The 209,523-nt window shown below is 40.0% G+C and overlaps 7 protein-coding genes and 1 non-coding gene across 22 annotated transcripts in view; 2 read left to right on the top strand and 6 right to left on the bottom strand.

Annotated features, from left to right (window-relative positions):
• Positions 1 to 23,804: 23,804 nt before the first annotated feature.
• LOC117217487 (Kinesin heavy chain 73) lies at positions 23,805 to 175,527 on the bottom strand. 11 transcript variants are annotated; one of them, XM_033465116.2, is made up of 29 exons: positions 175,238 to 175,527; positions 155,323 to 155,410; positions 66,720 to 66,883; positions 60,839 to 61,107; positions 57,524 to 57,771; positions 56,467 to 56,584; positions 55,472 to 55,684; positions 53,394 to 53,657; positions 52,897 to 53,146; positions 52,655 to 52,797; positions 51,503 to 51,850; positions 50,655 to 50,831; positions 49,755 to 50,277; positions 49,288 to 49,509; positions 48,801 to 49,103; positions 48,517 to 48,699; positions 48,251 to 48,442; positions 47,661 to 47,954; positions 47,386 to 47,561; positions 46,603 to 46,771; positions 45,626 to 45,640; positions 39,012 to 39,086; positions 36,535 to 36,686; positions 34,837 to 35,170; positions 34,406 to 34,665; positions 34,145 to 34,328; positions 33,841 to 34,038; positions 33,430 to 33,597; positions 23,805 to 33,143 (listed from the first exon to the last, which is right to left on the bottom strand). In XM_033465116.2, the coding sequence occupies exons 1-29, from the start codon at positions 175,290 to 175,292 to the stop codon at positions 33,055 to 33,057; spliced, it is 5,874 nt and encodes a 1,957-aa protein (XP_033321007.2). In that variant the 5' UTR covers positions 175,293 to 175,527; the 3' UTR covers positions 23,805 to 33,054. The 11 variants fall into 11 exon arrangements, with proteins under 11 accessions (XP_033321007.2, XP_076381668.1, XP_076381673.1 ...); XM_076525553.1 differs by lacking the exon at positions 45,626 to 45,640 and adding an exon at positions 43,118 to 43,135; XM_076525558.1 differs by lacking the exon at positions 45,626 to 45,640 and adding an exon at positions 43,118 to 43,135 and having other exon boundaries at positions 34,837 to 35,095.
• TRNAK-UUU (transfer RNA lysine (anticodon UUU)) lies at positions 125,330 to 125,402 on the bottom strand. Its single transcript has one exon. It is a non-coding gene; the product is annotated as a tRNA-Lys (tRNA).
• A 1,565-nt stretch (positions 175,528 to 177,092) lies between the features above and the next one.
• On the bottom strand, positions 177,093 to 179,548 carry LOC117217451 (uncharacterized). The gene is made up of 3 exons (XM_033465068.2): positions 178,157 to 179,548; positions 177,874 to 178,082; positions 177,093 to 177,462 (listed from the first exon to the last, which is right to left on the bottom strand). The coding sequence occupies exons 1-3, from the start codon at positions 178,166 to 178,168 to the stop codon at positions 177,345 to 177,347; spliced, it is 339 nt and encodes a 112-aa protein (XP_033320959.1). The 5' UTR covers positions 178,169 to 179,548; the 3' UTR covers positions 177,093 to 177,344.
• A 350-nt stretch (positions 179,549 to 179,898) lies between these two features.
• LOC117217447 (uncharacterized) lies at positions 179,899 to 184,504 on the top strand. Its single transcript, XM_033465060.2, has 2 exons — positions 179,899 to 184,067; positions 184,308 to 184,504. Exon 1 carries the CDS (start codon positions 181,318 to 181,320, stop codon positions 184,018 to 184,020), a length of 2,703 nt encoding a protein of 900 aa, XP_033320951.2. The 5' UTR covers positions 179,899 to 181,317; the 3' UTR covers positions 184,021 to 184,067; positions 184,308 to 184,504.
• Positions 184,505 to 184,702: 198 nt separating this feature from the next.
• Positions 184,703 to 186,077, top strand: l(2)k10201 (zinc finger protein 511 lethal (2) k10201). The gene is made up of 3 exons (XM_033465065.2): positions 184,703 to 184,991; positions 185,070 to 185,271; positions 185,339 to 186,077. Exons 1-3 carry the CDS (start codon positions 184,843 to 184,845, stop codon positions 185,786 to 185,788), a joined length of 801 nt encoding a protein of 266 aa, XP_033320956.2. The 5' UTR covers positions 184,703 to 184,842; the 3' UTR covers positions 185,789 to 186,077.
• A 536-nt stretch (positions 186,078 to 186,613) lies between these two features.
• gt (transcription factor giant) lies at positions 186,614 to 188,254 on the bottom strand. Of its 4 annotated transcripts, XM_033465064.2 has the most exons (3): positions 187,714 to 188,037; positions 187,097 to 187,573; positions 186,614 to 187,036 (listed from the first exon to the last, which is right to left on the bottom strand). In XM_033465064.2, the coding sequence occupies exons 2-3, from the start codon at positions 187,566 to 187,568 to the stop codon at positions 186,681 to 186,683; spliced, it is 828 nt and encodes a 275-aa protein (XP_033320955.2). In that variant the 5' UTR covers positions 187,569 to 187,573; positions 187,714 to 188,037; the 3' UTR covers positions 186,614 to 186,680. The 4 variants fall into 4 exon arrangements, with proteins under 4 accessions (XP_033320955.2, XP_033320953.2, XP_033320954.2 ...); XM_033465062.2 differs by lacking the exon at positions 187,714 to 188,037 and adding an exon at positions 188,050 to 188,254 and having other exon boundaries at positions 186,614 to 187,573; XM_033465063.2 differs by having other exon boundaries at positions 186,614 to 187,573; positions 187,710 to 188,038.
• A 9,254-nt stretch (positions 188,255 to 197,508) lies between these two features.
• On the bottom strand, positions 197,509 to 204,012 carry tko (30S ribosomal protein S12 technical knockout). Its single transcript, XM_033465113.2, has 5 exons — positions 203,843 to 204,012; positions 203,606 to 203,653; positions 203,470 to 203,520; positions 197,755 to 197,979; positions 197,509 to 197,684 (listed from the first exon to the last, which is right to left on the bottom strand). The coding sequence occupies exons 1-5, from the start codon at positions 203,904 to 203,906 to the stop codon at positions 197,554 to 197,556; spliced, it is 519 nt and encodes a 172-aa protein (XP_033321004.2). The 5' UTR covers positions 203,907 to 204,012; the 3' UTR covers positions 197,509 to 197,553.
• Positions 204,013 to 206,703: 2,691 nt separating this feature from the next.
• LOC117217454 (uncharacterized) overlaps positions 206,704 to 209,523 on the bottom strand; it is a 3,832-nt gene continuing 1,012 nt past the window's right edge. The window contains exons 1-3 of one of the 2 annotated variants that reach the window (XM_033465070.2): positions 208,888 to 209,362; positions 207,879 to 207,993; positions 206,704 to 207,062 (exon numbers count right to left, since the gene is read on the bottom strand). In XM_033465070.2, coding sequence (XP_033320961.2) covers positions 206,817 to 207,062; positions 207,879 to 207,956 — 324 coding nt within the window. In that variant the 5' untranslated portion in view covers positions 207,957 to 207,993; positions 208,888 to 209,362 and the 3' untranslated portion in view covers positions 206,704 to 206,816. Of the gene's footprint in view, positions 207,063 to 207,878; positions 207,994 to 208,887; positions 209,363 to 209,523 lie in introns of those variants that run through there. The other variant, XM_076525561.1, reaches the window with a different exon arrangement.

Genomic DNA, 209,523 nt, shown 5'->3' with positions numbered 1-209,523 from the left:
TAAAATGATAGAACGTTGGAAGTAATTGGTCTGTTTAAATAAAATTTATTAGAATACATTTATTTTCAAACGTTAAGAAACTTTACATATCGTTAACATATGAGTAAAATTTGATATCTTAATAAATATACGACTTCTTATTAAATTAAAAGTATATATTACAGTGAAGCATATAACATGCTGTTTATATTGCATAAATAAAAAAATGCAAAATACAAAAACAATATAAAAATAAAAAATTATAAAGAAATAAAATTAACATTTTCATTGACACAATACAAATTTTTATCTTATGTTAAGAAAGTTTACTGCACCCAAGACTAATGTATTTGTGTAACATGTTTCTTTCGTCGGTAAGTGCATATTTATATGTTGCATAGATGTGTTGTATATTTTTGTTGTATATTGTTAACATGTATCTATTACAATTATTAGTAGTTTTGTTATGTCCTCTGAAAGTAGCGAAACGTTAAACTCTTTAATCGGTTGAGATTTGCATTTGTTCTTCAGCTTTTAATTAATGCTGATACAAGAATTCAGAACTTATTTTTCGTAAAATATGGAAATTTCTCATCGACCTTTTGACCTGCTGCAAATTAGCATAAAGAAACAAAACAAAAGGGGCACGCAAACAATATAGTTTACGTCAGAGATACAAACTATTTTCAGAGACATTCGACTATTTCGGCTGCGCTAAATCATTTATTCATGGCCTCGTACGGCCAAGGTACTTGCTGAATGGCCAGATGCAGTTTTCAAAACAAGCCTTTTTTCTTTTACGTTTGAGTCGCGGATCTTGGGATTAATACCCTTCAAAATGTCATTACCGGACCGCGGAAGTCGATGCGAATTCATACTTTCGCGGACGATATTTCGTTGTTTTCGCGAGTCAAAAAATGAATTACGACCGCATTAAACTCTCGGTAGATTTAGCCAAATCCAGTAAATCATAAAGTCTAATTTTAGCGGACCATTCTGTGAAAATTTATGAATGATAAATTCATAGATACCATAAATGCATAAGGTGCCACCATTATTTAGTTCATCAAGTTTCTTTTTTTAATTTTTATCTAATAGTATTATAAACATCTATGTTTGCAATCTTTTTTTAGTTAAATTGAAGGCCCAAAGTGCGAAGAAGAAACGAATCAAAATTTTGCAACGTGTGTGTGATATTTGGATGTCTCGATCTATGGAAACTCAAGTGAAAATCGCGCAGTAACTTTTAGCCAAATGTTTTTATACTATTGAAAATTTTTAACTATAGAAAATGATTGCATTGTTCGCAAATGTGCTCTTGATGCAAGCGTGTATAGTTTTGAAAGCACGTTCGAGGAAACAGACGCCGCCACGTGGAGAGAACAAAATAAATCGGTGTTGTCGTGATCCATAAAATTTTACGTCGCAGTCATTAGTCGCTCTGCCGCGATAAGCGAACGACGAGAATCGCCGATACGATTGTAAGGCGAGCAACCATTTTCTTTCGCGTGTCGCGAATCAAAAAAACCCGCACAATGGTGTACGAGCCGCCATTGTGCGACACGGAAACGCGTGTCGTCCGGATAACTGCGATCGATGAGGATAAAAAACGAGACAGACGTTGAAATGCGTAGAGAGGAAGTACGTCAGAAACATTATTTGATAGCCGAAACAAATGACGCGCTAAATAGTTGACTAAGTCTGTTCGTTGCTTGTCGGTTTACGAGCTATGAGAAATTTTCTTATCGCGTTCTTATGGACTATCTTGGAATGACTCGTGTCAAAGGATTAGGAAACAATATCTTTGGTAATTTCTGCAGCTTGAAAATTGCGTTTTGATTTAAACTTCCCTAATTAGTCAGAGATTTCAGTAAGTCAAAGATAAAATTTAACCACAAAAATTGCATTCAAATCAATAGTATTATGCATATAAGTCGAATTGTCCTTCGAACAGAACGTCCTCGATGACATTCATTGCATTAAAGTTAGTGAAATAAAATGATTAAGGTTTGAAAAAAATCACTGTAAAAATAAAGAGAATTTAATATAATACGTTTGTATTGATTTGTACTGATTTAACGATCTTTATATTTTTCCTTGTTTGAGGAAACAGTTGATTGATATAGATTAAGCTTCGTTTACTCGAGTTTTATGATTGAGATAAAAAATAGTGTCCTAAAGATTGCACGGGTTCTTCCCTTATTGGTTCCGAGCACGTTGTTCAAGAAATTTCGAGTAATTTGTCATTGAGGTGGGTTATTGTCAACGCGACGGGTTGTTGAACTGCGAAACTTCGCGAACGATTACGATTTGAGCGATGAAGGTAAGCGGATGAATCTTATCCCTTTATCACGCGTCATTGAGAAACTTGATTTTGGTGGGGTTTCCGTGTCCGGTATTCATCCATCGTTGATTCACCTTACGATGAATGAATCAGCCAATTGGTGCATAATTTCAGTTTCGAAGCTCTTCTTCCGGTTGCGCACAAAATCGAATGGAATTTCAAACATTTCAATTTATTTATGGATTTTCGTAGCTTGCCAGTCAAATAATTATTCTCTGTTCGGGCAAACCAGTTGAACGATTCGAGATTCCGAAAACAAGGGAAACACGAGAATATTCTTACAGAAGTGCGAGATTTTGTGAGAAATGTGACATTTCCGTCTAAGAGAAACCTCTACAGTTTTGTCTCCTTTTTCTCCGATCTGGACAGGCTGAATCGATAACCCACGCAGAGGCAGTTGTGTTGATATAATTTATACACGGCTCGCGGACCGCGAAGAGTTGCTGAAATCCGTCGCGTTGGGCACGATGCACAAACGGTTTTGCTGGGTCCGCGCAATAGACTCGCAAAACACGGTTTCATCCTGGCGAGCACAGTTTCGAAAACCTGTTTTTCAGCGGCGTTTACTTTATCTCAATACCTACGAGTGATTCGTCACGTCGAGCGATCATCGATTATGCAGAAGAAAGAAACAGTTGCACTGATTAGGACTTTTTCCATTGTAATAATTTCTTAGAAGAACAAGGAAATGTATGTGAATCGCGTACTCACGTTTACTCGAGTACTTAAGTATTGATGACAAAAGAACAGAATTTTATATCGAATTAAAAGAGCAGAATATCATTCATACTTATCTGGTTATTACTAGAAATTTCCATCACGAGTCAGACTCGTCAAAGTATATCAAGGGGGGTTAACAAATTACCTGCCGACAATAATTCAGTGGCTATTCATATTTATTTATTTATTCATTATTACGAGCAAGAAACTAACTTAGTAAAAGTAACAATGACAATTTCAATCATGAATCAGCAAATTACTCTAAATAATTTTCTTTGAAACATTTTTCATATTTCCTACCCGATACTTGGTTCGTTAAGACTTATAACGTAAATTAAAAATAATTATCCTGGGATTGGTGATTCATTCTTTACTTGCACGTCGCTCTAATTTTCGAGGTAAATGTACGAAACTATTAAGAAACGGTTCTTTCCGGTATAATGGAATCTTGATTATCATTACATTGATTCACCGTAACGACGTTCAATATTGCTCAGACGCAAATTATGAAAAGAGCACGCCCTCAGCGAAGGTGAATCGGAATGGTAGTTAGTCACCCGTGGGCAGATTCGTTTGCATTCGGGAACCGTGCAGCGATCCCGATTCAGAACGAAGCTTGCGGTCGTCGGCATTGCTGAAAGAATTCCCGGGAACCGAAAGTGGTTTAGAAACCCTGCTGATTCACAAATTGTATGGGCTTTCGTGTATCGTGCCGCTATTTCATTGATCCCACGCACACATCCCCGCGAATCATTGTTCTACGTTCTCAAAGTACAATATTTTACAATATTTTATTTACTGTTATTTTTCTAACTCTTCGTTTGCGCACGCGTTTAATTTCATTATACAGGAGCATTATGCATTTTTTGGAAGATTTTCTTAGCAGTTTCACTGTCTACTAAATAGCTCTGCTTATGAACAAATTAAGGGGGAAGGGGGGAGGCTATAAACATCAGCTACCAGTAATTTTTAAGATAAAATCTTGAAAATATGTATTTTTATAGCTTTACTTACGAACAATTCAAACGTGTAGAAATTAATTTTGTAAGTAAATTTTTACGTAAGGGAAAATTCTTTTTTCGATAGAATCATCGGAGTATGAAATCCATATCCTTATTTTTTCGGTATAAAAATGATCGACAAGGTAGATTAGTTTGCACGAATTTTATTTTACAGAAGATTCGTGGAAGTTCAACGGATACGGATTTCTTTGTTGCATTTCGAATAAAAAAAACACTGCGTGATGAGATAATCAATTCATAGAAACATGGACGAAATAATAATACAAAGGACAGTTCCCACTTCTTTATACGATCCAGTTACATGTTGTTGTCGATTGGCTACTGAGAACCATGCAGGACAATGTTGTTCGAGCACGAATTAGATTGCGACACATTTTGTTTGTATCTCTGTGTATCGGTCGCGAACGTGATTTCTGTTTTATTTACGAAAATGTTTCCGTGAAACTGTATTTTTTTTTTACACAAAGCTTCTGAGACGGCTTCTAAAAACCAGAACATTCGATTGGACAAGGTGACATGAGTCACCATCGACATTTTTGAAACAATGCCATTGTTTTCGCTAAAATTAATCTTCAAACCAGAATTTTTGAGAATCTTCGAAGTTAATCCTTTGTCCTCGAAGATGTTTTAGCTTTAAATCCAAAGTAGTTTCTCTGACCTACGACATTTCTATTTTATGCGTTCTTTTTAGTGCATTTTATGCATCTGAAATTGAATCTTGTGACTCGTACACTTGTAATAGTTTTTAAATATCAACAATTTTGCTAATAGAACAGTTCCTATCGAACGTGATGAAACATTTTTTAGTGATACCTCAGGGTCCCCTCTCAAGTGCAAAGGATTAAGAAGATCGAAAGTATAAAATTAACTTATCATTTTCTGTTTTATTAAACGGATTACTTTTATTTTGCAACGCGAGTGATTTTTTGATTTCGAACTCTCGCAAACATGAGACATAATGAAATAATTGCAATATAATTTATGCCTTTGTCCAGAATTCCGGTGGAGCTCAGTTCCGAGAATGAAATTCCATCGGTCCGAAAATGCAATTCTGGGCCCGTCTCTCGAGTTACCAAAAATAATCTCTCATCTGCTCGGTCCCCGGGGACCACCATTAGTTGTACGCGAAATCGCGGAATCCTTCACGTGCCTCGAATGCGGACACGTGGCACGCGTTACCGAGCATGCAGCGCGGAAGCTGCGATTATGGATCCATGCTCTATCAGCATGTGCTCGTAGATTTCATTTTTCTTGGAACAGCGAGGTTGCAAAATTTCGAACGAAAATGTGAGACGCTGGCCAAGAGCAACATGAATGAAAACGTTCCCATTCGTCGGAGACGCGAACCACATTTTTATTTCGAACTCGCTTTTACAAAATGATTTATAGAAATCGTGATTTAACTAAGATCTGGACATATTATTTATGAGACAACGCGAACATAATTATTAGTATCTTTATATGATTTCTTTTATCAAAATCAGAAAAAAGAAAAGATTTCTTACACCAACCAAAAAATTACTTGTGGTGAACGCAGAATAATAACACAATTGATTTTTATTAATATGCACGTTTACTTGCGTTTTTAAAGTTTGTATTTATATCGAATCATACCAAAATCCGAGAAATTAAACATAGAATTGAGAGAAATGAGGTAACTTTTGCGTTTACGACGAATATCCTTTCTGTTATTGGTACACCCAGTATGTCGAATGAAAATCGGCGGCGAAGGGAAACAAAGAGACAGAAAGATGGCTCTGGCGTTGTTTTGTTCGCTGCTGAAAAGGGAAAAAGTTGTGGGTCTTCTTTTTTAGCTGACCCTCGTGACCCCGGGGACAGCATCGTCATCTTGGAATGCATTTGCATTAATTCGGTCCTAAGCCTATTTGAATGCAGCGGGACCGTGGCTGTAATCGTATCTGGGCCGTCTTACAGAAAGGACAAGCACAAAAGCAGACTTTGACCACGGAAATTGGCGAATCAATTTCGGCGAACCGCAACCGTTCCACAACGCATGGGAACATCCCATAAAGGAAAAGTACGGTGCATCAGTGTTATGGGGATTATTATTCAAATGACGTTAGATCCCTTCAAATCGAAACGAAATATTAGATCTTCAATTCCTAACTCGATTTACATTTAATTATTCGAATCGTGATAAAAGGAAGAAATAATAATAACGATACTTTTGTTTCACTCCATATTTTTGCATTAATTTCTCTGGTATATTTTGCAGATATCTTTGTTTGTCATCGTAAATTTAACTACAACTATATAATATGTAGTGTTATAAATATTATTTTAAATATCGTTCGTTTCGATATAATTATTAGTCGTATATTCTCAGTCTGCTTTCCTTTCAATATTTCCTTTATTTTACCAAAAAGAAGGAAAATATTTGTTAATTCTGTACGTCGTCTTAATCTATGCATTTTCGATGATAAGAATAGATGATGGAATTATTTAATTGCTGCTGGAGTTTGATCGATTAGGATACGATGATAATACTGAGAAAGTTTTCGCTAGTTCTGACTATTTTGACATTCATTTGCTCAACTATAGATGCTCAACAATAGATGGCAACTAAACGGTGATCGAGCAACGTACGGCAAAATAATATTTTCGATGAGCTTAGAGTATTATCTCATACGATTTACAAGAAAGTTCAACGCGAATCTTGTTTAGACTATTTTCAACCGTGTCTTTGTTAGTCTTTACGGAAACGTGCGAAACAATTGATTCCCAGGCTTTATCGTATCTTCGCGAGACGTGCTTCGCTCGTTTTCTCTTGGAAACAGTTTTCTTCGCGGTTCCCAATCATATTTTTCTCATGAAATCTGTTTACTTCGGCCTGGTTTCTTCTTCGTAAGCATTAATAAAGTCAACCATTTATCCCTGTACACGAAAAAGTCACGAGCTACGCGATCGCAATCTTCTTCTCTTGGTTTTCCCGGAATGTTGACCCAATTCAGTATCAAATGGCAAGCGTCAATTGCAGATTCCTGAATCACTATCATCACAATCTTTCGATCATAGTGTAGCGTATACGCAAAAAGATTTCGCAAAAATTTTCGCCTCAAGGACTAGCCGTGAAAATGATTTCACGAGCCGTTGTCACGCGATTACCTTGAACAATGAAAAAAGAATAACGACATCGAGTGAGAATGAGTCTGCAGATCGATAGACGATTAGAGTTAAGGGTGAGAAAACGGGGGGTTGGCTCGGAGACGATGTTTAGGCGTGGCCAGCCACGCAGATCCGGCCTGACGTCTTCGGGCCCCTAAATCGATTTTTTTCCTTTTTGCTTGGAATTTCTCGACGCCCACGCACTCCCCTTACGACTAATGTCCTGTTCGGGGAACTTTATCTCACCTCGAGGGCCCGAGAAATCGACCGATAAATCTTGCCGAACTTTCGATAACGTTTCCACGACGTTACATGGTCGCAATGGCGGCACATTGCAAAGTTGATTGTTGTATCGATACATTCGATCCACGGATTCGACTAGTTTCTTTTAAAGGACCTTTAGATGAATCATTTAAATTCCGTGGTACCTTTATGGATACCAATTCGATATTCATTGTGTTAATTCGGGAGCGTTGTTCGCGAAGTCGAGATTGATTTAAAATTACAATTTCTTCACAATTTAATCTTTTGTACTCTAAAGTATTTATAAACCGAAGCCATTTTTAGCGGAACTCAAAAACTGCACCCAATTTATAAGAATCTTAATTTGTTAGTAATTTATAGTCTGCGGATATTTATGCACAATAAAAAAATTGTCTACACTGACATTAAGCTACATAGATATTTATTCAATTTCTTAATAACTTTATTAAATTGAAACTCGTTAAATACTTCAAAAGTTCTTACTGTTATAGATGTTATAAATGCATAAAATCCGCAGCCTGATGATGAGTTAATGTGAATATTACGTTTCGTTGTGGTACGGTAATTTTTAACAGCGTCTTAGAATCACAGGATCTTCGAATCGAAAGAAGTCGGAGGGAATTTATGGTAGATTGAATAAGGAAGAATATTGATATAACGGAGGAACAAAAAGGTTCACTTTGCAAGACATTGAATTAGCGTAATAAGAGCTAAGGATTTCCTCCTTCATTGTTCCATTACTTGTCGAAAAACGAGCTGATTGCGCAATCGAAAAGTGACCTGTTACGTGACGCAGGAATTTCCTCGAAGGAGGAAAGGCTCGCGAGCTTCTTTTTGTAAATCGCGTACGCGAGGCAGGAATAATCGATGGAATAATCGGCGATTGTTACCGCGCAACAAGTAGGCATCGGCTCAATTATGCATCGAGGGAGGGTCCGTTCCTGCGATATTATGCATGGCGATTCGATCGCCACGGATTTGCCGCGGAAACCAAGTGCAATGAGGTCTTGTGTCCATGCATCACTGTCACAAGCTACATTTTCCCTCAAAAGTGAGTCAACGATCGAGTCGATAAGCAATTGCAGATAGCATTGTTGAAACAGTGTTCAGTCATTAGTCGATGATTCTTTCAATGTAGCACCCAAACGTATTCAATAGCATTGAAGCAATAACGTGGGAATGATAAATGAAATATTACATTTCGTGTTGTATCAAAAAATGAAAAAGACAGAAAAATCAAGGAAGGATCTTATCGTTCCAAGAATATTGCAGTTTTGTCGAATCACCTCCGAGAGCACAAGGTTTCAATAAATCCAGGAATCGACCACAGTGCGTAGTTTCTCCAAAAAATGAAGCACCGCTCGATCTGATTAGAAACTCGTAGAAATTTGCATAACTCGTTTCCTCGGCGCAGAGAAAAAACAACGCGATCAGATTAGGTCATTGGAATACGACGAACTGTCCGGCAGATTTCTCGGGAAACTATCCTCTTTACGGCAAAAGTGGTCCCGCGTTATGCACCGGTCCCCTTCGTTGGGGAGGGGTTGCGAACAGGTTCCCAAATGATTCTCGTTAAAGATAACGTTACTCATCCTCTAGTTCGAGTTTCGCATTGGGCGCGATTGCGACTTTCGAGATTTCGTTCGCGTTCGGTTTCATGAAAATCACCCCTTTCCTCTTCAAATTACCGAGAACTACACAGAACTTAGTATCTTTCGTAAAAATGGTGACCGGACTGCGAACTTCATGACAAAATTGGGCACGTTAAATTGAGAATGTCAAAATGCAATTTATTGAGATTTTGATGTTTAGAAGAAGACAATATTCTTATTGTTCGTATTTCGTCTCTTTAAATTTTATGGGAATACCAAATAGTTTTTATATGATCCCACGCCAAGAAAATATTTCTACGATAAAATTCGTGTTAGCAATGTGTAACTCGCATCATCGTGACTGACAGAGCTAAGTTAATCGTTTCAGTGTGCAACATCGTCCGTAACATTGAAAAATTCCCAAGCCGGAAAAAACATTTTCCAGCTTCTCAGTGAGAAGTTGCAGAAAAACAACGTTCATCATAGACGAGATAAATTGCTCTAATTAGAAGTTCGCGGTAGAGATCGTCTAACGAATGGTGGCCACGACGAAAATCGGCCCGAGAAGTTTCCCATCGGCATCATCGGGAAATTACGACGCGTACGCATGAGAACGCGCGCTCTTATCATAGCGAGAAATCTAGTCCGCCCGTGCGGTCGCAATTGCGGCGGCAGGAAATCTGTTACAATTAAGTAATTGGTCGCGCGGCAGAAAGCCGGAGCAGACGTTCTCCATCAGGCCGTCTCTAATTTATGGAAATTCCTCGGCTCGGTCGGAGCGAAAGCATCGCGAGTAGTACCCACGTGCGTCATAGATCGCCGCTGTAATTCATCTTCTCGCTTCGACGGGCTGATTTCTCCTCGATCGCAGGATTCTGGTCACCCGAAAATCTTGATCTCTCTTCCCAGACATCGTAGTTCTGTAAAACATCTCGATTAACGCGCGGAATAATTCCTTCGTTCTACTTTTCGATCTCTTAGGACGAAGTTGATTTACTCGTTTTTGTGAGAACAAGACTACTTGGGAATGAAGTAATACCATTATTCATTAGAATTTCACTTTATTTACTTTACTATTTTTCTTAAATAACAATTTTCTTACATAATAGTTTCATTCTTCGTTGCACTCGTTCATTTGATTGACTTGTGACATTCGTCTCATGCTCCTCTAAATGTAATCCCCAATTAGAAACACTTAGAGATTATTATAGCCACGAATTGACCGCAATTATTATAATATAATTTTCATGTTAAATATAAACGGGAAGTTGTAAATTCAATATTCATTATTTAATATATTTAATGTTGTAATTTTATTTGCTAGAGAATATATTGCAGTTTACATAAATAATTTGTTCATAAAAAATTTTATTCAAGAAACAAATTTTATATTTATATTCAGTTTATGATTCAAATTAGGAATGTTCCCTTTAAGCTATTGAATAAACTTGATGATAAAACGTATAACCAATTTTGTAATAGTTCCTTCTGTCATTACTTTTGCAACAAACGTTATAGAATTTCTATATTTTTTAATTCGAGGATTACAGAAATAAGCCAGACGGATTACAAAATTTGAGCGGTTCCGTCACAGGTTATTAAAAGCATCGCAGCATCATCGGAACGTGTCCTGTGTTTAATCTGATCATCTCTTTATCATTGTAGATCTCGCGGACGTCATCGCGCTCGTCCTTCCGTTTCGTGTAGTCGGAAATCGGCCCAGTAAATAAATAATTCCCATGCGCGGAATTGACCCGGCCGTAATTATGCGCAAGGTTTCCAAGACGCGGCTGCATTTCCCTTTTCCGTTCGATTGAAATGCAGCGCGATGATCCGCGTCCAGAGGCCACCGGACGATGCGCGTCTATGACATGCTCCACTAATTTCTCTGCATCCTTCGGCCGCAATGTTGCTTCAGCCATCCTGATTTCGTCGCAAAACATCATCTCTCATCATCCTTAAGATCTTCCGTCTTTGAGCCTCTTAGAGCTTCATTGTAAACCAAAGCTCTTCGTCCGAGAATTCATCTGCGTTTTGCAGTGGAAATTTTCTTACTTAATACTTCTCTCATAATGTCTATTTTGTCAACGGGGTGGATCCTTTATTACAAAGAATGTTATATGACAGCGAGGTCACGAGACTAAGATAAGAAAGAGAGAAAAATAATGACAAGATAACTATGATAATAATAAGATAAACAATCAATACGAATACGAGAATTAGATAATAAAGGTAGCAGTAATATGAGTAATATTATCAATAATAAGAATAGCAGTGATAACCATAGTAATAACAATAATAACAATAAGATGAAGAGTTAAGTGCGGCTGCGAACAATAGTGATGGCTGAGTGTTTAAATGAAGTAATATAATTACAAACGAAGTTGCGAGAATTGCAGTAATGATTAACATTGATGAGTAAGCGATTTAAACAGTTGTAATGGTTATATAGTGTGCGATGAGTTTTTGTGAGAAAAAGTGGAAAATGTACAATGTAACTATTGTATACATTAATATAGTCTTAATTTACTATGGAATAAGAAATAAAGTATAAATGATTATATATATTATTATATATAATTTCTTAATGTATAATCCTTTATTTGGAACGTGCATTATTAGAATCGCACAGTTTCGATGACTCGAAAATTGTACCTAACCCTGACCTAACTAAGGATTGAAAAATAAAATATAAATATTAAATGCACTTTTTCACAAGTGAGTAGAACATAATAAGGCAAGAACTTTCAAGTTCATTAAATATTCAGAGTTTTTCGAACGAGTATGGCATCTTCGCTAACAGATCTTCATTTTTAATATTTATGTTATAAAAGATTGAAAGAGAGGGACTTTTTGCGTCAATTAAAGGATTCTTCAAAGTAAACATACAGCAATAATTCAATCTATTATTATCAATTAGCAAATTTTCTTAAATTCTATCATTTTTCGCACATTACTATCTGCAAATCCGGAGATCTGACGTCTACATTCACCAGAAATTAAAACATTTGTGACCGAAGCTTGCTTTCCTCGTATGCCTGTAATCTGTTACGTTGTACTATAAAATTGTTAAATAGATTATTTTGCGTGGGACGTGCACTGTGAACCGAAATATACGTCAGTTTGTAGCGACCGCAGGTTAAGGAAAGGTCTGCCAGTCAATGAGTGACTCACAGCTTCCTAGTCTCTTCTTCTACTTGTTCTTTTCCTTTTCCATGGAAGATTTCGTGCAAGATGGGTTGCTACGCGACTCTATCTCTCGGCGATCGGATTGCGTCGATTCTTTAGGAATCTTGCGCGTCGAGGAATTCGATGGCTGAAGGGCGATCAATGACTCAGGCTTGATCGACTATTTAATTAACAACGCGGAGAAGCGCTCGTTATCGGAAGTCGGGCTTGAATCAGCTTCTGTTCGCGGATCGTTGCTGGATCAAAGGAGACGCGATTTCTGCTTATTGATACGACAAGAGTGACTCTTGATACAGCGACTATAAATATTCCATGTTCTTCACTATTCGATTAACAATAAGAATACCCATTCTAGCAGCTAAAGAAGCGATCAAATAACTTAATATTTTATAGATAAATGAAAAGAGATTGCAATTCGAAATTTCGATTCGCAAGTACAAATGAGAAACGCTGCTTTTAGCGTTTTTTTAGCACTTTCAGCCTTCGTCATCCGTAGTTAGATTCGCAAGTACAAATGAGAAACGCTGCTTTTAGCGTTTTTTTTAGCACTTTCAGCATTCGTCATCCGTAGTTATTAATATGCAGTTTGCAAGTGATTCGTTAATATTTCATTTCAAACTATCAATGATAATTGTATCATGAGTCATGCACGATCACGTACTAGACTTTTTGCTATATGTCTAATAAATAGATTAGTATACAATAATGATAATGTACATATAGTGTACAATAGATAGTAAAGATTAGCGGCGTCCTTACTGTATTTCTAGCGTAGGGAATCATTCAATAAATTCATTTCTTACGGCTGGTTTTTGCGTGAAGCAATCTCGGAAATGGAAATGTACGTTGAGATCAGCAGCTCGATAATCAATTACGGAAAAAGATCGCGCGGAATCATTACGGATAATTTCGATAGTCGTATAATCGCAGGCGATTGCATACTTGCGGCGTGTAATAAGACGTCACGGGAAATTTTTCTTCCGTTCTGCTTGAAAGGGAGTCGGAAATAAGTGAAATGATAGGAAGGAAATGGGCTGGATGAAGAAAGGGAATGAAAGAACGAGGGTGAATCACGTACAATAGGAAAAGTGGACGTCAAGTGGTAGAGAATTGTGCGCAATTTCCTGAAATCCTCCCAGGATATCATTTTTACTAAGTTCCGCGGTGTCGCGTCATTATAATAAAATAAGAAGAATCATATTCCGAAGCCAACCGCCATTGATTTCAATCATTTATTTGATCAAAGTATATTGAAACCATGGAATACGAAAAAGATAGTTCAAAAAAACTTTAAATTCAATTTCTTTCGCGAAGTATCAAAGTTCAAAGTAATCATAAAACACAAATTCCAATACGATTTTATTCGTAACTTTCTAAAAATGCACGTGTACATCAAATGATAACTTTTACAACTAATGATAAACGTTATCAGTTACATTTATCGATTATAATATCAGAAATTTCAGTTCAGTTGGATTCCGATAACAAATTCTATAAAACCGATGTGATGATGGAATCTTTCCGGATTAATCGGTAGACCGTGCAATTTTATGCAAAATGAAAATAGTTCGCACTTAATTACAAGATGCAGAATGCATATAGATATTAATATCGGTTCTTAATCATTTTAATAAGTTGAAAATAGTGCAGCAATATTTAAAAATTGTTTAAACCATTCTTCTCTTTCGTATTCGATCTGATAATCAAGTTCTTTCTGATTAATCAGTGGACCGCGGATTTTTGTACGAAATAAATGCGCTCAATTACAAGATACAACAGGTACATGGATATTTATTTAGTTTCTTAATAACTTCAATCAGTGCGGCAATATTTTTAAATTCTTTAAATCATTTCTCTGTACTGTATTCTATCAATTCGTTTTCGTCATAAGCGCACAAAATTCATGATTTCAGTTTATAGAGGTAGTAAAGCTTTTGAGTGTTGATACTTCATGAAAAAATTGCAGTAACAATACAGGCAGGTTGCGCCGATTTAATTCGACATTAATTCGCGATTAATCAGCGGCTCGTGTTCCGTACGTTCCGCGACGGTTCCGTTGGCTGCGATATGGGAAAGCCAGGTGGAAACACGTTTCTAAGTATTTGGCCGATCGTTCGATAAACACGATCACGTAGGCACGTGCCTGCGTTCACTTGCTTCGCGGATTTATGCGACCGAATGACGGAAGCGGCTGGAAGCGGGTGCCAGTAGGAAGTCGCTCGACTCGCCTCGATCATGTGCACGCTCTCAATGTAACCGGCCACTCTAAATTCAATCTGCGGATACCCAGAACGAATTAATGACTCCGTCACCCTGAAGTCGCATCGATTTCGCAATCGGATGCTAGATTTTTCGATAAGATCCGAGGACTCTCCAATCTGATATCTCTTCCATATCTATCCGAGCCGCGCTAAAGAGAGATTCGCGTAACTTTTTGCATGTTTAGATTCGTATACTTAATCCACTGCACATTTTGATGCCGGATTGAAACTTTCTGCAAAGAACAAAAAAGATTTCTTCTATCAATATTGATCGATTAATAAAAATGCGCAATGATAGCCTTAAATTCTTTCGATGTTTTTACTGTTTTATATTTTATTCATAAATAGATGAAAACGCAAAGTCCACCTACGTCATGCAGGAAGCGTATTCGCAAGTTTGCATTTTAAAGTGGAATCACGGGTTTCGGTCGATCTGGAAAAAAGATTAATTTGATTCTTTATTTTTCTGCTGAAAAAGGCGTTTACTTTTCGGTGGTTTCCGAGTGTGAAGATGAACGGTAAAAATTCGTTGGGATTCCGCAAGATCCTGTACAGTAGCAGCTCCGATTAGTATTCATTCCTCGATGGGAACGGTGTTTACAAGCCGATCAAGTGTAAAGCAATTGCATCGGGATCACGCTTTCACAGGCGGTCGTTGACGCAACTCGTCGCGCGATGTCTTTTCTGTCTTTTCTTAGGCCCGAATTTCTAATTTTACGGTCCATTTCGGCCCCGTGATGCAACCTGTGCGTCGCTATCACTGTTATTTTAATTGAACAGGCTGCATTACGTAACTTACACTGCTAGTAGTTTATAAATTTCTCCCGGGAATCGTTTAAAAAAAAAATCTGAACCAAAACGAACAAACTTGAATCTTAAAAAATCAAGAACTTCGATCAATAACAATATCTCGTTGAAATCGGAATTTTCATGTTGATGAGTTTTCCTTGCAAGCGATCGCAAGAACACAATGGTTATAAAACAAATTCTCCCAACTTATATTCTATTCGATGTTTTCTTGCTGTCGCAATTTAGTTCGCAGCAGTACGTTAATGTGACGAAATCCTTGGTGAAAGAAACCAATTTTTGTGCAAGCTTCCGTCAGCGTCTTCCTTAAAAACTCTGTTACGTAATTGTAAGCAAGACACGCTTCGATCCAACCTTCAGTATCTTAATAATTGAATTAATCTTGCCAATGTCATTGCAGTTCTCTTTCACCCTGCGCACAGATGATAAACTCTCGGTGACCAAAAAACTAAGTACGCTAAAAGGGAAACAGTGTTCGCAAGAGAACGATTCTGCTAATGAATAGCTGTTTTCGTGTCTCTCATTGGTTGAACCGTCCGAAACGAACAAAACTCGTCGCGGTCCTACAAAGATCCGTCCATACGTTCTGCACGAAGGTTTTTCGAGTGTGCCGGCGGCATTTCGAAAAGCACGAAGGGATTCCAGTAACGCGACGAACCGCGTCCCGACCTTGCGGACCGGGAAATCGCTTGAATAATTCAACGTTTCATTCAGAAACCGTCTATGGCATATCTAATTTTTATATGCAAACGGTAGGTACAGTCCCCGCGGAGCACATGTGCCCGAACCCGCGACCATAAGGATCAGGAACGTTTCCTATTCCCAGCGTCTCTATCGTGATCGAAATATCAAACCACCCGCACGACCGGCTCGGGAAACTTAAAAATAACCCTAACTCTTTGTACGCGCACGGGCATCTTTTCGGCAGTTGCTTGCAACTGTTTCAACCCTCGTAAATAAACTGCATATTTCATATTGAGTCCTGCACTATAATATCCTCTAGTCTCGCTAGATTATCTTATTAAACAGTTTCGCTAAACTGCCTTTTTAAGCGGTTTCACTAAATTATTTTGTTAAACAGTTTCATTGAATTGTCCCGTTAAACAGTCCTGCCTCGTTGAACAGTCTTAATAGATTGTCTTCCTAAACAGTTTCATTAACCCTAGAAAGATAACCATATGACAACGTACGTAAAAGATAACCATACGCTTCAGAGGCGCATGCTTTTCTAAGGCGTCAATTTTATACTAACAATGGATATTTATTTAAGTTAATCTAGTCATTTTAAAGGTTTGGCATTATTGTAAAAATAAAATGCATTTATATTATATTTTTTTATATTTTAAGTAATTTTAAACTTAAATCACTAGACCTCTATGAAAAATTAACAAAAATCAACAGTCTTCGCAGGCGCCTCTGCGGCGTAGGTTATCTTTCTCGGGTTAAACTATTTTATCAAACTGTCTCGCTAGGCTATCTTATTAAACAGTCCAATTAAACTGTCTTACTAGACTATCTTACTAAATACAGTAATGTCTCTCTAATTGACACTCAGATTGTCCACAAAAATGGACAATTTTGGAAGAGAAGATACGATTGCTCGAGCCTTGTTGCTCGTTTTTTACGGTTATCGATTGTCAACAACTATAAAAACGAGTCGCGAGGTTCGAATAATCGTATCTCCTCTTTCCAAATTGTCCATTTCTGTACGCAATCTGAGCGTCAGTAAGGGAGACATTACTGTAGTCCAATTAAACTGTTTTATTAAACAGTCTCACTAGACTATCTTGTAAAACCGTTTCACTAGACTATCCCATTAAAGAGTCTCAGCAGACTATCTTGTGAAAGGGTTTGGCTAGATTGTCTTGTTAACACGTTGACTGCCACGCGTATTTACAACAAAATCTCCTACAGGCCACCCGTGTCGCTATAGGAAGCGTGCGCTCTTAATTCATGTCTGTTTCTGTTCCTGCATGAACAGTTGGAATCTTTGCCGAGTACCGAATGGTATAACTTAAAATCTCTGTCCTTATTTTTTTTTTCAATAATGAAAAGAGATCGGATTGCCCGGAAGGAGAAGCATAAATAGAATTACATCGTCAGATTCTGATTCGGATACTGATAAATACAATCTTAGTGATAATGAATGTTATGAAGATACTATTGACGAGATTTTACGAGAATTGGTCATGGAAGAAGAAAGAAATGTTGATGATACCGAGGAAGCTACAGTTCAAATAAAAGCTCAAATAAAAGATACGACATGGACCGATCAGAGGCACGAGCAAATCTGAAAAAACCAACAACTTTTTGTCCAAGCTGTCCTGATCAACCTCAACTTTGCAGAGAATGTTTTAATGTTATACACTGCGAATAATTTTTTTAATGAACCATTTTTATAAGAATTCAATCGTTTCATTACCTCCTGTAGAATATTTGTCCAAATATTTTCGGAAATCCTTTGCAAGTAGTCAAATCAGCGTCACCCGAATTACGGGTGACGTGGCCTGATGAGAACTTTTGCTGTCACCCGAATACGGGTGACGCGGCAGTCAACGTGTTAAACAGTTTCACTAAAGTATCTTATTAACCCGAGAAAGATAACCTACGTCGCAGAGGCGCCTGCGAAGACTGTTGATTTTTGTTAATTTTTCATAGAGGTCTAGTGATTTAAGTTTAAAATTACTTAAAATATAAAAAAATATAATATAAATGCATTTTATTTTTACAATAATGCCAAACCTTTAAAATGACTAGATTAACTTAAATAAATATCCATTGTTAGTATAAAATTGACGCCTTAGAAAAGCATGCGCCTCTGAAGCGTATGGTTATCTTTTACGTACGTTGTCATATGGTTATCTTTCTAGGGTTAAACAGTCCTATTAGCCTGAACAATCTATCGAGATTGTTTCAGTAGACAGCCCAGTGAGATACCGTCAAACATGACAGCCTAACGAGACTGCTTAATACCGCGGACAGGTTTTGCCAATACTTACGTGCAGGTAACAGCACTGACTCTCCGTTTGTCAGCCGGGCCAATGCAAAAACGCAACGCCGGGTCGTGCAGCGGTGTGGCGCGGCGCGGTGTGTGCACAGTTAAATAACGCGTAAAAGTCAGCAACCGCGTTGTTTTCGTGCCGGGCACACCGCTCTTGGGAACAACGACATTGTACACGTGCGCTGGCCGTGTCAACGCGCCACACCCGTTGCAAAACAACGAGGTGTTCGTTGCAGGTTTGGTTCGAGGGCACGTTCGTCGTCCTCTCGTGCTCGGAGTTAGTTGTACGTCGACGGGGATTCGTATTTAACGCGGCGCCCGCGCGGACCTGTGCAATAACACTAAAAAGATGGACCTCGGAAGATGCATGTCCGACACGCGACTGGCTGGTGATAAACCAGCGGAAAATAAAGAACCGGGCGCGCCGTGGCGTACAGAACGCATAAATGCATTCGAATGCACCGCGAACACGCGGCATTAGAATGCACCGTGGGGCTGGCGCCCGCGGATATTTTTCTTTCATCTGGCCCGGTGTCTTTACGAGGAAACGCGTCGACGATTCGAGGAAACCTTCCACGTTACGTTTGTCGAAGGGTCCACTTTACAATCTTCCGTTTATGCTGCTGTTGACGCACTTTTGACGAGAACTCTGCGCCCATAATTCATAATGTAGTGGGACTGAAAATTTTTTTTTAGGTACTTTCGATACTACTGGATTGTTGAATAAACAGATTATTATTAGAATTAAGATTTATTAGTAGATTGTGAAATGTAACAGAGTGAAGACATTGTGAAAATCGAAGATTGTGCGAAGAATTATATCCGATTTATTGAAATTATTTGGAGAATACATTTTTATTCAATTTCTGACATTGATGCGAAGAAGATTGGTCTACAGTGTAATGTTTAGATTGCGGATAATTATACTCTTCTTTTTTCAATACTTTCATTAGATTAACCCATTGCACTACAATTTCTATCATAGTTCCCAGACGAGAAAGAAAATGTTCGTGTACCGATAACGGATAAGTCAAATTTTAAGAATACGATTTTATTTATTAACTTCACTTCACTAGTCCTCAATTCTTTTAATTGTTGTACTATTATTGTTAGGACCGCATAAAGCCAACAATTCTTTGCGAACGGTTCCAGTAAATTAAAAGTCGAAGCAGAGTCGCATCAAATCTGCCGAAAACAACTCCTCAATTCGCACAGCCGTGAAAATGAGAGATTTCCGCTATAACCGATAATTGCAGCGTGTTTACTCGGACCCGAGTGTCATCGCACCCGAAAACCGGCGTTCCTTGTACGGGCCACCGAGTACAAGCAATCGAATACCGATCAGCAGCGGATTCTGAATCACCGTTGCTGAACATCGGTCGGGTAGTCATCCTCGGTGATTTATGCATCCTGTGGCCGGGCCACGTCGTTGCATCGGTATGGTGACAAAGTGCGAATGGGCCCCCGGGTCCCTTTTTCTTCCTCGAGGCTGGCTTTTGTCGCGTGCGCACAAAACATCCACCTAGCGATCGTTGTATCGCGGTTTCAGACGGCCAATCGTTGCGGGGATCAGCGAAACCTCATGGCCAGGACATTGACTTTATACCAATAGTTACTCATCTTTCTGATTTGCATTGCGTCCATCGATAATGCCCACGGTTACCTTGCGCGTCAGAACAACTTTAATGCTTTGCACTCGAAGAAATTTAAAAAAAAAAATATACCGAACACCCCGATTTTGACGAATTCGCTGATTTTCTGTTGATCCTCGTTCGCATTTAAGGGGTGAAAACGCCGGTTGAATCTGATTTTTAAAATCTTAATAGGCTTAAGAGATATTTTATAAAATGACACTCTTTTTGTTAATATCTTTCCATTCAATTCTTAATACATTTTCTCGAATATTTGTGCGTTGGAAGTAACGTATGTCACGTTACTTCAATAATGTTCTGATCGATCTGTAAAATACGGATAAAATAGAATTCTGATTTTTGCAGTTCAAGAATTGTTATTATTATTTACGTTTCTTCGAATTTTCCGCAATTCGAAGTCCAGTGCCACTGTATTATGCTAGTGTTAAAAAAAGATAGAAGCCTCTATCATCTGAATCCGGTTTCTTGCATCCAAATTTTGAAACATAACCAAATGAGAAATTATGGTATTTGTCCAGAAAAAAACAATGGACAGTACAGGCGGAATAATGCCTTCACTATCGGCACGCAGTCTCTTGGAACTTAGAAGACATAGCTTAAAGCGTTTAATAATCAAACTTCTACTATCCGAGCTGCCCAGTTCCTAGGCCTGTTCGGATAGTCGAGGTTCCCCAGTATATGGTTCACGAATGATTCGCAAAGGGAAGCACGATCAGGTCGCGCGATTCGGCGGCTTGGCCATGGGGAAGTTCACTGATCCCATAGCTCCGTTCGGAACGGGTCTCTCGCTGGGCGCTCGGAGACACGCTCGACGCGTGTGTATACGCTTTGGGCGCACTCGTGTCGAGGGAAACATCGAAAGAAATTGAAAAGAAATAAAAGGGGAATGGCAGAGGGAGGAAGAGCGAGTGAGAGACGGAATGAAGAGGCGAGCTCGGTCTTACGCCCCACGAGCATGGCCATGACGTGAAAGCAAACGAAGGCATGCGTTACATCCGAGCAATGGTCCCGCGGCTGCTGAATGTCAATGGCTGGGCCGATTCTTGGAATTCTGGCGAAAATCGATGATCCCCGCACCCGACCGCGATCTACGAAACCTTATGGGTCGCGAGCGTTCACCTTTGGCCCTCCTGCGAGCGGATTCTTCGAGTTGCTACCGATTCAGAAGAAGCTACTGGGTCCGGCGAAGTCTCGGACAGAAAATGCAGCTCAAGAAAGTATTAGATCGCCAAATGTTTCACAAAAGTAACAATCCGTACAGTAAGACTCCAAGTGTAGTCTAAAAAGTTAGCCTAAGAAGCAGCTCTCAAATAGAATGGTTTCTTTGCGGGCCACTTCAAAAATAAACAAAATAAAAGAATATCCTTTGCGCAAATGCAATCCGTGGCTTTATTTACGAGTTATCAACGAAGAACACTGACCAATGAGAAGCTAACGTGGCTGGCGCGGGGCGACCGAGCCAAGCGCCAGCCGAGCTCGCCTCTCATTGGTCAATGTTTTTCGTTAATAGCTCGTTAACGATGCCACGGAGAAAATTTTTGTAAAGGAAAAAGTTACTTCGAATGACCACAGGAATCCCTTATTTCTCGGAAGTAACATAATTTTGGGACCTGTGCATCTATCTGCATTATCTTTAGTGATCAAATATTGATAACAGAGAAATCCTGTTCGAAATCTTCATTACGAGTCTAACGCTATGTTATAGTACAGGGTGTTAATCGTTCGCATCGACTTGAAGTTTCCCCTAAAACTAGTACTAGCAACACAATTGTGTTAACAGTCACGTCTATTTGTATTTCACAAAACAATTGAACGAGAAACGTGTAAAGCCCCGCAGTCTGCACAACGTTCATGAATCACCCCGAGGATTCGCTAGACAAAAGATCCCACAAGATCTGCAGTCCGTTTACGAATCTCTCCGATCAAGCTCGAATCTTCTTGACAATACACCTCGTGTACTATTGTCCGGTGCCGCAATTAATTGTGAAACCTCGGGGACCACGTAACCCGGCGACAACAGACTGTATTTATTATGTAGTCGACGATTTACGCGCGCCAAGGTAAAGCGCGTCGACGATTACGGGGATCCACCGATCGGCGAGGCTTCGCGAAGCAAACAACGGCTGAAAGGGTAGTCGAAGTGGCGTATTAATCGCAGACATCTTGTCGCGGCGATATGTCGGTCTGCCGCGCGAATGAAAAAGATCCTCGAGTGCACTCACGTTTGTGCACTCGAGCGGGGCCGCCTCTCCCTCCCTCTCTTTCTTTCTGCCTCGGCTCTTGGTCCTCGTTCACGGGACAAAAAGGACCTTGGAATCCTTGGCTCGGTGTCACCGACATTCCCACAGGAGTCATCCTATTATATTTAAATTGGGCGAGCGTGCCTCACGCCCATATGCGCGACGCACGTGTAAGCAAACACGTGAGGAGCCTCGTGCACACGCAGACCCAGACGCACCGCTCGTTTAGTCCGAGCCCACGTATCTACTTACTCGTCACGAAACAGATACAGGGTGTGCTCCAAGTCGCAGCTTTCGTGTCGGATAATTAGACCGCGGAATGCGCTCGCGGGAATTTATGTGAATATTTATGAAAATTGCAGACGAAGATATGCTTCCCTTGGCAGGCCTGCTCGTGGAAATATTTTACGTACTTACCAGAGTTCTCGCAAAGTTGCATCGATGTAAAAGTCTGCTACTTTCGATGACATATCGTTTGGGAGGATTTTTCTACCCATTTTTCAAAGTTAATGGTATTGCGAAGACCGGAACACTGGATAATTTCAATCAGCTAAATTAATTAGCTTTAATCAGCTCATTAGCTAAATTTACAATCAACTAGATTTAAACGCGAGAAACAAAGTGGAACTTCTTTGATTAGGAGAAACCAAGATTTGCAACAGGTGCACCAAGTTGCAGACAGAATGAAATGCTACTTGAATTTGTATGGTAATTTTATTCATTTTCAGTGGAAAAAAGCTTATCGTATTTTCGCTAATACACTATTATTTTAACTTGGATTGTGCAACATTGTCGCTGCTGGAGGTTGAACGAAATATCGTGTGTCATTTCCACCAGGTGTACGCAACTCTGTCTATGATTTTTTAGTCGACAAAGGCAGCGCGTTCGTTTTGCCACCGGAAGCGTGGTATGTTGATTGCAACGTTGCGTTGTTCGCGTTAATATTTATGTTAATCCGTATCTGTATAACCGCGTTGCAGAATTTTGTCCGGCAATATTCCGTTTCCTTTCCTGCTTTTTGATTTATTCGCGACCTTTCGCGAAGTTTCGAGACCATTACAAAAAAACGAACGTCAAACAACGACGCGAGGAAAGTCAACAGAAGCCGGATGGTTTCTGAAATAATAGACTGCATTTTTATTGTTGCAAACGAGCCCCCACTCGACCGAGGTGTCAGTATACCTTTCGAAGGTTACCGATTCTGGTTTCATCTTTTGTTCATTCTCGTTCGAGGACCGTTTCGAGGAAATGCGCTACTGCTTCAACATCATTAATAAAATTGTTAATTTCTAATTCGTTTATTCATCTAGCATTCCTATTATATTCTGCAGCGACGTCGTAATTCTTTAAAACATGTCTTGCAAATTTTTTAATGGATTTTTAAGCAAACTGTGCACTTGTTAATAGAACAGAATCTTGATGATTTATTTTATTTTGAACAATGGTTTTAAATAGTGGATAAATTATTGTTGGTACAGAATGAGCGCGTATGTCTTAGCATTATGACCACTGTATTCGTAACAATGATATATTCAAATAAATATGTTTGTTAATCTTGAGCGGCGAATGTCCGAGTCTAGGATAAAGGATGGAACAACCTCCAGGCAGAACATTAAATTATATTTTTATTATATCCATAAAAATTAAAATGTACACACCTTATGTTCAAAGTCATACTCGTATTAGCCTTCTATGCAAGTATCGCAGTATGTATAATATTTAACAATAGAGGTATAGGTACTCTCGAGACGAGACGAGCTTACGAAAACGAATACATGAATTTTTTCCATTCTTCATACTTCTTACTTTTATTTTTTTTTATCGTTTTTTCTTCTTGAATTGGGAGAGGGTGGGTTCGACAGGAAGGTCGGGGTCGGGGGTGGCGGGGCGTTGTGGCGTGGGCTGGGTGGATTGGTTTGATACGGTCATTAGCTTACTTCCGATAATTGTATTAATATTATTGACTGCTTACAAAATAATACTATTACTCGGTAAATTCATCTCTCGGTTTACGACACAGTTTCCGGCGTACTCCGTCGACGATTCATTGTTCTTTTCTCAGCCTTTAAAGATGGCCTACGAGATCGAGAAAAAGGAAAACGTAAGTGCTCCTCCGCGCGATTCCCTACAGAGTTTTGCTCGCCGCTACAATGGAAACGAAACGAAGATGATTAGCCTCCTTCGAAGGTTATTACATGGAATATACTCCCTAGCTAATGTTTTTTTTTTCTTTATTATACTGACTCATATATTTTTTTTTCTCTCGTCGTTTTTCTTCCCTCTTAATTTATTATTTTCCTCGTCGCTAAAACACGCCTGTGTGCCAATGGTGCGTTCGCTCGCGATCGGATGCGCGTCCTATACGTAACGTATGTATGCAAATTCGTTAGTTTAAAAAGTGGCTGAAATGGTGTCGCCGTAAATCGTGACAGAAAAACAATACAGAGACAATAGAAACGTTCGAAGCTGCGTGTCGATGAAAACGGCTCTCTTCTGTGGCGAAAAGAAATCGAGTGTCCGTTCAATCAGCGGATTGTTACCTGTTCGATTGCAACGGGAGTACCTAACGAGCGATAAATAAGCTGTGCAGTTCGAGCGAAAAAGTTTGCTGCGTTCACGGGAACTCCGATCCAATGAACTTCTCACGCGGTGAACAAATTTTCAGTGAAAATTTAAAATTCTTCTTTCTTGAACGAGGACGTTAATTTCTATTGATGGTCCAATTAGCATTCAAATTATAATAATCTGTAAAGAGATCCGCAATCTGCTCATTAATGAATCAAAGAATACTAATCCTTATCTGCAAAAGAAGACTAATATTCTTATTTAATCAGTTGAATGGATAACGTTTCAAAATCTAAATCATTGTTCAAGACTTCTCAAGAGAAGACAATGCTTCGATCGGCAACTTTTCCGGCGAATTAATGTACCATTTAATGGCTCGAATGAATCAAAAACTCATAGAGAAATTCACAATTGGCTTCGTCACCAATTAATCCGAAGAATCGATTAGAATCGTGGGATCGCAGTTTCACAGAGCGCAACCAAACGTTTCGCGTCATCCTAATGCGAACGCGTTCCTTCTTCGCCGCGATCGTTTCCCCGCCGATCCATCGACCCTTGCGCACCGGATCGACGGACGGAAGGGAGAAACGATCGCGCTGGATCGAGAAGGGTGTTGTTCTCTATAGCACCAGCGCGTTGGAAACGTGCGACGCTAATTTGACCGCTAGCCAATCATCGTCTACGTTCTCTAGAGGAAATTTCAATCTCCGCCGAGGCGATGCTCGCCGTTTAATCGTTCCACTATGCATAACACGAAATAAAAGTCGCCTAAGCGCCTCTGTTCTATCTTATCCTTATTTTACACACCCGCCGGATCGATGGCTTCGATCGCGATCACCCATGATCCGATCAAAACTGGCCGCGGACGCTAACGATCTGCCGCGAAACAGTCTCCAACGAATTCGCGAATTACACTGCAGACGCAAGCTTGGGATTTACATCGAGACGGGGGTTCTGAAATTTGAGATTTTTGATCTACACGAAGATTGATTTCCACGCAGTGAGATATTAAACGATTCCGCAGGGTGTCCGCGTTCGAAGCCACTTATCGCAATACTGGCACGGTGCAAGTCCGATCCCATAATGCCTCGCTGTATTTTCCATCCAGTTCCGATATTCTCAACTTGTTATTATTCAATTTATAGATTTATTCATCAATGTTTCTAACGATTCGGTTCGGAGTTTTGACAATTTTTATTTCATAGATCGAGACTGCCGCGTTTCAAAAGTACAAGTTATTGAAGAAAGTGTACGAAACAAGTACTCGCGTATACGATTACTATCGTATAGTAATCACGATATTTGTGAACGTCTTGAGATATTTGGCAAAATATTAAGCAATGTTTCTAAACATTCGATGTAATGATCCCCGTGGACCAACATTTATTTCACATGACAAAGAAAGATCCTTTTATCACCGAATGAATTTCACTCGGTTATTAACTTCCCGTTATTTCTCGACATTCTTATCCGAATGATTAATGTAAACCGTTCCAGGATCGCGTTACAAATTGCACAGTTTAGGTTTGTGTGGCTCTGTCGAGGGTCGCGTAATCCGCGGTATGTTAAACGGCAACGGTGCCGGTTCGTATTCATCGCGATTGAAGTGAAAATATCGCCGGGTTCAATCACGCGATCGCGCGTTGCACGGCGTGCAGCGAAATGGCGGCGCATCCCGCGGATCGTCCTTGCACCGTTCCATGGTCTTACATAAGACATCGTCCGAGTAGACATCAGTTTGAATGGGAACTGACTCTAAACACGTTTTCTGCCTTTAATCACGCAATGCAAAAATAGGCTTTCCTATTTCCGGTCGCCTAGTACCGGAGCGAGTGACACAGCGATCTACGGATCTACAGAGAATTCCCAAAGTCCTTATAATCTAGTTATCGATCGTTCTCTTACTAATTTCTCTCCTCTGCTCATCCGAACAGCTGTCCTCTACATCGTTACAGCGAGGGTCCCCGATCCTCGGCAACGATCGTCTTCCAATCTCGTTCGACCGCCAGCGATCATTTCGATAAATGCAATCGGCAAATCATAGCGAACTCTCTGCCAACGATCCGGGCATGCAATGAAATTGTTATCGCGCGAAATATTGCAAGTTTTATTAATCGCTGCGATTCGTTTCGTTAGAGCACAAAAGCGATAAGTAATGAGTTCAAATGGTTGGAACGTTGCGGTGTATTAATATAATGAATCATGCTCTCGTTTCAATGTATTTGTAGATTGTGTCGTTCGAGCACTGCAACATCTCAAACACCGATATTCGAGTGCAATCGAGCGATACATCGAATATTTAAATATTGCAATTTGTAAATATGAACTCGGTGATGACATTTCAACGCATTGCTGCATCGAGTACTGATATTTAGTGCTGCGACGCTTCGAGCACCGGTTTTGAAGTGCGTTAGTGTATGAGAAGTATTAGTTTCGCGTACTCTCTGTTGCACTGAATACCAGTATCGAAGTGTCACAACTCATTTGAATATATTTCGAATGCTTTTCGATCGATTACCAGTATTACAGTGCTACAATGAACCGCCGAATAACAATTCACTATATTATACCAAATACCAAGAGTGCTTGTACACTGATGTACATAGTGTCTCGTGTACCATTTCTTGACAGACCAATTGCAATACCAAAGAAACACCGTAATTGAACTCGTGCCAATTAAACTCTACGAATTTGACTCCAGTTATGGTCTCAATTGAAAGAATCAATTACAAGTTCGAGGAAATTAATGTTCGATACAGCGTCTAGCAATCATCGGTAAAAGCGGGGAACACGTGGTTCCTCGGATCGGGGACCCGTTAAGGTACTATGAACGAAAGCCGCCACGTCGACAAAATGTTTTGGTCGGACCAACATGCTGATTCGTTTCTTTTCATTTTTTTTTCTTCTTGGGAAATGTACAATGTCGGCCACGGTGTGCATCGTTTTCACACGATCAACAGTAAATGGGGAGCAGGGATGACGGTGAAAGGGTCGTAGGTAGGGGGAGGGGGGGGGGGCTCAAAGTCTTGAAGCATTTCTGGGTGCACGTCGTGCTACGTTATTTCTTTTTTTTTCATTTTCGTTTGTTCTTCTTCTTCTTCTTCTTCTTACATACTGTGTCGATAAACGTCTAAGTACCAGCGTGTGGGTGTGTGTGTGTTCATTTTGATGGTTCCTCCGCGCGCATTATACGTTCCTTGTCTCTCTCTTTGTCGGTTTTATTAATTTTTTGTTAGCTTGCTCGTTTATCCTCGTATTTTTTCTCGCACTTTCCTCGTATTTTCTTGTCTCATATTCTTTACATTACATTAAAATATAACACCGATCTCGGACTTGCTTACGTTATACATATACATATATACGTGAGTTTTCATTTGTTTTATTCATTTTTTTAAATGTTCATTTAAATGTAGTCAGCGATGATCGTTTCGAACAGTCTCTATCGCCGTTAAGCGTTTTGCAGAAGAGTTCCGAATTCAATATTACGTTGCTCGCGTTAATTGACGACACTGGGGAATTGCAGGCTCTGCGTGTAGCGGTCAAGAGTCTCGAGGAATGTGGAAGCACAAAGCATGATCGTACATTGGGCTGCTGTTATTTATTCGCTTAGGTGTACCGAACATGAGAATTGTTTTATATGTATAGTGTCTTACAACGGATACAGCGGGAACCGAGTCCAATTTGATCTTACTCTTGGGTCGAGAGGCATGATAGATTAATTTCTTTATTTTCGAAGTGTATTGAAAAATATTGACTCGATCGTAAAAAATTAACGCGCAGTAGGTTAAGCGATAGACTTATTCATTATTTTAGAAACGCCAGTGTTGAAAAATAGCATTTTATAGGTCGCAGCCCAACATACGACACGCAATGTTCATTGCTATTCCGAAAATATTCTCGTGGATCGATTCTTAATTTACTGGAATGTGTCTCTTGGTTAAATATGGCGGACTGAAAGCGAATCCTCAGTCATCTTTTGGTCGCTATCCATTCACGCTTTAAATGCATAGTGGAGGGATGCTTCTGAAGTTAACCGATGCGAATTGCCGGCGACGAGTTGTAAAACTGTGCGGTGGATCAGAATGATATTTTTTCAATCGATGGCACGAAACTACGATCGTAAAATATTCGAGTCAATTTTATAAGGCTAAAAGATTTTTTTTTTTTTAAGTAAGATTATACAAGAACCTGTGAAGAACTGAAGTCTGGTTCTCCTAATCAGAAATGAATAATACGAATCGAAGAACAGCAAACATTCTTCATACATATTTCGTTTCTTGTTTCGTTAAAAAGTTACTGAATGGCCACTTAACCCGAGGCAAAATCGCTGCATCGCAGCCATCACCGTTCTGATCCACTGCACATGGTTCCACAAAAACGAGCCGCACTTAAATCATTACGCACGTTCTTACAGTCTCTCATAATTCAAGATAACTCTGGCCTCGTGTTCAATGTAATCATTATCGAGGAGCTCGCGACAGAGTGGTAGAAAAAAGGCATTCTTTCATAGTCGATTATCATTACATGAAAATAAATTCGAATAATTCTCAAACTTCAAAATATTCGTAAACTCCATGGCACTTTACCTCACGTTCAAGACGTGGTTGACATGTTAAGTGCCATGCCAGTCACCGGTAACTGACACTGTACTTTCCGTTCGGACCGCATCAGTCACCGGTGACCGACGATATAAAATTTAAAAAGTTCTATTCTTGTGTATAAAAAATTTCTAAATAATTTTACGATCATAAAAGAATTGTACCTAAATATTACTTGTTACAAAAAAAAGGTATTATTAAAACAGGGTATTCAAAGGACAAAAAAAAGAAAGAACAAAAAGAATATACTTGGAATTTAATACTTTGCATCATCCATTTATTTTAAGTCTGTTAGATCGAAGATCAATAAATGGGAGTGTCTTAAAAAACACTTAAAAAACGTTAGTAATTTCCGTCGTACTTCGATAAATTATTTGAATTAATATTATATGACAGCTACTTCCGAAATTGTTATTTAAAAGATTTAGCTCCTTTTGCGTACAGTACAATTATTGGAAAGCCTCTTAACAAGCTGCCGATAAGTAAAGTATTAATTAACCGAAGAATCTCTTTGAAAAGACACCAAACAAACTGATTTTATTTAGGTTTGCTTCTGTCGCGACCTCCTCGATCAGAAAACACTTTGGGCATTCTTTCGAAATGCGTGGGTGGTAGGTGCGCGTTATCAGCGACGCAAAGGGCGGATAGAAAACGAGGGGAGCCAGCATAAGGACAGCAAAAGATCGGTTTCACAGCCTCGATTAGGAGAATCGATTCGATTACAAAGAGCGCCCCCCGTCGCTTGTCCGTACACCGGAATAAAAATGGACCCGTGCGACCTCGTGTCGATTTCTTCTACCGTTTCCTCGCCGCCTCTCTTTCGGAACATAGACCGTCTCTCCGGCTGCAGCAGGTTTTTCGCAATGGATCGATAATGTCAAACTCGGAAGTCTTCCAGAGACATTCGTAAAACCGATTGGTCGAAAATATTATTCTAGAATCCGTTAGGGTACAAAGTATAGTTGCGAACGATTATCAGTAGATAATTGTAACGATAAAAATGGACATTGTCTTATCGTGGGATGGAATAGGCTGTGTAAGCTCCGTCAGTGCTAGATGCTCATCTGTGGTTTCGGTGGAAAGTAGATCGAATCGTAACGAACAACAGGAAGTGAAAGAGAAATGAAACAGAGGAAATCAAACGAACGACTTCGTGGAAATTCAACGTACGCGCGAAGTCTTAGTACGCGTCAGTCGCTGGTGTTCGACATGAACGGCGAATGGGGGCTCCATTCGATAGAGAACGAAACTTCACGGAACAGAGAAATAAATGAAAACGAAAGCAAAGAACAGAAGGGCAACACAACGTGTCTGAAATGATAATTTTTATTAAACGTTCTGCCGGGCAGGCATGTAGCATCGCCGTGACATCGTGAGTCTTGATTTCTTTCGCCGTTAAATTCAACCTCGATTACCAAAAAATGGACAGAAGGCTTGCGGTCGCGACGATTTCCCCGCTTGTTTGTTCTCTTCGGCGGGCGTCCTCGCGCGTGCTTATGTCGCCCCTAATAAATCCCGTCGAAAATACACGCGAGGAGCGGCGCCACTTCGAAACCGTTATAGTCCAGGAAAACCTCGCGACGCAGGTGAGTTCGCTTTTATATTCAATAAATATTTTACGTACACACGTGATACGTTCGTAATTGGTAGCGTCTTTTTTTTTTTTTAGTATTGTTCTAATTGGACAGAAGTTGGTTTTCTTTTTTATGTACGCGGTTCACAGTTTTGGGCGAAACGTTCTCTCTATCTCTCTCCGGCGATCACAACACGAATCCTTAATCGTTAAACTCGCTTCCGGTCCCGTTCTGCCCGGGACACGATCGTCTCCCTCGATCATCCGTCGATCTCTCGAGACACTCGGATCGCTGGTGTCCTCCTCGCGCTAAACGGAGGACGATTTCTTCCGCGTTCGCCCCGGACTCGCAGTAATCCGGGGCGGCCACGCCTTGATCGAGTTCACCCGCGCTGAGCAAATCGCGTCGAAATGTATCAAATATATATATATGTATATATAGATATATACGTGTCGGTGTGTATGCGTGTGTGTGTGTGTTTGTGTGTAAGTGTACGCGTGATCCAGCGAACGGCGGCCTCCGAAAACTAGCCGCTGAAAACCGCCGCGCGACAAACGACGAACAAAGCTCGTTCTTTTCCGATTTCTCTCTACCGCCTGAAATTAGGAGACAAGAAACAAGGGGGGTGTGGGGGTCGGGGCGAAGAAAGCAAGGAAGAACTTACGAATCTAGTATTGCAACCTCTATACACCAGCGCGTTGCATCTCGCGGGAAAAGAACGAGTCGCTGGCTGGACGAAGCCTGCTTTCGTGCGACGCGCGATTTTACACATTACATCTCGTATAATCGTTTATATATATATGCATATATATATATATATATATATATATATATATATATATATATATATATATATATATATAAATTAATCGCGTGATAACACAACGATAGATAGAGAGATAGAGAAAGAGAAAAGGGATGTATGTTACAATAAAAAGGAACTTAACAGATTGCGCTAAAAAAATACAATATATGAAACAATTGTATACATATAAAATCTTTAAATAATCTACGCGACGCGGTAAATCGTACTCGAAGGATTTTTGTCGGGTCTACTCGCGGTTTCCGGTAGCACGTCTCCGCGACACGAATTACACCGGTAATTCGGGAGAGTGTGTTTATATATAATGTATATTATGTATACATATATAGAGACAGAGAGATGTATGCGGGTGTCAAAGCTCGTGTGTGTTCTCTCGCGTGTGTCGTCTGTGTACCCGCTCGGCCCCGCGATTCCGCGAGAATGCGGCTGGCCGAGAATGCTTCGTATTCGGATTCATTTAGGGTGCTTTTACCGCTGTCGGAATAATCATTGAACATTAATCGTCGTCCTTGACGCGACGCGAGGGTCAAGGACGGAAGGATGTCTCGCGGGAATCGTTTATAAATCGACTTCCGTCTTCGTCTTTTTCTTCTGCTTCTTCCCTTCTATCGATAGCCTTTTAGACAATGTACAATTCATTGGATCGCGAACTAAAAGGATAAAAGAAAGTACCGTGACGCTCTCCTCGTCCTACGTGAAACGTTTCGAATGGCTGATTCAATCCCAGTCGTTAAAAGTAAAAGCGTTGTGGAATGCTTGAACGGAATCCGCTTCGAATGCGGCTCTTTTCATTTTTTGTGTATCGACGATTGTTCTTTTCTTCTCTTCGTCTTTGTTATTCTCTGCTTCTTCTTCTTCTTCTTCTTCTTCTTCTTCTTCTTCTTCTTCTTGGTTTTTTGTGATTTTTTTTTGTTGCCGTCGTTTCGATTCTCTTTTTCCGTCTTTTTCCTCTAACTCTATTGAAATGCAAAGTAGACATACTAAATGCTTCTTTTTTTCGTTCGGCATGATCCTCCCCGGCCACGCGGCTGTTCCTTCTCGCGCTCGGTGCTCTCGGCCGTGTGTCTCCCATGCGCTTTTCTTTTGTGTGATACACATTAAATGACCTAATATCTCAAGTAATAGTTAGAAGTTATTAGTTAATCCATTAGCTGCCCTAACGTCTAAGGGACTGAAACACTGCTGCTACACATATCATAGGCATGTAGCAATTTTTTTTTCTTTAGGATTATTTTAGTGGCTTATAGTAGAACGAAGTTACGGTGAAGCGGGTGTGATCCGGGTATTTTTTTGCTTTTTACTTGCCCCGTGGTGAGGACCGTGTGCCTGTTGTTGAGAGACCTTCGCCCCGGCTCCGAGTTCGGTGCAAGGAATGTAGACCCTCGCCTGAAACATTCGACCAACATTCAACATAATTTTCTTCCTCTTAAAACATTACTTGATTATCTGATAGTTTCTCAAAAATCGAAAATTCACAATTACAGATTCTTAGATGAACTTTTTAACAGCTGTAGCAAGATTAGATCTTCAGACTACTTTTTGACATGGTACAGTTATTGAGAGTGCTATTGATAGCCTTCTAATCATTTCATGTTCTATTACTGAGCATTACCATCTTATTTAACTTATATTATTGCGGTAAGTATTTTAGTCTGAATTTAATTGTTCTCACCTCTGCTAACGCTTCTGCGCATCGGTGCAGACTGAGGAAGGGTGAAAGTGTAGTTCCTAAGTGCTCTGCCTCGTTTGTCTTGAATTAGTTTGTCCACTTTGACGAAAATTCCGCACTTCTGTCGACACGTGAAGTACCTTTGCCCGTTCACAGCACCATCGTTTTTACCTGCAACACGAACAGCACATTTTCACTCGCCGGATATACTTTTGCTGTTATCTCATCATTTTTATAAAACATCTTAGAAATGTCGGTGTTAAACAGATCTGTTGACAATATTGATACAAATTAATTGTGCGAGGTGAAATTGTTAAATAGTCATAAGTAGATGCAACAAAGTAATTTCTAAGTATACATATAGTGATATGTAGTTCATAAGTATACAGGCAGTACATATATGTATAGCCTTACCAGTCGGTGCGTCCAATTCGACGCCTATCCACGAGCCAGAAGCAAACTCTGTCGGGCCGACGTACGCTATGACGCCAGAATAGCTGTATGGACGAACCAAGACCGACTCGCCAACCACTACCCAATCTGGCAGTGGCGTCTCGACTCGGCTTAAGTCGTGTCTCGACCCGAAGGCTGAACTTTTGTCGCTCACATCATCTGCAAACGGGAGAAATATAAATGTAGCAGTTAGATATGAAAACAATAGAACAATAGAAGACTTAAAAACTATTTCAGAGTTTCTATGCTAGAATAATAAGCCTACCGTCGATTCGTTCAGAGGAGCTATTGTCACCGTTCTCGTAGGGCATGTTGGGTTGCATTGATTGTTCCAGTCGCGCTGCAGCTTTGCTCTCCGAGAGCTGTGGACGGACCATGGGGAATGAAGCCCTGTGCTGAGAACTGGTAGGCCTTCCTGTAGTCGCAGACGCTTTTCTTCGACGCACCACCTGGTCGAAAACCATAATTTATAATTAATCTCCATTTTCTGCGACAGATAGAATGATCATTGAAACAGTTATGCTACCTTGCCCGGCGGCAGTTTCGTATGGACAACCGAGTTGCCCTCGAAAGGACTGTCCTCCCCCGAATTCGACGTCTGACTGATCTCCATGTCGCTTTTTCTACGGTTGCTCAGAACCTGGTTGGTCGTGTCCTTCTTCTGAACGTTGTTCGAGTGCACTATGCTACTGTTCGCGTCGCTGTCGCTCTTCGTCGAGGAGACTGGACTGTCTATGTCCGGATCCACATAAGCACCAGTTTCCTCTAAATCCTTCCTGATGCGGTCTGGATCACCATAAGAACAATATCGATCGTTAAACAGTGGATCTTATGGAAATAAATATAACAGTACATCTAGAGATTTAGAATGAACCGCGAGCGGAATGAACCAAAGAATTGTCGTAGCTTATTTCCTGAAGATCAATTATAATTTACACTGATTTCATTTGAACTGACCCTTGTTGCAGCTGTTACCTAGCATGTCCAGGTGGCCCAACGCCGCGGACACCTCGCCCATGTACTCCTCAGGTGTTTCCTCGACCAGAGAGCTGTCCATTCGCTCCGGCTTTTTCGCGTCTAGCAGATTTCGATACTCGAGGTCCGGGGTCTCGTCCACGCTGATCGACTTCACCGACAACGAGTCCTCGGAGGTCAGATTGGTCGTCGACACGGCTTGGGAACCGTAACCACTGCTGCTCATGCTTGGCGTGTTGATCTTCGTCGATTGAAGTTCGACGAGAGAATCCAGTGTGCGTGAAGAAGTTAGTGGTTTTACTGGTTTCGCCGTTGCCTGAACGTAATCGTGTGTGATATGCTTTTCAGTATTGTCTGATCAAAAGAGTCGCGCTCCGCTTATTCGAACATGGCGCTTTAGAATGACTAGGTGCGCAACGATTCCTGAGATTAAATTGTACTAATCGCTTCTGCGAGTATTCTTAGGATCGAACGTGTCCAAACACTACGGTAAAGTATTGTTTATCTGGCAATGTTTTATTCCAACGTAAATGTAGGTCTATTCCACTGTTAATCAGTTTTGGAGGCAATATAAAAGCTGGCTAAAATCATTTATTGCTGAAAATTTTAAAAATAGCGCCGCTTGTACGCCAAGTCAGGTAGTGGCAAGACACTCAAACTGTTCGCTAAAATTATTCACAAATGATAATTTTTAGGATTTACTATTTTGACACAGGTGGCGTCACTGGCATAAACCCACAGGCGACGAAATGCTGAAACTGCTGCACAAATTATCAACAATCGATTTTGTTTAATAGTTTGAGCGTTTTGCCACCACGTAGTAGTGGCGCTATTTTTATATTTTCCGGAGCAGATGAATCGTGCCGAATTTTACATCGTATCTTATGACGAAAGCGGCAAAAATCATCTGTCTTGGTTATTTGCAATAACAAATAAACTTTTTTTTTGCACGATATAGATACAGCAGATTCTTCTGAATATTTCTGTAGCCACAAAATATGCTTGTAGCCCCTTAATTACCACATGTTAGTCGAAGTTATAATAAAGCGGAAAATGTAGTCCAATTATTCGGCAATGGACAAATAACATTTTTATTGCGATATTAGAAACAGGTCGTGTGGACACGTCCTTGAGACTCGACAGAAGAAATTAGCTCGATATCACTCTAACAAGGAAGCACCCGAATGAATCTCAAAAATAACAATTTTAGAAACTACTCTTCTATCAAATCACGCCAAAATAGTTCACTTTAGAGAATTTATTACAAAAAAACTAAAAGATATAGAACTAAGAAGCTTTTTGCAATACGTTCCTACATATGATTCGGTATCCTAGAAAAATTCTCGTTGTAACCTACGCTTAGCGATACTCACTGTAGATAATGTTAAAGGAATACATTGCAAAAAGGTGCTCAGCTGCGTATTATTAAGTCGCCCTGTAACAAACTCTTAAAAATGACCTAATTCTTGTAGAATTTGATAAGCAAGCGTGTAATAGAAATATGTTCTTCGAAACAATGATGAACGATTTAACCATCTGAAAAAAGATATCTCTAAAAATCGTCTGGAAAGGATCAGACTTTCTCTAGGCAGTGATGACGGAGATACTCGGGTACTTTGTGTTCGAGTAATCACAGTTCGGTGTTCACAGTGGGAGTTAAGGGTGTAGAACGTGTACTACCTGGTAGGAATCGTACTCGGAGTAGTCGGCGTCGCTTTTCTCCTCTTCTTCGTCATTGACTGGCGATGGCAGCTGGTTCCCCATGATCGACGTTTCCTCGTGCAACGTGGTCATCCGCAGACCCAGCTTAGAACCCACCATGTTTGGAGATGCTAAAATAAACAACGTTCGATCAGCGAAACGACCGTGGATTACGCACGAAATTCCAGAAGTGTGATTGCGTTCGAATATCAGGGCCGATCTGGCCACATTTCAGTAACGCGACTCTTCCAGTTCGGTCCCGTTTTGTTTGGTTCTTTTATCGATTCAGCTTATCACGATTCCTTCGTTTTCTAGTCACGATCGTTGCTTCTCTCTGCGTGGGTTTTTTTCGACATACATTCTACGTAACCGGGTCGATGAGAACACTAAAGGTGCCAGGTCGGTTCTGATACAGATTTGTGATTACAAAATATCGAACAAAGGACCCATGCTGTTCCTAAAAAAAAAGAAACAAAAACGGAGAAGAATATATATATATGTATATATTCCACGTATCCGACTGTTTTTCCCCTATCGAATGGATCGCCCAAACGAGATGAAGGTGATTCCATAGAGAAAAACCAATGGAACGTTTGGGACGGAGATTTTTCCTTCGGACCCCGGCTTTCGAGAAATTTAACAAATCATACTTAATTACAGATGTATTGCAATAATGATGTTACTTAAATCTGTTACTAGTTTATTCGGTTATGTATCGTTTTTTTAAACAATTTTCTGTGAACTTATTAGAGCAAACGTTCGCAAGCTACACAATGTATTCTTCAACACTTGATAAATGAGATTTCTTTATACTTATTGAATGGATCAATCTGTAGAAAATTAGTACGGAGCTAATCTTCATACATACATACTAACAACACCGATTAACAATTTTGTATTTCCACAGTGCTTGCTACTATAAAATAGTAATTTTCAACCTGTTCATTTTACTGTACTATAAACTCAAGTTTTCAAAAGTGTAATTAACAACGCATCTAGAATATTATTCTCCGTGTCTCGGTGAAATGAAACACTCGAGTACCCTAACACCGACTGTCTGACCATCGCAGGCAGATTCCACTTGCCCGACTTCCGAAGCTCCGCGTTGGCAAATTGCAAGCATAACTTTCCCAAGAACGAAGCTCCGAAGGAAAGAACTTCGTCCCACACTTTCGATTAGTTTTTTCACGTAAAATCATCTCCTCTAGTTCACCGGCGGACATGGGACACCCGGTAACGTTAATCCGAGGTACCTTCACACTCGCGCAGTTCAGTGGATCCCTTTCCAAGACACTCGTCGACTATATTTCACATGGTTCCGTGTCTGTCAACCCTTAAGTGGTCAGGCGATTCAATTCGCAAGAAATAGCGGCGTATCTCGAATGAAAAACTATTCACAGAATAACACCGTGGACACCAGACCACTCAATGATCGAGGTTCAGTGTAGATAAAGGTATCGTTTAATTCGGTATGCGAGCGAGTGTTGCAATATATAGTGTCAGGGTATCAGAAGAGGAAGCGCATACGTGGAATATAAGGCAGCCTCAAGTAAAACATAAAAACAGAGCCGTAGTAGGTACCAATTATTGTAAGCGATAGAACATCGAACACATACGGAGCTACGCGCTGCGCGTTTCGCGCAGCGTGGCTGCGATTCCAATTAACAGAGAGAGAGAGAAAGAGAGATAGAGAGACAGAGATAGAGACAGTAAACGAAAAAGAAAACACAGTAAATCAAAGAGTAGTAAACTACGAATCTCTCGGTAACCAAACGAAAAAGAATAGTTACGAAAACATATGTATTACGGTTCGAACACAGTGTCTATACCTATACACTACGTAAAATGGTCGAACTAAGGAGTAAGGAAACCAAAGATTCTACTAATCACTACGAGAATGATCGTATGGACTCTTTCAAACTCCGTTTAAAATCCATCCCTCGCAATTCCGCCAATTTCTCAGCATACTTCGCAAGTGCCCTTCTCTCCGTTGAGCATTACAGCGTTTTAGTTGCTCTCGCGATTTCTAATTCGTTTCATCGCGATTTCTTCATTTATTTTTACTTTATTCTCAGCAGAACGATGTTTCTTTTCTTTCAGAAAATTTTAATACTCCGTTTCAATCTTCCACGAGTTCGCAAACGTCTTTCTTCGTTAAGCGTCAACGTTTCAGTCGCATTTGTAATTCACGTTTGACCGCGTCGTTTTCGACGGGACGAATTTTTCAGTGGAAGAACGGTGACTTCGAATTCTCCGTTCGAATCCTCGACGAAGTCGCAAATGTCGTTCTCCTCGTGCCGCTTTCGCGGAAGTACGCGTTAAATTCTCAACGAAGAAAATTTGGCGAATCGGCACTTGCGCCAACGAAAAGCAATGGTAGTGGACAGACGGAAATTTCTGCGAAAGATTCGATGGAGTCGGTTTGAAAGATCGTCCACACGGCGAGTGTCACCTACACTTGGCAGAGGTGGATTGTTGCAGACGTGTCAATGAGTTGAGATTCAGGTTCAGATTCAGGAAAGTTGGTCTCGCTGAAAGGAGATACAGACGTACTGATTACACGGCACTCTCGTTAAAGAGTCTGGTCGTTCGACTAAAAAAAAAATATATATATTTGTATATATATATATATATATATATGTATGTATGTGAACACACTACGTTCTCCTCTCCTCTGAATGGCGAGCCATTGTTAGAGCTTGTCTTTCGCAACAGGCGTTTGAACACAGTCATTGAAATCATGCCTGAAAACACCGGACAGTGAGAGAAAAACCAGTCAACACGAGGTATACAGATCTCCCGGTGGCGCCCGACGATCATCGACGGAAACAATCCAATTAATCCATCAAAGAGTACACAGTCACGTCGAACAATGTACAAGACCGCGATGGGTCAACGAGATAAATGGCGTTGTTCGATCGAATTCCGTTGATCCCGTTCCGATGCCAGAATCAATTCGATTCGCTTTTCTCGCCGGAACGTTCTAACTCGCCATTTTGTCGCGAATCCACGGCGCACCGCGACCGACTCGAACGATCTGATCCATATTAAACATGGTCCGTAGTTTCTCGGTCGGACAGAGTGCGCCGTGAATACGCCAGAAACATATTAAACAACAGCGATTAGTTTAAAGTCAATGGTTCTTCGTGTATCCAACAGATTTTTTGGTTCTCGCTAGATCTCGATACTGTTTCGAACACTATCCTCTCGTAGAGCATGCTTGGCTAACTTCGAAAACGACAACTCCATGCATCACTAGTTCAGCTATTTCGCAACAACCGATTCTTGTTAGCTACGTTACTCGGAAACTCGCTGTTCGTACGTATTCTGGTTGACTTTAAACTAATTCTCACCTTGGAGAAAAGGGAACTCTCGACCGGCGCGCACGAATCTTTGGAAACGAATTTTCGTATCTGTCTCGGTCTGCTTTATTCAGGTTCGCGGACAAGAGTCTCCCTTTTCCGAATTCTTTTGAGAAACAATTCAATCTTTTCGAGGATGTTTATTCGTACTCGGACAGATTTTGTAACCTGTGAATCGATCTGTATCTTTCGACATATTCGCTAACACGTTTACTACTTTATTTATTTAAAGCAATTTAGTGAAATTATTTAACGTTTTGGGACACAGCTTCTGTCAGATCATTTGCATTTATTTCGAAGAAATTTATTCGAGTAACAGAATAAAATAATAGAAAAACACACGTATATGTAATCTAAAATATATTGCAAAATAAAATATTCTTCGACTATGAAAAGTGAACGAAACGAATATCCATATATTAAAAGTTCTCATTCCGTTTTAATATATTCCGGATAAAATTGGAAATTCACAGGTCACTGATAACTTTTTCTACAAAAAACCAGAAGTCGATTGAAATTGTTTCCCAGAAGCGGGTCCACCTAAATCATCATTAAACCTATCAATATATAAATATGTATATGTATATGTATAAGTATATGTACACATATAATATGATACAATTAACCTACGTCTGTTTCTAAAATATTGCTCAACAGCACATTCACAGGTGGAGACAGTAATACGGAAACCAAAAGAGAAAAAAAGAATAGTATGAAAAAAAGATACTCGACAAAAGCGACTCGTCTCTCGTATACGAACAGTGCTCTCTTAACGTAGTATCTTTTTATCGTCGTGATTCTCACTGTTTTCTTAAAAGTTTGACGCCGATTAAAATGTGTGCACACGGTCGATCATTCGTCGAACGCGATCTGCTCGTACGAATCATCGGCGCTCGAGAACTATCGCTGAAATCGTTTCTATGTCTTCTAGATGGGTGGAAAACAAAGATCTGTTCTTTTTCCGCTCGACACAAGTTTCTCAAGAAAGTTCCATGCGCTCGCGTTGCGAACAAAGTGAGGACAATATGTAACAGAGTGAAACGGAAAACGGTGCCGGTGAAAGAATGATCTCTGTGCAAAACTGGTGATTTGAGCAGAAACTGGGCGAAATTAAGCTACTTCGTTCCTCAGGCGTTGCCGTGGTACACGCTAAACTGCGGATGCTTATGCGAGTTTGCGTCCGATCGATGCTCAACGCTGCAACTACCGAAGGTTTCTAATTTCAGGATTTTTCCGATGAAATTCATTCGTTAGATTACCTTCAAATGAAACGCTCGCAAGATTTTAATAGCTGCAAGATTGAAAACGAAATTGGTCCTTCGGACTCGTCCGATAGTTCCAGCGTTGATTGTAATCGTAACAATGACGTCTTCACTGCACACGTTAAACTTAGTATACGACACACGAATAAAATGCAAGATATAAGATACAGGTGGTTTCACACTTGCCGTAACTCATTATTGTGTCCTCGCTATCATTCTTCGTTCTCATTCTCGATTATTTCGTTTAGAAAAGAAAAACTCTTTTGTGGCAAATTACTGATTAAATTTACTTATCGAGGCGTACGTAAAAATCGCATAAAATCGGAATAAATGCGATTGACATTCGCGAATCTTGCAGACGCGTGTGCGACGAAGATATCATTATTAGCTCGAGCAGAAACAGAGACAAGACAGGTTGCCGAAGAAATGGTGCGTCGAGTGCATTCAGTTGCGGTTCACGTTTAATTGCAGCCGATAAACATCCACGGTCCAGTAGAAATGCAGCGACAGCCGCGCAATGTGCAACAAAGAAGGAGCTACTCAATGAACAGACTTGCCAATGCTTAGAACACAAGAGGCGCATTCGCATGCAATAATAATCAATCGAACGGGGCGAAGGTAACGTCGCTCGCGCAAATAAACAGCGTTCAACAAGTCTATAGAGAGAGAAGTGCGTTCAGCAATCTTCAGAACTAGAATGCATACGGCGTAGACAAATAGTTAGCGGCGTTCCTCAAAGCTTTCTGTGGTTACTGAAGCGCGGGGATCCGTCAAATGCTCGCATTGCTACGTAATCACCACTCTCTTTGAACTATTGGTAATTGGTAAGCTGCGTTTTGTGTCGGTGATGGGACTCGCAATGAATCGAGTTTCTCTGACAAATGTCGTCTCGAACGAACAATCGATCCGGACACCGCGAGTTGGACAATCCTCGTTAAACGGCCCCGCACAAGTTAACGTTAATTCTTGTCAAATATCTCTGTCGTTTAATCTACTTTACGTGCGATTAGAATCTGTGACTGCTTGGAACTCCTCAAGTTTGTGATCAATATCTCCAATTTTATTTACAATCGTGTAACTACGGCAAATTCTCCCTAATTTTCCTTCAGCTTGTAAACAAAAGTGGACAATTTGGGAGGAGGAGATTATTCGAGCCTCGCGCCTCGTTTTTATAATAGTTGATAATCGGCAACTATAAAAAATGAGCCACGAGTAATCGTATCTCCTCTTCGCAAATTGTTCATTTTCGTTTACAAACTGAAGGAAAATTAGGGAGAATTTCCTGTAATCGAAAAAATTGTGATTTCACTGGATAGTGAAATTCACAAATAACATTATCTTATATGTTTTAGTTTCTGCTTACGATTACTAGTGAAATTGACGATCGCCCAACTCTCGCGTCGTTTCGCCACCGAAACTATGGAACCTCGACACGTTCATTTCAAACAGCGTGTTAATCCGGAGAAAGTGAGATACCGTGTTCTCGATGTCTTTCCAAAACATAGCTTTTTCAGTGTACAAATTGTATGCACCATGATCCATGAGTGTGCTAAGCAGCCGAGGAATTAAAAAGAAATGATAGTAAGCTACGGATCGTGTGCGTTCTTTTTCTCGACAATCGGAATGAAAGGTTTCTCGAGGTGGGTGGAGCGGGGGATGATGTTGCAAATGAAACATCGAGAGAAAAATGTCTGAACGATGTCGATAGAATGGGAGGGGGGGGGGGTGATTCTGGTTCTGAACATTGCCAATATATCACAAATAATAGTAATAATAATAGTAATAAAAACAAAATAATAATAATAATGCCGACACACCGAGGCAAACGGGTTAACTAAACAACAGACAGACTCAACCACTCACGAGACATATGTATATACTAATCATCGTCACTGCCTGTACGGCATCAATTAAATATCAATCAAGACTCCATTTTACCTGAGTTCAGAATGGAGCCTTGCGTGGGCCGAAATAGTTGTAGAAGTAGTAGACGTAGTGTTAAACAGAGGAACAGATAAGTTGCATACATTGATTAGTCCAAGAGAAAACAACGTTCGGTCAATTTTGCTACGGGACTTCGCTAGTTTCGAGGGGATGGCGGATCGCAGTCGATCGAAACCCCACACGATGCCTCCAGAATTTCATTCAAAAGGAAGCTATTCGCGATAGCAATCGCCGCCTTTGTTCCTGCGCACATTTACACCTCGCCGTAGTTGCGAACATTTTTATATGAAAAAAGTATATTTTGCAGTTTGAATTGTAACAGCTAAGTTTTCTCGTTCAACATCGGTCATGTTATCTTCTCGATAGAAACCATTCATCGAAGGATAGAATTCTAAGAACTATACTTATGATAGATCGTTGGTTAAAATGAAGCCGCACAATAAAGCGTTTCAATAACAAACTTCTACTGAACGCTTGTATGCTATATTAATTATAGGAAAGATAATTGCACGAATTAGAGACTTCATATTTCTGCGGAACATTTTGGACAATTTAGGGAGAAGAGATACGATTATTCGAGCCTTGCGGTTCATTTTTATAGTTTATGATTGTCAACAACTATAAAAACGAGCTGCAAGCTGCTCTGCTCGATGAACGAGTCTCAAACTTGCGACAGGTCAACAAACATCGTTTCTTCTGTTCCTTGAAGCACGGTTCCGTAAATTGCTACCCGAAGTGGCCCTTTTTAATCGAGATCCACCGGGCACCGTGTTCGCCGAAGTCTACAGTTCGCCATCCCCTCAAGTTTCGTTAGACAGCCTCAGATACTGCATTATAAGTGGTGGAGCTTAAGTGTCGCTGCTAAAACGCTAGGCGGATCTGAGAAACTGGGTATCGTACCATGCTCAACTCTCCTCGTGCCACGGCGAACGTGGCCACGATGCTCTAGGAAGCTGTACGGTTCGCTTGCTTGTTATGTTCGTTTAGTTATTCGTTTAACGGTACGGAGAAACTGTGCGAAAAAGTTGAACATAGCGGTGGTGACATAACAATATGATAGAAGCTGTAAATAGAATAATACGAAGTTCCAGTGTCGTGGTAGTTGCTAACAGGGGAGATCGATATTACCAAACATTTTTAAGGACAGTGAGAGAATGTTGATCGTGTCTGTTCTAAGTGACGATTGTTTCCCTCTGTACTGTCTCGTGAATCTCTTCTCGATGATCCCAGTACAGTAAAGTCTCTCTAGTTGTCCCTCAGATTGTAAGCAAAAATGGACAATTTGGGAAGAGGAGATACGATTAGTCGCCGATTGTCAACAACTATAAAAACAAGGCTGGAATAATCGTGTCTTCTATTCCCAAATTGTTCATATCCATTTACAAGCTGAGGGACAATTGGAGAGAATTTACTGTAGTTGTAAATCTTTCTTAATTCAAAGACAATTGTACTCAATTTGTACACGGAGTACAAATCTTCTCCGGCATTGGGAGAAGAAAGCTCGAAGAATTGTACGATTTAATCGATGTCGAATCGCGCCGATCGCCGGGACAGCAGAGAGAGAAACGCTAATGAAGGATGACGTGAATCGTAATCGAAACAAGGTATGGAAAAAGAAAGGTTGAAACGAGAGAACAAGAGATGAAGTATGATGGTTCTCTTCGATTATTGAACGAAATAAATGAACATATCCAATACAAAAATCGTAAAGTGACTATCATGGCAAGGTGATAATATATATATATTATATATATCAAAAAACACTGCATAAGCCACATTTCAGAAACGGATCATAGATTCCTCGGTCGAATGTAATCGAAGAAAGCGGAATCAAGGCAAAGTGAACGTGATATATATATATATAATACCGTAAAATCGTTTATATATATATAGTATATATAAATGTTTCATCTAAGGGCTAAGGTTGTCGAACACAGTGCCATTAAGATTGATCATAAGCGTCGTTTGAATATAATTCAATCGGTAATCGAAAAGCGGACTAAGATGTTGCATCCATTAGAACAAAGTGATGAACTCGCACAAAAAACTTGTGAGGATTCCAAAGAAAATAACGGACAAAATATCGACAAAATATCGGGTGGGGGGGGGGGGGGTGTAAACAATATTAATCGAACGTAAAGATCGATCTGTTAAGTTCGCGGGTGACGTAGCAATCCATTTAGCAAAAAATCCTGCGTCGGTAGCAAGCTCTGCGCCGAACAGAGAACAAACGGTCGCCGCAGCGCAACAACTATACGCAACAGGAACAAGAATGCGGAACGGAACAAAATATCATGGAACAAAAACGTTTCTGAGATAAATCAAAAGAATAACGGTGAACTGTCTCGCTAGGTTCGCTAATATGTATTCAACGTCATGGCCAAAAATCGTAATGCTTGCAGAGCGTATCAAAAAGAGAAACGGAAAAACGAAAACAGGAAACGAAAATAGTGAAAAAGAAGAAGTATTAATTCCCTCTTGCGGGAAAGTCGTCAGAATTACCTTTTTGTTGGCGTACTTATGGTAGTACCAGTTGGATATTGTTAAAAGAAGTTATTATGAACAACAGTAACAGTGTTAATACCATGTTTGCCAGAAACGATTTGAGAAATTAAGATGTATAATAATAATAATAATAATAATAATAATAATAATAATAATAATAATAATAATAATAATAATAATAATAATATTAATACTATCGTAATATATGTAATTTGCAATCGAGACGATACAGTTCGATCAAATGGATTACTACAAAACGAATAGTCAACTAATGGATGATAGAATGACATGTATGAGTGAATCTCGTGTTGAACAATTGAAAAATAAATCCTCGGTTTAGATTCGATCGATTTCTTTTTCTCTTTTATATTATTTCTTTTCTCTTGTTTTGTGTACCGATTGGATTTCGATCTCGGATCATCTATGATTTCGTAAGCGACATTCTACCGTAAACTTTTTGTCTGATGGATAAATTGTACAGGCTGTCTTGTAATTAGGCGAGCAAAATTGTTCCATAGACAGTGACAACCGAAACGAGCCCATTGCATCGAATTCAGATCAATTTTTATTTGAATAAAACGTAATTATTTCTTGCGCCATGAATTATAAAACAACCTGTGTATAATTAGAAAACTGTTACATACGCAATGACCCGCAGAAACATTCGCACAAGACGAAATTTATTCAATTTAACTTCAATGATCTTATAATAGAGTTGCAAAATTAAAGTAAAAATTTTGGACAAGAAAATTCGATGATTGAGAATTTTACTCGACGTGCAACCATTCCACGCAGAAACACTATCGAAAGATCAATAAAATTGAGTCGAATCAATTTGATTCTTGCGTAGGAACATTTCTGTGAACCACTGCAAAGGATCGAAACGATTAGGAAATCATAGAACGGTAACATTGATGAGCTCGGCGTTACGAAGTCTCTAATAGAAAGATTAGTTGAGTTTGAAGTGTGCTTACCGATTCCAAATGGTTTGGATGGCGTGGTCACGAAGTTTTCGTCGTTTCTTGTGTGACCGGTGGATGCACGACGAGAATGCAGCATTCCGTTTAACTCGCTGTTGAGATCCGTCACACTTTCGGATCGGGTGACGTTCAGGGAGTCCATCGAGGTATCGGATCTCATGATCTGTAAGCATTAACGACGTATAATACATTCGAGAAACTTGTACCAGACGCGTTCTCCAATTAACGTCCATTTTAAAGTACAGAAGAAGATGAAAAATGAAGATTTTGGAAACATTATGGGACTTATTTAAGAAAAAACACGTCTGGTGTCTATTGACTGCTGTAAAAATTCTACAGTTAATGAATTCATGCCACTAAATGCAAGAGTTGTTAATATGGTTTTTATAAGACGCAAGAATTCGATTGAATAAGTAATGTTGCTGATGATCTATGTACATCGCAAGTTAGTGGCGCAAACTGTGATTAAAATATATACAGATTTATTTAATGAGTTTAATAATAATTTAAGCAATGTAAAAATTAGTTCCAACAGCATTGAATGAATAACAAATTTATATGAAAATATGAATTCACATACGAAGTTGCACATATGTGACAGAAAAAAAGGAATAAAACTTTCACGCTTTAAAAGTAATCAATTCTTATCAGTAGGATAATTATTATAAAAATAAAATAAAAATCAGCGTCAAAAGATACGAGATCATATTTTAAGGAAAGTCTGTGGCAAAATAAAAGGAGAAAACGGAAAAAAATGAAATTAAACGAAAAGCATACAGTGCGTCCAAGACGTCGGAGGGGCAGTAGTACCTGCGAGAAGTTGGGTACGCTTGCAGTCTTGCGCATCAGTGGTTGACCTTGTGCTTGCAGCAACTCTTTTACCGCAACGTTTTGCCGTAATCGGTCTAGAGTTAGGATACTTTCCACCGCCGAGACGCCGCGCGTATATTTTTCTAAACAGAAACACGTCAGGTGAGTTTCAACGATAGAAACTGATTGGCTCGTCCTTAAATATATAGTTTCGGAGTTCATAGATTATTTAGCAGACTCACCGATGTACGTTTCTCCATCGCACAAACTGTTGTCCTCTCCACTGGCAGCAATCTGCGCCAAACTCTCGCGATCTTCCAGCTCCTCGCTGGCCTTTGGTATATTAGACACTACCTCGTAGGTGACGCCTGTTTGAGTCTCGCAGTCGGTGCCGACGATCTTCTTGAACAGTCTGTCCCTGATGCTCTGTCTTTTGTAGATGTTGAGGTTCAGTCGTTTACGCAGCACGAGGTCCATCGGCGCCGGATGCGACAGCCTGACTGTCGTCTTTACGATCAAGAACACTCTCTCGTTCGCTGGAAAAACATTTTAAAATCAAGATTTTTCATGTTTTCAAAAGATAACACCATCCTAGGTTATCTAGATAGACTACAATCAAAGCTAGACAAAATAATGTTATCCGAGAGTTATAATTTCATAGCTTGAACCAGTCTGGACCTGCCCACTTCAGCTTCAGCGTTGGTTCTCTTATTGGATCTAAATTAAATAATTAAAAATTTAACCAGAGTACTAGAAAATTAGTATCCACAGATTAGAGCTAAATCCCATCTGAAAATTCAATACCAGACTTCGCTGAAAATAGTAGACTCACCATCTGTGACTTTGTTCAGGTGTATATTGTCGTGTATACTAGAGTCCCAAGCAGCGATGGCACAAACATCTTTCTCAATGCGTCGAATGATTGGCAGATTGTAAAATTTGTTGCCGTGTTCCTTGGGCAAGATGGAATTCAGTCCCGTGACAGAAACTTCTTCCCCGGACTGGTGGGTTGAGAGATCATCGGCTGTAACGAGAGATTATCGTCTTAGTCAAAGTTAGAGAAATGAGGGATAAGTGAAGAAGGAATTGGTACTTTACCGTTGAGATCAAGGAACAGTACAGGTATGTGCGGTTCCATGCCTGGTGGAGGGTTCCAGTCAGCAGGTGCGCCAGGTATGCCTGATCCTGCCGCGGGAACCAAAACTGCATTTCGTTCTTCCGTCAAACTGACCCATTGATCCACCAGGCTCTGTTCACGTTCCATGTCTTGTTCTGTCTTGTCTGCGTTAGATGAGAGATTTATGTTAGCTGTATCGTCCCCATAGTACTGTACCATAATCTTCTAGCAGTCTATTCATTAGTTATACGAACGCCTCCTGTACCTTGCTTGTTAATAAGCTTCTGTATCTGCTGGTCCAAGTACTGTCTCCTCCTCATCAAGGCCTCGCTCCATTTTTCTCTCAGTATGCTCAGGTCCTCATCCTGATAACTGTCCAATGGAATCTGAAGGCGATTCCTGACTGACACACTACCGACTGCCACGTTTAATATCGATTGACAAATGATCGGCAGTGTTCCAGAATTTTGTACTGGTTTCACGCGAACTTGTATCCGCCGCTGCTGACCCTGTCGCAGCTGGTAAATGCCGCCTGCGGAAAATGCTGAGTTCGCGTCGCTAGAAGAACCTGCGACAATTCAAGTCATTCGCATATAGAGGTAAGCTAGACCTAACTTCTCAAAATCTTAGTAACTATTACCATCTACTAACTACAAATGATGTGCAAATGTCATGTCAGCGCGAACGAAGATTTAGTAGATTGAGTACTGAATAAAACGTAGAGGATGCAAACTTATTAGAAATGTACACACCTGTCCATGTATTTCGTTTCACGGATACTTCGACAGGCGCGTACTCTCCTTGCTCGTTCAGTTCTTGGATCTCGACCCACAGCTCGATCTTCCGCGTCAACTCGGACCATCGATCAGCCAAGGATCTAGCTTTGGCCAGCTGTTGCTCGACCTCCCACCCGGGTTTGCTCCGGGAGAATCCTGCGCTTCGATGGCCCCACACTTCTATACTCAAGGCACCCTCTGCATATTGAAAAAGAAGGCATTGTCACATTGTCTCTATTGTTAAACTGTGAAAGCCTATAGTATCCTGTGTCTAATGATGAGATTAGTATTATCAGAGTTTATAAAGAAGGATGTTGACGATATTACTATGTCTTAACATAGGAGATTGCTCTGAAAACATGAGATTAAAGATAAGACTCAATTGGTAGAATGAAAGTGTAAAACTGTGAGGATAATATGATGCGGTTAAAGGAGTTCCTTACCAGCACAGTGTTCCATAAACTCCTCCGTAACGGGCACAACAAAGTCATTCGTGTGGTTGAACTTGAACGCCAATGAGTCCCGCTGTCCAGCCTGGCAGTTCGGGTTCAATTGTTCCGAGTTGTCCACCGCCGGGACCACGATTGGTTCCGGGTGTCCACAGAACATGTACTGGCAGAACACGTAGTGACTCAATGACAGCGGCAAACCGGTCGCTTGTTTGATTGTGACGCGACAAGTGATGTGACTCGACCCGGAATAGTCCTCGGGCTCGGACGAGGTCGAATCGGCCGAGGATTCCGAGGCTGCCTCGCACATCCGATCCTGAGGGAAATGACCGGATATACGGCTGATCTCGATCTGCAGTCGTCCAGCGACTTCTCCCTGTTGGCTGATGATCGGCGTGTGATAGTCTAATCGGACGTCGTGGAATAGGACCTCTAGGAATATGTTCGCCACTCCGATCAGATTGTGGTTCTCCTGGGACTCGTAAAACGGGTCCTGCGTCTTCCCCGGTACTTCGTCCTGATTGAAAGAAAAGATCACGTTTGTTTGTGAAGACGGAAGATGATCTTCGCATAAGTCGCAAAGATCCACAGTTTAATTATTATGTATTGTTCTTGTTGCTAATTACTTCTTTTTATTCAAGGTGCTTTTGTACAGTTCGGATACTGATCATCCTGCGCATCAGACAAATATTCTGATAGAGAAATAATTTTGTTCATGTTTCAGAAGATCTGGGTCTTTGATCTTTTTTAAAATAGAGGTTCTTATTTTTATTAGCATGATATTAATAGCTGAGCTCACTTCATGTTACATTGAGTACACTTTATGATTACATTTATTAAATTGATGATTCAATTGGTTTTTTTTTTAATAGTTGTTTAGAGCTGAGAACTTGCCTTCATGCCAGGTAATCGTTGACAGTTATTCGGATCCTTCCAGTCCTCGTACATTTCTCGCATGTCGACCAATTTGTTCCCTAGTTTTTCCATCGACCACACCTGGCTGCCCATGTTTGTCCTTTTAACTAAGATCGCGGGTTCGCTGACGAACGCGCCCCGCTGGAAAAATACACTCTGCTTACCGAAGAGTGCGAAAGCAGAACGAGCACAAATAAATAAACACAACGAAAGCCAACTGAAAATACAGGAAATTATAAATAAATACTTAAAGCGACTGAACTAAATACAAATCGCCACGGTATTCAATAAAAGAATGCGTCAACAATAGAACTACCGGATCCCCATCTCAAATTATGCTTTATATTTTATTTGACTTCTGTGAGATATTACTAACTAAACTTATCAATAAACTACTGCTTTATTATTTCCATATGGTAAAACAAACAAGCCACCTTTAGCTTACAGTAGTTCTAGTGTTAATTGTATGCACAAGAAATGAGTAGCCTTTGATCAGATTGCAGATTTTTCAATTCTTCTGCAGAATGTTCACAAATCAGAACAAAGTTAAAATAATTAATCTCTTTTAAATCTTTTAAATTCGTTATTATCTTAGAAATTATAAAAACTTTCATTAAACAGAATGTAACTTAAGCATTTAATTCATACTAGTTAAAAAGTGCACAAAATCTACAATCTAATTCCTGCACACTACAAGTGGAAACAATTAGGATACATGAAATAATTATACAAATACAAAATCAACGATTTACAAACAACTATTCTAATTTCGCAATGGATATACTGTTTGTACTGTGCCGACTGCAATCTGGCCAACTGAACAATACCTTTCTGTTCGGACTCAAGTTGTTCGGCGGAATCTGCAGGGTCACGCTAAATTTCGTCTGCTTGCCCATTTCCTCCGCCAAGAAGTTCGCCTCCTGCACCAGGGAGTTGGCTTTCAAAATGTCCGCCTTTAATTGACCTAAGCTCCTCTTGAACATCTCGTCCCTCTCCTGAGCCCACTTTTCGACGCGCATTTGCGTGGTCGGCGTGCAGGCTGGCAACTTGCCGCTTTGACTGCCTCTTAGAGGATCGTAGGGTACATACGGTGAATACGGTGTCGACGGCGATAAGATATTGCGTAGCTGCTGGAACTGCCGCTCGTACTCTTGCCTTTGCTTCTCCAGCGCGACCTTTTGATCAGTGAAAAGCCCTTGTTAACAATCGGTCTACTGAATGCCGACTACGGTGCCCGAGTGATTTCGCACCCACATGGATAGTTCACTAATACTAATTCATTGTCGCTCGACTCTCGAGCTTCTCACATTGTGCCAACACAATAACGCTGGCACGAGTCTCGGGCGCATTACAGATTTGTTGTTGCGTATAATTTGTGTAAATTAACATTGGCAATTAGACAAAGTTGGACAATTTGTATGGTGTTATCGGTGATAGGATTATAGGAGCATTCTATAACAGAATTATAGGAACACATTTGTCGTGTAATATTTTCTCTTTACGCTAAAAATAAGCCACGTATTTATGAAACTCAAGTTAAGTGGGATACCTTGCTGTATATGTATAGGATAGTATTATCCGCAATCATTTTGCATGTGACAAAATTCTTCATCTTTCGAGTACAGGCAAATGTAAAGTCAAGTAAATTAAGATTATAAAATAAAACTGATATAAACTTCAAATCATTACATACAATTAAACCGTTATACGTGATATACCTAATAACATACTCCTTAACTATTTTAGTCAGATCCGATACTATAATATATTATTATAATATAATAAAAATTAATGTAATATAATTATAAAAGTTTTTCAATTCTTGATCCTTAGAAACTGTGTTACATCAAGAAAAATCTTAGAGATACTCCTTCAAATAATGATAAAAAGAATGAATAGGAAGTTGAAGAAAGTAAAGAGAACAATTTTCAGGGAAGCAACGATATGTGTCCCTGCAAGAACCCTGTCAGCGGCCGCACCTGTTTGTCCTCCTCGTGTTGTTTCTCTAGTCTCGCGATGGCCCTCTGTATCGGATCGTTCGACAGCTCGTTAAGCATCAGCTCTTCCCTCGCGAAGTTGTAATCGATATTCTGCGCGGGTGTCTGCGGCTCGCTGTTGATCGCTGCGGACGGAAGACACACGGTTATTCCTCGAGAGATGATCAGCCGCTAAGTAATTCCTTAAAATCGCAATCGGAAGCTCGGTTCAGACTCGATCGTACCTGTTGCGCTCCTGGGACAGTTAACTCGGAAGAAATGATGATTTCCCCAGACGATCCTGTCGCCGTGCAACAACGGCGTTTTTTCGACGACCTGTGTGCCGTTTACGAAACACCTAGCACCGTTCAACGGCGTCATGTACAGCCCGGACTCCTCTATCGTGATCACACAGTGTTCAGGGAGGATACCCAAACCGTGCAGTTGGATGTCCTGGTCCAGTTTCGCGGATCGACCACCCACCAGTGTCCTCTCCTAATTTTTCACATAAAGAAGCACCATTTAGCCGAAGATTTGGTAAGTTTGTGGACAGTGTTTGCCGCTGCTGACAAAAGTTTGCGTCTTTGACTAAGAGGAAGTTCGTGAACTCTCTAGTACTTGCGATCATTAAAATTTAGGATGTGGAAAGGAAACGAATGAAACAAGCTTTCGAACTGAATGTTTTACTAGATACTGGAGAAAGTTTGTGAACAGAAGTTCTGTAGACTGATCTGTAGGGTACCTTCAGGTAATACACCAGTAACTCGTTCAAGCTGGGATCGTCGTTAAGGTTCACAAGGTAGTACTTGTTCTTCTCGACTTGGATACCAGAAGCCTGCACGCTGATCCCCATTTTCTCCAAGGCTTGCTGCCTTTCGTGTTGCAGCTTCTCAGTCTTCACCAGCTTCTCTTCCCACGTCTGCGACATCTCCTTCATCAGTCGTTCCGACTGCGACAGCTTCTCCGTTATGTCTGTGCGTTGTTGGCCCACTATCGACCCTTGTCCCTTCAGAAACAGCAGGAGAATCGCAGGATTAGCCGAAGGAACTAATCCTCCGGTGGTCGCCACATTACTAGCTTCCACCTCTCTTTAATTAATCTGGCAAGTCGAGAAGAAAATAGGTCCATTCGTTATTCTATCCTATTTAGATCCGTCTTATCCTCAATCGTTAAACTTCCGTGCAGTCTGATCTTTAAGGGGATATCCTGGTTTTAAATTTTTGAAGAACTAATTTGCTTTTTTATTTTCTTCAAGTATAAGTATCGTCATAGATCCGTATTAAAGAAAATGATTCCTCATTTTTGGTATTGAATTAGCGGAAAAGTTAAAATCGTGGAAACATTAAACACAATTTTTGTAAAACAGTCTCGATACAACAGAAAATAGATTATGTAATTTTAATTATTTTTGATTCAAATATATTTTGTTCTACGAAAGAAATTATTATACTAATACATTTTCTTTTCTACTTAAACCGGAAAACTCTCCTCAACCCCGTATAACAATTAAAACTTGTTCCATTGCAAATGCTGGGTACATAGAAAAGTTTTCGCAGCCTTCTGATGAATGATGACACCTGATACTCCTGTCCATTATAGACGAAACTTTATCAATTAATATTTATCAGACTTCATTACAAAAGTTTCTAACTTCGACGCTTCGTCGCGGCTGATTCAGTTGCGCCAACTTCTTTCCATCGTACTCCGAATCTCTATGAATTCAAATTTCTAAGGTCTCATTGTTGAAACGAAGAACTTCTTCCTCCAATTACGGACTTCGTTCAATTCCGAAGAAAAATATCGAGCTCCTTTGCATTAAAATCTCGAGAGAATTTAAAGCGTCTACGCAAACCGTGTTGTAAAAATAACAAAATTCAATCTATTTGGAATTTGGTGTCCGAATGGAACATCTATCGAATCATTGTCCATGAGAGCACCTGTAATTTCGATAATAGCGGAACCAAGAATTTATCGAATCATTGCTCAAGAATGCTCCTTTATAATTTGAATAACAGCAAAGAAAAATGTCTATCGAATTGTTTTCTATTAAATGACTTCTATCATTTCAATACAGGCAAAACGAAAAATTTATTGAATCGAACTCCATCAAAGCACTTCTAGAATTTCAGTGACGATGGAAGAAAACGTCTGAAAAAAGTCTATCGAATTGTTTTCTATTAAATGACTTCTATCATTTCAATACAGGCAAAACGAACAATTTATTGAATCGCACTCCATAAAAGCACTTCTATAATTTCAGTGACGACGGAAGAAAACGTCTGAAAGAAAGTCTATCGAATTGTTTTCTATTAAATGACACTTCTATCATTTCAATACAGGCAAAACGAAAAATTTATTGAATCGCACTCCATAAAAGCACTTCTATAATTTCAGTGACGACGGAAGAAAACGTCTGAAAAAAAGTCTATCGAATTGTTTTCTATTAAATGAAAAAATTCTATCATTTCAATACAGGCAAAACGAAAAATTTATTGAATCGCACTCCATAAAAGCACTTCTATAATTTCAGTGACGACGAAAGAAAACGTCTGAAACCGGTCGGTGTCTATCATCGTTCCAATTTTAAGCTGCGAACAAACGCAACAGTGAGTCGGTAGTTATTTTCTAAGTCCCCTTATCGCGGCGTTCGATATCGCTCCTCGTGACCGAATTTCATCTTTATTTACATAAGATAAAAGTTTTTAGCGCCGGGAGAGTATAATCTGAATAAGATTCAGCGCGGATCCGAGGCTACTGCAATGCACGAAGTTGCACAAAGTCAACGATCCTGTGTTTACAGAGAAGAGTGAATCGTCTTACAGTCGCGTGGAGCAGCATCTCCTTCAGCGTTTCCACCTCCTGCCTCAGCTCCCGAATAATTCTTGCGTTCGGGTCTTCGTTGACCACAGCGTGATTAACGATCCTCTTCGCTCTGTCCGCGTATCGGAGGGTGGAAAGCGTTTCCTCGTAATTGTCCGCCGCCGGTGATATAGTGGCCACCATTACAGTTTTACTGTTGCCGCCAAGGTTATCCTAAAACCGAACAACAATATTTTCACACGCGCGGAACCACGGACGAGACACCGCCATTAATCCATCCATTCGATTTTACCGGCGGTTTGTCGAAAATAACAATTAATTAAACAAATTGAAACGGGATTCGTATTTCTCGCGTTTTAAACTCGATTGCCAATGATATTGTTTCAGAGGAACGGCACAAAAATTATTCGGATATACAGTTACGAGTCCTATTCGCGTACTACGGAAATGCAGTATAAATAAGGAGAAAAAAACAATTTCCGAAGGATGTATTTTATTCATATATATATTTTATATTTTTATATTTATATATATATTTTATTTTTATATATATATATATATATTTTTATATATATTATATATATATATATATATATATATATATATATATATATATATATATATATATTATAGTTAATCGAATTAATACTAATTTTATTAATACAGCTTTTCCGTTTTGATCATGCAATACAGTATCAAAAATTGATGTTAAAATTTTAGCTTTAAATGCAAACGAAGATAAAGAATAATTTCGTGATAGAAAATTTTATATTCGAAATGTGAGTAACCATACAAAAAAATTACTTGAATTTTTGAAAGTTTAGATTTGAGATTCGCATACTTTGCACATTGAATATTTGAAACTTCAGAAGTTTAAACGTCAAGATGTAAAGTTTTTGATGGAGGAAGTTAGAAACAGTTTTGCGACAGTTTTATATTAAAGCGAGATAAGTGTTTTAATGGTTCTTCGGTGGAATAAGAATTTTTGGATATACCTTCAGGAGCCACGTTAAAACGGAGTCTCTGTACGGCACGAATTTGTCCTTATTCTTATTGCTTCCGGAATTCTGATCCGCCAGCTTCGAAATGACTAGACCCAACGTCGTTAGGGATCTGCAAATATTTGTCCCTCGTGTATCCCGCGATCGATCATCAATAGACTCCTTCAAAATGAACCGAACATCCGCAAACATTCCTCGCACAACAACCAAGTTTCCCCACGGAGTTCATAAGACATCCGGTTACTCTTGTGCAACCCAATCTCCCATCACCGAATTTTCGAAAGCGCTTCATTGGTTTTTGATACAGCACTTCTTCAAATTTTCGCTGCACAATGCGCGGAGGACACGTTATATGAAACAATTATATTGACGGATGTAAAATTGCATCTTGAAGTAGTCCGAATTACTTTAAAACGATTAAAATATTCAGTATCATTTCATCATTTGTGTCACATTGGAAAATATCTCTTCTAGAAGAAACATTTGCAGCTGAATCCTCAGTGTCCTTGATGCTGGATCCATCGGGCATCATAAACTAGCATTTTTGTATGAATTATTCTCTGGATTTTATTATAATAATAACCGCATTTATAATCATACCGATCGCAAAATAAAAATATCACATGTATTAAACAAAGTTCTCTGGTATTTTCTAGTGCAGAAAGGTGCACCGGTTAAACGCCAAAAATGGGCGACTGAAAATCACAGTCCATCTAACCGGCCAGCAACTACCACTAAAATGGCTGAAAGCTAGTTGCCATTAAAATGGCTGACAGTTAGCTGCCACTAAAATGTGTGATAGCTAGGTTTCACTAAAATATCTGACATTTAGGTGTCGTCAAAATGTCCGGAGCTCGTCCACAAAATGGCTGGAAGCTAGCCGCGATCAAAATGGACGATTGCCAGCCGCCACCAAAATTATCACCGTCGAAATGAATTTCGCACGTTAATATTTTTGATCGTCACTTTGATCGTCTTACGGGGAATTCGCTGTTTCAGCCGACGCCGAGGATCCAGCTTGTATGCAAGAGAGGAAGAAGAGAATCTTTACTTGTTTATATTGCTTCCTTCTTTAAGCCTATCGCCCACTGCCCCAGTTTTCACAGCCCTTTCGCTCCCTGCTAAGTCCACTAAGCTCATCCGGGAGACTTTCTCCCCGCTGACGCCGCTTCTCATATCTGTCAACGTCTGCGTGAGTATCACGGAGAACACAGCATGCGAACGGGAGCTTTCCGAATTCATGTTCGTCGCTGCCACCGTCCGCGATTTGTTGCCCTCTGCCATTAGATTGTCAATGTCCTGGAAAATCAATCGAAGACATCGATTAACATCTTTCAAACCCTCTGTCGATCCATAAAACGCAAAACGTTCTCAGGAAATGTTTCACATTTAAACCTTCAAACATTCTGCTAATCTTTTTAATCCTCCCTTGAATTCGATTTGTTTACTGAGAGCTACAGCTGACAACGATTTGGTCTATTTAAAGTATTTATTCAAAGACGTCCAAGTAGCTTGACCATGCGATGAATTAAGCAACGACCAATTGAAATTGTTTACCAGGAGCTAAGTAGACGTGATCCTTTCGAGGAAATAATTTTCTGACATCGTTCGCAATTTTCATTTGTCTCTATTTTAATACTGACAGCAGTTGATTGTCATTAGACTGCGGATCTTTAGGCAAGATCTCGTACATTTCTTATTTTCGAGAACTATGCAGTAACTATAAGCAGCATTGTGTCTGAAAGTAATTCAGCAATGTCCTCTCTAACGACAATTTCTCAAAAGAAATTGTTCATAGTTCGCTGCTTCGTGTAAGCTCTAAATAATTTTGTATTTTTTAACACTATGAAGTAACCGTAAGCAGCTGGTGTTAATGCATCGCTAGTTAATGCAATCTAGCTAAATGGAGCCTTAATTTTCAAGTTGACTTTTTCTCGCTGCGTTGCGATTATCGCGATTATCTGCATTATCGCGTCGTGAATTATTTTCTATCTGTAAGAAGAAATGTTCTGTTTAATTTCGGAATGGGATGGGAGGATTAAAAAAACCCAGAAAGGGGACGTTGGTGCATGAGTTTTCTGCTAGACACAGCCAATCGAGAGTTATCACGCGTTACTGGTATGCGCGAAACGTGTTTGTTGCATAAAAGAGGCAGCCGCTGCCCTCGCCGTATGTAAAACGACCTGATTTTACTTTCTGAAAGGATCGTGTATCATTACCTCCGTCCGTTTAATGATCGTACCTCGGCCGAACGATCGTTCGGAGCCATTTGATTCAGATCCGATCGTGATCGTGACGGTTCAATCAATTTGCTAAGGTTGTTCGGTGCACAGCAATAATTGTCTCGTTACTCGCCGAGTAATACAATCGATACCAGACGAAACCACTCTATAACTTTTATAATCCCGTTATCGTCGAGCAAACATCACCGTTGCCGAAGAACCGTAGATCGTTATCATACGATCGGCCCATTAATTGAAGATGTGTAATATCGATGCCCGGGGCCGGGATTCTTTATTATTATCGAAATCGCTCTGTCACCGAGAGAAATGGAGTTAGCAAATGAATCCGAAAATCGAATATTACCTATTCGGGATGTACAGTTGAATCGACGATGGGGGAGAATCGGATTCGCAACGATTCAGAAAGGAAACAAAATTGATTTAGAAATCGAAGTACGCTGCTGAAAAATTGCGGCACGTACCAATCTAATTCGGAAATGATCGAGTCGCGTATGAATTATTATGCAGCTTGTGATACGGTCGAATGAAACGAGAAAAATCGATCAGAAATTCGATCTCGATTAAGAGTAATTAATTGCCCCGTTATTCGAAACTCATTAGCAAATGTGTAACACGGGGGCATCGATGGTAGGCGGAAAAAATAGTCTGGTTGCTCGAAGAATAATTGCGTCGGTGTCGCGGACAGGTGATTTGTGGTGGTTAAAATTTCGTTATCGGCGAGACGGATTAAAATTGCGAAAAAATTGCACGCGGAGTTCTACGCTCGCCCGTAGAACGTGCCGTAACCGAGATCGCATTGATGAAGCGCGCCAACGACAGATATTGATCATAACGGTTTCAACTTTGGATCGGTGCCAGTCCCCGGTCAAAACAGGTGATAAATAAAGGAGAATCGCCGCTCTGTGTCGGACACACAATTATAGTCTTCCGTCGTAGAAATTTCGGACGGCGGGCGATGTCGTCGCTTGATAAACGACGCCTTCAGCCTGATAAGGGATCCTCGGTTTCGCTATCTATCCGAATTCTTACAACCATACGTCACCGATGTCTTCGCGACTTCGGGTAAAACGCGTTCGCCGATTCACGAAAAATTCGACTCTCCTTAAAATTCGCAATTCAATTAATCGAAATTGCAATCCTCGAATGACCTTCATAGCTTTCAAGTTCGTGAACCACAAGTATCTCCGAATTTAACATTGTCCATGAAATATAAATTACGGTTATTTCTTACCCAGTATTGGTCGAGTTTCAAGGTCTCAATTAATTCTCACCCAATTCCCAGACTTCTCCGTTTCCATACAATTTGTGTCTACAATCGTCAACAACTTACAAATCTGATTAGCACCTGGCAATACTAAACACCGAAGTGCTAACACTAGAATGACGTCCGCTCGCGGTGAAACAACTGACGTCAGTCGATCGCCATAGTTTGCACGCGCGTGACGCCACTGTAGCGTCATCGGTCGTCATGGTGTCAAGTCCTTAAGTTACGACGTGATATCACTTGGTACGCTTTTAACAGTTACGAAGCAGACTTTCTGTCGCGTCTCATATGAACCGTCGTTCCTCAACTACCTCGCAATTAATATTAGATTCACGGAACCCAGATGACGCGTCACTAACTTTTTAATTTAAAATTTATTCATATCGTAAAGATACATGTATGAGTTATTTATTCAATTTATATGTTACTTACGACAAATGTTAAAGTAACGCTTGTTAAAAATCAGGATAAATGTCTTATTGTTACTTTTATAAGCTAATATAAAACAGCTGTTTTTTGTGCTCCGTAAATCTAGCGTTAATGAAATTAGCACATTAACTTAATGTGTTACATTAAATTAACATTAAATTAATGAAATTAACTATGCACATGAAACGGCGGATTTTCCACAATTCGCATTCAACGAATTTATTGGTTCCGGTTTTTCCGATTTTTTTCAAAAAGACATTAACGTCCTTGCATTAATGCAGGCTATTACGATTAAGGAGAGATTCGTCGAGTCCTTGAAACAAAAGTTTTACTTAAAAATCCAAAACCCGTCATTTCATTTGCTACAACCTGGAACGAATGCTTAAACATAATTTGCAATCTGGAGTCTAAGTATCGGCAATTCGAGTACCTGGAACGACGTGACGGCGAGTTGACTGAGCCCGTCGACGTAGGGCCCCAGGACATTGTGCTCCCTGACCTTCAGCGACTGTTTGTTCGGCTTCGGATCCAACAGATCGTGCACCTTCTCGTTGTAGATCTCCATGTAGGAGACCTCCACTTTGTAGGTGAGCTCCGAGCTCTGCTGTTTCGCGATCATGTCGAATAGGTTGTCGCAGAGCCGCGGTATGATGCCCTTGTGCTCGCCGCTTCCCATCATCGTGTACGATTTCCCAGACCCTGGAAAATTAATGCGATCCTCGTCAGCGGGAAAAATCAGATCCGCCAGGAAACAGCGGGAAAACAACGGAGAAACAACGACCAGCCCTATCGTGTTCGAGGGAGTTCATGGCGCCACGAAATTCGGGCTTTAACGAGCATGGCAGTTACGATAAGCTGCGCCCACCCCCCTCCCCCTCCAGTTTGGGCTAATTCGTATTTGCCACATTTATTTTCTTTTATGGTAATAACGCGGTCTCCGCTAATTATAATAACCTGGTTGCTCCCACCGGGGTAGAAATCACGGGGATAGCCTTTTTGGTCGTTCGCTGAAATTGCGCTGAACGCTCCGCTCCGCGATGACTATGTTTCGGGGGGGAAATCGTGCGGCAAATCGTGTCGTTGGGAAAGATGTATTAAGGAATATTTAAACGTGGCGCTTCTTCCTTGAAAATCTACTGCTGAAATTATTTTTCTTATTACGATCGGACGTTGTGTTACCTCATTCAGCAATCGATAGTCAGAGGCTTCTGTACTGTATGATGTATAATATTAAATTGATGTAATGTTATTAAGTCACAGTCTGATATTCGATTTTTCTTGCATAATCAAAAAGAGTATCTTGACTTTTTACGTTATATTAAAAAATACAGTTCTTCTATTAGATATTCTCACACGTGATTTCATTCATTTTCCATTGTAAGATATATCGCTTGAAAACATAGCACTATATAATTGTAACATAATTTTTTACTTGAGATGGCAAAGCCAAGAATGAGCGAACTAAATCGTCCGTTTTCGAACGCGTCAGAATACTTTCGCGACCATTATCTTGCAAAAATTTGACAAAACTCCCAATTCGACCGATCTCCGCGGCTAGCACCGTCGCAAGCTGTTTTGCATCCCCGAGAACAACAAGGTTTTCCTCGAAAGAACTTCAATCCACTATTCCCAGCGCGCATACTCGCGATACGAACCGGTTAATTGAGCATCAGCCCCATCGAGCGGTGTAACGAGGCAAAAGCTATCGGTGTTCGAACATTAAGACCGTGGATGGTTAACCCTCGATCGACTCCGCTATTTCTTCAACCCCCGTAACAAGCTTAGCGTTTCTTATCTATCTATTTCCGCGTAAGACATCGTCTCTCGGCCTAAGTCGCTTGAGAGGATGACGAAACGGGAGGTTAAATCCGATTCGCCGATGCCAAGCGAGCGACTAAGTGCACGGGCAAGATGCGAGAACCTTTAGAAGTGCATAATCTGACTATCTGTTCTTTTTTTCTTTTTTTTACCTCTCCGGTGAAACCGTTTCCCACCCCCGCTACGGCAAAGAGGCAACGCGACGACCGAGCGCCGCGACGGTTGGGTCAATGTCTCGTGTAAGATCAACCGTGGATCGTTCATCGACGCTGACCTCTTCTAATTGCGTTATTTGCGGCGTTAAACCGCCACCGCGAAACGACCATCTCACTCTTATCGGGACAAATAAATGTCGCCGCGAACGGATGGGGAACGCCAGATAGGCTTTTGTGAACGACGACACTTCCAATTGTTTCGCTCCTGCTTTCAGATAAAGCGCGAACGATGTACTGGGTGGCTTGCGAATAACGATGTCAGTCGTAGCTTATTTCAACTCTTGGACTTTATAATGGATTTTCTTCTCTGCCTCGACGATTAGAATTTATCATTGTTAACCTTTAGTGTACCGAAAGCTCTGCTGCGGAGCCCAATGTTTTTAGCATGATTATACTGAAGATGCAATCATCAATAAATAAAATAAAATAAAATAAAATAAAATAAAATAAAATAAAATAAAATAAAATAAAATAAAATAAAATAAAATAAAATAAAATAAAATAAAATAAAATAAAATAAAATAAAATAGAATAAAATAAAATAAAATAAAATAAAATAAAATAAAATAAAATAAAATAAAATAAAATAAAATAAAATAAAATAAAATAAAATAAAAGATTGAACTTTGGAGAACATGGGAAAAATTATTCTTTGAGATCCAATAATTATAACGATAGTTCAAATTCTCCAATATGCAAGGTAGATGTACGATAGTATCGTTGAGAATCTAGAGCTCAGACTATAGACAATCATAGGAATAAATTCTGTACGAACACAGGCCTAGAGTCCAGAAGCTACAAGTGAACTCCCTTATGATTTCATTGCCTTGACAATTTACTATTTCATTTTATACATATAACCGAGTATGCATCACGAATATATACTATGAATTCATGCTGTTTCGTTCTCGTGAGACACGTGCATTTTACGAATATGCAAAGCAGTCCATAAATAAGGAATCGGAAGAACTTCCGACAACGTATCTAGCGTCTGGAATCGAGACATTGATGTCGCTGAAAGATGCATGAACGTGGGTCTATGCTCTAGACTCTGGCGGTAGAGTCTAGACAGTATATCTAGCAGCGATATCCATGAATTTTCCATCCAGATATCAGTTAACTTTCCAATCTATGCGAGAAGCTTCCCTTTGCGAAACGTGAGATCGATTGTAATTAAATTTTATTTCATTTCAGTCATTTATTCGCGAGAAAAACCCTTGGAAAATAGAATAGAAATTATACGAAAGAAAATATGATCGCTTATAAAGATTAATTAATGCTAATACCAAATAATAATAATAATATAAATAGTTAATGCTGCAACGATAGTTGCATATTTATGCAAAAAAAATGTGTTCGACAATTGTATGGAACGAGAGCTAAATAATAATGTATTTTTTCATTCACAGTTTTAATCAATTGAAAATAATGTAACACTATTCCAAAATTCTTCCAATGTTTTAACTATTCTGTATTTCCTTTATCAGTTGTTGCAATAAACGAACAAAATCCGTTGTCGACTTATTATTAGATCATTGAACATGAAGTGCATAGATTTTATAGTAAAATTATAGACTAAAGAATGAATTTCATAGTGAACTATACTGCCATATTCCAAAACGGGTCTCGTCACAACACAGGAAAGACTACAAATTCTCCAATTTTTTTTTAATATAGAGAGAAGCTTCCGGCTTCGTCGTGAATATTACAATCGACATTTGTCCGCTTAGTAGGCATCGATATAAATATCCGCGATATCCGAGAAACTTAGGTCGACGAAGCGTTTTCTATTATTTGTCTCGACCGTAAGCCGACATTGTTCTTTTCCCGGGCACAAAATTAACCCTTAACCTTTACGCTCGCGCAGCCCGGTGTCTCGGCCGGGGTCTCTAAATTGCTGCCCGCGGCATTATAATAAATTTTAGTTATCGCGGCCTACAGCGTTACTATTCTTCGCTCCTAATTGACGTCGTTACTTTCTCCACCCTTAACTCTTCTATCTCGCGACGCCAGTCCACCCTTCACCGACGCTGCCTCCCTTAAATTCGAAAAGAACGCTACACGCGACACTATAGCGTCGCTAATGTAATCACCGTTCGTTGGAAACAGACATTTAACGGACCACTTAAAAATCTTTAAAAACAAATTATCGAAATACTTTCGGCGTGAAAGCAAAAATGAAATGTCTTCGTTACTCTTTGAACGTGCTTATTTTAAACACTTCAAATGTTGCCTACAAACAAGTTAAACTTGCAACAGAGTTCTCGATTTGAGTATAAATTATAAATTTTTATTACAAGTTTTAATTGGAATAAACGTTCAATATTAAATTAATTTATGGAAAATTCCTAGCAGAGGTTTAATTTATAGCAGATTTCAATGTAAGTATAGGATATAATGGATTTTTAATGAAAATTGTAATTATAATATATTTTTAATATAAATTTGAGTCGTATAAGAATTTTTTCACAGAAATTTAAATTATAGTAGAATTCATTTTTAAATTTGTATTATATTAATTTTCATTTAAAGGACGGATAAGAATCAGAAGGCTGCAATCTTTTTCGGTTTGCGTTGACAAGCTGGGACAACCTCGCGCGGGAAGGATATTAAAAAATTCCGTTCCGCGGTCGATAAAAGCGGCAGATAATCCCGCAGTAGCGAGGTAATGATAATCTGAACGCGGGACGTTGCTGGCCGGCTTAAAAACCGCACAATGCCGGCGACGAAGCGACAAATCCGTAATCCGAGACGACCCGATACAATGCAAATGAAATGAGACGGTGATCAAAGCACGTGGAACGGTTCCGCGCGAAAGGCGTTTAATCAGCCACGAATTACGCCGGCGAAGAGTGCGGCTCTTATATCAGCATCCGGGACAAAAGTCATAACTTCTAAGCTAATCGAATTTCGACCAAAATGCCTTAATAATTCGTCAAAGAAAATACAAAGATGCATCGATCTGCATAAAAAGATTATACGATTTCATAAAAAAATATTATTTATAGTTTTGAAAAGATTTGAAGCAATGACTTTTTTGATTTCTATCCATTGATGGCCGCACTGTTGGGTGTGGCAACCGGGAAGTTCGCTGGACCAAGGTTAAATATCGAGTCTTGTGTCTCTGTTCCCCTAATTGATCCTTGGATCGCGAATATTTTATATTAAAGTCGATTCTCGGTCAGGTGAGATTTCTTCTGGATGATGATTATTAATTCAGAACTGCAAGGCTCACTGAACCGTGAAACATAATTACAGGAATTATTGAAATGTATAATTGGATTACTTAATAATAAGGAGAATCGCTGAGTTGGATAAATAATTAAGGAAGACTCACGGCAGGTTGATTTTTGCAAATGTAATATTTTTTCAACGGTCATATACTTTTTTATTGATTTATTTCTAGCTTGAGAAACGCTATTATTTACACGCAATGCAATTGTGACATGATAAATCAACGCAAAATAAATCAGAGAAAAAGTATATGGTTGGTAAAAAAAAAGTTATACCTGCAAAAATCAAGTTACTATGGCGTTATGATGATTCCGTACAACTGTTAAATATATGCCTTTTGGTAAAGTAGCCAATTAAGGCAGTAATCTAAAATTAACCTCAGAAGCGAATTTCGGAAGACTGCGCTTCGTTTGAACTCGGGATTCGTCTATCAACCTAAAATCTTGTCTATTAGCGAAGTTAATGGTCGGTTTAATAGTCCGGGCCCTTAGCAGCGCATTTGCAAAGACTCCACAGCGTTTGAACTCGAAATTCGTCTATTAATCGTGGCAGTGAGTGGAGTTCATAATTAAGTTAATAGTCTAAGCTCGCGCGCCGTACAGGCGAGTTTCGAAGGGCTTCGCAGCATCAAAGCTCGAAACGCGTCTATTGCCGTGCAGAATCCCGACTACTAGCTACGTTAACAGTCGCGACCGATTTCAGGATAGAATTCCGCGATCCTTCGCATCGATTTGAACTCGCACGATGCACGAGACAACGTCCATCAAGAAACGTCGAAGCCTCGTTTAAGAAACTAGCGTTACACTTTGCAAGCGGTAGATTGACAAATGCGGTTGTATCATGCGAAAGTTTTCCCGCGCGATTTTTTTTTTCCAACTTCTACGGTAACTATAGCCTGACCCAGTTGAGCTCGAGTCAACCGGTGCATACACATTCTCTCTACTTACTTTTTCATATGGAATTATTACTAGCAGGGTCGTCGCACCATTTGTCGTGCGCGACGGCCGTACGCGTGCAAAAATGAAGATTAACGATTATGCTTACCGGTTTGTCCGTATGCGAAAATGCAGGCGTTGTAGCCCTGGAACGCATTGTCCAAAATGTCGCGGCCCAGAGCGTCGAACACCACCTCCTGGCTCGCGAATTTCTCCGCGGTCGGGTCCAGAGAGTGGAAACAATGGTCGAACGCGAATGTTTTTGGCTTGCTTCTGCAACAGGTAAAACGTCGCGGCTCGATTAATACACCGTTGAAATTGCTGATCGTAAAAGGTGCGCGCTTGTGCGCCGGGTGGCCATTCGAATTGCCACCTGCAACGTCTAGCAAACTGCTGGCGATGCGAACAATGTTGCGATGGAAATATTCTTTGATAGCTGGATAACGTAGAGAACGCGTGAAGATCAATTGGGTAATTTAAACTTGAGGTTTTTACAAATCATTGATTGAATCGAAGATGGTATTCGAAAACGTGCGATGCAATCCAGGAACTCAGTCCAAGAAACCCAGTTGATCTTCGTGTGTCATTTATGATCCGGAGGAACAAATTTTGACTTTTGTTTGCAAACATTGTTTTCGTTAGAAACTATTCACTTGGAAGTTCGAATAAAACGTCGCTAAACTACGTTAAACAGAACATTAAAAACTGTTCGATGAGATTTAAGAAGCACAGTTGATCTTGATATAAAATAACATTTAATTCGCAATATTTTTTTCAACAATGTTCCTATTAACTGCACTGTATACGATCGAATCAATTGTGTTTTGCAATAATCAATAAGATGAAAGAAGAAAGCCATACATGGACAGAGAATAATAGTGATTGGAATGGGAAAATCGAGGCGCTAAAAATAGCGCAGCACAATAGCAGCTGTCTTCGCGATTTTCCTGGCAATTTTCCACAATGCGTATTAATTGCGAACGGCACTGCATCGCCGTGGTATCCGCGATCCCAAGAGCTCCACCTTGCGCGAAACAATTACATTATATGAATAATCGCGGATATTCCGTAACATCGATTTACGGGCACCTGGGGCTTCGATAATGAAAGAATCGCCGAGGCACCGGCGACGTGTAGGAGGACTGCAAATCAACCCTTTCGCCGCTAAAAGCATTCTAGATATTAAATCCAGCCTGGCGTCTCTTGGGAGCGTGCGGGGGGGGGGGGGGCAGGTTTATGAAATGTGTCGCTGAGAAATTAATGCCGGCCTCTGTTTGCACTGACAATGAAACGGAATTAATTCTGTCTTAGAAGTTCCACCGGAAAGACAGTCTTTGTAACTCGCGATAAGAATGAACAATGCCGGCTTAATAATCTTATAATTAACGGCTGTTAAGAATCCCGAAATTAAAAGCAGGATACGTTGTGGTTCGGAAACTACCTATTACAGCGTTTTCTTTCATTTTCTCTTTTAATGCTGACGACATCCGTGGATCGTTCAGATCACGATCTTCTTTATTTTTCTCTGTTGTAGATCTAAACGCATCCAAATGCATCAATCTTTGCAATATATTTCGTTGTTTCCACGCGTGGTACGTGCAAAATGAAACTGTTAATTTCCACGAAATATTGTTACGGTACAAATATAAATATAAAATAATATGTAAGAAAATATAAACACGAAAACGGATGAGTTATGGATCTCATGAAATTGCCTCCATCACGAAAGATCCGTTATCAATCTTTATAAATTCATTCACGTTTCATCACTTAGAGTTTTGCGGACCGGAAGGCTCATAAATCGCGTACAAATTCATGAATCAAGACCGTGCAACCGGTTTTCTTATCCCAGTTTGAAGAAGATGAAGATTTATCAACGAACTCTGCAGCATCTTGCATATTTCATCATCTGATTGGCTGAGAGAATATTTCAGCAGAAATTCGTATAAGTCATTTAATCTTCTTCGTGCCGACCAAAAGAGTCGTGTACATCTGACCGAAATATACCAAACCTGTTCGACAAAGTTAGATAAAGTTTCGGAAAGAAATTACAAAAATGTTGTAAAGCCTGATAACTGGAAAATTGAAAGAGGAAGAAGAAATAAGAAATTAAACTATTATATATGAGCCGTTTATTTTGAAAGTGGCATAAGTCACTTTGTTTTTAAGTCGATATATTTAAGGGTTTGCGTTTTAACACGTTTAAAAATATGGATGCTAACTTTTGAGAAGATTTACTTGTATTTGTTATCTCAGGATACTGATATATTTTTCTCAGTATAAATAATTTCGTATGAACATTAAAAAATCACCACTTTTCATTACGGTAAAGTGACTTATGCCACTTTCAAAATAAACGGCTCATATGTATATAATAATAATATATATAATAATATAATATTAATATAATAATAATATAATAATGATATAAAAAATAATAATAATATAATAATAATATAAAAAAAATAATAATAATAATATAAAAATAATAATAATAATAATAATAATAATAATATAATAATATAAAAATAATAATAATAATATTATTATTATATATATATTAAAAGTATTGAGAAAACAACATTTTGTCAACTGTAGGAAAAAACGATATATCATCGTTGGCCACTAAAAGGCTGAAACCTTCGCGGATCAGCCTCTACACCGTGTTGTTTGATTTTTCGTAGCGAGCTTCGGAACAGTCGATCTTCCGGGCCACGAAACTCATGTCGAGAGCGACATTATTTTCGCGAATTATCGAACGACGCTGGCCTCGCGATGGCGGAGACACGTATGCCAGCTCCCTCGGAATGAAAGTGATTTCCTCTTGTCCTGGATATCCGAGCCACCGACCCTGTCTCAAACGTCAAAAGATCCGAAGTCGTTGGATACGGTCGGGCGTTATACGCATCGGCCCCTGTTATTGATTTCCCGTCGCATTTTCTCCCCGAGTAATCAGTTTCCATCGGTTTTTCCGGGCCGGCGAGGAAAAAACGGAACTGGAACGTTTAGCTCGCGGTGACGCCGCGGAACAACGAGTCGTTGCGATTTCGTAACGCGATACCTGCTCGACGTGATGGACTATGGCAGTCTAACGTCTCCGAGCTGTCCAGACTATGCTTTTTATCTTTTGTATCGCTTTGAGTGCCACGTATTAAACCCACAAATTTAGCTAATGAAACCGAAAGTAACGAATTGAAATTTACGGTAGATAATATTAGTTTAACTATTTCTATATTATTCTACAATATTCTACAGTATTCTACAGTAGTACGGTAGTATAGTACAGTATTCTATTTCTATATTATTCTAAGTATTCTATAAATCTTAGTAATGTTCAGTTTCAGGCTTCGGTAGATGGAAAATAATAAAAAAATATGTTTTAAGTTCTCTCGAGCTTTCGCATCTTGTTGTTTACCTTAATTTTGTCAGGACGTAAAAAATTTGTAGACTAGCAAAGATTTTTAAGAATAATATTAGTCTCCCAATTACTAAATACTATTGTTTTGTTGCCAATATCATTATCCAACTGGCTTTGTTTTCGCATTTTCATAATCCATATGTGATTTTATTATTTCATTGTTCATTCATTTTTGCTCCTAACAGTTTCAATGGTTCGAAAATAACGTAACAGCATCGTTAACTTTCTCTCATGCATTTACTGTTTTTCATTCCATTCCCTTTTGTAATAAATTATGAAACCTGAACACAAATAGAAAAGTCTGACATTTCGTAGTATCTAACTCGAAAAATAATGAAATCGTCACCCCGAGGAACATAAAAAAGTGGGTGACGGAATAATTTTCTCAGGTTTAGAAATTAATTGCTACGCCAATCTATGATGTCTTCCTAACTTCTCAATGTTAATTGGATCAAGTGGAATGCTTCAACTTCGTGATATTGAGGTTGTGGCGTGTCAGTGGAAGATTAAAGAAAGTGTAGAAATGGCCAGTCAGATATGTCGGACTACATACAGTAATGTCTCTCTAATTGACGCCCAGATTGTCCACAAAACTGGACAATTTGGGAAGAGCAGATACGATTATTCGAGCCTTTTGGCTCGTTTTTATAATTGTTGACAATTTATAACTAATATATTTATAACTAATCGTATCTCCTCTTCCCAAATTGTCCATTTTAGTGGACAATCTGAGCGTCCGTAAGAGAGACATTACTGTACATAGAAATATAAAATAACAATAACAGAAATAACGACTCCTCGCAGAATATAATAATTGACATTTTTCTGGAAAGTCCGATGCAGAAGACTGTGGAACGTAGGCGCGACAGCATGTCGGGATAAACGAGGAGGACGTGCAACGGAATCGATGCACCGTCCCAGAAAGTTCATAAAACCGTCGCAGGACACCGATTCGCCTAACCGGCGGATCGGTCTCGGCCGATAAAACTTTTTCGATCGCGTCGCACGCGTGCCAAGAGACGTCTCCTACCGAGTTTGCCAGGATTACCAGAAGGGGGTTTTGCGGGGAGGTTTGAAGGGGTGGCACCGAGGACCGGAAGTTTCGACTGCACCGCGTTCTAACGCCGCCTTAAATCCGCGCAACAATGGCTGCCGTGCGGGTTACGGCCGATTTGCATAATTACGCGGGCCGAGTCTGCCGGGGAGTGGCGATTAGACAGCCGATAGAAAAGTTTCTGGAGAATAATGTCGGTATTGTTGGCACATAGTTGCCGGAGAGTCTGTAGAAACTTGTATCGCGTAAGCGTGTCGCTGGCCGACGTCTATTGTCGAGAACTCGACGGAGAATGGAATTTGCGAATTGAAAATCTTCCGGTGACCCGAAACGGTTTCTGAAAGTCGAGATTTATTTATTTAGTATCAACGGGTCAAGAAAATAATAGATAGATGTTGTTAAATTCTATTAATATTTCCATTGTTTGGAATGCCATGCACAAACGGAAAATATCGTAGCTTTTGATAACATTGTAAAGTTAGCAGCCACTTATCGTGGCACGATAAATTTTTATCAATGTTTTATTATGTTTCTTCGATAGCGGTAAAGATACGACGGTGAAGTTGCTAAAGAAATGAGTAGGTGAAATGCGAGGCTGTTGAAAGCATTCGGAAGATTTTAAACGCTCTGTCTTACTACTTCCAGATAATTGAAATTGTTAAGAGAAAACATAATTCTTTATCTAATTATTGTCTTCTCGAATTGGCGCCGAACGTTTTTATCGCGCATGAAGATCCTTCGGACTAGTAATAATGTACTTCGAAGTGCATCGTGCATGGAAAATTATTTCTGAAAAAATGAGATCAGTCATTTAAAAGGAAGACGTTTCAATTATAAATCTCGAGCGGAATCGATGACGGCAAAAGTCTGCGCGTCGTTTGACACATCCACTCCAGAATCAAGTGGCCAACTTATTTCCGTCGACTACATTTATGATCCTCGTTCGGATCGATACATTGTATCCTCTCGGGGCAATATTTTCATGAATTTCTTCTCTTTTTTCTTATTCCAATTACAAATCGGAAGCGATCGGAATATCGGAGTCGGCGCTAATCGTTGTGGAAGAATAATAGAACAATGAGAGAGAACGTTCTTATCAGGCGGATCTCGAGAGTGAAATACTTCCTCGAAAATAACACGAGGAAATCTCGAAATCGCGAACAACTTTCTTCGGTCCGCTTTCAACCGCTCTTTATGATCTCTAGCAGGAGATAAAATAAACGCTGGCGATGTTCGTCGAATTGATTCGACAAACTCTCGCTGTTTTCGTCGCGAACGAGACGCCTCCTTGGACGCGTTAGCTCGAATAATTGTTTAATTGCACTTCGTTACACATTAATTTCGTAGATTTCTTTGCGCACTTTCGGACTATCAACAAATTAGTCTAGGATTAGAAATAATACTTCAGCTTTCTAGTTTCGATGCAATTAACAAACATGAACGATTAGACCGCGAATCAAAAATTTTCTTCATTAATTTCCTTCTTTTTTTTACTAATTTCAATGAGTGGAAAATAATACATTCGTACATGCCCCTAAATTGTTTCAATATTTTCGTTGTATTAAATTTCACCCATCCATTTTCATGAGAAATGCACTTTCAACTGTACCCCTTAATTAAACTGTGCACTGAAAAGAACGACAAACCGCTGCGTCTAATCGATAAATTACTCAGGAAATTGTGTATTCGTGTCCGACGTCTGCAACACGTTGAAAATCGGCGATTTTACAAGGATATAGTACGAAGAAGGATACTTTGCCAGATTTGGAAGCTCCCGGGTCCCGATGGCAGATAGGCTCGCGTGGACGTCGTCGCGGTGGGTCGTTCAACCCCTGGAAAAGGATCGAGACCACGAAAAAATGGTCGGTGGCACCACGGCGGGGATCACGGAACCACTTGGCACACGCAAATTGGGCCGACCACGCCGACGGCACCGCGTCGACCAGATCCGTTTCCGTGTTTCTAGCGCGCTGCGGATCCGCGGACTTGTATGCGAAGAAAACGTAGGCCGCTCGATACTCCGTTTTAATCGGGACCGTGCCCCCCTCGGACCGGGGCTCGGGAAGGACCAGTCAGGGCTGACCATCGCGTGACCAAACCCCTTCGGCCAACTACAGGGTGTGCCTTTCAGACTCGGATTTAATAGGGCATCTTGATACGAATGTTAATCTTGTTACGTTTCGAGGTAAACGTATCAAAAAATAACCTTACCGCTCTGCCGAAACTGTGCACCCCGGGCACAGGGTGTATCACGTACACCCCCGGAAATAAAATTAGAAACGTACTAATGTCGCGTAACGCGGAATCACGTAAAATCATGCGATAGGACGTGAAATTATGCGATTGGTCATGGCATTAGTTAGAAAACAAAGAGCATATTAACCCTTTGCACTCGAGTGGCGACTCTGAGGCACCACTAAAATTTGTTACATCACGTTTTAAGATGATTTTCATATGAACAAAGTTTAGATTTAAAGAATTTGTTAAGAGTGTAATTGTTGTGTGACTCCCAAGAATCAATTTCATATGCATAAAATGCATTTTGCCATGTAAAATAAAAACGCTATAAGTTAGAAAAATGATTTTCTATTTACAGTTAAAATAACTTCGAGTGCAAAGGGTTAATATTGTAACAATTTAGTAATACGTCATTTTTGATGGAGTGTGAAAGCTCGATTGCGAGGAACATGTCGAAAATATTGCAGCATTTCTAATTTGTCAGAATAAGAAACGTAGACCTTGGGTGCGCACAATAAATGCAAAAAAGGAACATTTGTGAGAATATAGACATCTAGTAAGAGACCCAAGTAACATCAAATGTAAGTTCGTAGTTACTTCGAATAATAATAAAAGATGAGTCAGATTTCTTAAATGATTTCAGCGTGTTGAAAATAACACATAGATGTTTTTAAATTATGTTTCTAATAAATTCGAAGCGATAGAAATATGCGCTCTTCGAATGTCAGGTGATTTCACATGACGTGACATTGATATGCTTTTATCTTAAGCATCCGGCTACTGGTTTTGCACTCGGCGTTCATCCTTCAGCTGATCATGTTTGAGTTACTTCAAGTTACTTCGATTATTTTACTTCCATTATACTTCTATTATTTCCTTTATATTCATATTATAAATATGAATTTTTATAGATATCACAAATTGAACAATGTCGCTTAAAGGATGGACGATAAAAGACGATACCCTGCGAAGTATGCTAAAATATAGCATACTTTATTTTAAAGGCGACTGTCGTAAACAGCGACTACAATTAATCGTCGATGTAGCAATTTTCAATCATAACTCTTCGTCCCTCAATTTGCTTGTGCAAGCGTTGAGAAGGACTTAGTACAGGAAGACGCAGTAACATATTAACGACGAAGGTGGCTCCGGTGAGCAAGTCCGCTAAAGAAATCATGACTCACAATGGTTAATTCACCGGCCACTGGGGGATCGATCACTCAACCCTGATGAGTTTCGTGGCATTAGAACTGTGAAACACTCTGCGGCTGGCTCGAGCGATACTCTCAAGGCGATAACAACGCGATGACTCACCCAGTAGATTGGTGACCTTACGAAAGGGGGCCTGGTCTTTTATTAACACCCTGTGTACACGGGAACACGGGGAACCCACGCAGCACAGTATATGGACGAGATCCAGCGGCCTTCGGCACGCGAGCCTCTGCGGTGGTCAGACCGTCAGTAGTAAAGGTGTACAGGTGGTCAGACGGTGTAACTGGGTTAGGACAGTGCGGCGTAATTGCTTGTATTCGGGGCGACGTCTGACGACCACTGTTCCGAACTTAGGCTGACTCATCGTCCCACTTATTTGGGAGTTCCCCTCTTTTTTTTAGCAGAAACGTCGACTTAGAATCCTGGGCGTTTAGGTGTAATTTTCGAACCGCTTTTTGGGGGAGTTAGTATCATATCTTTATTTGTGATAATTTAAACGTAAGGGCCGCGAAGTTATGAATTGTTCGTAGTTTAATGTTCACATTTTGCACTGTGATTTCTTTCACAGATACGTTGAATAGCATTTCATTGTAACATAAATTCGTACACGGGAATTTATACAGTGATTTCCATCGATATTCGGGTACTTTTTAGAACGCGATAACTGTTTTAAAACTAGAATAAACGATAATTGAATTTGTTTTTAGGTGATAGAGGAACTAGTATACTAGACAATGACTGAACTATCTTGTTACAATTTTGCTATTACTTGGAATGACAAAACAAAATAAAAGAAACATTGAGATCGAGTTGGATAATCAACAATTTCACGAAACATAATTACACTTTAAAGTGTTACTTCGTGTTGACAATGAAAAATATTCTCTCGGAATTTTCTAACTTTCGGGGGCTCAAATTCAAGATAGAGGTCAGACTCTCTTCGAGAATTTTCAGACATCCTCATCCTCTCTTAAACTTCCTACACAATATTCTTGTTTATATATTATTATATTTATATATTATTTTTATATTATTATATTATATTATATATATATATATATATATATATATATATATTATTTTTATATTATTATATTATATTATATATATATATATTATATTTATATATTATTATATTCTTGATTATTCTTCTTCTTCTTAACCTACCCAATATTCTCACAAATGCACCAAATTCACAGTTTCACCAATCCTCTGGCGTTCTGAAAGGAAGTACAGTAATTTCTCCCGGAAATTCCAAATTTCGGGTTGCTGTGAATTTCCTCTGTCAAGTAAGAAAAACCGCGGAGCAACAAGGTACGTAGTAGCCACTATTGCCTTCGAATCGTGTCATGTGGACTCCGAATTGCCTTCGAATCGTGGCATGTGGTGTCCGAATTGCCTCCGAATCGTGGCAAAAAGATTAGAAATAAAAAATTTAAGTCATCGTTTTTATCTTAGCATTATTACTTAGCATTACTAATGTATTCATATTAATGTATACCGACATGCTGGTCGCTGCCTTTTTTTACCAACTACCCCGAGTTTCTATAAAAACGAGCCGCGAGGCTCGAAGAATCGCGACTTGGTATTCTCAGATCTGCCAGTTTCAATTCTGACCTCCGAACATTTCTGAGAGAAATTACTGCATAAATCATCTTTCGACCGAAACAATACAAGCGATCGTTTCCTAAAAGATGAGTCGAGCTTCTAAATCACGATTTTAACGAGGGCAAAACAAGTAACCAAATTTCGTGCCCAAAATCCAAACCCAACGTTGCACTCTAAACACGCTCAGTTCTGTTTTTGCACGGTAGATACGTTCCAGAAAAAACCGCGCGAAAAAAGATCGTGTAAAAAAGGATACCATGTACACAGAAAAATACTCCTCTCTCTAAATATATCTAGAAAATTACAGTTAATGAAATTCAAGTTATATTTTCTAGACCGTGTTAAATCAAAGCCGTGTGAATACAGAATTGGGTGTGTATTTTTCTACGCGAGTAACAATTTTGCTACACTCTCGTAAAACGGACACCAGAAGATCATCTCTATAGCAATGTCTATGAACATCTTGAATTTAGGAGTCACTCAACCTGTTGGACGATCCGCTGCGAAGCGGCGAAACAAAAGTGGCGGATTCGTTATATCTACAGAGCCGCAATAATTCGTACCGCTCGTAACACTAGGATATACGGCCGTACTGGCAAGAATCATTCAGCCGGCGTGTGCGAGCGGACATAAAACGGTTCACACGGGTTCACTGGACAGTTCCGCTGGTCGAGGGCTAAAGCGTCTGCGATATTACACGAGCGAAATACTCGATTTATTGGCTACAACGGGTCTCTACGGCTAACTCTCCCCTCTCTCTCTCTCTCTCTCTCTCTCTCTCTTTCCCTCTCCTTCTCAACCTACGCAAGTCTCTGCCGCGCCAGTGACAACCGCCTTAATTAAGTTTACCTTCGTTAAAGCCCCGATTCACTGTTCGCCTTGTACATCCGCCGCCTGCTGGGACGCTCGCCAACCCTCCGCCTTTTCCCCCAATTTGCATCCGAACCGTAGAAAGTCGGCGTAGCCTCGGGAATAATTTGCGTTCGCCGTATCGAATGCGCTCGGCTACGTCGATTCGCCGATCTCGGGATTTTAATTACTATTTGCGACACGTTTGCTCGCTGCTCCCCCGTGTTAAACTTACCGCAGCTAGTTACCTGATAAGCATCGGATAATTTATTTCAGCGTTCTGAACATTGTAGCAGAACTTTAAACAAAATGATTCGGCAGAGTTCTCTCAATCTGCGCGACTCGTGAATAATTTATCTAGTAAATATTGTTGATGTATCGCTTGTTAATATAATACATTATTTTACGCAACATTTGAACGAAGTGAATCTTGTCATTTTTATTAGGCAAGTTGCGTAAACTTGCCGAGTATTTGCTTGGCTGTTACTAAACGACACCTCTGAATTGCTAACATTAAACGAAGAGTTTTTATTTTCAAATTGATGAAATTACGAAGATTCTATCTTAAGAAACGGTTGAATGAATTCCTTTGTTCATGCTTACGTTATAATAAAAATGGCGACACACGTTATTCACTTTTAGAGCTTGATAGGTTTAGCGTTAACATAACGTTATCATCACACAAATACATTAACAACAAATTATACAGTATTATTGATTATTGTATAGTGTATATTACGATACATTATTTCAGCACAATTATTTTCTTTCATACGGCGTTGAAGGGTTAACAACAATTTTCAAAGGTTTCTCGCAAAAATGAGAATATGCTCGAATGAATCGAAACACGCTGCCGAAGAAAAAATCTGACCGTATCGAAGCGAAACCTTAAAATCACAGTAAAGAATGAAAAAAGCAATGGTCGGCGACCGAACAAAGGATTGAACAAACACCGTGATTGGAAGAAACCCGCGTAACAGCCGAGTCGTTAAAAACCTCGGGAAAATTGTCGAGAAGAGGCCGATACGATCGGTTCCGATGCGATCCGCGACCGATTTCCCGTGTCGGCGATCGTCGACGCGATTCCGCAGTCCCGCGCGAGCGATTTGTCAACTTGCCGCAGCGGAACGAACCCCGGAAAACATCGGCGGAATAGGATCGGGCCGGTCGTCGTGGTCGTGTTTCACGTTGTTGGCCGCGAGCGGAATCGGTCGTTACGATACGATCAAGCGAAACGGCGAAAGTTCCGCGGGGCGGTTTTTAATATTGCACGCGCTTATGAATAAGGGATGAACGTGGAAGTTGTATCGCGGCCGGCGACGGTCGATGCCGGCGTTTTTCAGGGACGTTTCCACCGCGGAACTTCCGATTGTTGTAAAGTGTGCTAACCGGCCGTTGAGGATTCTACGTTGCTCCGGGATTCTTCCGAGTTTCGTTTAACGGTTTACGACTCCGAACGCGTTCGTCATCGAGCAACGACCCGCCGATTTTTTGGCGACCGGGCACCTCGCCCTCCGTTTCCTTCCGTTTGTTCGCTGGGTTCTTCGCTCGTTCAATCCTTTGTTTTTAGCATCGACATTTCTACAATTTCCCAAATTTTTATAAAATAGCTCGGCAACGATACAACGAAGATACTATTTTGTTCGACACCTCCTATTTGAGATTTTAGAGAAAATTGTTCCGAACAATCTTCAAGGTATTGTCTAAATACAGTAAAAATGTAGAGGTTGAATCGATTCATTGTTAGAAATTCTTCAAGACGGATCTTTTTGCTTGCCCGGAAATAACCGGGCAAGGCTCTTCTAAAACAGCTTACGGTACTGATTGTGCTCGTCCATTCGCTCGCAGACGACTTTTTGACGATGATTTACGTTTGATTGATGAGCGCGTATTGCGTCGAAAGTGGGGTAAAAGTATGAATTATTGAATAGGAAAGATAAAGGTTGTATAATGGGGTACAGATATGAATAATTGATAGATTCGGAAGATAAAGAACCGTAACTGATTCTTGTGCCGCGCGGACTATATAAGCTATCGTAAGCGGCGCGAGTCGTTCCCGATCATCGTGTTCGCCGACTATAACGCAACCGCACACATAGACGTACATTCTATACCATCGCAATTAACGCAATCGTTTTATACGCGATATTACGGCGTACAATGCATCCAGTCGCGGACGAGCTACGTTCAATGGCCGACTGAAGCCTCGGATGGTTAATTGGGAACTGGAACGGCCATTTTTAATTATTCCGGCGGGGCGTCTGGAATCGAGCAGAGAGTCGAAACAAAAAGCGTAACAGGTAGCTAGAGATAATACCCGCGTCAAGTCCGTTTTAATCGATCGGGGCCGGGGTAAGCAGCCGTCGAGAGCTTTTCGCCTGCGAATGTGCGATTCAGTGGACTCGAGTTGCACAAAGGAACGGCGAGCAAATATTTCTTTCTTCTAAGAACGCATTTAGTGCATTCCTCCTGGCACTAAATATTTGAAATCAGCACGAATTTTCCGGAAGTTAAGCTTCTTGAAGTATGATCAAGATTGTCTAGATTGAAACATTAACTTTCCATTCTGTCCCCATTGTTTCTAGTGCTCAATCGATTCTAAAACTGAAACCGAGGAACAATTACAGTGGTTAAGAAATGCTATTAGTTGATATAATTATTCTTCTTTCAAATAAATTTTTGTATTTTCCACACAAAATTTTGAAGAAGCATTTCAGACTATATTTCGAGAGTGCATACCTTTTAAAAATGAGTATAATCGTTTTTGGCTAAATTAACAATCAAAAAATGTCCGAAGGTCTATCTTTTTATAAAGAGCTAGTTACGAAATAAATAAAAACGTGTTGTTTCTTTCTCTCGATTAGACATTATTCTGTGTGTTTTGCAGATTGCAGCTAGCGAGCCATTTCTGTTTTAACATACCATTTTCACATACAAATTACTTACTCAGAAATTTTTATCATAAGGATAGTCTAATTTTTGAATAAAAAGATTTCGTGATGCTGTAATCAATAACCTTGTAAGATTCAAGTAAGAGATTCATTAGCAGACCGCGGATTTTACGGATTTCTGACAAAAATGACTGCATCGAAAACAAAAAACTGTAAATACAGAAAAATTTAAGAACATCTTTGCATTATGCACAGTTTATCAAAGTTATTAACAGAGGGGAGACATTTTTATCCGACTCACGCCGCTTACGACAAACAGGCAATTTTGATGTTGCATTCATTATACTATGAGAATCTCGATAAATAGAAATAAAGAAAGAGTAGAACTGTGCGGCCTCTCGGAGGCCCGATTTTCATCAAAGCGTAGGATCTAGGAGCACCGTTGATTACCTCGGAGGGGTTAATTTGTCGGCAGCAATCCGAGATCCGCGAATCGTCGATCGTCAATGTCTTCGGGATCGATCGCCTTGGAACTTGAGCACCGACACAAATTGAATCCCGACGTGGCCAGTGGCCGGACAAAGCAGCTACCGTGCAATATGTAATCAGAAGCCGAAGAAACGAGGTTCGATTCCCGAGTGCTCGCCGACTTATACGACCGGGGGTACATATTAGTCTGTAGCGAGGGATTGGCACGCGGCCAGGAGCCGCTCGACGATGAAGGAGAGATCAGATACTTGACACAGAGCGAGCCGCCAGCGACTTTTCTCCGTGGAAAAGGAACACGTTGCGCTGTCTCCCCGGTTGCCTTCCGGACGCTTTTCAAAGCCCTGCCTCTTTGAGGAAAGAATCGGAAGAGAAAGAGAGAAAAAGAGAGAGAGAGGGCGGGGGAGAGAGAAAAGGGAGGCAGAGGAACGGCCGAGTGCCCAGGAAAATCTTTCAGGAACTCCTACACCTTTTCGCGACGCTACTTGCCCACGCGAGCCGCTCGAACAATGTCTATGCAAACGAGCCATTGTGCCCGCTTTCCAAACTAGTGCCTTTCGTTTGTTCACTGGTTTTCCATGCTGAAATATACACACGTGGCACACGGCTATTTCTAGAGCATCGAGTGGAAACTCGGGAGCTGAAGGAGACCCTCCGATTGATCTTTGCGCGCTTCGGCCTCTTGCGATTTTCTGGCACCTGTTCACTGTCTGAGTAATCGGATTTTTCAAATTTGGATGTCGCTGACTGTATAATTAGGTACAGGATCCTCGTGCAGTTGGGAACACGATTTTATTGTAACTTTACATCGCGTCGGAAAATTTATTCGAATTGAAGGGGTTTCTTCAGATTGATTTTAATATGTGTTCCTGTAGGAATATTTTATCTTCGAACAACACAAATTAAAGCCGAGAGCGTCGTCTTTGGGATAGGATACGTCCGATTTTAAACCATAGTTCGAGATCATGTCGAAAAATCGCCAAGTATGAAATAGGAGGATAAAGATGAGATGTTAACTGGTCGTTTCAGATTTATTTTAGTATGCGTTCTCGTAGGAATTTGTGGACTTTAAAGAACTCAAATTAAAGCTCAAACAGTCCTCTTCGAGATAGGGTATGTTCGATTTTAAAACGTAGTTCGAGGTCATGTCAAAAAATCGTCAAGTATAGAATGGGAGAAATAAGCTGGGATTTCAAGGAGTCGTTTTAAGATTTTTTAATGTATTTCTATAAGAATTTCCAGATCTTTGATGTCTCAAATCAAAGCTAAAAGATCATAGTTTATGGCAGGATCGTTTAGTTAAAATTCGTAGTATCTCCCTAAAATTTCAAGGCACAGGAAATCGATCGAGATCGCTGTAATCAAATGAGCAGCGATAATTGGCCGCAGCAGAGAATTCGCAACGAAGTTTGCGAGTTCCAGCATTCCGGTTCGTTCGCCTCTAGCATGCATTACCGAATTCGCGATGTACTTCGTGGTTTCGAAGATGCTCGCGACGCATCGTCGACACGCTTGAAACATGAGCCGCACGCGAGCTGGCGGAAGCACCGCGAGTCACGCGAATTTTTGCGTCCCCCCCCCCCGTAGCGTCGCGTCGCGCCGCGACCGCCACGCAGCACGATTTCACGCGATAACAAGGACTCCTCTGTTTTCACGGTAATCAGCGAATTTCGCTTTCTCGCGTGTCCGCTCGCGTCGAGCAACAATCGTTAGCTCGGCGAGGATCTCTACACGCTTGGCTGCGATCCAGGCGTGCTGCTGGATCAGCGATCCGCAGCCAGCAGCGACCGGAACCGCCACCAAAAACTCTTCCGCTCGACAGTTGAAATGCGAGACGTTTATTTTATCCTTTACCGTGGGCCCTCCGCTATTAAACCTGCTTCGCGATCGAATTTTTAGGATGGCGACATGTTTATGTAACGACAGAGTGTGATCGAGAACTTGCTTTTGCAGAGTAATTTTAAGGACAATGAAAAATTTGTACAACGAAAGGATAAGTGTGTTATAAATTGTTGGTAGCAGACTTTAGATATTTATGCATTTGTGGAATGTGCAGATTTTTTAAACAAAAGAAAATGTACGTATTAGGGCAAGGTCTGATAGCATTTTTATTTTATTTTTATAAATGGCTGATCTTTCTGTTGACAAAGGAAACTTTTCTCTGACTCTAACTTTTTTACAGTTATGTGTATATCTATGAAAAACTATCTGAGAGAAATTGTAAACAGTGTAAAACTGATGGTGCATCAGAATTGAATGTAGTTTTAATATATCTATAATTGATTTTCGCTATTCATGAAAGGCGAAACACCTGTTTTAATATCAGTTCCTTGAGGTTCATAAGTAAAGTTCAAACTTCCGCGGTTAATTAAACTGTTACGGCTTCATTGGCAACATCAAACGACACAAAACGGGTACAGTTAAATAAAGGTCTCTTTGCCTGACAGGGCGACCGAGCGAACGTTTTCAATTTGTTTAAATGGAACACACATGCATGTACATAGCACGCAAAACGAAAAAAAGGTTCGAAGCAAATGAAGTTCGATGAGAGCTGTACAAAAAACAGTACACCATTCGACTTGAATAAAAACTAAGTGGGTCCTCTGCGTACATTTAGAAGCCGTTACAAAGGGGAATTTGTTGTGTAACAAAAAGCCCTTCCTTTCAATTAAAACATTTAATTAAAACAGTAGTATATAGACATTCGACGAACTCACAGAGATCCGCGGTTTCCAAAATTCTAACAACTGAATCGCGAATCGAATTTCCAGAGAGGTTGAATCACACGAAAATTAAAGAAAAAAATATCATTTCAAATAACATGTTATTTTATTCCATAGTTACTTTCACAATGATCCTTTCTGAAATAACATTATTGAAATATTATTTCAAATAACATGTGTCATTTTATTTTATAATTGTTTGAAACAATAATGAAGTTAAATTTACTCTTAAGAGGCTGGTTTACAATCTCTTCCCTTAAACAAATTGTTGTGGAGATTTCACAAAACAAACTCTTTCCGTTCATTATATCTTTTGGCCAATTTAAAGCGAAAAAGAAAATAACGAAAAAATGTATCATTTTAAATCGCTTTGTCTCAAGTGAATCGATATTTTATCTTCAAATAATGATACTGAGAATAATGGTCCGCAATAAATTATTTCAAACAGTTTGTTTTTTATTCTTACTTCAAATAAAATTCCCCTGGATCTGCAAGTATCCAACAAGAGAAAACGATGGAACGTCAATCATATTTCATCAGGCAATGCAGTTGCTGGTAATATCATTTTCCGCGTGGACGTCCTCGATGCAGAAAACTGCAAGGCGTCACCGATTCAGCCCTGTTCTGGGATTCGCCGGGAATTAAATCGGAAACAATCCGGCCGAAAATTGTTCACGGCCCTCACTCGTCGGGAGTGCAGCAGAGGGAGCGAGAGAGAGGGGGGAGAGAGAGAAAGAGAGAGAGAGGAAGGGGGGAGCAAGCGAGAATTCAATAAAATCCCGTGCAGCGAAAGGTCAGAGGTCAGGTGCAGTGAAGTTAAGGCTGCACCGGCGCGCATTGGATTTATGGGGTTACGGCGCAACGAGCGCCCTCCCGCCAGGCTTCGATCCCATCGCGTGGATCTATGATGATCTATGCATCTGCCGTCGGTTCCGGCGGCTTTCACGGCGATCCCGCCGACGATTGCCTTACGGTAAATTGAATTCGACGTCACGTGAGGGATGACCCCCGCCTATACGGTCCAAGCAGCCGAGGATGCAGCGAACATTGATCATTAAGGCGATCATGATCGGGAGCACTACGGGACGGGTTCCGCAGCCGGAAGCTGCGATCAACGAAACTTTTCAAACCGCTCGCAGAACGAGAGAACCCTTCTTTCAGATCAATGCGGATATTATGCTCCTTGCGTTCAAGAATTTATGCTTCCAGCAGCGCAATTTTTGCAGCGTTTGTTGACTATACAGTCGTGATCGAGCATATCTGATGGATCTATTGAAATTTAGATAAGTGAATAGAGGTGCCATTATGTAAATTCAGAATTCTCTGCATCAATTATGAAAATATTGCATTGACATTTTTATATGTATCTCTCTCAAAATAAATGTATATAATATTATAAATGCGCCAAGTGTTTCGTTAGAACTGCCATAAAAAATGTTTCACGAATTAAGTGAATTGTATTACGTAATGTTAACATTTTACGCAACAAACGGTTTTCTAATAGTCTTTTCGAAGTCGTAGTCCAACAGCCGAGAATTCTGTAAAAAATGGTTCAGAAGCTCTTTTTACACGCAGCTCGGTAATTGAAAAGTCTATTAATAGACTTCCACGCTTAAGATACGGTTGGTATTTTACGCGAATTTAAACTTTCCTTGTTTCAATTTGAGTGCAACTGAATGGTCGTTAATATTTTCCATCGATCGCAGCGCTCCTTCCACTGCACTTTATTATAGCGAACGATATCGAACCTAAACCGCCTGCGGGACAGGAGTGAATGTCCTCAGGAATCACCTATACATCCTGGAGACGTTCCAATTCAATTAGCTCTTCATTCACGAGGACATCGAAGTTCCATGAAGACAATTGTTCGCCTGCTGGCTGGCGGTCATCCACGCTCGCCATCTTGTCGGAGACCCTTCACGATGCGTGCGGTCGTTCATTCGAATTGGGAATGGTTCTTTACAAAGTTAATCCATCGACTGCTTTATTCATCGAAAATCATTGTTGCTTATCTTTTACTTCCTTCGAAGATAGTACAAATTATTACTTAGATATTTATAGCAACAATAAGTTCATGAAAGTAAAACTGATTTAAAAGATATCTAAAATGATCGAACGCGAAGAGTTGGATTTCAAACTTTCCAAACAGCCCAGATTATTAAAGTATAATTGAACAATATAATTTAATTTCAATGTTCCCAGATTGTCTCATTTTTTAATGCTAAAACTGTACAGTTTATGGAGAAATGTCTGCCTTTATTCGCAACTTCTGGCCTTGAGTAAGTCAGGCAAACAGCAGACCTTCTAAAAATCAGAGATTAACGATTGCGAAATCTTAAAATCGCAACTAATGTTGAGCAGAGAATGTTCAATCTTCCATTAACTATAACAACGTCTACAAAGAACAAACGAAATACCAATTTACTTTTATGCGGTAATCATAGTTCCAATTGAAACGTACCGATTTTCTATTACATACTTTGCACTGCAACCTGTTTATTCGAGAACACGTAAATAGCCGAACGTTTAAACTGTTTGTTAAGAAATTTTTATTTCAATGGAATGATCATAATTTTGGCTAAAAACGGTTAACTCTTACAATCTCATAGCGAATAAGCTTGCAATCCGTAAAAGATCTACGCCTCGTATACTTCCGCTTCTACATCTTGAAATTGCTTCCAAGTGCAAAGACTCTAAATTAAAGACGAAGCATTCCAGTTTTGTTCTTAGTCTACCTTTAACCCCGGTGTCTTAGCCTCTAAGACCTAGAGCGATTGAATAGATGCACTTCGATTTTCCCAGATGCTTACTACAGGGATTCAATCGGAATCCGATGCATCCACAGAAAGAGGGCCATTCACATCGGGGCGTGACTTTGATGGATGCAAAGGCAAACAACCGTACGTCCACGGGCAGTTCCATGTGTACACACACGAGAAAGAGAGAGAGAGGGAGAGAGAGAGAGAGAGAGAGAAAGAGAGAAAGAGAGAAAGAGAGAGAGAGAGAGAGAGAGAGAGAGAGAGAGAGGGAAGGAAAAGAAGAGATAGACATGGGAAACATTTTGCTACCCTCGGGTAGCCTAGCCTTCTTTTTGGCCCGGTGCAGTGAACTCCGTTTAAAATATATATGTATATATATATGTATACAAGAAGTTGGCCTTTGGCATTGTTCTCGCTATGAACTGCTGGCAGCCACTTTCGAGCAAAGGCAGCGCAGAATTTCGGACCACCTCCGGCCGAATCGACGCGATGAAGCTGAATGTTTCAACTTCCGGTCGGACGGAGACGCGTTTTTCTTCGACCTCTTATCAGATTGGCCGATATGAATGGCGAGGTTTTGTTCCTTCATCTGGCTCGAAAGCCGAAGCAAATATTACTGAACTTTATTAGCATCGTTCGGCTGCGGATCCTTGCTCGATTCGATGTTTCACGCAGACTTACACGCTGAACATTTTATCCAGCTCACAATTATAACGGAAACTTTATCCCAGATATTCTTTTCAAACATCTTTCGGAAGAATGAAATACAGTGCAGAGATGAAGATCGATTATCAAATGCTATCCATGAGTCAACAATTACATTCGCAAGGATTAACCCTTTGCACGCGAAATTATTTAACTTACACAACGCAGACATTATATCTTCATCCAATATCTTCATTCTACATCATCGTCTAAGTTGTTAGCAATTTATTAAATACAAACAAATTTAAGAATGTGAACATTATTGTGAATACTTATAGTATGCCATTTTTTAATGGCATAATTTCAGATGATTAAAATATCAAACGTTAAATTAAGGAAGAATAAAACACCCGATATCTTTCGAAGCAAGTTTTCAACAAAATTGAGAGACTCGCGTAAAAATTAGTTTCTGAAGGAGTTAAATTATATTAGCGTGAAGATTGTTTTGCGTGCCCGCTGCATTCGGGGGGGCGTCACGATGAAATCGCATTGATCAATGACTGGCAAGCTTAGGCGAGGGATCCTTTTTCGGTGAAAAATTTCATTTAACGCCAGACAAAAGAGGAATCGTCCGTGGCAAAGCTCATGGCGGAGCCTATGGTTGGTGGTGTGCGAACGAACCGAACGGCGTCGCGGCTCAGGGTTATTCAGCGTGGGCGGTCTTGGTCGGGGTTTAAGCCGCGTTCTCAATCTCCTGATATTAAAGGATTTTCATTCGGCGATATGGGATGACCCGTTTGGGTCAGGATAACCGTAAAAAAAGCGAGGGATCGAGAACAAGAAATGATATCGGCTATATTATGCAGTTCTTTTTTGTCGATCGGACGTACACCGGGTGTCACATTACTCTCCAAAAAAACCGAAAACGAGATACCCTTTAACGCTTTGAATTATTTGCTCAGATTTGAAAATTAATTTTTACGCTAATCTATTACACATTTCAAATTTGATCAAAATCTACGAAGCGTAATAATGTTGAAAAAGAAACTCACGTCATACAACTTAACTTTTCAATTTTAATTCGATGAAATAAATGCCTTCGCGAAATTGTCGAGATAGTTGGTATGGCAGTCAATGTGTCAAAATAAGGATGAGTCATCTGTATTTAATATAAAATGTTCGAGTATTCAATTCTGAACGAAATTCTTTTACTATATTTAGATGGAATTTCGATGTCCACCGTTGATTAAAATTAAATCGATAATGGATTTCAGAGATAATAAATTGATAAAAGGTAATTTTAGAGTCATTATCGACCTCTTAACTTTTGAATCCGATCTTTAAAATGTGCACGGTGTTTGGCAAATGTTTATAAACATTTTATCATTCTGTCCGTGAGCAAACTTCTTTAATTTTCTGTGCCTCGAAGTATTCCAAAGTCTCTACGTTCTCCTTCCAGGAAAATTGTAAGAGTTTCAAAGAAATTGCGTTTTTGAAAATATTATAGTTTTCAAAGGTCGTGTTTTAAATTATAAAAATTATGTAAATCACGTTTGCCAAGCAAGTATGCGACAGTGACGAAATTTCGGTTATGGTTAAACAGAGAGGATGTATAATAATAAATAAAATATAATAATAAAACCAGTGAAAATTGAATGAATTAGAGACTGATTGAAGTGACATAAATTTTGAATAATTTTATTAGAACGAAGCAAAGAGAGAGCGTCGAGAGGAAACTTTAGCGGAAAGCATTTCTACAGACACATTTAATCGTTGATAATACAGTTATCACTCGTATACGAGCGTTATTTGGTTTCTCGAAAACCAATTAGCTTAAAATGACTGTGGTAGATAAGGGTATCGCGTTCATTAAGAAAAATCGTTTTATCAGAATTTTCCTGGCACGAGGAATCCCCGATAATTCAAATAACGTTATCCTTTCTCCAAAATAGGAAACTTTTATTAGACTCATTAAACGAAGAACTGCGTCCTCATTTAACTTCTACAATTTTTATTTCGCCTACGAATTACAAGCTTACTGTACTTACGGCAGACATTTTTTTCCTGTTGAGCGTATCGATAATTGAGCTGCGCATTTTATGCACTTATGACAAAAATTAATACGTCAAATATAAAATTGTAACGAGATTAGATCCGCAATCTATTAATCATAGTTCTCAGATAGAGAACTAGAGTTCTAGAGAGAGAGAGAGAAGATAGAGTTTTCAATTTTTCTTTTGCGAAAATTCTATCTTCTGCGAGTCACCGAATGCTGAGAACTATGATTAATAGATTCTTGGGTTTTTAGGAAAAATTTGTGTTTCCATTTTTAATGTTGTTAGTTTAGTTAAAATTGTACAGCAACGACAATTGTGCCGTCGACGAAGCAAAATTCGTAACTTTTTCTCCACGTTCTTGCGTACGAGGGACAGGCGGCTATATCGCAACTATATGCTATCCAACCGTTGAATCAGCAAGAATGAGTCACTTAGAAAATTGCGTTGGCAGGCACGATACGCGTCCAAACCTCGACGATCATAAAATATTCACCTGACGTTGCTGAATATAATGCTTTCGTTGAAATCAATGAATTACTTTCGATCTTCCCCGGTCTTCCAAAGAGAATCAACAAAACTCTGCCAGCTGAACTATCTACCTAAACTATTGTACAACACGTCACAAACACCACAAGATAATCAGAAGAACCGAATCATCCTGAATCCAGAGTTGAGCATTATTCGAATTCTTTCGAATAGATATTTTAGATAAATATTTCTCCGACACAAATCTTCAATCTTAATCGAATAAATTCTTATCCGTGTCAATTGTCATATAGGTACACATTTATTCGTTTGGATATTGATTCGATAGTGTCAAATAAAATTGTATTCGTTAGTTTTTATCTTTTATCCGTCTTTCGAATACAATTTTGCCCAACGTTGCCTGGATCACGCGTTTCCTTCTCCGGCGTTTCGGTGCCAAAATCCGCGTTCATCGACTGCGATAAATTTTCCATTAATTTCCACTTGGAAAATGAACGATCCAGGGAATTTCTAGATAAAATCTAGTGGCCGATATACGATTCGTCAACAGAGACTTCAACGATCAGAAAAGATTCGCCGACTGTAGTTTATTCGACCGCGGGGAGCAGGTTTATCGGTGCACATATCAAAAAGCAAACTCAGAACACGCGCATTGTCGGTTGACTATCTTTGATCAAAGACAAACAGAATATCATTCGAACAATGCACAGGGCAGAGGAGAACGTCGCATCGCAGATAGAATATAACACGCGCGATCGTTGTGCATCGAAAGCTCGCCGATTCGTCGTCGATTGAACAGAGCGGCGTTGCTCGAATCCGCGGCGCAAATTTTGTTTCTTAAACACACGAAGCGACCCGAACTTCCACGGTAACTATCAAACTGTCTTCCGGTACCTCCCTCCGTCTCCCCCTCGCTCCCCGTGTCGATACATCTCTATTACGTTACCGGTGTTGATTAAAGCGACTCGTTAAGCCATCGAAATTCGCGGCACACCCTGTGCACGTATAATTGCGAAACTGACGGTCGTGATTAACGTGTTAACGCTTTGTCGATCGTTAGTCTCGGCTGAAATTCCTGCTTCTTACGTGCCGATTAGGCTATGCTCGTTAATTCCTCGACAGAATTCTCTCTGTGTTTTACGCACAGTCACAGTATTCTTTAAACTATAAATCAGCTTCTCCGAGAAATCGTTTATTTGGTCTTGAAAAGAATTTGCATTTACATTCTTTTTTTATTAAAGAAATTCATCATTTTAGAATCCTCTTATCCAATATCATAAGTTTGCTTTTAAACAACCTGTATCGATTTTCTACACTCCTGGATTTCTTAATTAGACTGCATCAACGACACATCTGTTTATACATTGTCCAACTTTGAACTGCTATTTGTCGCGAATAAAGATAAACCACGCTTATAAAATTTGTTTATCCGTTCAAAATAGTTTGAATTCTGGGTAAACAGGTTTTACGACGTGCTAACTGTACTCGATTTAAACGGTAAAGTCTGGGTATAGAAAGTATTTTAAACAAATTTTCCCGAAGTCACAGATGTTTAAAGATCAACAGTTTTTACTTCTGTTCACTGATTTACTTTTACTTATTTTTTTATTTATTGTTTAAAACAATTCAACGATACATTTTCAGTTTGGACTATCCCGAAACACAGTCTAACAGTTTCTCTGTGAAAAAGAATCTCGTTTCGACTGCTTACAACACGAGAGAGAGAGAAGAGAAATCGGTTTGCTAATGAAACGAGCTAATAAAAACCCGACGAGAGCCATAGTTCTAATGTTATGCGTTGCGTAACCGTTCGGCACACTCGACACCAGCCTGGAAAAGTGAAAAAATGCTGTGGAGATCCATAATCAGTCCGATAACGAAATCCCCGCAGCTACTCGCGTGTCAACGCAGCGGCCAATCGCTTCGTTTCGCCGCGGATTCGATTACGCGGCTTCTGAAAGTGAGTCGCGTTAAAAGCGAGCTCCGGCGACGAGCACCGCGTTCCGGGATTTGCGTTTCCATTAGAGCTTCGCTTTTCGGGCAAGAAGCTTTCTTTTTTTCTTCACGGTCTATCTAGCAGAAACCGGCGCGAGCGCGCGGAAGTTTGACTCGGCTCCTTTTCAGCCGCCGCGTAATTAACCCAGATTCTTAATTAGCGTACGCAATTCCGCGACCAGGCCGGTTCTTCAGCACCGTTCCGATCAAGGCTGGACCACAGGTTGCTGCAAACAGCTTATGTCCGTCAATCGGCGTGGAATCGACTGCGAAAACGCCGTTTCAGACATCCGGATGTTGCAACTAAAAATTTGGGCTTTGCAATTATCTTTGATGTTACATCGAATCGAATTTATGGCGGAGACGTTATACAGAGTTTGCTAAACGTTTACGTTTTCCAGATTTTTTGTAAAGCAAAATAATGGAAATGTAAAATGAGGGAAAAGTTTGTCTATGATCGTTTAAAATATCCTTCGCGAACGATGCAAAATAAAGATGTCGCGAATTGTTATTGACGTACGCGATTCTGTGTGGTGTTTCTAGCGAGAATGGGGATATCAATAACAAAGAAATTGTAATTATCCGAGTTCGTACTAATCAGTTGGCACGTACCAGGCGAAGAAGATGGTTAAACGAGAACATCGTTAAAAGCCTTTTAAAAGGGAGCACCGACCGTTCGCCGTTCTTACGAAACTTTGCACGTTTGTGTTACAGCGAAAAATAAGAGGTGTCTTGTTTTAAGCTGCTGAGACTCGAGTTTAAGGGGTGAGAACACCCTCAGAAGATTGCCAGCCTCGGGGCTGTTTCGGGAACTATTACAGATAAAAATGTACTTTGAATTGCAAAGTTGTAGGTCGTGTCGGAAACAGCATTTGTTATAAGTTTTCGATAGGCGGGTAAATTTGTAAAAATTCGTGTTGCAACCGCTTTATGGAAATGTACCGCTATTATGATAATCAAATATCTTGCATAGTCAATCTCCACGAAAAGAAAAATCCAGGAGAATTAGAATCTTTTGCCTGGTTATGGCATTAAGTATGTTCTGACGTTAAAATTTACTGAAATAATTCCATTAAGGGGAAAGAATATTGAATACTGCTGCGTCAATCAAGTGTTTTCTAGCTTAAAATGAAATAAATTTGCGGTACTATAGAATTGAGGATATCTTTATTAAAAATTACACACCAAAATAAATTATATCTGTGACACTGCAAATCGGAGATTGTTTTCGTTAAAACCAACTGTGTATATAAAATGATCTGCGCCCTAACATAAATGAAATCTATGATAGTTCAAAGTTTCAGCAGCCACCAAGAAGTCATTAAAGCCAACAATTTTCAACGACAATAAATAGTAATTTTTCGAACAATGAAACAGTGAACTGAACAAAATTTCGCCTGCTCTAAAATCAAATGATGATAGTTTGTAGATTTCGTGCGCTTGTGACAAAAGTAAATTGCTACAATTTTAGAAACTAAAAGAATCGAAGAGTGTCGATGTATTACGTAGGTCCATATGAAATGTTGGATTTTTATTACGTGTCATTCTCTGTCTCCTTGCTTACGTTATCTTCTTGTTTCTGACGTAACCTCTTTCACAGTGTTACTGCGTATTTCCAGCGTCACATTTTGCCAAACGGATTTTTTTCAAAATTCTGCGTTCCTGTCACTTATTTTGAGTTTCGTATGAGTATGAATTCTGCGGATATTCGTGTAATCTTTTTGTAAGCCAAGTTTATTCATTTTAAAGTCCAGAACTTCTTTAAAAATGGCATTTACAGATTAAAAACTCGTTAATTTTTACTATTCATTTATCAATTCAACAAAATAGAAATTCCTGAGTAGCTCCAGTTTCTTACGACAGACGCGAGAAATTGTAATTTTGCATAAAAAGATGTTCGATATTTTCGCCGACTGAGCCATAAGCTTGGCGTACAGAGAAATGGAGGTCACAACGGTCCACGAAACGGCGTCTCTCGTAGCCTCAGCCTCTGCAACAATTGTCAGAGCGATATCAAGCAAACAATAGGATATGGAGCAACGTAGGACAGGAGATTATCGCGTCAGAGGAATCGATATCTAATGCTTCCCGCTTCGACACACACCGACAGTGATTTGTATCCTAATTCCGTGACGCGTCGCGTCCTCCACTGACTGGGGGGGAATCGTGTGTCAATCGTGTCCTTGGACGGCTCGTGGAAAATTCGCAGGGCCCTGAATCACTCAGGAAATACAATTTACCGAGCCGCGCCTCGCGCACGAAACTGGAGCGAGTCGAGTGTCGTGAAAATGTCAGCCTCTTCATGTCTTCCTTCCATTGGCTCACATCGGACACCGGTCACGTTGCAAATTCGGCCGGAATCGTATTTTACGATCACCGATTCCCTGTTTCTTGGCACGGCACCGTTTTGCAATCGGAAACGCGCGATACACCGTCGCGGGACAGTTGCACAATCAAACATTAACTTGTACCATCGATTTAACACCGGAACCATCGAATCGGTCGATATGGTTTCCGATTTTTTCTGCTACAGTTACCGAAATTCTCGAAATGAGAATGTTTCGTTTCTGTGCGAATTTTTGCAATTATTTCCTTCATAATATAGATTTGTACCATTTAGGGCCATTTATAACATCGATTTAACGCCGGAACCATCGAATCGGTCGATATGGTTTCCGATTTTTTCTGCTACAGTTACCGAAACTCTTGAAATGAGGATTTTTCGTTTATGTGAGAATTTTTGCAATTATTTCCTTCATAATATAGATTTGTACCATTTAGGGCCATTTATAACATCGATTTAACACCGGAACCATCGAATCGGTCGATATGGTTTCCGATTTTTTCTGCCACAGTTACCGAAACTCTTGAAATGAGGATTTTTCGTTTATGTGAGAATTTTTGCAATTATTTCCTTCATAATATAGATTTGTACCATTTAGGGCCATTTATAACATCGATTTAACACCGGAATCATCGAACCGGTCGATATGGTTTCCGATTTTTTCTGCTACAGTTACCGAAATTCTCGAAATGAGAATGTTTCGTTTCTGTGCGAATTTTTGCAATTATTTCCTTCATAATATAGATTTGTACCATTTAGGGCCATTTATAACATCGATTTAACACCGGAACCATCGAATCGGTCGATATGGTTTCCGATCTTTTCTGCCACAGTTACCGAAACTCTTAAAATGAGGATTTTTCGTTTCTGTGGGAATTTTTGCAATTATTTCCTTCATAATATAGATTTGTACCATTTAGGGCCATTTATAACATCGATTTAACGCCGGAACCATCGAATCGGTCGATATGGTTTCCAATTTCTTCTGCTACAGTTACCGAAACTCTTAAAATGAGGATTTTTCGTTTCTGTGGGAATTTTTGCAATTATTTCCTTCATAATATAGATTTGTACCATTTAGGGCCATTTATAACATCGATTTAACGCCGGAACCATCGAATCGGTCGATATGGTTTCCGATTTTTTCTGCCACAGTTACCGAAACTCTTGAAATGAGGATTTTTCGTTTTTTTGAGAATTTTTGCAATTATTTCCTTCATAATATAGATTTGTACCATTTAGGGCCATTTATACCACTTAGGTGGTTTTAATATTAATAATTGAACTAAACATACCGAGACCTACAAGCGACTGGTATGTGTTGAATGATAAAATTTATGAGATTTCACAACTTTTATAGCAGCGTTAATTACGAAATGCAGTCGATTATTTCCAATGATTTGCTTCTTGATTAAAATGATTTTAAAATAATCATTGGTACTCTTAACCAGTTAGCTGTGTTCTAGCTAGCTATTCAAATTGTAATTTTAGTAAAACAAAAACATATTCTCAAATTTCAAGACGTTTAGAATATTTTGAGGCCTACACATGTATCGTTCCTTGCTTTGCTGAGTTTTTAACTTTTATAAGTATTTGATTTTTCCTGCGTTTTTCATTTATCAAGTATGCAGTGTATGTTAACGTTAAGTGAATAAGTAAATATTAGTAATGAAATTGTTAATTTTATAAAATAAAACTGCCTCTTTGATCCAATATTTTAACAGCAACGAGGCACCACAGCTAACTGGTTAAATGTTTCATACCTTGATTTCCGTTAAAAAACGCATAAAATCCGCGCCGACCATAGTGCCCTAACCCGAATTTCCCTTGATAAATCTCCGAATCGAATCGGCGAAATACAATCTATCGTTTCGTCGCTCCGAATCGAGAAGATCCGAGCAATCGCCGTCGACTTCGGTCGATAAAACGTGTATCGCCGTCAAAGAAGTGCCATAGAAGCGCCTAAGCAAATCGGCAGAAGGTTCCAGGGATCCGTGGGTTTCTTATCGGTGGCAGACGCCGAGACTGCCACTTTTCCAATCGAAATCCCGATCTAGATGCGACAGGGGGTCGGTAGACGGAGAGGCAATCGAGGGATATTCGGGAATGGCGCGATTCGCGCCGATAATTCCCAGTCGTTAGAATTCAATCCCTTCCCCTCCCCCCTTCTCTCCGCTCGGAGCGCTCGAGACGGAGGCTTTTCGGGAGGGCTGGGTATCGTTTCCCCGACAGAAAGTAGAGCGTCCTGGATTCGGGTAGGAAGCAACGGACGAGCGCCGATAAGGCTCGCGAAAGGTATAACCTGGCCCGATACCGCGGCCTGCCACCCCCGCGAAAAGGAAATTTATTCGAGCGAGGAATTTAAGCGGTGTCGCTATGTGGGTCGACCTTTCCGCAGGTTCGGTGGTCGGTAGTTTTCGCGGACGGGAATGAAAATGTTTCTTGCCTCGGTGGATTAACGGCTGCGATAAAATGCGACGGAAGTTACTGGCAGGAACGTTCGATAGCCATGGGCTGCTGTTATTTTTAGGCCGCTGACCCTGCGAATTTCGCGATCCTAAACGTGGTTCGCTATTCCTGCTTTCGTTAGATTATTTCCAATCGAATTCTGCAGTGCAGCAATTAATGGAACCTAACGGAACCGTTTTGCGACACAGTGGAGCTTTAATCTGTAATTAGAATAACTGTTCAATTATTCGATTAATTATAACAAGCATATTCAATCTGGCACTATGATTAAGCAACGGTTCTACGTTGATCCGATTAGCTCGGATAATCGAGGTTCTTCTGCAGTCTCGTTTTTCTATTCGTTTCTATATTCACTCTTCCGATTAAAGGAGAGCTTTTTTTATTATCTCTTTGTACAAACTAATTTTACGTTTTTCATTGAATTCGTGGGAAAAAGAACTTCGCAAGGCCACGAAGCTTTCTCATCTTCTTTTCCAGTCGAATGGTCCTAACTGTTCAGAAGAACAAATACTAAAACTGAATAAAAAGATACTAGAGGATTGAGAAAAAAGAAGGTACATACTTGAACGTACCTAAGTATTGAACCGTATTTAAAAAACCGTATTTAAGTATTAAATCGTGGTCCAGTTTCTTCTCGATCATGCACGGAATAATCGTTCTCATCCATCGTTCCGATCATTTCTTTCCTATTGGTAGCCTATTAGTCGACCAAAGACATTAAACAAATTTCTAAAACAAATTGGAAGAAGGTACTTAGCATACCGAACTATTAAATCATGTCTAATATCGACCGAGATAACATCGACTTTCTTCTTGATCATACACAGACGTAATCGCTCTCATCCATCATCTCAATCATTTCACTCTTACTGTTAGTCTATTTGTAACAGGGACGTTAAACAAATTAGAAGCATACCTAACTATTAAATCATGTCCGATATCGACTCACAGTTCAGCTACTTTTTGATCCTGCACACAAGCTCGTTCTCGTCCACCGTTCGAGGAATTTCTCGGCCATTCTACCGGCAGCTCCTCGAAACCACCTACTCTGCCGTAGCAAACGACAGGCCATAACTCTTCTGCTGAAACAGCGACGCGTTCTACCAGGTTCCGCTGGTGTCGTGCGTACAAGCTTCATCGAGTGTAGAAGTCGACCGCTTAACGGATTTCCTGGCCGATGCTCGCGCCCATTCCGACCTCTGCTCTGCTACCAGAGCCGAGCCGAGCCGAGCCGACCGGAGAGGAGCCGAGCTTCGAGTTCTCTCTCGACAGGCCGCTTACACGCTTTCGCACTCTGTCTCCTTCGAGCCCGGAAAAATCGAAAGCCGGCTGGAACGCGGGGCTCGCCGGTAATTTCCATGATTCTGGAAGCACCGCGTCCGACGCCGCGAAACTCGCGACAAACGAACCGGGACCGCGAGGAATTCGCAACCCATTTCGCCTGGCGGATAGAATAATTTGTCTTGGTCCAGCTCCGACTATAGCGAACCCTTTCTCGCGGTCCGAGTGACTAACTGTTGCGAAAAGAGATTAAGACCACGCTGTTGTTCGAAGATCTAGTGAATGAAACTAGAGGAAACTGGTTCTGCAGGATGAATACCTTGAGATCGCGAATTATGTTTCTGCAAGTTAGCTTTTTTTAGTCTGTGACTGGTCGGTCGATGCTTTTAGACGGCCAATTGGCACCGGCTGTCCCAAGTTTGTCGAAAGAGACAACATTTTCCCACGTACACAACGATCAAGATGTTGTAAGTGTATAAAATTCACTGTCAAAAGTAAGTAGATCGCGAATTTTATGCATTTTTGACCAAAATTACTAGGTTAAAAATGAAATTGTAAAAGCATGAGAAGAATTTGGAATATTTTTAAATTATGCACAACTTATTAAAAGATGTTCTAAGTGTGTACAATTCACTGTCAAAAGTCAGTAGATTGCGAATTTCATGCATTTTTGACCAAAATTACTAGGTCAAAAATGAAATTGTAAAAGCATGAGAAGAATTTGGAATATTTTTAAATTATGCACAACTTATTAAAATTATGAAAATGTGAAAGACATTTTGATCTGGCCTACGTCACTTACAATCAATCTTTTAACAAATTTAGCAAGTTGACGATAATACGACGGTATTCTTAAAATCTTCAACCGTTCCCATTGCCCCGTATTTCATTCGTTCATTTTCATCGTAAACGCATAAAATCCGCTGTCTACTGATCAGAAACGAACATCCACGAGGATTGATGAAATGATTCAATCGATCCGACAAATGGTTCGGTCGACTTCAGCAATGAAAATTCTCCGGTCCAAAGGCTACTCGAGAAAGAAGTGTCACTCGGTCTTCCCGAGTTTCCTGGCGAAGTAAACGTTCGCAAAATAGAGGGTGGTTTTCGAGTGCGCCGTGAAAGGGGCTAAAGTTCGCGAGAGCACACGCGAGGCGCGTATTCGAGCCGACTCGAGTTATGCAAATTAAATGGAATTATTTTCTCGTTTCGTGGCTGAAAAGCTCCGTTGAAAAGTCTCCGGGGATGGCGAGGGAGCCGAGACGGGGGGCATGGATGCGCTCGTGAAAAACGAAGAATTCTTCAGGCCGCGAACGATATGCGGCGCGGAGAGAGAGAGAGAGAGAGAGAGAGAGAGAGAGAGAGAGAGAGGGAGGAAGTGAGAGAGAGGGGGGAGGGGAAGAGAAAGAGAGAGGTAGAGCGTGGGCGTGCGAGCCGAAAGGAAGCTGAATACGCGAACGCGAGCTTTTCAAGCCGATCCCCGGCGAAGATTAAATGCGACGATCCCTTTTTCTCGCCAATATTCCGCCAACCCCGCTCTCACTCTACTCGCTTAGGCCACCCGGAAGTCCACTTTTCCACCGTCGTTTCTGCGAACCGCTAGAACTTCCGGCAAATCCTGCGATTTGCGTTCTTGCTGCGAGTTGCAAGTTACGGATTAGTCGATTAGTCGAATTTTCGCGTTTGTAAGAAGTCGCGACGCTAATTAGCACTGTCAGGTAATTCATTTAGTGAAATAGGGATTGAAAAGTTGATATGCGTGATACCGAGTACTTTAGTCTTTTTGGATTTTGTAGATCCTCTGCAGATTTGGTACACAGAATATATTGGTGCAGAAGTTCATTTTTATTTCTATCTTTCACCTTTGAGGCACTCAAAGTGTTAAACGAATGAAAATGTCACATTTTATTCACAAATTTTTAAGTACGTGATTTCATTATATGCGTAAGAGAAAGTCAAAATATGTTGTTCAGTTTTTCAAATATTTAAGCGTTTGACGCACGATCTAGTTCTCCGAGGAAACTACTCTTGGTACTTCAAAAATCTTCAAACTCCACATATGGTTAACATTCTTCTTTTCGCTCATGCTTGGTAATTAAGGATATCCTTGATGAAAAGGATACAACACTTCGATATTCTTTATTAAATTAGATATTTTAAATTATCATATATTAGTTATAATAACCAAAACGAGTTATATTTGTTACTTATTAATCAGATTACATTTTGCCCGATTATTACAAATCGTTCATCAGATTACTTTCAGCCCAACTGCTCTCGCCAAAAAAGAAGCAGTTAACTGGTTCACTACGTCACGCCAAACTCGTTAAAAGCAGGTACACACTTTCAACTCCAGCTTCTTACAATTACCTCGGAGAACGTTATCGTTCGTAAACCACCGAATATCTTCGCTCCTGCAAACATCTAAAATCGCAGATCCGCACGTACGCTTTCATAACCGATTCTATAATGCAGCAAAGCGGTTGTTAGCACTGCCATTACGCGAACCGCGTCGGGAATGTCTAACCGTGCTTTAAAAATTAATTTTCCCGGCGCAAGTAGACGTCGGCGGCAATGCCGCAGGTTTCTACGGTGCTGCATAAGAAATGGAACCGCATCCAGCGGCCGTTACGTTTATCCAGAAGATAATGGCGTGCTCGTTGGGGTACAGGCCACGGGAAAGTCCTCGGTTTCCGAACGGAAGGGGCTGCGAGTGACATAACGCCGGAGCGACTCTTTTAGAATTGACACCGGGGGACAAAGCGACAAAGTGTTACAAGCATGCTTCTTCCGGCGATTGTCCCTGCCCCGCTGCTGCGATCATTACAACGCCGGCTACGTGACCGGATTCGCGATCGATCTTCCTCCGTGTCCCGCGGACGATCGATGCGAAAAACGATTCGCAGAGACAAGCCGGACGCGACAAACCGTGCCTAATCTATTCTCGCTTCTTCCATGCTGGCTTTGCTTACGGTCCAGTTCCGCGACTTCGATGACAAATAAACCGTGCCCGGGTTTCGGCTCTGATACCGAGAACCTTCGTTCCCTGCGCGACGCTACGCGAGACGATTAAACGCGGCACTTAGCGCGGAAGACTAATGAAGAGGATTTTAGCGGAAACGATAACGAAGACGGTTCTCGGCGAAAGTAAAACTGTCAGGGATCTCTTAAGCGAACCGAATGATCGAGAGAATACCTGATCGCGATCTAGAGAACTTTATCTCCAGAACATTGTCTGGAGACAGCTCGGAGATATTTTCTCTCAAAGTTTTCGAAATTGGCAGCAGAATAGTAGATTTTGTCGTAGAAGTATTTTGGATTATTTTTTTGGATACTTTGGAAGTATTTTGGAAGATGCTGGTTTTAGTAGACAAAGCTCAGCACGACACTGAAGCATCGTTTTTATTCATTATAAGACAGTGTAGAGTGTTATTTTATATATTTTGATTATGATTATATATTTTGAATATTTTAGATTATGCAGAATATCATTTTATATACATTGCAATATCTCAGACTGTGTAGAATATCATCCTATATTCGAACATTGTAGACTCTGTAGAAAATCACTTTTATTAATCGAAGTTGCGAAGTACAATGGACACTTTAATAAGTACCAATTCTTTTTAATGAAAAACACTTTGAACATTTAAACGATGTTTTAGACAGCTTAAAATGCAATTTTTCCAAAATAAAATTCGTTGAGTAGTTTTCACTACGAATCGAGTGTTTTCAAATTACCATTTAACTAGTTAAAATATTCGGAATATCTTAAAAACTTATCTCCATTAAAACCGCTCGGGTACATACTCTGAGGTATCATTTTTATTCACCAGCATCGAATGCTTCAAACTATGATTTTCTTTCGCTAAAATATTTTTAACAGTCTAAAAGCAACCGAATCGCTGTGCGAACCTTTTTGTAAACGAAATGTCCGTATATCCTTTGAAGTACCATTTCTATGAATTCAATTCTTGTACGTACTTCGAAGTACGCCATTTTTATCAATGAATTTTTTATGCACGCTCTGAAGTGCCACTTCAGTGAAATAAATTTTCTCGAGTGCCTTCAAGCACAAACTTTGGGAACGAAATTTTTTTGCGGGTACTTCAAGGTACCCATTCTTTCATGAAACTCTTCTATACCGACAGGTAAACGTGCGCTGACTTTGAGGAAACGAGCAAGCTTCGTAGCACGTCGCGAGCTTTAGTTCGGAGGTAGAATCGCATTTCGCCGGATAATATCGCAATTTTCAGGGCGCCGGATATATAAATAATAATATCGGTATACCATCCACAATGGGTTGTGTAATAAGGGAGCCGAGTGTAGAAACTTGTTGACCCATATTTCCCGGGAGTTTTCCACGCGGCAAGAGTCTCACGACGTTGCAGCAGCCCGCGACGAGTCAAGCGAGTTCGGATTTCCAGAAAATTGGCGGAACCCGGGGGCCGTGGGACTGCGAGAAGCCTACGGACTCTTCCGAGTTTCCAATCTCGTTCTACCGTGAAATTAATTCAGTCTCTGCTGCCCGGCCACCCCCGCATTTCTCTCCTCCCTTTCCCCACCACACCCCGCCTCTTTACTACCAACAAGCCTGCACACCGACAAAGAGTCGATTAAGTGGACGCCTCGACATCGAGACGCGTTTACGCTGTAATCCCTCCAGATGTGTCTGTTTTCCTCTTTCTAATCGTTCCCGTATCGATCCGAGCCCTCGACGGTCGTTTAACTTCAACGGGCAAGCAAATTGTTTGATACAGAAATGGCAGTCTGCGGAATAGCTCTCTTTACTTTCGCTCCGTCGACGGTTAATTCTGTCGTGCTTCTGGGCTTCTTCTGACCCGATGTTTTATTTGTTCAATTCCGGACCTACCGGATTGGCCGAAATGATTTTATACTTTGTTTTAAACAAATAATTTGATTTGTCTGTACGTAGATTGTAATTAAATTGTGGGAAACGTCAATGAATGCACTTTTAAAATTTTTATTGTTGTACTTACTTTTGTAATATTGTGCATTTAATTATGATTTTCATTATCGTTGCGAAGTTCAATCGAAGATCGTAATATTACGTGAATTGTGATTAAAATTGTGTGAAATCTTAACGAATGCGCTTCTGTCATTTTTATTATTGCGTCTACGTTTCTAATACTTTATATTTTAATTTTTATTATTATTGGGAAGTTCAGTCAACGACTATAGTACGTGAGAGTTCTTCGAGGTGTCAATTTGTCATGATAAAAGTTTTCCCTAAATATATATAAATAATTAATTTTATTTACGTATATTCACAATTGCAGTCTGCCATCGAAGGAACAAAAGAAAAATGTCGTGACTTCGAGCATTTAACCGAGCGATATTTTCGTAATGCATATTCATTATAAGGCAAATGTGAAAACGGTGTAATTGGTGTCATTACAGTCATTGTAACGCAGTTTAGATTAAGAATTTCTCGGCGAATAAACAAGATAGCGAGAGCTGAACCAAAGAGAATGGTGCACTTTTAATTGGCGGTTTCCAAGTCCGTTGCATTTTTTCTCGTTTCTACCGTTGTTTATTTTACGTAACAAACAAATCGTCGTCGATGCACGACGCTAAACAAGCCTAGTGTGCAGAAGTATACTTCGAAATTATTTACACGAGTACAAATTTTAACGCAACTTGAACAAGAAATTTTTCATACTGCACCGCCGTATCGTAATAAAATTTCTTCGCAAGCTGCGTCTACCAATTAGTAGACCGCCGATCTTTATGCCAAATAAAAATTTGCCAGCAGAATTGTAAGCGACTGAACTAAAATAAGAATAAATTGCTTCTGTTAATAATTTCGCTAAGTTAAAAATAGTGTAGCAGTATTATTGGATTCTTCTTATTATAGTCTTCACGATTTTATAAATCAGCTACTCGTGTTCGCCATAAATGCATAAAATCCGCGGACCAATAATATCGTAATAAACGATACGAAATTCTCGTGCAAACAGTAACTTTCAGCGGCCGATTATTTCAGGCAATTGATTGGGAAACAATCGGGCAGAATTCTTGTTAATGCGTTCGATGAACTACAATGTACCCCACGGCGAAAATCGCAGTGCAGTTATTTGTTCGCGATGTTTGCCGTACATTCGCGAATGGTCAGCCATGTAAACACGGCGCGGGCCAAACGACGACAATCACCGTGGAAAGTCAAGCGTGCAAAAGTATGTGAAGAAAAAAAAGAGGAGAACCGCGTAATCACGGCGCGATTAGGCGGCGTACGTGAGTCGCCTCGGACCCTGGCCGTCGCCGTAACAGTCTGTTATTTAACGTTCAGTTTAACCGTGAAATGGTCGCACGCGGAATGACCGAGCCTGTGACCTGCTTAGCAAAACTCGAACGCGAAGAAAAGGGAAAATCTGCTGTGGAAATCGCCGGTGCCGACGCGCGAGTCGATTGTTTACGGCTTGATAACGGCGTTCGATACGCGGAAAAGCGAACCCGTAAATTTGTCATGGGAAAACGAGAGATAATCACGGACGCGACTCCTTTCTTTTTCTCTCTATCTATGTCCATTCATTCGAAGACAAAGGAACGATCTATTTTTTTCCATTTCGGTAATATTTCGCTCGGGAATATTGTTGTTTCTATCTCCATTTTATTGTACTTATGACGATGGCGGCGAAGTATTTTAGTGTGAACGAGTACTTTACAGTTCAGGAGAATTTTATAAATCGCCTACCTGTAATGTTTAGTCTATTTTAATGGCTCTATTTCTGTTTCATCGTATTTTTATTCACCCGTATACACGGGATATCTGCGGGCGGCGGAGTGGCAGTAAAACTCGTAAGGGGTGATTCAGCAGCCAAAAGCGTATCGAATATTATTAATAAAGTTTTTCTTCTTTTCTCGGAGCTGCGGAAATAATACTGCGTATATCCGAGTATCTAACATGGAAACTAGTTTATATTGTGTCTTTGCAAAATAAAAGGCGGAAAAATATATGCAGTATGTCCCATAATTATGTTAACACACACACACCACCCGGAAAAGGGTGATTCCTGAGGTCATTTGAAGTAACTTTTTCCTTAGCGAAAATGCAATCCGCGGCTTCGTTTACGAGTTATTAACGAAAAACACTAACCAATGAGAGGCGAGAACGGCTGGTGCGAGACTGCCGAGTCAATGAGTGGGGAACTGGGCTTCGATCGCTCGTCGGCTCGGCCGCCTAACGCGAGCTCGTCTCTCATTGGTCACTGTTTTTCTTTAATAACTCGTAAACGAAGCCGCGGATTGCATTTTCGCTAAGGAAAAAGTTTCTTCAAATGACCTCAGAAATCACCCCTTTTTGGGGATTAACATAATTTTGAAACAACCTGTATATTCGTATAATGCATAACTCTGATGGCTACTATAAAATTTCCTAAATATTTCTCAGCTTTAGACGATAGTAATCAAGAGATATTAGAGCGCAGAGCAAGGCAGACAGTCGAAAAAGGTACGTGTTCAAGGAAAAATGTGTGGAAAATGGGCGAAGAACCGATGATTTTTTCGTTCACCGAGCCGTGCCACCCGTAATTACACCCTAATCACGGTGCACATCGTGAAAGTAGAGCTGTCGGCGTGTTTCTCTCTTTCTTCACCCCAGATAATTACGTTTGCGAGTGTCGCCGGAGTTTCGAGACCGACCTCGAAATTTTTCACACTTTCTCGACCGATGCACCGTTATAGTTTCGCTTTGGAGAAAATTATTTCCGCGAAAATCGAAGTCTCGAGCTGTCTGATTGCGGCTCAGGGAATTCCTATGACTTCAACCTCCTGGGACTGATATAGGCGCTACTTTTTTCCTGGATGATTACAGATATTCCAGAGATAACTCTTGTTCATGTAATGAACTCTTGAAATAGGTGTGAGCTACTCGTTCCGCGAATCCAGCGTATTTCTAACTGTAATGATTCAACATTTGCGTTCAATGGAATTTAATAATGCCAACTAGAATCGACGTTGAAATTTTATGCGAACATTTAGAATATAATTTACCGAATATGGATTTTTTAATTTGTTTTAATCCTTCTATGGTGTTTCATGATCGGATGTAACTTCTCTAATGACCACCTCATTGGAGTCAAGTTTATTTTATTCTACAAATCAATTTCAACTTTCCTTTTGTATTTTCATAGTAATTATTATGCACATCTCTTCGTATAATAAACACTATAACATTGTATTATGGTGAAGTTTCTAAAAATATGCTCACAGTTTTCTAATCGGGTCTACGCGACCCAATCACCATTAGTGTAAGTTTTAATGAACTCTGTAAAAGGGTTAAATCTAAACAAAATTCTATTCTATTTCTTTAGACATATTTTACTATCAGAATAAATGCGAACACTCAATAAACATAAATTTTCTTCTTTTAGAGAATTATTAATGGCGGAGCAGTCATTCCTCTAATCATCTAACATTATAAATTACAAATAGAAAAATTAGCTTAAAAACTGTATTATGATAAAGATAATTTTCATGTAAAGAATTCTGTAATAATATAAGAACAGCAACCCTTATGTTAGAACTTTTTTACAATATAGCGATGCAGGGTTGTCATTGGATTTTGTAAGGGTATTAAAAACGCACTTGGTTCGGTATTTTGCCGATAAAAAGCAGGACTTCTATGAGCACAAAATTTCAAAGCTAGCAGAAAAATGTCAAAAAGTCTTTATGACTCTAAACATTAAAAACTCGTCTTTCATTTTCTCGTGAAAGAGCGGAACAACTTTCCGAATGACCCAATATTTTCGATCGATTTTGCAAACCCCGGGAAATTGCTGCGAAGACAGGGAGAACATGGTTTGTTGATGTTCTTTAGTTCCGCTTACTACCCCTTAGTCAGCGAGCTAAAGAAAGAAAACAATCGGCAGTTCCTGGAATTACCGGTGTCGATGTGTGCCTACAAGTCTCTCGGTGAATATGTATATGCGCGTCTTTCAGAGTTGCTGCTGTTGATCAATATTGTTGTCGGTTAACGGTGACGTCAGTCGTACCTGGTTTCGATGAATTCACGTCGGTCAAAACGATGTCGGCGAAGCCTGTGTGCCAATGCGACCTACACCGAACACACGTGTATAGACGCTGCGTTGACCGATAATTAGATTCCGGATCTTATGCATTCGTAGCTTCCGAAAATAGCTTCAGCACGACACGATGGAAATATCAATAGAATCTCTCTGTCTACTTCTCCCGATCCTTGATAACCCAACGAATTTGTTAACACTAACGAGAACATTCTATATTCCAATTTGCAATACCGATACTTGTTTACGAAAGCATAGATCTGCATAAGTTTGCATAATCATGCCACGTTTACTAAGAATCATTATTCATGCAGAGATTTATGGAGCATTAAAAATGATTTAAAGTAGAAACTACGAAAATTGAAGACATCATTTAACCTGCTTTAAAAGCTGTCGCCACCTTTACAGTCTCTTTTCATAACGATTATTTATACTTATTTTGAGTTTTGCTTTTCGTCTTAGCCTTCAAATATTCGAAACATCAAATTTACGAATATATTTTAGTTTTCACTAATATTACAATTTAAACAGCAGATTTTTACGCATCTCGAGTATACTCGACACGACAAAAAATGTTGCCACTTCTTCGTGACGAATATACACATGAAAATACATTTATTAAAGATTATTATTAAAGATAAATGCATCTCCCTTAAAATCGAGAAAGTATACATAGACTAAAATTAAAAAGTCGGATCGATGCGTACTTTGATATATATATTATATTATATTACAAATTATAGTACGTTATGAAAATAAAATCGAGAAAGTATACATAGACTAAAATTAAAAAGTCGGATCGATGCGTACTTTGATATATATATTATATTATATTACAAATTATAGTACGTTATGGTACAAAAAAAAATATATATATATATTTTTTGTACCATAACGTACTATAATTTGTAATATAATTGAAGTCACAGACAGAAAGAGTTCCGTATCGATCGTCCGTTTTTCACGACGTTCGCGGCCCCGTCCGAGGAAATCGATCGAAACGCGGGTTTTCCTGATGTTTGCGGCGGAATTATCGGCAATTTACGATGATTATCGGCGACGCGAGCTACCGTGCGCGGATTGGTATTGTGTTCGGACGCAATTTCCGCGCGGCGGAAGCGATAATTCGGCCGTGAGTTTTCGCGACGCGAAATGACGGAGCGATTAAAACCGTTCGCGGAGAGGACGCGTAGCGCGGCTGTTGGCGAATTTAGCCGGCGAAAAGCGGAAACGAGTTTATATCGAGTGAAACGGTGCCATTTACCGTGAGATTTACCATTGTTCGTGCCATTTTCTACGTGACATACTCGCGTTTTTTTTTTATTATTGTAGACCGATGTGAACCAGGAGCGAAATTTATTTTCAAAGAATATTTGTTATCGAAAGCATTTACGTGAAATTGTTTACCGAATATGTCACATTTTTACGAACAAATGAATACGGTTCGTTTGGATGAACGAGTGTGTGTGGAGAACTTTTTAAAACAATAGCAGGCATAAGAAAATGATTGTTTGTAGCTCGTAGAGAAAAATGTTTGCAACAGAAATATTATTTACAGCGTTTACTTACTCAGGATCGCCATTTTATAGCTACGTTTCTCTGGCTCTGGGTTCTTAGAAGAGAGAATGATTAGAGTCTCTTACCTGCAATGTAAAGAATAAAAAGTTAGAATGCTATTAGCTCAACGTGGCAATAAATAAATGTGAAGAAGTTGAAGATATTAATCATTTTTTTGAATAATGTGTAACATTAACGTGTCACATTCAGCTATAATTTGTAATTTTATCTTCAGAATTAAAACAACATGTTCTGCTATTCAACTCAAATATTTCACGCTTACAGAGAATTAATATAATCGTTTTATTACTTTAATCTGAGCCGAGATAAATCGTCGCTTTTATATTTGATACTATGAAAATACCGAGAATAAGGTATAACTACTGATAATTACGGTGTCTTGAATAATAAGAGTAAGATAAAAGCGGATGCTACCAGATTACATAAACGTTAGGTTTGTCGTATCACATTCGTTCACTTTTATTCCTATTTTTTCAATGTTGTTGAGACAATCTGCTTATTTCCAACGCTTTGTCATTTTATTACTATCGCGGGGATAAATACGTTCGAATATCTGTTACGTTCGGCGAGAACATTTTTCCGCGTGCAAAGGGTTAATCAAACGATTTATCAAGCATTCCAACGAATGTCCCAAACGAATCTAAATATCGGGTAACGAATGATCATCGACTGTCCAGCGACGCACTAAATCGGCACGCATCGATCGACGGATATTAAATCGGAATTTCCATTCAGCCCTTGCTCGCGTATAAAAGATATATACAACTCGTCCTCGCCGATACATTCGGCTCGATCAAATTACCGATATCCGACTGTATGAATGGCCCGAATGAGTGGCTCCGTGTTCGCGAGTGTTCCCCTTTAAATTGCTTCTCATGAAGAAAGAAAGAAAAAAATGCCGCCGGCTGTATGTATAATTAATCGTGCGAATTTTTGTCCCCGCGCCGAAAGCGTATTACAGAAATTAATTATTCATCGCGCGCTGATTGCATTTCGACGCTTCGATCTACTTTCCCATCGACGAACTTTGAAACGATGTTAAGAGGGAAACTCGACAGAGGAGGACTGGAAAAATGGGAGAAAGAGGTGGAACGTGTTCGAGGATGGTACGGATTCTTTGAAGACGGTAACGAACGGCACTAAATACATATTTCTTCTTTTTTTCTGCCTGTCACGGAACCGTGTAATTAAAGCGACGACCATGTATAGGACGAACTCGGCTTTTACGGAAATCACTCGCAATTAGTTCCTTTTGAAAAAGTGACCGAGTTTTCTGTTCGAGCGTCCAATATATTTTTCATTTTATATTCTAGTGATACCTCGATTATCTGCACCTTCGATATTTGTATACCTTGTTATCCAATGTAATTGAATTAGTCTAGAGTGATCTACAGACGACAGTATTCATTGTATAAACCAGTAAAAATCAAGATCTATTACTTTATTTAAGTAATTGTTCTATTATCCAAACCAGAGTTGGGCATTATTCGAATCGTTTCGAGCACAAATATTTATCTAAGATAATTATCCGACTGAATTCTTTTTAGTCGAATATTTTATACCATAAAGGATTATTCATAGTTTATTCGTCATAGTCTATTCTATGTATTTATTCGAACAATTTCTTATTAATACTTTATTCTCTAATAATTCTCTATTCGTATACATTATCAATACTTGTCAAAAACATCTGACTGGTTAAGGATAGAGAATTGTACGAAAGCATTAGTAAAACCGCGAGCAGGAACTCAAGGTAATTAATACAAAGAAAATGCAAATATAGCTGCGTTCGGACAAAAAACTGACCGATTATGAAAACTGTACGAAATAATTAAGGATACAATTAACCTCTTGCACTAGAAATTTATCGATGGGTGCCTGTGACGAATCCTTCTAAAACAGTTATTTACGAGATTACCAGTGTGTAAAAAATCTCTGTTGTCAACTCTGTTCGATACGATGATTTTCGACACGATACGAAATGCACAATGCAACGAGAGATTTTTCATATTCCAACTACTTTCATTATTTATCTAACTTCTTGTTCCTGAGCAAAGAGGAGGCGTGTAATATGTCATTTCAGCGCAAAAGGTTATCGAGACAGTTAACGAAACAATTAACGACACCTTTACCTGGAATGTGTTAATTGATCCAAACAAATGAAACAGTTTAAATATCGAGAACCGATCGACAGGAAAAATTGCAAAAGGGAATACCTACGGCGAAGGCAAGAGTTAATAAACGTCTGCATGTAAGTGTTGTCGTTAGCCAGCGCAGGTCGCGTTTGTAGACACAACAAGGCGAGTGTATAAGCAACTGCACGACTCGGCGAAATAACAAACCACGTCCGAATGCTCCAGTTGGAGTGTGTAATAGACGTGACGGAAACCCCGGTCGCCGTCTGAAACGGAGCTACGAATCGCGGATCACTCGGAGCTGGATCTATATCGAATTATCGATCCTCGCTCTTGCGGGATCATTGTCTCTGCCGGGGTAAAGTCGACCGGGGAAAGTGTCCTTGCTCCGAGTATTTTTCCCTCGGCTACAACCCCGACATATGGGAGCCAATTGACAGTGCTGTCGGCATGGCTGAAGGACGCTGCTTTTCTGGGCAGGCTCGATCCACCGTAAGTAGATCGACCATACTGTTTATTAAAGCACCGATCAAATTAGATTTGAGGCTACAACGATTCGCAAGAGAAAGGAAGCGGAACAATTGTTTACTACGATTGCAATAAACTTCAGTGAGGTAGAAATTAGTTCCTCTGATGATGACTTTAATAGCTAGAACATAATAGAAAAATGTGTTTCAGTTTTTCTTTGTGTTATAGAATAATACTGTTGTTCTATAATATTTTATTTTGTTGCTAATATCACTGTCCAATAAATCTTGGTTTTCCTTCTTCCATTTTTACAATCCATAGACGATTTTATAACATCTTCAATATTAAGAATTTGACCTGCTCCGCTCGGACAGGCTCGATCCACCGTAAGTAGATCGACCATACTGTTTATTAAAGCACCGATCAAATTAGATTTGAGGCTACAACGATTCGCAAGAGAAAGGAAGCGGAACAATTGTTTACTGCGATTGCAATAAACTTAAGTGAAGTAGAAATTAGTTCCTCTGATGATGACTTTAATAGCTAGAACATAATAGAAAAATGTGTTTCAGTTTTTCTTTGTGTTATAGAATAATACTATTATTCTATAATATTTTATTTTGTTGCTAATATCACTGCCCAATAAATCTTGATTTTCCTTCTTCCATTTTTACAATCCATAGACGATTTTATAACATCTTCAATTTTAAGAATTTGTCCTGCTTCGCTCGGACAGGCTCGATCCACCGTAAGTAGATCGACCATACTGTTTATTAAAGCACCGGTCAAATTAGATTTGAGGCTACAACAATTCGCAAGAGAAAGGAAGCGGAACAATTGTTTACTGCGATTGCAATAAACTTAAGTGAAGTAGAAATTAGTTCCTCTGATGATGACTTTAATAGCTAGAACATAATAGAAAAATGTGTTTCAGTTTTTCCGTGTTTTCGTTCCTTTGTGTTATAGAATAATACTATTATTCTGTAATATTTTCTTTTGTTGCTAATATCACTGTCCAATAAATCTTGGTTTTCCTTCTTCCATTTTTACAATCCATAGACGATTTTATCAACATTTTCGATTTTAAGAATTTTTCCTGCTTCGCTCGCCGAACCAATTGATCCTTCCATAGAAAGTTCATGTCGATTCTCTAAAGTTGATAGTATAAGTGGACACTTGAAGCTGAATATCGACAGAATATATTTATTGGTACAATTGCGCATATACGTATGGTTTTCTCAACGGTCAAGCCAACAAGAAGGTAATACCGGTACGAGCTCGCAGGTGTATGCATATTCACGTTATGCATACGTCACGCGTCACATGATCAGGAATGCAAACAGTCATGTATGAACTCGCAGCCATGATGGAGCGATTAGTTATCTTAATGGGTGTTACCCAACAAAATGGCAAAACTATATTTCTTGATAGCATTATAAACATTTAAACATGACTAAGAAAGTTCAAAGAGAACGAACGCAACGTTCATTAGAATTAATGAAAAGAAAATTATTATCTGTGATCAAATCTAACTAGACCGTATGACAAAGTGTGTCTTCCTGACAAATTAAAGTTTAGCAGGATCGTAAAAATTTTACAAAATTTTGTCGAAGTTCTGCGACGTGCCGAGAAAAACGCAACGCCAAAGTAGAAAATCTTGTATCCCCCGCAATTCATTTACCTCACGAGCTCGCGTTTTTTTTCTTCGTAGGAGAAACGAGCCGGGGGATAAAGTTGTTCCCTGAAATATTTCCCTATGAATTTCAATGTGTCGAGCTATGTGAACGGTGTGGGGTTAAAGTTCACCCTATCCGAGGAAACTTTTAAGAAGTTAAATCGATTATCGACCGCGGCGCAGAGGAGACAGTCCCGGAAGATCGTGCACGTTCTCCGCATCGTTTATTTTTGAAAGAGCAAGAATTCCGCTAAACAAGCTTCGAAACGCTTATTGCAAGCGGATCGCCAATTTTCGGCATTTGTGAGAGAGAAAAATTCGGATAGAATTTCCGAATGCTTCTGGCTTGCTTCTCTTTCTTGCAGTCGCCATCGAAAAGCTTCCATTTCGTATGGAACTCCGCAGTTTCGTAACAGAGATGAAATTTTCAATTTACAACAGGGGAGATACCGGAACGTTGTCGTTAAAATGAAATAATCCTGTCCATTGCGAAAGGCTAATCCCGGCCGGTCGAATCGGATTAATCTACAGTGAAAACAGAGGGCAAATATGAAATCAGATTAGTCAAGATCAAGATTAAACATCGAGCCGGATTAAGATCAAAGCCACGACGCAGGCACCAAATCGGATTAATTACAATCGGAACGAGGTGCAAATATCAGAATGATTACACGCGGCAACGCGGGACCACGGGCTCGAACAATGGTTCCGAGAAGAAGACGCAGCGATCCGAGGGAAGTCGAGTTGAAATCGCATTAACGATCGCTAATTAGCGATCGTGCTCGTACATTGGTGTCATTGAGCAATAGAACGCGAGTCGTTGGTCGCTTGGATCAACCGAGTGCCGAGTGTAGAAGCGACGCGACGGCGCAGAACGCGGAAACGCTCGAACCGCTGGAAAACAGGGGAAAAGTTTGAAAACGCGAGCGGAAATTGCGATACGAACCGGCCGTCAACGCGTGACAAAGTTTCGCCTGCGAAACACTATGGGACAACTTCTGATTCAGGAAAAACGCGAACTTTGAACTCTCTTGAACTTTAACCGTAGAACGACCCCCTTTTATTTTTCGGCATAAGTGACATCGTGGGGTTGAAGGCGACCTAAAATATATAAAATCTTAATAATTGAGATATTATTTATTATTTTCAAAATATAATAAAACATGTGCATTATTATTATTATTATTATTATTATTATTATTATTATTATTATTATTATTATTATTATTATTATTATTATTATTATTATTATATGTTATAAGTTAAATGATATATAGCCCCGATGTTTTAGTATTTATTTACACATTTGCAGACAGATTAAAACTTTTGGGTTAATATTAGGTTAGTTCGAAAATAGTCCCGTATCAGGCCCACGTAACCTGTTTAATTACCAACTTATAGCATAAATTTTTCTTTCAATCATCTTGTTTGGCACTTTTGTATTCATTGTATCAAAATGTGACAACAATGAGTAGTAAAAAAAGAAATAAATATTTGTCTAGTTCCCATATCTTGCAATCAATGCAAGCAATTTCTATTTTATATGAAAGTCCGCTGTCTAATCATTGTAGTAATTTTAATGTACAATTAATTATTGTGTGTGAGTTTTTATGAACACCGTAGAAAGATCAAGACCGACAGGTCACGAGCAATGAATAAGCTAAAAAGCTATAAACAACAGACGATTGTTTGACTTTTGCGATCATGGTCAATCGTGGTATCGAAACAACGAATCTTGAATCTGTATACATATAGTTCTTATGGCAAATTAAAAAGAATTAGCTAGGCGTATCAGTAAAATCGTGACAAGACAGTACGATTAGGGGGACATTGTTGTCGGGGAATTATCCTAATCGCGACGCAATCACGATGAATGATCCAACTGATTAATAAGACGCGATAACGAGTAATTAAGCCGGGGACGGTAAACGATAGATGGTAGCGTAGGACGGAAAGAAAATTACGCTTCTAATGCGAGTATAATGAGACGGTCGGGGAACGGCCCGACCCGGCCCGGTCGGTTCGATAACGAATGGCTCGCAGCCAGCGAATGCAGAACAGCTGTTTCGCATACGGACAAGCTTAATTAACCGGTGGCGTTAATTCGTTGATACGCTGACAGCGGTTATCGAATAAGGATTAATCGTGCCTCGAATTATCGTTTCCGGAAACGATTCGGGCTCGATCCCGGAAAATCTCGGATCGAAGGAACAAATCCTCTCGAATTGAAATCGTTCTACTCTGATTCGTACGGGTGACCCCATCAGCCGTTCTTTTTTAATAAATCCCATCAGAGCCGTATAGCAAAAATAAGCTGGCACGACGATACAGATAATGCGGATTGATGATACGTCGGTACGATTTACTCATTCGATTCTCTGCAAATTCTATTTCAGAAATTTTGGTCTCGAGTAATAGTATTAGAAATATTGATAGCGATTTCTTGAGATTTTAGGAATGATTTGAAGTTAAATATCCGATAAATTGGATCTTTGCGCGGATAAAGATTGTCTAAATAAGTCGATTTTAAGAGGCTGAAATTATATGAATTCGTATCTCTTCGTTCGAGAATTTGAATAAATCAAAAATAGTCCAGCAATATAATTAAACGCTGTTTGGTATTTTTACAGATTTGTGTTTCGCCCATTCATTATTATCATAACGTAGAAAATTTGCAGTTTTATGATTGATGTGTGTCAAGATAAATATAGATATATCAATTGGAGACAATTTTCGAATCACCTGTTCGCTATCTTTTTATTTCGTTCGTGGAAAATATGACGAACGCTGCAACGGGTACTAATTATAAGATAAATATTTCATTAGATAGTCACGGCGATGATGTTTTATGTATGATCGATCCGCTATGATGATTAATCAGGAAATACAAAATGTTCGAGGTCTCGTTCAACTTTTCTTTTCCGTTGGTATTTTCCAAGCAAACGTAATTTGCATTTCCATTCCAACTTGCATATATTTGAATAAATACCAGCGCCACTTGCAGTGGATTTTTAAAAATATTAAATGGTTTAGTAGAACGTGCTATTCGCGTGTGATAATTATAATGTCATAGCGTCGATGTTTAACATTTTAATTTCATCACTTTATCTATAGATAAAGTAATAGGGATTAAAGTTTTCGTCTTTCATAAAAATGTAACTATCTAACGATACGAAAATACAGAATCACGCTAACTGATCTAATAGAAATATCCGTATAGTTTGACGTGGCTTTGGGGAGCATTTTGCTTGCATGTACCGACGTAATCAACGTGTTCAATTAGGAATCAATTTAGAGGATTAGTCCCTTGACACATAATTCGAGTCAGACTCTGGATGAAGCTATCGAGCATATTCGATTAGGATGTTATCCGAAATGATATTTTGCTGCAAATATTTCAACAACAATTTGTTTTCTCCCACGAAATTACTAAAGGCAATACAAAGAAAATCACAATACAAGATATTAGCTCAAGAGAAACTCAACATAATCTTAACTCAAACATCCTAAAACCGATGCATTGATAATCGAATGCATCATTCGCCGCTAACTTAGTTACAAATAATAGTTAAAATTAATTTTTTTAATAGAACAATAGCAAAACTGTCATCAAATGACGTATTTGATATTGGCATATCAAAAGTTGGTTTTCTGACTTCTGCAACAGAATTATGTTAATTTTCTCATGATACTCTGTCAGCGAAAATATTCTTCGTTAAGCATTTTAATTACTGTTCACGGTTTCACGGCCAAGCTCAAAAACGAATCTTCTATCAAAAACCTCGAATGTTTCTCGAGTTTAGCCGATCTCTGGGGAATCTGCAGGTGCGCCGAATAAAAAAATGATTGAATGCACTCGATAAAAATGGCGGCCGGTCGCTGCCAGATGGTAACACGTAGCAGGAAATCTTAGGATTGCCTGACACGTGGGGGATTGGGAAGTTTATTCAGCTACACGTTCGAGAGACTTGCGGCAGCCTGATTCCAAGGACGATACTCCCCAGGGCCAATAAAAGACAGTCACGAACTCCTTCAGCGGAAATAACATTTCCAGGGGGCGCGGCTTTTATGATCGTTCCTCTCTCTCTCTCTCTCTCTTCCGCCGGATTTCGAGCGGCAACGAAAAAATAGATCGACGATCATTTTTTTCTGACAAAGGTGCGCTCATTACCGGAGGACACTTCAGTTTCGGGACGATCGATGATGCATCCCGCTTTTTCCCTTTCCCGGAGACCCTCGTTTCTTCCGATCGGAGGCTCGAGCATCCTCACGGCAGCCATTTGTCTTCGTTCCCTGGGATCAGAAGTTTCCCTTCTTCGCGTTGGTCACTTGGATCCACTTATGTCCGGACGAGATGTCTTTGAAAATCTGAGCATCCTTCAGTCGTCGAAATTTTTTTGTTCGTTTTGACAATAGATTGCGATCCCTTTGAGAAGAGTCCTCTTTTTAAGCTGTCTTGACTTTTTCACGTGTATCGCTTCGCATTGCTAGCAGGACTTGAATTTAACTGTAATTTCACCGTGAACTTGTACAAATGTAAGTTATTTGGTAAACTTTCAACTTCTGAATTATTACTTCTATTCCTTTTCCTATTTTAAGCCAACTTTTACATTAACACTTCAATCCTGTTATAAAAGTTCAATTTTAACCCTTAACTACCATCGGTCTGTGAGATCGATACTTATTCATCAGAAAAAATTCAAAAAATGTAAAAAAGGAATAAAGAGGTTTTCATCTGTAATAAAAGAATAAAAATTTCAGTGGGTTTATATCTGTTTTCTTAGAACAGAAAACTTATAAGTCAAAAAATAACTGTCAAATTAGAATGAACTGAAAATTTTAAGTTTCATTCGAGTCCAGATTGCAAGATTGTATTTATTCAGATTCGTCACGATATTTATTACAATAAATATTGTAAAGAAATTGAAGCATATCATTTAATCTCACTAGTATGATCTGGCCAAATGAGGCCTCATCAACCAAATGAGAAGGCAGAATATTAATCAGTAAAATGATTAAACGAAGAAAGAAATTTTTGTTTGGTTCCTGTTATTGCAATTAGTGAAGACGATTTTTATTTCGCATACGTAGTTTCGGTGTAATTACAAAAGAAAAGAAATATCTACAGAAATATCTACACCCAATTTTTTACGTATATTTACACAAAAAGTCCGCGCGCGCGCGCCGCGCGTTCATCAAGATTGAATAAAAAATCAATAGAAATTTTTGTAGCGACTGTACATTAGTACGAGTTAAAATTGCATTGTTAAATTAATAAGAACGAGAGAATGGAGTATTAAATGTTGATCTTCTTCGTCCGATTTAATCCTCCGTTTTTGGAACGGGGATGTCCTTCGGCAGGATTTTATATTCGGCAAAGCAAAGAAGAGGTCAAGATACATTATTAAGTATATTGCACTCCGCGCTCCACTTTCTCTCTTATTTTTATCACTATCCATTAAGTTATTATTAATACCGTCATTCCCAAGTGAGTAATGTCGAGAACCTTGAACGCCTGTTGCGCGTACTAAATACCACCGGTAATCGATCGCCATCGGCTCGGGGTGAATAAAATATCCCGAAGTAATATTTCTATTATTTATACACGCGGAAATAATGAAATTCCACCGTTGAAAAGGTAGGCACTCCTATTAACATTTATCGATCCCGCCGATGGGGGGAAACTCTTGCGCACTTTCAGCCCGCTGGATTCGAGGCTCTCTTTCAAAATGGTTCTGTTTACGACGTCCCCCCGTCTTCTTTTGGCTCAATTTCAAACCCCCATGCATCTTCAGCTTCCAATTTATTCGATGGTTCTCGTGTCAACGTTATCCTACCGAGAAATACTGTATTGCTAAAGAAAGACGAAGTTATTTAAAAAATTTAGTAACATTCGAAGCAACTGAACAGAAGGCGACACAGAATTGGTTTATTAAAATAACCCTAAAGAAAATTCATTGCAAAGATTAATTAAATCCAAAAGAATTCTACACGCAGCTTCATCCAATTTCCTCTCGTGACAATATTGCTATTTCAAAGAATGGAATATTGCTAAAAGAAAAAGAATATTATTTAGAAGATTAACCAAGATTCAAGGGAATCAGAAATTGATCTAGGACGAAGATAATTCAATCCAGAATTGGTTTACTCGTTTAACAGAGTGTGTCAGTTCCGACACTCAATGTCTAACAGCTCTCAGCCTCTTATCTAGACCTTATCATTGCCTGGGAGTATTCGATCAATACTTCAATAGCTGGTTGTTACCTATTAAATGACATGATGGTTACGATAGATAACAGAAAGCATGGCTCGCGTTTGAAAGGAGCTCCACTGTTTCTATTATACCGCGAAACGTCATTCGGGGACGTTGATTTTTCTAATGAAACCGAAATGCGACTTGACAGATGTTTTACGATTTGGACGCGCTCCAAAAGCGCGTCTTCAAATCCCAGCGAAGGAAATCTTTCTGAAGTATGAAACATGTCTACCCTCCAGTCGTATCTCACGCTCTACAGCCACAAATTCTAGGAGATTCTAACAGGACCTTTACGAATGCTCGTCTCGTTCTGGCAGCGTAACAAATCCCTTGCAGAAATTCATTATATCTTGATAACAAATTTCCAGGCCTCGCAATTTCGAAATTCATTGTCATTGTAATGTATTACGCCATGCCGCAAGTAATTACGCGAAGATAACTGCTTTCTGTAGTACTTGAGTATTTCCATTGCATTTCACTGTATCGCAAGCACAGCGGTGCAACAGCATCATTCAGCTACTTAGCAAATAATTTCAATGGGTAGCTATTGAGTTGAGTGCACAATGGAGGAGATCGAGATGCATACAAGATACGCCATAACTAGACCGCGGATTTTATGCACTTACAGCATAAATGAGCGGATCAAATAGATAAGCAGTGAAGACATCTGTAAAATTAAAAATACTGTGGTATTATTTTCAACTGATACGGTTACGAAATGAAATAAACGAAGAAAGATGATTTTTATTCTTCTTTTCTCTTAATCGTATTTTGCATCCTGTTTGAAAATTAAATATGAGGTAAGTAAATTTTCTTTGTGTTCAAAAGAATAAAAGTAGAATTGACGACTTCCCTCCACTCTCTTCTTTATAATTTTCTATAAATTTACAGATATATGCAATGTATAAAATTTAAAAATAACGAATTAAATCAATACTATGCATATTTGCATATTCTTCTATATTTTTATTTCACATTAAATTTATCTTATTTCATGTGAAATCATTGTATCGATCTTGCATATTTGGTAATAATATTCGATAATATATACAGTGGTCTGCATAATTTGTAGATTGAAAGTAACTTTTACATTGTTATTTGTATATTTCTGTTTTCTATTATTTCTAATATAGAAATATGCAGACACGATATTTCGTTAAGCTTTTGCTTAAACAGCACTAAAAACGTAAAAGTTACTTTGAATCTATAATTATACATAATTACACATAATCAATGTTATAGGGCGCTCCACTGTAAACACGAAATATATTCTGTTTGACAAGCGCAACTGATTCGTTCTAACGGTATAATTTTAACAATTGTGCGGGAATTGTTTCAAATTGCGTTCACATAACAAGAATCAATATTTTGTAACTTCACCGGCACAAGTGTCATCATAAAGCAAAATAGACGTCTCAGCTGCTTCGAACGAGATACTTAATTCCGCCCCGTTCTAACAACAATTCCACCCCCCTCCCACAACCTCTCGACACCGTTAATCCCCTTTGAAATCACGCAGAGCTGTATCCCGAACGTCTCGAGTGTCCGATCCCATAGAGGCGCTTGATCCGAGTGCTCGTTAGCGCGAAGACGCCGGTCGCCGAGGACGAGATAGCCGATCGTACCGATGTTAATCAGCGCAAGGGTAACACTCATTAGGGTCTCTCGCCGGCTGAGCAGGGGGATGGAAGATGGAGGATCGATGACTCCATTCCGGAGCGTTGTAACAGGTCACGCGCGTTCGCGACCAGTGGGTGCATCAGCGACCGGGATGGCTTGAGGAACCGGGGTTAGGGCCACGAAGAGGTACCGGAAGGAGTGACGAGTGGATTCGCGGCACTTAGCACGCGTGTCAAGTGGCCCGGGTGTGTCCGGGAATAGGGGATGATAGCTGGAAAACTGGAGCACGAGCAAAGAAAAAGCCGCCGCACGGCGGGCTGTTTGCGCGATTTCGATGGCCAAAAGTCGATTTTCTCAAACTCGTCGTTAATAGACAGGAATTGTTACTTGCAAAAAAGCAAGTAGTTGAGAGACAATGAACCGCAAATTTGTTTATTCAGTTTAAAGGGGAAGGTTTCTACTTTATAACAGTGCAATGATCAGCCGCGGAATCTCAAGAATTTCCACTTTGTAGATAAAATATTGTAAGTGGTGATTACAATAGAAAGGGACACATTCAATAATAAAAATATTTTGAATGTTTTATTAATAACTTTTATTCGTTCGTAATCAGTTTTATTTGATCATAATTATTTTTTCGAAGGCGAAATATTACAAACAAATTACTAGACACGTTTTAGACGCGTTAAGTGAGAAAATAATTTTTGCCAGCTAAATCCGGCAAATACTCCACTGTGCGCTGATTGAGGAACCAGCCTCGGCCACCCCTTTGTCGTCGACTTTTGCCTCCCTTTGCATGCCGCCGCGCCATTATCCAGACTTTCTCCGGGCTGTCGGCGAGATAAAGGCTCGTCGAAGCGGCGGGGTCAAATTCTGCGACCGTCCCATTGTCTCCGAGAAACTTTTCACCAGCAGAAACCGCCCAGGAATGGATCATTCCGAGTTGGCTTCCGGAAGAGGCTCGGGAAACCTCTTGCGAAGGGCCTCTGGGCCAGACTCGGGTCCTACAGTTCTCGCTACAGGCGACGAGAGAGTAGAGGAAGAGGTACGTACAGAAGGACTCTGTGAATTTCTCTCGCTCTCTTTATCTCCCGTTGGTTGAGTTTGTTGCTTTGTCGGGGAACAAAGGCCTCGCTGGTTGCCGCGTTTTAGAATATTCTAATTTTAGCCGGCCGTGCAAAGCACTGTTTTCGTTGCCGACTCCCACGTGCCACGGTCAGACAATGCCGATGCTGTCTGAATGCCTGCGGCATCGATCTTGAGCGTCACAACGCCTCCCTTTCACGCTTGCGAGAAAGATTGACGGAGAGATTGGATGGTGTACTGCTCTGACTTTACCCTAACTACCCTGTGCTGCTCCAATTTATGATTTTCGCAAGCCACGATTTGTGCGGTTTCTTAGAACTTGGCGATCCAGTCGATTTATAGTGAGCTTTCGCAATGGGAATGTTCTAAAAATTCTGCAAAAATTTATGAAAATGCGTTCGGGTTCATAGTTTAAAAAGATTTGATGGTACACGGTTCTAGAGTAGCCTAACTGTCCTAGTAGGCTCGTGTACGACTTGGTGTCTCAGTCAATTTAGCTTTGCAATGTAATCGTGTTTATTTATATTGCGAATTGCATACTGGGGTTGTTCTGAAAATTATGTAAGAATTTATGAAAATTCGTGTGGGTCATTTGCTCATTTATGTCACAAACGTGTGAAGATCTAGTCATAAGGGATGTTCACGCATTTGATTCACTTCAAACATGTTCCTGCAACTTTGATCTTTTCTCAATCGTTTTATTGTCAGCTGTGTCTATTTATAATCTCTTCTACTTTGTTCATTTTTTATAACTCCTCCTAGTTTTAAATTTCTCCAATTTTGTTCAATTCTGACAATTTCTCCAATTTTGTTCAATTTTGACAATTTCTCCAACTTCGTTCAATTTTGACAATTTCTCCTGTTTTACTCAATTATTACAATTTCTCCTATTTCGCTGAATTATTACAATTTCTGCTCCTTCGTTCAATTGTTACAATTTCTCCTACCAGGCTCAATAGTCCCAATTTCATTCGAGTTGCCATGAACAAGAAACGTTTACTCGATACACAACATCTCGGTCCCTGCATTTTAACTTCGTTTGTCAACCAATTCTCTCGCGCCCTTTACCACCCCGCCTCTGTGTGTCCACTCTCGTACCGTGCACGGTTCTCTATTTTCTCTAGTCTAAGTTTGATAATGAGTTCGGGTGAGCTGGTCTAATTAAGAGAGGAGACACGAGTTAGCCTGATTCTTTTATTTTCGTGGGCACCCAGCGAACGAGAAACACAGTTCTACGGTCTTTGATACAGTTCTCAGCGTTACATCATTTGGAAACTTGCTACACGAACACTGGCTACTCTCCAATCCTGGTCTCCGATTACACGAAAAGGAATTCCAGGTCGACGGACTGGCGAAGGTGTTAACGGTCTTCCAATTTTCTATTTGCGAGCCAGACATGCTATTTGTCGATTATTAGATCTCCGCTCTTAACCTAGTTCTCCTGTGACACGATTTTCATTAACTCTTCGACGATACCGCGTTCCTTCCGTTTCTACAGCTTAATTCGTCCTTCGGTGTCAAGTTGAGAGAATGGTAAAAAGTTGATATAATGGAAACAGAAATAAAATAAGGTAACGTGTGATAAGCTTGCAAGAAGGTGTACAGAACATATTTATATTTATAATTAAAGAGAGCATCCATTTACTATCATACTGGGTCAAGTTAAAACTATTCCATTAGATTGTGTCTATTGGCATCGCTCTACAATACGTGTGTTTATTAGAATGTGTCCTATTGATAACATTCTATAGACGTGTCTATGGACATCATTCCATAAATGTGACTATGGATATCATTCTATGCATATATGCATGTGTCCATTGATATCTGTCTATACATGTACCTATTCACATCATCCTATATACATATGTGTCTACTCGCGTCATTCTACGTTCACGCGTCTATAGAATGTGTCTACTGTCATCATTCTATGCATGTCTCTATCAGAATATGTGCAATGTCGCCATCCTACCCAAGTGTCTATTAAGATGTGTCTATTGACACCATTCTGTCAATGTGTCTACCAGAATGTGTCTATTGACGCTATTCTATGCATGTGTGTTTACCAGAATGTGTCCATTGACATCATTCTATACATGTATCAATTACAACAGGGTTGACAGAGATTCTATCAAATGTCAGATATTTGAACGAATCATCCAATTCCTTGTGAAATAAACTGAAGAAAAACAGTATTTTCTATCTTAATTCCTGTTCATCCTAATATTAATCTTTCGTATGAGACGCTGCAAACATGCATCAGATGCAACATGCATTTAATGTCTTCTCCAATAAAGCTTCTAGAAATGCATATATATTATTCATTTCACAAGAACTTCTTACGAAACAAAATTTCACGAAGTTTACTCTAAAATTTATCGTATTACCAATATTTTACGATTAATAATAATATAAATTAATTACGATTAATAATGTAAATAAAATTAACAATATGTCATCATAAAATGTGACCTCTCTGTAGAAAATATGAACAATCTGATCGAAATTAATTACGAACAAATCGACATTACGATCTAAAATTTGTCCGCAAAATTGTCCACATTCTTCAACCAATTGTGACCGACAAACAATCGCCAAGCGTCTTTTGTCTCCGATTTTTAAAAGGCTAGAAAGATGAAGACAGGGGAGAGCCGAACAAAGATCAGCCCTTCTCATTCTTTTTCCTCTTTAACCACCGTTGTTGACTGGCTCGCGCGTGTCCGGCTTCATATTTCATCGGACCGTTTGTTCCTCTCCCCGTTACAGCTTTTACAGCTTCCGTTTTCGAGTGGCGTTCCGCGATTCCTTCCACTTATGGACCCTTGTCGGTGCCACGTGGCTCCGTTTGCTGACGATACGGATAGGAGAGCTTTTTTCGCGGCGACATTGTCGGGTAGCCTCGATAGAGAGAAAGAGTCTCGAGGAAACCCTGCTCCGCCGTTGATGGAGAATTTAATAGTTAAACGCAGCCGAAGAAACGGAGCGGAAACGTTGCGAAAAAGCTCGGCGAAGTCTCCTCGCTGAAAAATCGTTTCTACCGCAGCACACGAATTATGAAGCGATGGTCGTGATTCATAAACGAATAATTTAACTTTGACGAATCTTGATGAAAGATTGTGGCAGTGTTTAGAGAATGTTTAAAGTTAATTAAATTTTTCATAGTAATCGTGGCTGATTTGCAGGATGGCAAGCAGTGTTGGGCAACATTATTGATTGCCTATTATTTTAAGATTTGTATTTAAATAAAATATTCATTTACTATTCGAGTGATTCATTATTACAATTATTCATAAATAACTTCCGTTTTTTATTAGACATTTATTTTGTTTTATTTATTATTTATTTTGTTTCTTTTTTAGTTATTTATTGTGTTTTTTTTTATTTGTTTTAAATCCTTAGCTATTTAGTGAAAGCAAAAACTCGTTTGTCCCGGTGACTCATAATGGATAGAAACGAACAATAGATTCTACCTAGCAGCATCGGAAGTTATTTATGACTCGACCTAATATGCTTGCATTAAGAAATTCAATCATTTCTTTTGAAAATATCTTTCTTTGCAGCAATTTTAAAGCTAGAGATGCGAAGACAATTTGAAACGAAAGTATTATGTATAAACGTTGTTCCTCTTCTCAAAATGAAAATAAAATTCTGTTCTCTTACTATGAATATTTAAAAACTGCAGTGCATAAATGTTGACGTAGAATAAACACAAATTTTGAGTTATTTAAAGTTATCTTTGAAATTAAATTGTAAAGAAGCTTTAATAGCAGCAACCGCGAAGAGAATTGTACGACAAGGTGTTAACACTGTTATGTTGAATGTTACTGACGTAACATTCTGTTTCTTAGTTCTCCGAGTTGTCACACGTTTTTGTACTCGGCGTTCATAAACACAGTGACGTTAAACACACAACAGAAACTCGCAAAGTATATATATACGTACTCCTCTCCGGTTCTAAACCGACGTCCATACATTACGCGCGAATACGAATTTCCATAAACATCCGCACTCTAATCATTACCGCATTGCCGTAGTTCAAAGAGTCATTCCAATTAACCCTTTCGTGACCAGAGTACAGGATATACATATAGGTCTCAAGTACCCGCACTCTGTGTGCAATATGAGAAATCATATTTTTTTTTAGCATCACACCGTAATAGTGAAGCTCTGCGCGACGTGCTTTTCATTCTCCTGCTACCGTGTATTCTCGCGTAATTATTCCATACGAGATAACGCGCGTAGCTTGGTCGGAGATGCATAAATTCTCTTTTTATTTGAATAATATTTTAGCGAAAATAACACAAAACATTATAAAAATGTATTTAAAGTAAAAAAAAAATATCGCCCAAACAGGGACTCGAACCCTGGACCCTCAGATTAAAAGTCTGATGCTCTACCGACTGAGCTACTCGGGCGCTTGGGTCTGTTTTCTTTCAAGCATTATTTCTACCAGAAACGGGAAACATTTCATGAAATCAAAATGACCTAAAATCGCACTAATAATTTATTTGTAACAAAAGTCGATTCTTAGATAGTTATACATGTTTCCTAGAAATTGTAATAAGTAGAACATACAGTGGCCCACAAAAGCATTCGCACACCTTTAAAAACGCAAAGACTTCTTCAAAATTGGACCAAATGACTTGAATTTCTTTTGAAATTTCAGAGGGACTCAGTCTACAAAACTGAAATATATTCGCAAATGGCGATGTGTTTTGAATGTCTCTGGAGGTCAAAACGAACGAACAAAAAAATAAAAATATCATGAAAAAGTTGTATATAGTACCTGGGGTTAGTTTTTACGACACAGTTTAGGCACACACTTTCCAAAGAGGTCGCAACGGCTGACCGATTAACCGGACCAAAAAATGCGACATTAATGACCGTCGTAAAATTCGTACGAGCACCTAAAAAAATCCATAAGATGCAAATACAAAAATCCCAGAAATTATGAGTGGAACCGCAACTAAATCGGCACGATTTTTTAAGGGAAAACCGAGCACAAGGGTAGCGCGCCGACGCATCAGGAAATTAAAACTTAGCCATCACGGCGATGGAATTGTTTCGATGCCAGGGAGGCTAGAAGCCGCGCCGAGTCGGTGAGTAACGGCGCAATATTGTTTCTTCAGGGAGAATTTCCGGCGAGGAATGCCCGCAGCATCCCGGGTCTTATCTTCTAATTCACGTTCCCGCGCTTCCCAGCACGCAATATTTCACCGGCCGTTCTACATATTGCGCTCTACTGCTGGCCTTTCATTTCCCGCGCCGGCCAAACCGTCTTGCTTTCCTCGAGCAACATCCACGACAATCGTTTTAGGATACCTGAACACTTGAACCACTTACTGTCGCAACGCGACACTATCGTTTTAGCTCCCTTCTCCTCGGACTACTTTGAAATTCACGCTTCATCATTCATTCACGAAAGTCTTTTCTTGTTTCGCTTGCCTGTTCCGTTTCATTGCTCGAGCATTTCTTTTTCTCTCTCAAAACATGCTTGTTTCAAGGAGTGCTGGTGCTTCACTGAAAAGAAAGAACTAGTCATTTTTCAAATAAAATTTTGAAAATATGTTCTTTTTATGGCATTTTTTACGCTGAATCGAATTATATGTATGTAGAAATTAATCTTCCAACTTCTATTATTTTCCAACTTAAAAATCACAAAAAATAGTTGTTTTTTTTACATAAAACGTGTAAGTTGGAAGATTAATTTCTACATAATTCGACTCCGTGTAGAAATATACTGTAAATAACAATAAAAAATGATTAGTACTTGGTTTTCAGATAAATGCTCCCTCTTGAATAAAATTTTAAGTACAGCTAATTATATATATATATATATATATATATATATATATATATAGTCGTTTTGTACTCGAAAGTACACATTTCTGCTTTATACAATTTTATTTTACTCGTCCAATTTTTGAGGAGGAAGTTTATATTGTGTTTTTAACAGTGCGCTAATTAGACATTACATTAAGTTCAACGAATAAAGGATGAATAAGGATTAACAATGATTTGTGTCTCCAGTTCTATAAGTGTTCATTCTGTTGCCCAATCCTTGTGTTTCAAACATTTATTCTTGCATTTCTTCATATTTTCTTCTCCATCGAAGTATTGCAAGTTTTATACAAACCTAATTCAGCTCTACAGAAATGTTTGCAATTGAACACTCATTACTCCAATACTTAAATTCCGTTCTAAAAGTAAATAGATCACAATCCTCTAGGAAAATGTATTAATATTTGCTGTGTCAAAAATTGTTGACCAATTTATTTCTTCCACATTAGAACAATAATATTTAGGAACTGAACCACATATTATAATATCAATTGCACAATAGCACATGCCATAGCAATGTACTCTAATATCCACTTCCTCCAAGTATTTGAATACGATTTCAAATATTGCGACACGAGTGTTGCGACTGTCGAATTCTTAGATGGAAAATGATATGAACTTCTCCGATTATCTAATATCATATCTGGCCGCGATCCGTAAAGGTTTAGAACGAAGTTGACTCCGCTCGAGTCACGAGGGTTCCCGACGCTCCCAACGCGTTCAATCGAACTTTCCCTGTTATCGACGGGCGAAAGTTCCATCTTTCGCCCGACGTCACGAGCAGGGGAACTGACGCAAGTTTCCGCAAGATATTCTGTAAGTTCCGGAACCCTCTGACGTCTTCCCTGAAAAGAGGACTGCGAGCAATCCGGGGGATGAATGAATGTGCGCTCAAAATTGATATACAGGTTCCACGGTGGAAGCCGAAGTTCGGAAGCGTCGGGGCACCTGCTGGTCTGGTCGCAAAAAGATCGTTTGATCAGGTTCGCAGTATATTGCTGTGTATTGATTTTAGAGTAATTATTTTAACGGTGCAGTTCTAATTTCTAACCTTGGAAGAACGAATGTTGACATTAGAAATATTCGTCGGACTCCATTGAAATTAATCATGCATTAAATCATGTATTAAATTATGCATTGATCTTTTTTATGGGTATATATTATATACTTTTTTTATTTTGACCTAGATTATGCTTTAACCTTTTCCATACTTAGTCTGTAGGTGGTACAGATGAGAGCTATATTGTTTAATTTGTGGTATTTCTGAAAGATTTTTTTCTATCGCGATAATTCGTGATAGGAATGTAAGTACAATTAGTATGATCTGAATGACATTCACATAACATCACTATAATATACAGCCATAAAAACAATATGAAAAATCTATTATACTTTTTCGTGTTAGAATTGAAAGGGGTAAATCAATGCAACTATTTACGGAACAAACGAGAAGTGCAGATTCCCTTTTCTTTTCGGCATTCAAGATTTTAACGGCTGTAAAAGATGAAGTATTAATATGACAAAATATCACTTTACTTGTATTGTTGAGTTTCATGAAAACGTTGTAGCAAGTTCAGATAAAGTTCGCAAAGGTTTCTCACGTCTAATCGATACTTTAATGCTGTATTCACCGCGAAGATAACAGGTCATTTGCTCAATTCAATTAACGTGAACTGTTTTCGTGGCAAAGCAACGTTTTGCGCTTGTAATCAGATTTAACTCTTTGTAACTCCGTGTAACTTCGTTCTCACTTAACAGTTTCGTCATGTTTCTTAATCTAATTTCACTTTTAGCAATAAAGCGGAGAATTTAATTCTCACACTTCACAGAGTAGATTTAATATTTTTTTAAATTGCGAATTCGTTACTAATTTACATCTAGAGACAGATATTTGCTATTTTCGATCTCTTTTACGTCGCCGTTAGAAATTCTAGGATTAAATTATTAACTTAGGGTTATAATTACTAAATTAGGGTTAATCTTCCCGTGGGTGTATACGTATTTTTACAATTTCGCAAGATGCTTTCGTTTTCGAAGAATGAAAGGAGAATTGAAAGATTGATCTTCGAAGAGGTCCAGGAATGATGGATTTATTTGAAAAATATAACAAAATAAATAATCTTCTATATTACTTTTTTATATTATTAAAGCAATGTTATCTTCGTAGCTCTTGATTGAATTTTTATCTCGGCTGATGGTATTAACTGTGGACGCACGACGAGGTTCCCTTTGACTTGTCACTATAGACCTTCCAGTCGTGCGGTGAAGACGTGCCTTATCCGTTCTTCCAAATAAAGCCGTATTTAGATCGAAAAGTATTCCACGGTGTTTTATTTAATAGCCCAGTTTCCAATAAGAAACGATATCGCTGACGGATCTTTGGTCCCCGATCGGACGGCACGGCAGCGACCTGTCTGATAATGAATAGTCTCGCGCGGCAAACAGGGAGAGACGAACCCGTCGTTGGCCTAAATACCCGCAGGGCTTGACGTTAATTTAACGGCAGCGCCGGGGCGCACGGGTGGCAGGTGGGAGTTTCAATATGTTGAACGAGCAAGAGGATCCTGCAGCCCGCGCGAACAAAACGCGGCCCTCTCGCCGCGGCACAAGGTCTTCCGGCTTTGAGATTAAACCAGCGCGCGAACCCCCGGGAAATGTTCCATTGATATCCGCGGAACGACACGGAAAATGGCTCGTAAATGAGAACCACGGATCGCGGTCCACGTAAATATAGGAATCCTTTGGAAGCCACTCGATCATCTCGCGCGCTTTCAAACGTTACTCGGTTTCCTGCCTCGAGACCTGCTCGTCCTTGCGACCTGGAAATCATTCTTTCTCGGGAGACCGGGTCTCTCGTCTCCATACAGTAATTTCTCCGAGAAATGTTCGGAGGTCGGAGTTGAAACTGGCTGATCTGGGAATACTAAGTCGCGATTCTTCGAGCCCCGCGGCTCGTTTTTATAGAAACCCGGAACAGTCTGGGAAAAAGGAAGCGACCAGCATGCCGGTGTACATTGATATATATATATATATATATATATATATATATATATATATATATATATATATATATATATACATAATGATGCTAGGATAAAAGCGATGACTTAACTTTTTCATTTCTAATTTTTTGTCACGATTCGAAGGCAATTCGGAGGCCGCGTGACAATTCGACGATCGCGTACATAGTATCTACCAGTAAAGTCATAGTATCTACAGTAAATTCTCTCTAATTCGAGCTACATATAAATATAAAGATGTTGAACTGATATATAAAAACTGAGTCATCCTCGTAATCAGCGAATCATTTCATCGCATGCCACGAAAATCATTCGTTTCTATGACTCGGAATAGTAATTCGTTCTCATTTGCCAAATTATATTCGACCTTTTACATCTGGCGAATTGTTTTCTCCTATGTTCTTACATCGCGAGAATTCTGTTTCTTACACAGTAAAACTGTTTACTTTATCTCGAAGCTGATTCTCTTTCCTGCCTCGACAAATGTTCCCCATTCTGCCTAAAAAAAGTCCCTCATCCTTGACCTACAAGAATCATGTGAAAGAATCGATAAGGATAATAAAGATCCTGTCTCCTGCTTCGAAAATAACTCGTTCTCCGCGGCATACCATTTCTAGTATTTATTAATCGTATTATTTCAGTCTCTTGCAATTTTTCCACGATTCGGTGCGTCATGAAATTATGACTCCGTATATCCTAGCTGCACTTTGTAACATCTATTCATTAGAATGCGGAGAATATGATATTTTTCCTGACAAATTGAGGGAGATTGAAATCAACGAGCAAAATTTTCGAAGGAAAAATTCTTTGATCCAAGCAGTACGTATTTTTCGCGATTTAAGGAATGAAGAATGAAAGGATGAAAGAATTTTGGAATTGCAAACTAGAATTAAAAATAACATAAATCGGTCTTATAAATTCCACCGAATCGCGTGACGTGCAATAAAGGTTTCTAGACAGTCTTTTTTTAAACCGCCGCAAAGCCTTGCTGATCTGCCACAGTCATCGTTGATCCCCGGCGATCATCGTCGCGACGGCCTTCCTTATTCTAGGAAATTAACCATCGCCGTCAGATAGGTCCGCGGACGCGAGACCATTCTAAGGTTTCACGATCGTTCTCAATCCAGCTTTGATCTATACTCAACGCGCGAACTATTCCGTCGTGCGTAAAATAAGGTCGCGTCCATCTCCCCTGGGGCACCGGAGGTCGTACGTATCTCCTTCCGATGAAAAATTACTCTCTTCAAACAAGAAACGGCAAAGCGACGGGCGCACACCTACAATTCTTAATTCCAAAAAATCACAACGACAATTTGATCAAATACGACATATAATGGCCCTCTAGCCAACGAAATAAATATTAAATAATAATTCGTCCAAAGCGAAAAACTAAACTATAAAACTACGAATCGATTATTTTCCGTACGAATTCCTGTACGAATTAATTCTTATTCGAGTGAATTCTTGTCCGCATAAAATCTTGTTCGGATAAATCGTTATCTAAATAAATTTTTATTTGATTTTATACTTATTCGATAGCGTCGAATAAAATTTTATTCGTTAGTCTTTACCTCCTATTCGTTGTCAGAATAAAATTTTCTCCGACTCTGTTTTCAGAACATCAAAGATTGTTAAAATGCTGTAGTCTCGACAATAGCGTTATATTGGTTTTTTAAGTGTTCAATTGGAATAGAATTTAACGTTACATCATACTACCAATGGAAAACCGACGTTCTTCAAAATACAGGATTGTGTAATGGTAATAAAAGCTGATCGTCGCAAAGACACTACTTTCCCGGCAAGATCGTGCTCGCTAATGTAATAAAATGACACGTTCGTCGTTAGTGAGTCGAGAAACGAGACAATCACAACAGCCAGACGGCGGCGTACCGGCTCGCGTTTTAATTACAGCCCGCATCGCTGCCTGGGAAATTGTCTCCGAGTTTAATTAGCGGCGACGCATTCGGAGCAACAATCGATATTTTTCCTGCCCCTTCTTTCTCCGCGGCTTTCGGCGTGCTCGTTGGAAAATATCCTGTTCGCCAAGTAAGTAGGTCATCGCTGTGTCATTCGCTGTTAGGCAGGCGAAGTCGAAATCTTCCTTTTCTGCCCCGCTTCGTGTAAAAAGAGCAACTTTCTCCGTGCTTTTTGCTTCCCTTAGGAAGCCCCGACTTTAGCTCGAGCGAATTTTCGCCACCGTAAAATGGCGCGTGAAAGGGAAATTGAGAAACGGAACGAGCTGCCGGATTAAAATTCAATACCGCACAAAAGAATATGGTCTGAATGCGTCTGTCAATGCGAGCCTTGAAATTTTAATTTCAAATTAAACTCCTCGTCCTTGCAAGTTCTCTCAGACGGCCACTTGCATTTGTTGTTAATAGAATTAAGGTTTCTTCTCTTATTTGATAAGATTAGGATCATTTAATTTGACCAGTACAATAAATCTGTTCGCTGCCAAGCCTATTTTGAAGAAATCTGTTCTAGATGCCTGCATTAAAGAAATAAATAAATACATAATAATAAGTAAAAAATTATAAATAAATCCTTTTTTTTTGTTAGTAATGAATTGTAAACGGACGCGAGGTGGTGGGCGTCTACCGCGAGATAACTAGTAGTTGACAGCTCACATGTTGAAGGAAACAGAGGAAAAAAGAAACAGATAATCAATCACACAGACCCATTTAAAGTAAAAGAAGAGATACAGAACCAAAGAGAAACACAATAGAAGCTCCCTTATCCGAACAGTTATTTTTACAACATTCCAGTACCCAAACGTTCTATTATCTAATCATTGTATAGATTAGATACATTATCACCGAGCAGAGAACCTAAATAAAATTTTTAGATAATGGAATGTTTTTGTACTGTATTACAAAAATAAACATTAATTAATAAATATTCAGATAAGATAGTCTCTACTGTACGAGTTTTGTTTATATGCAATACTAGTATAAAAAGAAAAACGATACAAGCGAATCACTCACAAATTAAGTGAAACGAAAGGAAAAACAAGAGATGTATTTCTAGGTCAAAAGGCAGAAATAAAGGTCATTCAATCATACAAGATTTTCTTTTAGCCAACGAAAGCCATTTCCCCTTAGCTCCGAGAATTTGTTATGCACAAAATTTTAACGAAGCCGCTTGCTTTAAAGTAAATCGAAAAACGAATTTCCAAGCTGTGAGTTGCTTTTCCGGATCACGTCGCAAGCCTCTTCAGCGAGGTCATGAAACACGGTGCAGCGTGCGAGAGTCGGAGTCGTCGGAGTCGTCCCTGAATCGCATTTACGGCGTTAAAATTCCAGCGCGAAATATATGGACGCGGAAAGCATTTCATTGGATCGCCATCGGAGAGGATGAAAACCGCAGCGCGAGGCCGGGGAGGTAGGAGCGGAAGAAATAGACGAAGGAAGAGCTCTCCTCGGACACTTTCCTCTGATTGCCTGTAAATCAGATACGAGGCGGAAAGCCACTCGGAACGTTAAAATTCCATCGATCCTCCCGGTCGGGAATCCATTTTCCCCGATGGACGGCATCTACATGCGCCGGCGACCGAACCGGCAAGATATAACGAGGAAATCCGCTCGGGCCGACAGAAGTATACGCGCGATAATCCGCTCGGAGTCGGGCCGGATCGAATCCCGCGGACGTGGGTGTATCCGGGGTCGGAGCTTTTCCGAAGCGGATAGCACGCGGAATACATATCTCGTGAGGCATAATCGTCTTGAGCCTGCTGACCCGGGCAAACATCGGGATTTTCGACGTTCCACTGACCTCGGAGCGAAAATTCCCCGCAGGTATACACCAGGGACCGTTCCCTTCCGAGTTGCTTGATCGAGAATTATGGAGGCGGGGCCGAGGATGGAAGAGCGGAAACGAGGAAATGAATTGCTCGGCGAGAAGCAAAGTTTCTCGGATAGAAACATTCCTGGACCGACACTCGCGGGAAAGTGTGTTTAAGAGTCGGGCTTTGGCTGGTAGTCGAGGAGAATCGCGGCGAAGCGGAATACCTTTGCCGCGGACGATCTTCCTTATTGCTTCGGGTCGAGGATCAGGCTACGGAGCAGTTTCGGTGGAGATGAATGGATAGTTGAGGACAGAAACGAGAACAGGACGTGAAATATTAGAACTATGACTCTGTCGCGATTTTTACGATCTTCTGCGGTTTGCGACCAGAATTCGAACGGAACTGTTCACATTTTCGATCGGTTCTGATGTAATAGTTTCGACTTTTAACTTTTCTGCCCTCGGCAAATAGTTATACGACCAGAACTAAGTGGATCAAGTCAGAGTTGGATGAATGAAAGTAAAGCTAGATAGAATCGGACAGAACTAAACAAGATCAAGCAAAGTTAAATAGAATCAGCTGGTACTAAGTAGAATCGGTCAATTAAAATCAACCACGAGTCACTTTAAGTGCCTGGCACTAACGAGAATCGGCCAAAACTAAATACATCAAGATAGATCTAAATGGAACCAATCAGTAAAGTCTAGATAGAAATAACCAAAACCAAACACAGATCAAGCCAAATCTAGATGAAATCAGTCAGAAGTAGATAGATTAAGTCAGATCTTGATAAAATCATCCAGAGCCAGCCAGGATCGGTCAGAACTCAACCAATAAGAGCTACATAAAACGAACCAGAGCTACCGATGATCAATCAGAACAAATTACCAATTAAAACTAAATAGTTTTAATACTATTTTAATAATTTTAATCCGTTTTTCCAACACTAAAGCCCAATGAAAAAAGAAAATGAAATAACTATTCACTGAAATAGAATCATATCCTCTTCTCTAAAATTACACCACAGCTCCCGATGAATGCGGCTTTGCAAATAGAGCGCACTGCAGTCAAATAGAATTAAAGGACTACTCGAATCATTCGAACCTCGAACCGTAAACGGTTTTCGATGGAAGCATGAGCACTCACGGCCAGAAATACCAGCAGATAGCCATCGAGACGATCGTATTTTCGAGGTCCAAGCTCGGCGATCGTTTCGTGAAAAGTTCGCCCAGGTGTGGGTCCGATATCGGTCGTTTATCGAAGGGCTTTCCGCAGGATCTTAGGAATGTTGGCCCTGCTCTTCTCTCTCATTTCTTATCTTCATTACTTTCGTCGAGGTGGCCGCGGCGAAAGGGGTACGGAACGAGATTTGCGGCACGATGGAAAGCAGGCCAAGAGAATCACGAGAGGGCGGAGGTGGGAAGAACATCTAACACTATATCTTGGCTGGACGTTGCACGACGACAAAATCGTCGTCGTTCAACCGACCGATTTCTGTCGGTCCTACGACAATGCGATAGTCGTATCGCGTATTATTTACGATCGGGCCCGTCACATTTTCTTACTAAAAATTGTTGTATGAAATATACAGGGAGTCCAGGAAAGTTGGGACCAAACTTATACTATGTGCTACTGAGGTCAAATGAATGGAAAAAGTTTGTATAAACTTATGTCCGAAAATGCTTTATTGAAAAGATATAAGCTTCCAAACATATTTATGATTTATTGTTGCAGTTGTAAGAAATGTTCGAAAATTCCGCCCGTATTTTGAGTACATTCCCAAGATTGATCTTCTGATTCTATCGTATCTTTATGAACCAACGCTTGTAGAAATTTTGGTCGCTTACGTCCTTTTCAATAAAGCATTTTCGGACACAAACTTATATAAACATTTTCCATTTATTTGACCTCGGTCCATACTGGACACCCTGTATAATAGCAGAAAATATGCGGAAGAGAAAACGTGATGCAGTAGCAATACAAGTATACATGTAATGATCGAATAAAAGCGAATTTCACCACTTTACTGCCAATTACGTGAAAATGACAATTTACGTGATCAATGCACCAGAATGACGCGAGATACTTTTGACTATATTCTTGATGCAATAGGTGGAAAGTATTTTCTCCAATTCTTTGTCCACTGATATACGGTTCTTACAGTTTTCCATCCATTCGTTCAATAAAATAGATCTGTTTCGCACTTCGGGAATTAATAACTCCACGAAATCGTTCATTTCTTTCATCGAGGCGTCGTCGTGTCGGACGCGGAGCATAAGAAGTCTTTTGTTTATTCCTTGTCGCGTTGGTCGGTCGGCAGCGATTTTGTCGTCGTGCAACATCTAGCTAGAACACAGCGTAATGCGGCCTTTGCCACGGGTCGAGGACGAGAACGCCAGGATCGAAGGACGCCGGTGTTTCCTTCCCGGTCAGCAGCTTTTCCTAAACCTTTTTCTACCTCGGCCTCCTCTCCTATCCGCCGCTTTTTTTTCTCCGGCTCCTCTTCACGTTGTCTATTATCGTCCCGGGCTCTGCGTCTAATTCTTTGTAGCGCCGAGCAAACAATCCAGCGTCGTCGTCGTCGTGGATTGTTTCGCAGCAAGAGCAGCTCGATTTTTTAACGCTCCAAGCTTGTTACCCCGGCGAACCGGTCCTCCGGACCGACTGAAGTGCACCTTTCAGTCTGCCGACCCTCTGTAACGGTGCTGCCCACCTTTCGGCCACGCTGCTGCTCGCTCCCGTGCTAATCGCTTCCCTGTGTTAGCGCTTTCGCAGCCGGTAATGCAATTATTGCACGACTTAGCAGTATTCCGACCGCCCCCCCCCATTAATTTCAGCCTAATTCGATTTGCACCTTCATGGGAAATTAATCTACGCTGCAGTCTCTTACGAATACTCGAGTTTAAACGACGCGGAAGTTGCGTCTTCTACTTGAAACTTTTAAGGAACACATTTCTGTGTTGGAATGATCAGCTTCGCGTATCGAGTTGTCCCATATTTCCGGATGGGAAAAGTTTTACTTAGGATTCGCGATTTTATACTTTCGCTGGTAGTTTCTTAAAATTTTATTCCAATACCTCGAATTAATTGTATACTGAAATAATGTAAAGAAAAAGAGTCAGCAGTACTTTTTATTCAAAATTTTGGGTTATTTAATATATATATATATATATATATATATATATATATATATATATATATATATATAAATTTCGATTAAAATTTTATTCGAAGAGTTTGGTCAAATTTTTTCGAAGAAAATATTATTGCAAGAATTTGTTCAAAATATTACTCGAACGAAGTTTTATTCGAAATGCTATTCGAATTTTATATCCGAGTAATGCCGTGTTGTCGTTACGATTGGATCTAGATTTAGCGATTTATAGTTATATCTATATTACTTCTCCCTGTGGGATGCCCCACAAATAGCAACGAACTTCTTCGAGATCCTCGATACCCAAGGAAATACGCGCCCGGCCGCTCAAAGGCTGTTTTCGAATGAAATTTCTCGGAAGAACAACAAGTTCGTCTCAGAAAGAACGCGTTTGAAAATGAAATCTCTCGGAGGAACAACAAGTTTCGCCGGCGTTCGTTCGAGCACTCGGGGAATGAATTCCCTTCGGTACAATTTGATGAACTAACGCAATCGTCGAAATGAAGAAGGAATTCGTTCAGCGGGGACCATTCCGACGCAACGAGGGCCCTTTAAAATTCGCCGGGAAAGAAACGGCAGGAATAATACGGACGTCATCTTTGGCGTTCCAGCGGGAAACTTCCACCGAAATTGAATCGCACAATGAAGACGGACAGACATCCTTGACAATGCCGGCGAACAGGGGAACGAAGGGAATAGTGTTCCCCGGGCCGATTCAATTTCCAACTTCTCTACGCACGGCGGGCACTCGGCGCGCTCCAAAAGCGACAACTTTCTCCAATCATAAGCCGTGAAAGTCTAAACTCGCTGGTAACATCTATGCTGGGACTGGCGGATCACAAGGGGTTAAGGCTCGTAGATAAAAGAAATTAGATTTTCGACGAGACCGTGCACGCTGGTAGAAAGTTCGGTTATTAGTGAAACGCGAACGATGACAAACAATATTTCAGTTTTATATTCTGAAAGGAAGGAAAATGTGCAGAATAAACAAGGCGTTGAATGCTGGAGAAAATAAATTTATACGGACCTCTACGATGCTGTAGCAATTACCAGCGCGATTCCAATAATGAGTATACAACTCAATACATATATGGATAGTAGGAGTTAGTATATATTTTGATCACATTGTCGATGTATTTATAATTGTTTAATATTTATTTTCTAGGGAGAGGACAATTATATTGTTTGTGAGCAAAGTTTTTGTGTACATGTAATTCAATCTGGAACTTTGTGGGAACTATACAAATTTGAAAATTGCTGATTATTGTTGGCTGGTTCTACTTCCACGAAAAACTGATGAAGACTGATGACATCAGTTTGTGTGGCCAAATATTTGAAATGAAAATAAGAAATGACTATTTAAAATAATTAATTTCAGACTGTTATCCTCAGTGCTGTTATTTGAAAATCAAAATAATATCAACCCATTGGAAATGATATTTCAAATAATAAATTATTTTAGACATAATACGCAACAAAAAAGATTTTATTTGAAGAAATCTTTGCAGCCATTTGCTTCGAGTAAAATTCTTCAAAAAGTTCACGATTAAGAGATTTTTCTTTGCGTCTATTTAATATTGTCGCAAAAGAAAATAATCGTTCCAGTGGTGCGGAAAATGCGAGAAGAAAAATATTTCTTATCATCGGACAATCAGTTAACATCGTCAGATTGGTTCTTTTATCTTGCAAAGATGTCAATAAGAATGTCAGTATAAACAAGATTCCGTGCTGATAATAATTAGATCTTCATACAATTTCCAAGAAGAATTTCACAATTATCTCAAATAATTATTTCAAATAAGTACAAAAATAAAGTAATATGTCATTGAAAATAATGTTTTAAATAATGTCACTTCAAAAGTGATCACAGGCATGGAAATAATTATAAAATAGAATGACATGTTATTTGAAATATATATTTCAGATCTAGATCTGGACAAATTTATAAATTTATCCAGGTCAAATTTATAAATAAATTTAATAGGGAACTGTTCTCGAAAGTAAACATTTATCATACAATAATTAATAATTGCTAAATAAATCATACAAGAATAAATTCTCTTTTAAATAACATTCTGAAATTCGCACAGAATTTCGGTCATGCATTTCTTTGTTTTCATCAACAATTGAATGATCGGTAAAAGTAAAACGAACGGAATCTTTCATCAAGGTTCCGTCACAAATGAATTATGTCCCATTATGAATTCGCAGTTCGTTTCAACACGTAAACGCTCGGAACGTGTCCTCGCGAGTTTCGTGATGTCTAGTGATGCTTATTGCTGAAAAAGCGCCAGGCTAAATTGCCGTTCGCGATATTCGTCGTTGGCAGAGTTTCCCCACTCGAGATAAGATCCCTTCTTCTCTGCTTATCGATTTTCTATTAGCCGATATTATCGCTGGATATTAAACGTTGTCGGATCGTTGCTCGGGCAATATGCGATACCGTCGCGAGAAGAAAACTGGAGTAACAGCTTTCTTGCAGATAAGATCCGACAGGCATGGCCGCGATCTCCGTCAGAGGATCCCTCAAACTTCGTCGCGAAACTCGCTCGGCAAAATACCGGGCGCTGTTACACCACTATGGGGACTATCTTTGCGTAATAGATTCGCGCCAAGTTTTTCCACCGGGAAAACTTTTACTCGTGCTCGACTTCTTCCGATCTCTCGCGTCCCACGATAATATTTACAGCCTTCTCGAGGGAACTTAACAAATAAATATGTTTCGGGATTTGACGCGTTTGAATTTTTCGCGAACTTTTGGGAACCTCGGATTCTGCTCGACAATTGGACAGTTTTTAACCTTTGTTCGTTATTTTTATGCGGAGGTGTACACTCCTCAATTTTGAACAGGATCCTCTTTTCTAACAATTTCCCAAAGTTTTCCAACAATTCTGTGTTGTACTAATTCAATTACATCGTAACCCAATTTTGCAATTTAAATACATTGTGTTCTAATTACATAGTACTCCAACTACGGTGTCATTCAATTATACAATTACACTTTCAGTTGATTCAATTGCTAGTTCTTTTAATTACGAACGTAATTCAAATTGTGTGTACGTGAAATTAAATGTAATTCAAATACAGTTCTTCAAATAACAGACCAGAACATTGAAGAAGTGAGATGCATTTTAATGTTTTCCTTTCGTACACACATTCTTTGCCATTTCTGTGTATTTTCTTCTCTCATAAGCTATTAATTAATTACCTTTTAATTTATAATTTTAATTCACTCACATCGTAGTTCGTAATTACTGTAATTTAATTACTTAGTACTTTGTAATTGTACTCCAATCGCAATCATGAATTACATTGAATTTACTTGAATGGAAATTTGAATTACGAATTACGATGTGATCGAATTATAATGTAACTGAATTACTTCGTGATTATAATTCCTTGAGCAATTTAATTGTAGTAGCTAATAATTAATAAGAACGTAATTGCAGGGTTACGATTATAGTAAAATGGTTGCAATCGTTAGTTTTTCAAAACCAATTGCACATCTGTGAAACCACCCTTTGAAGAACTTTCACCGCAACTCGTGTGGCTCCCGAAAATAGAATTCCTCGGTCGCCGGTGCGTCCAACGAATTTTCCGGCGCAACAATCCTTCCGCCATCGAAAGCAATTTTCCAAGGTACGTCGGTTTTCCGCAAAAGCGTTGATAAGTATCCACTGCGCCGGCATCGGCAGAAGTAGTTTGTGGACCGACTCGTCGCGCAATATCCGTCGGCGGTTAGGTACACGGCGCAGAAACGTCAGCCGGAGTCTATTTGCGCTCGCGACTCGACGCAAACGTCACCTTCAGCTCGCGGAAACTAATAACGCGGTTAATGCAGACGTTTCTGAGCGCAAACCTGAAAGCTGGAAAGCGACAAGCGGAAAGCGGGAAAAGAAACGCGGGCAAAACGGTGGTTGGAACGGCGACGTTGCATCCGGCGACGAATATTTGGCAGCGCGGCGCGTTTATTGCGATCAACTTTTCCCCGTAAAGGACGGTTTATGGTCGCGGGGGACGATTTACGGACACCGGCGGGCCCCGAGATGTGGCTCGCAATAAAAACCAGGCGTTATTGGCGCGGCGGCGCTGTTATTATGCATACGCTCGCCGTTTTCTGTCCGCGGCCGGTTGTTTCTCAGATCGATGGAAAGAAATTGTCCGGCGGAACTGCGCCCGCAAACCGGAATGCCCGCAATCTGAACCAATAAAATTCCGTAATGATATTCCCGTACCCGGACTGGACCCTGAATTCTGTGGCTGCGAGGAAGTACGCCGCAAAACACGTGTTTTCACTTCCGAGATATCGTCGCTTAATGTTCCGATCACCAATATGTACTTCGTTTTAGCGGTGTTTCAAATTGCATAATTTTGTTCAGTCTACAGAATTTGTTTTCACGGTGTCACTTCTGATAAATTAATGCGATTAATGCAGTAACTTAAATTTTTTGAAATTGTGAATTGCGGTGTTTCTTCTTATAGCCATAGAATTATGCTACCCGCTGTAACGGCGATGGGGATGTTGGGGATGGCAACGATGCTTGGCGAACCGCTGTTTCGTCCAGAAACATTTCGCTGGATCCTCCAGAATTTCGGATATTTGACACTGAACCAATCGAATTGATCGAATTGGCCAGTTTCACATTTTCTGTTTCAACGTTTTCTTCGAATTGAATAGACCCAAGCATGCATTATAATAGAAATGTTATGTTACTAATCTTTAGCACGATTTACTGTGATTTACCATAAAAGTGCTGTGATTTTAAAGAAAAAATAAACGCAGAATATACGGAACTTAAAAATGTTCTCTCGTAGTTGGATATAAAAATATACGCGTTTAAATATTCGCACCTTTCGTTTCGCTTGCTTTCTACTATTTTAATGAATACAACGTTCTTAAAATATCTGCAACCTTTTGTTTCAAACTTATGGAATCTAACAAACGGGCGCGGACTATTGAAAAGTATATCTACCGTCGATCATTCAGACCTTTGTTCCCTTTTGTTTAATGACTCGGCGCGTGGGTGGACAGCTTTTAATACAGATCGTTTCGGAACAACGGTTCTTTGTAAACTTGGACCATTTTCACTCGGTACGTCTGAAACGTTTGTTATTTCGATTTAAACGATTTTCAAGAACGCTTGTCCCGAATAATCGGAGAATTGGCATCGTTATATCGAAACTCCGTTGCCAAAGGATTCGTTAAACAACGTATTAATGTAGTTCCATTTCAAAGCGATTTCAATTCATTTAATTCAGTTTAGTGTCGTTACCGCGCTCTCAATTATTTGCACGCGTTTATCATCGAGCGTAATTCGGTAATTGCGTAATTCCAAACGTAATTATTATGCCGACATTAATAAATTGCACGTTTTACGCGATTTCATCGTGCGATGATATCGAAAGTTTCGACGTTTGCGATATAAAGATGAATGACAAGCTGATAAACTCAAGTTCGGCTACCATAAGCTTAAACATTAAAAAATTAAACTATTGAGTTGTTGCTAAAGTAATTTCGATTTTCCGAATAAATAGCTTACAAAAAAAGAAACGAAATTACTTTTGCAGCAACCCAATAACGATACTCTTGTTTGCAAGAGACAAGATAATAGCGACCTGAAGGAGGTCCTAAAAATATTTTTCGTTATCTAATCTCGATACTCTTAAAATTATCAGACCACATATGACACACTTCTCGCGTCATTAACCATCTTCCGGGAGTAATTAACTTCATATTTATCGAGTAAGATATATCACATTTTATTATTGAAAAAATAAACAACGTAAAGTAATTAACTTTATATTTATCGAATAAGACACATTAAATTTTCGTATTCAGAAATAAACAAGATAAAAGAATACAAAAATTCGATAAAATTCGTCTTGTTCGATAAATATGAAATGAATCACGCCCTAAGACAAACCAAAGGCACAGCAATTGGTCCGGCCACAGTAACCGGCTCTATTACCCTACAAGCTCAAAAGAATTACAATTTCAAGCAACAGCGAGCTTCCAATGCTAAAGACATCGGATCAAGGCACTGTGTCGAACAAACATTCTTCCGCATAAAAAGTATATTACTCATCGAACAACATTGGATGCATCAGCGACTACTCGCTTCAGATCAAAACTACCGCCACCGAACAGCAACCAAGCGGGTGAAACGACCGAGCCATAAATTCGCGAACTCACAGGAGCGCGACAGCGACCGTAAATACCGATCCCCAGGTGTCATTGTTCAGAAAACCAGTACAATGATAGCATCGTCGATGCGCGAGAGTGGCAGCTCTCGAAAGTTCGCGTAAAAACCTCGCACATTCGAGCATCCCGCGATGGGGTGCGCACGGCGGGTCATAATTCCGCTGCTACCCGCTCCGGAACGACGCGTTTCCGCGTGTTGGTTGGCGCTCTCTGCCGAGCCGTGGACCGTAAGGAGCCACCGCGGTGCAACGAAAGGAAAAAAAGGGAGAAAGACGGAAAAAGAAGGAAGACACAAAGAGAGAAAAGGAGGCACCGTTTGTATCGAGGCCCTGGTTGCGAATGAGTCACAGTGAGCCCATACATCGAACGAGATACTATCCGGAAAGGGGCTTTGTGCTTGGGGCGTTGTGCCATCGAGCAGTAGAAATGAGAACGAAACGACGCGACGCGACAAAGAACGATTATTTATCGCCGCGACTCCGGCGAGCTTTTCAATGCCGGTTAGTCACTGTCTGTTTAACGCTGGAACCTGCGACGATTAACCGGCACACGTTCCCCTATCGCGTGCAAATGCTAGCGCTCCACGCGCTGGAAGCTGCTCAATGACTCCGCCGTATCAAAAAGCTGCTTAGAAATCTCCGCTCGGCTCGCTGATGCGCGTACGATACATGCGAACCCTTCAGAGCGCTAATAGAAACGAATCAAATTTACGCGAAACTCGTGCACGCGCTACTCGAAGTGAAAGTTCGTCGGTTTTCTGGCTTTTTCTACAGTATAGCTTTTAATTTCGTTTCAACGGAAGCTATTTTTGTACGGTGAAACCGCGGATAATTCGAATCGAGATGAATGGTTGGATAATGGAACAATTCTTCGGGTTCGGTGCAAGAATACGTTCTTGCCGATTTGTACAAGGTATAAAAAAATGTCTTGGCGCAATTAGCATAGGTAATCGAAAGTTTCCGCAAAAGCGTCCACGACCAAATTTTTCGAAGTCGAAAATTTCTTTTAATCGTTTTATAAACGATTTCGAAACTAACAATTTAAACGAGTCAAAGTTTTGAAAAAGAATTTTAACCTTGAATAAGATTAATCCGATCCGAGGATGCAGATTTTACCTACCCTTTTTTGACACCCTGTACAATAAATCCTGTTCTGGTAATCGGATCTCTGCTGTGTTTCTTTAACCAGTTAGCTGTTGCAACGTGCTTGCTTGGTCCATGAAAGTATGTAACATTCGTAATACGCTCTTAATGCCGAGTCATCAACCTTTTTCTTCATATTTTATAAAAGTTAAAATGGGAGATTGGCTCCATCGACAAGAAAATACTCTGTAACAAAATCGAAATAAAAACGCTGCTCTAGGCTAGTGAGGAGTTGAAACGTTTCTTACATTAGCTAAGTGCCCTGTGCAAAAGTTATGTCACTTTCTAACGCGTTTTCGCTGGCAGACGTAAAGAAAAAAGTTCCGGAAACGCATTCGATGCAACGTATTGTGAGACCGGCGCGCCGCGCCGGTGTGCGTTGCTCGCGTACAACTTTCACAAAGAACAACCGAAGGTAGCTCTCGTGGTCGTTTAGCGTGGAAAAATATGGCGAAACTTGGCTAACCTTGAGCGTGACCATAAATTCCGGAAATACCTCGCAGACAATATTTAATCCCGTTCCGAGCCGCCAGGATCTTCCGTAACTTATCACTTGTATCACGCGGTACAAATATTATCTTCCGTGCTCTTACACGTTTCTATAGCGAGCAATTCGTCCCTCGAGTTTCCTATTTATAGCTCTAACGAACCAGTGTTGGGCATTATTTGAATCGTTACGAATAAATATTTATCCGAGATCGTTATCCGAATGAATTCTTTTCAGTCGGATGTTTTATTCGAACAACGATTATTCGTTATGCTTCAAAAATTAATTGTAAAAAGGAATATGGAAGAAGTAAATCGATTAACTATGAAAAAAGCACTATATTCTATCATTCTATCATTTTCAAATGGATTATTTTCCGTATGAATTCCTGTACGAAGAAATTTCTATTCGAATAAAATGTGATTTGGATAAAATGTTATCTAGATAAATTTTTATTCCATTAGATCTTTATTCGATAGTGTCGAGTAAAATTTCATTCGTTCATCTTTATCTCCTGTTCATCGTCCGTATAACAATCAAGAATTAATCATGGATTGAAGATCTGCGATTTCCTCGTACAACAATTTTTCAATTCGAAATGTCACTGTAAATTATTTCACAAATTAATCTTTTAATTGCAGAATGCACGATCGCGCAACTTGTTGCAGACAAATGAACGGAATTATGATATTTGGTGATTTCCAAGATCTCGCACAAGTTCTCTATACCCTTATTTTCCTTTGTTCTGCCCGAAGAAGCCGCAGGATAGATGGTTTGCGCAGAAAAACGTTTCACTTAATTCGCAAGACGTTTCGTAACGATCCTGATCGCAATCATAACGCGTTACAATAGTGATTTATGACTAATGTTCTCCGGTTTCAGCAAAGCCAATTGAATTGTCTATTGTACAACATTTTTTGGACTGTTCTATGGTCGCTGTTGACATTCGTTTCGTCGAAATGTTCAAAAATTATACTTGTTATACAACACATGGCGCGTTTAATGTTCCGCGGTTACGATAAACATCTGCGTACGTGGCTGCCATAAAGCCGACCATTCTGAGTCATTGCCAGGCACTCGCATAAATTTCCTTTTTCGAAATATTACCAGACGTCCTTGCGCAACAAAATTTGGTACGCTGAAACTGATACGCTTCTCTGATCTCTGTTTTGTCCATTCTCATTTTCTATTGCGTTGTTTCATCCTATTTAAATTTACAAGAATATGTTTAAAATATTTTTTCGAATAATTCTCCATTTTTTGTTCGAATAGATATTGTAAAATTATTTTTGAAGAATATGTGTTGTAAATTTGAATCCAGGAATGTACAATATTTTCCTCCGAACTTTCCAATACAGATTATATTCAATAATTTTCATTCAAATCGATTATTTTCCGAATAAATTCCTGTAGAAATAAATTCTCATTCGAACAACGAATAACGTTAAATGAATTTTTATTCGAATAAAATCTTATGAATTGTTACGTAGATAAATTTTTATTCGAGCGGACATTTATTCGATAATATCGAATAACACTTTGTTCGTTAACTTTTATCGCTTCTCCGTCATCCGAATAAAATGTTACCGTTCTCTGGTACAGTGACACACGGCAGCACGATTGAAGACGAGAAGCTTTCGATCGCAAAGGTGACTGAACCCGTCGCAGAAACGTGTTAACGCCGGAGCAGTATTGGGTCAAATCGGCATAGAGACGACTAAGGTGGCCTGTTTCCATAATAAGCTGGCCGGGAACATGGTCTTGGAAGCGTCTGGCCCGCTCACGACCCGACTTCGGCGCCCACGACCTTTAAAAATGAGAGACGTCTCGCGGATCCGACGAGTTTCCGGCGCGTCTGCTTCCTCAGTTTTACGACAGCGAAAACAACGGAATCGTCCGTGACACGGACGGATTCATAAAAGTTTCGGGGCGAAACCGGTTTAGTTGACTAATCGATGACACGCGAAGTAAGAGTAAGAGCAAGAAACGACGGGTCGGAGGAGGGTTGAAACGTTTCAATCTGCAGGTTCGCGGCAATCCGTTCGATCGTTAACAAAACAGTAAATTGCATCCTAACAGGCAGGAAACTCGCGTTCCCGATACCTGACCCAATTTCGGCGCACCATGGACGGACAATAAACTCCATTCGCTGCACCAATATTTGAATCCCGTCGTCTCTCCACCCTCCGGAATGATCCGTCTCCATCCCCGCGCTCGAGGCGGCGACAAATATTTGGCGAAAATTTCGCTGGTCGGCGACAACATTATTAACCCTTCGTGGAAGACAGCCGTACGCTGCACCGACTCTCACAGATATTCGGGGTTAGATTATTAGATGCGATACACTTTCAAGCATTATGGTTTGCTTCGGTGAACTTGGAGATAGCTAAGAGAGATATCAAAATGTCCAAATCATCATCAGATTATGGTAACATCTGTAACATTGTACAACGACGATCGCATAGAAAGAAATCCACAATTGTGCATCAACCTTGAGGGGCTAAAATCGTCTGATAGGACTTTCTCGGCATATTTTTTAATAGGTAATTACTAGATAAAAGATTTGGTCTTTCTAAAAGAATGTAAATATAAGTTTCAGCTTTGTTTTACAATTTTTTAAGAGGAAGAATTGTACAAAATAGCGAAGTTACTCGTTGTTTTCGAAACCCCTTCTCATAGAACATTGATTGCTGGCCATTGCAACTGGCAAGTACTGGGACGTTTCAATTAAAAATTTGTTGATGATTCATAAACTAGAAACTATTATCTAAAATTGTAGCGTACGGATTTTCGAATATTTTAATCATTGTAAAAATGGCCGCAGTTTGAAGAACTATCTTTATAAAATTAAAAAAAAATTAACTTTGAATACCTTATGCAGAATATCTCCATAAAATTTGAAATAAATGGGCTTTCGTTACGGCCAGGTTGAAAAATGTAGTTTCGACAGGAACACAAACGAAGTTTTAAGATAACATTTCTCTTATGAAAACTTTACCATCGCTCGCGAAATATTCGAATGTCGAAATATCGCTTTGACATGACGTTCTACACGCTTGAAACTTTAAGGAAATAAAAGAAAAATCTATTTCTTTTCTAACCGTTGGAGTGATGTCAAAAGAGACGTCGCGCAAGCTGGTCGTTAAATTATTTCGCTAGGAAACGGTGTCGGTTTCGCGTCCGGCACGCACCCACGCACACATTTTTACATTTTCATATTTTTCAGAAATGAGAGAGGAAGAGAGAGAGAGAGAGAGAGAGAGAGAGAGAGGAGGAGGGAGAGAAAGAGAAAAAGGGAAACGGGTACCTTTGAAAAGAACACCTCGCAAAGCTTCGACACGCTGACCCACTTCAAGAAATTTTATTCCCCGCTCGATTATCCGCGACGCGTGCCAGATTCGAATCGTCGACGCGGATAGGTCAAACGTTCCATAATTTATCCGAACGCATACAGGACCCGGCACGTACGGCGCCCGGGTAAATATTTTCGAAAATACTAGCGACGCCTGGATACGGTAATAAACGCGCGGCGCTGTTACCTTAACAAACTAATTTCCCCGGTTATTAGGTGTTTAGCATTTTTACTGACTAAAAAGGTGTCCAGGCGTTTTTGTAGCGACGCGGAATTACGTGGCTCTTTATGAGGCTACAAAATTTATGCACTCGTGCTAACAATGGATGAGAGAATCGCTACACAGTGAAAGTATCGGGAGATTTTTCGTATACTGTAATACGGTCGCCGAGCTGTGGAGTCTGTCAAAGAAATAATTTTTATTTCACTCTAGTTTTTCTGTAGTCGAGAGAGGACATTTTTATATTGCATAAAGATCTGCTAATTCCAGTTTGCAAAATGAGGATACGTTATCGAGAAATAATGCGAACAAGAAACTTATGATTAAAGAACATATTGGCACCTTTTAACCAGGTATGTAGATGTTTCTGACGAGTGTATACTCGTCATAACACAAAATGTTGTCATTCATTAATTTATTCGCTCGTCAAAAACAGCACTCTGGTTAAAAAGGATACTTCTGTTTTTACACTATTTTGATTTATCACGGTCTAGAAAAATAAATTCAATTTCCTTTTTATACGATTTCATTCGATTAAAAAAGTTATTTGATTTACATTTTTTAAATAATTACTTCCACTAACCGTAACTTTCTAAATATATTTAGCGAAGCATTATTGTAACAAGGACACCAAATAATGATGATCCGAGTACCTTTGTCCAGACGAAATGCACACTGCAGGTAAAGTTAAATTGGTGTGGAACAGCGAGTGTTCGCGAGCAGCTCGAAGCCGCCGCTACCAATCGTCAGCTGCTCCTCGCGATGGCAAGGTCTCGGCTGTAACGAGCCATCGCACGCGCGTACTTAATAATCGCGAGCTGTTTTTCCAGCCGACTGTTTATCATACCTGAAGTCACAACGCGGGCGCGGGCTCACGTACGTGCGCCGCCGGCCGTGCCTCTTGCGCTTGTTGGCCGGTAATTAGCACGTGGGATAATTAAGCGTGAGTAATCGGCCGGGCACGGGGGACTGTTTCCGGAAAGCTTGGCCATTCGTTACGGCAACGGAAAATTCGCGCGATTAAGCTGATTCCAGGATACGTCTACCGGATAACTACTACACTACCAACTTCGGGTGTTCAACGGAATTACCCCGGAAATTTAGGGCAGGAAGATCACTAACAGACTCTGGCTGCAGTGGACTATCAGGCAGTCGATTTTCTTTAGAATCTATTACACGGAAGTCGGTAACTTCGGCTAACAAGATTTTTCGGATTAAAGTTTCAGCACGAGGAATACATACTTCTCCTGATGTTACGAGAGTCGTTGTTCGAACATAACTTCGCTGTTCGTCTGGCGAAAGTGAAAATCGGGGAAACTTTTGGCGGAGATACTTGGAAGAGTATCGGCCTAGAATACATATTGATAGAAACAATACTTATGTTCATTTATTTCATAGTTATCTCCATGTCTGTGACCCCTTCTGAAATAACATTGTATGAAATATTATTTCAAATGACATGTTATTTTATTTGATAATCATTTGAAATAATTACGATGTTAAATTTAACGTTTGTACTTGATTTTCAGCTTCCTGCTTTAAACGAATTGTTGCGAAGTTTCCATAAAATAAAATCTTTTTGTTTGTTATTATATTCAGCGTTATTTCGTTTGACCAATTTGAAACAACGAAATAATTCATTATTTGAAATCGCTTGATCTCAACTGAGTCGACATTATTCTTATTTCAAGCAACAATTATTTCAAATAGTTATTTTTCATTTGTATTTGAAATGAAACAATTTGCTCATTTGCACTGTATGAGCGGGTTAGTAACTTCATAACTTGTTTCACTTGTCTCGTGAACATTTTGACATAAATAACATGCGCACCGCCTTGCACAAGCGGCGAGATTGAATTTATAATTACGATCAGCTGCAATTTGTAAATGAAAATGAATTCGAAACATTTCGCTAATAATGCGAATTATCATAAACACGTGTAATTCAGTTGCTAGCGATTTCTGAAACAATGAAGGTTCAGCGAATGAGATGGATGCGACGTTACCTGAACTGCCTGAGCCAGTCCAAGCTCATTACATTTCGCACCACGCGGGTGGAAGTCGTTGTCTGATCAAGATGATCACCGTTGCACAGTGATTCATTTTAATCGAGCCGTTCTGGAGACCGGGCCGGATTCAGACCATGGAAGATTAATGGTGCTTCCCGGCAAAACGTTAACACGAAAACGTTAACACTAATGTACACCGAGCTAGCATACCTGTCCAAGACTTTCTATCTCCCCTGGCTGCTGCAAGATTCATGTGTCCGGCGTCGACTTCGGTCGCGAGGAGTTACCCAGGCCCAGCGAACTGGGACAAAAACCGGGGCAGCCTGTTAAGTTTCGCGAAAGTTTAAACAGATAGAGAAGTTCGGAGGTAGCGAGGCGTTCGTGGGATCACGTGCCGAGAAATAACGACTAGAGACGGGACCTGCTTTGTGCGTCTTGCTCGGCGGGATGCCGTCCGATATAGCGCAGCCAGGAAACTCACCTGAAATAGGACCAGAAATAGAAGCCGCCTTCACCTATAATCTTCGGGCGACTGGTTCCCCGATAAAGAAACTAGGAATTTAGAGGCGGACTTGGCATGGAATCGGCGAATTGAATTTCTGCTCCTGATACGGCATTTTTTTATGATTATGGGACCTAGACCGGGAGGTACACTGACTGATCCATACTTTTGATGACTATAGGATCTGAAGTATCAATTCATTTCCAGATCTATACCTGCTAAGGCTTGCAAAATCAGACACGTTTCCAACATATCAAATATTCTTTACAACGGATCAACTGGTTTGCCAAAAAATGGTCTTTGTTCGTCCATCGTGATGGTTCATTAGCCAAATTAAAAGCTGTTGTTTTTGCTAGGATTCTTCTTTAGCAGCCTAAATATGTTAGCAACTGATCAACTGGTTTCCCAGAGGTAAGACATCTTTGTACACTAATGAATTGTTGTTAATAGATGTCTTACTGTACGTCGAATATCTGCTTGCAACCTATCAATCATAGTAACCTTCTTTGCTAAAACGTTAGCCAGCCCATTAAAAATTCCCAAAGACTAATGAAATTACACTCAATCATAATAAACTTCTTCGGACGATTCTATTATTTAACCTTCTGCACTATAATTTACTAAACACGAATTAATTATTAATTATTTCTTCGAATCGATACAAAATTTAATTCTTCTGTTAACGAAATCTAGGAATGAAAAGAAATGAAGACATATAGGAAACAAAAATAGCTCTCTAATAGTTCATCTAAAATCGAAGATCAACAGTTAAGATTTTCCTAAAAAAAATTGTTCAAAAACTGCAATAATATCATCAATAATCCGTGAAATTGCTTAGATTAATATAACGTAACAAGTTGTTTGGCATTATTATCTAAAAGAAAATGATCGTCCTCCTCCTTTATACACAGTTCGATCATTGTATACCTGTAATACACTACCGATATGTAAATTTTTAAGAACCAAGAAGACCCAATCCACGCAGCTGCGAAAGAAGTCGTAGTGCAAGTTGTTACTACACCCGTCGAAAAAAGAGACAATTAGCGAAACCTAAACCGATCAAAAGAACCAGGCGAGGCTCGTAAAAGTATCTTCCATACGATTACGTCCGCGAATGAAAACTGCAGATCGCAAATGCAATTGGCGAAACGAGATTCCCGATATAACCGAATCAGAGCATATCATCGTCCGATGACTGTCGAACCGTCAGCGATCCGCGGATTCGATTGTCATCCGATAGGGAGACCCGGCTGGGCTGAATAATTCGAGCGTCGGTCCGCGTCGCATCCCGCATGAATAGTCTCCCCGAGAATCATTCAATTATGCAATAACCAAGTTCGACAGGCGCGAGACAAAACGTTCCGCCGTTGAAACACCGTTCCTGCGTCGTCTCCAGGGAGCCCCAGCCGCGCTCGAGGCAACGTTACGAGACGACGCGACGTCCTCCCGATGAGTGTATCGATCTTCGACGTCAAACCCGTGACGCGGGGGATGCTGCACTTGAGCTGTTTCACCCCCTCGAGCCTCGTGCTCTTTCAAAACTTTCTCGTGGAACACACAGTTCGCCCGCGAAAATCCTCCCTGACCCATCATTGTTAGCCCGACAAAGCCCGCGCCGAAGGGGCTCGCAAAGAATCTTTCGAAAATATTATTGAACTACCCCGGTTCGACTTTTTAACGTTGAACCTATCATCCCGGTTCTTTTGAATATGATGATTAAATGGATCTTTCAATTCAAGCATGCATCAGGGTAAAGCAGATTTATTCTATAAAGGCATATAATCAGAGACCGTAACTGTTATAAGCAGAACGAGCAAAAATTGAAGTATAACCATTGAATTTCATTTAAAATAATTTTGGTCACCAATAACCATTATAAATGACGGAAATAATTTTACAATTGTTATGAAATAATTTTACAATAGCAATTATCGATGACGATAATGTTAATTCATTACAGATAACCATCATAATTGACGAAAACCGGTTTTAGTTATGAAAACCATTGCGGAGTGAAAACTTTTAAATTGCGCAAAATTATGTCCCGTTTTTGAGATGTCGACAGAATTTCTGGCGATCCTTCTTGCTCCTTTAATTTTCAAACCCCCTGTTGTTTTATGGTAAATAGACTGCGGATCTTTATGCAAAATAAAAATTGTCTGAATCAATTGCAAGACGTTAGAAATATATGCAATAATTTTTAATGTCACTTCAGAAGATATATTTGCGTAATTTTAAGAAGAAAATGTCACCGTTAATATCCAGAAGAACATAGAAGAACATATCCATGTGCGAACACAAAACGATGAATTAGTTTACCAAGACCACTGTCACATCGCATGCACAATGAACAACGCTGATTCGCGAAAAGAACAATTCATTCGCCCCGAAATCGTGGCGCGCTCGAAACTTTTTGATTAAATAAAGTAGTTCGAAAGCAAAAGCTATTTTCGCCGGGGTTCCCCAGCGTGAGGCATCCGAAACTTTTAATTTCAGCAACAACGACATAATTGCGCTCGAGTTTCGTTAGGGAAATGAACGTTGCAACAGATATCAACGAAGAAATTTCGTGTAAAGCCAGCGTCCTCGGGTTCGTTCGGAGCGATCCAATATGGCGGCGCCGGGGAGAAGAGGCGAGAGAGTATCGGTGGTGTTTCGCAAATTTTCCGCCGCGTTCCATGAATTGCTCGAACATCGACGCAATCGTTATCAGCCTTTGCGATAAAGCCGTGCGCTTTAATTATCTGGCGTACAAGGCGATACGCGGCGAGCTCGTCCACGTCGACCCGTCGATTCCGGCTGTAAATTAATAATTACAGCGCTGCGGGTTTCATCTTTGAACTTACAAGTATGTCCTACCGATAGGATAGCATGTTAACACGCTGAAATTAATTAGGGGACCTTAACACTAAATCTATCAGAGCGGTTAAATGACCGCTTTTTAAACTTCGAGCAAAATTTTCATGTTCAATGTTTTCGCTTTTCCTCAACTAACTACACGATTTTTTTTTCCTATAACACACAAAAAATTAACAAAAGTCGTATTTGTTTATCTCTGTATTAGAAATAGAAAATACATGTCAAAAATGTGTTTGTGGGAAATGTTGGAAAACATGAGATTGTTTCAAACAATATTCGTTAACATGACTGCTGCGTTTAATTGATTAATAGCGTACTTTTTTCCTTTCGGTTGAAGATAAATATATAAGTATGTTTTCAGCTTCGAAAGGTATAAGTTGTTGACAAATAAACTCGTTCATAATTTGATTAATATTTGTAATTTTCTCATTCGTAGACGGATACTTAAAATCGACTAATTGAACGGCAAAGACCATATTGAAGAATATTTTTGCAGAGAATAGCGAGACGAAGCCATTTGCTCGCACAGAACAACTATGTCGGAAACAGTGCGACATTGAGCGACGACGTTAATTAGTCCGAATGTGAAATTAAAACGCAGATATTTGGTCACGGTTGTCCGATGAGCAATGAATCTCCATTTCCACATTCACACTGTCGATATAATAGCGTACACGCAGCTTGATAAACGTGGCTAATTGAAAGATAAAACGTTGATACGCTGCTCTTCACGACTTTCGCGAGGATTTTCATTTTTCTGGAGCACGTGATACTTGGGATCGTAAAATTTTCAAAGTGGATGAAACGTTAACGGGAAAGTCGGCAGCCGTTCATATCTCAAATATAAAATATCTAATATGCGGTTCTCCTTCTGAGCATGATGTCTCTGTGCTTCGAGCTTTCGAAAGTACAATCCCTGGTATACCCGGGTACAAATTTATTTTTCATAACAGAGAATGGTGTTCTAAGGATTCGTCCATTTTGCTTGAAAGCATGTCGTCAAATTTTTATGATAGGGTGCATAGGACATACATTGGTCGTGCTACTATTATCGGCTAATTATAGATAGCAAATTACTAACTGGTAAATAAAATACAGTTTAACAAGAGATATTATTAAAGAATGATCTTTTCCTTCGCGATAACGTTCAGATCGCTTTGCAATTCTATTTTAATGAATGGGACATTAACCGTTATCTCAAAAATTGTGGATCTTTCTAGAATCGAATTATACTTGTTTTTCAACTATATTATGCATATCTAATCACACGATTAAAGTCTGACTAATTTACAATTAATTTTAATTGATTGCATTTATTCAACGCAACCATTTGATGAATGAGACAAAATGCACGTGTTAAAAAAATTGAGTAAAGCAAGTAAACGTAGAAGAAACTCATTGACACTATGCACTTGTATAGTAAAAGAACTGGTCTTCCAAATGTTTCGAAATGTTTAGAATCAGATAGGCCGTTTAGTTTCTTTGTTATCTTCTCCTAAATCCTTCTCATTATCTTCAATTAAAAGTTTCTGATTGCTTGTAGAACTTCCGAGACCCATTTTTAGGCGATTTCGGTAATTGTGAATTAAAAACTTGGGATTCTGTGGAAGTAAGAGAAGAACGGGCATTAATTGTAGGACAACGCGGTACGTCCTCGCCCCAATTTTTCTGGGCATGAAAAATCGTGAGCTATCATGACGAATTGCCGACTCGACACCCTGTGGATTTCGACGGCGTGCAAATCAAAGTAGAACATCGCTCACCGTTCGATTTTGTCCATCGTGGTCGGATGCTGCAAGATGGTTTGCTGTCCGGACATTTCGACGACGCATTGTGTACCGAGCTCCAGCTCTGAAACATAAATTGTGTTAGTCCAATCAGCGCTGGCAACGTTAACGGCGGGCGTTCAGGTCTACTGCGAAAATTAGAACACGATCAACCGTTTTCTCATTTGTGTGTGCGGCAATTACACGAACGGTATACAAGGGTTAATATTGTACAGTCGCGCGAACCACTGTTAATAGGACAAGTTTCCAAAATGCTCCGTTTTCGAACAATGGCGACGCTAAATTGCGCAACTCCACCCCCTACTGTCGAAAATTCCAATCACAGGACCCAAAAATTAATTAGCGCTTAAAAGAACGTCATCGAACTTTGGAATTTACAAAATATCACGTTTTGATCGAGAGAATTGTGCATTACACACTTTTTGGTTCTTTAGGTATACAGTCGTTGCACAGTGTACGATCAAATTTCATTTAACGCTAAACGTTTCATATTTTTCATTTTATAATTATTCAGATCATAAAGTCGCCTCCGTTGGAGATTGTTGAATAAATTTTTTTATTCATTCACTGTGTAAATTTATAACTATCGGTAAAGAAGCAAGAGTGATCACGTGGAAGAATTGTTGAATAATTCAGAGAAATTAATTGAGATTGTGTTTGAGTTTATTGGACGTGTAACTCTCGGCGTAAGCGTAAAAAATTGCGGATAAATATTGGATTGTTTTATCACTGAGCCAAATTGAAAGTTGAAATTAGTCGCTTAATTAAGCGTCATCCATGCGAAACCAGTTCACTCTCCCGATGCTTTTTCCCTGGTAAATTTCATACTTGAACCGGTCATCGCTGCGCGCGTAATGAAATCTCGAGTTCATGCATAATGGATCGTATAAACAGAATTTACAAGGCGGGACCGCAGTGCGCCGTCCGTCGTCTATAAATATATATTTTACCAACAATGGGAAAAAAGACGAGTGTTGCAGCATCGAAAAAAGGTGATGAACAACGTCAAAAAAAGGTGAGTATTACAACTTGGTACAAGCGAGCATTACAACTTACGACTTGGATCATCTCTGCGGTGTTCATTTATAAGGTTGATTAAAATATAGTCCGTTCGATTAAAATGTTTCTGTGCTAAATGATACCTCTTCGTTACTTTAAATTACGAAATTCACTCATCGAAAAGAAGATACATACGTGTTTTACATCGTAAATAAATGTCTCCTTCAGAAGTTTTTATCGATTTAAAAAGGAAAATCGTATACAGTGATATTTTTAATTGTAATTATTTTTTACAAGCGAATCTTAATCTCTCTCTGTGTTAAATTCAAAACTAATTTAAGATTAATATTTTACAAGACAGTTCGAAAAACAGTCCAAAAATCACCACGAAGATCATAATTCTGTGTAATAGTACAAGGCATCGAGGTTATAAATAACGAGATCAAAAAGGATTGCAGTTTTAATCTCTGGCATCAAGGGACACAAAATCTTAACAATAAAGTGTCTGACTCGTCCCAAACGATTGTGTTCCAACTATCACGGACGGAGTTTGATCACGCGTTCTTGTTGACGTACCCGATTTACTACTGAATATGCATTGTATACTCAAGGGAGTTTATTTAATTATAAGCCCTGAACAAACCGAACAGTGGCCCGGCATTATTCAGGCGGCACGTTACGACGCAACCGCCAAATGAATTGTCGATCGACGAAGAACATGCCCGAGATTTACTAGAAAATCTCCTATCGTTCCTCGCGAATAACGATGAGGTCCTGTTGCAGAATAATGGAAGACCCTGATACACCGGCAGACAGTTTTATCGATAACTAATAAGAAAAGCTAATATCGTCTGCGATCGATACAGCAAAATTTGTACAACAAGTCCAAGAGTTAGTAGAACCGTGCATACATCATTAGAAAGTTTGATTTTTGTATGATTTTTTTCAACGCACCGCGAATCGATACCGGCCTTGGCAGATTTTGACGTCAGGGTGGCGTCATTGGCCGTGATGGCATAAACCACGATTGTCCCCTTAGAACTTCACACTTTTTCGTGTCAAACTTTTTAGTCTCATCACACGTGCAGTGTCCGTATCTCGCTTCAGCCCGGCAACTTTACTTTCTCCGACGAAATATATTTGAAAAAATATGTAGGCGAGTCAGTTTTGGTTATACAGTTTCCGATGTTCCGAATATCGCGAGAAATGAAAACCTGTACGTTGATCGTGGGTGGTTATAGTGTTTCGAGAGATGAAACTACGTAACGAACGAGAAACAAAAGAAGCCGTACGTGTTGCGACGCTGGTTACATCCACACCCCCGCTTAATCGTATCACGCAGCAACTGTTTGCGAATAAACACGTCGACACGCGAGATATCGAAACGAAGCGTCGCCGTGGATCGATTGAATCGATCGTGGAACCCAGCTTCTTCGATAGCACGATTGTATAAAAAGACACCTTTCACTTTTCCTCTAAAAATACCGAAATAGTCGTTCTCCAATTTTTACATAAATATTTTGTTGACCGTAGAATTGATTTAGCTGCGATGGAACCGTTGACAGAAATGTTAGCGTCAATTTTTACGGTTCAGCGAATCGCGTGGAGATATACGCGAATCGTCGATTTCTATTTTATTGCTTTAGTTTCAATTTTTAGTGATATATACGTTTTTTCCCATGTGTTTCATCGCTTTGGTCCGTTTACTATTATTTCCTTTTATTTGCTGTGTACGTATAAATCGTTCGCGTATAGACGCGCGAGAACAAATCGTTCTTCCGAAAGGATGTATCAAAAACGAATTAATAAAATAAGAGTATCAACAGTATTTATAAACAAGTGGAAGCTGCCGAAGTGCCAAACTATCAGTGCAAACAGAATGACACTGAGAATAAAAGAGAATCGGCGAACGTCGGGGGGAAAAAATCAAGTTGCACTTGACGATGCTGTAACAGACAACATAACGAAGTCATGCGTGACACCGGTCGTTAACGCGGAGAGAAAAAAGGTTGGTAACAAGAAGGCAGTTTATGTTGAGGAAAAAAGGTCAGCAAGAAGGGAATGTGTGTCTATATACGTGAAGGAAAAAAAAAAATTGGGAAAAAGTTGATGTACCAACATAAAAGAAACGAGGAGTGGACAGCGTGGTGATCGATGCGATCCATTCGAGCGGGAATAAAATGCAGGAGGGCGAAGGAGCGTGCGAGCATGTAGAGAAGCCATGCATAAGGTCTTATGACAGTCTTACGACAGTCACGAGTCATATCGCTCGTAACATTCAACGTCCGCGCGCATACGTAATCGCATGAGGCGGTAAATCCACGCTAAGCGACCACTCGCCTTAACTTTATTCAAACGCATCGGCAACCTGCTCGGCCAATCGGATCGATAACGCGTAACCTGTGCTCATTCATGACTCGATGCGTTCGGTGCTCACGGATCAGTTTTCCTCCGCAGTCGATTCTTTCGAATTCTTTATCGAAGTATCTATCTTCGTCCTCGCAGCTTCGGTCGGAAACCGAATATTTCCTCGAAGCTTGGCGCAAAACTCTCGAAAGTGTACAGAAAGATAGAAAATTCGACATTTTTAATATCTTTCGGCGCAAGTCGCGTCTCGATATCTGTTTTCTATCAGAAATTACAGCGCTTCGTAGCTTATGACGCCAGGGTAGCGTCATCGGTCTTGATGGTGTAAACCTAACGTAACCTTCTATAATTTCACGTTTCTTCTTATCAATCAACCAAGCCTCGTCGCATCTGCAGTGGCCGTATATCGTTTTACCATCTTAATATCATCCTCCCCGGAGCAAAACATGCTTCGAAAAATTAATAAATCGAATATGTACAATTGCACAAATACATATATGAAAATGCATGTGCACGCTGTGACTCTTTGAGTAGACTTCTTATAGAGTAGACTGTTCAGAAAGGAAAGTTCAAACGGTCTTCGACGCTATCCCGTTTTTATGAACTGATCGAAGTAGTTCCGAGTCTACTGCGCCATAAATCACGGCCGTAGATCAGTGCCGTAGTAGACCCTACCCTGCTGAAAAGTCACGCGATCTCTATGGATTTCCGTTCATTGACACGATCGCCGATGTTCATTGACGAGGATCTTACGCACGAGCGAGCGATCGCGGGCGCACGACGACTCGCCGTGCGTGCCCACGCACACTGATGCCGCCTTCGGACATTTTAATTGCCTTTGTCGCGTGTACGTGTCGCCGCGTTGATTACAGCGATCCAGCCGAACGAAGGTGGGGAACGATCGTCTATCCCGATCAACGGTGGACGTCTTATCTGCTGCGTAATAGCCGCGCAAGAAACCTCGGACAGGAAGCGCGCCGACGCCGATATTAAAACGCTTTTTATCCTTCCCGGCAGCTTCTGGGTCGCGGATAATTGAAAACCGAACGTCACCCGCCGGCTCAAATGTCCCCGATCACGCCCCAAAAAATTTGATTTGCAGATTGCGCATTTTAGACCAACTGCGATTCGATTTTTATTTCCGTTCCATTAGGTCTTCATTTATGTTTCCGGTTTCTGTCGAATTCATGATTTCGATCACAAAAATTTCAACCCTTTAGAAATTGTTGTTTAAAAAACAACTACAGAGAATTGTAAAAGAATACACACTTTAATTTTTAAACGCGTATCTACGTTTGATAAAAGTGTTTTTGATCGAAAGTTATGATGTAAAAGAAATGGGGTCTGACATTGGACACCCTCGCTCTATAAATTCTAGAGAACGACGATGTATTCAAATTGCTTTTAAAGTTGCGCGAGTTATTATTAAATCGTGTATTAATTTAATACGCCTTTCCGCCGATTGAAAACAACATGTAAGCATGCTCCGGTGATTGCCATAAACGCTCGATTACTCGCAGCCTCCTAACGAGCGTGCGCGGCAAACAAGAAAAGAATTATCCGCGCGGGGACGAGGCTGGGAATTATCCGCGTTAACATTCTCAATTTTTTCGCTGGTGCGCCGTTAACGTTCCAGTTTAACGGAATTATAATCATTTAATTTCGCTGCACCCTCGACCGAAAAGAGGGAAGAAAAAACAAGGAAAATGTCGGTCGCCGGCGCCGTGGAACGGGGGGGAGAAGGAAATTACACCGTTTCGCGGGTCTACGGACAAAACCAAAGAACCGTCCTCGGGCTCTAATTAACTGAAAGAACCACTCGCCCGCTCCTGTTCCGCAAACGGCGGAAAGATATCGAACCGAAGGAATCGTCGAACGGCTAATGAAAATTGAAACCGGACCTCTAATGGAACGTATTAATTGGCTGCTGAAGGAGGAATGCTTCGGCAACGGGGAACAAAGCCCTCGGATCTTGATTTCGGCACGACAATGCGGCAATTGTTTCGAAAATGTTTAAACAAACATTCGAATAGTCTGTCTCGTTCTGTTTCATTTTATTTTTATTTTATTTCATTTGCGGGCAAATGTCCATTATGAGGTAAAGCAAAACAAGTGGAAACAAAACAAGTACAGTAACAACGAGTACAATGGTAAAGAAAATGTAGTAAAAATGTAAAAGAATAATTTTGCTAGATATAAAGTAAATGAGCGAAATAATGATGAGGATGGTTTATTCGCGCCACGCTTTTAGAGAGCAGTGGGATGCGATTTCGAGGCCTCCCATTGAACGACGCGTTTCTGTTTTATCGATGAAGGTGAAAGAAGATGATAAATAAGAAAGTAGGTGCAGCATCATGCGGTGGAGATGGTGCTGCTTTAACGCGACGTATCGGGTGAGACTGGAGGAAATGATTAATTTTGACTTTTTCGCATAATCCATAAACGGTTCTGTTCTAATAATAATAAAAAAATCATCAGAGTCCGAAGAAAATTTTAAAACGAATCTGTCGACGAACATATGTTCTCGATAAGTATGATCTAATTTTGCATGATCTATTTTTTTCAGCTATAATCCTCTTGGCTAGTTACCGGTGACTTGGCTGATGGGTTGCAGAAAGTAAATAATCTAACTTCGCGAGTAAATAAATAAAGTAACTTTAACGAGAGCGACGCGGAGATTACGTTCGTCAAGGAACGACCATTTCCTTGTCAGAGAGTTTTCCCTCGGTTTATTTAGGAAATCTCGACGCAGGCTACCGATTCGTAAAGCGAGCCTTAAGTAAACTCTTTTTTTCGTTTTCTTTGGACCAGACTACCGTGGCAGGTAGACAGGTGTTCCGAGTTGGCTCGGGTCTGAACGAAGTAGACGAGGCATCCTCGAGTGTTCAAGGCAGAAGGGACACTCTAAGAATATTTTTAGTGCCCTGGAATGTTTTTCTCGTAAAAGAAACGGACGATAATTGCAAGTTCGTCTTCCATACCCACGGGAAATAATTTCATTCATTAAAAGAACCAGGATACATCTGGAATTTCCTAGAATGCTTTCGCAAGAAAATTACGGAAACATTTAGGACAGTTCGCTAAAGGAACGAGTCATTATTAACCCATCGCATTAGGATTTATCTTCGAAGAAACGTGCATGTGCAGACAATTTAATTTAGCGTACATCCATGCGAGAAATTATCAAGAAATAAAACTGAAATATTTCTGTTTTTATTCGATGTATTTATATAAATGTAGATACTATTTCATTTGTAATAGAACAGATTAATAAAGTAATGCTAATATTAAATAAAAATTGAAAAATATCCTGTTTAAGTTACAACGAAATTAAGGAAAAAGTTCTTCGCATAATTGAAACTATTCTGAACAAAATTTACAAACTATACAAATTCCTTTTTGATATTGTTTATTTTCTAACAATTCGTTCTAACTACGATGACACAATTTTAAATAGAGAGGAACAGAAAAGGAACTTTGGCACAGAAAATATTTGCGTGCGAGACTCGTCATTTCCACTGAAGGGTTTAAGTGTACAAGGTTCGAATAAGAATGAAAATCAACGAAGCGTTTGTGACACAAATATTATTCGCACTCGCCTGACTTTATCTGCGTGCAAGAAGATGACCTCCGTATCTTTGCTAACCCTAATAGCTTGCAAGGAAAATATCTGAACGAAACGGTCTTCTTCAAATTGATTCCGCATTCTCGATTGTTCCCTCTAACGACCTACGAAAATAGAAACTCGCGCGAAGATCCGCAGTCTATTCATCAAGCAGACTGCAGATTTCGCGTAGAGCACACGATTTTTCAATGTGCAAGGTGAAAACGCGGTGGATTCCGTCGAGCCTTTCATGCCGCCTCGTGCATTGCACTCTGAACAATCGAAATTTCGTCTGTGATTCCAGCATAGGAGAACCGGCGCATAAAGATCACCATTTGCATGAGGATCCGCAGTCTACTTATCACGCACGCTAGACCGACACGCCATCCGAAAGCGCAGATAAATCATCCGCGCCTTATTTACGACTCTCCGTTGTCAAACGATCGTGTTCCTCTGCAGATGTCTATCCGCTCGAGCGTATAATCGACGAATCGAGCGTTGTCTCTACGATGTACCGGGTGTACGTTCGCGTGAACGATCGGTTCCAGCGAGTCGCGAGCTGTTAAACAGAGGGGGGACCTAATGATTCGCGATAATTCATCAACGTCGTGTCATTTATTCATCGCGCAGAGTCGAGCGGCTCTCGCCGATGAACGTTGTAATTCGTCGGTCTACTTTGTGGACACCATCTTCCCCGCGTTATCGATCCGCGCTGCCCTCCCACGTTACTGCGCTTTGATGCACTCCCACGATACACGCTTGTAACGTGTAACCCCGGCCCCCGTGTACGTGCGATCGTCGAGCCTGTAACCTGACAGTTATCGAGCCACGGCTCCGAACGGCGTTTATCATCGCCGCGATCTGTGTATCGTGATTCTGGTAGCGCGTGCACCGACTATCGCTCCATCATCCTCTCTCGATGATCTACCTACAGGGTGGCGTGTGATACTTCGCCGGTCTCTCGACTTTACGACTCGCTCGATGCCCCTCGGAAACGATACGATACGGTATCATTCGTAACGCAAGTAATATCGTCCCGTGTAATTAGATTGCGAGTCTTTATAAGATGGAAGTAATACGTTGGCAGTCCTGACGACTTGTCAGCTTAGAAAGCAAGGATTAATGATTGGGGACCTACAAACACGTTGCTTAGATGCAACAGCAATTTCATTTGCAAAAAATTTCTGTGCAGTAACACAGTCACATTCTATAGAGTAACGATTAAACTGCGGATTTTTATGCAAAATATATTATTTATTTTGTTCATATTTGTTAAGAGTTTTATTTCTCATCTTATAGTCCTTTTTTTATTTCGTAATTATACTTCGTATCATTTCTTTCTGAATTTTTCGCTCAGATACATTTTGGTCGGTAATATAAGATTTAATTTTTGTCATGTCTTGACGGGGTAATACCATGATATTTTCAGATCGTTTTTTTGCAATCTCGCATTTTACGTGCTCAATTTTTTCATAAATCTGTTAAAATCCGCAGTTCGGTAGTAACAATCGAACAGAATTCTTTGTAGGATTGATAATTAGTAAAAAATGATTGAGCTTCTTTTATTTGGTATGAACTTACTCGTTAAAATATATATTTAGCAAGCTTCCGGTGCAGAAAGAGTTAAAAAAATACCTCTGAAATTTTTATGTCTAATATTTCACGCGCTCATTTTTATCGTGAATCCATAACATCCGCATAGAGAAAATGCGAATTCATATCTTTTCAACTATTTTATAATAAATATTTTATAATAAATAGGTACAAAATTTTCCATTACTGCTGAAGAACTTCTCCAGGTCAAAATAAAATAATGATGATACACATTTTAGTTAATAAAAACGTTCTCTTCTGTTCTATAAATATACATGCTACGAATGTATGAAATATGCAGTTTAATTATTCCTATCTTCACAAATTTTTCGTAACGAGCATCACGAGTGAACATATTATCCTTGCCTATTAGAAGAATACTCCAGATCAAAATACGATAAAAATGTTACTGCTATTGTTTCAAAAAAGCATTCCTCTGTATTTTATATAAAATCCTTAATTATTCCTGTCTTCGTACGCTGCTCCCTGAAAAGTGAATAAATTATTCTTGTCTAGTAAAACGATCCTTCAGACCAAAATAAAATCAAGAGATTGATTGTTCTTAATGCGCATATTTTCATGTATTTCCACAAATATACGTATGTCGTAAACGCATATGTGTAGGTCCAACATTTGCAAGAGAGATTTCGCTGAATTTCTACGAGGAATGCTTGTTTCAATTTCCCTGAGAACGCTGATAGTCGTCGAAATGAGCGGATCACTTTATCCGGCAGCGTATTTAGGGATATGTCGGGAAGGAACGGTTTTCGGAGCTCGATAACGTGGTCCACCGGACGTTTCCCAACCCCCGAATCGTTGTTTGTATTTTTGGAACGCGGCTGCACCGAGAGGATATTTGCTCCCATCTTGAGTTGAAGTACTGTGTTATTTTTTAACGGCACTCGAGGCGATGCTGTCGTTCGTCGAATAACGAAGTTCCGAAGGAACGTCTGCGTGGATCGCTCAAGGGCGCAATTAAAATGATCCAGTTCCAATTATAGCATCACGCTGACCAAAGAAAATCGTCGGAACTCCGCGGAAAGATATTTACCGTCCGAATGTCCGGCTTGATAAATTCTTTAAACTTCCCGAAGCTCCCCGGTAGTGGATTACGAAACTTCTCCATTCAATAATGCGATTAAACTTTCTAATGACATCGCGAATGGAAAAATATCAGCGGAAACAGCGGACGAACTTTCGCAATCCGGTGATTTCCAATTTAAATCGATTCAAAGTCAATGTTTCTTTGTCTTGGCTTATTTCCTTCCTCAATCTCCATTTCGAAATGGCCTCGAGCTCCCTAACGACATAGATCATCGCCGACCGAAAAAGCAGTTTCACATTGCGATTATCGGTCCCTCGATTTTCACTTCGTTTTTGATTTTCTATTTTCGGTCCGAAAGCATCGGATAAAGTGAAATTTTCAGCTGCGAGTTTCTCGATCTTCTAATTCCCACGAGAATATGCAGCGGCGGCTATAACCGCCAAAATGGCGACGAACGTAAAGAGAGGAATTTAATTAAACGAGGCCTCGAGGACAAGTCGTAACAGCGAATTGTAATGAGGCGATGAAAACGCGAAAACAGCTAAAAACGCGTTTAGGCAATTAGAGGAACGAGTGGCAAAAAGGTGGACGTCGCAGGATCGGGGAATAAAAATTTTACGGGATCACGTACGACGGCGGGGAATTAAACGAAACCTCCGCAAGAGGATGAGGAGGACTGGGACACACAACACCGGCGAACAAGGTAATTCCACGGACAAAAAGAATTTCAACAAGACGCGTGCTCGTTTAAATTTAACTCAATTACCGTAATAAGCCGACCGACTTCGCAATTTTACCGTTAGCGTACACACGTAATTGAACCGGTACTGTAGCCAATTTGAAATGTACACACGTCTTCTATGATTCTTGAATCTTCCGACCTGTTTGCACTTGTTGGAACGATTCTTACCTAGCGAGCCGTTTTGTTACCAACATCGGTTTGTGACCTAATGGAAAAATAAGTTTTCTGGAGGATGAATTGACATCTTTACTTAAAAATTCTGCGGCTGATTATAATAAGGACGAACGAATCAATTTGATGTCCAAATCGTTTAATAATTAAATTGTTCTGACAATTAATTAAGATCGTCAACATTTTCATTAAGGTCTATACATACAAAATCTAAAGTGTCTAAGAAGTACATTAAGTATTTTGAAAAATTTGCTAAATAAAATTATAAATGATCCGAAGCATATTAAGTTATATTTTTGTCAAAAAGGTTCGCCGTTCGAGGGTTAATGCTAAATTCCATATTTTTTAATTTTAAGATCGTTGACATTATAAAATCTCTTCTGTAGGAATTCATTGAATAGATTTGAATAGCGAAATGTCTAAATATATTCAGTCTTGTTGTAGATATAAAATAACATAAGTTGGTCACTTTCAATGCCCGGAAGGGGTTTAGCGTTAATGCATAGCATGATATTGATCGACTTCAAGTATTCAATGACGAAATTAAATTGATCTGCTTTCCATCAAAAATTCGATGTCAAGCTAAAAATTGTTAAAAAAGAAAAAGAGATCGTTAAGCACTTGTATACGAAGCAAACAAAGAATATTTGACGATGAAATTGCGGATGAAAAATTGGAAACCTCTCGGCAGGGGTGGCTTTAGTCCCGGTATCAGACTTTTAAACAGCGAATGGTGTACACGTGTAAAAGCAGAAAATCGAGGTTGCGACCGAGGTCAAAATCAATCGATTTATGATAGCCCCGCTCGTGACATACGGTTATGACGTTTTTGAGTTATTCATTGTTCAAGTAACACGCACGGCCAGCGAAATTTACCGGCCTCGCGATTTTTCCCGACTTGTGCGCGTGCTAAATCAGTGTCGCGCGGCTATTGCCTAATCGTCGGCTTTCGTAATGAAACAGACGCTGATTAACGACATGAAATGTTCGACTGGCATTCTCCGACTTCTGGAGACAGAGCAAAGACTAATCATTCACAACATACAGAAATAAGAGATTATTAGTTTCTCGACCTCGTCATTCGTCATACATTTTCTATAGATATCTACAGCGAAACAAGGTGAAATGTTTCACATAATTTCAATATTTGCTCGACTACAGACAAGATTTAAGACATAAGAGAATTATTGTAATTATAAAAAGACTTCCTGTTTTCCAGTCAGCTGTCTTTGACGAGTATATTCGTCATAGCTAGACTGCGGATTTAATGCATTTACGACTGAAATGCGGACCAGTGAAGTCGTCAAGGACGACTAATATAATAATAATGCTACATTACATATAATAATAATGCTACAATTGAATAATAATAATGTAGCATTGAATAATGCTACATTATTCAATGTAGCATTATATATTTTACAAAAATATTGTATTTAAACAAACTATAAAGGAAATCAACCATGTATAGTATAATTACAGTAACTTACACTCTTATCAAAGAGATCGCAGAAACTAACTGGTTAAATAAGAAGACAATTAGTTCAAGATCACCGTTTCAACCTCAAGCTCACTGTCGACAAACGTCAGACACAGCAGCTGCAACAGAAGTATCAAAATCCAAGAATAGAACCCTGAAAAATCCACTCTAACGATCGGAAAGAACGAAACCCAACGTTCTACGGAGCGTTTCAAAGGAGCCGTGAGAGAATTCTGCGATCCTTCCACCGCCTTGTTGCGGATCCAATTCCCGAACGACGTCGGACGTCAGACAAAGGCCGCGATCGAAAATTGTATCTTCTTTCAGTAATGCAACCCGCGAGCGCGAACAAGGACCGAGAAGCAGGTCCGCATCGGGACCCAGCAGCCTGTCTATCGCAGTTATCGCGTCCTATCGCGATAATAGTGTGCCGGCGCGCATTCAGATACCTCGATTACATGAAACTGCTGACCAAGCGTTCGATCACGTGCGAAAATCTGGGCCAAGGATCCCGAGGAAGGTTTCCGCGAGTTCAAAGACTACCGATCCCCCGCGTGCACTACAATCGAAAACTTTCGCGATCGTTTACACGACGTCGCCTGGGAAAATCCTCGCGCGGAACCTTCGCGCACCCGTGGATCTCGTTAACGTTCCCGTTTTTACGTGATCGAGCCTTTCCTGGGGGCTTCCGAGACCTTTGACGATCTCGCGTTTAACCCCCATTTGGGCCGCGTTTTCCCCGAACGACCGTAATTGCTGCTAGATTACGAATTTTATGCGTTTGTGGCAGACAAGTCTTTCGAGGCCAAAGATTTTTTAACGCTTTCACCGCCGTGTCTCGGTTATAATATGCGAGTGACGGAGTTATTTTAAATGTAAAATTAATTTTTACGTAAATCTGCTACATTTTCTCAATTTGACTAGGAACTGCAAAATGTAAATTTTTTCGGAACGTAATTCGTGTCGTATAAACGTAGCTTTTAAACTTTAATTCGATCGAATACGATGCTTCAATCTTATGCAATTTTTTAGATCGGTAGCGGCGGTAGACGAAATATTAAACAGGACAGTGATATATTGATTTGAAATGTTTCTAGAACGTGAAAAAGAAACTGTGCATATACAATCAAATTTCAGATTCTGAAACGGGAAAAATTGACTTTATTTTCACGTGATTTTGAGTGTAACGCGTGCTTGAATAAGAAAAGTTCCTTCAATAATTTCACAAGGAAACATTCTTATAATGTCAATGATTATAAAATAAATTACATAGAATTCGTTATTTGGTACGATCTATTTAATATTTAATCTGTTAACACGTTCCGTGACACGTGTACCATCGATGGTACACGCTTGCATGTTTACTTAGTGAACTGAACAAATTGTTTACAAGAAATTTAGAACCGGAGAATCAATTTCCACCGCAAGAATGGGCGTTGATAAGTTTTTGTTACGTTGTTATGTGTACGAGAATTAATAATTGCACGTAATACATCAAGTTTTAGTAAAATATCAAAGTGTGAAGATTCGAGTAAAAAAAGCTCGGCACGGAACGTGTTAAGGGCTGTTTAGTTGTTCTCAACCCCAACAGTTTCATGTCCAACAAATAGCCTCGATACACATAGTTGCACGATCATTTTAACAATTTCGCAGTGTATTTTGCGACTGTATTACTACATTTCATCTTTCCTGGCAATACCTGTATTACCGGTCCATTCGGCGATAGGTTCGCCGTTGAAGCCTGGTTAGTAATTTCGATATTTTCACGAGAGTGTGGCAGGTCCGGTGGTCAGCGATGCGCACGGTCGCTGTTAGGTTGCAAAAAGCGGTCAACGGTGGGTGACCGTAGTCACCTTTACCGAACGAGGGGGTTAAATCGCAGCGGCGAGAAATTAGCGTCGATTGGCGCGGCGCAGCATGGCGGCCATGCTCGGATAACTTGGATTATCAACAGGCCCCCGCTATTCAAAGCCAGAAGCACATTTTCCCCGATAATTAATCGTCGTCGACGGATAATTAAGGAAATAAAAATGAGTCGAGAGGTAGCGTTCGAGCGCAGTATCGATTACATACGGGATCCGCGACGGTCTTGAGCCGTGCGATTCGCGTATTGACGCAACGCCCCGCTAATTTGCGAACGAATGAATACGCGAAAATGAGCGTGCGCGCGCGCGCCACTCGTGGAAACCTGTAAATTTTTCATTAACGCTCGCCGACGTCTCGCTTCCTCCGCGATCGCAAGACCCGTAGCCGCTATGAACGCTACAGAAATTAGTTTTTAATGAATCCAATTAGCCGGCGATTTTACTGCTTTCGATATTTGGCTTCCGCCGGGGCTTCGAGAAAATTTCATGAATAGAACTCGCGTAGCGCCATGGAAATTCGTGTTTTGCGCGAATTATATCGAAACCGCCCAAAAGTACGCGAATATTCGTTCCTTCTCCGCGGTATTTTAGACGTTTATTTTACTTTATTTTATTTATTCATTATATACGGGCGAAAAACCAATTGGTATACGGAATTATACCACTATTCGGTTGTGATAGAGATAGATATAGATGGTTTGCAAGAAAAGAAAGAAATGTGATAGATTTATAAAATTCGAATCGTACAGATGAAGTAGATATTAATATACGATAGATTGTAGACTCGGTTTCGAAAAGCAGAAATTCTACCGCCAGAAAATTATAAACAAACCGGATTTATCTGCTTTGATGAGAACGACTGACTTGCAAGCTTGCATTCTATTGCAATGTCTTTTTAGAATTTGCTAGATACAGTAATGTCTCTCCAATTGACGCTCAGATTGTCCACAAAAATGGACAATTTGGGGAGAGGAGACACGATTATTCGAGGCTTGCGGTTCGTTTTCATAGTTACGAATTGTCAACAACTATAAAAAGCACGAGCTACAAGGCTCGAACAATCGTATCTTCTCTTCCCAAATTGTCCATTTTTGTGCGCAATCTGAGCGTCAGTTAGGGAGACATTACTGTACTTTGCTCGCAACGTATTTTAAAGAACATCGATGAGATCGATGCGCGTACATCGTGTAATTAGCAGCTAGATTTGTGCTTAAGAAGGATGAGTAATTAGGAGCGAACTAATTTCGCCAGACAGGCTATGGAAAAGACAATAGTCACTCAACAGGCCGCCGAATCGAAAAAAGAAAGCAAGGTCCGCCACACCTTCCGACCCATTGCCATTTTCTTTCCACCGTCGCAGTAACAACGTTACCAGGATTGTATTTGATGATGTCTGAAATGTAGGTCACGTGCGCACCCGGCCGGAGGTCCAAGCAATGGGTCGCAGCGCAGGTGAAACGACTCGAACTTGAATTTAGAAAGAGAGCTGCAGAGAATGCAGGAAAGGGTCGAGCATTCTTGTTAGCGTCCCTGGCCGGGCTTAGTTTTTACATTTGCTACACTGCGACGTGCGGCTGCATGCAGACTCGATGCACTTCAATGACCTGTTTATGGCATTGTTCGAGGAGAGGCTGCGGCCATCATTTGGCCGACATTATGTGCCAAGCGAAACACACTGGGAACGTTTATTCGGTTATGTTAAAAGTATTGCTCAGGACTCGCGACTTTATACTTCCGCGAAGATTTGCTTTTACGTTTTATCGCGTTTCGAGACGCACGTGTTCACGGTTCAGGATCTTTAAAAAATTCTCGTCATTCGATACCCTCGTAACACAAGCTCTTGTGCATGGAAAATGTATCTTCGAGTCGCAAAATGGCGCCCGTCTTTCATTTTTCTTATCTTCCAGAAAATAATCATAAAAAGCTCGCCTTAAGTCTGGTAATATCGAAGCGCCATTCGATCCCTCAGGACACCTCAATGAAAATGTTTATTTGCATAAGCTCGCGCAGCTACTAGCTATTTGTTTGAACCGTGTCGGTGAATGGATCGTCCCGGCACGAACAGGGGACAATCTATGCGTGTGTCCGTACGATCTTCGAATTTATATCACGGTGCTTCTGTTTGTTTTCGCGCGGCGATCGCGGCGTGTTCCCGCGGCGACGAAAAATAAACACCGGCGAAACGGCCCTGGTTTCCGTAATTTTATTTTTAATGCGAGCACGAGCGGCACCGCGCGGCACCTCGATATATCGCCGGGAAATCGGGGAAATATTGCCCAATAAACGTGTCGCTCGATACTCTGTGCCACTGCTTTAAACTGCGCGAGATCTTCGCGCCGTCGATCTCGATCGTGCCCGGGCTTTTCAGCCGAACCGGCGATATATCGATGCCCGTCCCGATTGAAAACGAACGTCGACGGAACGGCACATTATTTTCCACGTTCTTTTCGCGAAAATGGATCGGATAGCTTCGTTTCCGATTTCCATTCCACAACCTCCGCGGTATTCCCCTCGATTCGAACCAAATTCCGGTAATTCTGCCGCTTCATTAACGGACTACGCGGGGCCGAACGAACTCCGAAAGTTTTCACACTTTATAATATGAAATTCTTCGGTGGAATTTATTAGCTAAAGCTGTATTCTTCGCGCGGAGTTGCGAGCTTCGATATTAAGCCTTCGCGGACAAGGATTTTTAAAAGTATCAAGATAATATTGTTCGGAGAATTAAATTAGATAAGTTAGAACCAAGTTGATAGAGAAATTGGATAAGTTAGATAAGTTAAGAATCAAATTAGATAAGAACTTAGATAAGTTAACTTATTTTTTATATAAATATTCTAACACTATCATGCCGGTATCACGTTTTTCATTTCGAAATTGTTGAGATTATATGGACACTTTCTTAAGAAAGTTACTTTATTCGAGCTTATTCTAAATAAATTCAGTTCTGTCATACTTATAAAGCAGCACCGATTACAGCATACATATACAGATTCCTCGGTGTAAGTCCTGCAAGTTTTAATATTAGAACTCAAGCGCGTCATTTTTTATGCACCATTTTTAACGCGTCATTTTTTTATATGCACCATTTTTAGTGCGTCATTTTTCATACAAGTTCGGAGCTTCGATGTTTAAATATTTTTTCATCAATTTCTATTTTGAGAGGGTGCAAGTTTGAAAGTGTGAAAGTTCCAATATTAAATTTTTCACGCACGTTTGAAGCTTCGACGGCTCGAAGTTTCCCTATAAATTTTTATTTTGGAGTGATAAGTCGAGAGAGAGAGAGAGAGAGAGAGAGATGCGTCGATGCGACGCTTCCATAAGGTGAAAAATTGATAGCGGAAATGTGGAAGCAGGTAACCAGTTGCTCTCACAATGGTTAAATGAACATTACCGTAGCAACGCGCGATACGGCTGTTGCCATTGTACTACCGATTGTATGCGTAATGACGCGTCTAACGCTTACAAAGGGAGGTCGCGAGGTGATTTTCTGCTTTCTGGGCGTGATTAGCCTCGAATTGCACAGACCGACCTCTACCCCACAAATTAGTCTATTTTCCTTACATAGATTAAGCAATATTACAAGCCAAAATTTACAATATTACAATATTACAAGCCAAAATTTATAATATTACAATATTACAAGCCAAAATTTACAATATTACAATATTACAAGCCAAAATTTATAATATTACAATATTACAAGCCAAAATTTACAATATTACAATATTACAAGCCAAAATTTATAATATTACAATATTACAAGCCAAAATTTACAATATTACAATATTACAAGCCAAAATTTATAATATTACAATATTACAAGCCAAAATTTAAAATATTACAATATTACAAGCCAATAACACAAGCCAAAATTTCGCTGTAATTGAAGACAAATTATCATCGATTATCATTCTAAAATAAATCAGTTCGTAAACGCTTAACGTTAGCATAAAATTAGCCCTTTGCTCGCAGATGATTTTTTCAGTAACTAATAAACTATAATTAAACTGTAAAATGGCATAACATTGGAAATAATAACATTCTTTATATAAAATTTATTATAAGATTTTATCCATATGGGACGTTACTATCAGCAGTCTTGTTACGTTCTTTATGAGGGAGAACAAATGTTTACAGCTAACTATAAACAGCTATATATCTTTTCCGTGCGATTTTCCCCGCGACATTTAAATTATGGTTCAAACCGCGTGTCGTCCCTGTTATTAAATAGTAGTAATTTAAAATAATTAATATTATCCTGTTCATATCGAAGAGAAAACAGCTCTAATTACCATTAATTTCGCGATTCTATCGGAACATCCCATTTCCCGGAAACCGCGAGTTGACACTGAAATCCGCGCGCGTAAAAGTCACGGTAATGGCAATGGCGGCGCTAATGACGTTTTCTTTATCAGCGCGTGAACCAACGATATGTATTCCGATTACAAGCTGCGCGCCGTCTCGCTCGCGAGTTACGTCAAAACAGCCGACGACAGGCGTAAACGCGTCAATACGCGAAACGTGTCACGCGAAACAACGAGACGTGCAATTTTTTGTTCTGCCGAACAGGTAGAGAATCGGCAGAAAAAGGCTCTACTTCAAAGTACACAACCTTGTGTGGTCATGTAATGTCGCGGTAAATTATCCACTACGGCGCATCATTTTAAACAGCTGTGACATCGAAGCTCCAACCGGATAATACGTAGTTCAATTTTAAGTCGCACAATTTCTTTTTTTTTTAAATACATCAATACAAAGTACATTACATCGCCAAATAGTGTCTAAATTATCGATTGTTCGAACCTTATTTAACGGAGAACAAACAGGTACGAGAAAGCCATCGATATGACAAGTACACTCGAATCGACGGATCCTTCGATCTAGTATATATATATATACGTTCACGATCCGTCTAGAAGTACGTTCCGTAGTGCAACAATTCAACGACTATCGCTCCGAGTCCCTAATACACGATATACGCATGTCTAGTAGAGAGATAATAGTACTACGACGATATAAAAACGACACTGTGAATGGGCTCCGGTGACTAAAACGACACAGACTGTCATCTCGTATTACACAAACCTATTAACCGGACGCGCGACGTCTCATCAATTAAGCTCGCCTCCAGCCCAATATTTATCGAATCCGACCAAGAAACACCGCGTTAACGATTCTCTGTCCATTACGCTCTGCCGAGGGGTCACGCCGATAGAACGATCGAGACGTTTTGACATCGGGAAACGTGGCATCGCAAATCGATCGTGATTTCCCTGTACTGACAGATCGATCGGATTCGGTCGCGCGAGACGCGTGTGCCCGATCGAATGATGCCCGATGTCCGAAGGTCGCTGTCGCGTAACGTCACACTACCTAGCATTTTAGTCACATGTTTGTTCTTTGTGTCACGCGGGTTTACAGCCGAGCAGATACTGCGCGCGAGAGAAACCGAGGAGAGGAAGAAACGTCTCTCGCGGAACAGCATTCGGGGATTTTAACGGACGGCCGTTAGGATCTCCACGTCGGCGTCCCCGCCGAGGATCATGGCAGGACCCGGAGACAACGCGACGACAGCCGAGAGGCACGGACACGTCAGAATCCGTATTTCGGACAAAGGAGCGAAAGAGAGGGAGAGAAAGAGAGCCGAAGGGAGACGGACCGAACTAGTAAACACTAGAGATGATGTGACTCGTCGAAGGGGGCTACCGTAGTGTTCGAGTTCGCCACGCTTCCTTTTTATCGAGCAACCGATGTAAGAAGCGAGATAAGGATACGTGTAGCGATAACGAGCCACGATATCCCGCAGCAGGTGAAAACACCATCTGGTCCGGACGGGGCGACGAGGAGGACGAAAAAAATGACACTGTCAAAACGTCGCGCGATCCTAACGCGATGGTAATCGAGGATTTCGAAATCGGAGCCGCCGCGGTAACAGGAACTGCTCCGAAAAACCGTGACCGTGCCCGGACGTGTCTTGGACCTTCCCGGACAACAGACAGGGACGTTTTGAACGGATACGTACCTCTCCGATTGAACGGCCGGACCCGTACGGCAACCTTTATTTTATCCGTAGCCATGATTTCACACCGGTAACGCGCACTGTATATCCCGATCACAAGGAACTGCTCGATGCTTTTTTATACACAAATAGAATCTTCACACGATCTTCATAGCGCTACATTATTCTCAACCTATACCGCGAACCTTTCATCTTTTCAAACGGCACTACGTCTCACCGAGCCCATGACACACTTCGCCATATTGCTTGAAGCTCGTCGTGCACCAGACGACAGTCGTTCTATCGAGTGAACGTACTTTCGAGAACTGCCGCTAGGAACGCTCGAGAGCCTCGAGCACTGTGACGTCACCTCGTGACGGAATCAACCGTTGCCAATCTCAGACCGCCGAAATCCTCCAGACTCGAAAATCGCTGTGTTATCGACCTCGCGGATTTTCTATGTTATCGATCGTTCGTTTGGATTTTTCGTCCGATTCGTTAGCACAGTGTAATTCATACAAAATAGTTGCTTGCGATTCAAAAATGAAAGATATAATAATTCTGCTTTCTTTTTTAATTAGATGAGTTATGAAACATGTACTGTGAAGTATTTTTACGCATTATCAAATTGTTCGATCGTTTGATACGTTTATAAACTGCGTCGAAATGTTGAAGGGTCGGTTCATTTTTTTTAAATTATTTTACTGAATATCCTATTGCGCGCCATCTGACGAAGAAATTTCGTACGAAACAATCGATGCGGCTGTCGATCAATAAAGCATATTCAAAATGTTCCAACCTACGAACATTTTAATGCTGCAGGAAAAATTATTTTATCGAGCTTCTCTCTTGCAATAAATTCGTTGATTACTTATGGAACTTTCAACATCTAGAATCACTGAACAATGCCACTGAGAAAATTCCTATAAATCTTTCCCTGGTCTTTAAAACTTTTAAATATATTCATTTTCAAATATGAGCTTGAACTTCTGCAATTTAAAGTCCCGATATCAACGTAGAAGTCGAAAACAATTTCACCTACGGTTTATTAAGAACAGATTTTCTGAACTATGCTCTGGTAATAAAACTTCCCTCCATACCGACAGCAAGTAAACCAGAATTTTTGTAACAGCAATCGGTAAGGAACGAACGAAGACAAGCCGAAGCAAACGGCAACAAAATCACGCGTAAACTTCGCGAATATGAGATTTTTGCATTCCGCGATATCAAAATGCATTGAAGTAAGATTATTTCCGGTATTCATGAGAAATATCCGATACTTCTTGTGTTGTCTTACTCGTCTCCAGGCAACAATATGCCGCATATCAGGTGCATACGGAATGTCTCGACGAACGACAAGTGTTATGGATTTCTGCGGCGAAAGCAGAAAAAGTAAAACGTTCCCCGACTCTCCTTGCAATGTACGCAACAAATTCGCAACAAGTGTGTGATAATCCCACGGTAGAACAGCAAGCGAAGCTACAGAAGATCAAGGAGCTGACGAACATCTTGAAGGTTGATTCACAATAATTCGATCATCGTTTTGCACCGTGTAATAACTATATATTTTCCAACAGGATACAGATAAAAATCTGACCGAGTGCGAAGAAATATTGGCCAATTATATGAGAAAGCGTCTAAGGGTACGTGCAAATTAATTCACCTCTTTTACTTCTTACTATTTATTCCACCCATCGCAAATCATCGCAAAAATCGCGCCTAGATGTACAAAAATTATTTATTTATTATAATATATATAATAATATATATATTTATAATAATAATATATATATATATATAAATTAATTAGTTATTTCTTTCTCCGCGTGCGAAGCAACGAAATGCCGGAAAAACGCACAGAGAAAACATCGAACAATCGTTCTGAGTTACTCTTCACTTTATTTCATTCAGGCTCAACAATGATAACATCTCCAAGTTCTCCGATACCTTTTCGCAGTACCACACAGTTTAGTATAATATTCAGTCTTAGTAGCATGATATTCGATCTCCTTCCGTTTAAACGAAACACAGGAGCTCCGGTGAATCCAAGAATTATTTAGTGCAGAAACTCTTAAGCACCAGAGAAATAGTGGTATATATTTATGAAGCTGACGACTCAATCTTCTTCTAACTACCATCCTTTGTACCAGCCACCGTGGCCGTAACTATGGTATCCACCACCATAGCCGCCATAAAACAGGGGCCATCCGGGGTACCATCCAGGATACCATCCGTGCCCCCAACCGTACCTGAAAACAAAATCCGTGAACACTAGCCCTGAAGACTATTGTCGACGTTCATGCAAATAGCTTTCTTCTTTAAGGTAACTCTTCGGCAGGCGACGTAGCATGCGACCGGAAACATGCAGAGTTATTATAATCAGCCTGTGGACGTACCATTTTCATACTTGAGGATTCCTCCAGGTCAAAATAGAACAAAAATGCTACCAATGTTAATTAACATAGACATCTAGTATTTTACAAGTTCGAATACGCTATAAATGTTCTGGTTAAAAAATTCGGGCAATCGCGTTATTTAGTTGTTTCAATGAAATAATTTAGTACGAGCGACATCCGGTCGGAAAATTTTGAAGAAGTGAGCTTTACGAAGGAATCTCGACATCTCGATCGTAGTGACTTGCAGATCAATGATCTACGTACCAAGGCCATCCGTAGCTATATCCTCCATAACCCCACGGCCCCCACCCATAACTTCTCTTGGCGACTTTCTTATCGCCGAGCTCCTCCTGAGGGTTCGCCTGTGCCTTATTCTCCGCCGCCGCCTGTTCAGGAGCCTCGTTGCTACTCGTCAGCTTCTCGGGCACGGTGGCACAAGCTCCCAACGCGAAGACGACCAACAATAGCAGCGACTGTAATCATGATATCACCAGATCGACACTGAACCGCGCGAACACTGTTGCACTGATACGGGAGAACGACTTACCAGAAGATTCATAGTTAAGCTCTGGCTCACAGTTGCACTGTGTGGTCCATGGGGTGGGCCGTTCTTTTATACCCGCCACCCTATGGAAATTGCTGATGGCGTTATGTATGCCCGGCCCCAGATCCGCCAGAGCATTTTCTAATTCCCCCGATTGACGGGTTCTCGATACAGTTTCCATTTACGGGGTGACCGAACCACGTAACAACAAGCCCATCGACGATCCGTTCGTCTGGTTTCAGCTTAGGGAGCATGTGCATGCGGAACATGTGTTCTGGCCAGTTCTGATCAAGTTTCTTAATTGAAATGTAGACGGACTGGTACCATTGTTGTCCGCCGGGGCCGAATGTAGCCTGATTTTTGCTTTAATTGCGACGATGAAACAACGAAAAATTTGCCACAGTCTAGACGCAATTATGATTTGTGCGCCTGCAACGAATGATCGATCGGTTACTAATTGGGTATCCCGGACTTAATTGGAGAAATTTCCTATTATGCGATGATTTTCTTCTTCGAGGTCTCCAGGTTTTTGCTAATTCCATCCAATTACCAGATTCGGATTGCTACTTGGATATTAATCATTGTGAAAAGTGGTCGTGTACTCCTAAACCGGCGTGCTATGAAAAATGGTAATTTGTCGTCCACAGAATTCTAAATTGATAGACATAAATCATCTCCGTGGCTGATCGTGTCTCTTCCATTTAACATGTTCATGTTCATAACATTGTTCACGATACGTAGACCGCGCATTTCTGTGCGAAATACAAGTTTTCTGTAACAATCGCAACACACATGAGCCAAGTTTAATTTTATTCTGTATTTTTTATTTTCGTAATAATTTTGATAAGTTGGAATTAGTACACCAGCGTTCTGAGTTTCGTCGAATCGTCTCGCTGTTTTCAATTTGACTCACGAATTTCCGCCGTAAATGCATAGAATCCGCGGCCCAATAACAAGCATCTCGTCTTGCAGAATTTAACGAAACAGAGAGAAACACGCGTTAAACATGCATCGAAACTCAGGTATCCGGCGACGACGCAACAGTGCCATTGTATACTAATCTGCGTAGTATTCCAAAGCTGTTCCACCGACGCGATATTAAAATCTCGCATTGTCTCGCGCGGGCATAATGAAAATAATATTCCTGAGAATGTTCCCAAAAGCGGCACGCAATTCATCGTGTTTCGCGCATCCCGTGATTATCCTGGCAAAAGTAATTAAGCAATTACCAACATGGCAGTCGATCGGACAGAGATTTGGAACGGCAGCACCATTCCCGGGGTCACGACAGATCGGGAGCAGGAACTGGTGGTTACATAAAAACGGGGCCCTTCTCCTGAACAGTTTCGCGACTGGAAACTTCGTTAAATCCGCGGATTTTTTTCCACCTTGGTGTCCCCTGCCGCGGCGGTGCGATTGTCCTCTTAAGGAGGTTTTTGTCAACACCAGTCCAGGAAATCGACGGCGACGCGACAACGTTTGTTCGAACTTTCTCTGGGTGGAGAACAGGTGACATAATCGACATACTTATGAAAGCTACGCCACGGCGAATACCTAAACTTGAGTCGGTCGATTGTTCCTAACGGCGCGTCGCCGATTGGCCAACAATTCGCCGATAACTCGATTCGATTACTGTAACTGGACTGTCGTTGCGGATCGGAGCGATCCTCAATTTCGTAACGGTTCTCGTCGATCAAAACTGTGTCTCATTGTGCCAACAATTCCGCGTGCTTGCGTGCACGTATCGTGCATCCATTTTCACTTGCTCTCTCGGCCGCGTCGTCGGCCGATTAAATTCTTCGTCGTGGAATCTCGTTAATAGGCTGATTTCCTATATTGCGGAACTATCGATACGGCCCCGATCGCAATATCGGTGCACGAGATGAAAGAGAAATTAATTTCTTAGCCTTTGAAAAAGAAGTGTCGAGTTTGAACGGTCTGTTTTGCACAACACGTTCTATGTCGCTGACAATCCTGGTGGATAAAAAGCTTGTTCGGACGTTCGGGTCTTGAGAAATTACGGTGTTGCGTAATGGAAATAGTTTGCAACAAAAAGATATGCTGCTTAGCAAAGTTTAAATGGACGAGATGATGCACGTTATACATCCTGTCTCGTTAAGACGGGAAATTTTCTCTCGTTTCTTCGTTTGTTTAACCTTCATCTTCGAAGAGTTTCAACATTTTTCTCAAAAGCGTACCCTTCAAGACGAATAACAAAGAATACTTTGAACACGTGAATCTATTTGCAATATAATGATTAAATTCTATAGATTGTTTTCTAAAAAAAAAAAAATTCTGCGGTTATTAATAAGAAATTGTTGAGAGAACTCGAAAGCAATAACTAGACTCCGGGTGTTCATGCAAATTTGTAAACTACAGGAAAGCGCTCATATCGGCGAATGAGATTTTTTAATTATTCCGCTTGTTACGGAACACTTTATTTGCATAAAGATCCATAATTCAGCGATCAACAGACTACAACAGTACGCTGGAAATCTTTTTCATTGCCGGTAAACCGTTGCGCGTCGCGTGGAATAAAGCCGAAAGTAATTAGCGGTTGGCCGATGGCTCGTGCTCTCACTTCGTTAAGGTTGCTTCCTCTAATTAAGTCCCCGGGAGGACGCGTGCAATTAAACCAGCCTAGAATCTATTGTGCTGGGCCGAAGAAACGTCGGCCGCCCGATTCTGCGGTGTTCCGCGGCGTTTCTTTCCCGCGGTGCGCCGTGCCGCTTCAGTTGTCGCAAATCAGCGGCCAGGTCTGTGCAATTGAGGAGAAACTCGACATTTCTTTCCGAGGTTATGCAAAAATTCGTCCCCCTCCCACTGTCCGCGGCACTTTGTTTAACGACGTTTGAGCGAGTCAGTCGGCAGACAGTTCCCGGTGGCTGCCGAAGTTTGAAGGTGCTGCGCGCAGGATCACGCGGACGTCTACCTCGTGATGGAACCGTTCGCAGGTCTCAATTAATCCGAACCTCTTCTAAGCCTAGCCATCACAATCGAACCTCGATCGTCGATTCTAAGAGACAAACACCCGCATAAAATGTAAACTCGAAAAAAAAGGTTCGCGACTCGAGGACAACGTGACCAAAAAATGGCACCGTGTTCCCCTACGATCAGTGCATAAAAGTGTCCAGCGAACTTCCTGATAGAAAGTGTCCTCAACGATGAAACTTAGGACTTTCTACGCTCTGTGTTGCCTGTGCTTATTGCGCTCGCTGGCTGCCGAAGAGGACCGCGGACAGAACCCTGCAACTTCGACCATCGCGCAATCGTTGGACTCGCAGAAGCTCAACCTGTACTTGGACGAGAGCAATCCGCGCGACAAGCGGGCCTTGGGTCTGATTCTCTCGGGCCTAGCGCAGGTTTTCGGCTACGACGTCAGTCCCATTCAGGTAGCCTCGTTGCCCAATCCAGAGCCGCCCACGGTGATCGCGTTATCCGCGACCAATCAAACGCAACAGGCCGCTAATGCGTCTGGCTCGTCGACGACAGCCTCGCCCAGACAGCGGGAGACGATCAGATTCACCGGTGTCTTAAACTTTGGCAACAACGGCAGCTTGCAGAACCACCTGCAGGAGTACGAGCAGATCTTCCACGGGGCCGGCAATGCCACGAGCCCCACGAACGCAACCACCTCGACAACAGCGGCGCCGACTCTGGACCAACGCCAGCCGTTCCTGGTGAACATCCCGCTGCCGGTGATGCGGCAGCCGCCGCTGCCAGAGATTCCTCCGCAGGACATCATGCTGTCCTATCCGCCGATCGTCCCTATCCGATACGTTCCCGTTCAGACGCAACCGGGAACGGTAAATAGGAAGAACGAGAGCTCGACGAACCAGACGGTAGGAAGTCGACCGGCTCAAAACGGACAGGAAGTGAAATCGCCGCCGACGCCGGTCGGTTTCGCTTCCACGAGCGAACCGCCATGGAAGAGGGAATACGAGGAGAGACTGGCCGAGCTGGAACGCAAACAAGCCGAGCAAGCCGAACGACTGAGGCAGCAGGAGCGATTCAGGACGCGGGTGAAGGATGGCGATTATAACGACAAGGATCACAAGTGGAGCGACGGGAAAGGGACAGAGGACTCCAGATGCAACGACAAAGAAAAGGACAGCTACAGTGACGCCTATTCTTCGGCGGAGGACGATGGTTCTTCGGAGAAGTACCGAGATAGGAGTCCGGACGAGTCGCAGGAGGACGAGGACGACGGGAGTCGAGACTACGAGGACCAGAAGCCGCTGAAACAGCAGGAAGAGTTACCGATCAGTGATAACTATACTAACGTTCCGTTCGAGACCCTGCCGATCACCGGGGATCACGAACACCAGTGGCCCGAGGAGCTCAGGAACAGTTACGGCGAGCTACTGAACAGCAGCGAGTTGGCTGACGGGTTTGCTAACTTCTTCAATCAGTTTAGGGATAGCAATTTGTATCCATTGCCAGGCGGCCAGGATTCTAAGGAGGCCTTGAAGGAAGGGGATTATTCGAAGGAAGACGAAGACGAGAGCGGTGAGAGGAGAGAGGAGATCGATCTTCCAGCGAGGAACAAGTACGAAGAGTACAGCTTGGAGGACGACGGGGACACGAAGAGGAAGGGCGACGATAAGAACCTTGAAGAAGACGCGCCCGACCAGCCGGTCAAGCTACCGAACAAATTTTTACCAGCTGGAGGGAATCGATCTCGGTCGGGTGGAAAGTCGAACGAAGAAGTAGACTACAGCAGCTTCATGCCTCTGATCGTGCCTGCTAGGTACGTCTCCGTCCCCGAGGACGCGAAGATTGCCAAGTCCAGAGTAGCCACGATCGAGAAACCGAACAGAGTTAAGGTAGCCAACAAAGACAGCGGCAAGAAGATTCAAAGCAAAGATTCGAGGAACCCAAAGAAGGACCTGAAGCCGAAACCGAGTATCTTAGATAGACAGTTGCCGAAGAAGCTTCACGAAGGCGAGCAGAAGGAACTGCAGCTGTGGCCAGCTCCGTTTGATTTCGTGCTGGATGGCACCATCCAAACGGACGATGTTTCAGGGAAGCTGGGGCGCAGATTCGTCAAGGCACCGGTTGTCGCTCGTAAAATTGAGTCCGGGAATGGAAGAATGAAAGAGGCCCGGAAACTCGAAAGACACGCGACTGCTGAGAGTCCAGGTCAGAGGAGTCGTGTGCCTTCGGAGAACAACTCTTACGAGTTATTCAAGGAAGGCCATAAACCTCGCACAGTGTCTTCGAGGCCTTCCGAGCCAATAAAGAGAGACAACCGAAAGAAATCCGAAACTCCGAATATGAAACAACTGCTTCGAGGTCCTCCTCAGAGTGCAGAGACAACAGACCACTGGGACCGCTATAAGTATAGTACGAACGACGACTATGGCGTCACGAGCCGATCCATCATCGAAGTTCTGCCACACGCTCGGCAAACGTCGAGTTCATTCTCGAAGAAGTTCGAGGGTCTGAAGCGCAGCATCGGAAAGATCGAGCCTGTCTCGGAAAGCTACTTCACTGAGAGACCTCCTGCGGATAACATGAAGTTGTCTGATGCGAGGAATCCACGAGGGTTTCAAATTGCGGTGCCTAAGTACACGCCACCGACTTCGTATGAGAGATCAGCGCCAGGATATTATCATTTTCCTGCGATGAATTACCAGGTCCAAAAAATGGAGAATGAAAGAGCAGTTAGCGTCATTGCGCCGCGACAGGACGGCATTAGGCATGACGAAAGTTTCACGAAATATGCCAGTGAACCAGAAAACAGAGGCGAGAAAGTCGCAACTGGAAGTTACTCGGCTGACGAGCTCGATGTGGGTGGTTTAGGACAGAAAGATGTCGAACTGAACAGGCCAATTAGTTACTTTAATTACGTTCACATGCTGTAATCATTTGGAGCGGCAATATTTATCTCAGTGATATCCAATACGAACGGGTATGTATGTTGCGGTAGATGAAATTGTTCAAGTCGATTGTGGATTTATGGAATATTTTATTAGAATAGTATTGTTACAATAAAAGTACTCGAATGTTGTAAAATGTTGAAGTTTCATGAAATAGAAAGATGTACTGCTTTCATTAATACAAAAATAATGACTTCCATTATTCTCCTAAAGTTATACGTTGCTCTGCATTTCCTGCCAATATAATTGATTGTGTTGCAATAATGTTACAGGACAGAAGAGACGAGATGCAGAGACGTACCGAATTGGAGAACAAGATGTCCGAAATTCTGGAAAATTTGAAGACTCGTTTGCTTGTCGAATAAATTGCTGTCATTATGTAAATACATTATCTATGCTTTCCCATTTCATTATTCAAATTATTATAATAGTTTGCTGGTAACAATATATGACATTAATATAACCGAAAGCTCAAAGAGTGATTAAGATTAATAAGAAAAAGTGGACCATAATGAACCTTATCGTTATACAGAAAGGTGATATATTTTATCCTATACTATTTAACGGTATTAATTTCAAATTTCGATTCTCGTAATGTTATCGCGACGGTATCGATAGTTATCGATTTGAGTATGCATAACATCGAGCAGAGGACGCCACAGTCGCAATGTTTCTTTTTTGTACTAATGTAACGGTCATCGAGACGATTCAATGTTGGCTGTTCAACGAATAAAGTTATCATACACAAGTGCTTTAATAAGTACCTTATTATTTAGTTTAGTATAAGTTTATTAAGTGTATTATATTATGGAAAAGGTGGAGGAATTTTTACAAGACATAGGTATCGGTTTGAGACCTGTAAACGACCTATTTTTTGAAGATTCATACCGAGTTTGTAAGATTTTCCAGCGGAAAGGTGTCATTGTTGAAGATGACGAAGAATTATGTCACGACTTGTAAATAAACGCTTTTATTCCTTATAATTATTCTAAAGAATCACATAACCTAATGCGGTGTATTATTATTCATTTCAGCATAAAACAATTCTCATGTTTCGTCACTGGCTGTGATGCCACATTCAAAACTTTAGTAGAGTATGAAATACACTACAATAGTAGTCATCGGTACGTTTGTGCAGAGTGCAGAAAATTTTTGCCAAATCCGAGATTGTTGGATATTCATCTTCAAGAAAATCATGACAGTTTTTTCCAAGTTCTATCTGAGAAACAGCCAATGGTATTTATATAACTTTCATTTTCTTCCATATATTAATGCTTTCATTAATATTTACACCTTTTTATAGTATCAATGTTATCTTTCTGAATGCGACGTCAAAAGTAAAAATGCAATAGAAAGAAGGGAACACTGTATAAAAGTCCACAAGTTCCCAAAAAATTTCCGTTACGACAATGCTTTTCATTCTATAAGAAACGAGCCAAAAGACAAAATGGATGTCGAGGAGCCAGAAAACGAAAAGGAACAGCCAAAACAAAAGAGGGTTCAATTGAATAAAAATCAGAAAACTAAGATGTTCCCTCCTTCTTCAGCAAAGCCTACTATCCCAGTGAATTTTAATGTTAACGACAGTCACTTACCTATTGCATATCCTAGTAAAAGTTCATCGTCTTTAGTTTTCGTTCCTAGACAGGTGCAGAGGTCATATACAAAGGCACTTACAAAAAATCAGAGTAGCGAAAAGAATGTTTTGGAAACAGAAAATATGATGGACTTGGCCGTGTCATTGCCTACATGAGACTATTGATTAAAATACTGACGAAATGTGAGGGTGAAAGTGATTTTACAAGGAACATTTATTAAAAACATATCTTAAATACGCAACAATGTATTACACAAAATAGTTTAAGGTGTTCCTGTACTATATAGCTTTATCATTCTCTTTATTGACTCTGTTCGTTGAAAATACGCAACAATGTATGTACAGAATAACTTGAGGTATTTATGCACTATAAAACTACATCTTTTTCGTCATTGATTCTTCATCCAATAAGCATGTCTATTTCAATAAATTCGTTTAATCAGTGCTTGAATTGTTAAAGTACACCCATCGCTGATATAAAATATAATTGTGATACTTATGTTTTGATAAAGCTCATTACTGGGAATGTTGTAAATGTTGTAAAAATGTAGCGGGTGCATTGCTACCATGTAATCCATTTATTACTGCACCGCTTATCATTAATTATTTACTGTAAATCATTTTTCACCCCCTTTGTCTTCTCGACGTCCATCTTATATAACTCGTATACATATATTAAATTGCATAGTTAAGTGGGTGGACCGATTCCTACCAAGCATAGTGATCGCGAGAATTACGCCTTTGGACTTCTGTCGCGCCTCTCGCTTACCCGTGGTCGCTGCAATTCTACAAACACATAATCTCACGTATAGCGACAAGCGCATGATCACGGTGTGCTCCGAGCCAAAAGAGGCGCCCACAGAAGGTATAGGGGGCATATTTCTTACGCGATTGAAATTTACAGATCTAGATATATAACTGAAATCTATTGTATACTAACAGAAAAGAAAAGTGTATATGAGGTAGACTAATCTGACAAGATACAGTTCGCATTTTTTTATAAAATCCTGAGTATCAACAATATAAACTTTCCATAGAATAAATAATCTTATTTTGAGTATACTAAACATCTGAGTTTTGCTGTCTCCTTCCTGAGTTCAATCACTTCATACCTAAGTCTCATGTTTTCTTGTTCAAGAAACGCTGCTCTAATTGCTATTTCATCCTCTTTCGCTCTTCTTGCGTCCCTTGATCTCTTTGCAGCTTCGTTGTTCTTCCGCCTTCTCTCCCAATAGGCGGCATCCTTCTCGTCATCAGTACTGGTTGGCAGTATAGGGCTTTTGCTAACTCGTTTCATCTTGATGTTGGTCGTCTCGTTTGATTTCTTGACAGTCTCCAGCATCCGTTTCCGAAATTCGGAATAGGCTTCTGTGGACTCCTGGTCGTATATCGCCTCGGCTCTGCCTGCAGTGAAGGTCAACGGGTCCTTAGGGTAAGCCTTGAAGGGTCTTTGCAGCTTCTTACCCATCTCCGAGGTGATCTCTGTGTCGCTTCCATACGGAGATGGAACAGAGGTTCCAACCCCCAGTGAAATCGGCATGGTGTCATTCATCACGGTGGGAACCACCGGAATCGGCTGCATCGAAAACGTCCTAGTTTGTTCGATCGCGTTGTTGCTCGATATACTGAAGCAGTTGTATATCGGTCCATGTTTGCTCTTTGGCGAATCCGAATCTGACGGAGGCGTTAACATAAGTAAACGAGCTTCGAAGGGACTCTTCGCCTCCGAACCGGGGAAATGGCTACGTTGCGGCTGTTTCTCGCTGCTGGCTGGCGAATTTGACCTTGAACTACAAGATGCTTGTTCCTGCGATGACAGCAAAATATTCTTTTTGCAGGAAAGGTCCAGGATTGCAGGCTCGGACGAGTCTGAAGTCGAATTGTTGTTCGTTGTAGTAAAGTCCAATGCCAGCATCGTATGCGAAAGCGAGTCCATTATAACTGAAAATTTCAATTATTAATTGTTAGATTGCTGATTATGCTAAGAATCTCGGACAGAAATTTATTTAAAACTCAAATGAGACGTCAAACGATGCAGAGATTGACAGAGTTTAAGAATATAGATTATTTAACTTACTAACATTAATAAATGAGGAAGAACATTTCTACTTCTGTTTCTTTAGAGAGAAAGTAAACAATTTTAGTTTTGTATCAACAACGGTACTAGAGATTGGATGAATCGAGGTCTGTTGAAATCGTAGAAAAATAACGAATGACGACTGCTAGTACGGTTTGGAAACGAAGAACGTCACTTTTGCAACAAATTAGTCTGATACAAAATTTGGTCGAAATCAATAGAATTGTGCGGAATGAAACGGTCGCGGCTCGTCCGGATCGTCCGCACCTTGTTAATTATGCAAGTTCGTGTTCTTCAGCGTTCGCGGAGCAACTGTCGTTGAACAGAATCAAACTTTTACCTAATTATTAATCCAAGGTGAAACACCGGTCACTGGTATCACAACACTGGGCCTATTATCGATCCGTACTAACGATCCATACACGTTCTACAAAATCGTCAACGACAAAACTCGACCGATAGAAGACACTTCCGAACGCGCAATGATCACACAATTTTTAGACGATCGGACTTGCAAAGAGAATCCTAAAATTGTCAAGACCGAAGGGCTGTAGTTCGCTTATATACCATCCAACCCTTAAAGGACTCAAGGGTAGGAGGCTTCCTTGTGGAAAGTGGTGGGGAGGGGAGAGGCAGGCCTATAATGACCATAACGGCGGACAGGATTGGGCATACGCTCTCGTCATTCTTACCGTTTTCTAAATGTTTGCCGGACGACGCTCGCGTAATTACGCTTCGTGATTGCGCGGAGACATTACTGTATTTACAAACGAATCGATCGGCTATTCGATGGTTTCCGCTTTCATTTGCGCTTTCGAGACGATTTTCAAACGGTACATTACCATATTCTCGTCCGCAGGTAGCAGACATTTTCGTTAATCCATTGCATTATAATATTTCATCAGACTCATTATTAAAATTGCGAAAAAAATTTCCTAAATACGGATGAAGTAACTGACACGCGTTTCTTCATATCAATGTCGATGTGATTAGATCTTTCGCTATTGTTATTAGAATGTATACTTCGATTAATTTATTCAGTCATTATTCCTATAATAAGAGTCTTCATAATTTGAACAACCTTAAATTCAAAATATGAAATCGATATATTTCTGAATATATGAATTTATTTCGATAAAATTTTCAGCATGCATATAAGTTACCGGGATCTACGGAAGGCATTTGCTACATTTTATAAGCACGGATAAACAAGTTACGAAGCGAGAGCTTCTTATCTTTTTTGTCGCTCCAAGTAATAACAAAATTAAAAAGAAAAAAATACTTTGATCATTGTCTAGTACACTAGTCCCTCTATCATCTAAAAAAAAGAAGAATTCAAATCATTCAGATCAATTTTAAAAAAGTTATTGCGGTTTGTATGGTGTACGAGCACGTTTGCGGGCCACTGTAAATGTCTTGATCGCTAACGTTATTTTCTATATTCTATCTTGTTGATTAAAGAATACTTATTATTTTGGAGCAACAAGAATACTGAGCAATAAAATGCTGTAAAAGAGATAACTGTCCACGCGTTGCCAATCACATAAACAATACGTCCCTTCACAAGGGTATCTCGATTTGATTTATAATTCTTGCTACCCGAAAGTTAATTACTGTACCTGTAGCAACAAGCCTCGGCACGCTCTTTGACTTCAACAAGCAACTTCAACTTCCACCTAGCTAGAAGGACGGTCTTCGGTTTTTCCAGAACTCCAGTTACCGTTTTGTACACTAATACCTTCAATTTCGTTCGTCTCGTTAAGTCTGCACGGACGCGGTAACTCATCGGTAAAAGTTTCGCCAAGACAGTACACCCCGCAGCCTTTAGGGTATTTCTTTCTACGACCTTCTTGACAACACCTTAGAATCGTCACATAACCCTTTCGTAACCGTTTCCTCGCCGTTCCCTGTGCTATTCCGTTATTCCATTGTCAACAAGGATACGGGGAATTGCGGAATTTGAAACTACCCATAAATTAGCTGGTGAAAGCGTTGCAACCGAGTAAAATTTACGAAATTTGCTTAGCACTCGTCTTGTACGGAGAAAAGCGAGGCTACAAGCAGCTTAAGCTTGCACCTTGAAGCTGGTTGCCGTTAATGACTCTTCTTCCCAGCTTGTTACGGATGGACAACATATGGCCGTTTTCAACCCGTTAAGCCGGAAAATGCCTCCTTCCTCGGGCATGTTCTGATTAATGGACACGGTTTCGACGAATGTGCGAACGGAAGACAATGATTAAAAATCTTTTGGTATCTCCGCTTCAGGCTAACTCTCTCCTCTACAAATCTTATAGCGTCGGATTTTTATTTTTTACACAGAGCATCTATAGTTCATCCAATGAAACAAGACAGCAAATGTAAGCGAAATGGCTCTGTGACATTCGTCTCATCGATGTTGACGATTGCAATTGTTGGCTGCCTAATGTCGAGCTCGGGGTTGGCTGCCAACGGTAAAAAAACTCGGCGTCTTTTGTGATTGTCCATACTGATTGTTCGAATCGTTGGACGGATTATAGCGAGTATAATAAGAGCCTCGGGACAATATTGCTATAGCTGATGGTTGAATAAATTAATCGCTTAAGTCAGGGCTCGGAACGACAGTGCACGCGACATCGATGCGGCAAGGGATGCATGGGCGTCGCATACGCTAACTACGCTTAACCGTTTGAATCCCAAGCAGCGCGATCGCGCTGTTCAATTCTTGTGTTGCGATCAAACTTTAGTGACACACATACATCGCATAGCTGCTTTTTTTCATTTTATTTCTTTTTGTTTTGTTTGTCAACCTTGACGAGCGCTATCGCACCGCTTGGTTCTCTTCGCAATCAATTAAGACAAGCGCTATCACACTGTTCGGCATTTTTCGAGCGTGTTTCCTGAATAATTCCTGGGACTCGAATGGTTAATAGAGTCATCTGAGAAATAATTGTGCAAGAACAATAAGCCCCTTTTTCGCATTGCACTTCGCATCAACAAATTCTACTTCATTCGTAACTGTGCAACCAGAAATATGCTTTCTAGAGTGGTAGATGATGTCATTGCGGATAATTTTTTGCTCCCACGAATGAAACTGCGAACACAGTAATTTCTCCCTAATTCGCGCTCAGATTGCGCACAAAAGTGGACAATTTGGGAAGAGGAGACACGTTTATTCGAACCTCGCTGCTCGTTTTTTTATAGTTACCGATCGTCAACAGGGAGAAATTACTGTACTACGGAATAGTCGTTAAGAATTCTACAATACTCGTTCATAACAGCACAAAGTTTACGTGGCAGGCTTCCAAAGCCGCGTTCGCCATCGATCCTCATTGTCTCCAGCCAATCTTCCGCATCTATAAACAGATTTACATCGGTCTTGTTTCTATCTTCAATTTCGGACATTGTGTATTCGATTTTTGTCTAAACTCAACATGTAATCCGTAGTTAAGTAAAAACTCTGTGCCTAAGCAGCATCGGAAACGATGAAAATCAAGAACATTAACACGATTCATCTGTTAGGAAGACGTTCCCTGTGATCGGTCAGTCGAATTTCTATAAATATAAAGAAGAACCGAGTGTGTGAGAAAGTAGAAAAGGGCCAGGGTACAGTTACGCGCGATAGCAGAGACGTCTCATTATGTCTTCGACCGGAGATCACGCCAAATTTAGTCTTTCGCTTCGGCCCCCGTTAAAATGCCGTGTCCCCCCATGGAAAAGCGCCCCGCAGCGCTCAATTCACCCGCACCGCCTTCTTTCTGTGTATACAAATTTTTGCTCCTTTGGCCACATAACCCAGATTTCTATGGTGCAGGGACGACCGCAACCCGTTATTTGCGATTTTTCCCGTGGTCGTCGGCAGATGAATGCCAGCGCGCGTTCCCATCTGCCACGAGCCCACAAAAGTGCACACAAACGATGTAACGGTACGCGATGCAAAATCCTCGCGATGATTTGCCGTGGAAACGTCTCAATTCACGCGTCGATGAAATCGCTCGAATTGCCCCGTTGTGGCCGATCCGTCTCCGTACGAAACCCATCGGAATAGACGCGAACTTTCCTGTCGTTTTCGTGAAGGCATGGGGATGCCCCATACGATTCGCATTATCGCCGTTACATTGCAGAACCTACAGATTTTTCCAGACTTTGATCCTTGTACGATCTTTGTAAATAGATGCAGAGAAAATTATCCGATAGCTTTTAAACATTTATGTTTCGTATTCTAATTTCGATCGGCTGTCTCTGTTGCATTAGTGCATTTTGATGCACTAATATTGTTATATAATATAATATAATAATAATATAATAGTATATATTATAATATAATAATAATATAATAGTATATATTATAATATAATAATAATATAATAGTATATATTATAATATAATAATAATATAATAGTATATATTATAATATAATAATAATATAATATTATATAATATATTGATGCACTTCTATTTTCTATCTAAAAATTAGCAATTTAATCGAACGACTCATATACAATATATAGTTTTACAACTAGTAGTTGTATCGTTACCAAATTGTGCTTTTCGAATGCAAGAAATGTAAAAGAATCTACAACAAAAATTTAGAAGATGTAGCAGAAATTTAATGTAGAAGAAGATGTATTTTTATCATTTTGGCAGCATTATTATAAATCAACCATTTCAATGTTTGCCACGTTAGTTCGACTGTCTCCATGCAACATTAGATATAACGCGAATGACTAACAGAAAGCAGCGCTGGATAAATCGCTTGTACCGCGAATTCTCAACACCGTGGCATTCGATAACGTTAATGCTTTTTTCATTTACGACCTACGAATAATGGCAACGGGCCGGGCACTCCCTGGGAAAACACTGACCAATGAGAGATCAGCTGGCACGAGACGGCCGAACCAATGGACGGAGCTAGGGTTCGTCCGTTAGGTCTCATTGATCAGTGTTTTTCGTTAGAAACTCGTAAACAAAGTCGCGGATTGCATTTTCACCAAGGAGAAAGTTACTTCAAATGACCTCAGCACCTCTCCCCGGATGCTGACGTAATTATGGGATACCCTGTGTAGAAGAAGAAATATAGAAGGATACTGATATTTTTCTCAGTATAAATAATTTCGTACAAACATTAAAAGATCGTTACGGCAAAGTGATTTATGCCACTTTCAAAATAAACGGCTCATATAAAAGCATTAGTGTATTGATGCATCCACTAGTGAGATCATAATGACCATAATGTGCAAATGTATGTACCTTAACGGAATAATCCTACCTTGTGTTAAACCGTCAGTATATAGCGGTGCGACGACAACGGCAGGTAGAAAGCAATAAAAACCCAACATTCAATGAGAACCGTTCGCTAGTGACAATAATACGCAAGGTGGTCTTGCCCGAAAGCTCGACGATTTAATTTCACTAAACTCAATCTACTTAAATCCTGCAGCAAAGCGATCGGAACTCGGTTTCTCGAAACAATGAATGGCCCAATCTCAAAATTCAAGACCAAGCATAGGAAGCTCATTTTTAAATTTTAAGAAATTCAAATAACCTGGAGATTAGGATTTTTGTCCGGAAGGTTAACGGAACAATTACAGTACTCAATTGTCCCTCAGATCGTAAACAGAAGCTACTTGTCAACAACTATAAAAAACGTATTGTAATCGTACCTCTCCTTCCCAAATTGCTCATGTCTGTTTACAAGCTGAGGGACAATCGGTGACAGTTTACTGTTCAAATTAATTCCTTCCGATGTGTTCTTCATTTTAAATTTCTATAGTTCTATACATATATTTTTCTTTTTGTATATTATTTCCCTCGAATGACGAGCACAATTTCATTTTATAGGAAATTAGTCGAAGAGAAATCCAGAACGACTGAAACTTTCTAAAATCAATCGAATCATGGTTGGAAATATGCTGGGAAGATTGATTGAGAAAAATCGATGTTTCCGGTGCATACAAATTATTTATCTATGACGCCATGATTTATGAAGATTTATGGCGGGCGGTCCACAGCATTTAGTCGCCCCAGGACCGACATTAGTCCCTCCTAATAGAATCCGACGCCGTGGTTGGCCAGAACGTTTACAAAAAAAAGAGAGACGCAATGGCCGACGGCACATTAAGACGTCCGTGTGTCACCAAGAGCAATTACTTTTCGATTTATCTTGCGGCTGGACCACCGGGCAAGTTTTGCCAACAGACTTTCGAGATTTGCTTATTTCCGGTGTTCCTGCGCACGCCTATTTTTCCCGCGGGAACTCTTTTTCTTCCTCAAGGCTTTCGTATCTCGCTTACAGCATCGCTGGTGGACACGCCTTTGGTCCGATCTTTCAGAATGAAATTATATTGCTTGGCCGAGTGCTCTCTTTTCACTGGCTACTGCATTCAACCCTGTGCTTTCCCTTTCGCGTGAATACCTTTTTACGGAAACAACCTTACCGATACGTCTTATTCGATACAAAGATCCGTTCTCTGCGGATCTCGATGAGAAAAGTTGTTTCCTGGGAGGAAACTCGGCTGTTGTGACCGTGCGTTGTGTATTGGGGTTGATGGATGTAGAACGTAAATTGCTTCCTTGGATATCTTCAAAAAAGACGTTTGCCTTTTAAAATTAAAGAAATTTATATTCAACATCAGTAACTCGCAGCACTGTAATTAAGGGTCGAAAGTCCTAAAACTGGGAAAAATTTGATTCTTTGAATATTGAAAATCTTTCTACGAAGATGACATGCCGGTTCTTCGAAATCAACAATTTAACTTTACTAACTTGCAATACTGTAATCAAGTGTTAAAAATCATAAAATTTGGCAAAATTTGATACTTTGAATATTGAAAATCTCTTCTGACGTCAACAAAACATCCTTGCTGTTTAAAATTGAGGAAATTGTTGTCCTTTTACTAATTCGTTACCGTGTTAACAACCTAGAGTACTGTATTTAAGGGTTGAAAAACATAAATTGTTCCTTTTTTAAATTTATGTACGAATTTGCTAAGGAATCATTATTACCGCCTCAATGCACTGAACAAAACTGTTACGAAGGCAAACTGCATGTCAACAGCTCCATAATTGATCCGAGATAAATCTCCTAACAAAGTTCAATGAAAAAATAACATTCCAGGTTTAAAATATGATACCGATTTTGCCCAGTCCAAAATTTCTCACACACCGTTCCGAGTTAGAAACAGAGCGCCCTGTATCGCAATGAATAAATCGCACAAAAATCCAGTGACAACCCCCGCTTCACAAAACAACAGTGCCCCGCAAACCTAAGCGAGAAAAGCTGCAGCCGGAGGACAGAACTTTCGGGAACAGATCTCTTGGTGTCCGATTACTAAGCTGTTCGGTAAAGAGTTGAGGCCCGAAAGCGTTTGCATGCTATTTGTTTGAGGATTCTTGTCCTCCAGATTTCTATATTTTTCTGTCCTCCGCTTCGCCGTTGTCCATCGCCCATAACAATTCATAAGAATTCCTTTCCCCCAAAAGTTCCTTTCACTCGAAAACATCGAGAGAGTATTTTAGTGTCATAGCCATATCTAGGAATAAATATGGCTCTTTTTTTAGTTGTGGGGAGGGCAGCCCAAGTGAGATATGAGTTGAGTCGCGCGAGGGCAATATATCAAGACGAAACACAATCGACAAAGGAGACAATGATTATTGCGGGAAACTTCCGGGTTCTTCTGCATACAGAATAAAGGCCGAGCAGGGTCGTTAACGAAAGTGCGCGTTGACTCGAGTCAGGTACACTAATGCAATTTACTAGGGACTAACTACGCTTTTTACAGGGAAATGTGAGAAACCTTCGCAGGAATACCATTTAATTTTTATTGCACACGAGACCGGGATCCTCATTTTTACGACGAGTCGACTAATGAGATAGACGTTACCTGAAATGGAAAACTCTACTACATCGTAACGGATTAACTTCGCCTGACTTCGGGAATGTTTTAAATTAGTTAACGACCGTTTTCGAACTATTATACGATGACCTTTGTCCCGGTCCTTGTATCCGGATTAAAACATTCTCACTAACGCGTTAATAACAAAACTCCCTTTACGATCCATAATCCTGTTTCGACAAATTTGTTTTGCACAATGTAAATTTTGAAGCTTTGCGCCTGGACCAGGGTGAGTCTGCTTGCCTCATTAAATATGATTATTATCTATTCTGCTAATGAAATCTCTCTGAGATTATACTTTTTCGTTAGCGATACACTCTTAGCGGTTAAATTTTAGCCACTGGAACAAAAGTGAACAGAAAATAAATTTTCTTTCACTTGTAAAAAATTATTAACGATCGAGGACAACATCCAGCTGTTTCCTTCATTTTATCCAGAAATAGGAATTAATCATTTCAATGCGACGGTATTTTTGAATTTCTTCATTGTTTTTACTGTTTCGCATTCGTAGTCTACCAATTTAAACTGGCTGCTGGAAAATTAGTATTCAGATGAAACGCTACCAACCCTACATACGTATATACAAAATACATGTGTAATGTATTTTATATACATGATTTGATATACACTACCAATTGTAAAAACGTGTACCATAATACATATATTAATATATTTTTAAATATATGAATAAATAAAAAAAGGGTGTCCTAGATCAAATGGAGATTAAGGGCCCGAGTCGCCGCACACTATGACGACCCACACATAGAAGAAAACCATATACGTATATTAGTTTTAGAGGTTTCTATCAACCAAAACTGACGCTTTAATATCGAAGTGTGCAGTTCACAAGTGGAAAATTTAGATTCCGAAAAGACTAAACGACTGGACTTCGGTTGTAGAAATATCCGTTTCGCAGTTATTGCGGAGATATTTGCAATATTCGGCCAGAGTGGTGTCAATACACGAGCAAGACGACACAAGATGGCCGCCGCTAACAGTTTTTCGTAAATATCGAGAGATATAGAGCTCGAATCGAAAATTCACAACAGAAGCCCACGAGATAAGGTATGTACAAAGGCAGTGTTTTAGATTTTTTGAAGATAATGCTCTATCGGCTTCAGTGTGGGAAACGCCCACGCGTATGTCGTCTCGGAGGAGAAGGTCGCTGCGAAAAGGTCCAGGTTGAGAGCCTGCCTTTTCAAAACATCGGGATGTTGGTCAGCATGTCATATGGTCAATAGCCAGTGGCCGCGTGGGTGGATGCAGGGTGCAGATGCAGGAAGGCCTCAGGGTCAACCCTTCCGTAATAATGTCCAAAGCAGGGGGCTGTGCCGCAGGACCCTTTCTGCATCGTGACATCCTGATTTACCGGGACACAATGTGTCCTTTGCGTTCTGACGCACGGTTCAGCTAACGGTAAACCCACGATGGGGACTGGCCACCTCATCTCAAAATGTGTGTCAAAAGGCCGCAATTTGCGGGGGGATGGATCCGAGAATCCATGCCCACGCAAACTTTTCCCAATTCTCGGTCAAAAGCAAAACAAAACGTAGAACTTTCTCGAGCGTGTAACTTTCTCTTTGAGCCTTTATGAACATTATTCATAAATATAATGGCATAAATAATTACATAAATAATAATATAAACATATTATTCATAAATCATTAGCTGTGTACCTGAAGGATGAGCAATTATCTAGCGTACAAGTTGATGTCGGAACTCGAAATTAAAATCATGCATTTGTTCTTAACATTTTGTTTCAATGCTCTGATCAAATTTTGATCAGTATTTATACAATAGTAGTATATCAGTATATTTGATCAGTATAGGATCTATGCAATGAAATTCGTATCATTTTTGTTATACTTTGATTTAATTTAATCAAAATCATCATTCACTTTGGCAATTGAACTAAACTAACTGAGAAATATTACTGGGAAGAATATATTTCATAAAACGAATTATACACATCTTTACGATTTTTTCATAACATGAGGCAAATCATATTTTCCACGAACGCATTTTATCCGAACACCCGGTGTGTCTTGTAGTCTTCCCACTCTGCAGAGTACCACGTTGTGTTCTTGAAGATTGTGGCCGATTCCTGTAAGAAGATAACGTAGAATATGAACGATATTAACTGAAGATTCAGTGTCTTCACTTTGTATACATACCAGGCACGTAAGCAGTCATTTCTTTGCCAGTGGAGAGCCGAACTATGACACACTTTCGATTCGCAGAATTCGGTTTCTTTGGTTTTCTGATGACTGTCTTTATAACTACGCCCTTCGCGAATGGTTTTCCTTCTAGGGGTCTCTTTTTTGCCTTCTTCTTCTTATAAGACTCGCCGTTAAAGTGCATTTTTTTCAATGTTGATCCAAATCTTGCCTGCTGGAAGCCTGGTTCGTGACAGAAAATATTCATCGTTTTATCTGCCGGAACACTCTTGGTTTAAAAAATCTGACAAAATCTTTTATTAAATCAAATTATTGGATTGGCAACTAAGTAATTGCAGATTTCAGTTATAAATGTCTCTCACTCCCATTTTTATGATATCCGTAAATGTTATATTATAAAATTATTATTATTATTATTATGTTATTTTTTATTATCCGTGAATGTTAGCAACTGGACAAATTGAATGCAGCGGTCAAGGTAAAGCGACCAGAATTGATCAATCGTAAAGGTGTCATTTTCCACCAGGACAATGCTAGGTCGCACACGTCTTTGTTCACTCGGCAAAAATTGATGGATATTGGTTGGGAATTGATGTTACACCCACCATATAGTCCTGATCTCGCGCCATCGGATTACCACTTATTTCGATCCCTGGACAACTCCCTCCGTGGCAAAACTTTTAATGATGATGATGCTGTAAAATCTCACTTAACTCAGTTTTTGGCCGAAAAGGATCAGACTTTCTACGAGCGTGGAATTTTCAAGTTGTCAGAGAGATGGCAAAAGGTCATCGAACAAAATGGAAAATACATTACAGATTAAACTTCATTCCAAGTAAAAAAAATTTTCTATTTCATTGAACAAATCAGCGATTACTTAGTTGCCAACCCAGTAGCTGTGAATTATAGACTTAATCGTCCAATAATTTTGATAAGTTGACAATTTATATTTAAATAAATTCATAAGATCTAAAAGAGATTTACAATACGATATCTCACGACAAGAATGCTTTTATTACAATCATCTATGTTTACAAAATGCAATCAGAATAAGTACTCCAATGTTTATGATAATAAACATCAGAAAAACGGAGAAAGTGTACTTAAAAAGGAGGATTTTAGAAACCACTCTATTCAATAAATATGTTCAACAATGCAATTTTATGGAGTACGTATCGCCAAACAAAACTAAATACAGTTATTTCTCCCTAATTTGTGCTCAGATTGCGTATAAAAATAGACAATTTGAGAAAAGGAGATACGATTATTCGAGCTTTGTATCTCATTTTTATAATTGTCGACAGTTGATGACTATAAAATAAATCGGTATCTCCTCTTCCAAAATTGTCCATTTTTGTGCGTAATCTGTGCGCGAATTAGAGAGAAATTACTGTAACTTCCACTCGAACAATTTCGGGGAACTAATTACAGAGAACGATTGTTCGATCGGACACCGTCATTTTCGATCAAACGCGCTCACGAAGTGAAAGCAATGGACGAATAGAGACGAAGCAAGACTAATTGTAGTCGCGTTCCAGTGAGTACTAATAAACAGCGAAATCTTGATATCTGAATTATCGCTGTTATCGTCGACTACCCCAAAGGGGTTGGTATCGACCTCCTTCTCTCAGAGCAAATTTCCGGGAAAGATTCCGCGAAAAAACACGAAAGAGGAGGTCGAAGCTTGTCACGGGGTGTAGACTGAGAAATAGAAAGTCCCCAAGGATGATCGTGTCCTAGTCAAGCGCATTGTAAACGAGGCCCAGGGAAAATAGGCGACCCACTGCGCTGTAACGGTACCAGGAAACTGGAAACTCTTTCGCAAATAATCTTACGAACCTAAGAAAAGAGGGTCCCCGTCGGCGGAATATCAAATGTGACGGACGCTTGACATCTGCAAGCCGACCATCGAAGGCAGGCCTTTCTCGTTCGAGCGTGTATAAGCTTATTAAGTAACATTGTTGCGGCTCTCTGTCCACCCACCCTTCCACGAAATGACCGCAGCCCGTGAGGTCGGACGAAAATTTACGTTCATGTCGTAAAAGGAACATTTTCAATAGTATTGTTCGTCATAAAATGTTGTAAATATCTTTACTGTTATAAATGTCTTTAGTTTCGACGACTGCAAAAACTGCATAACACAACGTTTATGTATTTATAACGTTTAAAGACGAGTGTATGAAGACGGTATGGACGTTTTCCATATTTTGCTGAACTATCCTTCGTTTAAGGGATTGCAACGTTGCCAACAACTATTTCAATGTCGAAGGTCTTACGCCTGAAAATAGTTTTGAATAAAGCTTGCAATATAAATGCTACTGAAAAGATTATATAGAGGTAAAGAGAATATGGATGTTTCTCATAAAATTTTTGTAATGACCGAAGTCAGAAAAACCTTGAAAAAATCTCCTGTATTATTGTTACTTTTAATGACTTTATCAGAATACGAAATCGTTGTTTTAATGTAGCATTATTATAATAGCACGTATCCTAAACCTCAATAACTATTCCAATTTTACTAGAGACAGTGAGACAGAAATTATGCTTTTTATAAATAGAGAAATCGTGAAATGTTCATAATGAGATAAAATTGTCGAATATAATCTCTTAGAAGCTAAAAATTAGAAATGAAACCAAGGAATGCACATGAACAACCATTAAATAAATTTTCATAGTCCTTTATCTGCTTGTGAAAAATAATTTCCTTTATCAAGTGAAACGTTCTATCTATTTCGGCATCGATAAAATGTTATTCGATTTTCCTCGTACAAGCTGACGAACGACCGTTCACGATTGTTTAATGAAAATCGAATGAATCGACGTTCCTGGACGGACATTCGCTGGCAAAGGGAAATTCGTGGCACGAAATGAACGTGTCGCCGCCTGCGCGTATTTTAAGTGAAATGTCGAGGATGACATGGCAATTTCGCGACGGGTTTATACGTGTTCAAAACGGGGGTCTCTTAGTCGAGACTGTTCCATTGTTGTTCATTTCGAGATCTGGCTGACCATCGTGCGTCAATACGACAGATGTCCGAGTCTGCCACTGCTAATCCATCCTAACTCGGACTTAACTGAGGCAAGAGACCAGCAGAACCTATTACGCACGGAAGGCAACCCCTTTTTCCGGAGATAAATGCGCAAGATTACATTGCACAAATTTTCAACGCCGCGCGGATACGCTTTTGTCGCATTCACGTAGCCACAATTCTGCAGGTAAAACCTGCGTCTTATCTTCGGGGGTTGCGTTCGGCAGAGGGTCTTGCAAGTGTTGCATAATTAAGCCGCAATTACGCTGCTCGAACAATCATGCTATCAGGGTGAGATATAAACGGTGTAACAGTCGGAAAGCTAAATTAGTGTACAAGGTTCTGCATAAAAAATATAAAAGATTTTATGTATTGTCAGAAATGATCCGGCACCGCTGGCGAACTGTTAATGATCCAGGTGTAAGAATATTGGGCTATTTTTGCTGTCAAATAAATTCGAACTCTACACTTGTAGGTATTTATTATATATATTATTATATTATATAATAATATTATATGATATATAATATATAATATATAATATATAATAAAGATATATAATATATTATTATATTATCCCTTGAAAATGATTATCTGTCGCAGTTTAAAAGGAAATGGTAAAACACGAGAACATGAAAAGAGCGAAGAAAGCAATTTTTATCGCGGACATTCCATAATAAAAATTCGAGAAAGATATGCTGTTGAAAATAATTATCGTTTGTAGAAAAATGTCAAGATTCGAATGAAACTGCAAATTGCTTAGGAGAGAAGAGATTGGAAAGAATTAATAATCTTTTGATGAAAAAGGAGAAATTGTGAATGCTTCGATCATTACAATTTTCATTTGAGACTGTCTAAATTCATCGACGATCAATATTTCAACTCAAATTGAGAAGCTAATGGCACACTTTCCGAAAATTATTATTTTCTGTGATGTGTAAAAGTGTGGGAACGCAAAAATTTACAAAGAAGAGGCTGGAAACACGGATTATGAATATTCTTAACAAAAGGGGCGAGTCTACAGAAGCTTCGAAAATTTTCATTTTGTTAAAGTAACATGCTATGATCGAAATAGTTAAATAAATGAATACTGGAAGGCAAATCGATGGTCCAACAGCGGTGTCGTCCGAGGAAACGGTTTCCATGGGGTTGGCGAGAAACGAGAAAAGGGGGATAACAGTCTTACCATGGGCTGTACCCGTCACAGATCGTTTCTGACAACTGGTCAACCGCAAATGGACACGTCACCCCCTTCGATTCCCAGCGATTTTCGAGCATTGACCACGAAAAAGCCCGTTCACCCCATTGGTGTTCTTTCTTGCGGAGTGGCCGGATCCCTTTTTGCATTTTGAAAGATCTTTTGGTCGCGCCGGGATCAAAGAGGTAAGAATGCTGCGTGCGCTTTTGCGTGCCACGCGCATTTTCGCGAAGAAGAATACCGGCTTCGGCCGTGGACCCTTTTTAGGCCGATGGCCACCCCTTTTGCCGCATTTGCTCGGCAGAGATACGGATCTGTCGAAAAGGCTTACGGAAACTTGAGATGTCACTCGAATTTCTGACCATTGTCCCGTCTTGTTGCACTTATGGGAAACGCAAACAACCCTTGGACGAATTTCGCACGATTCCACGCAAACGGACCACCGAGACTCGTTACGTTGCTTGAATCTGAGTTCGATATTTTTTGATGAATTTTTTACTATATTTTCGGATGTGTTAATTGAGAGTGTTGAAGCTCAGCGTCGCACAGTAGTCCCAATCGATCAATTAGCCGTTCACGACGATTTTAGCAATGTTTCAAGACCTAAAGATAATTTTATATAGATCGTTGAATTAGTCGAATTCAGCTACATCATTATTAAATAAAAGAGATATAATAACAATTAAAAAATCAAGGTGACTTTAATTTTTAAAAAATTTTTGTTTAATTTTTTCTATTGGTGTTTATAAAACACTGAGTACTAATTGATTTTTGTTGGAAACATTTTTTTGTCAAAGTATCGGAAATGACTGAAAAATTGCGATAACATGTGAATAATAAATGATATTTGTAAATTTTTATTTTACCAATAGTTCATTTCTCGCACTTAAGAATGCTGTTGTCTATAAAAACTATTGCTTATTATTTGTTTGAACATTAATATTCAACTGACTAAGAAGAAGTGTCAATGTTTTATATAATTAGCAATTAATATCTTTTGACTCTCAACACATCGTGCTTTCTTTCAAAGTGAAATGATTTCTATATACTTTTACTTGTATATTCATACCAGCGTCACTTCCCCCAATGTCCATCCATGAAAATAATTATTGATTACAGTGGCTCTGTGATCGGAACTACACGAAGCGTCAAGAGGTTATTGTTGTTGTTTCTGTCTCTTGATGCTCCGCACGATTATGTACAATAATAATTTTCATGGATCAGTAGACTGCGGATTTTACGTATCTATAGCAGAATTTCATTCTATTAACATTATTAGACGAAGAAATACATTTTTATCTTAACTTCTCTTTTATACATTAAATTGAAATTGAAACAGTACTAATCTGAAAAATTTGTTTCAGACATAAAATTCATTTTAGACTATCTTTATGCAATGATCTGACAGAAAGTAATCGTTAAAAGATCGATCGTTCTGTGAATTGTCTTTCTTTTAATATTAATATACGCTAATAGTACAATTACCTTGAAATAAGTTTCCAATGCAAGACTTCGCAGCATTTAACAAACTTCCAGCTAAAGAAGGCAAATATTCATGCTTAGTTATCACAACGAGTATATTTTTTTTTCTCTATAAATTGTATATTAAAATAATAAATACCTTGAATATTAGGGTTTGTATATAGTGATAATAATTGTGGTCTATTGTCTGCAACAAATCATGACATCATTTATAAGTTACTTACATCAAGTTAGATATAATGATATAATGTAAAAATATAGATATAATGATAATAGTAAAAGACAAAAAATACAGACATTCTTTTACTACAGATGGAGAGGTTAGCTTATAGGTTATGAAACTAAATGTACAATTATAATGACAAAAGGAACGTACTATTAATAGAATTTCTTAAGAATGATTGAGTTATGTTAACTACACTTCTAGCTAAAACGTTCATGACTGCCACTATCAAATTATGTCATTACATTTAATAATTATTAAGAAATACAGAAATCAAGTGTTGATACAACTAGCGACACTCCACGTTTGCGTCATTCTTGTGAAACATGTTCTCAGTCATCAAACCTCGACAGATAACACTGTCCGACAAAATCAAACTTTTTTTCTGGGTTCCTATAGCCACTATGAAATTCTTGTAGAGCTTCACTCCCTGAACAAGAATCCGAAAACCGAATTGCTCCATCACCCTCAGTTTTTTAAATAAACGAACTTTTGTAAAAACCCAAAATTTTCGACAAAAATGAGGTATTGCATGAAAAGTAAAAACGTTAGAAAGTTCTAATTGGTGTTAAAAGATAGAGGAGAGTTTCCCGAATATAGTGGCATGCAATTTATTAATTGTTTCTGGTCCTAAATAGCAATAAATTGATGTCAAAGTTTAAAAAAGTGTCGACGTGAGCTTTTTCTGCGCAATATTTTTGTATTTTTACGAAAAGTTTTTTGTTCGGCACGAACAATTACAACATTATATCTTACAATTACAACAACATTATATCTTATTGATATAATGATGTCGTGATATTTTTAAAAATGTAACTGTTTCTGCAAGGCGAAGTGAAAGGGCCTAGTCAATTAAGATGGTCAAAAATGCCCTTAGAGGTTTTCTTAATGATAACTGATAACTGACCAAGAAAAACCTATCTGTGCAAAATTTCAATCCTGTAACTGGCCCGTGAGGGCATTTCCCCCCTTCGGTAACTTTTTAAGATTTTGAAAAAATGTGGCTTATTTCGGACATCAGGCCGCATATTATAGAATTTTTTCAGATTTTTCGGTTGCAAGCTGTGGTTATCAAAAATGGAGAACCAAAAAAATGTCGGAAAATTAAAGATATCTCGAATCGATGTTTATCGAAGTCAGTGGTAGGTGCAAAGGCGAGTGTCATTCTGAGAATAAAACTTTCGACAGTTGCTCTGTAGTTTCGTATATGCGAGACCGTAAGGCCCCTTCCTCTCCCTAATTGCCTATTTCTTGCCTAATTGCATGCAGAGTCTCAAGGCTCGAATAATATTAGGACCACTGTCAGGTAACAACTACCATAAAAGTTAGTGGTTTCGGACTGTGAAAGTAACCATTGGATCCCTCCATCGGTGTTAATTACCCATAGCTTCGGCCCTGTCGGACAGAGAGAAGCGAGCAGCGAAGCACATGGCGGCAAAACATCGTGTACATGTTGCTGACGAACATTTTCTCGACCTACTCAAAATGTACATCGTTCTGGCACTTCTATCAGACCGTTTCTTCTTCAGAAATGTCTACAGAATCCGATCCTGGGTAGAGTTTTCGTGCCGAACAAAAAACTTTTCGTAAAAATACAAAAATATTACGGAGAAACTGCGCATGTCGACACTTTTTTAAACTTCGATATCAATTTATTGCTATTTGGGATCAGAAACAATTTATAAATAGCATGCCACTATATTCGGGAAACTCTCCTCTATCTTTTAACACCAATTAGAACTTTCTAACGGTTCTACTTTTCATGCAATACCTCATTTTTGTCGAAAATTTTGGGTTTTTACAAAAGTTCGTTTATTTAAAAAACTGAGGGTGATGGAGCAATTCGGTTTTCGGATTCTTGTTCAGGGAGTGAAGCTCTACAAGAATTTCATAGTGGCTACAGGAAATTTATCCGCTGTTCATAACATGCGCGACGTGGTTCCAAAATGTTTAATTCTAAAATGTAAAATATGATAAAATGTTTAAAATATAAACTAAGATGAACGAAAGATAAAGTTAAAGATTTAGAGACTGGGAAATTTCACAAATAAATTAATTCGCTTTATCAGACATCATAGAGTACTTTTATTCCTCGCAATGTACAATTATTTTCATTCCAGGTACTTACATACACTGCGACCAGGTAGGCGGGTGTCTATGTGAGAGTAAAACCCTCGACAGTTTCTCAATAAGGACCCACCAGGACGCACCAGACCCTTTATCCTGCTCGCGTCTTGCCTAGCTGTGCCGAATCTCGTGACTAGAGTAGTATTAGGACTACTGTCAGGTAGTTACTTTCACAGTCCGAAACCACTAACTTTTATGGTAGTTGTTACCTGACAGTGGTCCTAATATTATTCGAGCCTCGAGACTCTGCATGCAATTAGGCAAGAAATAGGCAATTAGGGAGGGGAAGGGGTCTTACGGTCTCGCATATACGAAACTATAGAGCAACTGTCGAAAGTTTTATTCTCAGAATGACACTCGCCTTTGCATCTACCACTGACTTCGATAAACATCGATTCGAGATATCTTTAATTTTCCGACATTTTTTTGGTTCTCCATTTTTGATAACCACAGCTTGCAACCGAAAAATCTGAAAAAATTCTATAATATGCGGCCTGATGTCCGAAATAAGCCACATTTTTTCAAAATCTTAAAAAGTTACCGAAGGGGGGAAATGCCCTCACGGGCCAGTTACAGGATTGAAATTTTGCACAGATAGGTTTTTCTTGGTCAGTTATCAGTTATCATTAAAAAAACCTCTAAAGGCATTTCTGACCATCTTAATCGACTAGGCCCTTTCACTTCGCCTTGCAGAAACAGTTACGTTTTTTTAAATATCACGACATCATTATACCAATAAGAAATAACGTTTCTATAACTGATCTTCACTATTCTTAGAAATTACTTCATCTGATTCATCGAATTCATCTTCTGCGATACAGCAAATAAGTTCTAATCAAATCTTTCTAAATAACCAGTACGAGGGGAGAAAGAAATCAACAAAAAGCTAATGAAAAAGTATTAAAATTTATTATACATCTGAATCATTAGTATTATAATGTACATATTCGACTGGTATTTTATAAAATTATAGTAGAACTCAAAGGTGCACCAGTGCCTATCAGCATCCATAAATACTGCTCTTTTTACCATCCATGTCCGCCACTGGAGTAACCGCCAGAGTGTCCTCCGCCGTATCCACCAGAGAGTCCTCCACCATATCCACCCGACAGTCCTCCGCCATATCCACTAGACAGTCCTCCGCCATATCCACTAGAGATTCCGACACCATGTCCACCAGACAATCCACCGCCATATCCGCCAGAGATTCCTCGAGAACTACCACCACCGTATCCACCAGAAATACCTGACCACAACACGATAATAATTAATAATCTGACAGAGAGTTAATTAAACAAGTTCAACGATATTTCTATGTTTCTTTAACACTTTGATTGTCATGCGACCAACCTACAAAATTTCATGAAATTAAAGTATTTTATTTAATCTAAGTAAAGTATAAAGTTGACTTGTATAACAGCAATAACATTTTCATCATTTTTAGTAATTTTAGGAAGATATAATGGATTTACGAGAAAATTAGTTTTCAAATCTGAGCGAATAATTCCGTCACTCACATACGAATGAAACTGTTAAATATTAGGTCTATATCGGAAGGTTCTGTCCGTTTGTGAAGTGAAAGAAAGTAATAAATTTTATATTTGTATTTAAATACCATTTTTAAGAGATATATGTCTATACGTATCGAAAATTGAGATGACATTATCGAATAGAACTTTCCGGCAGATCAAATGCAACAGTACTTAAAAATCCCCAAAGTTACAGTAATAGTAACCGCATTGGAAGTATCGCATAAAGGAAGTAGAATGAACAGGTATTACGATTCCAAGGACCTTTTAGCAAACCACAAATGTTTCAAGTCCACTTTGAACTAACCACGAGCCGCTAAACATAGCCGCGTATTATGCAATTTTCGAGGCAGTGGCAGTTGCCCTGCATCGTAAAAATGAGCCCAGTGCGTTGACATTATGAAATCGCTGTGCAATATCGCAAAGAAGGAAGAGCAGAATTCGAAGGAGCTCTGGCGAGTCTAATAAAACAGGATGTATCACGGTGGACGTTAAGTATAACGTGATGATATTTGAATAAAATGTCGTTTCACCTCCTCCGAAACCGCCGCCAGATCCGTGTCCTCCGAGAAGGATGCCTCTTTTCTCAAGGTGCTTTTCTTCTTGGCCATAGATGGGGCACGCCAGGGCGATGATAGCGAGAGTAATCTGTAAGGAAATGACATGATACCGTACACAATGTTCATTATTAATTTATGCATTTATAGCGTACTCAATTTTCTGAGCTACAAGGAAAACGTTCGTATCAATTATAATCGATATCTTTGTTTTGTTTTTACTGCAAGAATACTATTTGTTAATGAAAGAAATATTTTCCTTATTTTAGCTTTTGACGAATGGCAATTTGTGGAGAAGTTTGCGATGTAATCAGAGAAATTCAAATTTGCTACAGTAACGCGATATGAACATATTGATTTTTGCTGATGATCGCGATGATATGGAACACTTCTCTGTCTGAGTGTTTTAAGCTTACGAGAAATAATAATCATGCACTTACGACAAGAATGGCTGGGGGAAACAGAAGAATGAATTAAAAATATCGTTGTACCAATTACAACCTTTTAAAAATTAAATAAAATTAAATAAAATTAAAAATTAAAAATTAAAAATTAAAAATTAAAAATTAAAAATTAAAAATTAAAAATTAAATTTCTGTTTTACTGTAATTTGGCACATTTGGGCTAGGCAATTGTTATTTTGCTCACAGATCCGCTAAGAACAATTACGATAATAGAATACATTATGCGAGGAAATTAGAAACTTGAGAGCAAGTGATAATTTTCGATACAAAATAAATTAACACTTGGCCTAAATTAAGTAATTAAGCTACTGACTGCTAGAAGTAGAACTTCCAATTATTTTACATCACCTACTACTTCGTACTAAATAATCTTCGTCACTTTCACAAATACAATTATACAATTGCATGCTCTCGAAACGTCGTACTTTTGATTTGCCGGCAAAGTGAATCGATTTTGCGAATTTTGTATTAAAACGTTCTTTGAAATCGCAGTGCGAATTCAGCCGAGTCGAGTCACTTACGAAGGTTCTCATGATGACAGCGTTGTGCTTCACGATCCTAACTGTTGCAAAAACCACGGGATACACCCGCTTTTATAGTGGCCCGGTCATTTCCTGGGACACCGCATCCCGGTAAGCCTAGTTTCGCATTTATTCGCATGTATTCGCGTCACACAATTGCACGCCACGTGCTGCCCGACACGCCTTTCTAACGCCAGCCGCACACTGCTCCTGTGTCGCGAACACTTTTTACTTTTGTATTTCCCTGTGAGATCAGGCGAAGATATCGGATACGGCGGGCTCGTCAAGTCAGTTGGAAAGAAATAGGTCAATTGTGAAGATTAGCGATAGATAGAAGAACGAAATCGCCATTCACGCGCAAGCAAACAACGTTTTCGGTGTTCTCCACAGATTGGAAAGCGATTGCGCCGGCAGGAGTAACAAAATTTTACGGAAATCGGAACAATCGGTCGATCTAAACGAATCGGGCAGGAGTCCCTTTCGGTTTTCGGTGTCCAATTAAAGAAGTGCTGCAATGATTTCACACCAATTTTCCATTTCGATTTCATACATTGCCAATCGGGAACACGAAATTCTTCGAACTTCTACTGTCAGCTTCCTACAAGACAAACATATATCGCGTGGAGTAATTAAATT

Source organism: Megalopta genalis, chromosome 12 (assembly GCF_051020955.1).
Source record: "Megalopta genalis isolate 19385.01 chromosome 12, iyMegGena1_principal, whole genome shotgun sequence".
NCBI lineage: Eukaryota > Metazoa > Arthropoda > Insecta > Hymenoptera > Halictidae > Megalopta > Megalopta genalis.
Note: the sequence above shows the minus strand (reverse complement) of the source record. Positions and strands in the feature narration are given on the sequence as shown.

Excerpts from the sequence above, each read along its gene's own strand:
- tko (XM_033465113.2), bottom strand. The coding sequence starts at position 203,906 with ATGAACGTTTTAGCTAGAAGTGTAGTTAACATAACTCAATCATTCTTA. Across the intron at positions 203,521-203,605 it reads TACAAACCCTAATATTCAAG|CTGGAAGTTTGTTAAATGCT; the intron begins GTATTTATTATT and ends TGCCTTCTTTAG. Across the intron at positions 197,685-197,754 it reads AATGACTGCTTACGTGCCTG|GAATCGGCCACAATCTTCAA; the intron begins GTATGTATACAA and ends ATCTTCTTACAG.
- LOC117217487 (XM_076525553.1), bottom strand. The coding sequence starts at position 175,292 with ATGGCTACGGATAAAATAAAGGTTGCCGTACGGGTCCGGCCGTTCAAT. Across the intron at positions 56,585-57,523 it reads GAAGGAAGCAATATAAACAA|ATCCCTAACGACGTTGGGTC; the intron begins GTAAAGATTCTC and ends AAATATTTGCAG. Across the intron at positions 33,598-33,840 it reads CGAATTGGACGCACCGACTG|GTAAAAACGATGGTGCTGTG; the intron begins GTAAGGCTATAC and ends TTCGTGTTGCAG.
- LOC117217447 (XM_033465060.2), top strand. The coding sequence starts at position 181,318 with ATGAAACTTAGGACTTTCTACGCTCTGTGTTGCCTGTGCTTATTGCGC.
- LOC117217451 (XM_033465068.2), bottom strand. Across the intron at positions 177,463-177,873 it reads TATAGCTACGGATGGCCTTG|GTACGGTTGGGGGCACGGAT; the intron begins GTACGTAGATCA and ends TTTTGTTTTCAG.
- gt (XM_033465062.2), bottom strand. The coding sequence starts at position 187,568 with ATGGACTCGCTTTCGCATACGATGCTGGCATTGGACTTTACTACAACG.